The 213156-nt window shown below is 39.1% G+C and overlaps 1 protein-coding gene across 9 annotated transcripts; it reads right to left on the bottom strand.

Annotated features, from left to right (window-relative positions):
• Positions 1 to 48881: 48881 nt before the first annotated feature.
• Positions 48882 to 212954, bottom strand: rgs3a (regulator of G protein signaling 3a). Of its 9 annotated transcripts, XM_023287277.3 has the most exons (23): positions 212861 to 212954; positions 200628 to 200678; positions 199006 to 199064; positions 198835 to 198929; positions 198348 to 198416; positions 195403 to 195463; positions 187968 to 188058; positions 171687 to 171754; positions 157118 to 157199; positions 154519 to 154624; positions 153510 to 153942; positions 151559 to 151598; positions 150452 to 150798; positions 148302 to 148379; positions 142624 to 142735; positions 136034 to 136077; positions 120885 to 121019; positions 89550 to 90545; positions 63551 to 63621; positions 53584 to 53685; positions 52391 to 52452; positions 51209 to 51375; positions 48882 to 51114 (listed from the first exon to the last, which is right to left on the bottom strand). In XM_023287277.3, exons 1-23 carry the CDS (start codon positions 212937 to 212939, stop codon positions 50914 to 50916), a joined length of 3549 nt encoding a protein of 1182 aa, XP_023143045.2. In that variant the 5' UTR covers positions 212940 to 212954; the 3' UTR covers positions 48882 to 50913. The 9 variants fall into 9 exon arrangements, with proteins under 9 accessions (XP_023143045.2, XP_023143048.2, XP_054875223.1 ...); XM_023287280.3 differs by lacking the exons at positions 187968 to 188058; positions 195403 to 195463; positions 198348 to 198416; ... (2 more) ...; positions 200628 to 200678; positions 212861 to 212954 and adding an exon at positions 185226 to 185358; XM_055019248.1 differs by lacking the exons at positions 187968 to 188058; positions 195403 to 195463; positions 198348 to 198416; ... (2 more) ...; positions 200628 to 200678; positions 212861 to 212954 and adding an exon at positions 174272 to 174358.
• Between the last annotated feature and the right edge of the window lie 202 nt (positions 212955 to 213156).

The raw sequence follows: 213156 nt of genomic DNA, 5'->3' as shown, positions 1-213156 counted from the left end.
GTTCTCCAGGAGAGCAATGCATTGCAGCAAGATGATAAATGTTGTTCACTTTTCCTGTTTAAATGTTGTGGCTGATTGGTGTATATGGGCATGTAATAGACATCATTTTGGATAATGAGATCCAATGTGTTGCTCGTAGTCAAACAATAGAAATAATACGTCAACAGGACTGAACAACCACATCAAAATAAGCATTATGCATGCGACTGATGCCACTACAAGCTTCGTTCATCTTGGATTTTGCCTTTTACTTTATTGTAAAGTATATGTGAAGATTATATCCTTCACATGTACTTCCATGTAACACGTGTCTCTAAGCATGACTCATCTGACAGCACATATACATTACAGGTCAAAACAGTTATGGTTTTATACATAAATGTGTACCTGTAACATTTCACTTGTTGTACCCTAACAAAAACATTGCACAACGGCACAAGTAGCACTTTACCTATTTTGAGATATCGGCCATGTTCTTTTCAACCTCAGTCTGCAGGTAATCAAAGGTTCCTGGCTGTTTTGCTCCTTTCATGATTGCAAACCATGACGCAGTAGAAGAACAGGAGGGGAAAAAAGCCCATAATTGCTTTAATGCCATCTCTGCACTTACATTGTGAGCACCTGACTAGGGGAAGAGAAGTAAGTATTGTAATTTTAGTTATGACAAGGTTGCAGCCGACTAAACCTCCTACGCTTTCATATGCATGAGAAGTCAAGAGAGGATGAGGAAGAAGCCAAGAATAAAAGACACAATGATTGTGCAATAAACCTCTGGTGCCCAAAACGTATCTGATTACAGTAGCGCCCTTTCAAAAGGTAATTATAGTTGTCCACCCGCTATACTTGAATGCTGTTTTTATATTTGGACCTACGGAGTCAAGGCCGCAACCTAAAATCATCATCCAGGAACTGAAAGTATAAGGAGATGTTTGTGATGTATTTATGTTATTCACTGACCGTGACTCTGAACAAAGTGGACATCATCGTAAAGAACATTTAATCATCCATCCAGTGACTTTAGCAAAACAAGTAACCAAGTAAATTACTGTAGTGTGTTTTATGTATAATAATCTTCTGCTTGAATTAGTTGGCAATCATAAACATTAAGCATTTATATGGTCTTTCTAACATTGTTCATGAACGCTACAAATGCTTTAAATTCATGAGATCATGAGAATTATGTCATTTGGCTCTCAAACTGATATGACAAAGTTTCACTTAGAAAGCCGAGGAAGGCTCAAACGTGACACATCAGAGATGATCTAATCGCTGCCAGTTCCTCAAACTCTCCTTTTGTTCTGTCTTTTGTAATGTATTAGCTTCACTGCAAGACACTGATAAAGAAAGTTGACATGGACATGAACTCCCTATTAAGCTGATGAAGGCTTGTCCTAAAAATAACAGACCATATGGACGATGAGTCTGGTGATTCTGTCAGACTGTACTTCTGCACAGCAGCATTTTGACCTTAATGCTAATGTCGACATGCAGACATGCTCACAGTGGCAATACTGGTATGTTGATGTTTAACGTGTAAAGTTTACCATGTTCATCATCTTAGTTTAGCATGTTAACATTCTGACATGTGTTAATTATTGCTATACACAAAGTACAGTGGCGTCTGGAAGTAATAGAAACATTACATTTTTGACCTGATGAAGTGTGTGGATGACCAAATCTAGAACAATCCATCTTCAAAGGCACATCTGAAAAAAGTTGTTGAGATATTTTGCTCAAAACCACAAATGTTACCAGAGAACCACAACTATCTGTACAGAATTTAGTTCCAGCCCATGCTATTGGGATATTTTATTAAGAAAACACATATGTGGATCGACTGATTTCACTCAGTATCACAAAAGAGAGCAGGCTTCATCCAATGCGAACCATGAATGTGTGTTAAGGCCCTGGGCTGTTGTACTTCTTCTTCCTTTTGTGGGATTAACCATTGTCAGTTTAGCATGCAACTTTCTATGTACAAAACTCTGCTGTTGATTGGTGATTGGTGCCTGCATCGTCATTCCCTGACTCTTCGTTTGACTGGACGAGCACCAAGCTACTGACCTCCAATCAGACCATGTCAGTTTTCACCATAGCTGAGTTTAAAAGAACAGCAGCTTGTGCGTGTGTGTTGTGAAACTATGTGGGAACTGTGTTTGAAATATTAGTTTCGTAGCAGGAGATTGGGCAAGATTAGGGACTTTTCTTGTCTCTTATATTTTAAAGTTCAACGAATTAAAAAAAAAAGAAGTGTCAGACATGAAATAGGTGTGCTACTCACTTTTGGACCTTTTTGTTTTGATTAGTATGGTTTGGTTAGTGAGTCAGGATTTGGTTTGGTTTTGGAGCTTTTATTTTGTTAATGCAGTCAAGATTAGTGTATTTAAAGTGATCCTCCATCTATGTAATCTACAATTACAACTTTGGTCAGGCAGCGTCCACCTGGCTGTTCAATCCAATAGCTGTTTATATACTTCACAGAGTTACAAACAACAGGGATCACATCAAGCAAATATGGTTTAAAAATTCATATAGTCGTTTTACATATTTATTTGCACGTGGCCATTTCTTATCTCCACTTATTTGTATTTTAGAGTTGGCTGCTTAATGTGTGACAGTGCTTGAATAAAATAGTATTTTCTATTAAAATGTTAGAAAAAAATCCCATTGCTGTTCACACTAAGGCCAAGGTTAACAACTCATTTCGCTCAGCTCTCCTCCAATTTGCAATAAAACTTTTTAGAGCCTCTGCCAGATCCTCCTCTTCATGTCGAAGGCCACTGAAATCAAAACAGCCTCTTAACCACCAGGTACTTGCTCTAGCCATTAATTTGTCTTGTTTTCACAGCTTTTTCAAAGAAAATTTGCACCACTGCGACTGCTCTGGTGGATAATTGTTATTTTTTATTTCCCGAGAGGCCTTTTATGAAACTATATTCAGTGAATAATGTGTATTTCATGCTTTCATTTTCATCTTTTTCACATCCCTTCTTGGAAGTGAGAGAACAGCTGGTTTGCTTTCTCCAAGTGAGGAATATAACACCATGGAAACTCTGATGAAGTGTAGTGACATTATGAGACTGTTCTATTTGAAAATGGTTTTTGTGTGATGCCAAAATTTCCATCATTTTGTTGCTCGCCTGATTTCACTTTTCTACTGTTTGACAAACAAGGAAATAAGTGTTAATGTTTGCATGTGGAGCTTCGTGAAAGAATAGCATACCCGCCGTTATATAAAGAATCTAAGAGATCTACCCATGTGGCACTCCCCAATTAAAATTTATTTTAACTTTTGAGTCATTTAGAGTCACAATTAAAATTTTTTTAAAACCACTGCCTAATGTTTTTTATTACACTTAACAGTTTTTAGCCCATAATAGGTTCCAGCACTCAGTATCTGCAACTCAATATGAGTTCAGAATTATAACTATAAAGCAGGTCATCCTGTTCTGTCCTTCATCTGGTATTTTATTCCTGTTTTTCTGCTCTGCTTTCTGTGTCACAGTCATTCTTTGGCCATCTGGCTGTCATCCAAAACTAATTCATCTCACCACCAAACCTCATTTTTTGTCCCTCAAGTGACAGATGAAAGAAAAAAGAAAAGAACATGAATTTGGCCAGACAAACACATCTGATTACAGCCAGAGCTGGTGATTTAAACTTGAAACTGGTTAGGAGAAGATTTTCTTTCCTGAGGGTGAAGAGAGGTTTTTATTGATGTGGTGATGAAACCAAGACAGAAAAAACAAACACAACCAAACATCAAAACTCCACTTCTGAAAAGTCATATACCCTCCATGTCAAGGTGTGATTAGCTCATTTGCAGCTAAATTAAGAATGCGCACTGATAGATAATTGAGTTTACTGTTATTGAAAACAGTGACAGTGACCTAAATGCACCATCTGTCATAACTTACTCATGAACAGAACCATGAGGCAAGTCAGAGCAACATATGATTACAAAGCATGAAGGAAAGTATGAAGGAAAACAAAAAGATTTTTCCATCTGCAAAGAAGAATACACTCGCCAAAGTTTACAGATGGTGGCAAAGTTTCATGAAAAGAGCAGATGGCTTCTTATCAGGATGGGGACAAAAGCAACTGCACAGCAAATGACCTTGTGTTTAAATGTTTGTAAGTGAAAAATACATGACTCAGGCTGCAATATGTTTTGTGTGGACTTGCCAAGATTGACATTTGTTGTTTGAAGTATTAGAGTATAAATATTTCCGTAGTATCAAAAATCACAATGACTAGGTATGTGATCTTCTCAGTTAGTGTTACAGACCTGCTTAGGAAGATTTCTAGGGTTTTGAGAAACTAGGTCACATGAAACCTGGAGTATAGTCAAAATCCTGCCCTCATCAGTGAGTGTCAGTGGTTGCTTTTGGCATTTTGTGTTGCAAAACTAGCTTTTTTGCAGATTTAACTGTTAAACATAGATCAAACTGCTTATTTTTAACTTCTTTATTGCTCATAACAAATTTATTCCAGTATATCAAATGCATTGTTGTAATATATCACTTTGTGTTTGAAATCCCATAACATCTGCTTGTGTTCTGAGTTTTGAAAAGGCTGAGAGAAGTTTCCTTAACGCTGCTGAAAACGTAGTTAGTGAATTTAGATAGTGACCACATGCTTGATTTACCATCTTTCTTGCACCCAAAGCAGGAACATGCACAAGACTAGCTAGTATAGTGTTATAAGCATTAGTTTGAACCACTTTGTTACCAGAACCAGAACTGTGCATGACACCAGATTTTCTCTTCCAGGACACACAATCTAGGGGACTTCTTGAACCTGATAAAACTGATACTGGATTAGAACTGCTGACTTTATCTTTAAGTGTTGAAGTTGTATAAAAACACATTCTTTACTAAATGTTTAACTCTGAAAACACACCAGGACTATGTAGGTGTTTGATGTGATCTGAGATGAGTGCACAAATGTGCAGCATCACACATTCCCAGCTGCTCTTTGTTCATCTCAATCCAACCAGAAATGTGTCAAGAAAAATATAAAATGTCACTAATGCTACAATTTTGGAAGAAAATTGTACCTTAACCTATCAGATGAGGACAGAGATTGACCACAAGGTCAGTGAGATTACATCCAAGGTGGCAGCCATATTATCTATGCTTGGTCACGGTTGGTCAGCGGTTTCTTGAGATCACATTAAAGGCCCTCATTGTCATTCAAAACCCTAAAGTATTGTTTTCAAGTAAAATACCAGATAGTTATGTAAGTGTAACAGGATACCTCTGGATCAAGAGGAACCCCGAACATAAATTACCGGACTAATAAATTAAGAAAGCAAGACTTTGCAAGGTATTCATAAATTACATTTATCCATTAAGAATGTACTCCTCTGAGACAATCATTCTGAGTGTGTGTGTGTGTGTGTGTGTGTGTGTGTGTGTGTGTGTGTGTGTGTGTGTGTGTGTGTGTGTGTGTGTGTGTGTGTGTGTGTTGGTTTGACCTGAGCATTGACATCATATAAATGAGCAGTCTATAAATGGAACCTCATTAGTGGGCTGTTATAATAGAGACAGGGCATCTCAAGGACCCGCGGGGCTTTAAATTCTGCTAGTGATGCAATACTTAAGAGCCACAAGAGTTCAAGTCTGAGTTCTTGAGTCCTATCTGATTTGAAAAGCTCATATGTTCAAAAGCCATTGTTGTACCTTACTATTCTGATTTTGAGAAAGCATTTAGCTGCAGAAGTTTTCAGAATCCAAGGATATTGCTTTTGCTTGTCACCACTCTCACTCACATACATTTATTAATGGCTTACCTGCTATTCTTGTTTAAGAAGGTTTCTCTTACATTTTATCATTTTTTGCTCAGCTGTGCAGAGCAATGATGCACTAAATTTCCCCTTTCTTTCCAAGTTTCTTTGATAAGCGCCTAAAAACGCTTTTTACCCACCTCTTAAATTTTTAAATAGCGTTTCAAAAGCCCTCCTCCAGCCTTTAAATAGACTTTTCAGTCATTGATGGGAGAAAACTAGGCCTTCTGTTTTAGCTTCTTGGACAAATTGTAGGAAGGCTGGTGTTGTTTTTTTGCTGCATCTCCAGCACCCACTTCTGCTGCACAGGAGTTCAAACAAACGCACCCTTTGTACTGCAGCTAGAAGGCAGACTGTAAACACTGTAGGAGCCACTTTTGTGGGCAGACGGTGAATCAGGGATCAGGGAAAAGACAGCTTAATCAAAAATAGCAACCTGACATAAAAACAGCAATAAAGTGCACACTGCGTGCATATGAGTGGGCTTAAAGTTACTTTTTTTTTATTGTTTTACGCCATCACTTTTCTTTGTTGTTTGGTTTAAATGAGCTTCAAAGTATAATTACACAGCTCATAACTTGCATTCCAACAACCACTGCAATTAAAACTATGCAAGTACTGTTTGACGTTGCATTTTTAAAATAGACAGTTTTTATATTTCCAGGAAAGGGAATTGGGGAATAAGGAAGTAAACAGTAGAATCCGAAACATGGAAAAGAAGGTAGTAATGATAACTGAGATGTAAAGACAGACAAGAAAGCAAAAGAAACTGATTCAGAACCGGACCAGGAGTGAGGTAATAGAAGGATATGTTAACCAACTCTCAGAGGCAGAACAACTGGTTATCACTTCATCATGGCACCTGTTAATGGGTTAGATATATTAGGCAGCAAGTGAACATTTTGTCCTCAGAGTTGATGTGTTAGAAGCAGGAAAAATGGGCAAGCAACAATGGCCAGCAATGGGCACGTGAGCATCCGGCACGGAGCAATAGAAGAAAGTGACCTGGTCTGATGAATCATGCTTTCTTTTACATCACATGGATGGCTGGGTGTGTGTGCGTCGCTTACCTGGGGAACACATAGCACAACGATGCACCATGGGAAGACGGCAGGCCAGTGGAGGCAGTGTGATGCTTTGGGCAATGTTCTGCTGGGAAACCTTGGGTCCTGCCATCCATGTGTTGCAGATCATATCCACCCTTTCATGGAGACAGTATTCCCTGATGGCTGTGGCCTCTTTCGGCAGGATAATGCACCATGCCACAAAACAAAAATGGTTCAGGAATGGTTTGAGGAGCACAACAATGAGTTTAAGGTGTTGACTTGGCCTCCAAATTCCCCAGATCTCAATCCAATTGAGCATCTGTGGGATGTGCTGGACAAACCAGTCCGATCCATGGAGGTCCCACCTTGCAATTTAGAGGACTTAAAGGATCTGCTGCTAACATTTTGGTGCCAGATACCACAGCACACCTTCAGGGGTCTAGTGGAGTCCATGCCTCAACTGGCCATGGCTGTTTTGGCAGCAAAAGGGGGACCAACACAATTATAGGCAGGTGGTCATAATGTTATGCCTGTTAACAGTCGAACAGTAGACAAAAAATAATTTAAACTCAATTATCGCACCTACATTAAAGTTTGTTTTTTTGGGGGGGTAATTTGGAAATTTTTAATGAGTTGTACTTCGCTTGAGTAATTCCATTTTATATATTACCATATGTTTATATTACAGTGTATTTCCAAGGGGAATTCTGCATCATTTACCTCACTTCAGTTAGCTGTTAACTACTTGTTACTTTGTAGAGTGAGGTTTTGCATTTACACCTTATGTTGTTATGAATTCAGCTACACAACAATATGCACTGTAAAGTAGTTCCAACTGTTGTTTAAATCTTAATTAGCAATAAAGATGCAATATATGAGTGCAACAATCTGAAAGGAGTTGCTGTGCATTACAGCGCACCTTTACTTTTGATTCTTCTACATCGTACGGTTATTGCTTCTATGATTTTACTTCAATAAAGGGCAGGGTGTTTGTACAGTGTGGTATAGCTACCTTACCTAAGGAACAACTTTATTCACCACTCTACCAAACCATTTTTGACCTTCTCATCTTTTCTCTCTCCCCTCACCCAGGCAGGTCGAGGCAGACGGCCGCCCACCCTGAGTCTGGTTCTGTCGAGGTTTCTTCCTGTTAAAAGGGAATTTTTTCTCCCCACAGTCGCCACATGTTTGCTTAAGTGGGAATTGTTGGGTTTCTCTCTATAACAAAGTAAAGTCTTGACCTCACTGCGTAAAGTGTGTTGAGATGACATACGTTATGACTATAAATAAAACTGAATTGAACTGAACTGAAATGAACCGGATCAAGTACATCTGCACTCTGACCAGCTGCTTTTTAAAGCTAGTGCACTGATCTTCTTTCACAGAAGCCATAAACAGAGTATTTCAATGAACAGTGGCCTTAAACTGCAGTTTTCTTTATATTGCTCTTTTTTCTGGCATTGGTTCTCGGTTGTCTACTCGTGTCATGTTATCCTTCCCTCTCCGTAACCCTTTGTGGCTCCTTCACTTTGTCACAGGTTGCATAACAGCACGCTTTGCATGGCAATTCGCTGCTGAGGGTCGTATATTGAGCTCTTTGAAGCCACTATTTTATGTCAAGAGCCTGTTTCATTTTCCATATTCATCACCCTCTGTGAAATCTGCACTCAGGATCCTCTTGTGCAGCTTGGTTTTGTCTCCAATGTCCTGCATGTGGGATGACAAACAACTAAAGATAAATGGAACCAGAGGGAGACTAAGAGCTGCTTAATCAATCCTAATGTATAAGTAGGCGAAGGACATTTTACAGTTGTATAAGAGAAAACATGGACTTTTTTGCTTTTTTGTTTCGTTTCCCTTTAAAATGCGTTTAATGACTGGTGTGATCCTCTAATCATCTGACCCAACTGCTGCTATTTTGAGCATGTTCCTCCTCTTGCTCTCCTTTGTAAGGATGACCTTTATATCGTCCTCTGTCTTCTGCGGTGACTCTCAGATCTTTTTCTAGTTTTCCACTTTAATCATATCTCCCTCCCACTGTCTGTCCGTCCGTCTGGCCGTCTGTCTCGCTTGTGAATGAAGAGGCAGTGATTGAGACTCAGAGCGGGACTCTGTAGCCTACACAGGGATGTTACAAAACACTGCAGCACTCGTTATTCATAGCGCTGCCCCACTTTCCTCATTACTCCTATGTGCATGCATACATACCTACAGTGAATGGATTGATTCATAAACTGTTCGTTAATAATAGACATAGATGAATGATTCACAAAACGAACACTGTAACAAATTGCTGTAAAAATACAGCATGTTTTGTACAGCAATGTACCGTTCTTTTTAAATACAGCTGAACACTGTAAATTCACGTGTTTTTAAAGAACAAAATATTAACAGCAAGCTACCGTACAATCTTACAGCAGATTACAGTATTTTTCTGGTTTGGGTTGATTTGAGTGTGACTGTTGCTGCAGTCCGACCGTAACTCGTCTCGGCAAATCTTCCTGCACATCACCACATTTAGCAAACAGCCAACACAAAGAAGTGACGAAATAGGTTTAAAATAGTATGTATCAGTGATTTTACTCATTACTGAGGGAAGAATTAGGAGCAAAGGAAGAACTGAGGACGACGATTTTCGGCCCGGCTCAGACCTGCAGGGACCACCTGTAGCTGATCCGTCCTGCTCCTGTGGTTCACTAAACAAGGTAACTGTGATTTTTCCAAAATTCAGCCTTATTTTTAATTGTTAGTCTATTTTATGTTTTATTCTTTGACAGTAACATAAACACGGCCAGGTTAGTTACTGCTTGGTGTTAGCCACTAGTCGCTAGCATGAATGCTAACGTTTCCCACACTGTTAGCTAGCAGCTAGCATGAATGCTAACGTTTCCCCACACTGTTAGCTAGCAGCTAGCTAGCTAGCAGCTAGCATGCTCCCCTTTGGCTGCAGAGTGGACACAAATTTGGGTCTTTCTTTTAAACCAGACCAGGAAAATGAATTTCTAAGCCACCAGATCCAGCTAGGTTAGGTTAGCTATCTCTGTCTTTCGTGTAATTTTTGATCAACTATACAATGTGATGCTCCACTGATCTGTTATCGGATCTCCACATGTACTTGTCTGCATTCGACCATTTAGGTAATTTCAAGTTTTAAAAAGGTTTGTAGGATGTGTCATGTTGCTTTTCTCTCCACTTAGGAAAGGTAAATTTGGGTGTTATGCAAACGGCTGCAAAAATTAGATTTAAATGTGTACTGAACTAAACAGCTGTTATAAGTGGAAGCCTCTGTTTTGCTTAATAATTTGAGTTTCCTGTTTATTTTTGTTTGTATGTTTTTTTGGATGAATGTGACAGAGTTCCATATTAAGTTCAAGGGATCTTTGCCTGCCACACCTAATATATTCTTTCCTTGTCATTTCGTTGTAGGCTCTTCCTTGGTATCAACCCTGAGAGGGGAACAAAGGCCAAGGAACAAGGCCAGCCAGGAGAAGGTGATGTTCCAGAGGTCAGGAAGCTGTTGCAGAAAAAGGCATCTGCTATAAATCCTCATGTAGCCTCCTTTATAAAAGACTGATGGACTCTGAGTGGAACTTCATGGAAACCCACAGCACCTCTCCACACAGGACCTCACTTTCACAAAGCAAACGCCCAGTCTGCAACCAGATGTTCATGTTGTCATTTTAAGGTAACAAGTCTCAGTATTGTGTTGGGTTCAGTATAAAATATTTCAGTTCCAGGTTTGTTCCTTGACTAGGTGTTTATTGAACATGATCATGAGTTATGAAAGACAGGGTACCTGAAATGTGATATGCAATTTCTAAAAAGATTGTTGACAACCTGTTAAACATCATTAATTGTTTTTATAGATTTTATTTTACAAGACTTGAATTACTTGAAATTTGTTAGTTGCTGAATGTGTTCAATGCAGTAGTTCAATAATTTAAATGACATGTAGGTATCTTTTGTTACAGTTCAGGAAAAATGGAATCCAAACCAAACAGTGTACCTGAACTAGAACATGCACAATGAGAACCTGTTCAGCATGAGGAAATGATTGTATGTTACTAAAATTGAATGGGTTAGATAGGTCAGTTTTTGAACTATGTTTGATACAGAATTGGCTTTAATAAAAGCTTAATGTTGAAAAGTGATCTCTTTTCAGAGCCATTTCTATGCTATGCTATTTCCTGGGGCTTTCATTTTGAAAGCCCCAGGAAATAGCTCTCTAAACAGCATAATACTGTAATATTTTTTACAGTAATAAACTGTTGTAGAATACCATAGGATTACTGTAAAATAACAGTGCGCTGCTGGCAACTTTTGCTGCCAGCTCTTTACTGTAAATTTACAGGGAAATTTCTTAGTGTAGGCTTGAGATCAGAACTGATTTGACTCCAAGCAGATTTTAAAGCAGCCACTGCTACAGTAATGCTGATTTGAAAAGATTGTATCACACAGTAAGTTTGTGCTGTTGGCAGATGAGTTTCCACCACTGAAAGCAGAGTTGAAATCTGCTTTCCTTGTTGTAGCTGCTTTACATACTGAATTTTACATTCTAAGTAGGTAAAGCAGCTCTACTGCTTATCCAAGATGTTGATTATCATATTCAGTTTCCTTCTGACTGCATACAGTCACAGTGAGGACAGAAAATTAATGTGCACTTGATGCTGAATTGGATTTGATGTTGGTTTCTCCTGCACTCTGGATAAATTTACATTTATCCTGCGTGTGTCTTAAACTTATCAACACATAGCAAACATTTAGGAAGATGCATTATCAGTTTATTTAGTTCTATGTACATGTTGTGTTCAGTGGTGGTGCCTATTTAAAAGCTCAATATAGCCTTATGGTAAATGATTTCTGACACATCTTCAGCTCAGATACTGCATAACATGGCACACAGGTTAGAATAATAGATAGATAGACACAGTCAGGTCCATAAATCTTTGAACATTGGCACAATTTTTAGCATTTGGGCTCTGTACACCACCAGAATGGATATGAAATAAAACAAGATGTGCTTTAAGTGCAGACTTTCAGCTTTAATTTGAGGGTATTTACATCCAGATTAGGTGAACAGAACACGTTTTAGATGTGCCCTCCACCCTTTTAAGGGACAAAGAGCAGTTGGACAAAGTAACACAGTCATGAATCAAATTGTCACTTTTAATATTTGGCTGCAAATCGTTTGCAGTCAATGACAGCTTGAAGTCTTCAACCCACAGACATCACCAGATGCTGGGTTTGGTCCCTGGTGATGCTCTGCCAGACCTCTCCTGCTGTTGTCTTCAGTTCCTGCTTGTTCATTGGGCATTTTCTCTTCAGTTTTGTCTTCTGCAAATTAAACACATGCTAAACCGGATTCAGGTCAGGTGACTGACTTGATCATTGCAGAACATTCCACTTTCTTGCCCACGTCATTACACTACCACCGTGCTTCACTGATGAGGTGGTATGCTTTGGATCTTGAGCAGTTTCATCCCATCTCCAGGCTCTTGTCTTCCCATCATTCTGGTACAAGTTGATCTTTGTCTCATCTGTCCATAGGATGTTGCTCCAGAGCTGCACAGTCTCTTTCAGATGTTTTTTTTGGCCAACTCTAATCTGACCTTCCTGTTTTTGAGGCTAACCAATGGTTTACACCTTGTGTTGAACTCTCTGTATTCACTCTGGTGAAGTCTTCTCTTAATTGTTGACTTTGACACAGATATGCCTACCTCCTGGAGAGTTTTCTTGATCTGGCCAACTGTTCTGAAGGGTTTTTCTTGACCGGGAAAAAGAAGCTTCTGTCATCCACCACGCCTGTTTTCCATGGTCTTCCGGGTCGCTTGGCGTTGCTGAGCTCACCAGTGCGTTCTTTCTTTTAAAGAATGTACCAAACAGTTGATTTGGCCACACCTAACGTTTTTGCTATCTCTCTGATGGCTTTGTTTTGATTTTTCAGCCTAATGATGGCTTGCTTCACTGACATTGATGGCTCTTTGGACGTCATATTGAGGGTTGACCTCACCAGCTTCCCAATGCAAATACCACACTTGAAATGAACTGTAGACATTTTCTCTGCTCCTTGCAAAAGGAATAATGAAGGAATAACACACACATGGCCATGGAACAGCTGAGCAGCAAACTGTGCAATGACTTTTGGGCCCTTAAAAAGGTGGAGGGCACAAAATGTGTTGTAATTCCTTTACAATTCAGCTGATGTGGATGTATGGGTCTCAGAGGCAGGAGGCTGCAGAACACTTAAAACAGAACAACTCCAACAGCTAAATGTGCAATAATTTTAGTTGTTTAATCTCATCTTTTTTTCTTTTTTTGCTGATAAACAGAAAACAGCCAAAGCTTATTGTCACACAAGCCAAAACTGAAGGGTGACAGCAGAAACCTCAGCAAACAAGGCTGCAGCTTACGCGGCTTCATGTGGGTGCGTTTGTCTAAACCAATTCAAAAGCACGTGTTCGCATGTTACGCAAGTACAAACCTTGTGAGGAAAAATTCTCTGTGCGGCACTGCGATATATTTCTGTCTTTGTCATTCGTGTGTTTCCGTTCCGTTACTGTCCTTCCTTCCTTTCGGGGATTGTGTCAGGTCCCTTTTTCTGTCTTCACATGCATCATTAATGGAGTCACTCGAGCACATGCTCTAATTGTGTGAAATTACATAACTGACCCACAGGTACAACTGAATGAGAGATCAGGGGAATAGGCTGTTCTTTGCCTTTATTTTCTCAATGTTCAGCCAATGGTGTCCATACAAAGTAAAGCACAAGTGTGTTTCCTGTCCTTAAAAGCCCTTTTCTGAGAGAGCAGTGCAGGAAGTTTCTGTACTCTTTGATACAGCAAACTAAACAATTTTCCATTGGAGAAAAAAGTAAAATAAATCCATTTAAAAATCCATTATTCATGCCACACTCTGCTTGTCCTTTAGCTTCATCACATGGCTGATCTGTGAAGAAAGACTTGACCTTTTTACAAACAACATAACAAGACGCTGCACGATTTTCACTCTGCATAATTGTGAGTATTATCGTGATGTCATTCATCCTTTTGTTTTCATTCACGTGGCTAAAAATAGACATCAAATAACCTTAATGGATGAGTCCTCCTCCTGTGACGTGTGGCGCTACAAATCCAGCTGTGCACAATATACAGTCACACACACACACTCCTGTCAATGTGCACTTTTATTTGTGCATCATTTCCAGTCATAACACTTTGCTGATGATGCCAAAGTTGAGGATTGTGTTAAACCAAACGTGATCTCTAATCTGGATGAGTTTCCGGCAGCTTCTATCTCATTTTTGAGGCTTGAGTGGGAATGTGGTGACCTAGATGCTTTATACCAGCCTTCCAGTTATAGTTTTGAATGAATGAGGTCCATTTAAGACTATTTTTAGACTCAAACGCTCCCACCGTTTATTTAACAAGCCAGGAAGTGAAAAAACGCTCTAAACGAAAATTAGTAAAATAGTAAATAAAAAATAAGTATTTTCTCTCTCTCAAAGGGAAAAAATAGTTCTTAAAGTGCTGCTCGTGCTGTGAGTATTGAGCTCTGAACATTCAGGTTGCTGCCTGGACTCTGTCATTGAGGTGTGAGTCATGAGCAGCAGGACACTGTTAAAGCACATGTATCATCAGTTAAAGTGTTGACGTCTCACAGGAGACCTTCCCATGGTAATATATAAAATACCACCTTCAAAATGAAATGTCATGTAACCCAAGTGCTGTGAATCAGAACTGAGAAAATAATGCACAGCCTGGGAAACACAATCCACAGTCCAATGATTTAGAGGATGTGCTACTTTGTGTGGCAAAGTAGTCGAACAGATGTGCATATAGGAGGATTTTATCCATAAAAATCATCAAAAGCAGGTTGATTAGTACTTTCTACTGTGAAACCTAGAGAAAAAAAGCTGGCTTTTGTCATCCAGAGAATGTGTCTTATGGCTTTATACAGACATCACAGGAAGTTTACTGAAAGATCGGTAGCCTCAAAAGCTATTTGACATTCAGCACAAGAGAAGGAGCAGAGTACATTGAGTGAAAGTTAAAAAGGTTATGATAACAAAGAAGAGGCTGTTCTTCACTCTCACTTGCTACACTACTGCTGGATTCCAAAACTTTGCAGTTAAAGCCATGTTTCATGACAGTTGTCTTGAGCTCGCTTCTCTCTGCTGATACATTTTCGCATCATTTTATTTCTTGTATATTTTGACTGAACTCTTGCCTGCCTATTAGGTCCAACAGTGCAAAATCACTGGTAAAATAGACTTGGCTGGATAGTTATTTATGCATCCCTGCACTTGGTATGAATAAAACTAATGAGAGTGAGTGCTGCTCAGATTTTTACTGTGGTTTTACAAGCCTGCTTTCAGTTTTACCATCAAAGGGAAACAGCTTTTATAGACTGATCAGAAACATGGAGAATCTCAAATTGCCAGTGTTTAGGGAATTATTAACCTGAAGGCCTTTGTTTTATTGTTCGAAATTGAGACAATATATTGTAGTGATGCAAGAAAATGAGGTAAAATGTGAATTTCTCCCTGTCAGCACGTTTAACCTTTTCCTACTGTGAACTTTACATTAATCTGATGCCATTCAAATCAAACATGTTCTGTAGTGAACGTGCAAATGTTACTAGGTGTTGCCTATTAGGACTTAGTGCCATCATTTACAAGAAATGTGACCTAAACACAAAGCTGATATGCTGAATGAATTGAACATCGTCAAAGGACATATATATATATATATATATATATATATATATATATATATATATATATATATATATATATAAATAAAATTAACAGATTTAAATGCCTTTCAGAATATCTTTGCAATCTAAAATCTCATCATATTTCTTGCCGTACTGTAATTACAGCCTGGAGCTTTCAAAGTGAAGTTTTCTTTTTTTTCTGTCACAGTTTTTCTGGTTTTCATTAAACCTTGAGCAAAAGACAGAAATGGAAATTCGTCTTACTTTGGTCTACAACGAGAGAGGGTTACTGTGTTTCATAAATAACAGAAAGTTAAATAAGCCTTTGCTAAATTTGTGTTTTATTTGCAGAATTAAGGTTGCCAGAAGCTCTGGTATTGTTTTAGCTAGAAAATCTATTTTCTTTAACTGTGTTTAAACTGCCAATTTAGCTTATCATGCAAGGGATACAGTCGGAAATAAATTTACAAATAATAATAAAATGATCACAGCGCTATGGCCTTGGTTTCTTAGTTCCACTTTAACTCCCTCACACGAGTCAATTCGTTCATGAAAAACATAAAAGACAACCTCATATGCATCCTAAAAGAGAGCCAGAATTAGATTTTTTTTTACTGGAAAATTATCTATTTCCATCAGGACACTCCTCCTCTGTGGGTGGACATGCTGACTATATCTACTGTAACAAAAAAAAAACTATATATATGTTATCCTTTTCTATGTCTCATTCTGCCTCTGACCAGCAAGAGACAGAAGTGGCGTCATTCTGGTGGCCATGATGTTTGGTCACGGTGTCCTGAAACATTTCCAGTAGGGGCCCAGGATGTGATATACAGTGCAACATTTTAACTTCCCCTTATTTTGTTTCTCGTTCTCGAAACCCTCTTTTAAACAGCTGCTTAAGCCTGTTAGTCACAGTGTGACGTAAAGTAAATGCGTCATTCCTGAACTGATAGAGTTCTGGGCATGTGCTTGGTATAATTGTTGTTTAATTTAATACTCTGCTGAATGATGTGTTTATTTATGCTATACCCATCTACTCATCTACACCACCCATCCAGTCATCCACGGTTTGTAAGTGGGAGTTGATTTTAAGTGGCACACGCACGCAGTCCCTGCTGTAACATCAGTTCAACTAGAAAAAACACAGTAATAATAATAATCCACTGATATTTAAAACTTATGTAAGAGGACTTGTCAGGAAGCTGGTAATAAATATCAGGAGTGCAAGCAGATGACTCAGTATTTGCACCTGGTCTGTATTGGCTGCTGTTTCCTGACACCTCTGTCTGCTTCTGGTCATAAATTTAAAATAAAACACAGCAACGATACCTGTGGCTATTTTTATGTAACTTTTGGAGTAATTTATAAGATTATCTGGCACAAATAGTATCAAATTATATGCTTTATGGTGTACACGTTTGACAGTTTAACAATAAAAACACAAATGAGTGAGTAATGGAGGGATGAGTGTTATTGTATTGAGAAATAGGTTGCGACAATAAGTGAAAAGTGACGTGGCCTTCCGGGTGAAACTTACGCTTTAATTTTAGTACTTTTAGTATCAGAAAGTTCAGCGAAATGTGTTTTATCATCCACCCTATGCTGGGGAGGAGAAGAAGGACTGCCAGTTAAAATATTATTCCAGGCTATTGACCTTTTGAGGGGAGGGAAAATAGTTCACGTCTTTAACTGGAAATCGAGCAACTGACTCCACTGAAAATAACGGCGTGTGTGATTAGAAAAGCATCTCTTTTCAAAGTGCGTAGCAGGACAATGAACTTTCATCCACTGAAAACTAAAAAAGAACAATTGAGAAGATCTTTTATTTGAAATCCACCTCAGATACCAGATGTTACCTTCCTTAAGCAGCTGGTTTCCCTTAACATTTGGGAAGACTAAATAGCATTTCAAATTCTTCAGTTTTTCAAATTATTTTTTTCATTTTACAAATGTTTCTCCCACACCTACTATTATCAATAATGTCAGAATGACAGAATATAACAAATTATTTAAAATGACAAAAAATGGAAAAAAACAACATAGTATCACCACTTTGCCCCTCTTTCACACTTCGGTGATTACTGTTCTCACTTCATGGCCTTTTTAGCACATTTTTACAATCTGTTGACTCAAGATACACACAGTCCAGTTGTCAGGCCAACAGGGAGCACGGTGACGGATTATGTTGTCAGTCCCTGGTTCCTGTTTTCTAATTTTACATCAGAAAAAAAGGAGATGAAGAGTTTCCTGACTGCTTCCTGTGGGATCAAGCCCCAGTTGCTAAGAGACTAATGGAAAGTCAGGGGCTTAAGGAATGGCAGGTGTGAGTCACTGACCAAGGAAAACTGAGTTCATGAGCGAAACCAAGAGAAAATAAAGAGGAAAATGATACCAAATTTTCTGGCCCCGCATCATTATGGAAATGACAATAGCTGCAATCATTACTCCTTGCACAAACCTGGGTTTTGTGCATGCTTGTGTCGCCTGTTACCTCATTACTCCTGTCTGGTTTTGATTGACACAGTTTTAGTGATCACCACTCCACTACAAAATAGCTACATTAATTTAAATTGTCCAACCGAGACTTAGACACATAGCTGTCCTTTGTTACTGTCATTAGACACCTAAAAACCGAACACTTCACCTATTAAAAACAGCATCAGTGGCTCTTGATTTCCCTCAGGAACTTTAATGAGTTTATTGGCTTGTGCAGTTGTGGATCCATATCTGTGCAGCGTGTCTTTGATTATGTGTTCCAGAGCAGAGAAATGAGAAGGATGAGCAGGTTAGCAGCATTCATTATGGTCCTTCCAGTGCTTTTAATGTCCTATTGACACCACAGAGATAGGGCTAGATTTGTGCAGGTTTCATGGGCAGAAACTAATAATACTGATGATGCCTTGAAAAGGGACTTGTTTGGTTAAATTATGTTATAGAAAACAAAAGTTACTGTAATTAAGAGTACCAACCTAAACTTTACCCTATAACTTACCTATGATATTTCATTCCTCAGAGTCAGGTGATCGATTTGGAAAATGTCTACAAACTGGTAATTATAACAGAAAATGTGTAGTTTAAATCAAGCACTATGTGGACATATTTAAGTACTGTGTTACCTAGTTTTTCTATCCTGATGGCAGTGGTCTCTTACAGGATGACAATGTCCTCCTCAATACTGCACAAGGAGTCACTGAATGCTTTGTTGAGCATGAAATATATGGCCATAGCAGTCACCATATGACTTGAACACCTATGGGAGATATTGGTCTCATACACCTTCATTAAAACTGAATATTTTTTTGAAAAATCAGTTTTCCATCCTTCTAGTGGAGATCCACAGATTTGGAGGATCAATGTTGTAGTGCATTGAAGCTGTTCCAGCAGCAAATGGTGGTCCACCACCTTATTGAGACACTTTAAGTTGTTTTTTTAGTTCAAATTGTCAGCTGTCTACATGTATACATATCTCAAGCTTGTAAAGCTGTGTAACCTTACAATGTACTCAAGGGTGTAAAGGAAACAGAATATATATGTTCTATATATAGAATATAAAATTCATCAAATAACTGAAAAAAAAAAGTTCTAGCTTTACATGCTGACTCCATGATGACTTGAATTTTTCATGTGAGAACTATTTGTTGGATGGGGCAGTGGTTTCCTGGTGTAACCACTTTTTGTCTGCAAGGCAACTTCATAGTGAAGTCAAAAATATAACAAGAAAATAACCAGTAAGTGGAACCCTACATCAGTTTACTGTAGATATAATTTAGGCAATGAAAACAGCATAAATTAATTCAACTGCATAAAATCTGTATAAAATGTGAAAGTTTTTATTGTTAATTAATGGCATTGTACAAAACATGTAGTCCAAATTACAGTAAATCAAATATACTCTTGCTTCCTAAATAACTTGTTTTATATTTTAAGGATGGAAATCTTCACTGCACTTTTAAAATCTTTAATTTCGAACACTTTGTGTAATGCTTCAAATTAAGCTAAACAAAATGAATAAATGATTTTTTTTAACATTTTCTAATCTTGTATATGAATAATAGGAAGCCTTTAAAAATGTTATCCATTGTACATATTAAAAATTGAACTGATAAGCATTGCATAGACTAAGAACCATGATAACGCAGGATTTTAAAAATAACAGCATAAAGCAGAGTATTTTCATGGACTAGGAAATGTCTGCAGTTTAGTGTTTCTTTTTCTTCCTGTTTAAAGAATTAGTAACAAGTTTTCCTGGTTCGGTCATTTAAGGTAAAAATAAATAAATTAAAAAATCTCCTATGTGGGGCACAGAAAATATGTAGCACAGCCTCACTTCACCCCACTTCAAACCTGATGAACCTTTTCTCAGTGTTTATTTCATCAACTGTCTGTCCAGAAATGGTAAATTTAAGTCAGACATTCAAAACCTGACGGTACACGCTGACATTATCTGTTGTGTATTAGGTAACACGGGCGAGCTGACGACATGTTCCTGTTAGGTTTAGTATGATTAACTGAGTCTGCAAGGTCTCTCCTTGACATTTTCAGCGAGGGAGAAAAGACAGAGGGTGCGTAGTACACCTGCTTTTCTGGAATAACAATGTGCGTAGGTTGCTCTCATTGTAAATCAATCAATAAAACTGCATTACAGAGTCAGAGTGCAGATAAAAGACAAGGCATTACAGAGAATATATCAGTGCTACAGTTGAAAAACAGCTTTCTGCAATGACCGACAGGTAAACATTGTTACCAAGTACAAAAATAAGCATAGTTTTAGGTTTTTTTTTTAATTGCCAAAAAATCCCTGATAAAAAACATTTAGAAACTGGAGTTTTCTTCTAAAATGTGGAGCCGCCATGACATCTGATTCATGTGTGTATGTATACACCAGCTTATGATGACGCATTTCCACAAACAAGCAAGTACTGTGCCAGCGGCAAAACAGCTCCAATGCGTAGCTGCAGCAGAAGCTTTAAAAGAAAAGAAATCCAGTGGGCATAGTCCTTAACCATGCAAAACATATTCATTGTGGATGCTGCCAGACTGTAATGGTCAAAGCTGAACATGACTCCTGAATACAACTTTAACTAGTGCTCCAGAAAATCAGCAGTGCCCCTGTCGTTTTTCAGAACCTCACAGAAAACATTGCAGGAAACCTGAATTTGCTTTGGAATCCTTGTGTACCTGCAATTTTTCAAACCACCACTTTAGCACCGTATGTGGGGCGCAGTGTCTGAGACAGAAATAGATCCAAAGGAAGTGAAAGCAGTCACACAGTGGAAAAAGCTAATTCGTCATCACCACGGTTTAGCTTCTGCGGCTGCTACTGTACTTTCAAAGTTATTTATTCCACCATTGTCTAAACCACCGACCAAATAAACCTTTTAAAGTCCTTTTTAACAAGACAGACTGTTAAAAAAAAAAAAAAAAAAACTGTCCCAAAATAGCAAAACTGAGAGGAAACCAAAGCTGCAACACTGTACTTTCCAGAAACATCACACTGTCTCATTCTCCACGTGTTTGTTTCTGGTCTGCTGATATAACCAGAGTAGAGTGTATAGATTTCACCTAGAAGGATCAGTAATCAACCAAGAATACACAAAGGAAGAAAAATAAACAGATCTGAAAAGCTGTACATCATCAACACCTGTTTTGGAGGAATTCTTTCCAGGATTACAGTACAACAGAACAAACAATCGGCCCATGTGTATGATAATGACTACCAGTCAGCATGCCACTGGCCACAGGATGCTGGCAGGCCTCACTGCCTACGATTTTATTATTTGGTGTCAGATGGAACACACTGAAGCATTCTTTTAGTCCTGGAATGAATGCATGGAGATATTTCCTTCTAGGAATAAAGCCCTCTGTCAGTGGATCACTAGGTTTTTATCAGAAAAAGATGGCTGTCCTGCATGCATGAACATCTGTTGCTGAAGTTGATTACATGTTTACTGAGAGACATTTTCCTAGGAACTGGAGGGCAAGAATGAACCCGTTGCCCACTTCCAAACAGAATGACCCTTGTCTGCTGGTTTTCATGGCGCCAGAACTTCCCTTTAGGTGATGTGTAAAATTAAAACTTAGCCTCCCCTTTTGATATCTACAATATAACCACTATGATGAAAAGGTCACTGAAGCAAAATGTTTTTTAATGCTCAGGAGTTTGAAGAAGCAGTAAAGCAGCTGCTTCCATAAGTGGACGAGGTTATCGCTGAACACTTCTTCTGAACAGATGACTGCCATTGTGCAGTTTCTGTGTTCTTGTACATTCATTCACACAGTCACGTTGAGCCGCAGGTTTGCAGAGTAACCGCGTTGGTAGATGTTTGTTACTGAAACGGAGACAATTACTGAAAGTCTTTGCTTAATCATTCCCACCCAGTGGGTACTGTGCTGGAAGAAGGACATAACTGTTATTAAAACGTAACCCACCAGCATTTTTAGAAAGCTTGTGAGCGCTGCACATTCAATGACGAGGCCACTTAGAATTGCTATGACTGAAGCGGATGAAGCATTGTTGTGGTTCATTTCTGCTGCATCGAATTTGGAAGAGCTGGAGCAACCTGATAGCTGAGTGGTTAGGGCACGTTTCACATGGTCACAAATGCCATCTGCAGTGAGTCCTAGGCAGGGGTGGACTGGTCATCTGGCATACCGAGCACTGTCCTGGTGGGCAGGTGTCTAGTGGGGGCTGGTCGAATCAACTAGCAAAAAATGGATGGCCCATACCCTCCAACAGGAGCCGCAAGGAGTAGGAGGGCTGCCGCAGAAGCCTAGGCCGCGAGCCCAAGTGGAGCTGCCGCGGGTGCAGATCTTGGTGGTAGTAGCAAATATTAAAATATTCAAACCCCGCAACAATGTTGTGGGCCAGTCTGGGCCAAAAATGCCATGGCTGATTTTTTGCCCCAGTCCACCCCTGGTCCCATGTTTGATTGTTGACTGACTGAGACTGATAAAAAAAAAATGCAGGTGGTTTCTGGAAAAGAACCAGACATAGACACAAAAGGTAGGCAGTTCATGGCAATAAAAGAAAACTTTCTGAAGCAAGGTAGACCGGTGAACAATTAAAAGGCGGATGGTGATCCTGGAAAATTAAGTCTGTAATAGAAGAAAGAAATCCAAAGGAACATAATGCAAAAAAACTTGAAGACATGGGACTGAATTAACAGGCAGGTGAACAAGATACATCAACCACAAAGACAAACAGGTGGCTGACAGGTAATCTAGGAGATGAGATAGGGTATAAAGACCTAATACAAGTGAAGAACAAAAGGACAATCAGACAAGTAACTAGAAGATGAGCTTGAGGGTAGCAAACAGGAGACACTGTGGGAAGACGCAGGACCATATATACCAAAGAACTAATGAGCAAACAAGACACAGGAAAAAGGAAAAAGGCCAGTGTAGAAAATCCAAAAAGGAGGGAAAACACACAAACGGAGGAAGTGCAAGCACCAGACACAGACAAGGTAAGTACCTTCAAAATAAAACAGGAAGCAACTGCAAAGGGACATGGAATGCACACATAGACAAACAGGGAAACACAGGAGACACGGGAAAAAGGAAAACATAGAGGAAGGGATTTAACAAAACCAAACTAGATCACTATCCATCCATCCATTATCTATACACCGCTTAATCCTCACTAGGGTCGCGGGGGGGGCTGGAGTCTATCCCAGCTGACTCAGGCGAAGGCAGGGGACACCCTAGACAGGTCGCCAGTCTGTCGCAGGGCCACATATACAGACAAACAAGCACTCACACATTCACACCTACGGGCAATTTAGAATGATCAATTAACCTCAGCATATTTTTGGACTGTGGGAGGAAGCCGGAGTACCCGGAGAAAACCCACGCATGCACAGGGAGAACATGCAAACTCCATGCAGAAAGATCCCGGGAAAGCCGGGACGCGAACCAGGGACCTTCTCGCTGCAAGGCGAAAGTGCTAACCACTACGCCACTGTGCAGCCCTTAACTAGATCATTATTTATAACCAAAACCCAAAGACCATGACAGAGTTGAGACTGATGATTTTTAGACAAGGTCACTGTTAAATGACTCATTGTTCAAAGGATGTTATTCAATCTCCAATTCAAAGTTTTGATCCAACAGCAGCTAAAATGTCAGTTTTTGATGAAGTTTTTCGTCTCAAGCTTGCCTTCTGATGGGAACAGAAAAATGTACTAGTCCTATGTCCACATAACTGTCCAACAAATTTGAGGTGAACTTTTTAAATGTCACAAAAAAGGGAACAAAAGTTGGGCTTATTTCCATTGCCTGCTTTGGAGCAAATAAACCAAGTTGCCTAGTGATGTCAGAAGGTGGTGGTGTAGGCTACAATATGCATGACTATAATAAACACAGAAGAAGAAGCCAGAAACAAAACCTGTTTGCCAGCTGCCAACCTCCTTCAAGAAGAAAGGGGAAGCATACGAAGCTTTGTCCATCTACGAGAGGTAAATAAAATTCTTCAGGAAAGTTTTCAATCAGGGAAGTTGGAATTATCCTCTCACGCCAGCTGATACCACCCAAGTTTCATGCTGTCATTCAGCAGAAACTCCTGATTAGTCATGAGGATGAAATGTTTTCTGTCAGAACTCATTCAAAAATTTCCATCTGCCTTTACACACGTTAATTCTTTCTTTAAAAAGCCCCCCCAAAAAAACCCACCTCAAACGAACTTTTCAATAATTGTTATACTGTCACTGATTGAATTTAGAGATGTTCCTTCAGGTGAAAATTTCAAAATATAACCTGGGGAATAACTTCTTTCACGGTGTCTTCATTCTCAATAAACTCAGACAGCACCAGAAGCATGAGGGTGAAAACAATTCATGCGGTATCTGTATGGATACTGTTGCCCAACGGTGTAGTTAGGTTTAGCTACCGTTACAATGTAACCTCTTAAGTCAGAGGTATAAATCCAGCTTTAACACTCACTGGATAACTTTAAGCAGATACTGCAGTTCCTATTTTGCTCAACTTGCAAATTACACTGCACTGACAACTTGAAAACTTATTTGTGTCATTCTTTCCGAATTACAGAATACCAGCTTTTTCTATTTGTGTGTTTTCAATCCAAAATGCATTGAGTTTGACTCTGTGATGTGGCCCAACTGGTGTTCATTAACAACAGACTGTATCGCTGCCATGCAACACTCTATTTATCCCTAGGGGAGTCATTTGATGATTTGCAGATATGTGGAAATTGGTTCTGTTCCCTTTTCTTACAGTAATTCTTGTTTGAAATTGTAAGTTGTGAAGTTCAGAAACTGCCTCACACAAAGCACTTAGAAAATGTGCCAAGAAGTGAGAGCACTCATTGGAGAATTACAGTCATAGAGTAGTCCTTCAAGCACACAGAAATACTTTGATTCAAAACATGGGGTTAGAAAATGACACATAAGATATAAGCTTATCGCGACATGACTGTATCTGAAATCGAGCAGTCACTGGACTATATGAAATTGCCATTGCAGGTTTGCATTGTGACTGTCCTGTCCAGATCCACTCATCCTCGACCTTTCTGTGCTTCCTCATTTGCACCCACCCCAATCAAGTTTACAATTCAGTGTTATATGGCAGGCAATACATGTAGCATGAAAGAAATAATGATCTGCAATCATAAGATGTGGTCTAAAGCCAACAGAGAACATCTGTTGACATGTCATTCTGTAATCCTGTATGACAGCACCACTCCCCAGTGCCCCTACATCTCACCTTCCCTCCACACACACACACACACACACACACACACACACACACACCACTGTGAGTGATAAGACAGACGAAGCAAGTCATCCATATGTCACACCGTAACCTGCCTCAACAAATCCAGCACTGCTCCCACTGGGTCTTACCACCCAGAGGTTCTTCGGCCTCTCCCTTGACAGTTTGGCTCTTACAAACACATGGGTGTCTCATGGAAATTCTGTACTTCCCAGCATGTTGTTAGCTGGTTAATCACAAACCAAATACGGTTATAAAGTATTTCAAATATTGCTGTGGGTTTGTTTTGGAGTCAGCAGTTTAACCATCAAGTATTTGTTAATGCAGCCATAAGCTCCTACCGTATGTTTTTCCATTCTGCTTCCATCTGCACACAGAGCTTGAGCCAATAATGGCTTTTAAGTACATCTCTCTGTGATCCTTCTAGGAAACATATGAGTGACTTAAACTGTTTTGTAAGAGTAATTTAGTAGATCTGGAAAAAGTATTGTTTAAGAGTTTGCATTGTGTAAATGTGTAAGTTTCACCAGTAGTTGCTTTTGTGTGGTCCTCAATACATAGCTGGTAAATATGTGGATGTTTTAATGCAGAGAGGTAGAAAATAAGTGTAGAGAAAAACAATGAGGGGTCAGAGGGGTTTTAGTCCATATGTGTCATATTTATTCTCATCCCTGTTTTCACTTTTCTATTAATACACCTTGAAAAACTTTAAAAACATTAAAGTCCACCTCTAGTGAATATGATGACAATGTTTTTTATTTGTTTTGTTTAACCTTGTTAACATATCTATATGGTGTTTTTTTATTTTCTGGAAGACACATCATGGGAGAAATTAGCAGTCAATGCAACGGCTGAGCATTTTCACCTTTAAACTGCAAAGTACCAATGACAGACTCAACAACATGGATTCAGACTTCTAGGACTAAGTCAACTTGCAGGATGAGTTTTCTGCCACATTTTTCCTCTTCAGAATTGTCTTCCGGCCCCAGCATGTATGGATCAATATATAATAGAGGGACTTTTGAAGTCCATGGAATATATCTTGCATACATTTTTATAAAAAAAATTAAAAAACTAATGTTTATGTTCATTATGAGCATGTCTTTACAAATTCCAGAATTATTTTTTATGGAAATAATCACTTATTAATAAAAAAAAAAATGACTGGATATCACTAAAATGTCAGCTAAATAACCGTCCGAATTTACAACAACCAACTTCTAATTAGCTAAACAATAATAAAATGAGCTTAATCAAAAATTGTTTTGATTGTGTTCTTTTTATGTAGTTGAGATAATCATGACGGATATTTGTTTTTTGGCAATATATCAAATTTTAGATGGACAATAACAAATTGCATTTGTGTCTGAGAAATCACTTTCAACTAAGTTCCCCATTACAAAAACACCTCTCAAGGAAGTGTGTTAATTCCAGATCACATGACCTGCTCCACATGATGTAATTTCCTCCTGAAGAAAAGACTGGCCAGACTCCAAGGCTTTCTGAGTTATTTAATATAAAGTAATGTGTGAGTCAGTTGTGGATTTATGGCATGTCAACAGGTTTACTACAATACCCTTATAAATATCTTTCTATTTCAATTTGACTCAATTTCATATATCATATTTTAGTAGAATCTTTCTGTAAAAATGCCATGTGGTGTTTGGTTATAGGCGGCCATGTTGATTTTCGGCCTGAAAACAGCAAAAATATCAACTATGATACCTGTCAACTATGTTACAAAAAGTCCCGAAATTACATATTGACCCTATGATTGATTTACACCAGTATTACCTATTGTTACTTATCTTGAACTTGGTTACTTAAGTTTTCTTCCTTTCTGACATTCGTGTAAACCATATCCTGGTGTCTGTCATTGTTTTCAAAATAGGCTATCTCAAAAAACTGCAATGGGAAGGCCTCAAAAAACACCAACTCATATTTCCTGCCCAGATCTCTTGTGTCCTGCTCATTCAAACATGTCTGTCATTGTGTTTCCTCCTCTGTGACAGTCTCTTATCTAACATTCATGTCCAATGAAAATTCCAGGATATTGCACAACAGCGAGTGCCACTATCAGTATTTATAGACTCGTTTTTTTTTTTTACTCTACTGCTTTGTTAGTTTGCTCATAGTTCATATGCTGTATAATTAAAGTAAAAGGTAAAAAACCTGATGGCTATAAGTATCTAGTTGATGTTGCTTCTGTCTACAGTCATTTTGAGAAACACAGTATTGCACTCTCTTGCTATGAGGTGAGAACATCGATACCAATCTCATATCTGTCCAGTCAGTGTGAAGCTGGAGCTATGAGGTAATTGGTTTAGGTAACTTTAAAGACTAGAAGCAGGAAGAAAAACCAGCCAAAAAACAAGAAGTGGTAACTGGGGATCCTAAGACTTGCTGGCAAGTTTTTAAAGATTCTCTCCTTTGAAAATCACATTTTCTACCTTGTTAACATGTCCATATGCTGTTTATTTATGTGCTAAACGAGCATTTCCACATTGAAACTGCAGCGTAGCAACCAATCCTTTCAGATTGCAAGGTGGAGCTTTCTGTATCATTATTCTTCTTTAGAATTGGTTTCCAGTTCAAACATGTATAAAATATTTCACCTTGCAGTTATGCTGCGCAGAATAGTTTCACAATGTTCGAGCGGAGCTGTAGGTGAGCTGGTGTGCTTGAGCTGTGGACTCGGATTATGACTAGGATTAGGAAGTAATGCAGAGTTTCCCCTTTGTCATGCAGGAAATGATTACTTTCATGGTTAAAAAAAACATCTAAACATGCAACTTTAATACACAGATATGAGTTTTTAGGAGTAGAATCAACAACCAGTGAGAGACTTTAATATCACTTGGATAACATTTAAAACATCAGACGTGTGCACTGTGGTCACACCAGCATCACATCCATTCAAGTTACATGGTTCATTAAAAGAATCAAATTACAGCATTTACATTTCTGTTAAAACACTTTGTCAACAGGAGCCAGTTGAAGGCTGCAGTGATTTTAGTGACACTACAATGTATAAGAGTGAAGTTATTGAATATTTGTCTCTCTTTACTGTTGCAGCGGTTTTGCAAATTGCAGACGGACCCTGTTCACTCCATAGACACCAATGTTATTCCTGTAGCTTGAAAGACAGCTACTTTTGATAAAACTGGGCTTGTAGCACATTGTCTGCCTTGCAACAATGGGAAAGAGGCACCGTTTATGTTTTGACAACCTATATCTAATGAGTTATTGATGCTGGAAGTCTGAATCTGTGAATATCTTTCCAACTTTACTGAACTTGGGGCCACTACCACCTAAGGAGTGATATATTTAATTCTGAAAAAAGCATTTAGCCATACTTAAAGCTTTAAGTGCTTTATTAACACGGAACTAAAAATTTTGTATTGTTTTATTATCACAGGTTCTGTCTGAAAAGAGGTGGCATCATTTTAAACAGTGAAATCAAACTAACAAAATGTAATGACCAACCAGTGAGCAATACTGGATTCTGCAAAAACATAAACAACTTTTTTTTAAAATCTAAATCTTAACACAGTTAATGTATTAACTTATTTTTGTGTGTATGCATGTATTTATTGATTTATTTAGTACAGACCACATCAGCATGATTATAAGCATCCTCTGGTAAATGAACAACCAGATACTGATGTCTCTCACCATATGGACTTCAGGAGATGACTGGGGGATGATAAACTGTGACCTACTGGTTGGGTTCTCTCTGTTCTCATGTTTCTTACATGTTTGTCCCCTGACAGCCGGGTCCTAATGTTTTTTGAGCAACACACCATACTATGACGTTTTTACAGTGATGGTTCTACTATGGAACCAGTTTGACATGTTCAGGTGTTCTTTGTGTGAAAACTCAGAGATTTCAGGGATCAGAAGGTGGTTTTCAACTTTCTTTATTAACTTTCTGCTTCAACTTTAAACTAAATTTCCTTCACTAACCCAGCCCTCTGGACCTCCAGTAAGCTGTGTTCCTATTGGCTGTCCAGGTGGCTGCTGGGTGTTATCAGGAACACCTGAGCAGCTTGGTGTTATCAGGAACACCTGAGCAGCTCAGTGTCTTCCTGCTTTATTTAGCTGCAGCCAAACATTTCCTCTGCTTCTCTTCACCAGTGAACCGGGTTTGGCTCCATTGCTTTAGTTTGTTCTTTAGGCGTTGGCTTGCAGCTTCCAGCAGTAAAATCGTCTTTAATGTGTTTCTTGGCGTGTTTTAGGGCTTTGTACTGGATAGTTGTCTTGGTAGATGTGGTTCTTTAGCCAGAGTTAGCACATGGTGCTAAGGTGTGCAGTGATTAGTGGATTTGATGCAGCTGAGTTGTGTCTCTATCTTGGCTGTAGTGAGTCTTTAGAGGTTTTTGGTCAGACACATTCTGTATTCTTGTTTGTGAACCAGCGTTGGTTGTCCAGCAGGTAAGAGTTCCTGTCCTGATTCTCTGTTCTCAGAGGTTCTCTGGTAGGCTGCAGGAGACTTTAGCGTTTGGGTTGTGCTAGTTTGGTTTTTGTACGATTTCATTTGGACGACTATCTTGAGGCCCCTCCATGTGGTTTAGTGAGGTTTTCTGGAACAGTTCTACAAAGCAACCTGCAGCAGAAGAAACTTTGAGAGTTTTTAGGAAGTTCTGGAGACCAGACTTTAGAGCAGCAGAAACATTTGTCAGCAGTTTGAGCAGGAGAAGGTGAGCTTCAGAGTAGAAATGAGATGGAAACCTTCTTGACCCGTGTGGTGAGGTCCTGTACCAAGAGTTTGAGCAGGTTGTGAAGAATCTGTAGTTCTTTGGTCTGAAAGCACAAGAAGAGTCGACTCATTAAAGGAGAAAACAGGAGATATTGTTGGTTCTTCTGTCGCTCTGCAGTTTCCAGTTTCCTTAGACTGAATATCAAGTTTATATTTTAAATGATTTCCCATGTGAGCCCAAGAAGACTTCAATAAACTCCCTCCATCCCCTGAACACAACAGATTTTATTACCATGTTAAATCTTTTTTTTTTGTTTTTGAGTTTTGATCATAGTTTTAGCATAGTTTTTTCTCTTTGCTTGTTTAGTTTTATAATCTGTGTAAAAGGTGCTAAACAAATAAAGCTGAATTGATAAACTGAATAATTGACTAACTCATGATTGTGACAACAGAAGTATTTTCATTGTGATTTTATGGGTTTATTTCATTTTCAAGGTTGGAGTTAAAATCTTGACAGAAAAAAAAAGATTAAAGAAATATACTACAGTAAAAAAGCAATTAAATCAAAGGAAAAAACATTTAATAAAACTTTTAAAAAGAAAATGAAACATTAAATACAATTAAATGATATTAAACAGACAAAATATTTAATTAGATAATTAAACAGAAGATACAAAGCATGTAATTATAAAATTAAACAAAATTTTTTAAACAAAAACATTAAACATTAAAGATGAAATATTTTAGATAATTAAATATTTTAAAAATGCAATTAAACAAGAATATTACACATTTTAAAAAAATCCAAAACATTTAATTAAACCTTTAAAAGTCAAAACATTTAATTAAAAAATTAAATGTTTAATTAGAAAATTAAATCTTAAAGACAATAAAACTTTAAATAGGAATTAAACATAAAATACAATGAAGCATTAAAAAAGAAAATTAAACATTAAAAGGTGGTAAAACATTTAAAAAGAAAAACCTTAAAGATTTAATCGAAAAATTAAACATTGGGAAAGAAAAGGAAATTTTTCAAACAAGCCGATAAAACATTTGAAAAAACAACAATTAAACATTAAAAAGACAAAACATTTCGAAATCAAATCGGACATTAGAAAAGAATAAAAGGTGAGAAAAGAGCAAAACTAAACATTTAAGAAGAATCAAACTAAACGTAAAACCTTTGAAAGGGCACCAGTTAAACTTTAGAAGATCAAATTAAACAGAAGAAATAATAAAATGATCAAAAGAGCAAAAACAGATAAAGGCCTTAAATTGTTTTCTAGTCTGAAATGAAAACATCAAGTTGTTTCTTCAAACATTTCCTCTTTCTATGTTCTTGGTTTGATTGTGGACAGATTTACTAAGAACTCATTTCAGAAAACTGATTTCCAGATAAAGTCTAATAGTAGTTGAAGGCATCGATCAAACTAATGTTACCTTCTGATCTCCACAAACTTTATTCTTCAGTGAAGAGAATCAAAGTTTGTTGAGGATTTCTAAAAAACCCACAGGTGAAGGTCTGAGAAGAAGTCAGATGGATGGTCTAAATGTGAAATCAAGACTCATGGTCACAAGTTTTAAGGCTTCTGTTAACCATAAAGTTCAAACGAACAGAGAAGTACTGAGAAACTTTTAAGATTTCAGTCCTCAGACTGTCTAAAGGTTCAAACTAACAGAGAACTACTCAGGAACTTAGAGGATTTCAGTCCTTGGACTGTCTGAAGGTTCAAACTAACAGAGAATTACTGTGGGACTTAGAAAATTTCAGCCCTCAGACTGTCTGAAGGTTCAAACTAACAGAGAACTACTGTGGGACTTAGAAAATTTCAGCCCTCAGACTGTGTGAAAGCTCAGGTCCTGAGGACTCGGGAGGTGTGGAGGCTTTGGAAAGTCTTGGAACTGAGGGTTCCACCCTCAAGCTCAAAGGCTGAAGTCCAACCTCCTGAGAAAAACGGTCGAGACGAGACTCAAGTTAAAAAAAAACTCGAAAATGACAAAAACTAGATGATAAATGCGCAAAAAAAAGAATATTTAGTATCTGAGCGAGTAGCTCAGGGGGATAAGAAGAGAGACTACAGAGTGGAAGGTCGCAGGTTCAAGACCCGCCACCGGCAGTTTTCTTTCTTTGTCTTTGTCAGGATTTTGATAAAACTTAAGAAGGGTCTGGTCTTGAACCAGCGACCTGCAGCTCCATAGGCAAATCCTTAACTCACTGAGCTACAGATCAGATAAAAAGAAATAATTTCGTCGTCCCTTTGACATCGTAGTTCCTGAAGTGACCACATGGGTGGAGCCAAGGCGGAGTCTGGGTGGAGCTGGGGCGGAGAGTAGGCGGGGAGGTGGGTGGCGGCCTCCCCCCTCTACTCCCCCACCTCCCCCCACTGCCCACCACACCTTCCCCCGCCCGACGAGTTCTTCGAGTCTCCACGAGTTCTTCGAGTCTCGACAGGTTTTCCCGAGTTTCTGGAGTTTCCACCAGGTCGGAGGCAGAACAAGTTGTCATGAAGAGGTGTTGAAGTCGGTCAGGATGGACTGACTTTTTACAGCGACTAGAAGGAAGACCACTAGAAGAGCAGGTCTTTAACCACCATCCATATAATCCATGGAGTCGCTCCAGAGAAATCAAGGGAGGTCAACTTTTATCAACCTCCATCCAGATGTTCAACTTCATATCTTTAGAGATTTGTAGCACCACAAACCTTTAGTATCACACTTTATTATCATTTATTAGGACTTTAATGGAATCCACCAGCAGATTTACTTTTTGTTGACAAACTTTATTCTTGTCATTGTGGGACTTCAGTATTTAAAACTCTTCCTTCTATTTGACCTCATGTTTATTAGTTTTAGTTTAGAAAGTTATTTTAGTTGCCCATTAGTCTCTTAAAAACCAAATAATAAATTGGATTAGTCAAGAAATTTTAATTTCTTACTTTGTCATATTTTAGATATGACAGAATATAAAAATAAAGTGTCTTGAGACAATTTGACCTGTAATTGGCGTTATATAAACAAAATTGAAATAAAATTGTATATATCTTGTAATGTTGGAGTAATTCAGCCATATATGTTGGAAAACACATTTTCTTTGTCCATTAATCTGTTGATTGTTTTCTCCAGTAATTCATTTCTTGTTTTGGTTTATAAAATGTCAAGCCCAAATATATTCAGTTTACGGTCATAAAAACCAAAAAGATTTACATTCGTGATGCAGGAATCAGGCAGTTTTTCACTTTTTATCTTAGTTTAGTCAGAAAGATAGTTGATAATGTGTGAATTGTTGCAGCTTGTGAGCTGTAGAAGGTTTTAATCTTTGGGGCCGAGTGTCAAAAAACATTTAGAAACCAACATCAACAAAGCACTCAACAAAGGGAAATCCAACTTTTGCATGACAATGTCTAATTAAAGGACATTAATTTCCAACGTAAATGTGTGATATTCATCCTCTGGAGCTTTCTCTTCACATCGTCTTCCACCTGGACTGCTTTGGTCGGGAGCATGTGCAACAAACATTTGAAAAACTGCACTTTAACATCAATGAATGACACTGAAGTTTAATCTCTACATAAATGAGACTGAGTCTGGATGTGCTGCTCTGTCATTAACGCTTAAGTTTAGGGAAAGTTAAAACAAAAGAGGACAGTTCAGAGAAGACTTGAGAATGAGCTTATTCTGAACAAACATCTCAGACTTTTTGAGCTTCCGCACCTCTAGCAAGATAATTTAACAAAAAGCAACTCAAGAGATCCAGAAGTTGGAGAGAGTTAGCTTTAGCTGAGCCAAAGAACATGTGGGACGCTAACCTAGCAAACATTTCAGACCTTTCTCTCTGAATTCTGAGAAATAATTTCCTATTTAATGACAGAGATAAACATCTTAACTCAGTCTCATTAAAACAGACTCTAATTCAGTGTCATCCATCCATATTAAAGTGCAGTTACCCAAAATGTTTGTTGCATGAGCTCCAACAAAACCTGTCCAGGTAGAAGGCCACTTTGACAAACAGGAAGTTGAAGATTCCAAGCAGATTTATAGAAGGGGGAACCGGACTGTACTAAGTGTGGTCGAGTATAGAAGGGAGTTTTGTGGGTTTTTAAGGCTGATAATGATTATTAGTAAGACACTTGGAGTAGATATTCATTTGCAGTAAATGAAAGTATTTAAAATCTTGGAGTTAAACTTAGAAGAACACAAACTCTAACAGAAAACTTTGTTGATACGTTTTTGTTTTGTTTACAGATGTTAAGTTAAAGGAGTTTTATTTGTGACGTATAACCAATCAAATCACTCCAGAAGACAGAGCGACCACAGGTAGATAAAGGTTCAGAGCCAAAGTAGCACCATTTTTAAATGTATTTATTACCGTAAATTAGTAAAAAATAAAATACTGATAATCAGTAAATCAGTCAGCCCACAATTACTACAATTCTGCAATGTATGTCTCTTTCCTTTGACTTGTTATTTGTACAATGTACGATGTATATGATGGCGTTTTTTCATACCAAAGGCTATACTATGATGTTTTCTAAGAGACATACTCTGTCTGTTCTGGCCCTGGGCCACTGTACTCCTCCTCTGTTGTTTTCTGGATTGTACTCAGCTGCATGCCTTCGTCCACCCGGCCTCCGTTGACTTGTCCCGCCTGCCGTCTCTGGAGCTGAAGCTGGACTGGAACAGACCAAAGTACAGTCCAATCACGATGCCAGCTGCCTCTCAAAAGGCTCCTTCATCTGGCAGGTGGCAGCACTTCTTCTGAGGGGAAGCTGAGCTGGCCCGGCAGAACTTTGGAGATGTGTTCCAGTGGTTGGTGGATGTGTGGGGAGATAGAGAGGGACCTTTGAATTGTTCACAAAGGAAAACAGGGAATCAATTGGTAGTTTTAGTTTAGGGTGCGACTGCAGTGTGTTTTTGGGTTTTAAGAGGTGAACAGGAAGAGTTTTTTTTCGTATTGATTATCTTTTACTTTGTTCCTGGTTGGAATGCTCATCAATGTCAACATGAAGTTCACTTTTAGTTCTGTTGATTTATTTTATTTTACTAACACCCATTTGCTTTTAACCCCCTCACATGTTGTGTTGTAAACTTACTCTTTCAAATAAATTCTCGTCTAACCCTCTGGAAACCAGCGTTTGGACTGTTTTTGTGTTGCTCCTCACCTACTTCAGACAGCCAGGACAAAACAACATTTTGTGGACGAAAGGCTTTTCTATGACGTTTTTAGAGCGACATGCTATACTATGTTTTTTGGGCGACACGCTATACTATAGGCTTTTTTAATTGACATATTACTGCGACATTTTTTTTGTTTTTGTTTTTTTGTTGTTTTTTTTTAGCAACATATAAGAATTCGAACAGTTTTAAAAGTTACTATACTTTTACTTGTGCAATGAAATTATTCTATGGCATTTTTTAGATGACATATACTCTGATGTTTTCTTGAATTACATACTATTTTGACAATATACTGCACTATGACATTTTTTGAACCACATATCATACATGAAAATTTTAGGCAACATCCTATCATTTTGCGCTTTTTGAACCACATAATAATCTATGGGTTTTTTTTTTTCTTGCCGACATGCTATACTATGAACTACAGGCCATACTATGTTATTCTTGAGTAAAGCATACTATACTTGGACATTTTCTGAACTACATCCTATACTATGGCGTTATACACAGAGTGCTTTGGTTACATGTTGATTTATAATCTAGATTTTTTTTTCTGTTTTGTTTTTTGACGGGATTACCACAGACCTGACCGTGAACACCGTCGACACCCACCTCAGGGAGACGCTGCCTAAGATCTCAAGGCTGTTTGGTCGTGGTCTTTCTGGCACGTACTCTTCCAAGATGAGCCGGGAAGTTTAACACTGATGGAATGACACCAGGTCTAAGCCGACAAACTTCCAATTCCTCCTCAACACATAGTCTCTGGGAAACCTACATGGAGTAAGAAAAGTAGACAGAGAAGTAATTAAGTCTGTACACAACATATTAAAAAGAAATCATGCTAATAAATTAAGTACAAAGAACCGAATTCGCCAATATACTGGAGACCAGAGCTATTTAATTTGATAAGTATAACCTTGTTTAGTAACATTTGAATTATTTGAGAGCAGTCCTAAAGAACTGCCTGTAATCCCAATCATAAAATGGGTTTGGAGGAAGAACATAGATGGTAATCTGGATATACATGAGTTAGGCTTTATAACTACTACTGGTAGTATTGGTGGTAGTAATAGCAATGTGACTACTACTAGTAGTATTGGTAGTACATTAACTGCTGATGCTGGCACTGCTACTACAACTTGTAATACTATTACAAATGCTGATACTACTTCTACGACTCTAACAGCTGTTTATACTACTACTGCTGCTTGTACTTTTAGTATTACTACTACTGCTTGTACAACTATACGACAGCTACTATTAATCGTCTGGTATTTGGTTGTCAAGCTGCTAGCTCGCCTTAGCGTTTTGCTAGTTGCTAACTAGTTAGCTCTCATAGACTGGAAGCGCTCAACAAAATTTCATAATGAAAAAAGAGCCAAAAACTATTCTTACCTATGAAAAGTCATTCCAAGTTTCCTTGTCTCAATCGTACGACGTAGTGTGTAATTGTATGCAGCACAGTGAGCCGGCATTCTTGTTGTTTCCGTTTTCACGCCGTCTACATCAACGGAATACACTGAAACTTTTCCCCCACTAGCTTAGCCTCGCTGTAGCACGCAGCTCAAAGGGGCGTGTCCTATCTACTCATTCATATCTATGACAACAACGGTAGCTGCACATAAGGACGCCTGACGTTGATTAGCTGCGTAAATACCATTATATACAGTCTATGGTAAATACGTATGTGAATCGCATCATTGGCTGCAGCAGCCAGTCACCGTCACTCACTGACTCACATTGAAAAATAGCACAGAATGAATTGTTACGTGTTTATTTTATTTACAGTTTAGGTTGGATTTTTTTTTTTGTGCGCAGCGCAGATTTTCTGTGCGCGGAGACCGTGTCAGCAGTGCGCAATTGCGCACGCGCAGCTTAGAGGGAACAGTGCCGACAATCACAGTTTGGTTCGGAATATAATTATTACTACTAGCAGTAGCAGTACCTTTACGTGAGGACTGCTTACTTGGTCTGCCTCCTGCATTAACTTGCAGAGACTTGGCTGACACATAAATCCTCGGGGAGATCCAGCTTACAGATGTATGACTCACAGCCAGGATGGAAACTGCTGCAAACCCCTTTAGCTCATCATTCTTAGTGATGGAACACAAAGTATACAACTGAGCTCATTTCTGCCACAATATGTCTATCTCTGCAAATGAGGTTTTTGTTTAAGCGATGGAGATCTGTTCCAAATGTATCTCAGATGCAATTTATGTAACAGTTCTTTGCAGCCTGGCCTTCAGTATGTAGACAGTAATATCTACTTTTGCTGTCTTTTCTACGTGCCTGGCACAAGACGTAGCTATTTATAAGATCTGGGGTTTTTTTTGTTTGTCTTTAGTGCAGCTGAGATTTTGCAGAGCACTGACTTATGACAGCAGTTGCAAAAGGCAAATTCCTTTCTATGTTGTTTGATTTGACATTGATTTCTCTAAACCATGTTAAATACTCCTCCACAAATGTTTCGAGTTGCTAAAGCACATGAAATCAACGGCATTATGTAAACCTTATTACTATTCCCGGTTGCATGTTAACACACAAACAAACAATCTATTCCTTTCTGCAGGCAGAAAAAGCACATGCTGCATTGACAACACGTAAAGGACAGAAAACAAGTCAAGACATGGAGAGAAAGAAAAGCTGAAAGACTGTGTAGCGTCAGATTGTTGCATAACCATCGACTGTGACAGAGAAACGGAAAATGGATAAATCATCCGGCTTTGACAAACACCTGCAGATGCAGCTCAGTACACTTAATCCATGTGTAAACCTCGTATTGATTGGTGCATGCAGGCCATGTTTGTATGTGTGCCAGGGAGCTGTGAGTGTGTACGTGTACTGCATGGTTCATTAAATGAATGGGATTAAATCTGTGTCATAATAATTAAACAAAAACAAACAAAAACAGACAAATGAAGGTGGCTAAAAATAAACTGGAAGCCAAAAATATGAGGTCATGGGAAGAATCTCAATAGAATTATATAAAAAAGGCTGCAAATCATTGTGATATTTTTGTCTTCCTTTATTTGATTGGATTTCTCATCCGAGGTCCTTTTTTTTCCAGTTTTACTTCTTAGTTCTTCAGTTTCAGTTCTGAATTTTTCAGAGCTGTCCAGACAAAAGTTTGTTCCTTAACAACAAAAAGCAAAAACAAACCTAGAGGGGAAAGAACAAAGATGAAGTTAAGGCTGTTGTTCAGTCAGATCTGTGCAGAAGCCAGTATACTAGATGATTTCAAACATGTCTGATCATTATTCGTACACAACATTAAAACCAGGTGAATTCAAACTGATCAGCTAATTACTAGTAATGTTTTGCGGGGAAACTTCAGATTCTGCCATTCATGCAGATGTTATTTTGACATTTGACATTTAGCTAGACATTGTTCCAGACCAAGCACCCATATCCCCATGGCAACAGCTTATCCCAGTGACTCCCTCCAGCAGGACAATGTGCTCCACCACACCACAAAAACTGTTCAGGAACAGTTTGAGTAACATGACCAAGAGCCCAGTCTCCAAACTCCCCAAATCCCATACAGTTGAGCATGCATAGGATGACTGGAACAAGCCCAACCCATGAAGGTTCCACCCCACAACCCACAGCACCAAAAGGATCTGCTGCCAACTTCCTGTTGCCACACATGACTGGTCAGAGACGTTTTGGTGACATGAGGGGAGTTGTCATAATGTTAGACAAGTGATTTTAATGGTGTATATAGGACAGTGCCAAATGGGTTATTCATATCGCGTACCTACACTGAATTACCTCCCTACTCTGCCCACTCATGACTTTTTTTTAGCATCCTTTAGCCGATTATTTCGGTTTTGAGGTCTGCAGCTTTGATGTTTCATTTGGTCTCAATAATTTCATTACGATTATAGAATTCAGACATTCATTTTGTGCTTTTCCAGCTGTGACATTGTCAAACATCTTCCACAGCAAATGCATTCAACAATTAAAAACAAATATTCAGGTTTAATTTTCTCTCTCAGTAATGATAAGACTGTTCTCATCTCGCTAAGATCTGGGAACATGGTGACATTGCTGCAATCGCCCAACATCAGAAGTATGCTAAGTCAATGTTTAATTGAAAATGTAGTTTAAGAACAGAAACAAATGCTACCACAGGAAGTTGGAGAGCAGCTCAATAAGTTTGGCTAGCCTTAAGGTAACCTGTAGAACCATCTGGTGTCTTTCCCTGTCTGACTCCTTCTTAGAGATGTTCTCACAAACCATCAGCTAACTTGGTCACTGATGACCAAACTAGAAAAATAGGTTACAATGTGATCAAATCAGTCAAATCGGTCAAATTGAAAGGCAGTTCCATGAGTGAGTCCTGAAATGTTACATGGATTTGGTTGTGGTTTGCACTGAACTAGCAGCCATGGTGAGATAGCAGGTGTTCAACAGACCTCTCCAAAGTGATTATGTCTTTACAGAGAAGTTAGCAGATGATCAGCTGATCCACGTAGGTTTAGCTGGTCGATGCTAAGCCTGAATGTGCCCTTTGATCTCCACTTAAGGGCAGCTTTTTTTTTCTTTTTGCTGTGCTTTTGCACTTGACTATTAAAACCCATAATAACAGCTCAGAACCCGTGTTCAAGGTTCCATGTCAGCACTTTCCACTCCTGTTTGATGATAAATGAAACCGGTGGTGAAATACACCGCAGTGTTGGAAAAATGACTGTAAATCACATATATTATTTTTGTGCCCTCAAAGCATCTATCCAGACCACCCAAATCCTTTTGCCTCCAGCTTTCCTTGCTTTTACCCCAGAGTCTCTGCATGTTCCAAGTCGTGGCCTTAAGATAATCCAAAGCCACATGGCCGCAGATAATAGATGAGTAGTTTAACTTTATCTGGCCAAGGTAAGAAGTCTCGTGGATGTGGTTGTATTGTACGGCGGTAAACAAAGCTTGGTCAGATTGTACAGCAGCAAATGCACTAAGAGGTGATTGATTATTATCTCACTTTACCGCTGGATGGAAGTTTAATTGTGGGGTCGAACCAAATTTACTCGGATGTGTTTCATCATGAGAGTCTTTCTGTTTATCTGTAGATTCAAGAGCTCAGTTTTGCTGTGTATGTGGTAATCGGGATAAAACAAGCAGGAAAAATAGATTAAGTGTGATTTTTTACTGTTATTTCTGTCTCCTCTCATTTCCACATTCTGTGATTACAGAGGTGGAGCTGTAAGACATCAGTGTCACATCAAACATAAACATTTTTCTGCTTTTTGGCTCAAGCCAAACTTTACTTTACTCTTAAAAACACTTCCAGGAAAAGGGTTTGTGACATTATTAATGGCGTTCACTGTAAATGTAAAAAATGTGGGTATTTACGATCGTTGACACAGGCTGACTCAGGTGATAAGGTGCTCAGGATGTTGTTTCAGTAATGTATGACATCAGCTAACTGAGAGGGAAATGATAAACTTGTCATTTTCTGTGCTTTGGGGCTTCTAGATATGCAAGAGTGATAGCACACAGCTCCAGTCAAGTTCATAGTCACATGAAGTGATGTGTGTGTTTGTGTGTGAGTGTTATCTTTTCACAGTCATGGATCATACTTCCTATGATTATGCCCGTCATTTTTTTCTTGTTTTCTTTTTTTATTATCACTAATGAGCTCCCAGGGCAACATTTTTCGATATAAAAAAGGAAACTGTGCCTCTAAAAGATGTACTTGTGAGAAATTAGTGAAAGATGCTTGATGTGAAATTGTAACAAGAGTCAAGGACAAAACAAAACAGCAACTTCATTATTATTATTCTGTGTGAATTCTCCCTGAATGGTGGTTTGCATAGAAATCCTTTTTCTCCTGGAGCGCTCTGCATTGTTCTGCATACCTCGTGCCGACTGCATAATAAAATCAGTGACGAAACACGTGAACAAGCCCATGAGTCAAATGAAAATTAGCAACACTGAATTAGGTAGGATGCGCCGTGTTGACATCACAAGCTTGATTCACTTCCGCTGCTTCACTTCCCCACTTTGAATGACACACGCACTCACTAATGCCAGTTCACCACAGAGTCAGACAGCTCATTAACACAAATCAAGACGCACAATCAACAGTGTAAAGCGCAGGGAGAGGAAACAAGTGTGGAAGAGGGTGGATGGTGTGCGTAACTGCCACCGAGAGTCTGGAAACTACACAGAGATGTCTGGAACACTTCAGACGGGAAAAACTGTTCCAAGAAGTTATGTTTTGTTATTCATTTGGACCACAAGACAGGAATTGGTTTAGGGTTTGATGAGCTCTCATACATGAGCAGCAATCATATGTATGTTTTCTAAACTGCTGTCACCAGGGTTGTGTCTATCATCAGTGGGATAAAACAGACAACAGGATATGTAGAAAAATGCCCCAGGCTACTACTACTCACTCTGACTGGAACACCTAATAAAGCTAGAATGACTTCCAAAACGCTAAAAGAAATCCAGCAGTGCAGTGTTTGACTGCATAATATTCCTGTGATTTGGTTAACTAAATCTACATGGGTTAAATCAAAGTTAGCTCTGTTCTTTAAGCCATGTGTCCTGTGCTCCCCTTTTAGAAACAAAAGAAGAACCCGCGAGAGAGAAACACACATTTTAGACTTACCTAGCTCTACACTAATATTAATCCACCAATAAGCTTGAACGCTCCACGGGAGTAGCTAATAAAGTGAATGATGGCTTAATTTCATTCAGCTGCTTCACTGCCAGGGTGCTGCTATTGTTCATGCTGGCTCACTGTCGTGGCTTAGTGGAACATTTTAATTGAATAGAGCCACTAAATGTTACTGGTAACACCCGGGCTTTTCCCGCAATGAATGGTCAAAATGCCTGCAGTGGAAAAGGCCTGTAGATGGGGGAACTTATTACTTATGCTTCATTTTAATCCACACTCCCACTGAGCATTTCATTAGGAGAAACATCCTACTACTAACAGCCTGCATTCTTGGTGTCACGGATTCCACAAGATGTTGGAAAGTTTCCCCTGAAATCCTGCTCAATGTTGACATGATTGCATAATTTCTCCAGATTAGACAGCTGCGAATCATTCCTGCTGTGAATCTCCCGTTCCATCCCATCCCCGAGGAATACTTCTAGATTCAGGTCTGGTGATTATGGTATGAAGGGGTTCAAAGTATGCCAAGAAAACATTCCTAGCAATTACAGAAATGCTCATCTGGCACCAACAATCAAGCCGCAGTCACATGGAATCATATATTTTTTCCCCATTCTGATGTTTGATGTAAACATTACCTAAAGCTCCCGATCTGTATCTGCGTGTTCCATTGCTCTGCTGCAACATGACTGGTTGATTAGATCACTGCAGAGATGAGCAGTTATATAGGTGCTCCTAATAGTCATGCTGAGTGTATCTGTTGCATTAGAACCACAGACTGTGAAAAACATCCCACATTAGATATAGCTTCTTAATAAAGTCTCCCTCTTACGTAGGTAGCCGCCATCCACCACTTGCACAAAGGTGGGGCGGTGCACCAGTTGAGGTAAATCACATTTTTACATATTGTTTAAATAAAGATTCATACTTAATGCTTTATTAACAATGTTTTTAAGAAATAACTTTAGAAAACATTTAAGTTATAAACTCCAAACCAAACAGTACTTAAGTCAGTGTAGACAGATACTATCAATATTATGTTGACCTATTTTCTTATTGTATAAGTGAAGTTGCTAGTGAGGAAATACTGTTTTGATGTTATATTGATGATATATCGTTCAGGCTCTAGTGTGAACAATGTCAATGTGATTATTCCCATTGTAAGTCGAGCACAGTGGGATAACATTACCGCACAGGATTCCTGGAGAATTTAGAAATTCCTCCTGCATTTGGACACCGTCCGTTGAAAGCATGTTCAGCAATTATTTTAATTACAACTCAGGTAATGATGAATCATGAATGTGTGGATGAAGGAAAATGTACTCCCACAGTCTTTCCTCATAACAAGCATTTGTTTTAAGCACCATGTCTTTGCCTGGCATTTGCACAATCAGGGCGCTTATAGGATGGACAGTCTGCACAGTCCCAAATATTGGGCTGCAAGCAGACGTCTGATAAAGGAACGCAGTAGACACTTAAGGACTTGGAGACACAAAAATGTGGAAAATATGAATTAGCCTTTAAATTTATGGCTCATCCTGCCAGCTGCTGTCAATCAAATGCTGTTACTGACATAACTCTTCAGCAGCTACAGCAAAAATATTTTTTCTTGCCGCTTTTTGTTCTGCCTCCATTCAATATTAAACAGTTAATAAAATTAAATTGAGAAAGACAGAAATGATCTCCAGTTTCATTACTTTTCACTTAAGTACAAGACGAGATCCCAAATACTGTTATTTGTCTGAAGCGGTCTTAAATTTTACACTGAGATAGAGGAGGGCATTTAGTTATGTCTTGAACAAGTTTCTGACATCATCAAAACAAGCAACGGCATTGTAAGTAGGATGTAAAATTAAATTTATCAAGAACAGAAACATCCTCTATTCTTTTAAAGAAGCAGATTTAGGTACCAAGACTGTGCCTGTAGGATTTTATTGGTCAGTAATCTGATGAAGTCAGCAGGTTTTCGGTTGATTACAATCCTATTAGGTGAAGTGCATTATTTAAGCTTAGGGTTACTGTACTTATCGCATTCATCATTTAAAGTGTTTTGTTGTGGAAAAGGCAGGTGGCCTTTTCTCCACTTTGCCTCTGAGGCTTCACTTAAATCTGTGCTGTTGCCTGGTTTACTTCCAGCCATCTTTGGCAGGAAGACGTCAAAACGGCTCGTAGAGATGAAAAGCTTAAAGGAAAAATATTCTCATTTAAGAGACTCGGCAATTATGAAGTTGAATTATTCCATTGAACAGCAGTAGCTGTTTAGATTTGTAAAAGGTCAAAATACAAAACTCTCTTTTCCAGACAGGATTACGATATAAGCAGTATTGTTATAAAATCATGAGCAAATAAAGACTAGATCCTTCATTGAATCTTGTGAAATGAAATGAACTGCAAAAGTGGAAACATCCATCATACCTCGGGTGAACTAAATTGCATCCAGCAAAAGCATCTCCTAACCGACGCTTCATGTTTTCTCTTCCACCTGGTTGACCACTCTGCCTCAACAGGTCAACAAAAACCGATGCACGATGCAGATTAAATGCAGTTTCATTATGTTGAAATCATCTGGAATACTGTCACCTCTAAAGCTTCTCCTGAGAAGAAATTGGTGTCGTTGACCTTCTGAGGCAACAGAAGTAACTATATGGCACCTCATAATAAGTCGGGAGGAGATAACGAGACAACATATTGGTTTAGGGTCAAGGTTGTGTAATGTAATTGATGGTTTGATGATATTAACTAAGGAGTCTGACAGAACCAGTAAAGTATGCGAAGAGTTTGGCTCAGGAGTGGGAACCTGCCAATCTTTGACACAAAAATTGTATTGCACTGCACATTATCTGCTTTTACAGTCCCGCTACTGCTGCACAGTCAGGATATCAGCAAGACAATAACACACTTGAGCTGTTAGAGGTTTCAAGAGGTCTTCTACGCAATGTGGTTCATGGAGTTGATGCTTTTTAGCTTCTTATGTAACAGTAGGACATCCAACCTACAACATAAAAGCAAATGAGTGTATTTCTTAAACCTTGAACATCCTCCATGTCCAACATTTTGTGAAACCATCAGAAATACTTAAACATACAACAGCTTATCTATTCATAAAAAGGCCAGCTATATATAAAGTTGACCTATTCTGATTAGAAATTCTGCGTCATTCCGCTCCCTTCCTGTGTCTGTTACTGTTTTTAAAATCCCTGTTCACCAGCGGCAATGATGATATCCGCTCAAACTACCGAGCTACATGCTAATAATGGAAAACTGCAGGAGGAAGGTGGTGTGCCACGTGCAAATGTTCCACAATAAAGGTGAGCTCAGTGCAGTTACGGCCCCCTCGGCTCCTTCAAGTCAGAACGTGTTTGGAAAATTGTACCTGAGGTGTGAAGAAGAAAGAAAAAAAAGAATCTGGAAACGCAAAAGACGCTCCATTAAAAGGACTTCCTTCATTTGTACATCACATGTTGTTGCTAAACTGTGCAGCTGACAGTTCGACTAATGGTGTGAAAATAAGACACGCGCCTAATGAAGTACATGCAGCAGAGCAGATAACAAGTAAACACAGATAAAAGCTCCACCACGACAGCCAGGATTGAGGAGACCACTGAGTCAGCGAGGGCAGCTGGAGAGATGTGATGTTTCTTTTGTAAACCTGCCAAGAGTTGAAAGGATAGGCTGATCTGAGAATTAAGGATTAATCAAGGCTTAAGCCCCTCGACTGCAGCACAAATAGATGGGAGACAAGAGGACAAGCTCCACTGAATCCAGCGTGACGGCATGTTATGGGTCTTCTAAGCTGATGTGTTCCTGGTTTTCCTTCACTGGTTAGAATGTACAAAAACAGAGTGAAAACAAACGCTGAATTATAACCTACAGATGATGTATAATTATTATTTTATAGTTTGCATTTTGCAATAAGAATATATCAATTTAATGTAAAAATGCTAATATGCAACTAAAAATCTTTATAGCAATAATTGCCAAATCCACTGTAGTCCTACTACACACTAAGTTTTAGATGGGTCAATATATAATTGAAGGATTTTTGAAGTCCATGGAATATATCTTGTATACATTTTTGTTAAAAGTAAAACAAACTGTTTTTTTGTGTTCATTATGATCATGTCTTTACAAATTCCAGAATTATTTATGGAAACAATCACTTATTAATAAAAAAATGACTGGATATCACTAAAATGTCAACTAAATAATTGTCCATATTTAATAACAACCACCTTCGAATTAGCTAAACAATAATAAAATGAGCTTAATCAAAATTTGTTTTGATTGTGTTCTTTCTATTAAGTTGAGATAATCATGACAGATATTTCCTTTTTGGCAATATATCAAATTTTAGATGGAAAATAAGAAATTGTATCTGTGTCTGAATAAAATAACTTTCAGCTAAGTTATCTTAGCTGACACCTCTAAAGGAAGCGAGTTAATTCCAGATCACATGACCTGCTCCACATGATACTACAATATCTTTAGAAATAACTTTCAATTTCAAATTTACTCAACTGTATATATAATATTTTAGAAGAATCTTTCTGTAAAAATGCCATGTGCTGTTTGGTTAGAGGTGGCCATGTTGATTTTAGGCCTGAAAACAGCAAAAATGTCAACTATGATACCTGTCAACTATGTTACAAAAAGTCCCACAGTTGGCCCAGATATCTGCTCTCATAGAATAAAAATGCTCAAAGGGAAGGGCTATAACTGGCATTCAAAAGAATAGTTTAACTTTACTGCTGGGATTGAGAGGAAAAGTTTGATACCACTCTCATATCTGTTGGTTAAACATGAAGCTGGAGTTAGCAGGCTGTTAGCTGTAGCTTAGCATAAAGACTTAATACATGGGGTTACAGCTAGCCTGGCTCTGTCCAGGCTCCAGATCTTTCTTTGGTCATTTATTAAATCCTTAAAACTCATCTCAGTGTGTCAGTGTTACATCATGAGAACTTTCTGGAATCCAATTTTGAAGAACAATAGCGCATGGAAAGGCACATCGTGCAAATTCACAGGATACTAGATCTTTAGATTTGCTACGTAAAACCCCAGAAGTCTGAATCTGTGTTTTTGAAACTCTTATTGGTACACTGCTGTTTAAAGGTTGCACATGCTCTGCTTCAGCATTGACTGCTTGTTTTGCTCAGGATGTTTCTTCCAGAATATAAAAAAGGTCGACAAGGTAAAAAACTTGACTTTGACCAGAGGGAGTCTTTAAAAACTTGCCAGCACATCTAAAGCTTACAAACTTTATATCACATCTGTTTAATGTGTGAGTTGTGCTTGTATTGGGAGTTGTGCTGGAACTGTTTCTTGGCTTGGCACAGTTTTTCTCCCTGCTTCTGAACTTTGGAGTTACCTAAGCTAATTGCCTCATGGCTCCGGTTTCATACTTAATGGACAGATATGAGGTTGGTATTGATCTTCTCACCTTTCAGTTAAAGAGCACCAAACTATGCTTTTAAATGTGACTGCAGTCAGAAGCAACACCATCAAAATGCCTTTAGGCTTCGGTTTTTTGAAATTCTAATCATAGAGTATGTGCACTATGAGGGCTGGAGACCCAACAACTAACTCGCTCTCATGCAATATCCTGGAGACAAATTTTTCCTGAACAAGAATGTCGGATAAGAAACTGTCAAGAGGAGGAAACGCTGACAGCCATGTTTGAAATAGCAGGACAGAGAGATCTGGGCAGGAAATGTGAGTTGGTGTTTTTGGAGGCTCACGTGACAGCTGAATTTGAAAACAATGACAGACGCTGGATGTGGTTTACACAAATGTCAGAGAGGAAGGAAACTTAAACAAAAGGATTTGGCAAAGTAACCAAGCTCAAGAGCGGGACCATTGTACGGCATAAAAGATGAGATGTAAAAGAAATACGAGCGTGGGTTCTCAAGACAAAGAGACGGTCGATGGGGAGCGAGACAGAGAGGAAACGCTTTTGGGACAAAAAAAGAAACTGTGTCTGTCAAAACAGATGGCAGCTGGTAAAGAAGATTAGGTGCTGTTACTACTGTCTCCAGCACCACGTCAGACTAATCAACCCCCCAAACACAGACAAACACACACTACACACTACACACACACACACACACTCGTAGACTTCCAACTGTTTCCTCTCATTCCCCCCCAACATTCAGGCCAAAACTCGACCCCTGTCACAGTTACATGCTCCTCTTTTCAGAAAACAAGACAGCTGGGGTCGAGGCTAGTCTTGTTTTTCTGTGCCTCCGTCTCACATGCTGCTCTGCTGCATCCTCAAAGTATGAAAACAAACTCATTTGTTAGTTTATGTGAGAGCTAATAGGCACTGTATTGAAAAAACAGAGCGTTTAAATTTAACAACTGGGACCTGATTTTTGTATTTTTCTCCAGTTTTCCCATTGGTTACTATAATAACACCGTACCCACACGGGAGACACGTTTGAACCATGAACCTGTAATGTGTAATTTGTACCTTGGCATGTTCAGTGTTATTATTACCAACAGGAATAATAGTTAAAGCCATAAAACCAAGACCCAAGTTGTAATAAACCTCAATCTAAGGTTATTTAAAGAATTGTTCGACACGTTGGGAAATGCACTCACTTGAGAAATAAGAAAACTAACACCACACTTGTGTCTGCAGGCTAAATTAGAAGCAAAAGAGTCAGCTCAGTCCAATTTTTTAAACATAAAATCTGCTTATAAGCACCTCCTACAATCATTAATTTGCCTTGTATGTCTTTTTTTGTATTAGCCAAACAAAAACCAAAGTTTTGGCTTTTGTAGGTGCCTGTAGAGAAACACAAAACAGCCCATAAAAGCACCTTTTTACACTTCAAATGAGACATTTTAACTTATATGTAATGAGAAGCTAGTGGTTAGCCAGGTTAAATGTTCCCAGCCTTTATGCTAAGCTAATCTGATCATGTGCTGGTTTTAGCTTCATATTTAGCAGACATGAGAGTGATGTTAATCTTCTCATCTCTCTGCAAAAAAAAAGTGCATTTCCAAGTATCTGTGTTATGTGTAACTAATGTGTGGGAGCTCATCAGTCTTGTTATGTTTGTGCTCAATACGCAAGGACAAATCCAAAGACAAGGCATCTTACTTCATCAGTTGGTTGGTTTATTTATCATTAGCAATGACACCAAATGTACTCTACTGTTTTCACTTGCTATCATAGGAGATGCATTTTGAATTGTAAACAGTGAAAATGATAAAATGCATTTCAGAAAACTCCTTACAAGCAGTGTATGACCTGGGAACAGAGCAGATTGTACCTGCCCCTGCACCTATTTCTTTTGTTTGTTTTAACAATACATGTCATCTTATAGTTTTGAGTCTCTCATATTTACATAGATACAGCTGGGTCCCACATTCATCACCAGCAGAGACCTATTGGCTTCTTGTTTTTTGTTTGTTTTTAATGTGTTATCACATAGTTTTCTTAAAGAATTATATTTACAACCATAACGCCCCAACCCCCGGCTGCCTGCTGCTAGGGGGGGTAACACACAGTTAGAATCACTTGCTTAAAATTCATTAAACTACTTATGCTTCTTGAAAGTTTTTACGTTTGTAAGTCAACCTTATAGCTCTAAGTATTTTTCTCTTAACAAATAAAGTTAATACAGAGCTCAAGCTGTTCTGCCTTCCCCGTTAAAAATCCAAAAAATTATCCAAATAAATGAACAAAACCAAACATAATAATAAAATAAGAATTTAAAAAAAAAGAAAATATTGCACTTAAAGTTCAGGACAGCATTGGACCTGTTTGGTGGTTAAGAGGAAAGTGAGAGCGTTTAGCTGAGTGCTCTGGAGGACGTGAGGGTGTCTGTAGAAGCATCCACCAAGTTAATCTAAATAAATAGGCAAACATTTGTACACACGAAGCATTTTCTCTTTTTCTCTGACTACGAAACGAGCAACCTCTCGTGCATTGCTCAGTAGAACAAGGGAGTGCAGGTTGGAATCCTAACGCGTTTACAAATAAACAGTGAGTGTGTAGAAAAACAAAAAGAGTGGAGAAGAAAATAACCAAGCTTTAACCTGCCATAGCAATGTCCTGAGAATGCTTCCTCAATTAGTCCAGAATGAGCTACAATGTTAAAGGAAATTTTGGCTGCACGGAACACTTTTTTTCCTCTTTTTCTTCTTCAGTTTTCATTCCTCGTTGTAAACAGTCTTCGGAGACAGGAAGCAAGTCGTCTTTTTTTTTCCATCTCTGGCTTCGACTGCGACTTTTCACGTCTTTTAATGTGACACACGCCTGTGTTCTGTCACAGCTCCAGTCCGTCTGTTATTCATACATTTATGTTCTTTGTCCGGCTCTGTCTCCGTTCGTGTCCCTGTCGAACGCTCACAGTATCTTCCCACAGTCTGAATAAGGTGAAAGCCATTTATAGAAGCTGTGCGTGAATGCAGGGTTTAACAGATGCGTGCGAAATACAGCCAGAACGGTAGTTTTCATTCAGACATCATCTCGTTTTTTTCCTCCCCTCTTCCATCGCAAAGTTTGGAGTCTGATGAAAAACCACGAAGAAAAAGTACCAACAGTTTTGAAGTCGCTTCACAGAGAACGCGGTGGAGGAAAAAGGAGGGAGAGTCTCAATAGAAATAAAGGAAAAAAGTGACAAAACAGTACCGGACTGTCTTCATGTCTGCAGGGTTTTTGATGCAACCCCTCTTTTTCTCCAGTACAACTGGACAAAAAAAAACACAACAAATGTTTGTTTTTTTTCCTGACAAGAGACTTAAACCAAAAAAAACCCAAAACTATAAAAAACAGTGATCAGACAAGCGTCCAGCTCCTGCTCCAGCCCTTGCTCATGGGAATCTGTTATTTTTAGCATCATCCATCCATCCATTCACCAGTCCATCCATTCATCCATCCACCTGGTAACTGTGTAAACTACATTCCTTTGCAGTGCCATAGCTTTGCCGCGTCCTCTCACACCATAACAACGAGAAATAATAGCGAACAGGATGACAAGACACAAAAAAAATGAAAAAGGCAAACAAAGAAGCTCACATACCACCCACTATGTGTTTTTTTCAAGTCTGCCCCTTTTTTTCTTTCATCATCTTTCTCTTCTCCTTATATATATATATATATTTTTTTTGTTTGTTTCATCTCTTATGATGAAGATGAAGTCGAAGTGGAGCTGGGCTTTTTTTGGTTGATTAAGTCCAAATAGAGTTCTGAGCGCAGGAAGCGAGGGTATGAGTCCTTCTCCATCAGCCCGTATATCCGCCTCTGTGCTAGGTCAAAGCAGGAGCGTGTCACATTCTGCAGGTTGTCCTTAGTGTGATCTCTAGTGTAGGAATCCAGGTTTACCTGCAGGGGAACAGGAGGAAATAAGTGAGTGCACAGCGTGGTTTTGAAGCAATTTTCTCTACTATCCATATGAGTCACATCCACTCTCACTCACCTCTTTACAAGACTGGATGGCGATGTATTCTGCAAAGATTTTCTTGGCTTTGGAGGCCATCTTGGACTGCGACTTGATCTTCTTGTATTCCTCGCATGCTAGCCAGAATTCCAGATTCTCCTCGCTGAACTCTGTGCGCAGGAAAGCTCTGAACGCTGCCAGGCCATCTGAGGGAGGAGGAGAATAAACAAGAGGAGAGTTGACTAAAGTGCCATGGCAACCCTCACGGCTGAAGCACTCCTTGGAGTTTCAGTGCCTAAAATAGCTCTGCGTGACGGGGCCTTTTGAGTCATGTGGTTGGAATAAAGCGAAAAAACACACCGCAGCACATATTCAAGTCTTTTAAGTGACATCACCCCGCTGACTCTATAATTCCTTAATATTTAGCATGACAGTTATGCAGCCCCTTGTGCACATGAATGAACAAAGAGATGACTGGGTGTAAAGAGGAAAAGAGGCTAAGTCTGGCACTTTGGGCTTTTTGAGTTTCGGTCCAGTTAATGATTTGAGGAAGAAGGCATCCAGGGGAGAGAATAGCAGGAAGCCGTGTCCACCCACTGCTCCTGTCTGCACCTTTCCGTTCCCATGAATCACCCACGCTGATAAGCAGCGCCAAACGCAAGGCAGTCATCTCTTACCTCATTCTGGCAAGCAGGAGTGAGGTAAGACGTGGAGGAGAAGGAATAAGGAGAAGAGGGAGAATAAAGAGGCCAACAAAAAGGCGAATGAGGAACAGATGCAGCGCTGGCTTTGCATCAGCTTTCTGTCCTGAGAAAGAATTGGGGCCGAAGTGTGGAAGATGAATCGTGGAAAACAGAAATAGTAACACACTTGCAGGCTGCCTGTTTTAGTCACACTTCATCTTGCTGTGTAAATCATGGGGTCTGTCCGTTGGGATTAGGGAAACTTGCTGCAAGCTGTCCACACATATAAGCACTGTATGTATGTGTGTGTGTGTGTGTGTGTGTGTGTGTGTGTGTGTGTGTGTGTAATCCACATATCAGTACAAGCATATTTTCAGTGCTCACCACCCTCCCCCAACACCTCAAACATGCACTATTCGGTATTCCCACCATCTACAACCACATTGCACTGTTCAACGCAGAAATCAGATGATTTTTCTTTGTGTTGAGTCAAAAGGAAACGCAACAAAATAACAAAAAGGACTTAAAAGTAACTTACATTTGTGTGCCAGCAGCTTGTCAAGTGAGTCCCCCCATTTGAGTGCCTCTTCTGGGGTGGGCCTGCAGATGAAAGCAGAGCGGTTCTTTAACAAGCCCATTTCAGCCAGGTTTCTCATTGTGTGACCCATCCGCAGGACTTGCTCTATGCTGGGTAGGAGAGTGGAAATGTGGAGCCGGACGATTCCTCTGCACTGCTTCCTTCCACTCTAGTCTGTTGCTGGTCTCTCTACCTTATGAATGGTTGCAACACTGTGAGCCATGAGTCTGTCTGCCTCACTATGGTGGGGGGGGGGGCTCTTATAGTCCCATTCAATGCAAGTTAGAAGGCGGGAGGAGGAGGGGCTTAAGGCGGGCCAATCGGGATTCAGTATCGGGTTTAGAGCCCTCCTACTCCTACTGGTGTCTGTCTGCCCCCTGCTGCCTCCCATCCTTTCTATACCCTGCAATGAAGTGTGGCTTTTGAAGCGGTGCCCGTCTCACACTCGCTGCAATCCACATCTGAGGCCTGATGTGACATAACCGGCTTTTGTTGTGATTCTGGGCAGCACTATTGACAATTTCAATATTTTTTTGCACCTTTTGATTTAGTTTCAGGGGATACTCAAACATCTATTCTGACAGATCACTTAAAATACACTTTATCTTGCATTTGTCTTTTAGATGATGGTTTATTTACATACAAAGCTGTGTATAAGTAGACTAGATATGCTCTTGATAAAATACACCACTAGATTTCCCGTTAACATGTAAGGAAAACATCTTCATAATTGCTTATAGCATTGATATTTTTAATATTAAGTAAATCAAACTGTATTGTGATTAATTTTTCTTAAATCATCTTTTATTAAAAGAAAGTATATAAATAACGGCTGCTCATATTTCGCACAACTTTGTCTAATTTCCTATTATATTTAACGAGAGTCTATTAATTTAAAGACTACATTTTATAGATATATATAAAAAAAATACGCTGCTTTCAAACATTACTTTATCCCTGCCTCTGGCTTGCCGTCTTAGTCACACATCCTCTCATTCATTTTATTAATGCCACACTAGAAGAACACTCCCATCTCTCCTACTGCCCACATGTCTGTCTTCCAGGACCAGGTCATCACCAGCTGTGGCAAGATCCAGAAACCAGCCTCGCTCACACCCACATGCACACGCTGCTGTCAGGAAGTGGCCACTTACTTGACTGACTTCATAGATTTGTCTAACTTGCTGGCTGGGTTGCTTCCTGGGGATTCATTCCTCCTCCGCAGGAAAGCCAGCCGATTCTTCATGTCTTTGGCCCTGAGTGAAGGAAAGGTAGCGGAGGGAAAGAAAGAAGGAAAGAGAAAGGAAGAGAGGTTTGTGAATAGAGATGGATGAAGGGGGAATTTGGGGTGAAATGGAATAAAGACGAAAGAGAAAGTAGATTGAGAAGGAAGACAAAAAAAAAGGAGATGGGAAGAAAGTTGAGTATCCAAGTCCAGAGTCCACATGAGAAACAATCCAAGGCATAGAGTCACCAATTAAGCTCTTCAGCGCTGTAAATCCAATCCACATAAAAATCAAACCAATAAATGCCAGAAAAGTTGAACATAAATGTCACGTTGTGTACATTATAGTCTTCAGCCGGGTATGGTGGTATGATGGGTTTAGAATTCTCCAAAAAGGCAGAAGTCAATCTCCTTTTCCTCGCGCCCCGTCAGTTGTCAATCTATTATCTCTGACAGTCTTTCCTCTAGATGTGTCCCTGGCAGGTTCCTCGGCAGGGACTAAGCGAATGTGGCAGAGAAGGAGGAGAGAGACTCAGTCCTCACTCCTCTGTTTCATCACGCCATTCTCCATGTGCCTAGAGGGGTTGCTGAGAGGGAGCTGACCCAGGGCAGAGGCGACAGGGCACAGTGACATCCTCACTCCTCTGCTGCTTCCCCTCCGGAAAGCAGCATCCCAAAAATCCTCCTGACCACCCACCTCACCTGTTTCACCTTTCTCCCACCACCCAACGCGCCGAGTCGCCCTGCTGCACATGCGCCACATTGAATCTCAGATAGGGTAATACGCCAGCCCCCCTCGGTACCCATGGGCTCCAGCAGAATCCTGCGCATTCCCATAATCCCATGGTGCGTGTCCTGGCTTTTCCCGACCTGGAGCACGTGCTGCCTCGTTGGGATGTGACCTCACTCAACACCCATTTCCTGAGTCCCTGCTTTTGATTTCCACTGTGGATTGACTGGCCTGCTAATAATGCAGCGCAGCGTTATGCGCCGGCTGGCCCTAATCACTGCAAGCTGTCCCACTGCCAATCCACAGCCCCCAGGAGAGCATGTACACCCCAAATTAAGAAACAAGGCTTCCAGTTAGAGACGCTTATCATTCGAACATGGCAGGAGGGCACAGGAACACACAACTGCAGACTAGCACAGATATTCTACATGAACACGTATCCCTGATCATGACAGAACACCATTGTACCACCATTTCAAAGAACCCCCTCTGCACCTGTGCCAACTCATGCCCACTTCACTCAGGCTTTCATGCCATTCGCAGGTGTCGGAAAACTCCGAGTCCTCACCAGCGTTAGTGTGTGGGAGAGGGATAATTTATGCATGCGTAAAAAGTGAGGTGGTCACACACAGCGTGGCAGTCGAACCGAACAGAGAACACAGTCAGCTGTCGGTGCGAGTTTTTCCAAACGGCTGTAGCACAGAAAAGGTAGAAACATGCCCATGCACATGACACATCCTGAGTGTGTCAGCTGTGGCAAGCAGCAGCTAAATAGCTCCTTTAAAATCAGGATGAGTGCCGCTTTGTAGGTAGATTGATTCAGGCGTGTTTGGGTTTAAGGGGGGGAAGGCTAGGCTGCAGAAAAGAACTATTTTGTGGAAGAATTAGTCAGATTCAGAAGAGAGAAAGTGCCTCATGAGTTACTCAAAAACCTAATAAGAAAGTAAAAGCCTCTGGTGTGACAAATAGAAAAAGCCACGTGAGAGCTATTTTTTTCTTCCCAGAGGCCAGATAACAGATGAGAATTTCTTCAAGGGATATCTAAACATTGACACACCGTCAGTGGTGGAGAGATGACTCATCCATTGATTGAAATAACACAAGTGCCCCGCGTGAAACAAGCTCAAATCCAGATGCTGAACAGAATGCAGGCCTCTGGTTCATGGAAACAACAGGGTGCAGCATCCCTGTGAACAACTCATGCTTGCAAGCCTGAAGGACATTATTACTGAAATAAAACACTCTCTTGCTGTTAAATAAACTCATAACATCAGAGGAGGATTTATTAGATTGTTCTATTTTTAGGTTGGGCGCTCGAGGCAATTAAGATTTGAGCCGTGCATGTGTTAACTAAAAGAAAGCCTCTGTCTTATGAGGACAAGAAGTATTTTATAGAGGCTGGAAAATGTTTTCTTGGCCTGACAAAAGAAGCTTTATTATTTATGTCTGGCTTTATACAAGCTGAGTCCATGTGGGAATGATGTGACAATGATGTCATAACAACAGTCACTTTAAGGGAAATGGATGTTTCTCTCCTGCCACCATGTGGGTGTCATTGGATACTGCAAACACCAGCGGCTTACATCACCCCATAAATTAGCGTCCCGTCTATTTTCAGAAACTCAACTATAACACGGACATTGTTATTGGAAACAAGTGATGTGTATGTAGATAGCTGATTTACATCAATACACAGTGGAAAAGCTGACTGCAGTAACACTTCATTGTAGTGCTGGAGGTGTAAGGTCTCTCCCTGAGTTTCTCCCTGAATGGCAACACAACTGCTGCAGCCACAAACGAAACCGCTTGTATGATTATTTGCTCAGTGGAAGTAGACATTAATTTAAACTTGAAGGGGCTAGACTCCTGCTTTCTCAGTGTTGGCAAAAGCAGAATATTAAGCATTTTGTTTCCAGCAGTGAAGGTTACAGTTAAGTCTCCAGATGCACAAAATCATCTACTCAGCTATAACTGATTACTCAACAAAGAAAAAAGCTCATAAAACCTCCTGTAAATATTAAAACAGGAAGTAAAATGAATGCAACGTACAGTTACGGATACTACACACTCATCATGCCAACAAGATCTGCTATTCTTGACATTAAAAAGCAAAATAAAGTGAGGCTACGAGAAGAGCTATAGCACATAAAGAGCCAAGGTACAAAAAGCACAGGGTAAATGGAGTGTCATGATTAAATGTCTTGAGTTAAGATTCCTGATACTGCACAAAATGATACATAAAAACAAGTTGTTGTGCTTTGAGTACCAAGTTGCCTCTTTTTTCCTCTTCACTGAATCTCTCCAGCCCACCAGCCCTATACCATAAGGTATGTCTCACCCTCCATGCCTTTACTTAACTTGATCCACCAGACTGACACATGCTCTGTCAAAGATTATCAAATTAGGATGATCTTTGATCTAACAAGCCCCACATTTCTGCTCCACTGCTCGACAAGCAGACCGCACACGGCTTGTCAAACGTCTGCAGCTTACTGTGTACACGCACCTGAGTCTCCGCTTGTGTCTGCACAAGAGGGAACACTTTATGTGCTTGAGTGAAGGAGCAAGAGGTCTTTCGCTCTGCAATTATATGCAGGTTTCCATGCTCTTTTATTCCCTCTTTGCTTGGCTCACATTAGTCGCACTAATAGCACCCCACTGGCTATTCCTGGTGTTCTGAAAAGTAGGCCGCACTCCCAGGGAAAGGCTCTGCTAGCGCATGGGGAGAGCTGCAGACAGACATACTGCAGATCACAATGTACCACACAAGCACAAGCCAAATCCACTGGCCCACTTCACGCTGCTTTTCGGTTACACTACATGAGGCTTTGTTTCTCACAATAACAGGAGTTCTCCCTTTGTTAAGCCTGACCTGCGAGATCTGGGGTACAGCAACGCAGCCCCACGGTGAGCAACCCTCGCTGTCAGCCCCTCTACCACTCTATTGACAGAAGGCTGTGTTCCTGTGAAGCGAATGCAGGACATGACACGCAAACAACACTGTGCCGGCGTGTGAGCCTGTTTGTGTGTCTGCGTCTGTGCGACTATAATGGGTCAAGGGTTGTGTCAGCGTGTCTGTAACACTTTGGACAATATTAACACTTTTTAAGCTCAGTTTAAAAATATATCAGAACAAGACAAAACAGACAAAGCAGTAATAAGTAGTGACAGATCCAAAAACACAGCAAAGCAAAGCATATTCAACAACACAATAAGCAAGAGAAACAGAAATTTCAAAAGTGCATCATAGCCAAGAGAAAGTCACTCTGCATTATTCCTAGAAGAACGATGAAAAAGGGAATTGTCCTCAATTTTGTCCATAAATATAACACCATTACATCCATAGTCTCCGTCAATCAAGACTAAAAAAAGAGCTCTATTTCTGAGCAAACTCACCTTCCTAGCCACAAAGACCACATGAGCAATCCTATTCCTGAAATCCAGGCTGCGTATAATAAGAAAAAGGGACAGCCTCAAGTTAGAAGTTAAAGCTGCTCCCTCCAAAATAGTTTCAGCACTTCAGCCTCAGGAGGGATTCTTCTCCCTCACTGCGACTGTCAAATGAGATCCATGTAGAGGTCAGATAGCTCCTACCAACCTAAGAGAAACGATTCCCGAGGGATGTAAAGTAGCCCCTACCCACGCTTTTCTCACTCTCTCCCTTCTGATGTTTGACAACAAGAATTCAAACGGCAAATGAATCCACACACGTCTTCCACTGCCTCGCTCTTACCTTTCCAGGTATTTCTCTGAGAAATCGACCATAGTGTGGAACATGGGTGCCAGCACGAACGCAGCATGTACTGCATGTAAGCGTTTGTTAAGAGTGCTGGTGGTCAAGGCCCTGGGGTTTGTTTGGCAATCACATTCCTCTAACCCTGAGAGGCTCTGGTGGAGCTTTATATAGTCGTGGGGGTCTGGAGAAGGCGGACCCTGGGCTCACCCAATCCACATGCAGTGTTTAGAGGACAGATTCCTTTTACGAGGGGTCTGGAAAGGCTAAGATGAGATAAAAGTTGTTATTTTGAGCATCTTTTTTTTACTTGACTATTGTAATGGTCTGTCTGTGTAGATGATCCATGTCATCATAAGAGCTTCAGCAAAAAGCAACTGGACTTCTCTTGAAAGTTCGTACATTTTCTTCAAGTCTCTTGAATGAGATGTGTGTCAAGAACCATGTAGAAAAATCCAGTTGCTTTTTACTGAAGCGCACATGATCCGTCCAAGCTAACAAGACATCATATTATCACTTTCATAGTTTCCCTGCACTGGGTGCTTGTTAGCATGAGGCTACAGTGGCTAATGAATCTTTGCAGTTGGGGCTGAAAACTGCAAAGATTAAAGTCAATACATTTGGCCCACTGATGTTCAAGCTTCGATGTCCCTTCGCAGAAGAAGGTCACCTCTCCAGGTACTCCTCAGCTGCATGCATGACCTCATCATCACTCTGAAAATGGCGACCATGTGAGTAGGATTTCAGTTTTGGAAACAGAAGTCAGATGGTGCAGGTCGGGTGAGTAAGGTGAATGGGCAATGGTTCAAAACCACATTTGGCTGCTTCTGCCACCTGTAGTGAGTGGAGGGACGCATTGTACTGCAGAAACAGCTCAAAGAGTTCCTCTTTTTTTTTTTTACTTTGATTCCTTCAAACATTTAAGTTTTTGTGGTGATATAAGGCTTTATAGTGTACAGTTCTGCCCCAAAATGGGAGTTATAAACCTTGTTTCCATGTCAGGCCAAGGACTTTTTGAAAGACCCTCATATAATAGTGTAAAAAATATGGAGGTATTAGATAACAGTTGTACTGCTGGTAATGAAAGTTTTGACAAGGAAAAATGTGTGTAATCCGACAATGTTCTTAGAGCTCTCATAAAGCACACTACTGGCTGATAATATGTAATAAAAATGTTCAGTATTGTGGCAGTGGTATCACTGACTGAAATTTGACACGCAAGCACAAATCAAAATGATGCAATTATGACGCAAGTATCTCCAGTACAACTCCCATCAGCCTCTCACAGTGCCTATGAACGCAGTTTCAGTCAGAGACAAGTGGATTTCCAAGTGACTTCATCACTTTAATGGACTGGAAGTGAATTTCTCAGCCATGTAAACCTCTATCAGATGTCCAAGGGTTATATCAGGACATGAAAAAAAAACAACCACAACATGGATGATGGAGACTTTTCATCACAGCAGTGCGTCCAGTGGTTCACATAATCTCAACAATTATTCCATAACAGGGTCAGTGCACAGTGCGTCAACTGCACAACGAACAATTACCTTGGCCAACTTTCACACCACAGAAAAGGGCACATAATCAGTACCACACTGTCAATCGCACTTCCCTCCATCTATGAATGCTGGCAAGACCATGCCTTCAGTATACATTTACAGTATGTATACTTCACATATGTCCAGTACAGAAACAGGAACACACAGATGGTCATTTGCGCTGTGTTTCTAATCAACACCTAGTAGAGCGATTTGTTTCGGTCCTCTCGTGCCCTCTCCATCTGTCTGTGTTTCCTCTCTTTTTGAACTGAAGTCGCCAATTCCAACCACTGAGTTATTAGGAAACCAATCCTCTGAGTATTTTCATGTTTGCTATGGTAGTAAATGCACTCAAAGTGAAAAACAGTTGAATCAAATATCTATCATTGTTGCATATGAAGAATAATTTGTTAACAAGCTCACATTTCTTCATATATATATATATATATATATATATATATATATATATATATATATATATATATATATATATATATATATATATATATATATATATATATACACACACACATTTTTTTCTTCTAGTCTACTGTAGTGCACTAATTGTTGTGCTGTAGGTTTGTTGCTTTATTGCCACTTGCCGGAAACCACCAAATGTAGAAAAATGGAGTGTAGCCATGTAGGGATCCATTGCTTGAGGAAGCAGAACACCTGGACTAACAAAACAAAAGGTGATAAACGAAGGGAGGCGAGGCGGAGATAATGTGGACAATCCCAGGAAAACAGCTGTGCTGGATGCAGAAAACTAAACACAGGAAGTGAAATGTGCATCAAGGAGAGGAGGTAAAGAGGGAAAGAGGTGTGAGAAAATGTGAGACAGTGCACAGAGAAAGCAAAAAGATAGAAAGCAATACCTAAGAAACAGAAGATTTTACTTATGTCTTATTTGTGTTGAGGAAAACAATGAATTCACTATGCTAGTACAGGGCGTTCACATTTACACAGATTCCACTGACCACCCTTACCTAATATGCAGTTGGTCCTTTAAATGCAACACAAACAGCACTGACCGGCCAAAACATGGACTCTACAAGACCTCTGAAGGTGCACTGTGGTATCTAGCACCAAGATGTTAGCTGCAGATACTTTAAGCCTGTAAGCTGCGAGTTAGAGCCACTGTGGATCGGACTTCTTCTGGCACATCCCCCAACACTCTGTCTCCTCGGACCACCGCTGAATGGGAGCACCCCACAAGCCATGCCTTTTCAGAGATGTTCCAACCCAGTCTTCTAACCCATTTCTCCTTTTTAAAGATGGTATTTCACTTCTCTCTGAAAGCAAAACAAAAACTGCACTTCACCCTTTAAAAGTACACTATAGTGTACATACAGTATAAAGGTACCAGTGTTTGTCCAGATAAGATGTACATGACAGGAACACAATGTGCAAAAACTTGACTATAACTGAGAAGAATAGAAATCAGATCTACAGCTACAACCACTTAAACCTAGATAGTCCAAAAATCACAAAACCAAGAGCCAGAGAGTACATTCTTTAAGCTATAAATGGCTACATCTCAGCATGATTTGGCCTTGTCAGATATACTACTTTTTCTATTCACGGATGTTCATCTACTTGCTCCAGTGGCTCTCTCTATACGTTACCCTGTATATCAGTAACCTACATCTGGCGGAAATAATTTAATTTCCTTCATCCTCAGTTGTATAGGAAAAGCCTGAGATTCCAATCTATAGTGCCAACATATTGCATATGTATTCCTCTGAGTTTGACAGAAAGATATTGTGTTGAGAGCACGTTTATTTGCGTAGCTTATTATGAATGAGCACATATTGCCCCTGTGACTGGTTTATAGCATGTTATAATGAAAAAAGGCTGGAAATGGGTGAAAAAACACGGAACAATAGAAAAAGCTGCATGAGTGACAACAGACTTGTGACATTGGGGATTTGATGGAAAAGAGGAATGTAAATATAGGAGCTCAGTGTGTAAATATGTAGAGTTTCCATCATGCTCGTGAGTCACTCTTTTTAAATTGACTAATGATGACAGATGAGAGTTGCATCAGTGATGGAGACAATTTATCAACAGAAGACAAACAGTTTCCATCATGCAGCCTTGATCGGTGTCACAACTACAGTACAGATGCTCTTGTGCAGGCCAAAAACACATAGGGACCAGTATAATATTCATGTTCAAAAGAAAATCTACATCTAGAATCAGAGCACAATAAAAATCTGTTAACCAGATTTTCTAATCCATATAACTGCATCACATTTTAGACGATATTCAGAACATATATAAGTAGCTTGTGTGACAATCTTCAAGTCTGAAACTACATTTTTTGTAGACATTAAGTCCCACCTCACATGTGCCACAATAAACACAAGTCTGATTTGCATTAAGTTGCATTATCAGCAAATACCATGTACGACTGTATCTCATTACACAAAAACTGTCATCCTCCAGGTGAAGAGAGCGATGTGTACTATCAGATGAGCTAACCTGATAAGGAAGGTGTGTTTAGTCACTGTTATCAAGCAAATCAATGTTTGCGAGGTCTGACCTGTGACATTCTATAAAGTGGAGCTGCTGTGCCCACTGTAAGGCACACATTACCGAGTTATCACTGTTTGTTCTGTGTACCAAGTTAGTCACATTAAATCAAACACTTCCGTTTTTCTTGAAAATGCAATGAGAATGACTCAACTCAATCAATCCTGTTTGATGTTACTAAATTAAAGCAGTTTTTTGCACATCCATGTCCAAAAGTGATGACAAATCAATCACCGATTTGGAAGTCTAAGTAATATTATGACTTTAAAATGAAAGAAATAATCTTATCTCTACAGTTTAATCTGTATTCTTTGTATTCATGTTTGATAAAAGCAAATAAAGTTTGCAACAGCTGATAAAAAAGGCAGCATACTCCCAAAAAAAAAAAAAACTTGTGGAATTTTAATCACTTAATCTGGTGTTTAACTAAACAGCACAAAAACCAGTCTGAGCAGGAGAATGTGGCGCTATCAGGCCCAAGGACAGTTTTATTGCCCACAACGCAAGAAATGTTCTTTCATCTTGATGGAGAGGAGAGTGAGCAGCTGATGAATCAGTGAGGCGTTGAGACACACATCAGTCACACAAAAATACACTCAAGCAAACACTCGCAAACCTTCCTTCTCGCCACAATGAGGGGGTGAAACACACATATGGTAACGGCACACCTCAGTGGCACACACATCATTTACCACTTAATTAACAAGCTGATGACCAGTATTAGATGATTAATTTTAACTTATACTGTCACATTAAGTCTGTAAGACACTCGTGTATTAAAAAAGTAAGATTAATTGGCCACATTTACAGTCAAAAATAACATGTAAAATAAGCCCATATGCGTCTACGTTCAATTTAAAAAGGAGATGCTCATGCTAGTGTGGATACGTCCTAACAGCCCATTAATCAAATCACACCCGTGCTAACAAGTTGTCACTTTATGTCCTGATGTCTCAATCAACCCCCACTGAGCTGCAATAAAAAGACGTCATTATTATTCACCATTTGTTTGGACGCAAGAAAATCAGCTCGCAACAATGGATGTTAAATCGGGGTGTGAAATTGTTACCATTTTGCAGAATACACACTGCTGATTAAATTAGCATGAAAATGACTGACTGATCACTGAAAATGGTTTGTCAGAACTATGAAAGGCTTGTCACTTACTGTCATCCTCATTCCTCCTCTTCCTTAAGTTTTACCTAAAATCCAAACCTTACTGGATCACTGATTGAAATCCACATTTGAAGACAATAACAAGTCATTTCATTGCTTAAAACTTTTAAAAGACAAGCCGGTGTGAGTGAAATTGACCATAGAAGGCAAACACAGATCGATTTCTCACTTGAGTACTCACAGGTTCTTGGATTTCTTCTTCTTCGTGCCTTCGGGGCCGACCTCGCAGCTACAGGGGGATCCGGAGCTCAGCTGAGGGGAGAGGAAGGAGAGGACACACTGCATCATCCACCCTCCACACAGAAAGAGGGCCTTGTAGCCACATGCAGGTTCTGTAGCTAACTTTGTCCACCTCCAACAGCAGTCTAGTTGGCCTGTAGGCTATAGTGAGTCCTTAGTGGGCTACACAGAGACTAGTCCAGTCTGTAACACACAAAGCCAGCCACCAAAATGATTAATCCAAAGCAGCAGTCCGCACTGTAAATCCCACAAAGCTCTCTGAGGTGTTTGTCCGTGTCTTGCTCAGGAAAAACTGAGTGTGTAGGCAGCGGATGGTGATTGTAAACGGTGTGTCTGGGCACAACAAAGTAAGAAGAGCCTGCGAGAGTGAGAGAGTGTGAAAGACTACAGCTGTTGTTTCTGTTGGCCTCCAGCTGTGCCCTAGGATTGAAGTGTTGAGCCAAGACCCCCGGTTTCACATTACACTTTTTTTTGCCAACCCACCATTTTGATTGGTTAAGAGGAAAAAAAGGAAGTTGCTTCAAGGTGGGGATGGGGTCAATCTCCACTAATCTGATGGCCTGAAGCTGCCCCATTGTATGTGTGTGTGTGTGTGTGTGTGTGTGTGTGTGTGTGTGAAGCTCTGAATAATGAGCCATTGTATTACGGCAACACACAGTTGAATCCGAGCTAGATACTGGACACAGCTGCTAACACATGGTGTGTGTTTTCTGGCTTCGTGGGAGACAATCTGAGTTTCAACCTTGAGAGTGAGGACACTATTTGCAAAGGGAGGACGTCGTTTTGGCCGGCCTTCATTTCTTCAAGGTGTTGTTGTGAGGTTGAAGTGACCAAAAGCACTCTGTGGGCTCTAAAGCTGGTTGTAAAGTTTGTAGTCTCCTTGTAGAAGGAGAACAGCAGCTTGGGCTCAGTCATTTGAAGTGAAGCCTAAAAATTCCTCCAGCAGTGCAGTAAGATAGCTATACATATTTACTATTACCTCAATTATTATTCCATAGTAACTGAATGACTTCAAGCTGACCACAGCTGCTGTTTTCCATCAGTTGAGGCAGTTACACATTCTTAATAGTCACATACTGAGTGACAAGATACATTTTAAGAGGAGCACTCTTAAATGTGTAGCTTGGAATCTCACCATCTTCTAAAGTTAAAAAAAAATGAGTGCAGGTTTCAGCTACTCAAACACTAGGTGCAAAGACTGGAGGCTGAAAATGCATTTCTTCAATAAGCATATATTGAAGTGCATGTGAGGATGCCTTGTCCAGCAGTGTGTGCTTACTGCAGGAATGGTCGCATTGTGTTTGTGATGCTATTATTGTATTTAAACAATAATGCTGCGCCTCACGAGCAAACATTTCCTGAGTTATGCATCCATCCATCTGGAGCCACCCGACATGCACCAGCTGCCGAAACTAATATCCTGTTGTGCATTTGCATTGTTGTCGAACCTGTTCATTATATCATGTGTAATGAGATATTTCAGTGACAGACACCTGCAAAGACGACGAAAAAAAAGCGAATTACTTCTTCATTAATTTGAAGAGGTAAGAATAGAATGTTAACTGTTTCTATGATCATTCTTCCCCTTGTGAAGCTGACAGACTTTTTTCACACATCTTAGCTGCTTACAATAGCTCCTATTGGTTAAAGACAACAGAAGTGTGATTCTCAGTGCATCCAAGTTTCATTCTGTTCTAAAATTATGTTGATTTGCCTGAGGTTGATTCACAGATCTACCTCTTTTAGACAGGAATACAGTCATTTTGTACCTTGGGTATTTCACCAAAGTCATCCATATTACTCCAAAATTGTTCCAACATCTATGTTTGGGCAGTTTTTAAAATTTCTCCTCAGGTTTCTGTCATCAGAACATCACTGAAACTGCTCATGCCAGAGTTGTAAATTAGACCATGTTGCAGCCAGTAAGGGTGACTACAATATGTTAACGCCCTTTAACCTCTTTTGATATCACAGACTTTAGCTCGTTCAGCCTCTTTGATTGATAACAGCTTGATTATCTTGCTGTTTCCAGTGCATGTGAATAGATTTGTCCCCTCAAAGCCCTGATTAGGGAAAGCGACTCTCTGCTACATTCTTTTCTTTCATAACTCCCCTCTCCAACTGAGATTGAGGTTGTCATTGTAGGAAGTGTACACTGATGCACTCCAAGCTTTTGGACCGAATTCACAGCTGAGTGTGAAAGGTGAGTGAGTGTGTGTTATGTAGGAGCTGCCTAAAAATAAGTGCCAGCTAAAAGCAGAAACAAAAATACACTTGGAGCTGCTGTTTGACAGGAACAAAGGCCTGTCAAACTGTCCGCTGTGTGTGGATGTGGAAAGAAGATTGCCTTCCCTGTCTGTTTGCATGACTTTAAAACGACTCAGTATATACTGTGTGCAAGTCAACATTGTATATCTAATGTAATCCTGTCAAAATGATGTCTTTTGGGTTTTTTTTTAGAAGATATTTACATATATAAAATGTGAAAATAATAGTAATGTGGACATTAGAACAATGTTACTTTCGGTTCACAAAATGGCATTGCTGTGTTAAATGTCTCACACTAATTTAAACCAGCCACCAAATCTAAAATATCTAATAATATACTCTGATATGACAGTCAGCCTTTTATATATATGTAGTATTGTGCAGCAGGTTTTTCAGAGTATATGCTAGCCTTTAATGTTAAAGTTAATAACCAGCCTGTCTTATCTTTTTTGTTATTTCTGTTATATGTAAGCTGCTGAACACTTGAATTTCCCTCGGGATTAATAAAGTATCTATCTATCTATCTATCTATCTATCTATCTATCTATCTATCTATCTATCTATCTATCTATCTATTTATCCATCTATCCATCTATCTATCTATCTATCTATCTATCTATCTATCTATCTATCTATCTATCTATCTATCTATCTATCTATCTATCTATCTATCTATCTATCTATCTATCTATCTATCCATCCATCCATCCATCCATCCATCCATCCATCCATCCATCCATCCATCCATCCATCCATCCATCCATCCATCCATCCATCTATCTATCTATCTATCTACCTATCTATCCATCTATCCATCTATCTATCATCCATCCATATCCTCTAGTTCTACTGAGAAATGAAATCATCCTTCCAAAATCAGCTGCACACACCACCACTGTTTTTTGTTTTTTTTTTGCAGAGATTAAAGCACTGATTTTCATGAGAGATATCAATATTTAATCACTTATCTCATAGGAAAGAGCACAACAGGTGAGTCCTAGTCCCTATGAAGCTGTCAGTCAGGCTTTCCCTGGAAACTACTGAAAACAATTGGAAAAAGACACAGACATTACCCTCTTCAGAGACACTTGTCCTGATGTCAGGTCAGCCTCTGTTCAAGGAGCTGCATGCATGTACACGCTACATGCTCATTCACACCAGACTGCTATGTTCCAGCTGACATTCACATGGATGCACACGCAAGGAACTACGTACGTATGTGCGGTTTCTTGCTGCAACTGGGACTCTCCATACAACTGTATGCAAACTGCTTGAACAAATCTGCACCTATTCCTAAACACATCTGCAGATGGCATTCAAGCTGGAGCAGTAAAAAGGCTATGGCTAAAGATAGATCATAAAATAAAAAATTATCTTCTGAGACCTGAAAGACCTAAAGTTAAAAGGCTTTTACTCTTCACCTCTGTACACTCGCTGCCAAACCTCCTGTCTGCTCCTGATAGCAGAACCACAAATCAAGATGCATGACTGCATCTTGTCAGTGGAAAGTCTGTTAAAGGGAGGAGTGTCTTTTAAGTACAACACCATAATTTCATACAGACTAAAAATGGCCTTCTAGCTTCCTTTTAATTTCCATTTATGAGGGTGAGCGTGCAATCTACAGGAACACAGTGATTAAATTCAACCTGAGAAGGGTCATTATGGGCTTCAACAAATCACCACCTGCCAGCCTGAATACTAGCTTCTAATAGGAAATAGTTTTAGGGCATGAGGGGATAGATACATTATCTATGCTATAAATGAACCACACTCAAACACTTTCATAAGGGCATTGTGCTGCTGACCTAACCCCACAGTGAAATGTATTATTACAGAATTAGTCCAATTGTAAAAACTTACTGCCTTCTAGACCTGCAGTTTCTGTCCAACCTGCTCACCCATGAGAACTGCAGTTATATTATAATTCTGTTTATGTGCGCCATCTACAGGCAAGGAGAGTTACAGCGTCTGCATCTTTTCAAAGTGGGCTACCGGCAGGAAGTAAGTGTATTAGCTGTACTTTTTATATTCATTAGCTACTTATTTAAGCTATGCTTGCTAGTGCAATCCTCAAATATTGCCTTAAATTTTTGTATTAAGCTTCTGAACCCCATACCTCAGCGGCAGGTTTGAAAGGTATGTTATCTTTTTTAAAAATCACATAAATTACACAATTCATCAGTCAAAACCTAAAAGAATTGTTGCTTTTTTTAATTTAATGAAGGTCCCTAAAGTACTCATCTGTGATGTGTTGTTCCAGTGGAAAATGTAACCAAACCTAGGTTTAAAATCATGATATTTTGTCAAAATCACATTATTCTATATGTCTTAAATAAGAATTCTCCAAATAAATTGCTTGCTCACAACAGATTCTCTAGAAAACTACAAAAATCTGCACTCATCAGTGCAAAAAGGGAAGTCGTTAGTGATTTTAGGGGCTGTTTTACTGAACTGGGTTGAACTGCAGGCTGTGTTTATGCAGAACAAATAGGAGACAAGAATGATGCAAATTAAAAATGTAAGTAGTAAAATATCTATAGTATGTGGAGTTAACATTTTCTTCCAGTTTTGGTAACACCTGTGGGTCCTTGTTGTACATGTTGGTTCCATTTCCGTTTCACTTTTTGAGAGATAAACAATCAACGATTATTAAGCTTAATTTTTGCTTTATGATTTATGGCCTTGCACACAAGATATTTTTGAGTTTGCTCTACTTCTAGACATGGTTGTGTTGTTTCCATAATAACAGCTTTACAAGTTCATACGAAAGTTTTTCTTTTTCCTTGTGTTGTTTCTGGCAGCCAGACCCCAGACTGGCCCCCCACACAAAGGACACACAACACAATCTACTTGACTGCCTGGCAATGGTCAGTGGAGCATAAAAAAGTCTTTTCTAAAAATAACCTTGGTGTGTGTTTGTGTGTGCGTGCTCATGCACTGCTCACATGCCCCACTGAAGACAGTAAGAGAACACAGGATTTGCCAAAGATCACACAACGATACAGGCCCCCGAGGCATTGGATGCAGATGTTGACACACTGTTAAAGGTTGTGCGATGGTTGCACAGATACACAAATACAGGTTTAACTGGCCACACGTGTCTTTGGAGGCAGTTCTGTGTCATATATATGCATGCACGTGTGAAAGAAATCATATGGGCAAACACGTCTGTGAAGGTGGCAAAGTAAGTTCAAAACATCCATGGAAACATTTGGAGACACACATAGACGTCACATGTATGTTGAGCCAAAATCATCGGAGAAATAGTGGGTGTTTGTGTGTTTGTGAAATCCAGGCCAAACTGGGCTGCTATTCTCTGATAGGACAGTGCAAAACTATCTGTCTCCATTTCAACAAACTGTACATTCTTGAGCTGTGCTGCATTAATAAGCACATTGTAAGAACAATATTCTAAACACAGCTCAGAAACATTCTTGACCCAGTCAACCCAGACTCCAAATCCTCCACCAACCTAAAACCCTGGAGGTGAATAAATGGATCTTGCTCTTTGTGTATTTAAACTTCTTCTCACCAGTTCAGCCCCTTCTGCTTTTCTTTATCAGGCCTCCCTTGGGCTGCTTCCTTCCTTTTCAATCCCCCGTTTCTTCGTTTATTTGAAAACAAATTGACAAGCTGGCATCTGAACAATGTTATGGGGACCCAGACAATCTGTCATTCCATTTAGTTAGGCCTCAGATTGGTGCTACGTGTTAGAGGCCAGTTTCCTGGCATTGTGTGGCTCTACCACTGTGTGTTTGTGTGTCATACTCCAATCAGACTGACCAAATGACGTCTTCCAACCTGTCGTCACGACCCTGCTCACGACTTGGATTTAAAGCAGCTCTGATGCACATCAGCCTTAATATAAACAGTTTTTAACAGCCACTAGTGGCTTAATGCACAACTGCTGAAACAGGACAGTCGTAACAGTCAGTAATAAACTCTGTACATCTCAGTCTCAAAAGATATTTAATATACAGTGACTGTACAATGCCAGCTGCATTTACTTTTCACAGTGTGAAAAGAACTGATGCGAAGTTTTTCCACTTTGCCATCATGTTGAACTCCCACTGTTAATATTGTAGCTACATCTTTTAATGCACTGCTCCAAAGAAACCTTCCAAGAATTAATGTGGCTAATGGGATTAAATGTGCTTGTGATCATTTCCATTTTTGTGAAAGTAATATCTGTGAGAAGACAAACATTTGCTGGCTTAGTGTCTTTCTACCAAGAAAAAAAAAGGAAACATTCTGCAGTGCAGACTGGAACAAGGTCATGTCCTACTACATATGGTCACATTTTGACGAATGGAAGCCAGCATGCTTTCTGGCTTTTCTGACCCACAATCCCCTGCACAACAGAAGATACAACATATACACTGCCCGTCCAACAACAACAACAAAAAATCGCACTCTAATATTTTGTTGGACTGTCTTAACCACAACCTTCTGTGCAGCTGTAGAGGAAAAAAGTATTCATAGGGAACATAGAACTGTTCTGTGCATTCTCTTGGAAGATACCAGGAAGAAAGAAGAGAGCATATTATACACTAATATGCAGAAATAAGTCAAACTCTCATAAAGGAAATAAATGCCCCAAATTAGCTCTTTATCACTGCAAAGTAAAGCATCTACAGAGTCACTTTCTGTGCCTTTGCGCACGTGTTTGACGACATACGCCTGAACAAATGCAAAAAACACTAGGACACAGATTTTACACTTGGTGGATATGAAAGGTAAAAAGTGCATAAATAGAAGAGGAAATTATTCACGTGATCCTGAATCATGTACTTACTGAATGTGCAATTTTTAGTTTGGATTGCATGTGCCATTTGATATGAAACATGGCTTTTACTGTACTTGGTTGTTCAACAATCTATATTTCTATGTTCATATGAAGTCACAAGAATAACATAAAACATACATGCAAATATACTGTAATATAATACAAAATCCCTCCTCCTTTCCTGCCTCTTCCTCCTTACCTAGAATGACTCCATGAGTTAATTATAAACTCCTTCTGTTTTCATTGCATTAATCGGACAAGATGCATGAAGCAGACAACAGTAGGCACATGATGAGACATGAATCACAGTCAGCTACCCCTCACTGTTTAGTGTATGAAGCACATGTAACAACTAATTAAGCTGCAGAATACAACACAGCAGAATGCTAATTCCTTGTAGGCCTCACAGATGAAATCACCCCGAACAGTGTTTCATCAACTTTCCTCAAGTAGGAAATTACTCAGGAAAACAGAACGGAAAATGTCAAGGACTAAGGACTGCACAGCTGTCCGAAAGTGTTGTGCATTCCAGTTAAAGGGACAACAGGAAGTTTGATTGTTGCAGCTCACCGAAAAAAGTCCCTCTATTTATTTAACAGCATACAGAAACAAGAAACCTACAACAGGGATGATTTTTGGACATCCATCCATCCATCCATCCATCCATCCATCCATCCATCCATCCATCCATCCATCCATCCATCCATCCATCCATCCATCCATCCATCCATCCATCCATCCATCCATCCATCCATCCATCCATCCCTAAAGTACTTTCCCAGTATTTTTGAATATGCTGACTTCACACAGACATTACAACGTATAATTTATACACTTTTATAGTTAGGAGTGCTTAGTCACTACAAATGAGACCTCCTAGAACAAAAGTAAAGAAAATTCTCAAACTCTACGCTGAAGTATTCTTTAGTTCTAGTTTTAACTTCCCAAGACTGATTCTGCAATCTTGTAAAATAAAAGCCCTGTGGGAATGTTATCGCAAAATTCAGAAAACACATGGTTCCAGATCTGAAGGATCTTACTATATCTTCAATCTGGCCAATAACAGGCCTATTTTTAATATACTTGCAACAGTTTTTGATTCCGCTCAGCTGTTTCTATGTTGAAATGTAATGGCAGTCCATTTGCATAACGGGTATTTGTAACCCAAGCAAATAACTGGACACAGCTTGCTTCTTTGATGATAATCTTGGCCATTTCTTGCCCTTGAAAGTGTCTGCACTTTCTCGGAGATCTCTGCCAGAGAGCTGAAAGAAAAGAAGTGAAGGGAGACAAAAAACAGAAGACCGTGCTCTCGCTCCAAGGGGCAATGAAGGAACAATGGAGCCTTTATAGAAGCCAGAATATCCAAAAATATACAGAGAAAAAGATTAAATAAAGGCACAAACTGATGTTTAACAAAGAAACATGGGAGAAAGACAATAACAGCAAATTTTGAACTCAATGGGGGAGCATTATCAAGCAATCGAATCCACATATGAAGCTGATGTCGACTGAAGTTTTCACAAGACCTCACAGAATATATTCATAAAGATGATACTTTCAGTGCTTCTATTAGTCGGACATTTTTATTCCCACAGTTCTTTTGTTGTTTTACATCCAAACCTTGAGAAAACATTCCTGCTGTGTTTTGCCTCCCATCATTCTCTTTCATGTGTAATTACATAACTGCTGAAATGTCATGTTTTTTTTCTTTTCATTGTTTCAGCTCATGTCACAGGAAATATTTTTCCAACTTCTTGTGCAAAAAAAAGAGGAAATTTGGGGGTAAAATAAACTTGTGGTTGCAGCCGTAGGTATACGATTGCGTATGTGTGTGTTTGTCTGTGTGCACTTGTATAATTGGATGGCAGATGCACTCACTCTCACACACTAACACACCCCTACAGTACAATGGGCCAGCCACAATATTCGGCAATATCTGAAAATAAACCCAATGACCTACGGACAGGATACTGACTCATTCCTACTCAAGCTACATAATACAAGCATTTACAATAGGTGCATTGTGTGCACTTTTCTCTCTCTCTCTGTGTGTGTGTGTGTGTGTGAGGAGATGTGATTTTTAATAGAGAAACAGAGAGAGCACAGTACCTATCTGTGTGTGTGTGCTGGATCTGACTCTCCCCTGCCTCCTGTTATTCAGCACCTCTCAGGAGATGGCTGCTTCCTGCATAAGTACTTCCCATGTCACAGGATGTTAATGAACAATGCCGCTACAACGTCACTTCTCTGAACGCCTCTGAAAAGCCGCGTGGTTACTCGGACCGGGAACTGGCGCTATCCATTAAAATGTTATTGACATTTTCTGACCAGCGGATGACCTTTCTGCTTGGAATGTTAAATGGCTGCAGCCTCATAATTCTTTCCAAAGCTGGCAGTTATGCACAGACCGGCCATCAGGAAAACCAGCGGGCCAATAATTCCCATTTGGATGCAGCCACACTGGGGCGAACCATGAATATATATTTTGTTATTTTGTGACATTGGTTATATAGGTTAGGTGGCCACAGCTTATGAATTTTGAACTCAAACCTGCGATCTGCTGCAGACACTCTGACTAAATCTACATCAATCAATCTAAATTTTATTGGGCTGTTTTCGTGTTGAAACTACTTCCATCTATAGTGCTGTTTGGAGGTCATTTTCACCACCACGGCAAATAAAAGAAAACCAGCTACATCTACTGAAAGCAAAACTGCACATCACATGCAACAACTTCTGGTAGGAAATGGAACCGATAGAGCTCAGGGGACTAAACCAGCTTTACAGATGTGATGTAGTCTAAGAAATTCAATACTTTACTATGTGATCAGCTATATAAAATGGCAAATAAAATGAGTAAAAACAGAAAAGGTTCAAGATGAAAGAAAGTTATATTCTAGGGATGCCACTAAAACATCTTTTTTAAGAAATTAATCTATCGACTATTATACAAATGAGTCTAAATGATTAATTTATGTCTAAAACAGCAAAAATAAATGACACATCTCCACTTCTTTTTATTTTGACAAACTCAGTGGTTAGCACTGTCGTCTCACAGTTCGCGTCCCGGCCTGGGCCTGGGATCTTTCTGTGTGGAGTCTCCATGTTCTCCCTGTGCAATGGGGGTTCTCGCCAGGTTCTCTGGCTTCCTCCCAAAGTCCAAGAATATGCTGAGGTTACTTGGCAATTCTAAATTGTCTGTTGGTGTGAATGTGAGTGTGCTTGTTTGTCTCCCTGTGTAGCCCTGTGATAGACTGGTGACCTGTCCAAGGTGTCCCACGCCTTCGCCCCAAGTCAGCTGGGATAGACTCCAGCCGCTACCCTAATGAGGTTTAAGTGGTGTATAGAGGATGGATGGATGGATGGATGGATGGATGGATGGATGGATGGATGCATGTCATGGTATAATGCAGTGAAGTGTGATATGTAAACAAACATAATAATACAGAGCTAACCTTCAAATTCCAACATGATAAAGAAAGAAAAGGGCCTATTATTTAGGTCTGTAGTACACATGGAAAAGAAATTCCTGTTTTTAATAAAGTTTTGAACAAAAGGAATACGTTTGGTTTGGTCTACATATTTAAACACTGGACCGGCCAAAGTAGATTCTTTTTCTCTGTATTTCATAATCCTTATCTGGCTTGTACTGACATGTAGCCTTAATGGGCTGTACTTCAGTCCCTATTTCATTCTTGTTCCATCGTCTGAGAACAAAATGAGGTAAGTATATAAACGAGAACAGCTTTTTCATGAATTTGTCTGTATTAAAATACAGTATATGTGAGCACAGAGAACAGGAGAGAAGCATACAAATGTAAAGTGTCTTTGGTGTGTTTTCTCTTCAGGTGTTGCAGTGGGCTGTGCTGCCATGGTATCTCACCTATGCTCTGCATTGCATGCAAACAACCTTTTTTTCTGTGATATTTTGAAATACTCTCATTCTTTATTGGTTCTTTTGAAACTTAGGAACTGAGCTGCCAGTGTTTAAGACTGTGGGGCTGACTGTACCTGACCAGTGACTGAGGCCAAAAATGATTACGCAGTAAACTAATACTGAAGAAAAACATTTGTTAGGATGAGCTGAAGTAAAAACAAACAAAAAAAAAGACATGCATCAGTTAAGAATGTGGACAGTGACGCATTTTGAACATCAGCGTAATTGACTATGACATCACTGAGGAGCTTAATGTCATTGTTTAGCAAAGGCTAGATTTCATACACACACACTCACTGGATTAAACTTTTATGCACCCAAGAGACCAGTTTGAAAAAGCTCAGTATTTGAGTGAGCAAATTGCCAGCTTCCCGAAGACTGAAATAGAGATAAAAAGATGTGTTTACAAATTTAATCAGCTTAATGGTGTCATACTCTGAGCCTTTCTTGTTGGCAGACACTCTCAAAAGGCAATTAGCGCAGATAATGGCTTTGTCATCTAATATTAATGACTCTTGCTTGCTGAAAGTTGGTATTTCTGGATATCAAATGCGCGTCAGGTGCATAAAAACATCTAAGGGTGTGCATCATAACATCTCTATTTCTCATGTAATGGGTTTAGTAGCTAAAAACATAGCATCAGTACAAACTAATCAGCCACAGTTTTAAAACCACTGACAGGTGAATAACATCGATCATCTTGCTATAATGCAATGTTCTCCTGGGAAGCATCAGGTGTTGGTATTTATGTGGATGCTACTTTCACACGCACCACCGACCTAAACATAGCTGCAGACTAAGCATAGTCACATCCCTGCTGGTGTTTATGCTGACCTTGTATGGGCAGACATATGCACAATGACTTTAATTGTTCCTTGGTTTGCTGTTAAAATTGAATGATAAAGTTGTAGTAAATAGCAGTCTGGAAAAGATATGAAAAAGCAATACCATTTGAAAAGACACAGTAAAATAAACACAAGGTGCAGGTGCGTCCAACACACAAAGATCATCAGTGTTTATCTCAATAATCATTTGTGGCTTCACCCAGGACTCGAACTGTGCTTGCTATTTATAGTATCTCACCTGTACTGGGCAACATGACCTGGAATCTTTGGTCGTGGGTTACAAAGCTTGAAAACAAGGTCGGGAGGCGCTGCAGAAGTCTGGTTTCCTCTTAGACCACTTAGATTACAATGTGTTGAAAGGTTAGTATGGAAATATTGGCCAATAATTCCAAAAAAAACCCTCTGCCATTCCCAGCTTAACCTCTAAACATTTTACTTAATACAGCTACGAAGCCAATTTTGATACAGTATTAGGATCTATAATTACTACAAAGGTCACAGTTGGTACAGCATGCTCATGAAGAGTGTTTATTGCAGTGCTGTTGTTCTTGTATAAACAAGATGCACTTTATTTAAACTTACTGATAGTAACTTAACGCTTGTTTGATCCATATATCATCAGGCTGAATCTACTGCATCGGTGCAAATGTATTTCTTATGTTTAATTGGAGTACAGTGTTAAAAAATATTTGCAGTAGCTTCTTTTTTAAGGCCATTTTTTTGGCTTTATTTGACAGGTCAAGTTGAGAGACAGACAGGTAAGAAGGGGAGAAGAATGAGGGGAAGACTTGCAGCAAATGGCCATGAGCTAGAATCGAACCCAGGACGCTGCATCAGGGAATCTAGAATCTAGCCCCTGTTCTATGGGTTGCCCGCTCAACCAGTTCAGCTGTCTGGGCACCCCTGACATAGCTTCTTAAACAGGTGGAGTGTTGAGACGTGCTGGTGGTCAAACTTGACACGTGAACTCATAAACCTTTTCCATTTTCCCACAGCCAAAACGAAAAGCAGGTTGCCATAAAAGCAAAAACGATTTCTAAGAAAGCACAGAAAGAGATGTATGGCATTCTGGTGGGAGGAGAGGAATCCTGCGAATGAGATTCCAACCGTGGCGCTTGGAGAATGATGTGGGTCACACAGTGCCTCATGTAAAGGTCCTGCTTCACCTCCCAGGGGAAGTAAACAACAAAGAACAGTCATGGAATGTCTGACTTGACTGTTGGCCTCAATTTGCGGAGGGGCAGACGAGATGAAAGCATCTGTGCCTTGACTCTGGAGTTCAGAGCCTCACTGACTTTGTTATATAATAAAAATCCAACAGTCTCAACTTCTTTAAGAGGTACATTTTGTTTTCATCGTGTCATTCATTTCTATGTACAAAGAACTCCTTGAGCAGTAAACCGAAGTATAAAAAAAAAGAAAACTGAAACCAAATTGTAGCACCAGTGGCTATAATTTCTAAACTGCTACAGTGGTAGTAAAAGAAGAACTTCAGGCTCCCACCAACACTGAATGAAATTAAAATCAGAAGGGACTCAAAATGTAGGTTGATGTTTTGAGAATGCAATTTCAGTTTTGGGATGAAAACAAAGCCTGTGCGATAAAGCTTCGGTGTCATTTATTCAAAAGTTGTGTGAGAGGAATGGTTTTATATGACTGAATATGGGAGCACAGTTTTTTTGTAATCATAACAGGAAGAAGCCAGCAGCAGCAACAACAGGTTATTCAGCCAAATGAAATGTTTTTATTCATAATGCACGCTTTATTCTGATATCAAATCGTGAACTTTGATTTTCCTGTCACTACCTCCAGAGCTGATTGTTCCCTTGACCCTGTTCCCGTCCAGTGAGGACAGCATGTGTGTTCCCATCCTCCCTCCAGCATTGTTCACCCTGACTCCTGCCTCCTGGGGAGTTTAAGTGTGTGTCTGTGTCCTGTTTCTATCTGTGCTGATCTGCTGCACAGTTACATGTGTCTATAATTCAGACCCAGCCAGGGTCATGTACTGATGTGGACCACATCGATGGTATGCAGATGAAGCACACCAAGTTCTTAATACTCACTGTATGTTCTTTTTTTTCACCCCCAGCAGAACTCACTGGGACTTTAAGTCCTTTCAAGTGTATCCTAAGCACATGGTTGTACTGAAGAAGATGCAAAAGGCTTCCTAAATTTGTCATATTTGAGCAGTCAAAAGAGATTTTTAAAAAACTGATCCCGCAAAATGTTTTTTATAAGTTTTGTATAATTCACATCAGTAATGTTAATGACTATAGAGAACATTTTCTTCTTGAAAGAATTTGTCGAATATCCAAGAGGGCAACATTTTTCTTAACAAGGAATGTTCCTTTGAGTGTTATAACTATATTGAACAGAAGACATTTTATTATAAAAACTGAATTCCTGATTCAATGATTCAAATCATGCAAATGATAGATAAAACATGAAAATCTGTCAAAAGTCAGCATTAATTTGTGGTTTTACTTCAGATTCAAACCCTGCTTACACTTTATCGCCTGCTTTGGGTGAAATAACCTAAAATCTCAAGAGCTAGACTTTCTAAAGCCTAAAAATAGAGCTAGGGAGGAAGTGCAGAAGTGTAGTTTTATTTTAAATTATAATATGTTGAAAACGTTAGTATGGACATTTTGTGATGTGATGCCAAAAAAAAGTACTTTAACCTCAGAATACCTTAGTTTAAAAAGCTGTGAAGCTATATATATATATATATATGTATCTATCTATCTATCTATCTATCTATATATATATGGATGTACATGTACTGAGGTTGTCATCAATAGCTTCTGTTGTGTGGTTTTGCTCTTTGCTGGTCTTTTTTTCAGGCTCAGACTCTTGGGATTGGCCTTCACCTTGAGGTGAAGACATTCAGAATCCTTCTTCAGTTCTTCATTGTTGTTGCTCTGTCCTTCTAGTTCAAAGTCTTGGCGCTGATTTCAACTTGAGGCAAAGACATTTGAGAGTCCATCTTCAGTTCATCATCTTTTTCTGTCTGTTCTATATATACTATTAAAGCAAAATGTGTTTATTGCAGTGCTGTTGCACTTTACTATTTTCTATACACAGTGCAGTTGTTTACTGCCATAATATGCCAAGGTGTCTCAACTTATTTAGATTAATTTACATTTTTTTAATCCATATAGCACTAAATTGAATTCATTGTAGTGCACAGAATGGACACCTAATCAGTGCTCATATTTAGCTGCAGTATACTGTTAGAACATTTATGTGAATCTGCGTTCCTGAGCTCAATGTATTAACACCTTAAACAAGATATTTGCAATATCTGCTCAAATCTGACCTCAAGTGACCGAAGAATGTTCCCTTGAGTGTTACACGTAGCTATATTAAATAGAACTTATTTCATCCTAAAAACTGAATTCCTGATTCAAACCATATAGTGAACATTATTTTTAAATCACTGCCAAATTTGGTCAGAATCCAGGTGGAAATTCTGTGCATCTGCTTGTGCACAGTTGCAAAATCTGGCAAGATCCAATGGATGAGTCTGAGTTATATTTTAGACAACTCATTAATTTGTTTACAGCAAATGAACAGTTTTCTTTCTTCAGTTCTTGGTGTTACTAAGAGCTCGTGTAGCGTATACATGCTGACCATTATGTTCAATAACACTATCATTATAGTAAATATTATCGCAATACTTTCCACTGCTCTGTTTCAATGTCAGACTGTCTCTAGCTGTGTCTTCTTCATGAGATGGTTTTGTGGTGGAAGTTGTGTTGCTCAGTTTGCATGTGGAGACATTATGGTCATTTGGCAAAACTGGCATTTAGAACAGCTTGTGCATCATCTCCTGTCACTCCAAACTCAGTATATCTGAACTTCCAGTATGCACTGTGACTTTATGTGCATTTGCATGTGTGTATGTATATGCGAGAAACCATCAACATTTACGTAACCACGTCCTGATTCAGCCAACATACTGCTATGGCAACGGGCTCTGTAAACACCTCCACTCAAATACACACACACAGGACTCAACTATAAAACAAGAGGCCTTCTGGATCCTCTCTTGAATAAGCTGAATGTCAGGAGAGGGATTTGCTGTGCCAGAAGTCCCACCAAGTTATTACCCCAGCGTGGGACACGAAGGTGGGCAGCCGGCCTTAGTCTGCTGAAATGACTCCAGCTATTAAGTGCACTGACATCAGGGCATCACGTCTTATGAAAAGAAACCTCATCATAACGCTGTTTAATTTGAAAGGCCACTGAGGAAATGTAGGTTGCTGATAGTAACTGTCGTATATCTTTGCAGCGTAACCCTGTTTTGCATGTGACATGTCTTTGTGTTATTGCGTGAGTCATGTTTTACCGCCATCATTTTTATGTGTTCAGTCAAACCAGCTATTGATTGAAACACTGCTCTCTTTCCAGGCTTTGGCAGCCTGGATGGAATTGTAAGGTGTTTGTGTTGTATCGTTGTCCTGATGAGGAACAATGCAACTAATTTTGTTGAATGTCAGCACTGTTAGTAAGTGTCAAGCAAGTTGTTGACTTCCAGTGAGAAAGAAGCAAGAGCAGATTATTTTTCTAAATGAGTGTCAAATGAAGCCTTTATGTGCCCTGATTAACATAATACTGCAATGATATCAGATTTAATGAATGAAAACAGTAAGAGCCAACACTCCTTCACAGCAGTAACCAGCTCATTAAACTACCCGGGTACCACAAACAGCCAAACAATTAATAACAAATAAACAGAAATCATGCTAGCTTCATTAGCTTGGGATTAGGTAGCCGCTGTGGTGGGGATTTGTGAGAGGGTAGGAGTCCACATGGAGTGTTTTAATAGTAGTACAGAGAAAGAACAGAGAGGTAGAAGTATTTTTGGCCATGTGGGAGCTTCTCTGGCAAGAAGGATTAGTGTGGGAAGCTTGGAACTCTCATGAGCTCACAAGGAGTTATCAAGTTCACCAAGATAAATAGGTTTCATTTCATGGGAAAAACAACAAAACGTGTGTTACTTCGTTCTTGGAAAATATATTAAATAACTTTGCAGGTGCAGAAGCATAAGGCATGACAATACGAAGTTTAAGAACCATTAAACTATTGTGCACTTATCATTCTGCCATAGAATCATACTGGGAGGAGCTAAGTAAAAGGTAAAGCATGGGTGTCCACTAAAAACTGTTCGGGGGACTTGTCTTTTTTTAAACATTTAAACGCAAGTACACAAGCACTGTAGCAAATTCACCATAAAAAAAAAAAGAAAAGTGGCAGGGCTGCCTGACTGCATGATCCACATCTGCAGCAACATATGAAATCTTTCAGGTTGCTGTTGTTGTTTCTCGTAGTGAAGGGGATTTTGAAAACGGTAGATAACAGAAGAGGAGGAGAAAGCTGCGTGAAATCCACGGCCAGTGGAAGGCTTATATGCACAGTCGACATCCATTGAGTCGGAGTAACTCTTAATTAAATGTTGTCCTCAGACATAAAATATTTCCTTTTCATCAATGCCTCTTTTTATGTGTCAAAGCTATCAGTATTGCATCATGTATATAACTATGCCCAGTCATGGACGGCAACAATGTGAGGACCAGAGTTCGGGCTAAAAAAGAGCAACATAAAACTACAAAAAGCAATAAAGTTATTTATTTTTAAAGCCACATAATAGATCAGCCACCTATCCATCTCAACAACCCCCTTTGCACAGATATAGTGCTTTGAAAATCTGAGAATGATCGTGAAACAGATTCCACATTTAACATCATCTTTGTCAGGAAATGCAATAAACAGTGGCTCATGTAATAAAGTATTGCATCCAAAAGTCAAAGTCATGCTAAAATGTCACTGTCAGAACTGAGTGAAAGCGATAGCTCTTCCCAGAAGGCACTATTTGGCAGATTTTTCCCCCTCCTGTCAGTTTGATTAGTCACCTATGGATATCATATGTATCCCTGTGTCACTGTCAGAAGCAATCATCCCAGATAAATATGTGTATATTTAGCAAACAAGATGAAAATACAGTCGACCACTTCCAAACCTAACTCCCAGCAGCAGTCATACCTTAGCAGTCTTAAGTATTCATGGTCGGCCGCCAAAATTTAAAGTTCTCCACATGTTGAAGCAGAGTGTGCGGAGATGGATAAAAAGTCTGCATCTCAACTGCTTGGAAGGTGGTTTCTTTTCTTAGTCTTTCCAAAACCAGAAAATCAAGGGCAAGTGTTCAAGTGTTGGATGGAACATTGTGTATATCTAGTGCAAGCAGCAACCTTGCATAATCCTCAACGCCATGAGAATATTATGAGCCTCTAAATAATTAACTTATTTTATTACACTACAGATTACAATAGAAAAATCCCTGTTTGGGACTGAAACCTCCACTGTGCAAATGTTGGTCTTGGATGCTCTTTATTGTTTTTTCATTGCAGCTTCAGCCAAAACTTATTACATTAGACCAGTCAGACTCATCTGAAAGGCCCTTCTCTTGCAAAAGTGAAACATTACAGCATAAATCCAACCTGAGGGTTCCTTGCAACAAGTATCTCGGGTCATGTTGAACCAACAAATAGCATGCGCTACTCTGCAATACCGCTCCTTCATTTCAGTTTGTTTTACGTGGATCATTGGCTCGTTTAGATACTGACTTTGCATCTGGGACCTGTAGCTTTAGCTTAGTATTTATTGTTTATCATGCAATGTATGTTGACACCACATGGGTTGTTGTTTTGAAAGATGTCAGCTGGAAAAATTTAAACAAAGCAAACAAAGTGAACTGAGTACAGCAGATAAAACTTGATTGAAAAAGTTGACTCTGTGTGTGGTTTTCAAGCGTCATAGCTTCTTATAATATTCCAAGACAAGCCAAGCCAATATTCCAAAACAGTCCAAGCCAAGGTTGTAAATAACAAGAATGGAAACAGTTGGGTGGATTAATACAAAGAGAATGTGAGAAGACTGCTTGGTGGTTAGTAGTTGTGTAATATACAGTATCTTAGTTATGGCTACATCAATAATGTGTGTATTTGTTTGCATATCAAACAACGATAAAACTCTGTGTAGTCTTTTAGATCCTAGAAAGATAGATGCAGAAATATGTAAATAGATTTATACCTTCATGCAACATCTAATGTTTGTTTACATTCTCTCATAGTGTACGTTGTTCTTTCTTTTTTTTAAGCCACCAAATAAAAAGAAAATATATAGATGCACACAGGGATAGAGTAGAATAGCATACGATCTGTCTGGAACCTTCCAGACGACACACAAGCATTTTACCCACAGACTGAGGCCAGTGTCTCTGATTTCACAAGTGACAAGAACTCAAATGAAAAAAAAAATTCTGTCTGTTCTCTGTTATGCAACTTCTTTCCCATTTGGGGCAATCGTACATACCGCACATTGCCTTCCATAATATGGGTGGACCCTTGCAAGTACAGTCACTGAAATCTTATTGTAAACCGTGAAGTTAAACACCATAAACTGAAAAACATCACATCCAGTTCATTCATGTTTTTCCTCAATAAGTACTTTGGTGACTGGATGCTGTGTTGACTATTCTGAAAGTTTGCTCAGCCTCCTCAGTAAATATTTACATGTTACTCATTTGGCTTTTTCACTGGACATATCCAGCCTGGCTGCATCCTGCATGGATCTGAACTCTGGAGACCTTTTGTCCCGTCCAGGCCATCGACTATACAGTGAAAAAGACCCTCGTGTTTACCTACAATGCAAACCACCCAGTGTGTCACTGTGCTTTCACGTAATACAGCGTGTGCTGGATGCGATGTTCACCGCGGCATTGTGGAAAATTACTCGTGGCATCTCTTTTGTTTCATGTTGTGAAAAAAAAACACTTGACATTCATCGGTACACGGTATTTTTATATCGTTTCCATGAACCTCTTGCGTAGTTCATTCAGTAAAAAACAAACTATTAATAGGTCCGGTCACATGCGCTGACCAGAGTGCATTGCAAACTAGAAATCAACACGTACTGTGCCTATCTCATACTATAACCTTTAAGCTAAAATTAGGTTAGCACGCGTATCAGGGCCTGGGGAATGATGGGAGGTCGGCATTAATAGCTCCTGGAAGGACTGTTAAGACATATAATGGAGGTACTTAAAGATGACTTAACAGTACGCGGAGTTTACTAATATTTTTGTACAATGGCCTAAAATAGTATGTTTAGGTTCCTGTAAATGTTTGTCCTGCTTATCACAGTGGAGTGGAGAGTTCGTGGAAGTTGGACAAACGGACGACATGCTCTACTCTGTAGGTACATTACTCCAAACTTGTTGTTCTGAGGTCACTAATGTGTACTTAATGGCATCATTATTTGCTTTTTACAAAAATTTAAATGTGTATCAGTGCTTAGATGATGTAGTAATACTGTTAACTGTGCATTTAAAAAAAAAAAAAAAAAAAAACAAGCCACAGAGGTCACCCCAAATGCACTATTTTTATACTTGTGTGTTCTATTTTCTAATTCCATGCTTGTGGATCAATCGCTCAGATTTGATTTAGCCCCAAGGACAAAGGTGAGTCCGTTAGGTCAGACAAAACTGTGTTTGACTTGTGTTACATTTCCATTCACTGTAGCGTTCTGCCTGTTTCAGCCAAACAAACAGATAATTTGCTGCACTCCTCGACAATAACCTGAATCATTTCTCTCCATTTTCCACCGTTTCGCTCATTATTTATGACCCGGCTAAAGCAGCAACATTTATTTGCCTGTATAACATTCATTTAGACGTGCCGTAGCCTACAGGTTCATTTCAGACAGGAATAATGGATGGGCTGATTGTGTGAGCGGTGCACCGAACATTAAGTGGAAATTGTCTGCTCCAGTGTTGAATTTTAAGTGTTGTTCAAACCAAACAAGAAAGTTCATCTCCCTCTTATTGCCAGTGTTAAATAATGCTGAACCACTGCTTCTAATGCCCTACATTTAGAATGAATCATAAGAATGAGAGGGAAGAAATGACTTGGATAATGACAAAGGGTGGAAGTAAATGTTGCTCCATCTGAGGAACAATTTGGTTTCATTTAGTTCCTTGTGAGAAAGAAAATTGCAAGTCAGCTCTATGGTGGCATTAGTGATTTGGCTGGAAATACCCCCCAGATCATTTTTACAGCCATTTTGAGCTGCCCTTTCCATCAAACCAAACTACACTTAAGAGTCGGAGAATGAAGCACGAAGCACCAAGTTTGAATGGATCTACAGCATTTTCATTTGGCACTATCTGCCTCAGTCCATCCTCGACACAACACAGGAATGTAAGCATCATGCAACCATCAGTAAACTCATTAAAATTGCTTCCCCCCTCAAACGTCTATAAAGACAGCTGGTATTTATCCATGTTTCAAACAAACATTCAGACCCCATAAACAAAATGTTTGGTCTGCTTAAGCCAGAAAGCGCCGCGTTAGAGCCACACGTGTCCGACTGTGAGGACGCAACACATTCGCAAGCTGAAACAAGATGATTGATTGTGTGATGACTGGGGAAAAAAAGGGAGGATTTGAGGGCTTGGACAGCAAGAGTTTAACTTAATGGTCTGACTGGAAAGAACATACAGCGGTTTAGTCTTATATGGACCATTTATAGTGTGTCTCTTGTCACCTTGTGATGGAAATGAGCATTTTTCATTCTCCAAGTTCCAATGTGGCTATAAACTATAAAACAGATCGCTGAAATATTCTTTATACTTTTACATTTCCATGTCTTTAATTTCTTTTATTCGTTGTTGTTACTAATTAAATGTTTTACTCTTTTTGGATCCTGTGGAAACAAAATATTCAGTTTGGATCTTCATAATAAAGTTGTATCTGTGGTAGTTTATCATTACTTTAAGCCAATATAAGTTATTTGGAAAATGGTTTAACGTAAGGTGCAAATATAAAACTGTCTTCAACACAATGGCAAATGATACCCTGCCTAATAAAATTTGACCTGCAGGAGTTTCTTATGTAAAAAGATGCCTTGCCTGTTTCATAAGACTTGATATTTATGTGGTGTGCCACATCGATCAAATTCTTGGACTAAGGGAGCTAATATCTTATGATCTTCCTCTATTTTCTTCTGTCTAACCCCTAAAACATATGTGTTAATAGCTCAACCTGCCTCTGGCTTTGTTTTTTAAAATTAAAAGCATTATTTTGGTAAATTCATTCTTAATCATTTCGTAATTGTCCTAAAACTTCTGGTTTATAAATACTGTACCTTTATTTTGAAATGCAGAATATAAAAAGCATGTCTGATTGACCGGATTCAGACAAAATTTTTCATCAGTCACTATCAGCAGAGGACAGTTTCTTTTAACCAGTAGGCGAGAAAAATCTCTTAGTCTAACAAACCTGACATTATTTTTCTTGACCTGCCCTCTGTCTGTCTCCGGCTCTCCTTGCATCGATGATAGGCCACTAAAAACATCAAGCGAGAGGAAAAGGTGCAGAGCGGAAAGAAAGACGGGGCTAAAGTTGGTGCTTGGAAAAGGCCAAGTAAACACTGTCTGGCGAGAGAAAAGAGGTGACGGACAGAGCGGGATAAAAAAGTGGGACAGGGGCTTCCCATGATGAAGAAACGCTGAGAAACACCTTCGTCACACTCATCGCTGAAATATGTTCTACATTTCATGAGAAGTGATGTTGCGAGGATCCCAACTAAAAAACAAAAAGTCAGACAGACATATTAAGTCATTTAAACTGTAATAAAAGGAATAAATTGAAAATGATTTTCCCCAGGAGTTTTCCCTAATAAGATCTGAGACCTCAATCCAAAAGAGAAGATTTTTTTTAAACACGGAAAATCATGTCCTTGTTATGTTCTTAATGCCATAATTACAGTTGTGCACGTTTGAGTACGATAGGAACGTATGATATTAGTAGTGAAGTTAAGCGTTATGATTTGTTAAAATTATATAATAATCATAACTACAGAATATGTTCACCAAAGCACAATATATAGATTTTTCACCTGTTTTTGAGCAATTCCCTCAAGAATGTACATTAATGAGTTATAACAGCATATCATGTAGCCCTGACGCTCCACACTTCTGCACCACATTTTTAAAAAATGTCCTCATTATTACTCCAGTGATATGTAACAAGTGATTAGAACCAGATTTCACACATCTGGAACAGCATGACACTAAAAAAAAAACCTTTGAGGACTTGTGAAATAAATTCAGTTTGTTCATCCAGGTTCATGAATCCATGACACGAGTTGTAAGTGATTCAATAAAGTTCTCCTGTTCAGAGGTCACACACACACGCACACACACACACACATGCAGACACACACATCCTACACCTAAAGATGTCGCAAGATTTATGAAAAAGGAGGTTTGACAGATCATTTTAAATAATGGAAACAGCCCCAAAGGAAATGTGTCCATGACGCCAATAGGTAGTAAAATTACCCTCAAATCTGCCAAGACCAATAGGCTCCAGCACTGTCTGCTGCATTCCTCCCCTGCACGAAGAACACACACTGCCATTTAAGGCTGCCGAGTGTGCTGACAGACCGGTGGAAGGGGAGACAGATAAAGAGGAGCAGCGCTTCTGATATTCTACCATGATAAAACGAGCACTTGAACATCTCTGTCACTGCTCTGTCATTAAGTCCGCGGGACGCCTCTGACTTGTTCTGTTTCTTCCATTTATCTGTACCCTTTTGATTTTTGCAAGATCACACTGATGTAGCTGTGCAGGTGTGCAGCTCGACGCTATAAATAGATGATGATGACAGAGAACGATGATCTGCCCGCATTCCAGTTGAAGCGTAATAATTTGGGGCAAATTATAGAAAATATTACTTCATTGTTCACAAGAAAACGAAACTCCGTGAGATTTCTCAACTATTGTCCATTACTCAACATTGGTCAAAGAAAAACAAGGAAAAGAGTCATGTGAGACTTCATGGTTCCCTCTGCTGGATGACTAGAACAACTCCTTCCTGCAGACTCTGCACAAAACCTTCTCAAATAGTAGCCAAAGAGCAATTCTTTCTTTATTACAGTATTCTTTTTTACTTAGGACTTCTAGTGATAAGTGCTGTACAGTTTCTAACAACTACTGACACACATCAGTTCTACATTTTTGCTCTCTTAAAGCAAGATATTATAAATGAGTAAATCAGAAACACACAGCTAAAAAAAAAATACAAGAGTCAGTCATAATGTCACAATAATTTAAACTCGTGACATTCATTGTGTAAATGAAACAATATTCCTTTTTCTGTCTAATTAAGTAACATTTTTTGCATTCAATCAGTCTTTGTCTGTATGTAAATAAGGAATAATTCATGCTTAATTATATAGAAATGTGCAATGTTTTGCAAAAAAGTTAAATGAATGTGCAGTTTATGTGAAAGCAGTATATTTACATACAATAAATAAATCAGTGGAATATTTCATCTTTTCTAGACTCCAGGTCTTTAATTTCCATTCTAGCTGTTTAACTCTCTGATCCTCAGTGGTTTCTGGATATGGGATGGACATGGATGGTTCTGGAAACAGTACAACCATTGCTACAAGTAGAGAAAACTCAAAAACATCTTCTGTGCAGGATTACACAGGTAAAATGCGATATAACATGAAAAAGTAAAAAATGAAAGTGGAATTTCTTTATTTATTTTGCAAAAAAAATGAAAACAAAGAAAAACTGGAATCAGCATGTACATTTTTCCAAGTGTCCACAGGTGAACCAGGTCTGGAAAAAAATGTGACTTTATTTACTACTTCTATATATTGTCTCTTATCTACTTTGTACAAACACTGCCTGCAGTTCAGCTGCAAATTCTATGATTTTTTTTTCTTATGTGGTCGTTGGTTCGTTGAGTGGCTTCTCAGTTGCAACAAGAAGTGTAGAATTTTTATGTTTTTTTTTTTGTTTTGTTTTGTTTTTACAGAATCTGGTTAGATCAGACAATTTATTTGATATATACAGCAAAATGATTTTGATAAAATGTCCTGATTTTAAACTTTCATTTGGTTCTGTTTTCTGACAGTACAAATGCATAGTTCAAAAACTAAACAAAGTTCAAAATCCAATGATTATTTCTGTTATTTAGTGTCTGACTGGTGTCATGTGGTGGTGGTGTTCACGGATATTTTTATAACATGCTTTTCATACTCGCCAGAGGGGGTTTTTCAGTTCATGGATTTAATTATTGATTTCTTTAATAGAGTCCTTGTTTCAGTGTTATGTTGGAATGTCCTGTTTATGCTCTCAGTCTGTGAGAAAACAAAAATGCAACTTTCCGGGTGAAGCTGGCTTTAAAGCTGACTCTTCCTATGCTTTGCCTTGACGTTGCTCAATCAAACCTTGTGAGAAATTGCTGTTGGTCTATGTGCAGAGGTCTTTTCTATCATGTGACTATGCAGCAGCGCACTGGAAATATAGTTCGAGTGAGAAAATTGTTATTTTTGACTCCAGTTGCCAGTTTATATAAATGCAAATGAGGTTGAGTGCATTTTCTTCTGCAGTTAATATTTCACCTTCATTATCCTGCATGCATACAATCCACTCAGACTAAAGTGCATCTAAAATATATATAATAATTATATAACTCAAGTTGGTTGAAAATAGCTGCAAAACAAGTCTATCATGTCACAATATTTAGACATTCAGCAACATGCCTGTGTTTACATTACAATATAACTTGCAATAAACTGCTAATTTATCTGCTATATCTCTGCTGTTTTAGAAATCACTGTTGCATTTTTTTATTATAATTTTTTTGCTTATATTAGATATAGTTACCATTAAAAATTTCAGAGTGAACGTTCTTGCTCAGCTGACGGCAACAGGATTCCTGTGTTTTTGCTTCCTTTTACCACTTGATGTCACCCTTTTTACAGAAACCAGAGAGCTGAAACTTTGGCCTGAGCCGTTCAGTCACTCGTTACTGATGCTAGTGTTAGACAAATGTAGTCATACATTATGCTTAGCATGTGAGATGAGCAGGAGAAAGTCAAATACTCTGAGTTCCATTAATTCCTACTACTACAGATCAAATGCCAATATTATTGTGTCCTTTTGTTGTCGGTTGTATGTCTCCGACTTTATTCCTGTGGGATTACTATGTGTTCTGATTTCAGGGTGAAGCTGCTTACCTTCCTCCCGGAGAACAGCATGCACAGCTGATGCACGGAGCCTCCGTTCTTGGTCAGCTCTTTCTTCAAGGTTTTGGGCGATGGGAGCGTCCAGCCGCTCTTGTGGCGCGCTCCCCCGGCCTCCAGGCAGTTGATGGCGTTGTCGGAGGTGAAGCAGGGCGTGCGCGGGTCCTGCAGGAGGCTGCCTTCGCTGTGCGTGCGCCTGCGGAGGGAGTTCTGCACACTGAGGCCCCCTCCTCCGTGTTTCTCGCAGGTGGCCCCCTCCACCATGCTGCGGCGCTTGCTGTCAGTACGCTGCAGGTAGGCGTCGTCGCTGTCGTCTTCGTCGTCCTCCTCTTCGGACTCCTCTTCTTCGTCTTCGTCGTACTCTTCTTCATCGGTGTTGGGTGAGGAGAGGGCGTCGGCGCTGAAGGAGCGATCGAGGCGCAGCTCGGGGATGACGAATGAAGACGAGGAGGAGGAAGGTGGGGCGTTGGTGTCGGGCGGCTCTGAGACGTTGTCCTCATCTGTGTTGGACACCACCAGGTTCAGGTTGACCTCCTCGTCATTCCTTTCACCGTCATCCTCTCCTCCTTCTTTAACCCCCTCCTCACTTCCTGCACTCTTTCTGCTGGCCATGTCCTCCTCCTCCTCCTCTTCTCCTCCTATCTCCCCCTTGCTGTCCTCATCCTTCCTCTCTCTCCAGATCTCCATCTCGTGCCCCTCTATGCTCTTGCAGTCCTCGCCCTCCGTGGAAGGAGGTGGAGTCGGAGGCACCTTGTGTCGCTCCTCGGATCCCACCAGACCTCCAAGGGGTGTGTAGATCTCATCCAAAGGGGTGAGAGGCTCTGAGGGGTGAGGGCTGCCCAGTGTGGGGGGCTCAGAGGGGCTGGAGGGGTACAGGCTGCTTTCCTCGCCCTCGGAGCTTCGTGGGGGCAGGTGGAGGCAAACACCTCCTCGATCTCCTCCTACTCCGCCCAGCTCACATGAAGGGGCATCCACCTTAGGCTCTAACATCTGGTAAGAGGACAGAGAAACAGATGGAGGGGGGAGTTGGTCAAATTGATCTGGACACATAACGCACAGTAAACACACCATAAATCAAACAGGTTTAACTTTAATTGAGATTGATTTCACTGCAATGAGCAAATACACAACCCATTCCATTTCCACTGACCGAGTCTTACTTTGAAATATGCTTCTCATGTGACATATTCAAGTGATCTCACCGTAATGTCAGGATTGGATTAGAGAACACTAATGTCTTTTGAGAATATCTCAGTGTCAGTTTAAGTAATGTTACTTCTGCCTTTACTTGACAAAGACACCAATCACAACATGGAGCCCATTATGACGTACATGCTCTTCCCGGAGGGAGACACATATCTCAGATCAGAACTGCCTACAACAATGGCATCACAGAGCACATTGTGGACCTTGTCAGACTGGTAGAATGAGAGCAAAAGAACAATCTGATATGCTCGTCTTCCCATCTGGGCTTTCAAGGTGTCATATCATAACACACAAACTGTCGTACCCGATGCTAATGTTTGCTCCCAACATCACATTAAAGCCATTTTGGGCTGGAGGCATGAAATAGCAGAGACCACAGTGTGAGATAAAATGCATATTGAAAGGTACTATTGTACTGCTGCTAGCTACTGTACAACTCTGAAGCCTGTTGCAGCGATTCAGTCAAACTAAGCTGGTACTGTGCCCCCAGGGACTGAGGAATAAAAACAAGCCAAACCCCTTGCAAAACTGATGAGATTACTGCTACAGTGTCTTAGATCCAGTCATCCATCTGCTCACCCATCCATCTCCTCCCCGATATGTTTCAAATCATTTCAAAGTGCCATGAATTTCTCTCAAGCCCAAACGACCACACACACACACACACACACACGAGCCCCCGCTGCCCTCAAACATAACATCCCCGTCACACACTAATGTGCACGTGAGTGTAACAGCACACACAGCACATCACCAGTCCTTTCTCAGCGCCCATTAAAATCTCTCTGTATTACCTTCTTTTTCAAAATCTGCTGGTTTTAAATGCTGCTTTAACCCTTCACTGAGCCCTCAGTGGGTGGATCATTACAAATGCATTTCGAGTGGGCCAGCATCACTCAGACACAGAATGTTGTTATGAATTTGACAAAAGGTCACAAAGTTTTCAGCGATACAAAATACGTACGGCCAAATCAAGAAAATGTGTCGGAAGTTATGCACAGAACTTTTCCATTTGATGTAATGATGGTGCTTTTTTTTTTTTTTTGAATCATGCAGTTTAATACTGTATAGCAGCAATATTATACAGTGTAGATTTATGATTTATTGAATTACAAGCAGGTGTGTATTTTTGAAAATTTAAGCAGAGCACATGGCTTCATGAGATTAAACAGCTGTGGACCACTGTGATAATATAAGCTTGCTCAGTGTGTGACCAGAATATTTTGGGGCTAAGAAACTTCTAACCATACCAAGATGCTGTAGCTATTCAATATGTGTTGGCTGTGCTCCAGTGAATATAGGTCAGAGCAGAATATCCAGAAACCAGAAGGCTTGCATAAATACTTTAGAGATGAGGCACTGGTTTTGACGGTGATATTAAATCTAGAGTATAAAGTTACATTATAAGATGTCTGAATATGTTAGCTGACGACCTGAAGCTAGAGTTTCACCACAGGATGTTTCTTGTGTGTAAAAAAAACAAAAAGAAAAGATATCTGTTCTCTGATTCAAAGAACTCCATAAAGCAAGTCCTTCAGCTACATCTACAAATTCAATTCTACTTTCTTTAGGTCTGCCGTGGATCTTGTGAAGGGCGTCATTGTGCTGGAAAAGTTAATCCATGATGATGACCTGCAGTCACAAGACGCTCTGCTCTAATTGGAGATAATGTTGCCTCCTCTCAGGCAGCTCTCATGATATTCAACAAGCTGTTTATGTACGTTTAAAGCTCACATTAGTTCCCCCAGATCCGACTGTCCTGTCCTGGTACTCGTCTGTAAACTTTTGACCTGCATTCATGAGCTCCCCGAAGAGATTCTTGAACTTTCACTCAGAATAAACAACAACAACAACAAAAAAAAAATCCTATTATATACATTGTCTACAGTTGTAGCTCATGTAAGTATGGCATAAGAATGTGTATGCTAGGAATAGAAATCAGTGAGTATTGCTTCTGTTTCTTCGTGTAGTGTGAACTAGAAGCAGAACTGATGTATGTGGCATTTGCACAAGATGTAAAGTACAGTCTGGGAGAGAGAGCTATATAGGCATGATCTGGAAATATCTAGCCTGAAAATAGGGTTACTGTGTCTCTTACAACACTATGAACTCTTTTTATGTAAATTTATGGGTTGTGGAGAACCTCAGGGCTCTGTTCTGAGCCAGATTCTGTTCTTTCTTTGTCTCTCACACTCTAACACTCAGTAAAAGTATCTGAAGATCGGACATTTAAAATACACCAAAAACACTAAATACCACATTGAACCATCAAACCAAATTATGCCTCACAACACATTCAATTATTACACCAAGGTTCTTGTGTTTTCTCTGTGTGTTATATGAGGTGCTGGCTTTGACTAAGGTGTTGGATTAATAGAGCTGCCTAATCAGTCAAACACACAACATCTGATCTGTCAGGAATAACTTAATGAAGTTTAAGTACAATGGAACCACATATAATAGTACTCAGAGTTAAGTGCCCTGTTAACCAAACAGTTACTGTCAGTAGTCTATTAATGTCTACATGCTTATACTTCTGAAACAAAATGAAAAACACAAACTCCATACAGAAGTTTTAGCAGTGAACTAGTTATATAGCACTCAGGGCTAGCAGTGACATACAATGTGTTAACTCACTACAAGTTGACTTTGACTTTTAAAGTTTTGAGTTTTCTGCTTTCTTGCACATTGCTTCAAGATGGCTGTGTCCTTAGTGTTGATAAAAACACAGAAAGGCAGCATTGCTTTGCACAATTTGTAAAGCTAAAATTGCACTATCCCTCTAAACCTCTAAACTGGCCAGCGGGCTTGAAAGGGATGTTTTCTTTTTTTAAATCACCAAAATTACGGCATTTATCAGAGCCAGAAAATGTAACAACAGAAAGATTCATTGGATGTTCAACTTTCCAATAGTCCTTAAACTAAATATGTGTGATATGTACTTTCCTTTTAATAAACGATCCAAATCTAAGCTAAAATTGAGATATTTCATTAAAATCACTTTATTTTACATATCTTAATTTCAAAAAATAGCCAAAAATTTGCCTTTTGCAGTAACTACATTCTGTTAATTAATAAAAATTCTGTGTCCCTCTGCACAAACAAGAAGTTATTTATGACTCAGCTGCCACCCAATGTGACATGACAAAAATTCAGGGACTATTCAGCTGAACTTGGTTGAACTGCAGGCTGTGTTAATACAGATACAAGACATGTATGGAAACAAAATATCTATACTTTGTAGAACCATGATTTTTTTTCTCCTGGAAATTCTACTTTCTTAGTTTATCTGTGGCATTATAACTTGCCCTAATCGACTTGGCTTTTAAAATTTTATACCCGAAAATAAACTGCTCAGAATCCTTCCTTCTTGATAATATGCAAAATTTGAATGCTTTAGCTATCAAAGTAAGAATTATTGCCAATTAGGCATATCTGTTTTTTCATCATCCTGGGAAAAGGATCTTTCTCTAACAATCATGACCCAAGTCACAACAGGCTTCCTCTCTGTTTACGAGTTATGGTTTTTATTTACCATTCCCCAAAGTGGCCACTGAGTAGCCCCTTTGAGATCAGAACAGCGATTCAGGGCTATAAATACTAACTTGATGTTCATGGATATATACAGCTGCCAGAAGGTGATCCAGACCTCTCATTTTCCCTTCTAACTCCTCCTTAACCTCCCCGTGATCCTGTCTAGATGGTTCACGGCGTTACAAGCAGGACTTCAAGTCTTGATGATACACCGACTTTATGAGAGGTATTTTTAGAGTGAAATGCTCATTCATAGAAGGAAAGTGGAAGTAAATCCTCTGTCTCTATCCCTTAATTTCCCTTTGTTCTTTCTGTGTTCATGGTGGTCCAACTCATAATGGTGAGTCACTGTCAGCAAATGGTGACATTTCATTGTTTTATTAGGCTTGTCACAGTATGAATATGCTCATTTGGCAACAGAAATGGGATAAACAGAAGAAATGTTATGTAGTCAGATCTGTCATTTACACAGTTTGGCTTTTCTTTTCTCTTTCTGCACCTTGCTGACCTTCTCTCTCCCCTTCCCTGTCTTCCACACACAAACCTCTGACTGCTGAAGATATGGCTTGAGACACAATGGAGCCACCTGTCCTGTCAGATACACTTGTTCCTTCTCACACTCTCCACAGTGCACACACACACACACACACATGCACAAGCAAGCACAAAAAAAATCAAGCAGCTTCAGATATTCCCTCCATTGAGCGACATGTCCTCATATGTGAAGATACGAAAGAAGAAACATATTAATAAACTTCAAGGCATTTTTCTGAAATGTGACATCTGCCTCTTTGTCTCTTCAGTGAGCCTGCCTCGAAAAGACAAATGAAAACACACACGCTAATGAGGCATGTGCAGTGTGCAAACACTTTGCATTTGTGCATGCGCCTGCACAATACACGTGTTCTCGAATGCGTCTCGGAGTCATCAATGATTCAACAGAATATAATCTCTGCCATTGCCTCAATTAAGCAAGGAAACAAAACCAGCACTAAAAGGCAGAGAGAGGAAGATGCGGGGTAAGAGAGTGAATGGATGGAGGAGTCAAAGTGGATGAGACAAACATAAGGGAGGATGGATGGGGAGTCCGTGAAGCGACATAGAAAGAGGAAATGAGTGAGAGGAAGAGGAGAGGAAGACTTGGTGCGAAAACTCTGAAAATGTTGCTTTTTCATGCAGACACCATCACTACAGGAACATTCATTAACTCATAAACAGGCACATTGAAAAGAGCCACCAGTAACAATGAAATAGTTATATTAGTATGAATTTCCAAACCGATTTTTCCTTGCAAATGTTCTGTGTGTCTTTGTGTCCAAGGATCTAAACACAAAAGGCTGGATTAAGCTCACTGAGAAGATGTGATTTAATGCCCTGCTGGCCAGCCAACTCCCTGACCTGTAACACTGCTTCATCATATTAGAGATCGTGCCTGTTATTTGTGTTCAAGGCCAGTAAGCACTGATGTTCGTCTGCCCCTATGAATTTCACTTCACAAAGCAGTTTTATACATTATATACTGTTCTCTTTTTTGTGTCAAAGCTGTCCAATAAAGGCAAAAGTCACCAAAAAAATGCTGCTGTTCCATGAGAGAAACATTTGAGTCCTATTATTCTGAAGCCACACATGACATCAGTCAGTCTACCACTTTAATCTTGACGGAAATACCAACTATTAGATGGATTTCCCAGGAATCTGCCCAACATGTTCCCCAGAGGATGAATCATCCTGCCTGTGCTGGTCAGCTGACTTTCCCACTGGCACCACCACAACATTTGTGGTTCAAAGTTAGCTGTCTCAAAAGTTGAACAATGGATTTGTACACACTCTGAAGCAGCAGTTCCAGGTGTTTGTGAACTTTTCATCAGTAGCACATAACTAGGTAAAAAAAATTCAGTTTATCCAGAAATTTGTCTTATGATCAAATACCTCAAGAATAAACACATTGCCATCAGATTTACCTGTAATTTCTGTTGAGTGCTACTTTGATGAAAACAGAGATGCTATTCAAATTGTGCAACGAGTTCATGCTTAAATGGCTAGAAAAAATAAAAACTGCATATCGCACATGTCTCATTTTTCTCATATTTTTCACAAATCTGCTCCCCAAACCTTATTATAAAATCTCACAAGTGGCTTCACATGCTAGCGTCTCTGCTTGCAATCAGCCTAACAGTTTAGCTTTCTTTACAGTGAGCATCGCAGCCTCACAGAGCAGCTGTCTTGTTAATGTATCAGTTAAGAGCTAGATATGGCACAAGCGCTCTATGTGGGCTTCAATCAAACTGGAGCTAACACATCAGCAGATGGGAAGGTTTATCATATTTCCAACATTTGGGTCTGTTCAGTCCCATTTCTGTCGAGTGCATTTGGGCTTTGGTGTGAAATTTTAGAGATTGCAAGAAAAGAATCAATCACAGAAAAGTAAAATGAAAAGAAACCGTTGGGAACAACCTTGGTGGTTAAGAGGTTTTCAAAAATAAATACATAAAACAGTGCTTATGTTCTGCTCCGTCCCTTGTTTTGGGACTCCCCAGAGTCCTTACAACAGGGGACAGATGTGCATATAACTACTGGTTTTTGTGCTCCCTGGAGTCCCAAAATAGGGATATTTTTGAGGACAAACGGGCTGTGAAGAGAAGCCAGTGTTCATATTTTTATTAACGAGTATAAAAACAGTAAAAATCTCCAGAAACTATTACCTCATCTTATCACACTACTTTTATGCAACAAATTAACTGTCAAAATTTAAATTTGAATATAAAAGTCTACACATAAAGAGCCTTAATCCTCTGAAGGACAGAAAAAAAAAAAGTTTTTAATTGCCGAAATGTCACCATTTATCAACGACAGAAATTGTAAATTTCCCATGGGCTTTGAACTGCTCATCTGCGACGTACCATTCCACTGGAAAAATTAACCAAAGCTAAACTCAAAATCATCATCTTTCGTCATCTTATCTCGTAAACTATTTTCTATGAACAGATTCTGCAAATGAAAAAAATGAACAAATAAAATAATCTGTGCTTCTCAACACAACTGAGAAGCTATTATTGACTCAGCTGTGAACAATCACAGGACAAAAAAAAATCAGGCACTTTTTGGCAGAATTGTACTGAACTGCAGGCTGTGTTTGCACAGAGCAAATAGGAGACAAGTATGAAAGTTAAAAATGTGAGTAGTAAAATATCTCTACTAAGAATTTACTTTCCCATATTGGTAACATTTGTGGGAACTTGAAAAATGTTGTACATGTTGATTCCATTTGGGTTTTTTTTACATTTTTGAAACATAAAAATTTAAAGAAACTCAACTTTTGTGTTTTTGTCCTTATGATTTTAGACACTGTCACTGTGTCATAATGCATGGAAGATATATGCGGGTTCTCTCACCTTCTAGCTATGTTTGTGCTGTTTTTATTGACATGCAGGAAAAATAAGTAAAAATGTGACAGGTGCAAAAAAAAGGTTCAGGCGTTCTTATAAATGTGTTTAAATACAGTCACCACTGGCTGAATGTTTCATATCCACCATACTGTCCAGTTATTTATACTCCTGGTATATTTTACAAATAGCCATCTGTTTAAAACAATAGTATGGCCTTGGTGTTAACAGAACATAGAATAAACCAGGTCTGTTAAATCTGATATCAAAAAAAACCTCCTTGAAGAAATGAAGACTGACAAATATGACCTTCATCTGCAAATAACCTATTCCTGTTCTGAAGGTCGAAATCTCTGAAGGTCAGAATCTTCTCATAAAGATAGTAGTACAGGAACCCACATGCGCTCATGGACAGTCACCCAGGGACAATCATGTGGCCTCTGTCCCACCGTTCCCATGGCAACAGGAGACCCATCCCAGGGGAGCAGCTGCGCTTCGCCTTCTCCAAAAGCTAAAGATGTACCTATGAACTCTGTCATCATAGTTTCCAGACCCCTCCCGCTCCTCAATTACAAAGTGCCATCTTTCATCTTTATCTCCTTCCCTTCCTTTAATTTCCTGTGTCTCCTTCGTTTTTAAGTAAGACGTTACATTAAAGAGCATTAAAGTCTCTCTACTTAGTCTGATACTGGTAGCTAAAGGTTTAAAGCATCCAGCATTACACAACCAAATCCATCTCCAGTCTCAACATATCCAGCTCATCTCAATTAGCAGCGCTGTTAGAAATATTGTGTGTGGCCAAACAAAAGGACTGGCTTTCCCTTCTCCTTCTGTCTCGACTCTAATTCAGCTCAGTGGGGAATCTAAGCGGTGGATGTTGAAACGATGTAACTCCACCCAATCAGTCTGTGTGTATTCTTTTCACTCTGCTCTGTTGCCTCCTTTACTCACTGACTTATCTCATTAATTTCTTCCAAGGACGTGTGAGGTCAGAGACGTCTACAGAAGTCACCCTGTTTAAAAAGGAAAACATTAACTGAGCATAACAAAGAATAGGAACCAAGTTAACCTCATTTCTCACTGACGGTGTCAGCTTGTTCCAACTGTTCATTAAATCTACAAGCTTTTCATGGAAAACATCTATATTCTCCTTTGATAACAATGGATATTTAACTTACATTTCTGTTCTTGAGCACTTGAAACTGCCTTCTTTTATATTTATTTTTGGTTTAAGACCAAAGATTCTGTATTTTTCATATATTCAACTATGTTCTTCCCCTTTTGTACCCAATGTGCAAAAGCCATTTTCAATCACAATGCAGTCCATGCAATGTCTAGCTCCATCGCTGGTCTAATGAGGGTATATAAAGGTTCTTCTGTGATTTAAGTCAAGTGACCAACAGTTTGTTTTCACCCAACAGCAATTAATGTATTTGGAATGGTTTATGCCACACACAGATGTCCTCCACATATCTTACCTTCCTCTTCACATCAACAAAACAACAAAAATATAGCTTTCTACCAATTGTGTCTGACAGGCTAATTATTCTGAGCAGCCCCATTCATACTGGCATTGTCTATTTTTTAAAAAAAAAAAATCACAAACAGTTAAAACAGTAAGAATTGTCATCTTTTCAGCTCTTCTGACATCAAAATCTGTGACATACTGTTCCAACACAAAACTTAAGCTCAAAGTTGTGATATTTTAATGAAAATGTACTTGTTTTGCATGCCTCACTTAAAAATATACCAAAAATAAACCATTTGTAAAAACCAGATTGTGTAAAAAACTAAAAATTTTGCAGCCGTCGTCACAACTGAGAAGCCATTTGTGTCCCAACTTCACCCAACAGTCATGTGACAAAAATTCAGGGACTATTCCGTTAAACTAGGCTGAACTGCAGGCTTTGTTTACACAGAGCAGACAGGAGACTAGTATGGAAATACATACTGATGTTAGTTTTTTTTTCATTTTTGTGAAATAAATAATCCCAGAAATTCACCTTCCCTTTGTCCTAATTTTTTGATCCACATCATTAAAACTTTAATATACTGCACAGATGACATTTAAGAGTTCTCTACTTCCAGCCAAGGTTGTGTTGATTCCACAAACGCGAAGGACTTTATATTGAGGTGAGAAATGAGCCCACAGTGAGTAAAAATGTGACAGGAGCAAGAGTGATTGCAAACCTGTTTTCTACAGTTCTTGCGAATCAGGTCATTTTCCACTAAATGCTTCGACACACACCCATAACCTGAGTTGTTCATTTGCTTAAAGCGAAATAATTTGCACCAACCCACGTCACGCTTTCTCACATAAACACACACACACTTACACATTCAGGATTAATTTTCTACATTCCTGCCATCACAGGAATGTTAGAGTTACACATAACGTATTACAAAAGACACACACATGAGATGCCTAATGTGGAAGAGCTGCTTGTGTTTAGTGCGATGTTTGCTGCTGACTGGTAGACGTTATGTTTGTGTCTAGGTGTGCTTGTCTGCTCTAACTACATATTAAGCATGTTTTGACATGTACTGTCCAGAACAATCAGAGGTCTGAACATTTAAGAGCTATTATTGCTTTGTGTAATACCAATACCTTGTTAAGAGGCCCAACCATATAGATGATCAATCTCTGAATGGCCTCATTATATGCACCGCAATGCACCGGTCCCTGTTGCCCTTGATTTCACTGAGAGAAGACCGATGAGACAGTAATAGTCATTTATCTGTCAGAACCCTCCATTGCGATTAGACCGAAAGGGAAGGAGAAAACAAATGATGGAAAAGGGAGCAAGGGGGGAAAGGTGCTAAAAGGTCTGTAGATCAAAAAGGTGAACAGGGGCAACATAAAAGCACAACTTGTTAACTGAATCAGAAAAAAAAGATGTATCACAAAGCTGCTGAGTTGGGTGAGCAATAAAAGTCTTTCATGTTCAGTGTAATTTTAGTTTTTAACTGACGCTTCTGGTCAAAATGTGAAGTAAAATTGGATTATTAACCAGGCAGTTCTGACATGTGATGAAAGTTCATCCTCTTAGAGGTAAATAATATTGTTATTGATCACAGGTACCAGCATTACAGGTATACAGTGTAAGTAACGTTAATTGAAACAGGATAGCATAATAAAAACCACGGCTCAATATCTCACAGGAATACTCGGCAGTGAGTTAAACCTTGGAGATGTCAAATGCAATTTATTAGCATAAAGTCTATTCTCATTAATATTTCAGCTTAAACAGGGAGCTTGTAGATTGGTCTTCTGTGAAGCCTGTATGTTTCCAGATATGTTGTAGTAATTGCATTTAGTGCTCAGTAAGGTCCGATCGCATGTTATCAAATCTGAATCCAGCTCCAAACCTGCTTATCAAATTCAAATGCTTTTTAAATCTTTTTAAGTGGTTCATCTGTTTTTTTTTTTTTTTAAAAAGAAGAATTTTTTATTTCAAACAGCACAAAATATATTGCATTATTAGCGAGGCATAAGATATAACCTGATATTAAAGAATTTAGCTTCTTCCAATCACATTAATAGCACAGTTGGTGAGTTTAATGACATATTTAAAGCATGGACATGAACTGCTGTTTTGAAGGGCTGCAGGATAGTTACTATGCATTTTGTCAGTGGTCTGTTGCAGTATTTGCAGCTGCAGAAGCTGAACTAAACACAACACTTTACAAATAATACTAACTCATCATTATCATTTGGTGAATTTTGTATTAAATAATTTCCTCATGTGTTTGCATAATGCACTTAATGTTACCTAAAAGTAAACCTGTTGCAATGTGGAAAGTAAACCTGCAGCAGCTGCAGTGTGGAATGCGTCAGCAGTAGACTGTAGATGAGTGATAATCCTTCTCAAGGTATCAAAAACGCCACAAGTTCTATTTAACATATTGAATGCTGCAAGTATTGAAACAAAGGACGTATTGCTATTTCCAGACATGTAGCATGTTGCCTTTTTTCATTGACTTTGGTGTGCTTGTTTTTATTACACAACATTAGTCTCTTTTGATGTCACAGCGAGAGGCAAAAGAGAGTAAAAAAAGATAACATGAAATAAAGATTTAATAAGGGATTTGCAAAATCTTATTAAATCCAGACGTTTTACCAATTTGGAACCGGATCCAAATGGAACTGGCCAACAGAACCCATCCTGAGTCAATACATGGCATTCTTTAACGGTAGCATGGCATGCCGCCACTCCTGCAGAACCTTTGGAGGAATCACAGAGAGGGCAGAAAGATTTCTTTTTTTCCTTCTTCTTCGTCTTTTTTTTTCTTGCAGAGGCATTATTGATAGAAGCAGGGTTCAGAGAGAAAATGTCATTGACGTAACGTGCCCCATGACGCCAGGCAGCTGAAGACAATGTGACCACTGAGAAAGATTGGAAAGGGCCTTTACAGAAAGAGGCCACAGCGATGTTTGCGTGAGTGTGTGCGAGCATTTGTGTGGCTCATGGTGTAGGGACATAAATCAATTTAAAGTGTCACATTGTGGGGACTTGCCTCTCATTTGGGGACAAAAAAAAAAGCAAGTTCCCATGGTGTGAATACTTAGACTTTAATATGAAGACTGGGTCAGGTTTTGGTTGAGACTAGGATTAAGGTAAGTTTAAGGTTAAGTCTTGAGAAAATGCATATGAGTCAATGTGCTGTACTTTGGAGTAATGGATGCGTGACTGTGTCGGTCTGTGAGTGTGTGGTGGTTTTTCATTTTGTGTGTTGTGTGCCTTTGTGGCAAACAAGGGGTTGTAATGCGTGCACCGCTGTTTCTCAGGTTATAACAAACATCTCATTTGTTCAAGCTGGGACTGTAAGACTAGCTGATAAATCGCATTCATCTCGTGTGTGTGTTTTGGTTGTGTGCGTTTGCATGAGTGTGCAGCCGAGGGATGGGCCACTGACATTGTCTACTATTGATCAAGGACAAGAGAAAGATTGAAGAGGAGAGGAGCAGTGTAGAGATTTTTTTTCCTAGTTACTCTTCTTTGCTTGTTCAAAAACATCTCGATTTAGTATCTTTACATTATTTTAATATCAGTCTCCTTCAGATACTTTCATTTTATACCAGACTACACACTTTCCATCATCTCCCTTTGTTTCAACAAGCACCAACACAAACTGCACAACATGCATCTAATTCTCTCTCTTGCTCTCTTTTTCCTCATAAGAAGAGAATAACCCCACAATTCTCCTAATGAGGAAAAGAGAAAAGCAATTTTCCCCTGTGTGCTTCCTGTTGTTTTTCCCCCTCTGGTCCCTTGGTTGTCTCTCTGCGATTGTCTCTATCACTTTCAGCTAACGTGGTTTAGAGTTTGTCTTCTTAATGGCCATCTTCCGACCGTTCTCGTCTCTCTGTCTCCCTGTTTTTCACCCCACGACTCCTAAACCATGTGGACGGCTGTATCATGCCACTGGCACACAGCCAAAGCAGAGACATAAAAGCACTAAATGGAGGATGTAAACAATCTGTTGTTCACAAAGTACTGCCCATAACTCATATTTATTTGAAGGGAGGTGATGTTACAGGGACAAAATGATTAAAAGGTGCTATTAAAGCTATCAGAAAGGTAGAATAAGTGGCACTAAACATAGAATATAACAAAGACAGAAAGTAAGAAAAGAAATGCAAAACAAACCAAAGCTGGAAATTAAAGTTAGATTCATCGAAATAGCAGACAACACAGACACAACTCTTCATCTGAGCCTGTCATAAAGATTCCCAGTGATAAATAGGCCTTTATTGCTTTTTCCTATCTTTCCTCTCATCTCTCCGGCTTGTTTCTATCCTTCCCCCATATGACGAAACCACTCCTTGCCTCCCAGCAGCACAACAACTCAAAATAACTGCATGGATGAAGATTTTTTTTTCTTTCCCCCACCAGAGCCAAAGAAAAGCACCATAAAATCAATTTGCATGAAAAAAAGCCACAGATGAAGAATAAAATGACGGTATATAAACCCCCCCTACCTGGCAAAGAGGAAGCAGTTCCAGGTTATAATCCAGTAAAGGCAGATACAGGCACTCCACACATCCCCATTAAAGTGGCCTACTTCCTCTGTCAAACTGGTGTGTGAGTGTTTGTGGCTGGCTAGCTGGGCTGGTGTGTGTGATTCTGTCAGTGTGGGCTAGGCCAAGTGAACTGTGCACAGATACAGGGGGAGAGAGAGAGAGGAAAAGAGAGAGAGAGAGAGAGAGAGAGAGGGGGAGAATGCCCAAGAGGCTAAGAAGGTAGACTCCCAAGCTGCACAAACAAGTGAGAAGGAAGGAGGGAGAGGGAATGAAAGAGAGGGAGAGAGGGAGGAGGCCGAGATAATGAGAAGAGACAAATGAGCAATGAGAGCTCAGAGAGAAGCATATGGTGTGCATGTCCACCAAACATGCTAACTGCTCTATAATGTCCTTCATGATTGCATATGTGTGTGTGCGCAAATATTGTCTGACATATGTGTACATATATTGTGTCCATTTGTGCCTCCACAACACCCCCGCCCTCCGTTTCTTTGGGAAGACATTAGGGCACTAGAGTCAGGTCCCACAGGATGCACAACCAACACAATAGACACAGAACCAGTGCAAACACACACAAATACATGCAGTAGAACAACCACATACATCTGCAGCATCTTACACGCACAATGCTGCCACAAAGTCCTAGAACAGCCGTATATGGTACGGTAGGAACCGTGTCATATTGTGAAAACTTCCCATCTTAAAGGGAAACAGTAGCTTTTGAGGTGACCCCATTAGCAGCCAACCACATGTGGTCACTGTTAATATACTCTTCAGGGTGGTAGCTGCATTTTCAAAATTCTGAGTTCTCCTTCTAAATTTCCAGTATCAATTCAAATATTTCAAGAGCCTACATTCTGCTTTTGGGGGTGCATTTTTGTGCTATGCAGCTGCATTTTATGCATGTACAAGTTCTGTATATTTGCAAACCTAAAGTTGTTTTTTTCTTTTTCAAAATCCAGGTGTTTCTCCTGTTACTTATCGACATCACCATGTAACATATTTGCATAACGCCTGCCTGGCAGCTAGTTTGGCCCTCAAACGAAGGATGAGAAGCTGCCTCTGAGTTTGCCAATACTTCCTCACTAGAGCCGCTTCCACATCTCTATTTCCATACTCATACCATAGATCAGTACGTAACCAACGTTATCTAATTTTTGTCGGCCCAGCTGACCAATTAGAGCAGATTATGATTTTCTGGAGGGGAGCCTTTGAAGAGACAGGAGCTAAAACAGAGTTTTTGAAACAGATGGAAAGAAGAGGGGTGGCTGCAATGTAAAGTATAACAAAAATAGTGTGAATTTGAACATTGAAGCATGCACACGTATTCCAGTAGTTCCTAGAAATAAGATCATTCAATTGTAAATGTGCATAATATGGGGTCTTTAACTTTGACACTTACGGATAATATTTAAGGACATGTCCTTAAAGTGTCTGTAAATTCGAACTAACATTAGATCAAAAATAAGAACTTATCAGCAGTATGTGTCAAGAACTCACATATTCACAATGCCACACAGGCAACTTAACTTCCTGTCTATTTGTACTTATTTAGAGAATACAAGTGAGAAGATGTCACAATATAACTTAATGTACACATTTGTAATTTTTTGTATTTTTCATGTTACTAAATTGGGATCAGTTGGCAATTATAGATTTTTTTATTTTATTTTTGTTGTTTAAGTCACTGTAGATATGTACTGCTTGGCTATATATAGATATGACTGCACTCTATAATTGCAGTGAGTCATAGCCTGCCACTATATCCTCAACTTGGATGCACCTTTTCAGTTCAAACAAAGCCTCAGTGAGGTCGAGGCTAAGACGGATTTCATGACCTTTGCAAGAGAGCTGGAAAATGGTAGCTTCCTTTCATCTCGGCTTCTGGCAGTTTCTGCCTTCTACTGCATGTTGTTTCTGTGTTTCTATGCAGGTTGATACAAGCTGCAAACAAAGTATAAGAAGATACTCTGTGTTGAGTCTATTGTACCACAGGCAGCATCAATGCTCGCGCTAGCATGGCTGATAATTTTGTAGCCTTGAAAGAAATAACACAGAAAATAATGAGTGACTTTTTGATTTGATTTTAATGGCCCAATAACACTAAAGATACAAAAACAACACTTTTTCAGCAGTTTATTTTGAAAGATTTGGAAGTATTTTCCTTTACAACTCCCTTTTTATTAATTTTTTCATACACCAATCTCTCAGTTGATTTGTATTTAATGTAATCTTATCAGAAATAGCCACAATAGGATTTGGTTAAGTGTACAACAAGCATTATTTTGAGGAAAGAAAACACCCGGCTGAATAAATCATTCAACGCCAACCATGACTGCTTGACACATTTTTATTCCTCTGACACATTTTGTTTAGACTCTAAGGCTGAGGTACCAAGGTCGGTTGATTTATAACACAACAACATGGCGGCGATATGGTAAAAAGGCAACGTACATATGATAAAGCCTTCAAACTGAATGAGAAATATAAGCAGTCTTGTGTGTGTTTCAAATAAACAAACATACCTGTTGTGCCTGAGTGGTTAATTGAAGCTCTGTCCCTCATTCACACACTCTCTGTGTCTCTCTACCTCCCTATTCTCTCATCTGTCTGTCACTGTTATCTCGAGAGGCTCTCAATGCGAGTCAGGAGAAAGGATTTTTTTTTTTATCTCATCAGTGTGACAAGGAACAGTTGACATTGAAAGGTAGAAGCCACACACACACACAAACACACACACTTGCTGTATCTCGGGTCAACAACTATCCATCATTGATAAATCCATTCAAGGGATAAAGTTGCAGAACAAAACAAGACGCTTTTATACATAGCAGGCAACGATTCAGTAGTAGTTACTGCAAGAAAAAAGAACAGGAGAGTGCTTTTATGCTAACATTAATTCAGAGCATAGTTTTTCTAATAATAAGAGATTTTAATGATTTTATGTACAGAAGAGAAAGCAAAACTAAAGCGATGAGAGACAGTCAAGTGTTTTCTTCCTCATGGCTGACGAATGAATCACATCGGAGCTATCTGTCAAATTTCTCTCATACCTTCATATCAGCCTCTGCATTCCTATTCTGTAGGTGGCTTTAAAAACCTTTTAGAAGTGAAATATTGAAGATGTCATTTCTGAAACAGTAAGCCAATAATCTCTGCTTCTCAGAATCAAACAGGCAAAAACAGCAAGCCTCAACTAACTTAATCTGTTGCATAGTAAACGATTACTGTGAAATATAATATTTCTTTCCCGGTTTCACCTAGGACAGCATTTACAGGATGCAACCTAAACACAAGCAACATGACACACACTCAGGCACTAAAGCTATATTTAACAAGCATGCACACACAATAAGCACTACAAAGAGAGTCTCAAAAGGAGCTTTCAGCCAGAACTTTACAGCAAAAGATAGCAGAAATTACCTTAGACACTGGCATCTGGACACGTAGTGGGGTTGCTTTTTTATAAGAGAGCGTTATCACTATTGTGTGTCCCAGAGCACTGCGAAGAAGGGCACAGTTCATCCACACATACACACACACTTACGGAGCACGTGTGCAGCACAAATAGATACACACTGCTAATCCAGCGTGACAATATGTTATGTTTTTTCTTTCTTTCTTTCTCTCTCCCCCGGTCCGTTTTTCTGGATGTATCAGTGTTTCTCGTTTCTTTTCTCCCGCTTGTTCTGATTCTTGTCTGTGTTGTTGCTGCTGCAGTCCCAGCTTCTCCCCCAGCTCGGAAATAACGTGCATGCAAACGTGTAGCGCGAAAGACAGTGAGAGGGAGGAGAGGAGGGTTCGAGAGAGATTTGGTAGAGGAGAGGAGAGGGGAGGGAAAATGAAAAAGAAACAGATTGAATCAGGGAGAGGCAGAGGTGTGAGAGTGAAAAGGAGAAGGATTGTAACAGAGAAATGGGATGTATTAAAAACATAGAGGGGATGATGGGTACGACAAGATCAAATGCAACTAACTCTTTGGAGACCAAAGCAGCCGGTGTCCTTCATTCCCTCCCTCTCTCTGTCTTCTCTCTCTCTCTTCCTCTGTGTGCTATTTTTAGAAGTTGCTCTGCTGCAAATCAAAGCGCTGAATCAAAACCTATCAAAGAGCAGGATGTTAAGGGCCATGTCTTTCACACCTAATAAGAAACACACACACACAGACACACACAAACATGGTGTGTTACAGTGACCATGTGTCTGCATCAGACCTGTAGCGAGTCATGTAAGCTATTCATCAGGCCTTATCTAATCACATCATGTGCTAATATATAATGGGCTTCACAAATAGCTATTTTAAACACGACTGTCAATTACACTGCACAGACAGCCTCTCTGGCCGAAGGTATTTTCATGAAAACATCCAGATGATGCATTAAGTAATGAGTGACATTTAAAAAGTAGAATATCAACTTATGGCAAACTAGATTACAGTCGTTTTATCTGCTTCTCCGGAGTTGCTCTTTTTTTGGCTTCCCATTCCTAATTGGCACCAGAGTGTTTGTTATTCTCCCTCACACAACTGACATCAAACACTTAATAATCAAAAGTGTCCTTGTGTCAAGAAGAGCCTTGGAATTTGTGAATGAAACCATTATCCCAGCTCCATTACATGCTCAGTGGAGCAAACACCATTTCTCAGAGTAAAGAATGTGCATAATTAAAACTGGGAGTGAATGGATTTCATGCTCTGCATTACCTTCTTAGGACTAGAGCCCACGAGGCTCTTATCTATACTTCCTCCTGGGCTGATGCATTGCTATTATGTAACAGTTATGAATAGTTAAAGGTGAGCTAAAATAAAGCCAAACACCACTCCATCAAAGGGAAATCATTAATTTTTAAAGAAAGCCAAGGGAATCAATCCAACACTAGAGGCAACAATGATTAACATTGCTCAACCATGCGTGTGATTGTGTGTGTTTGTGTGTGTGACGGCCAGAGACGGGTATAGCAGAGGAGAACAAAGATACTGATACAGACGGACAGATTGGGAGTGAAGGTAAAGGACTGCATATTTGCCGTTGGTGGCTGCAATAAAATGAAAACAGGTACAGACCTAAAAGTAAAACAAGGAAAAAGACTGGGTAAGGACAAAAACAAAGAAAAAACAAGACTGAAGAAGAAAAACTAGCACGAGATATGGTCTAACTGTCTAACTGCAAGCAATTCCCACGTGTTTATTGTTTTATTTTTTTGCTCGTTAGATTTTTTTTCTCACTGTGGGCTCATTTGTCACTGCAATACAAAGTGCTGCTACTCTAAGGAAACAGCTCAACCATGGTAAGAAGTAGGGAAAACTCAGAAATGTCTTTTGTGCAGAAGTTATGATGCTATAAATTGCAACAATAGAAGAACTAAAGGTTAAATTTCTTTGATTTTTCATTTTACAAAAATTGGCAAAACTTGGAATCACCGTGTACAACATTTTTCCAAATGTGTCAAATGACCTGGATGGATGGATGGATGGATGGATGGATGGATGGATGGATGGATGGATGGATGGATGGATGGACTTTTGGTCACACTAGAGTCAGTCTTGGCTTCATAGATGGGTTAAGAAGGGCAGAATTTGTCGGTTTTTTTAATGGAATCTGGTCAGAGGAAAGTATTAATGTTTGGCTATTTTAATATGACATAAAGAATAAAGTGATTTTAATGAATTAGCACGATTTTATGCTTAGACTTGTTCAGATTCTCCAAAAGATGGCACATCACAGATGAGTACTTCAAGAACTGCAGGGCCGAGTGAAGATCCAGACATTCTTGTCGTTTTTGTAGTTTGTGGCTCCCAAAAACTTGTAATTTTGGTGATTTTTTTTTTTAAAGACAGCAAAGCTTTCAAACCTGTTAGTGGTTTGTGAATTTCAGAGGGCAAATCTTTGGCAACCTAAAATTTTGTATTCATATTTCTCATCTTCAGGTCGATTTCTCACATTTTCAACTACAGTTTCCATATTTATGTACCAGAAGTGCACCACAAACAACAAATAAAACATCAATTTACTGAAAAATGCATCCACATTACAGTAGTATTATCAGAGGACAAAAAGTTTCTAAATATGCTCCAATTAGTCCCTGAAGAATGCATATTTCTGCAGAGAAAGACGGGTTTGGGAAAGTGCTGTAGCATTATTCCTGCCACTCACACACACAAAATAACTAAAATGTACTGTAGCAGCTGTCCTGGACATCCCAACATGGAGCAAAAACTCTACAAAGGACACTCCTCAGAGAAGTTATTTTAATAGCATCCACTGAACTCCAAATCTTTTCCAATGTCTTCACCAAACTAAGACTGAAACCAAAGTAGGGGTACTTTTGATATTTGGATAACTAGTAGGATATTCTGTTGAAAGTACATCTTTATAGAACCTTTCTGGAAGCTGAAATCTGGTAAAAATGGCATCAGTGTGTGTGTGAGAATTACTATAATACAGGAAATGCTTCAGAAATGTTCATGACATCTGCACCATTTCAACAAGTTCTAAATCTGGATGTCAAGACAACACGTCCCAGAAATAGCCTGCAATGTGTGTCTTGTGTGTGAAGAAAAAGCACAGAGCAAAGGGAAGGCAAATGGAATTCATCTGTGTCTAATTAGAGACAATGAAGTGGAAAGTGTGCTTTGGTTGCAGAGAGACAACAAGAGCGAATGTTAATCACATGATGGTGCAGCTCTTTACCATATTTTAGCGTATATTTACATACTTCACATTTATCACCTGGTTTTCACATGATAATTGTAAACGGGCTGCTGATTTTGCAAGAAGGATGCCGATTTTTACTAAGTTCCTCATATCTGACGGAGTTATGATGTAAATATTTGTATTTAAAACATTTCCCACTGAGATGACAGGTGTTCTCGCCTATCACAGCACACTCCTGTCCTCACTGGATCCCCAGTGAAAATAAAAACCACACACTCCTCCAGCTGCTTGTTAACTTTCTCCTCACTTGCTCCTGTGTCACTCACCGCCTCATATTGTAACCCAGTGAAGATGTCTTCCTTGACTACATCAACATCTCTGAGCTTGAAAACTGCCTTGTGTCAACTACTGTCCATCAAGTTTTTCCTACATGTTTCCTCTACTAACATCACTGTCCTCTGACCAGGAGCCTTGTTTGAGCAGTGATAAGCCACGGCTGCTAATAAACTTCTTCAATATAACCTTTCATTTGGTCCTTTTCATGAGCAGATTTGCAGCTTGTGCAAACCAGACGGGTGATAAACATTAAGTTCCCAACTTTCTGAGTCATTCGTCCACTTCAAAAAGTAAATCTGGAGTGTACACTATCCTGAATCTTCATTGTGAGTAAATATATTTCTGCAATATGTTGGGAGATGACTAGTTTGATACTTATTCAGAGTAAAATCTTCCACTTTCAGTTAAAGTGAACTAAAGAATACATTAAGTGTACTTAAGCTGCAGAACTGCTTAATAGTAGTCATTTTGTGCTCAAATCGGTCTTGCAATGCCACTAAAGTAAAGTACAAGTACACTACAAATGTATAACACAAGTGTCATCTTGTGCTTACAACAAGAAACTCAAGGAATTTGCAAGTGGTTCTCTTCTTTTTAATTTGTATCATTCTACTTATCCAGTAGACAACGGAAAATCTGAATTTACAAAGTAAGCTGCCTCTGCTGTTAGTGCTGTGGCACTGGGATCTTCAAGTCATCTGCCCTTTCTGAATTTCAATTCCGAATTAATTTCAAATATGAATTTAAATCATAAATATGTTGATACCATTCAAAATCCAGCAGCACAGTTTTCACTCGGCCTGCATTCAGACTGGTGAGTGCTGAGGAATGAAGCGATTGTTTCAATGCGTTCTCTTGTAGGATTAAGGAAAACGTATACATCTCATTTTAAATGTACATTTTCATCTTTATCTCCCAGAGATCTCCCTCCTGGAGAAAACATGCTCAAGGAACTTTAAACCAGTGAATTTCCAGACTACTGCTGCTGCTGCATGGACGTCATCTGTCACTTGTGGCACATAAGTTATGCTTCACACAGACTGAAGAAGTAGGCTAGGTACGTTAGCCGGCATGTGCCAATCAGTGGGAGGAATGTGGTATAACTGCTGGTTTCCTGAAGAGCTGACACTAGAAGTAGTGTAGGATAGTGCCACATCCTGACAAGCTGAAGCTGTCAGGATGCTGCCAGTGTGGGTTGCCCTGAAATCTCTCATATGACAAAACTTGTAGAACAGAAAAAAAAAAAAACAAGTTTTGCAATGAATCTTAAACTATACTGGAGCAATCAGTTCATTATTTTGTATTGCTGTTTAAAATTCAGCGTGCCCTCGTAGTGAGATGCGCGACTCAAAAGCTGCATATTCACTCACACTTCTTATGTGTGCATGAAGTTGAAAGACTTTTGACAGAGAGGGTCCTTGTGGCACTACGTCACTGCTTCCTCCAACATAAATGCTGCATTATGACCACTTTAGCAGCTAAAACAGATTCTCATAAATGTGAAATGAGACAGCAAGAGAACAGAACAAGCCGCCTCCAAACCTCAATGCACACTTTGTTCATTAGCAGCAGCCATTTTTTTTCTTCCCACCGTTCATGTGAGCCTCTGTGCTGATGCAGAAAATGTATGCGACTTTTACTGCTGATAGTTTGCGTTCCTCTTCTGACTCAGAGAGGCAGCGCCAGCGTTGCTCATCAAATGCTAAGCGTGTGTGTGTTGTCATTTTCAAAATGGCCAGTCCTGCTTAAATTCCCATTTGTGTGTGTACATGTGTTTTTGTAGTTGTGCTAATTTATTTTTCCAGCAGCTTAGTGGCTAATGCTGCCCAGACAAGAAAGTACCGGAAGCTCTCCAGCGAAGGAGCTCAGAGACCTTTAATGGCTGTGGGATACCACACCACAAGGGTAAATGTTTGTTTACGTGCATGGCAACAAAATCAAATAAAACTGTTTTTATAAATAAATATATGCATATTAGAAATTATTATTCACTGCTCACTGAGTCTATTAGGCTCCTTATGTAAGATCCCACAATTAAAACTTGGTTCTGATTAAAAATATTGTGCCTAATTACACCATTTTCCGCAGCTTTTAATTTGAAGGCTAAAACACAGCAAACGAACCAATGGATTTGCCATTCGCTCATTCAGAGGAAAAGATGTGACATCAGAGTGCAACATATTGTAATGTGACACAAAATGTGTCTAAAAACTGTAAATAATTTAAGTGAACCATGCTGGCATTCGTATTCTGGTAACAAAGGTCCCATATGTGAAACTCTATTTTATTGTGCTTTGCGGTTATAAACTTGGAGGTGTACAGTAAATGCTAGGAAGATATGAGGAAGCTCCCCCACAAATAGATAGCTTCCCAGCCAGTGAGAATCTTACTGACCTGCTACACACCAGCTAATAAATCAGTGGCTGTCTGGTGGAAACCTTGATGGATTCTGACCCCTCGCTTGCTGCTGCTTTCGAGGTGAGCCATTTCAAAAGACAAGATGCTTCACTGTCCACCAGCTTTGCATTCTAGAGCAGCCTTTTCTTACTATAATATTTCTCTGCCACAAGTGAAGCTGAACAAAAGTTCTGCTGTTGGCTGCAAGAGTGAACACAAGAGTCTTAATGCACTCCCATCATCTGAGGACCTGCAGATCCAGTGGATTCCTTTTCTCATTGATGATAATGTCACCACAGTAATAGTAAAATGCTTTGTGTTAGTGCATTGTGCGATGACTTTATCATTAGCTTTGACAATATGACCAAAGATCAGAACTCTATATACAATCTAATGCTGAGGGACATTAAGAGACAGATTTGAAACCAATAAACAAGGACTGGCTGTGTTACTTTGTTTTCATGTTGCCTGTTGTGCTTCAGAGCAACTAAAACTAGGTCACATGGTTCACATTTGTTTACTTCTCTGCTGCTCTGTGTGCTCACATACAGTAAACTGTATTTTAATACAGCCAAACTGTCATTAAAGCTGTTGTCATGTACACATTTTTCTGTTCAAGTTAACCATCAGTTACTTTATAGGTTTTTCAAGCTGGTTAAAATACTGTTTTTGTAAATGTAACATTGTCTGACAAACTCACCACACACATGAAGTAAAAACTGCTGTGCAGTGACTTTGGCAATATGTCCACATAAAATGATCATTCAGAGATAAAGCTAGAAGCAATAGAAAGTCCTGGTCTCACATACATATTCACATTTGCATAAGCTGCTATGCAGTCAACTGTTTTGTTCCAGAATTTGCATTTAAAGCTACAGACACTGAAACAGCCAGTTTAAAACAGGACTAAAAACAGGGTTATACAGTCATGGTGAGATGAACCATCTTTGCAGTGTTTTGAGACTTTTGAAACTTTTATTAATTTGCTGAACAAAGGGACAATATGGGACTATGTGTCCTATAAAGATAAACTGTCTTTCTATTCTATACTTGCTCGATATCAGAATAATACCGTAATTTGACACTGATCAGCAGAACTGAAAAACCTATGACAAGGAAATGCAAAGTTTGTATTATTTATAGAATTTAAATCATGTCCAGTTAATTTAGTGAGAGAGGTAGCCCTTCATGGGGCAAGTGATCATATTTGGTAACTTCCGCACACATTAAATGTGGCGTTGCTCCCGCCTCTCAGTGAGGTGGAGAAGCATGTGGTTTTCACCCAGCCAATCAGCAAAGATCACTCTACATTACAGCACACTGCATCGTGGCATCTGACCAATCAGCAGAGATAGAAATGCCCAAAAAAGAGCAGAACACATTAAATTTTCTCTTTTCTCTGAAGCTGGAAAAAGACGGACTTATGGCTCGGTCCTCTTCCATATTTGCGCTCGAAACATCAAAACTAACCATGGTAAGTTGACAAAACTCACACATTTTACAGTTGTGCTAAGTGATGATATATACATTTGTTGGAATGCTTCCTTATCCACTAACAGGCAAAGAACCACATATGGTAACTTCACTGACCTTGAATTTCAACATGAAAATCAAAAATGTTGTAAAATGTCATAAAAGTAAAAAAGTTTTACGTCATATAATAACACTCTAAGGTTGAAATTTTGAATTTCAAAGTATTTCAATGAGTGCCCTTTAAAGGGTTTTAAACTTTTTTTTAAATGACTTATTTTAGTATGGGACCTTATTCGTTTCAGTAATTTCTAGGAAAAAGTCTTCCATTCTGACAGCTCCTTCTGGGTCTTTATTCGGGATCATTTCCTAGAATCATGTGATTGTGACACTTGATAGTTTAACATCTTCTACTGCATAATATCCTGTCGACCATCTCCATGACGATGTCATCCTCCTGACCGCCGCCTATCTAAGACATGAACGACTGTGCTTGACATTTTTTGATCTATAACTCCATGTCAGCCTGCTTCGTATAAGGCTGACAGAGTGAAGCAATCAGAGAAACAGACAGGCACCGGATATTTAAGTTGATGACAGTCATTATGAACATTTGCTCCAAACCCTCTGTTTAGCGTATGCTGACAGTAAATGAAACTCGGCACAAAAGGGAAACTGGCAAATCCTCATCACGCCCCTCTCTCACAGGGACTAGAAGATTAGAGAATGTCCAAGTGAAAAGGGGCTCATGTCCAAATATTTCCAAAGGGAAGCACTTGGAGTGTTCAGGGAGTGAAGGAAGTAGGGCAGCTGCAGACACCAACACTGTGACGGAATAAGCCAATTTTCTGGAAAAACATGAATGGAAAATGTAACATGAGTTGATAGGGGTGAATCTGGTTTTCTACAGTATGTGTGTTTTCCCTTTGGAGTGGATTCCGCTCTCTCTGCACACTTGAACATAACTCTTGGGTAAGATGCATGCTTCAGCTAAATGTGGATTTACTCGGCTTTGTGCATGAGAGGAGAAATACAGTTTCTGACACAAGGGAAATGAGTGAATCAATGGGTAATTTTCTAAAGCTCCTTTGCTGCACTTCTTACTCACGGGCAAGAATACACACTGCACATCAAATATATAGTCTATTTGCTTTCAAAAATAGGTTCTAATGTTGACTCACCAGCAACAATGAAGCAGAAATGAAGTTATTTAAGTGCTACCAAAGGGATATTCTTTCATGCCAACTTCTTGGAACATCCTCCGAGGTGTTTTGAAATCAGTATGCACATGTTTGTAGCCATCGAGGAACACTGAGGCTAATTTTCTGTATGATTCAACGTTAAATTTCTTCTTTATGTGAATCAAATGTTGGTCTCTTGTGGAAGAATCTGACCCACATGTGTCCACACATGTCTATCTATAGGAGTGTGTCCTCTTTTCTTCTGCCAATACCAACTTACCCAAAGGATATTTCCCAAGATGCCAAGTACAACACACAAGACACTTTGCTTTTCAATTCATACCATGCAACACTGACGATACTACAAAGGCATTCTCCTCCCATACTCCGCAAAGCTGATTTGCATATAATTAAATACATTTGGTGGTGGCTGAATACAAACTATTTGCCTCTAAGGTACTCAGGAAAAATGCAATCAAGAGTGAACTAATTTGTCTAGATGTAAAATGTTTTGATTAAGCATGTACTCCCTTGCCTTCAGGACAGTTTTCAGATTTCCATTTAATAAGAGATTACAATAAAAAGGTTCTAATAACTGCACAAAGAACAGGACTATCGTGAATAATTGGACTGGACAGGAAGTGTCTGAGATGATACCATCGGCTGTGGCAGGGTTGATGAGTTATTGCTGTTTATGTGTAGAAATGACATGCATCCCCTTTAGCATTTCATGTTTGTATGTATGTCTATGGAGCAAACCTGATTGACAAAATCAAGACATGTTAAACTGAATATTTTAATGGCTTATTTTGGACTTATATGAGCCTATATCTGGATATCTATATATTCTATAACAAATTTACTTGATCATTAGTTTGTGGTACGTAGTACCTTGCAGAGTTGGTGTCTGTCTGGATTTTAGTTGGCTAAATCTTACATTTCAGAAAAATTCTGTTTATATTGCTTAATAATTTCTCCTGTCTCCTCTTCTAGGAATTCAAGTGAGTCAATATTGTGCTGTATTCACTGAATCATATCCACTTGTGAACAATCCAATCAAAGCTGAAAGACTTGATTTAAATCCCCCCATATATAAACCCTGTCATATATTCCATTTACAATGAAAATATGTCATAATGCAAAAGATTAATACACTCTAAGTTCTGTTTCACTGTCACTTTAACATGAGTGACTATGGAGCGTTAAAGGCTACAGAAAGTTTTCCGTTTACTCAAGTTTTACTACTACAATGTCATTTTATGCTCTATGGATGTTTTCTGGGTGAAAACTAAAACCCGTGTTCAGCATTTTAAGATATAGAGAGTTATTTCAACTGTGCACTAATATCATGTGTATTGAAGGCTAAAATTGAGAGAAAACAATTCGTAATATTTAGCCAGCTAAGTGTGGATTGAATCTCCCAGGTAGATCCAACTCCTCACTGTAGTTAGTATACTAAAAGGTCTATTTTGATCATTTTTCTAAAGAAAACAGCTACCATTACAAGGGAGATCCACTGAAAGAAACACTGCACCATTTCAATACTAAAAAAGTAATAAATTGGAGCTGTTTTTGTTGCATTCTGCACTGAGAAATACAATGATTTGTTAACAGAGTTCTGGTGAAAGTCATCGATTTACAGACTTGGCATTCGTGCCAATGTCTTATGGTTATAGAACGCATTGAATGCTGTATTGTATGCAAATGCATTCATGTATTCAGATGGGTGCAGCTAATTGACACTGATCAAGAGAGGACACAACCAAAGAATGCAGCTTATACAATGACCATGTTGTGGAACTCCGCAATACAGTGAAACACATTCCTGAAAGAAACCACTGTAGCAGTGAAATATTGTTAAAAAGCTTGTTCATCTCTGAAACTGTGTTCAAATGTAATACCTGCTGAGTTCTTGGGCAAAGTTTAGAAAGTAGCTCAAATATTGGAGAATATTTCAGGTAATCTATTCAGGTAAACCAAAAGGGCAAAAACATATACACATACTGAATGCATGGATTAAAAAAACACAAAAAAAAATACACATACAAGCACAGAGAAAAGGATGAAAGACTTCCGCCTCGTCCTTCCGCTTCTCTGTCTTTCATGATGAAATGAAGGCCTAATATACAACAGGTGTGCCATCTACACACAGCTATTTATCCATTTTAATCACCTTTCAGCTAAACTCAAATTAACTGGGTTGTACTCCATTCAAACTGATGAAATGAATGGAACTGTTTCTGCTGTTCATTAAGAAAGAAAGAAAAGAAACAAGTGTAAGGAATTAAAGAAGCAAGAAATGGCATGGTCAGATAAGATCTAAACCAAAAAGGGACTTTACAGACAGAAAGATATTAATCCCTCACTGCTCCAAAGTACATGGATTTATGTATTTGGTCTAAAGTTATGTCAGACTGGCACTCTCCACAAAAATTACCACAAATAGCAATTAAAGAACCTGACAAGAAGAGGAAAAAGAAGTCCATTTTGAGTAGATTTCCCTGGGTAGTGCTTGAAATGACCAAACTGGGCCATGGTAATATCAGTCACAGCTCCCCAGCAGTCGCCCTCTTAATCAGGGCAGTCGAGGCCCAGTAAGCACTTAAAGATCAGTTACGTTGCATCCATAAGTAGTCTGCACTGCCACTGTGCTGCATTAAAAGTAGGGGAGTCGATCCAAATACATCTCATTTGATTCATTTCAGTGCTTCCAGGGAGTGTACCGTTTCTGCAAAGGTGAACAGGAGGGAAATTAAAGGGGCTTGAGTTGATATAAATTCATCATCAATGTGAAAGAGGTCCCTCAGAGTGGTGAAGCTACAGAGATCCATCACCTGAATCTGCAGCTCACCTCAGTCCTATAGAACATTTTACTGTCTTTCAGCTCATTGTTTCGATATTCAAGCCAAGCTTTACTGCCTAGAACCAAAGAGGAGCACAGGGAAAGTTACTACACAACTATTTGGTGAACACTGTGGTGCATTTACCAGCTAAAAATATCAGACATCAGATATTTCTCTCATAAGTTAGTGAAGACTGAAACAGAGCCAAGAGGAGACTGGACTTAGATTCATCAGGTGGCACAAACACAACTAATTTTACCTCATATGTCTGGATATTTAAATGAGCAACAGTTTGCTCACACATTAGTGACATCAGTTTAAAAGGCTGGAATATGTCAGAGTGACTCACTAGCTGAATACCTAGGGCTCAGTGGTGTGAACACCTTGAGCAGCAAGGCATTGGTACGAATCCCAGCTGGTGATTACTTCCTGCGTGTCATTCCTTTACACCAGGGGTGTCAAACTGATTTAGTTCAGGGGCCACGTTGAGCCTAATTTGATCTCAAGTGGGCCGGACAAGTAAATTTAGAGCAAAATAACCTACAAATAACAACAACTCCAATTTTTTTCCTTTGTTTTAGTGCAAAAAAGTACATTCTGAAAATGTTCACATTTAAAGAATTATCTTTTTACAAAACATTATAAATAACCTGAAATTTCTTCAGAAAAATAAACTCAATTTCAGCAGTATTATGCCTCACTTCCAGATCACAGTGTTTCTACAAAGAAACACATTTGTCATCTGGAACTGAACCAAATAGGATTTAACTTTATGATCAAAATGACAAAAGTCAGACAAAAAAAGATTTTAAAAAAACAACAAAAACAAGTCAAATTACAAAAATCTGACGCAAAATGACAAAAACGAGACACAAAACGACAAAAAAATTAGACAAACAACACAAGACAAAATAAGAGAGACAAAAAATTGGACAAAAAAGTTACAAAATAACAAAAAAATGGACAAACGACAAAAACGAGACAAAAAAATTATGCAAATGACCCAAACAAGACCAAAAATGACAAAAGTGAGAAACAAAACAACAAAAAAATAGACTAACAACACAAGCGAGACAAAAAAAACAAAACGACAAAAACAATACAAAACACTGAATAAAGCGAAACAGTGACAAAAATAAGACAAAAAACACAAGTGAGAAAAAAGGAAACAGCGATAAAAACGAGAAACAAAACGACAAAAACATGAGATGAACGACAAAAGTCAGACAAAAAACCAACAAAAACAAGACAAAATATTACAAAAATGAGACACAAAATGACAAAAGAACAATGAGCAATCTAGTATTTTACTTTATGATCAAAACAACTTGTGTAGAAATTATTTTAAATGTGTAGTTTTACAAATTTACAATTTGCAGTTAATGTCTTCTCTGTAATTTTCACACTTTGCAAGTCTTCCTGTGGGCCAGATCGGACCCTCTGGAGGACCGTTTTTGGCCTGCAGGCCACATATTTGACACCCCTGCCTTACACTTCCCTAACATTTTCTGTCTCTTTCCACTACTACGATAAAATCATGATTTAGAAACGCCCGCATTCTTTTTTTAAAGAGATTATGGGAAGCATATCAAGTCATGTTTCCACAAGTTTAAATAAAAAATCAGGTCTCAGGAAGTTTATCAGTCCAAAGAAACATCAGTTCAACAGAGTTTTATGTCAAGAAAAAGTGCAGTCATGAGCAAAAACTGTGAGATGGAAGCTGAGCAAGAATATGAATGAAAGCACAAAACAAAGCAGTTGTAGAGCAGCCTTTTTATCTAAGTGTGTGTGTGTTTTTTTACATATCACCCATCATCATGCCACAGGTCAGTTAACACACTGACAAAACACACTGATAGAGGTCAGTTTCTGTGGTTTCAAATTATCACATGAGTTTACATACGAAGTGCAGCAACAAACACCTGCTTTTATTTGCACATATCTGCTCCGCTCGCATCAAATGAGCAGCGTCAGGTAGGAGCTTTAATTGGGCTGATCTGAACTGACAACTAAAGCAGTGACTCTAGCGGAGCGACTATTCAAATGTGGCCAGATAAAAGGGAGCATTAAATCTCCCCAGAGAAAAGCAAGAACTTCTGTAAGTGGAAAATCATTAGTGTGAGCTGCTGGGAAAGTGTTTTATGTTACTAACTGGGTGTGTGTGCATTGGAGCATCTGTGATGAGGAGGTGGGGGGATTAGGCACAAATATATGCATTCCCATGTGCTCATGTGTTTACTTATTCATCTTTGGACTCAAATGAAAGCAGAAATGCTCCCGTGTGTGTGTGTCCGTGTGTCGTACCTGTTCGAAATGCGGAACGGGAGCCTCCCTCCTGTGAAGCTGGAGCTGCTTGTCAATGTTGTCCTTCAGGCACTGACACACTCGGCGCTTCTGGTCGGCTGAATAGGCTTCCAGGCTGAGCAGGCAGTCACACTTCTACAGACCGAGAGAGAGAGAGAGAGAGAGAAAGAGACAGAGAGAGGGAGAGAGAGATGAGCAAAAGGGGTGGAGGAAAAGACAGCCGGCAATTAGGCATCTCCTGTCAGAGAAATAAAGAAGGGGGGAGCAATGTCTCCTGATCTTTGGGAAGTAAAAGGCTCGGAGATGGGGGGAGCACAAGAGAATAAATTAGAGGATCACAATGTAAAAATATGAAAGTCTAAAAGAAAAATAATGAATGAAAGGCAAGAGCAAGTTTTTTTTTTCTTGCCTTATTGGCCCGCTTTAATGAGACCTTAAGAGAGCTACCAGTGTGCCTCTGTGTGTGATGAGAGAGCAGCGAGTGCCTTCAAAAAGAAAAAAAAGAAAAGATGATGACTAATAAGGGGGCTTAATTCATTAGAAGTATCAAAGGTGTCATTGTCTTCTGTGTGTGTGCAAGCATGTGTCTGTGCGCCCAGCGTTTTTAAATAAACACAAAGCATTTGAACGTGTTATCTGAACTTTTAATACAGTAAAGTGTGAAGTGTCACGGCTGCCTCGGTAAAAAAGTGCTTGCTTTAGTGAAATTAAATAATCGTCCGTTTCCGCGTTAGGCAGAATTTGATATGCTGACAAAAATGAGAACCAGTGTCAAGACAGCATTCCTTAAAAAAAAAAAAAAAAAAAAGCCCAAATCGATAAATCCCAGGGAAAGACTTGAGAATGAATATTTGACAACCAGTGCTTAATTGGTAAAGAGCTGGCAAAGGATGGTCAAATAGCTTTTCACTCAAGAGGACATAAATACCCCTCGGCCATCTCCGAGACATCCACAATCTGAGATCTGCGTCTGATCTCGGTGATGGCTAGATTACATTTTTAATGGATTAATGGGCCCATTTGTTTTTGGCCATGATTCCAGCAATGTATTTTTGAGAAAAGACAGAACCCAAAGGAAAAAAAAGGAAAAAAAAAGGAGGAGAGTTCATGTGAGCAAAAGATGTAGGGGTGAGAACAGTTTGTGCCATCTAGTGTCATTTTAAATCTTCCTGGACTTAGGGGTGGGGGATTTGTGTTTTCAAGTAAGTATTCAACATTTAGCTTCATTTTTCAGTTTCTCTTGGAGCTATATCATTTTGAAAAGCTTGGTTTAGATTGGACTTCAGTGGAAATAGAAATGGCTCCTTGTCTTCTGTGTTCCTATGGATACACTCGCATACTTTGACATCCATATATATGCTGATGTATGTAAAACAGCATATAGCATTACTGGTGATTTGTATGCAAACTAAAGTAATGCACTGCACATTTCTGATTTACAAATCCATATCAGTAATTACCTAGATAGCATTTCCGATGAAAGTAAAGTATATGTTTCTTCATTTACCATCTGCCAAATCACTATTGAGTCATTTGTGGACTCTAACAGTCATACACTTTCACATCAGCTCCTCTCATCAACCTTTGCTTTTGCAATATAACTGAGGTACAAACAGTTGAACTCAAACCAGCATTATTCTTTATTTTTCTGACAAACATGAGAAAAAAAAACTCTGGCAACGAATTACATTTTTTTCCTGTTCCTTCTCTCTCCTATTTGATCATTTCCATCTACCTAGGTTGCTCTGTTTCCGGCAGCGTCGGGGAAATAAAAAACATTTGTGTCTTGACATTTTTGGGTACGAGTCAGGCTATAAATAGCACTTTTCCATTTTGTGCAAGTCTTCAGAGATTGACTGGAGGTCCTCGGGGCTTTTCTTGCCGCTCACTGCCCTGGTCAATGGTGAATCATGATGCCAGTTTATTCGCCTGTTTCCAAGCTGCATGGGCTATTGCATGTCTAACTGTGTCGCTATCACTTGGACTGTCTCATTCAATGTCACTCAATATCCCTTTGAAGATGGGGATGCTGCCATTGTAGGGTTTAGTGGCACAAAACGTTTGGTGGTTAAAGCTATGCGGTTGTTAGTGATGCTGATGCAACCTGCATTAATGGGAGCAGGGCTGAGGCTGTATGTGTGAATGTACAGCATACGAGGCACAGCTGTGCATTAATGTAAAGGACTAAATATGGAAAAACAGGGAACAAGAGAGAACTAAAAGAATCACACAAGTGGCAGTTAGAGACAAAAAATAGACATTTGTATTTAAAAAATGAGGAATAAAATGACAGAAAGAGGAAGAGAAGTTGGTTAGAAAGGAAACGAATTAATAATACTGAGCCTGATTGTTTTCAAAGGCACCAGGATATGATGAACTAGGGGCTTTTTCAGAGGAGACAGAAATCAATGTCGATGTTCTTTGATATTCATCATTTTGACTGAAGGTACGACAAAGGCATTCATACTTGGAATACACAAACACACACTCGATGACAATTTAAATGAAAATAACTAGCCTCTATATAAATTCATACAAACCTGCTCTCAGTAAAATAAATAAATAACATTTTTGCATTTTTTATTTTTTCATTATTAGTTGTCATGTAAATAAATAATTAATATAGTGTTCCCACTGTTACTTTGCTAATGATAATAGCTACATTGTTAAAAAAAAAAAAAAGATTTTCTTTAAATATCTATTTTTTGGTATTTTATTTTTTTTACATTTTTTACACATTTTTAAATATATAACTAGCAAAGACAAATAAAATAATATTAATAATACTGATGTATGTGTATAACTATAGGGGGAAAAAAACAGCCAAAATGTAAAATAATGTTTATTCAGCAAAAACATACTCATTGACAGACATTTGTCAGTATTGGGAAAAAAATACTGTGTATTCAAACAATTTAAAATGTTAAATATATTTTTAAACAGTTGTTTTATAGATTTACCCTTTTTTTGTTAAATTACAGATAATGTCAGTAAAAATTACAGACAAAAATATTTATTTACATGGAGACTTTTTAAAAAAATGCCAAAATTTGATATAATATCTAAATCAAAAAGTAATATTTTTCTCTGCTAAAAAATATCATTATTCTACATATATTTGATGTTATTTTCACAGTTTTTGAACATCATAGTATTCCATTGTTTTTTGTTGTAGTTATTTTTTCTGGCCCCCTTGCTCCAGATTTCCACTTTTGTGTGTCTGACTGACTTTGCTTGATTTTATGGTTCTGCAGAACAGAATTATCTACTCTACCTCAGGATCATTTTACTAAAGGGGGTAAAAAAAAACCGCCCAGTTTCTTTAAATCAACTACAAACATCCTGGGTAGAGCTAAGCAAAGACTATGGCCCCGTTGTTCTCTGAAAATTGTGACGAGAGAGTTGTCTTGGCTGAATATTTGTACGTAGAGAGGTGAGCTTTGTCACCTGAATGTTTTAGTGCAGTAGGTTGCTAGTGCAGAGGTTATTTTTGTTGTTTCCTATAATGAATGGGATTATGAAACCAGTAGCACATGGATAGTGAAAGAGAAGGAGAAAGCCACTAGAAATGTGCAGCCGATGGCACACTTATACCTAAAATCCATATCCAGTGAGTCAGTCAGTTGGTATTGGCAGCTGATAAGGTGAGAAATGTAACACAGTGTAAGACACAGAAACCCAACTGAATATAACTGACTTGAGACATAACTGGATACGTAATGCACTAGTATCTGAATAAGATAAGATTTCTCTGTTTCTGTGTTTTCCATATCCTTTTAGCAGAAGTCACTAATTATTTTGGATGAGCCAAAAACTAAAAACTATGCAAAGGCTCAGTCCATCCAGAAAACATTGCCTCATATGGCCACGTCTTTCCAAGAAACTCCCTCCTGTCCCACATTAGATAAAACACATCTGCGTAAAACAGTCCAGGGTCCCAGAGGCAGGCAACGCACCTGCATCCGTGCGCACATCCTCGAGCCTAATAACGTGCACACAGCACCAATTTACCTCTTACTATAAATACAATCTTACTGTAGCTACGTATTTAGAAGATATATTAATTAAAAAACAAAAAGGCAGCCAGCTGGGACAGTGAGTCATGATGATGCACAGGTCTCAGAGCTTCAGGAGGGCTTACATTCCTAATCTGTCAAAGAGAGGAAGTGTTCATGTTTACACAATCTTAGCTGTGTAAATATGAGGCACGCGATGCATATTATGCTCTAAACCACTTACTGACATGATGCACATTTTGCCTTGGAGTCATTTCATTGTGAGCAATACAGTAGTAGGAGTCGCATGTTTTCTTTTGCATCCCATCTTTTAAAAGGCACCATGCTCTGTTAGGTGAATGATTTATTTGTCTCCAGCTTTCAATGGCAGTAATCCATTTTATAGTTTATTTCTGGTATGCCATTATTACAGACTTGTGTGCTGTACTTGCTTAACCGTGCATTATTGCATCTATCTGGGTAGTTTCCCTGACAGCGACTCGTCCATCATTGCATTACATCAGTTAAAATAATCAGTCATCCCAGTAAGCTGGTGACAACTGATCACAGATCATGTTTTAGGCAGGACTTGGCTTTAGATTTCAAAAATGCTGCACCGTTATCTCTGGGTTCAAACTTGGGTCTATATTTCATCTAGGACTCATAAAAATAACAGAAATTGCACATAAAACAATGAAATACGCGTGTTGGGACCACATTCCCTTTCAACATCTGGATTGCTCTAAATTTGAAAAACAGTCACTGGAATCTCCCTGACTCTGTGGAAGCAAGTCTTTGGGGATGTTCATGTTGCTTCTTTGCATGAAACTGCCTCCAGTCAGTGACCCAGGCTGCAGAAACAACAAGCTACTGTTTTCCAAGACAAGAAGCCGAGCCGGGGCTGCACAGTGGCGTAGTGGTTAGCACGTTCGCCTTGCAGTGAGAAGATCCCTGGTTCGCGTCCCGGCTTTCCCGGGATCTTTCTGCATGGAGTTTGCATGTTCTCCCTGTGCATGCGTGGGTTTTCTCCGGGTACTCCGGCTTCCTCCCACAGTCCAAAAATATGCTGAGGTTAATTGATTACTCTAAATTGCCCGTAGGTGTGAATGTGTGAGTGCTTGTTTGTATATATATATGTAGCCCTGCGACAGACTGGCGACCTGTCTAGGGTGTCCCCTGCCTTCGCCTGAGTCAGCTGGGATAGGCTCCAGCACCCCCCGCGACCCTAGTGAGGATTAAGCGGTGTATAGATAATGGATGGATGGAAGAAGCCGAGCCAGGTTTTAAATTAAGCCCTTATTAATGGAATAACAGTGAAGCCATGCTAACTATTCACCTTATTCCTAAAACTATTACCTAAAGAATCATATTGGCTGAAATAGCTAATAATTCCCAGATTCCAAGTCCTACTTTAGTTCACGCTCATTTATAAATCAGCCCCCCTCCAAGGGACAAGCATAAGAGCTAATGAAACAAAATTCAATGAATGGCCACTGGCCTGCCGTGGAGTGGCTAAAAATACAGGCAGCATTTCCCCTTAATCAGACTGATTAAAGTGCTCCCTGGTTGAGGCCCTCCCCCTGAGCCATCTGGCAGATGAGTTTTCAGTGTGTCACTGGACTGCTGTCAACACGGCTCACCTAAACCGCCTCAGAACAGGTTAGCGTGGCGTCACTGATACCGAATGTCAGCAGACTCTTTATATCACACAGCCTTGTGCTAAAATAATGACCCACTTCATAAGTTTTGCCTTAATGTGGCGAAGATCACATATGCATGGTGAAAGCTTAAGGGCAACGCTTAACATTTGGAAAATGCTTATTTTGTTGTTGCTGGATGATTGTGTCTCTGCAAAATGCAATGCTCCAGGAAGCAGTCAATTAGAAGCTGTGTCCCTCGGCATCCAAGCTTTATGCTTAGCTAAGCTAACCAACTGCAGCTTCATTATTAGCATAGACATGAGAGTGGAATCTATCTTCTAATGTGCTGCTCAGCAAGAAAGGGAATAAGTGTATTTTCCGAAATCTCAAACTACTGCTTTAACTTGGAAAAATTCTAACCTGATCGCAGCCAAGATGTCTGACAGCATGATGTTTGTTTGTTTTTAGGTGATCAGATTTAACCTGGAATGTCCTCTGCTAGTCCCCAGATCCTCCACACCCTTATCCCAATTTCATCTCAGTCTCAGCTTCAGTTAATCTCTGTATTGTGTGCTTTGAGTGCACATAATGAAAGCAGATTTGGCTCACTTTTGAAAGTAGACAGCCAGAGAAAAGAACCAATGACTAATGCACCAAAGAAAGAGAGATACATTCAATCTAACGAGCACACGAGTGCAGTCATTACTACAATGAATACACATACACTCAATATGGCACTGGTAATCTGTATAAGGCAATAAAAAGGATCTAAATGAAGACATAATGCAACCAATCACAATTTCCATTACAGGATAATGATAATGTTAGTGAGAATACTTTAGTGGGTGCTCTGTTTTGCTAATATAGCAACTTTCTAAAATGGCTTTCTGAATATGTACCAGAAAAAAAAACAGTAGCAGGGATGATGAAATGTGAAATGATATTACATCAACTATCATATCCAGCCATGTTCCTCAGAGATTAAGTCTCTACACACTGTCACACCAAGCAACGTCATCCCCTATTAGTCAGAGCTCATAGTCTGGTGCTGAACATAGTATCGTGACTCACTCTGTCACAGCAGAGTTAGTTACAGTTAAACTACCAGCACATCACTGTACAATTGTTCAATAATTCATAGTTCTACTTAATGACGCACATTCTACTATAGACAGCACTTTAATTCATGAATCCTTCAGTTAAAACCTTCATCTTCTCTGCAGTGGGCTATAGAGTTTCAATTCTAAACCGCTGAGGGTTTGGAACTGTTGCATTTAATGGCTTTACGGCTGCCAAATAAGTGACGTGTAAACAAGAGCTAATGATGCCTAAGCAGCTTGTTAACTCTTGGTACTGAATATCCTCACTAATGTCACTTGATGTGGAAGCAGCTTACACTCTATTTTGCACTCTAATTTTTTTATGTATAGTTATGGCTGTAAAAAAAAACTGAATTTGGTAAGATTTATAAATATTAAATATCAGCATGTCATTACTGTCAATGTCAGTATAAAAGCATTTAGCTCAAAGCAATGATATGCCAGAGGTGGACACCATTAAAGGACACAAGCAATTGTACAACATATTGAAATCTAATACTAAAACTGGTTTAAACCTGGTTTAAGTCACATTGGGATTTACTGGAGACTAGAAATCTTGGATCTCTGGTCTTCGTAATGCTCCAAGACAATAGACTCTTGCTTCTAACTTAATATTACACACTGACTCAAATGGAGCAATGAAGCACCTCCAATGGACCAAATAATAATCAACAAATAGCATACACAAACAAATACATGTTTAATACTTACAGAAAAATGTAAGGATAGATGTAGCCGCTGGTTATGCTAACGTGAACTGCCTAAAACCTGTATTCTATCTAATGTGAGGGCGACACGTCTAGTTTCAATAAGAAATCAGATTGTATAGTAAACTATGAGAGTATGACGTTACTATTCGCTTGATTTTTTACCTCAGTAAACATTGTCCTAATGAGTTCATGGTCTAGATTACTAGTTTCAAGTCTTCATCCACACAGCATTGACAATATTTTATTAATGATGGTTGCATTTGGAGTACAATATCAGAGTAAATGATTCCCCTTTAGGTAATGGAGCAACTAACAGTCAACAAGCTCCATGCAGAACTAAATGCAGGTTTAATATTCCACGTCAAAATTGAAGCGCAGGATGCTATTTCCTCCGGACTCAGTGGCTTTCCCACACTCTTTCATCTATTTCTAGTTTGTTTGTCTGGTTTTAGGCTCAGAGCTCTTCAGTGGGTTGCACAGACAAAGCTGCCATGAATAGAGCATGTAAACTGGAGTGTTTGACCCGAGGCCCTTTCTATAACCACCAGGGAGGATGATAAGCACATGACAGGGCCAACGGGATATTTTTTTAAAGTCAAGTACTGTTTCCAAAAAGTTTTCTCTCTCATTTTTTGCCTCTTTTTTTTAGCAACAGTAGTGTTGCATATTTTCTTTAGTCATGACCATACCCAGTCAGTGAGTTCACTGAAAATGCATGCCTTTATGTCTTTTCACATGACCATATTAGATGTGCCTTTATTGCATAAGCTCTGATTTTGGATAACATTGGCATTCGGGCCAGTGCACATAGTTCTTTTACATTACATTCAAATGTGGAATTACATTTTCACATTTGCATTCAATGTCCAGGTGTTTGATAGTTGTAGTGAAAGCCTTTTAAGGTTAAATATTATTAATGCGTACATACCAATGACAACAAAAAATAAATTATTAATTTTGAAATTACTTCTGCACTCTTTCCCATCAAAGTCAATGAATAATTCAGTTGCAGATTACTATTTGTCCTGAACCTGATGAAATATGGAGATAAACCACAATTTAGTACAACTCAGGAGAACACTTTGTCCTTGTCATAGATCTCACTGCCATCATTTCACTAAGATGGAAGTCTTAAAGTGATTATATTTAGATGTATAGCTGCAAAGTCCTGCCAATCTGTGCTGGCATATTAAATCAGCAAAAAGCACAGCACCCTTTAAGTTGTGGCTCAGCTTGAGGCAAGAGGGTACACCTCAGTTCAATTAGACCCTTGAGAGGCTGGTCCTGCCCTGGCCTTGTTATGGATAGCTACCATAAAGCAGGTATTTTGCTGACAAGAGCCCCTGGGTGCACATCAGTCACTCCCTGCCTTCAGACTGCAAGCGACAGTCTGTACGTCATTCAGTCAATGATGAACCGGAAAGTCGACAAACTTAAATGCACACGGAGATGCACAAAACGACAAACCTTTCTGTGTATTCTGATGCACAAACATTGAGATGTCTTCTATGCTTGAGGTAATCTAATCAATATAGTTTTACTGTGTGCATAAACGTCACACGGACGTCACCCTTGGCACAATAAACCAACAACACTATGACCTTTTACTGTACAGACCTTTTGCAAAAATACTATTTGCATGAACAACACAATCCTGTGCTAGCCTGATGACAGAGCTCCCTTGTTGTTCCACAGCCTACATGCAGGCCATCACACTGTGATTTCACCTAGTTTGGCAGGGCATCTGTTTATCTCATCTCTCCTCAATCAACACATCTCTATGCTGTTACAAGCGTACACATGATCATTTCTAAGATAACTTCTAATAATAACTGCAAACTCCACATGTTAGATGACTTGCATACACGGTTCAAGTGTCAAATTGTAACAGCAGACCAATGAAAAAACACAAAACTGATACGCAGCATAAATGGATGCAGACTATATTAAGATGAGGTAAGTAGTTTCAGTCTGTGCTGCCGCTGTGCTTTGAAAAGCGCAGCTTATTCATGATTTTATTGTCATTAGTGAGGGCTGCATTGCATTGTAATTAGATACTAATGGCAATTTCAGGGAAATAGTGGTAAATCAGTGACCATATGCTTAATGGAATTCTCAGCGTTCCCCTGTGGAAACCTCACACACACATTAGCACTCATTACTAGGAACACATTTAGATAGCAAGGTTTGGTAAAGTATAACACAGTATAATGTAATGTTATCATCATCACATAGCCCACTGAAAAAATTAAACTCCATCAAAGTCATACGGCTGCTCTCCTCAAGTCCACACAAAGATTTTCTGTTATCACATATAACCCTGAAATGTATTAAGTCTGACTCATAAAAAGCTAATTGTTCACTATCGTCGTGCTCTTTCATGTGATAAGTTACAGCCTGATTGGAAAGACAACTAAACCAGTATAAAATCTTTTTTTAGAATAAATTAATAGCTTTTTCTTATTTATTACTCATACAAAAATGCCACTCCAGGCACAGAAAAGTCTCCGTCTCCAAACCTTTTCGAATATACTCTGAGACTTACATCTCCATTGTCAGATAGAAGGTGCTGCTGAAGGGAGCCTGACTCCCTGATGAACCTCTTCTTAGGCCCAACTCGGTCGGATAAGTTGCCCATGATCTCTCTGCGATGACCCTTATGGACTCCGCCGATCAACAATCTCACACACCGCCTGTCTTTTCTCTATATGTTTTGTCGTTTGATGCAACACAGCGCTTTCTTGCCTTCTCTCTTCCTGCGTCACTGACACACTTACGCACAGCCGACAGACACTTGAGTTTCCAGAGACACAATTGCAGCCCGCCTGTCCCACCATGCACACACACACACACACACACTTCGCTCACATTTAAATCTGGGTTAGATCAGTCCTGTTTTGAGCGAGCGCTAAATTAGGATGACCTCCAGTTATGGAGGAGAAGGGCAGGAGTAGACAAAAGGAGGAGAGCAGTCTGTGACAGTGTCAGCGATAGAGAGCTTAAGACGAGGAGAAGACTGGTGTTGTATAATTAATTTAAAGCTGTTTGACAAAAATTACTTTTCTATGCAACTGAATTGCACTCTCAAGGTAAAACTATGATGCTGCAAGAAACGCTTCCAGTTTGGAGGAGTCACAAAGTCCACATGAGGAGTTGGAGGACAAGATCCACAAGACTGGAGTTCTGAGTCGAGTCCGACCATTATTCTTCGATTTTAAGTTTTGTTTTCACTCCCTCTGTTTCTGCTTGGTTAAGTGTAGGAAAATATCATGGTCTGGGTTAAAATGCAATCTTTTCACAGCAAGTTTGAAGCTTCTCCTGCTTTTTCTGGGTTACCAGGGTGACAAGTCCCACCCCATCTAACATATGATTGGTTGGCTGACGAGTAGCTACCATAAAGCAATAAAATACATGGCAAAGATGGGTTGATAAGAAATTCATTTGTGAACATAATTCAGGGGAAAACATGTTTCTCTCAAAATGTAATTATCCATTTTTTTATTTATTTTTTTTTTAATAGGAACCTAAGTTTTTGAATTCTGGGCTGAATTCTCCATATCGACATAGAGAGAGATTTTCTTAGTTCTACAGAATGGAAGTGTCATTTTACCTCAATCTGCGCTAATATCTGGTAAATAAACCAACAAAACAAACACCCACAGTGTGCATCTGTCTTGTCTAATCTTGTCTTTGCACTGATGTTGATGCAATGCTTCCCTACGATGATGAGACCTAGTGAGGAGATCTGATGCATGATGAGTGAGTCAGCTGGGAAAGATTTCAGTTTGTGTTTGCATTTGTCCATATGTTAATGCATTTATGTACATTTGTTAAGCACGGATGAGTGTATCCAAGTGTGGGTTTCCAAGCTTTACTGGGTTTAATAAGTACATATAAATTTAAATCAGCACTGTATATACGTTGCATTTTTTTTTAAAGTATGTCTGACAAATGAACTTTTATGGAGAGCCAATGGTGAAAAAGACTTGAAATGAACTCTGATCTCTTGCACATAGACACATTTCAAACAGTATGTGCGCACATAAAAAAACCCAATCAAGACAGATATAAACAGGTATGGAATCAGTTAGAATAATGAAATAGCTAAAACACTTTCATTATGCATGTCTGTAATTTTTGCTATATTTGTAACGAGGCCAAGGACAGTGTATCTATTAACAGAAAGTGGACAAGCGGTCTTCCAGGCGAGTGCAATGTTTAACTAAAAACATGCACTGGGCAGTGAGAAGGTGTCCTAAACATCTGTCTCTCTGTCTCCACCCTATGTGTGTGCATACGTGACCTTTGTACAGACCGGACTGAAAGAGCAATTCAATTAGAGGCCATCACATTACACACATCTCTCGCTGGAGTAAACACATCGAAACACGGAGCAGCAACAGCGAGGCTCACTTCATCCGGTTTGCCTGTGCTTTGATCAGCAGAGCTCAATAGTAAGACCTCTGTAGAAGCTTCTTTCAGTCTCATTTGATATACTTTCTTCTCTCCTTCTCTTTCATCCACCTCACATGTTGGTTCACTTCTCACACTCGCACCAAAGGGACCAGAAGGTCAAGCACTCTGTAAAGACTGTCACCACTTAAAGATAAATGGCCACTATGGTAGTTAAGCAGCTGCTGATGTTTGAGTTTGAGTGTACCTGATTCACAGAGGAGAGGAGAGAAAAGTGCCTTCATTGATTATTTGATCATTCATTAGCGTATTTTACTGCAACATAGCATAAAAGGAAAGTAGCCGATGATAAAGATATTTTAAATCTCTCTTACAGTCGTTCTAACAGAGTCTGTAAGAAATCAGAGCCACAGAACTGTACGCTGCGTTTCCCTGTGGCTACTGTTTGCTCCCTGAAGTATGAAATGAACTGCTGACAGGTGCATCAACTATAATAGATGTCTACGGATTTTGTTGTTGTGTGTTAGTGTGTGTGTGTGCATGCATGTGTGCGATTGTGTTCGGAAATCTGACTAGGCACTTGGAGAAATACATCTGAACAGTGGTAGAGAGGAAGCTGACCCAAGGAAATCTTGACAACAGCAAGCAAACACAGAATCTCTTTGCTGTTTCTCTGTCTGTCATGTTGTCTAACATCTGCCATATAATGTTTACTGCACTAGTTTGGCAAGGCTGTCTCAGCTGACTGTTTTTCACACTGAGCTGAAATGGAAAGAATGCACAAAAATTTTGTAAATAACAATTAAAATCCTATTGTTTTTCTTTTTTGTGTCATTCTTTGTGAGTTTTTCCTGCACAGACACTTTGGGGTTTGACAATGCAGTCTGGAAGATCATTTATAAACACAAGGAAGACCAACAGTTTCAAAGGGAGGGACTCACATGCACCAACACCCACACGCTCACAGACCGGCTGCCAAAATTGAAAAGCTTAGATTACAGAACTATCGCAAAATGAGTGTGATTTCATTCTCTCTTCAGGACACCATTACTTAGCTAAATCTTTATATAGCAAATATCTGTGCACTGCCACATTAATGCCGTATTAATGTTCATATTAATGAACCTTTTAAAGGAACAAACACAGAAAGCAAGAAAAGAATTATACAATATAACCAATTCATTAAGAAATGTTGAAATATGATGATTAAAGCAATTACAATGCACAACCTAAAAGCTGATACAACCACTTTTGCAGACCTTTTAAATGTAATGTATAAATTCCAGAATCTGCCTATAATTTGCTCAAACTGTCTTTTTCTCTCTCTCATGCTGTTTTGCATAAGAGGTTCTATTTATATATGTTGGCTAATTGGATAGACTGAATAATATTGGACCCTTTTTCTTTCTTCTTTTCTAGCCTCTGGGATAGATATCAGGCCCTTCTCATTCTGCCTGGAATTTTTGAAAAAAAATTAAAAGGGGCCTTTTAAAAGATTCATAAGCTGCTAATGAAGTTACACAGATCATTTCAAAGCAAAAAAATAGCATAACAGTGTGTGTGTGTGTGTGTGTGTGTGTGTGCGTGTGTGCGTGTGTGCGTGTGTGCGCGTGTGCGCGTGTGCGCGTGTGTGCGTGTGTGTGTGTGTTGGGGGTGAGTGTTATATATTTACTCAGTAAAAAGATTAACCACGGGAGCAGACATTTACAGCCAAAACAAATTGCAGACGAGTCACAGTGGCTGGATGGATTTAGAAAGAGGAAAATAGTTCAGCTGTCGCCTCAGCTTATATTTTAAGCCAGTTCTGAGACCTTCAACCTTCAGTGTGAGTGTAGAGTCTTAGAAAGCTCTAATTCAGAAAAAAATAGGGGCAAAGTAAACGTCTAAAGTTTAACTGTAGCTGTTGTGAGGCTTCAGCAGGCTGAGTTAAAAGGTGAATTTCGTCCAAAGTTGCAGTTGTTTTAGTGCAAAGTCAATGAGTCACTTTGAAAAATACAGTGTAAAGTAGGCAATCTGCATCCACTAGTTCAGTGTGTTAGTCACATTCATTTGATATCTGATGGTTTCTAATTCTCACTACATTATAGAATGATTACTATTCATATCTGGAAGTCACAGGTTTCTGCCTTCAAGTGTTTACTCAAACAGTTTTGTTGGATTCATAGGGCTTCTCTGAATAATATATGACAGAATGAGTAGAAGTGCTGAAAACATAATGCACTGCAGCATTAAGAAGGATGATGAAACCTGCAGTGTCATTTCCTTTCTGCACACATTTCAGGGTTTAAAAGAAATGCAATCAAAGCATGGCTGAGAGTCACAGTGGAAAAGGAGGAGAGGCTGAAGAAAAGAGGAGAAGATGAGCAACTACCACCACCTGCAAATACATTTTTTAACTACAGAGGAGCTGCCAGGACTGAGACATTTACGAAACTGAATAGCATCCAAACAGGTTGCAAAACTATCAGTAGCTGTCAGATAACTATCACATCCTCCTCCTTTCTGTCTACTTCTCAGCTTCTTGTCTCCTCCTGCTCTGTTTGAGTGCAAATGATTTGAATTTTTTTTTATCTAAAAGGGACTGTCTAAACATTGAAATAACTACTGGATGGACAGAAAGGAGTGAAGAATCCAGTAGATATTTTTTTGAGTGACTTTAAAACTAATTAGGCAGAGCAGTAATGAAGCAAGAAATCCAAGAAAAAGGACCAAAAACACAGATTTTTTTTTAAATACGGAGAAACGATGGAAAATATTAGCCTTTTATGTGTCATTTTCATTTAATTTACAATTTTGCATCTCTTTTTATCTTGAAATGACAGCCTGAGAGCTGAAAAATAGTTTCTCGTAGTAGCAAGGATAAACAGCAAAACAAATCATAAGGTAAATAGACAGTTGCATCATATTTGGCACCTTTATGTGTTTTTAAAATGAGCTTGATGACTACAAAGGAGTTTCTTTTCTTGATAGTTCAATGATACGACAGCTACTGATATAAAAGTGTGCGTTTGTTGTGTTTCCAGTTATGGAATAAATGTAAAAATTGCTGTTTTGCATGTGTGAAAGAGGCGCCTCTGAGATGGAGTCGGATCTGAGAAAGCCACACAGAGAAAAGACATTTTCATTAGTGCGTTCTGCTAATCCTTGTGTCTTCCCTGTAATGTGATTTCCACCAGAGTCAATTGCCCCTCCGGCTCACAGACAAAATAGGCTGCACACATTAGACCCTCCTTTATCCTCTTTCTCTTCCTTTTCCTCTCTCTCTCAAACACACACAAACCTTTCTCTTACCTCCGTCATGTGTATAAGGTAGAATCTCAGTTCTTCGGCGTAATCTGCAAAACAAAACAAAGAAGAGGTGAAGTCGTTCTTTTGCATCATCTTCTAAAATCTTCCCTTTTCACTCCATCCTCGTGCTTCTGGTACATAAAGCAGCATTGTTGCTTCCCGATTATGATTTTGCCAAAATACTTTTTATTGACGGAAAGCTTTTACTGTAGGTCAGCCTTAAAGACATCCTCCCATAATTCGCTGAAGAGGCGCTCTGTGAGACAGGCCTGGGGGTCTGGAGTCAAGATAAATGGCTTTAATCGAGTGAGCGCACACACTCAAACACAGCCACATAATCCATACGTTGTGCTGATGTTTATTACTGTATTTTATTACACATAAGCACATATCCGGGCCAACACATCCATCTGTTTATGTCTGTGGAGCTCAGTTTCATCAGATGGTGCCTTGAAATCTCTGAAAATTGGGTTTCTAATCTTAAGTATTCCTTTGTCATATTGATTTATTGAACTAAATAATTGATTAAATGTGTGAGAAACAAAGAAAAACTCTCATTTAATATATTATGAGATTATAATGCAGCTAGTCTGAGTGAGAAGAACATAAAACAGATAAAATATTTAAAATAGCAAAAATAGTTTGAAAATAGACTGAGAAAACACTCTGAATAAATGCCGAATGAATAGTTTGTAACTGAGAGATTGTAACACTCTAAAAGGATGATTAAGCAAAGCACAATGATCAGTTCAACCTGACTCATGCTTTCATTGTCATTTATAGAATTCAAGTGTTTACTTCACTTCCAGGGGCATGCATGAATTCATTCTCAACATCTGCATAACCCAGCTCATGTTTTATGGTGAACTTGCACACAAATGCAAGGAGGAGGATTCAGATCGTAACTAAAGCTGCTGATGTCGTTGGTCTAATTCCAGCTGGCTCAGCATAATGTTAACTTTAACACTGACATTTAAATTAGTCGGGTACATTTTTAGATTAATAACATTTATGAATCTGAACCTTAATATCTCCACTTGTAAGGTAAATTTGCAATGTTCGTTGTATTTCTCTATTGTAAAATGCTTTGGCTCAATGTCTGTGCTTTTAAACGTGTTGCATAACGAATACTGAATTGACTTGACTTGATTTTAAGGTCAGGCAAAGCAGCCAGTATCCTTCATCAGAACTGCACATCTGATTTCAAACAGCCCTCCAATGATCCTCCCCCTCAAATGTTTCACATTTTGGAATTATGGGGAGTTTTGTCCAACAATTTCTGCAACTTTCTATAACTGAAAGTGAAAATGCAACGTTCCGGCTGTTTGGAAGTGAGAAAGAAGACAGAGGATGAACTTCTCTATTCATTTATTTCTCACAAAATTATTTCACTTTAAATGTGAGCAACTGATTACAAGAATATTCCACTAGAGACTGTCCTAAAATGAGCTTTCACACCTATTTTAATTCAGTAGTTTAGACTGATTGTGGGTTATTTCATCTGAAATCATCAGGGGCCTTCTGCTCAACCATCTTTGATTTACTTGAAAGTTTCTTTTTTTATTATAAACTTGACATATGTACAATGATATCTGGGTCATTCTGTCTTAAATCAAAGAAATTTTAGAACGAGTCATTTCTGATTTGCCTGAAACTTTTACAGCACAAAATACATCCATTTTTTAAAGGTATTTGTGAAATTTTAAATTGATATCTCAAATGCTTTGACAAATAAGGAAAGCTTCAATAGTTTTTCATATTTCAACTCACCCATAATCACAGACTATTTGATCTACGTGTCCAATATTGGAGATTCCAAATCAATAGGAAGATGAGAAATAACTGGGTCAATATATAATAGTGGGACTTTTTGTAACATAGTTGACAGGTATCGTAGTTGACGTTGTTGCTGTTTTTTAGGCCTAAAATCAACATGGTCGCCTATAACCAAACACCACATGGCATTTTTACAGAAAGATTCTTCTAAATATTATATATACAATTGAGTAAAATTAAAATTGAAAGTTATTTATAAAGATATTGTAGTAAACCTGTTGACATGCCATAAATCCACACTTGACTCACACACTACTTTATATTAAATAACTCAGAAAGCCTTGGAGTCTGGCCAGTCTTTTCTTCAGGAGGAAATGACATCATGTGGAGCAGGTCATGTGATCTGGAATTAACACACTTCTTTGAGAGGTGTTTTTGTAATGGGGAACTTAGTTGAAAGTGATTTCTCGGTCACAGATATAATTTGTTGTTTTCCATATAAAATGCAATATATTGCCAAAAAAGAAATATCTGTCATGATTATCTCAACTTAATAAGAAGAGCACAATCAAGACATATTTTAAATAAGCTCATTTTATTATTGTTTAGCTAATTAGAAGGTGGTTTTTGTAAATGTAAATTGTAAAATGTCTTGATATTTTAGTGATATCCAGTCATTTTTTTTTATTAATAAGTGACTATTTCCATAATAAATGATTATGGAATTTGTAAAGACATGATCATAATGAACACAAAAAACACTTTTTTTATTTTTAACAAAAATGTATGCGAGATATATCCCATTTCAAAGGTCTCTCAATTATACATTGACCAAACTGTGAAAATGTCTGGCTTTTATCTTTAATAGTTATTGAGATATCATTGTTCAAACATAAACCTCAAAGTTAACTGCATTAAAAATTTATATTTGACATATGAAGCTAAAATGTCACAAATATCTTTAGAGATATTTACATTTTATATATAAATGCATATAAATAAAAAGTTCAGGCAAATCAGAGATGGCCAAGTAGAAATTGCTTTAAAAAAAAAACAAGGTTGGGCAGAATATTGTAAACTTAATTTTATTTATTTATTTTTTGCTAGCTTACCATGAACCATGTTTCTAGTGCAAATTAAATTGGCTTTTTCTTGGCTGAATGTCATCAATGTCTCCACCAGGTTTGTAAACTAATACAGTACACAGTGTTGAAGAGGAGAGTGTGTGTCTGAACTAGAAAAATGTTTCTTTTTGCAACTAGCAAACAGCAGAGGTCACTGTTGGATATCTTAAAACCAACAGAGTGCAAAGTGCATCATAGGACTGTTAAAATAAAGACTTGTTGGGCTCATAAAGTCATATTAAAAACCTTGTAACTCACATATTTTATTATGTCTATGTCTGTAAATTTAAGGATGGTACTGCTGTCTAAAAGTTGAAAATACCTTTATCACTTCTAATAAGACACACTGGTATTTTACAACCTTTTTCTGAATTTCTGAACAGTTTTAATCTCTAATGTATGTGGATTCTTGAGATAGCAGGGACAACTGCTATGGTAAAGGTGTTGTGATTTCAGAAATTCACTGTCACTTGCATTTTCTCATTGATTCACCAAAGGAAAAGACAACCTTCTTCATGTACTTTCTTTCTTGCTAATATTAACATTTTGGAGCAGGAGAGGTCAAACGGTTTTACATTATGTAGATGAAAGGTGAAATACCTTTTAGCTTGGTTAGTTTCTTCAGTATAAAGATCATATTTGGACTGACACGTGCTAAATTTGGTTTTATGTGCATTTTTTTTTTTACCCCTTTCATTGTTTCCCACGCTCCCCGGCCTAGTATTGGGGTAATAGCAACACAGGAAAGCCCCTTTATTGAACTTGTCCTGTGTCATTACATGCACACACACACACACGCCAAACACGCCCTCGTTGAAACAAACACAATCCCCCGGCGCCTCTTTCCTGAGTGACGCTGCCGAAGCGAAATAACAATGACAGGCAGCAGGGCGGAGATGTGTGTGTCTGTGTGCATGTGTCCTCTCAAAAAACACACACACACACACACACACACACACACACACACACAGACATACAAAGCAGACTGAATCATGACCCTGATGATGGCTGAATGTTTGGGTGCAGGTTGGAGGTTCAGAGAAGTGAACCAGAGGAGACCTGCAGTGTCTGTGGGGAGGAACAGGGCAACTCAGGTCACCTGAATCTGGGTCCAATGATTTATACTCAGAAATACACTGCCTGTCCAAAAAAAAAAGTCGCCGCTTAGACTTAACTAAGTAAATAGGTAAGAGCCTCCCATTGGATAATTACTGCAGTGATGAATACGTTTCAGCTGCAACAACTTATTTAATCCTAGCTGATGCAGTGAGGAGCTTCTCATTTCTTAAACAACCATGTTGGAAGACACATCCTGTGGTCATGGAAAGGATGTTAATCTGTTTCAGAAGGGTCAAATTATTGGCCTGCGTCAAAGAACACAATTAAGGAGATTGTTGCCTAAAACTACTAAAATTAGGTCAACAACTGTCCATTATTATTAAAACCTGAAGGATAGTTGTCAACCATCATCTCCAAGGAACCAATGGGGTCGGAACAAATTCTTAGATGATCGTAGGAAACCAACACCAGAACTCATGCATATGTTTAATAGTGAAAGTGAAAGCATTTCCACAAGCACAGTGCAAAGGGAACTCAAAGGACTGGGAATAAAAAGCTGTAGCTCTAAGAAAACCACTCATCAGTGAGGCTAATCAGAAAAAAAAGGCTTCAGTTTGCTAGGTAGCATAAAGATTGGACTGTGGAGCAATGGAAGAAGGTCACTTGGTCTGATGAGTCCAGATTTACCCTGTTCCAAAGTGATGGGGGCATCAGGGTAAGAAGAGAAGGAGGTGAAGTGATGAACTCATCATGTCTAGTGCCTACCAGCCTGTGGGGGTTAGGGTTATGATCTGGGGTTGGTCAGGTTCAGCAACGTTATGTTTTTTGGATGAGCAGATGTGCTTCAGTGTTTTCTTAACACACATTTTCAACACTGCAAACCTGGCTTTTTAATATACATTCCTGTTGTAGAGATGTTAATAAAACAGTAAAATAAATGTTTAGTATTTCCACTTCTTTTTGATCAGTCACACTAATCTTATAAACTTATATATATGTCAGGACAGACTGAGCCGTTACAGTTTAAGGCTGTAAAAGAACAAATGACCATTTACAGTCATACAAAATTTTGATGTTGACATTATGTACTGTTTTGGCCTGTAGGTTGTGTTGTGTTGTTTTTAGGGTTAAAGTGTAAATGAACACTCTTGTTCTGTGATTTTAGCAGATATTTTCTGTAATTTACCAAAATAGGAAAAATCTGTACAATAACTGTAAAGTTGCAACTAAAAAACTATTGAAAAACTTTAATTTTTTTCACACTGTATCACACTTATGAGTATTTTAGTGTATGTGTCTTTAACAAGCAACATGTTTGTGGAATACATTCATTCACAGACTCACTACAATGCCAACAGAAATGTTCAGGATACACAATAAACCAGAAAAACAAACCAGTCAAAAAAGTAATTCCACTAATGTGACTAAAACTAATGTACACCTTTTGTTAAAATACTAAGAGTGAACATTGATTTCATTCAGCACAACACTTGGCAACAACATTAATTTACACGTATTAAAAACGTGCCCCTGGGTAACCTGATTGATTTACCATCAGAACAAGCAGAGTCCCATCAGTGGGTCAGTCGTTACAAACTTATTTGGTTTGCGTCTCTCTCTGTACTCACCATTGTTACGGATTTAACTGAGCTAATTAAAATGAGTGAACGTGAATGTTAAGGGTTTTTTTCACTTAAAGGAGAGTCATGGTGGTGCGGATTACAACAACACTGAAAACTATAAGGGGGTGCTCCTCCATATCAGGACGGGAAAACACCTCAACTGGGAAATTCAAACCTATTAATCATTTCAAAACGACACCGATTTGCATTCATTAAATAACTCAATCTGGGATAGAACTAATTATTTACTGCCCCACCTGTTCTACAACTATACCGTAATGTTGTTCCGCTAATTAGTCTCATGTGCTACTCGGCCTTCCTACTCAAACATCACATGCTTTGGATAACATGGAACATATTTGGTGTTACATTCTGCTCTGCATGATAATCAACTGACCCGATGCAGTCAGCTAGAAGAGAGTCCTGACCCTGCACTGAGCAGTTTGCAGCTGGATGTGCCCTCTCTGTCCTGGCCTGATGCCGGTCATGCCTCCAGGCCCTGCCCTCGTCCCCGCCCACCATTCTAAACACAGATATTTACAGTGAGCCCTATTTATTTGATTTGCCTGGGCTCTGCGTGGCCACAACGGCCAAACTATTCTCTCCATACTGCCAGAGGAGACGTCTGTTTACGCCAAGGTGAAATAAAAAGACAAAGCAACAGGAAATTGGGCAGTCTTTCCCTAAATATCCTCTGGTTAAGCTCGACTGAAAATATCGCTGCAGTCACAGTGCTGTATGTTTATTTATTTCTGGTTTTGCAGCTTGTGTGTGTGCTACATTTCCCTTTTTATTCTGCACTGAACAGCTAAAGGTCAACCACCGTTTAATATGGTAACATACAGATAAGGTTGTTGAGAGATAGATTTGCATGCTGCAAATTTGGATGTTTTTTTCTCACTTTTCTGTTGCACTAAATGACAAAAACACCACTTATAGATGATTACAACCCCATATAATCGTCTCAGCATCTCAAAACATGGTTCGTTTGGGTGTGTTTAAGCTCACGTACCGTCCTGGAGTCGCAGCTGTCGGAGGTACAGGGGACTCTGAAGGACGTTACACCTGCCGGGTTCGTTCTCTCTCGTCACCAGCATCAGGTCGTTGTAGACAAACACTGTAACCTAAAAGAAACAGACACAGAAGGTTAAAAAAGTGAAAAAGGAAGGCAGCAGTTTGTGAGGGGCTGAGGTGGTAGAAGAGCTGAGAATGGAGGGGAAAAACAGACCGAGTTTGATTTCGAACTTGTGTCTCACGTGTTCTCACTATGGCTTTACACTTTACAAACACATCTGCAGTCCACTGAAACACCTACGGTGGTCTCATGCCCTTAAAAGGTTTTAACCTAACTCATCTCCTAGCACAGGAAATGCAGTTCACACATACTTAATTATTGCCATACACAAACATCCTCCCACATCTTGTTTTGCAGCCTATTAAACATTAACCCTGTCCTTTAAAGGTCCTATATTGTGCCCCTTTTTAGCAAATTAATTCACGTCTGCAAATAAAATATAATTATCAATCATTTTACCCTGACTGTACAACCTTTGGTATTAACCCTGATCTAAACAGGCTGTATCAATGACTAGTTTTAGAGTTTATTGACTTATTCCTAAACTCCTATTTCAATCATTTATTTAAAAAAAAAAATGCATTTCATCCTTTGAACCCCCAAACCCTGCTGACAGCTTTGAAAAGCACCATTGAGTTACCAACTGCAAAAACTAGTCTGATTATCAACTTTCTGGTAGTACTTGAAGATGTGACTTTCAGTTTTGCTGGGAAAATTTGCTAAATTCTAACTTAAAACCATAATATTTTGTCAAAGCCACTTAAATTCTATATGCCTCATTAAAAAAAATGTCAAAAATAAATAGCGTGCGTGAAACAGATCTTGCAAAAAACTAAAAATATTGTGCTCCTCAGTGAAATCGAGAACTTAATATTGTGTCTCAGCTGTGACCAGCAGTTACGTAGCAAAAATTCAGGTACTGTTCAGGTAAACTGGGATGAACTGCAGGCAGTGTTTACAGACAGTAGGTAGGAGACAAGTATGGAAACAAATCAAGAAAATATCTTTAATATGTAGAGTAACATGTCTTTTTTTCCCACTATTGGCACTTGAAAAAATATTGTGCATGCTGATTACAGTTTTTCAGCTTTCATGAAATAGATTTACTTTTTTCTTAAAAAAAAAAAAACAAAAAACAAAATTTATGGTATTGTAACTGTGGCATACTGTGCGGAAGACATTTTTAAGTTGGTTGTGTTTTATGTAGAGGTGCAGGACTTTATATTGCAGTGAACAATGAGTAAAACCTAAAGCGAAAAATACCCAGAAACTGCTTGGGGTTCTGAGGGTTACGTACGAAAAACTACAAATAATATGACCTTTTCTTAATAAAACTGAGAATGGATGAGACTTCACGATTGTTTCAGTACTTGTCTTGCTTTACAATAAATTCGCCTGAATGAGTCTTAAAAATTCAAATAAATATTCCCATAATTAAGCGCCTTACACATCTACATTTGGCTCACTGTCTACAGATAAACCTTCCAGCTATACATGTCCGCCATATTATTTGCACAAAAACCTTTTATGACTTTAAAAATATGAATGTCAATCATCATCTATAGATCGGATTTTAATAGAATTCCTTAAGACAAAGCCGCCTTCACTTATTCAAAGCACACATGCTTTATACTTTATGGATTAGCACCTTTAAGTGACAATTTGTTTCCACCATTGTCAAACTATGCGTTTAACCCTAAAATACTATCATACTGTATAACAGAGCTACATTTCTAATAATGTAAAGTCTGTATGCTGTTGGCGCTATAGTACTTTCCCACGTTTCATTAAAACTGATAACAGTTATTTAACTCCGAGTTTACACAGCACAGTGTCAGAAAAATCATGGAGGTTATTTATTGCTCAGTGTGACAAACTGCTGGAAATGCATGAAGAAAGAGTTAATACCGTAGCCTAAAAAAGTATTTACACATCCCAGAAGTCTTCACACAAACAAACTTCAGATGCTTGAATAAGTGACTGAGTTTTGCAACATGCTGTGACATCCCATGACTGGCTTTTTCCTTCTGCGGTGGCAAGGTGAGAAGAGTCATGCCAGCGACGTATTAAAGTGAATAAAGACAGAAAGACAGCATGAAAGAATGAAGAAAAAGAAGATTTTTAAAAAAAAAAAAAGACCTAAATTAGAAAACTGCCGCTTATGTGAGTCTGTGCTTTCATGCGACACATAGAGTGTAATTAAATGCAGACGGGCAACGCTTCAAGACAATGCTTTTGCTTTGGTGGCTTCCTCTGAAGGGTGAGATAGCAGAGAGGGTATTTCAGATGTAGCCAGCATGCGGTTAGAGGGTGTGTGTGTGTGTGTGTGTGTGTGTGTGTGTGTGTAGATGTGTGTGTGAACATGCAAGTGTGTAGGTTTGAGTGGGTGGAAGAGAATGTAAAGACCGGGACAAAGCACATAAGAGAGGCAGGCAGCAAAGAGTTTTTACACAGAGGAACACACAAACTATAACACATCTCATACAAACACACATGCACACATAAACAAAAAGTCTTTTTTAACAACTAATAAGATTGAAACATATTAATGGAGCATATTTACTGTAATGCATTCTGCACCAAATACTCGTATTGGTGTCTGTTGCACATGTAAACATCAAGATAACAATGAATTTCTGTATTTATTTTCATTAATAAAAGAGATAGTTCATCTCAATGGGATTTCCTGGTAAAATAAAGGTAAATAAAATAAATAAACTATACTGTAATTTGCTTTCCAAAACCCGCCAGGAGGCTTAAAAGGCAAATTTTGTTGCTTTTGTTTTGTTAATCACCAAAATTACACCATTTATCGAAGCCAGACACTGTAAAAACAGAAGGATTCACTACATTTTCAACTTTCAGACAGTTTCATAGCTACTCATCTGTGAGTCACTTTATTCCACGTCTCACTTTTTTAAAAATGCCAAAAATAAACTGTTTGCTCTCACTACATTCTGTAAAAAACTAAAAATTCGGCGCTAATCAGCACAACCAGGAAGTAATACATGACTCACAGGTGACCAAGAGTCACGTGACAAAAATTAAGAGACTTTTCAGCTAAACTGGGCTGAACTGCAAGTTGTGTTTACACAGAGCAGATAGGAGAGAAGTATGGAAACAAAAACACAAGTAGTAAAGTATGTAGAGCGTGTAGAAGTACCATTTCTTCTCCAGTGTTTGTAACACCTGTGGGCACTTTGATAAATGTGTATATGTTGATTCCATTTTCTTTTTTTAGGCAAAACAAGTCATCAAAAATTTATTTCTTAATGATTTATGGCATTACAGCCGCTTTCATTGCTCAAGACGTTTTTGAGTTCTCTTTGCTTCCAGCTATGGCTGTGCTGTTTCTATGAAGTTGCAGGACTTTATATTGCTGTGAATATTGAGCCTACAATGAGGAAAAATATGACAGCAAAGATAAACTGCTTTGGGTTAAGATGGTTAAAAATATATACCTAAATAGTTGATAGTACTCTCACTGAGAATCACTGTATGCTACACGGCTATTATTGTAGTTACTTGCACTTTTAATCATAAATTATGATAAAATAGAATAAAACAATAATATAATTCAACTAAAACTGTCTTGTACGAATTTGATTATTGTTAATATTTGAAAACAGAAAGTCAATTTTGGCCATATTTCACTTTAGAATAAAATCCAGTGCTCTGCTTACTATTTATGCTCGGACATAACAATAACAACGCCACGTTTGTGTGGCAGTTCGCAGATAGATTTACACAACTCTGGCGAGTAAAGAGTAAAACAACACCTAGAGTTCGTTTAAACAGCCTGCATAAAGTAGCACAGTGGAGAGAAAGTCCCTCCTGACAAACACTGGCTGCTAAATATTTGTTTTATGACTGACCCCAGAGAGAGAGAAGAGCTGCACTTCCATGCCAGCAGTTGCTGCACTTCGCTGCACAGCAAAGATTATCTGACAAGGCATTTTAAAGAACTGTGGCAAATGCTTCATTCAGTACAACAAGCCTCTTTTCTCTTTGCACAAATAGTCCAGTCCACACAGATCAGGCGTTACATGCTTCCAAAAAACATCAAAGCTGTTAGGACGTGTCAGGCAGGATTCCCTCATTCCAAACACTGATCTCAAAAATATAACTGTCATCAGAATTGTGTTTAATTTCCTTGCAGATTCTTACATGTACTGATGCAGAATATTTGATTGCTAATAATTCTTCAGCTAAAATATTACAAGTTAACCTGCGTCACAAGTTTTTCTTTCCATGTTATTGCACAACTATCAAGGTAGTACAAATATTTCCAAAGCAAATATTAGTAGACTAATACGCTTTTAGATTATATTACCACACTTGGTTCTGTTACACACTAATCGAGTCAACAAAGACATAAAACAGTTCTATTTTTCTTACTGACATCTACACCATTAGAGTACTTGTCATAGGATAAAAGTCAGTAATTTAAATTAATGAAACTTCAGGGGAAATGAGAACATTTATAAGACACAGTGCAGCACATTCTTGAGCTTAACATATTGTGAAAGAATCATTAATATATATCGAAGGGGCTACAGCTTCGTCTGATACATGAAGCAGAATTTCTCTGACAGACAGATCTTTGGCGCGCTCCTCTCTCATCCATTATTAATTTTCCCTCACTCATGTGGACCTGATAGTTCAAAGTAATTACAAATTCATAGGAGATGCTCAGGCATGTCCTCTCCCGGCCGCCCCGCTACTGAGGGAGTAGCTTTCTGCTTGTTATCTCTTTTTCTACTTGTGCATAACTCTAAAAACACATATAATTTGACTTACAATAATAGGAGGGTGGCGATCTGTCACTTCCAGTTTGACCAAATTAACAAATGAAAAAAATGGCTCTGACAACCTAACTGAATATTTGCCAGTAGTCCTGTTTATCTCCTGCAATCTGAAAAGGCAGCAGAGGAGACAAGCCTCTGCAGCGTCATTAGATTGCAGAGGCTGCAGGGGAGATGAGCGGTGGAAGAGGAGAGAGAGACTTAGTTTTTTGGTATAAAAAAACTCTTCGAAAGAACCCAAATGCTGCATCTTAGAGGCACTATATCTGCAGCTTCTTCTGAGCTTTAGAATCTAGATCAAGATTCTTATGTAGAACAGCAAACTGAATTAAGATCCACAAGATGAAGCTTTTTACTCATACTGTCCACAAACACAGGCATTTCTAATATCCATCCATCCATTATCTGTACACTGCTCAATCCTCAGAGTCGCGGGAGGGCTAGAGAATATCCCAGATGACTTTGGGTGAAGACAGGGGACACCCTGGACAGGTCTGTTGCAGGGCTACATATACAGACAGACAATCACACTCTCATTCACACCTTTGGACAATTTAGACTCGCCAATTAACCTCAGCATATTTTTGGACTGTGGGAGGAAGCCGGAGTCCCTGGAAAAAACCCACACATGCACAGAGAGAACATGCAAACTCCATGCAGAAAGATCCTGGGAAAGCCGGGACATGAACCAGGGATCTTCCAGCTGCAAGGCAAAAGTGCTAACCACTACACCACTGTGCAGCCCTGTTTTTTTTTTTTTAATTTTTAATAACAATTATTTCATATCATTAATGCACTGATGCCACTTACCTTGAGAGAATGGTGCTTACTCTCATGTAGTATCATCTCCTCAGATATGACGAGGGTTCGGCTGCACAGGTCAAGAGGCTGGACACAGAACAACAATAGATTCAGTTTTGGGACATTATTTTGACAGTCATTTGTTTCTGACTAGTATTTTTAAGGTATTTATCTGAAACCTTAAATATATATTGCTTGTATTATTACTCTTACACATTTTTAGCCCTACTCTCATGAACATATGTTAAGCATTTTTCAAGATAAAATCACATAATAAAACATTGCATTCCAATCGATAAGGTAAAAAGTTACAGTACCGAATCCATTTTTGCCTGTCAAATCCAATCGATCTGCTTAACAGATTTTTTTACTGTGGGAAACAACTGCAACTGATGCTATTGAGACAGAAAGTGAGTTGCGACTGAGAGGCGGTATGTGTGGTCGACAATGACAAGACACTTGAAATAAACTAGCGCTGCGAGGTGGGAGGAGGGGACTTCCTCTGAAGTCCAGGGGAAGACAAAGAGTGCATGCGTGATATTTGCATAAGATTTGAAACACGGTCACAGCCGCACGTTTCTGTATGGCTTTGTGTGGTAGAGGAAGTACCACCACAGTCCCAGCATTTTCAAAGGGGCTCAAAACAGCAAAAGTGTTCGACATGTTGCATAGTGCGACCTGTCTTATCTTCAGGACAGTCTTAACTGGTCACATTTTACACAAGATATTCATTTGCATTTCTGTATATATGCAGAACTGAGGTTTTATTTAGCAATGACACATGACTTAATGCAACTGTTTCCTAATTTGTGCTATTCGTGTATTAGGAAAATATGTCCAGTTATCATCCTACTCAGAAAGTGTTCATTAATATTTGTCTGCACACAGCTACATTTTTGGAGAGACAGGTTGAAAAGGTCACACAGAACACAAGTGAAAGCCAAAATACGTCATTCAGTTTGGTTAACACGGCTCATTTTGTCATACTGCATCTAAAAGAGAAGGTATGGAAATAACCATCCTGACTGCTGGGATTGGAACACTGATCTCCCTTCACAGACAGACTATCAAGCGTTGTGGTCTACAGGCAAAAACACCACAAAAAGTCTGCATGACTAAAATGTGTTATGCGTGAAAATTGCACCCAAATGACTTTCAAAGTATGAGAAGCTGAGACAGAAAGGTCAAAGTATTTCCTAACTGCAAACCTCAAATGTCTGTTTCCTTTTCAGCTAAATGCGTAGGGGGAAACAAACCCAAGTAGTACAACGCCATCTTTTGTAGGATTACATGTGGGTTTCTGTGTTTGACTTTGGAAAAATGGCTTTCAGAGTGCAGTGGTGACCTCTGCTACATCTGCAGATACACTTATTTGCTTTTGTTTTTTGAGGTTTCAGATCCAGTCAGAACTGTCTCGTATTTGTCCACCGAATATATTTTCAATAGGCAGCACAATGCTAGTCTGGCTGTGTGCAAAGAAAACAAGAAATCACTCATCCTCAGCTCACTAATCAGCACAATATATCAAGTTAATCTATATGAAATCCAAACGGTAAATCAGTATGCATTTCGGTGCAAAGGCTAAAAGCTGTATCAGGAAGAGGGCTGCACTGAAAATACAAAAATGCATTTTGGGTCAATATATAACTGAGGGACTTTTGACGCCCATGGGATATATCCTGCATACTCTGGTTCCACGGCCAAATGTTGGCCATGAACATTGAGTCATTCCAGATCACATGACCTGCTCCATATGATGTCATTTCCTCCTGAAGAAAAGACGGAAAAGACTCCAAGGCTTTCTGAGTTATTTAATATAAAGTAGTGTGTGAGTCAAGTGTGGATTTATGGCATGTCAGCAGGTTTACTACTATATCTTTAGAGAGAACTTTCGGTTTCACTTTTACTTAATTGAATATATAATATTCAGAAGAATCTTTCTGTAAAAATGCCATGTGCTGTTTGGCTATAGGCGGCCATGTTGATTTTAGATCTGAAAACAGCAAAAATGTCAACTACGATACCTGTCAACTATGATACAAAAAGTCCTGCAATTATATATTGACCCTTTTAATTCAGTGTAAACAGTCACTAACAAAAAAAATCCATAATACCATAATGCACAATCACAACAATAAAGCACATACAAACTGGCCTACCTGAACAAAGATGGGAAATATAAGGATCTTGGGTGCTACTTTGACATATCCATAGTTGCCGTGTGGAGTATGTGAGCGGACGATGGTGCAGTTCTGGTAGTTGGCAAAATTGGAATTCTGCTGTTGGTAGTTGGCTATACCAGCATTAGTGGATGTGGAGGTGGACGACGCCTTTGATGTCTTGGAGTTGTTGGATCGACGGAGGAAGCCGGTGCGACTGGAGAGACCTCCGCCACCACCACCCCCACCTCCACCTCCACCACTGGTCATACCTCCAGAAAACACCCCACTGCCACCACTCTGGGGCTGTGGACCAGAAGTCTGCCGAGTGGGGTATAACCTGGCGGCTGGGAAACAGAAAGAAGAAGTAAGTGAGAGTAAAAACACAAGTTAATACTGAAACTATTTATGTCAGTGTGGAATAATGTAAATGTTTTATCCCTTTCGGCACAAAATGTGATTGTATATTCACTGCAAGTTGTGTGAATAACAAGTCTTAAAAGAGCTCATTTTACCTAATTTATTTCCTTTTGTTTCTGGGGGTGGCTTGAGTTTTTGAGATCACGACAACAAAAAGTGTCCAGACTTCAAAATCTCACATCGTCCTGTTTCTCTCAGTCAAAAATCACTGTCAGAGATCCTATAGTATGAGTCATTTTGGGTAATAGGTTCATTTACTTCCATGCCAGGAGCTCAATGACGAGATTGTTCTCGAAAAAGTATGCTAAATGTGGAGATGAAGCCCAGAACCTCTGGGCTTAGCTTAACGTAAAGATTGTGACGGGTAAAATATTTCTGAGGAAAGGCAACAAACTCCAGCTACCAGCACAAAATCATCATGGATACATAATTTACTGAGCCTCAACAGTATTGTTCATCCACTGTAATTCTGAGTGCAGTTTAATTCAATGCTAGGGTTTATTCATTAAAATTAACAATTACCTGAAATGTGAAGTCAAAAATGAAATTGACATTGGGTTACATCCAAAAAAATAAGGGTCCAAAGCCAACTTAAACAAAGGCTTGCTGCCAGAGTTCATTGAAGCCATTTTCCAAAATACACAATATGTATACAAATATGAACACAATATACAGTGCACATCTTACCTAACGTCCCCTGGTTGTCTTGATAAACAGGCCTCAAGATCTGAAAGCAAAATAGCATGAATTAATATTAAAGAGGCTTGCTGCAGCAATGTGAACATCTAGAATAAACACATTTTAAAACAGTGATCAATGTTTGATTACTAAAATTAAATGCAATTCTGATCTTCTATGACAACATCAGTAATATAATGTGTAGATATAAGGGGTTGCCACATGACATTTATTATTTTAAAGGGAAATCCATAAAAGTGTCAAGCTGGACATTGTCATTTGCAGTTTGTTGTATGACATTCAGTTTAGTTTCTAGGACTCATTTGGATTTTACACTGAACTCAAAAGCTCCCATGGGTTCTACTTGTCGTAACACATTAAAATCTACTGAGGAAGTAAAGACAGAAAGCTGCCACCACTTCACATGTTGTTCAGATTACTAATACAGTCAGATTAGAATTTGGAAAATGTCTTAAATTATATATTTTATTAGCACACATTTCTGCCAGCCTTGTAGGAAGATTATGGGAGATTCTGCCCCTTACTAGGATAAATATTTCCTCTCATGTGGCCTTTCAAAGCTCTTTGTTTGTCGAGCTAAACTATTGTGTCGGTGTGATATGCCGCCAACATGACCCATTTCCACGGGGCTCTCAGTATATTTAGCCTGGCCAAGACAAAATCTCACCGAGTTCCTGCCTCCTCTTTTGTCTGAGATAGAAGTTGTAGCGATTTGAAGAGGAAGGTTTGTTCACTATGCTGGCATGCACGTCTTTTCCCTCAAGCTGTACAGTGTCTGTCATTCCTCTGAATTGGCTTCTGTTCTTTCTTCTAATATCAGCCTGATCTCATGTTTCAGATTGCTCACAGCACAGATCCTTTGCCAAACATTGCTGTGCACTTTAACTGAACCTAAACCTGAAAAGCACACAGATGAAGGTGGACACTGCATGAGGCAAACACAGACACACAAACACACAAGAGTAGCTTCTACTCACAGTCACAGAAAAAAAAGCATGAGTGAAAGACAATTTAACAAAATTATACAGATGATATTAAAGGATTTAGTGAGTTAGAACTGTTTTATATATGTCAAGCAGCTGTTTCGAGACTGCAATCAATAAAACACAGAGGCCACTGCTGCAAGGTCTCAGACACTCTCTGAATGTTTTGATTCAGCATGTTTGTTACTCTGAGGTGGTTCATAGGTTAGTATTAGATTTTTTTAAAAGGGGTGTTAGCTGAGGAATTCAGATCAGTCTTTTTGATTTAATGACTTTGCTTTATTTTGTTTTAATGATCAAAGCTTTTACCTCATACACAAGATCACTGAAGGCAAAAAAAATAGGTACATGCTGTATAAAATGTCATATACATTGTGCATGTACATGCATGTTATACAGAAACTGCATATTAGGCAACGGACCAGCCTTGGAGTATGAGAAGTCTCATAAAGTGATGTAATAAATTTGTTGAATTCTTTCTTAAACAATGTACTGATGTATAATTCATGGCACACAGGTAATAAATCTATAGAATATCTGGAAGATAAATGATGTAGGTACATATGCATTGTTTTCCTACTACGACCTGTGTCTGGTTGGTAGCATGTAATGTAACAAATGTTTCCACAGCTTCACATAGTACAGGATTATAATCTATTATTAAAAGCTATATTTTATATGTGATTGTCTCCTCTCGCTTTTTAGTCTATTACTCAACATCTTCGTGACACTAAACTACATACACAGAATGTACTGTGTTGAAAACAGGTGGTAAAGCACAAACCAATGAGACAACAGTAACCCAAATGGCCCAGACACACACAGTCCATCTATCTACCAGCACCAGGGATGAAAGGTAAGGACACATATCTAGGATGAGCCACCATATGACCGTGGTGAGGATGAGGAGGACGGAGAAGATGATGAAGATGCAGCCCACCACCAGTCTGCGGTACCTGGCTTCCAGGGTTGATGGGCGCCAGGATGATGTAGTTGTCCCCGTTGGAGGCCTTCACCCTGGTTCCCTTCAGCGTGGCGGTGTGAGGATGGTGGAGGTGTCTCGGTTTCCCATCCAGCTCCTCTGCAGACCCTCCCTGGGCCCCCCACGCCAGGGTCCCCATGCCCAAGCCGCCGCTGTTTCCAGCTTCGGAGCCGTTGACCAGAAGCCTGCGGGTGGCAGCGGCACGGTGGTGGGCCGGGAGGGGCGGCACGGCTGGGGGGGTTTTGCTTGGGCCGACATCTGGCGCACGCCTGCGGGTCGGTGGCGAGGGGGCGTCGTAGTTCGACGTGGACGGTTTGTAGGAGGGCCGGTGGATGAGGCCTTCAAAGTTAGGTTTGACTGAGGGGCCGGTACGCCACACCACCACTGTGATCTCATTGGCACTGTTTCTGCAACAAGACAGAGAGAAGATGATTAACAAAATGTCGAGTGACTAAACATATTGTAAATAACTGGAAAACTAAAACCATATAGAAACCATGAAACATCTTGTCAAATATTAAACAAAATACAACAGCAGGCTAGTTTCTTATTGTATTTGCACATCAGCAATACAGTAAAATCACATTCCAGAGAGAAATCTATGCAAATCTATTATGCTATTGACTATAACTGCATCAATAAAGCATAATTTTAGTATTAAAGTATATATGAAAGAACTCAGCGAGGAAACAAGGTTTCAAACCCTTAATTGACATAATGTTGTTGACTGCTGATAAATCATTGACATCTAATCGCAGAGCAATTCCATTGTAAATTGTATTGTTATTGGCTTTTCTAGTTCATGCAGTCATACACACCAGAATGACTAATCTCTATCAACTGTGATGGGAAAATGAATTCAACAAACCTCTCAGTCCATCTGACAAGCTTGCAATCATGATATCATTGCTGCTAAGCGGTGAATATGTGTGTGAAAGGGATTCTTTCGGCTTAAATCTGGCCATAATCCTTGTGTGTGTTACCTTATAGCATGAGCTAAGTCCACACATTTCCACTGCTCCACTGGTTGGCCGTTTAGCTGCAGGAGAGTGTCCAGCTGCTGCAGACCAGCCTGATCTGCTGGACCCCCTGCCAGAATGAAGAGGCAGAAAAACTTCACATTTACACACATTCAAGCTCCATTTATGCTTTTTAGGAGTCATACACAAGGTCTATAATATATTGAGCTTGTTTCTTTAGTCTTGGAGGTGCAGAAAGGCAAATAGTTGCACGGAAAAAACAATAAAATAGCAATCAAGAATTCAAATACTCAGTTTTTTTATGGAACAAAGTGTGTTTTGCATCCCTTTCATTTCTCCACAAAGACAGTAACAATGTTTTCATGTTGAGATTCAGCACCTTGTTCAAAGACATGGCAACTGGGAGGACACCTGCCAAGACGGGAGCTTAACTTCAAATCATCCATCTGACAGACAGTAACACCCAGCAGCCTGAGCTGATGCTAATGTTAATACTCCAAACTTCGGCCAATGGAATAACAAAATAAATCACCCACGTGTGACATAAAACTTTTGATGGAAGATGTAATTATGAGATGTCAAACTCAGAGGCAGCCTGATAAAGCGGTTAGGAAGCATGCCACATGGGCTTAAAGTTCCTGGCTTGACTCCCAGGAGGCCAAATCTTTGTTGCAAGTCATTTTTCTTCTCTATTTCCCCACATTTCCTGTCTATTTCCACTATTTTATTTACAAAAAGACAATTTCAAAAAAAGAAAGAGATGCCAAATTCATGTCAATAATGTGAAACACAAAAACATACATTGCAACTATAAACTGGAATTCAGGAAAACATCAAATACAGTCTCCTATTTCAGTCTATATACAACTTATGTCCCTTTCAGTCTCAAGGCAAATTCATGGCACAAGTATTACTGAAACTAGATATCTGGGTCAATATATAATTGAGGGACTTTTGAAGTCCATGGGATATATCTTGCATACATTTTTAATAAAAATAAGAAAAAAACTAATGTTTTCTGTGTTCATTATGATCATGTCCTCACAAATTCCAGAATTATTTATCATGGAAACAATCACTTATTAATAAAAAAAATGACTGGATATCACTAAAATGTCAACTGGATAACTGTCTGATTTTAATAACAACCACCTTCTAATTAGCTAAACAATAGTAAAATTATCTCATTCAAAAATTGTTTTGATTGTGTTCTTTTTATTAAGTTGAGATAATCATGACAGATATTTCTTTTATGCCAATATATCAAATTTCACTTTCAACTAAGTTCCCCATTACAAAAACACCTCTCAAGGAAGTGTGTTAATTCCAGATCACATGACCTGCTCCACATGATGTCATTTCCTCCTGAAGAAAAGACTGGCAAGACTCCAAGACTTTCTGAGTTATTTAATATAAAGTAGTGTGTGAGTCAAGTGTGGATTTATCACAAGTCAACAGGTTTACTACAATATCTTCATAAATAACTTTCAATTTCAATTTTACTCAATTGTATATATAATATTTCGAAGAATCTTTCTGCAAAAATGCCATGTGGTGTTTGGTTATAGGCGGCCATGTTGATTTTAGGCCTAAAAAACAGCAAAAATGTTAACTGTGATACCTGTCAACTATGTTTGTTACAAAAAGTCCCACAATTATATATTGACCCATCTACTGTTGGTAGGCCTGTGAATGAAGATTAGACATCGGCATCAGTCATTATTACAATCAAATCTGCACTGAAAAACTAATTCTGTTCATGAAGCAAAAATATTTAAGTAAAAATACTGCAGTTATAAATAAGACCTTTCCATCACATGAGAAATGTGGGTCTAGAAAAAGTGCAGTTTGTTATTTTATATCTTAAAATAGTGAAAACCTCACATTTTAACCCTCTGAACTCCAAAACCCACTGACATGTTTGAATGGCAAAAACATATCAGAGCAAGAAACTGTAAAAACAAAGACAAAAAGTGTAATAAAAATACAATAAAAGAATCTCCTCTGAATCATGAGCCAAATTTAAGCTTAAAAATTGGGATTTTAAATCAAAATAACTTAATTCAAGGTTTTTTGACAAAATTTCCTGAACTTTTGGGGTGAATGGGGCTGAACTGCAGGTTGTGATTACACAGATCAGAAGAGAGACATGCATGGAAACATTAAAAATGTCAGGAGTAAAATATCAACAGTAAGTAGAGCCACCATTTTTTTATTTCTTTCTTTTTTAAGTGTTAGTAACACCTGTGGGCACTTGCGAAAATGTTGTACATCTTGATTTCAGGCTTTTTCGTTTTTTTAATAAAACAAATAACCAAAGAAATTCAACTTATGTTTGTTTCTTTTTCATGATTTATGGCATTATAACTGTTAGACTGCAAAAAAAGAGTTTAGGGGCAATATTTTCTGTCTATTTCTACCTATGGTTTCTGCTGTTTCCATAAAGATGTAGAACTTGAGCCCACAATTATTAAAAGTGTAGCAGGAGCAAAAAAAAAAAAAAAAAATGCCCAGAAACAGTTTGGGATTCAGAGGGTTAAACAACAGTCCTTCAGTAGACAGCTGAGTTTCATGTACACAGACATGTGCATGCGAAACTTGCCTGGATCAACAGCCTGCACCCTGACAGGGGAATCCGAGCAGATGGTGAATCCATATCCATCCTTTCCTCGAAGGATGGTCACCTGAAGAACACACACACATGCACACACACAGTCATTTTGTGATTCAAAGATGGGAACTGACCCTCTCGACCTGCTACCTGAGGAACTAAAAGTAGCATGCTGGTAAAATAACCGACTTCCTTCCTACAGGACGATTAAGTAGCTTTGTATTATGCTTCCATTTCCTATTAAAACTGTCTTGACAGCAGTTTCCCGGTGAACCCAATTAGCTGACTTAGTAGGAAAAACATCTCCAGAGATAAAAATAAACGCAATCTTTGTGTAGTAGTTTGGGCAAAAATGGAATAATCCTCACAATTGACCAAAAGCGGATGGCCTAATAATTCATATCTATACCTAGATAGTGTACACTGGCATCCCTATGGTACTAGATAATCCAGCTCTTAAAATGCATCACAGAAAAAAAAACAACACAGAAATGTGTGTGAAAATAAACATTGTCTCTCTCACACACACAAAAATCCAAATAAGTGCAGAATAAAGGGGAATAGAAAAGCTATATGTGTGTGTTTGTGGATGCAATGAGTAGTTCTAAGACTAAATCTCTGGTACTCTGATATTTGTGTGTTTGTTTTTTCAAGCTAATTAAGATTAAGAACTTCTTTTATACAGCTTTTATATGAAGCACTGCAGTTGTGCATCATGAAAAACCAAGAAAAACAATAACAGATTAAGTAATGTTAGACTTTTGATGAAGTTGCTTTGATTGTGAGATATTCTGAAGTACAAAACCTCTATCCAAATATAATCAAACTATTCTCCATGTGTATTTTTAGTAATTTAATCCTACACTGTCAATCCATAAATTAAAAAATGAGTGTGTGCAATAACAGATATGGAGAGGTTTTACCAGAATACAGTGTAAAATCTGGGATTTATGCTTAGAGTTTAAGAAATCTCAACATTATGATATATTTCAAAAACACAAGACAGAACATTCATCACGTCAACACACACATGCATGGACACGCAGAAACAATGCTGATGGCTCTTTCCCTTTGTCTCTCTTTCTCTTTCTTTTTTTTTTGTATCGTCAAACATTCAGTACCTGCACACCAAAACTCTGAGCCAAAGTCAACAAAGTTCCATCCAAAACATCTCACTTTCCATCTCATCTGCTGACAGCCAGGGGCCCAAAACACACAGACATTTCATGCTTTTTTTCCTCTCTTTCTTTCAACAAAACTGCATGTACATGCTGCTAAATTACAAAGTCTGCCCATGAGTGAGATGCAGCAAGTTTGAGAAACACACTGATTATTACAGAGCCTGAAGCTCATGATGACCCTAAAATGTCGGGTGCATTTGATGTTTCTTATAGTCCAATGATTTTATGCGCCCTGTGTCACACTGTTATGTGTAACAAGTTTTCCACCATATTTCTCTGACGTTCAGTCTCCTGGATTTGTCTCTATTTCTGTCTATAGTGCACGTATGTATGGCTCATCATTAAATTCATTTGTGACTGTGACAAAAAAGTAGAAACATATGTTAAAACTGAAAAAGTTAGTATAAAGACAGCCAGATATATTGCAATTATCCTAAAGTCTGGTTGTGTGACAAGCACAGAGAGAGAAGATGAGATATACAGAGACACAGAAACAAAGGAGACTGACATTAAGAGATGTCACTATAGTGGTAAAAGAGGGCAGTGTGACTTCAAAAAGTGGCAAAAACAGAGCAGATGACAAAGACAAATAGACTAACAGGTGGCACAAAATACAACATTTCAGCAGAATTAAGAAAGACAAACAACAAACAGTTAGTTGTCACATTTTGAAAGACCAGCTTGAAATTGAATATGTGATATAAATCAGAGGAACGCAATGGCTGTGACTGAAAATGAACAGAAGTGAAGCGGAGATCTATCGGTCATGCTTCATCTATCCGTCTGCATCTACGTTTGTGCCTTTTTATCAAAAGCTTTTTCAGACATTGTGTCCTTTTTAGGGGAACTCACAGAGCTGCCTAATGTGGACTGATTCATCCAGAATCCAGAGCCTTTGCAGTGTTAATTAAATTTGTAAGGATTGTTGAGTCCGAGAACTTGGACTACCTCGAGTGTGGCTTTTAAAAAAGCAGTCCAATGCCCCTTTTTTCCAACTCCTAAATGAAAGCACTCGGATTCTTTTCAAATTGAAAAGAGAAAATATTCCAATCGATCATTATGAACGCTCTTTAAGTGATTTTTTTCTTCAGTGCATCAATCACAAGACATATTAGTGAAATGAATGAAGATAAATGAAGGGGAAAAGTTGCCAGCCTGCATTAAATATTAAAATTGTGTGAGCAGAGCATTATTGATGAATGAATAATTGAAGCATATAAGAACTGACAAGACTAAAATTTGAGATTAGAACTTTCTTGTGATGATTTAGATGCACCCTGAGGAAGAAAACCTTGCAGTTCATGTGTGTGTAGCATGTGTTCATGCATGAGTGACGGAGCTGTTCCCTTTTTTACACTCATGCCTCAGTGCTTCCGCCATCATCTCAGACTGGTCTGGAGCAGAAATCTTGCCAATCTCCATCTGACTATCATAGCATGCGTCTCGTCAGTGCAGGAGAGGCAACACTAAACCCCGACAGGTGCACAGAGACTAAATAAAATCTAACAACGACCTACACACGACACGATCAGACAGTGTTTTCTGGGCCGGTGCGTTCAGTGACTATAGGACAGTAAAACCCACACACACATCTGACATGTGTCACGCTGCATTTTTGTAAGCGCAGTCTTGCAAATATTCTCAAGATGTGATTTTTAGTCTATTCAGCTTCTGCTCTTGTATTCTGTTCCCCCAAGTCAACTAAATTTTTATTTATTTATTTATTTATATATATATATATATATATATATATATATATATATATATATATATATATATATATATATATATATTATCACATATATTTTCTTATTTTTTAATGAGCAATTCAAATGTGGGGTCTCAGCTCATATCATCACCAATATTTTCTTCTTCTCCATTTTTGCTCTCCACCTCCATCATATCCGTCTCTCAGGATAAATAATGTAAAGGGCAGCAAGCTGGTTTTCCCCTTTCAAGAAAAGCACATCCCTCATATCTCCTGCGCTCGCTCACGAGCACGTTTTCTTTTTCCGGGTGTGCAGGACACGCAGCTGAAAGTGCATTTTCCTTTGCTACACTAATACCAGGATCCAGTAGTGCGTCAACAAAGATAACACCACTTCAGTTTCTTATTTAGTTTTCCTTCAGAGTTCGACCGTTTGTGCACCTGGTGTTAGAAATTATTAGTCTTACTTTATATTTTGCAAGTAATTTACGAAAGCACTGATCAGATATCGCGCTGTCTCGTTCTCTTGCTCACACACAAACCCCCCGTCTTCCTCCCACTTCTTTGTTTTTCACCACAGACACACCTGAGGCAGCCTACATCCGATGCAGAGGTGACACAGCCCGTGGATAGTGTGCATCACACCACCACCTCCTCCTCCTCCTCCTCTTCCTCCTCCCTCTCCAGTGTTCAAGTCCGCAGCCAACACGCAAACGCTGCGACGTTGACTCTCCACCTGGCCGGCGCCTCTACAGCCCGAGTATCGCCACAGCTTCCTCTGTGCGGCTGAGTGTGTCCTCCTGGGGCTGTGCTCCGGTGGCTCCGTAGACTTCAGGGTGTTGTGGATCATCTCGACTGTGACAGCTGCCCAAAGAGCTGCTGGGGTGACTCTAGTCCCGAGGTGTCCAGGTGACAGTCCAAGCCGAGGTGGCTCTTGATAATAATATTGCTTTTCACCTTGAGGGAAAACAAACAGGAATCTGTCGAGTGTAACAAAAGCGCTCCTCTGAGATATCTTTTCAGGCAAATTGGCCTTCGCTCTGAATCACCTTTCCCCCAAATGAGTCTCGATTTAATATTCTTGTCCTCTCTGCAAAATTGGAATCACTCTGCCACTGACCTTCAACAGCACTTTTTTCCATTCAAGGTTTGTCAGTAATGACAAGTTTGCAGTCTGTACCTATTATTTCATCCACAGCTTCATGTGCTCCACTTCTCTGCCTTGAAACTTCAGTTCCTTTTCTTCTGTTGTTTATCTTCTCCGTCCTCTCCTTCTCCTCTCACGTTTACTCTGTCCAGTAGTGCACCGTGCAGCTCCTTGCTCTGTTGCCTGAACAGCAGAAGTTGCAGTAGCGGCTGAGATCAGCTGTGTGAGAGCGTGGCGGCGTCATGTAGGCGAGACTGGTGCTGGCTCGGCCTGCTCAGGCCACACTGTAGCTCCTGGCAGGGGCGCTCATGGGAACTCTTCAACAGCAGAAGAATAGGAGGAAGTGCCTCCCACCGCTACCCCCCTCTTCCACACACACACACACACACGCACTTACGCATACCTCGCCACCCTACAGCCAGGACAGCTTTGTGTGTCTGCCCCCGATAAGGCCAGTTTGCTTCCTGAGTCCACACTATGAGGTTGTGAGAGGTGCTATAGCCCTCAGTCTTTTGCAAATACACTCTGTAGTGACTAATGTAGGTGGCACAAATGAGACATGTATGAGTGTGTGAGGCAGGATTTTAAAAGGCAAGAGTTACATGTCAGTGGAGGTAGCACCACATGTGCACTATAAACGGAAATGGGTCTGATTGCTTACGACTTTTGGGTCTTGCGAATTTTAATGACCACATTTCCTAAGCAGAGACAATGACAGCAGCATTGTTTAGGGACGTACCTTATTCTCACACACACATATGCCTCAATCATACTTCACACCTCATCAGACTCTTTCCACCAAAAGCTCCCACACTCCCCAATCTCCGTCCAGACATTATGCTTGTTTATTATGTTTTCAACTTCCATATTTCCTCTGCTTTTCCTTTCAGTTGCTCCCCCCTCACCTCCAACCACCCAACACGGAAATTCACAGGTCTGTGAATGCCGAACAATCCCCCCCTCACACTCTTACAGTTATCCAAACATTACATTTGTTTTTGTTTTTGATATCCGTATGTCTGGGAAAGCGGTGGTAATCTCAAAAATAATAACAGCAAACACCTTGGTGGCAGTTGCAGGAAAAAGCCTGTTAAATTACGACTGAAAAACAGTGGCCAATCTAACCCCTTAGCAGCCCCATTAATTCCCAGCTTGCCTCTTTTCCTCTTAATCACTCGGATGTCTGGCTCGCGGAATGAAACATGGACAGAGAAGTGACAGAGAAAGAGTGGGGTGAAAGAGGAGCAGTGCTGCTCTAGTCTCTACAATGTTAATAAAGTGGCAGAAAAGCCCATTGTCTTAAGATCCCTTTATGCCAGTAGTAATGGCAACTTTTCCCTGTTTGCCTTTTCAAAAGGGCGAGGGTTACCCGTCAAGCACACAAAAACACTTTCTCTCTCTTTCACGCTGCGCTGTTCACCTCTAAATAGGCAGAAGGACGGATTAGAGGGAGAGAATAAAAGCAGAGAAGAAAGCCCGTCTTAGGGAGAGGAGTGAAAGAAGAGTTTGAAAAGCTTGTCTTGGAGCCAGACGAGGCCAATCTGTTTTTTTAAATAGTGTGGGATCTCTCTCTCATTTTCTGTCTGTCCGTCCCTCTCTTCCTGACCTGAATAAACAGCTATCAAAGGAGGAGGCGTCTTCCAAGCCAGTAAACACACAGGATGGGTCTAAGGCCAAGTTCAGGTTCACAGCTCAAGTTGCACTTTAAATTCAAACAGTGGAAGCTCAGCATACAGATTCATAACTACACTATAGGTACAACATAGTGAAGGTGACACTGTGCATAATATGAGAGAGCTGAGATGACAACAGTCTTCTGCAGCCTCAACCTTAAGACTAATTAGAGTGAAAGTTAAAGGTTCTGGGTGCAACGTTCAGAACCACTGGATGTCACTACAGCACCAGTATCTTAGACCAAAATTACAGGCATGTTCCCACACCACACCCCTCCCTGCACAAGCAGAAATGTTTTGTATATAAGAGACAACAAAAAATAAGAACAGGGTTCGAGTCCCATGATGGGCGACAAATCATCACCCTAAGAATTAAGTTTCGTTTTCAACCTTTTTCTTTTTTAACTCAATTTCTGGTAAGGTTTACACACAAAAACCGCATGGCTAGATTTGTTACACAGCATTAGACACTTTTACATGATTGTAAAAGTGTCTTGCTAAGACACTAACAAAAAGATCCCAATGGAACCCAGTGTGTCACATAAACTCGTTTAAGGTTAGGCTGCAAAACTACTTGGGTACAGTTAGGAAAAATGCCATTGTCTAGCATCTGTTCCATTTTCTGGCTTATCAGGATGACAAGTCCTGGCCCATTTAATATATGATTGATTAGCTAAAAAGAGTGACAGGAAAGTCAGTGTAAAATTAATGGCAAAACATGTTGATTAGTGACGTATTTGTGAACCGTAATCCAGCAGAAGATAGATTTCCTTTAAAACCTAACTGAAAATGCAGTTTAGTTGTATAGGAACAGGATTTTGTGAAGACAGGGTTTTGTCTGTTTCAACAGTCCATTGGACCAGAGTGGATTAACAAGTGGAAACAGACACACAAAGACCGGAGCCAAACATATTTGAGCGGCAAAACAACAATAAAGACTCTCACACTGAAATGAAATGAAACAAGTGCACAGAAGTGAGGTAAATGGCATTAGTAAAATACTTTAAATAAATAAATTCTCTGTATTTTGGGGTACCACCTGAACGGATTGCATTTTTGCTTTCTCAATGCAGTGTGGGAGGTCATTTGTGGGCTGTTGAAAAGCTGAGGGAGGACCAACTGTTTCAAAGGGAGGGACTCACATGCACTATCATGCATGCAAGCCAGCTACCAAAACACATCACAGAGAAGCTCAGGTTACTATACATACAGAGGACAACCCTTTCTCCAGAAATTGTCTTCTTATAAAACTAAACTGCATTCTTAAATACAATGTCACAAATCTGATTCTAATTAGCATATCTTTGCTATGTATTTTATTGCTTTACTGACGCTCCTTTTCAGCCAACCAATCGTGTATGAGATGGGATTTGACTCATCACCCTGGTAACCCTGAAAATGGAAGCCACTTCAAACATGTAGTGAAATGGTTGGATCTTAACCCCAATCAGGAGATCTTCCCTTTTTCTAACCAAGCAATTTTGGTGCCTAACCTTAAACAAGGTCTTAACATGTACTAATTATAGTGAAAGTGTCAAACAAAGCCTGATATTGTCCCTAAACCGAACCATGTAATTTTAGTGGGTAAACCGAACCAGAAAGTGAGTGAAAGCCCAAGAAAACAATGACTGAGAACAGAACTTAAGTCTAAGACTGAAGGTCTCTCATCTGTCATGGTGCACAAACTCAGGTCTATTTGGTGACAGTTTTCAGAGTTGTGCCTCCATCCTCCTCTCCTATCTCCTTACATGGACTTTTTCAAACGGCAAGTCTCTCCTACAGTGTCACAAATGAGAAAGTGCATTCATTTCTAAACAAAATTACATTTTCCTCAGGACATAACTGAAAACACAGTTGCTGGATGGGAATGTAATTTTGTGGCGCTGGACTTGCAGAAGGAGTATGACCCGAGTCTCTGCTAAAGAAGTCATTACTTCTCTAAATCTGCTTTCATATTAATGCTACATTTATGTTTGAAATGTACCGTATTGCAAATTTAAGTTTGTTGAATGCATGTTGGATGAATCAATCAATGAAATCAATAATTTGAGTAAACAGGAGATACATGTTTTTTAAAAAGATAAAGTTTGGCCTGGTGATGGTGCTAAATGAGAAGTTAAGGGATCACTTAAGTGACTGAAGTTCTAAATGATGGAAACATGAACGTCTGCATGAAACTTCAGTTCATCTGATAGATGCTACATCATTACAGTCTGGACTAAAGCGGCGGTCCGACTGACTGACAGTCCAACAATGCCATCTCTTGAGCCACGCTGCCAGCGATTTTCAGCCTGAGAGGGACAAAGTTCCCTACAAAGCCATTCATTCACTTATGCACACACACACAAACACAGTGACGGTGGCAGCGTCGGCATGCATGGCACCGGCCTGCTCCTCAAGAGCCATTTAGAGGGTCAGGGTCTCATTCAAAGACATGACATGTGGTCAGGAGATGGTAGGGAACAAACCACCTAACACAGGTCGTCTTGTATGTGTTTAAAGAGGATACTTCTTTCAAATTAGAAGCAACACAAGAAAGGGCAAAGCTAAGCACTTACATATTCAGAGTCGTGCAGAGAAGGGAGGAGAGTTAATAGCAGCCAGGTCCCAAAATACTCACAAAGGGATATGTTCTGGCAATAAAACTAACCATTCTTCATTTACTCTGAGACGCCGTCCAGAAAATCTAACCCCTCTGTCCTCTTTTCAGCTCACCTCGCCCTTCCTTCCCATCTTTCCCATCAGACACAAGTGTCAGACTCATTTACACAGAGACGGTTTAGGAGCTAATGCCAGCTGACAAGCAAAGTGATGTGGGGCGACATGTTGTCCGAGGCGCAACCCTTGTTAATATTCACGAACTCTCTGCCTCCTGCCATTCATATAAGCAGATAGCGTTTTTTTTTTCCCCCCATTGCCTGTAAACATAATAGATAAATGCTGACATGGCAACCGAGGAGATGAACTCTTGCTTTATGCTTTTTGTCGAGTCTTTAATCTCTGGTTTAGTGAGAAAGCAGGCATTTATTTCAATATTATTTGACAGGTAAAGTGAACCTACTCTATATTGAAGGCATATAAATTCTAGGTAACATTCAAAATGGCAGATTTTTAAGAGATTTATAAATGATAGATAATTTGGAAGTCCATGTATTCTTTCAGAAAAGCATTTTATTACAATTTCATGCAAGGAAAAGTGTACATTTTGCTAAATATCACACTGATCAAAAGCTGCCGTTTATTATTTGTCATCACGAAATGCCATTCCTGTGACTATTAATCCCAAATGCCAGTAACACCTACCTTCATTATCTTAAAAAGCAGCACGAGCTTTTTGGAAAAATTGAAAAGATCTCACAGTGAAGAAACTGATTGGCAACATATTTCTCAAAGTGCTGATTATCTCCCAAACAAGTGGTAATTAACCAAATAAACGAGGACAACGGTTTAATCAAAATGCAGAAGAAAGTTGTAAAAGTGCAGTCAGTGGATTGGAAAGTGTTCTTGAAATAGCCTTGTGGTTCTCTGAGGGACATTCCTTTGTGGATATCAAGTATTGTCTTCAGCAACAAGCCCTTAATGAGCCCCGTGTAAATCACTGAAATTATTCATGCGTAAGGCCATCATCAAACATTGAAAAATGTTTGAGTCGGTAAAGAGTGGGCAGTTAATGATACCACAGAGCTCTTTGTCTGGTAAGGGCGATGGCCACGGGGTGACGGAGAGAGAAAAGAGAGGGAAAAGAGAGGAGAAGGAGGTGGAGGAGGACACGACAACAGCGAGGGAGGAAATACGCAACGGTCTGGAAAGGGAGCAAGGACAAGGCAACAGAAGACGGGTACAGAAAAGAGGAGAAAGTCTAAAAGGTTTTCCATTCTCCCCTAATTTAGTCTGTGAATGTGCTTCCCCCCCCCACCTCCTCCCTTTAACTCTCCCCCGAGACTGTCCCACACAAACCACACAATCATATGTTACTCTGATTCACCCGCAGATAAAGAGGAAGAGGGAGAACAAGAACGAGGGAGGGAGGGTGAGGAGAGAGGAAAGGACCATTCACAAGTACGGATGTAAAACTTTTCCACATGATTGCTGCCCTCCTCGCTGCCTTCGGTGACTTTAAAATGCTGCTCAAAGTCTTGACGTTCTGGATGGAGCATCATTATTCTCTAAGCAATGTCAGGAATGTAGTGACAACTCGAAAGAAAACGAACATTTTCCTTGTCAAATCCACTTAAACCACAGGGTCAAATGTAGCAGCAGTACTTCTTGAGATAAATAATCCTCAACGTATGTTTCTGTATGTGTGTATGTGGCCTGTATTATGAATAAAGCGAACAAGAGTGTGTGAAAGGTGAAAGTAAAGCAGCCTCCTCCGGTTAATCCAGTACAGTCGGGCTTAGTAGCTGTAGAAACGCCATATGACCACTGCTTTCCACAGAGTTCAAATCCTGGAGCATTTCAAAAGCAACACGGATACGTTTTAGTGTCAAACTGATCGCATGAATAGGACTAAGTAAGAGCAACTCCAGGAGTCCAAGTTTCAATGCTTTTTATATTTTTTTGAAGTAAATGACCATATGTGACTGAATGCATCCAACACTGAAGGCTGGTATTAAAACTAAACCAATTACTTTCCCCTTTTACCTGTTGCACTTTGAGAAAATTTGTGGAGTATAAATCAAAACTAAAACTAAGAAAAGTGCATCAATTCAATTAGTCTGGAAATGGGTCAGTTTAATCAACTATTATGGGTTTTTAGGACTGATTGATGGCAATTAAGGAACTTGTCATTCATAACTAGGCTTCTTCATTAATAAGTTTGACTATAACTGAGCATGTAAAACTGAAAAGGGGTGATTAAATTAGGACACTGCTCTGTTTATGTGGGATCAGCTGAGATTGATCAGTTTGTCTCCTGCAGTTCTGTTCTGTCACTTTTATTGCCCACTAGGGCCCAGATCTTAAAGCATTGTTGTTTTCCAGATTGTGTTTCAGGATAACTTGTGGCTGACTTCAAACTTAGTGTAACATTTGCATAGCCTGAGCTACAGCGAGAGAAGCTCATTTCCTGGTTTGTGGCAATGGCTTGTGTTTCTTGTTCAGTTTTTTTGGTTTCTGCTGGAGAAGACATTTCTGAGTCCACAGAGTGATGACAAACAACAAGAGGAGAAAAACACAAATACCAATAACTGGAAAAATGCCAAATATCGGCCACGATAATCGACTAGGCTTAAAATCAGTCTAACCCGAGTCAGTTATAATGTAAGATTAAATGATAATTTGAGAAGCAGCTCTTAATGAAAGAGCATTCACAGACCTTCAAATGCCTGAGGAGCAGGTTCCCACTTTATTTGTTTTTTAAGAAATCATTAACATGGCTTTTGGTGTCCACATTTTGGATTTTTACATACGCGAATTCTGCATGATATTGTCCTCAAGTAACAGGACTCCGTAAAAAGAAAACTTTTCACTACAGACAGGACTGATGGAAAAAACAAAACAGAAAGAGAGCACTATCAATACTTTACAAGTATGCGTCTTAAAACTTACTTTCAATGTTAAGATGCTCCTACCAAGAAAAGTAACACCAGTAGTTTCAGCTTGTGCCCAAAACTGGCATATGTTTACACATTTAAGCAACTACATCCTTAAGAAGTCAGGTGGTGTTATTGCAGAGAGAACAGATACCACATAGAGACAAGGCCGGGGTGAAAGAATGGGTCAACAGAATATTGGATTTTAACACAAGAGACCACAGTTTGCTTCCTATTTCCAACCACAAGTCAACACTGGCGTCTTTCAACCATGACCCTGATTCTTCCTGAACCATCACCGAGTGTTTATTATCGTGACCCTGACAACATCCCATAACTGTCCTAACATGAATAAAAAAGCGATTCTAAACCACGATATTCCCCTAAACCTAACCAAACTGTTATTGTGCGTAAACTTGACCAAATATTTCCCATAACTAACCAATCATAAAATATTTATTTTCCAAAGTTAAGTTTTGGCCGCCTTTCAGTCCAACTCCCAAGAACATCGCTGAGATTCACTGCTGGATCTTTGCCTTCTTAGAGGTTGGTTTGACTGGAAATTGCAAGTTTAAGGTTATAGTTCCATTATTAATATGTGGAGCACACTGGGGCATTTCTCTTTGAGCAGATCTGGCCAGGTGTGGTTGTGTTTTCCACTGTTTCTGTGCTTACAGTCTGTCAGCATGTTTTATTCTGCTGAAGTACTGTGCTGTTTTCTGACAATAAGCTGTAGAGTGCATATTTGGATTGCATAGTTCGACTGAAAGCTGCATTATATCCTTCCTCTCAAGTTGGACACATTCATGTATATGAAACACCTACAGCAAAAAATTAAATCTATAACTAGTACCTGTATTCCATGAATATAGAAATATCCATATAGGGAAGATATGATATGCTTTTTATGCGTCTTCTAAATATAGCCAGTGTTACTAATGCATCTGAACTTGCATAAGTGAATTTGCCAAAGTGTAAAACATGTTGACATCATGTGTTAACACGAGCTGGAGTCAATTTTGCATGAATATCACTCTGGAATTTCAGAACCCAAAAAGACTACCAATACACATAGGAATAAATCCTTCTCCACAGCTGTAGTGTGAGAAAAAATGTAGCATCCAAACTATTCAAAGCAGCAATGTATTTATAGATGTGTATCTAAGTGTGATAAAAAACACCTCTACGCTAAATTTAAGTATTCAAATATTGATTTTTGTGATGTGGTAGCTAATTTAAAATTTGTACACTGGACTTTGACACGATAGACAATGATTTGCTCCTCATCACCTTGACAACAAGCCAAACTCGTGTTTTTCTAGTTTATATTATCAAATGATTGTATTGTAAGAAGTGATTTTCAACTCGACAGTTCACATTATTTTATTATTTATACACTCAATTTTCAATTCTCCGGGAAAACATTGAATGGGATAGATAGATCAGAATAAGACTAGACTAGACTCAACCAGACCAGGAGAAGACTCGACTAGAACAGAAGAAGACTCAAGTAAAACAGAATAAGTCTAGACTAGACTAGACCACAATAAGACTCAACTAGAAGAGAATAATACTCGACTAGACCAGAACAGAACAGAATTGAACATAACAGATAAGGCCAGAATAGAATAGAATATTGCTAGACTAGACTAGAATAGAATAAAAACACACAGAAGAAAATAGCAAAGAGCAGAACAGAATAGAACAGAGTACATCTGCTTCGTCATTGTTAAAAAAAAAAAAAACAACAACAAAAGGGAGTTTAGCAGCTCGTTGGGTTAGCAGCGTATAATGAAAGAGCACAAAAGTCATTACTATAAAAAGCGATTGCACTGTATATTATATAATAAAAGAGCAAGTCATTACACATACAAATAGTGAAAGGTAGGGACTAGGGAGGTGTAGCATCAGGCTTTGCTATTACAGCTTAAACACCTATTAAGATATGCAACATGTGTAATGTTAGCTTGAGGAAACATCGCAGCTTTTCAGATATCTACATTGAGCTAAGTTACTAAGCTATCTAGTCTGCAAAACTATGGTAGCAGCATATTTTCCCTGTTTGTTGCTTTCTTGTGCGGTCAGTGCAGGCTGCAGCCAGATGGGTAAAACAACATGTTTTGATGGGATTAAAAAGAGATAAAAAAGATCCAAGTGTGAACCTCTGACATGTTACACCTGCACACTGAAGTTCAGCACCAGCTTGTGCAAGCTGCTGGCCAAACCATACGGCATCCATACAGAAAAGCATCAGGGAGGCTGCACATGGAGCACACGGCCAAGAATAGAGCAGTGAGCCTCCAAATAGGGAGAAAACAGGAAATCCTCAAGATAACAAAATTACTTTAGAAGTTTGTTGCCCATAATGAGTCCCAAGCTGTGTTTTAATTCAATATGCCACAGAGATCTTTGCATGTAAATATTTTTCTCTTCATGTTGCCGTCACTGACTTAAATAATGTGTTTCCTCTTCAGCGCTGTAAAATGGGTAAAAGTATCATCAGTCATGCTCTTGTGTCTCTGTAAACTGTTTAAGTGTTCTTCCTCATCCATTTTTTAACACTGCATGGCCACAGTGCAATCAGCACATTGAGAAAGTGGATTCTAGAGAGTTTAAAAGCTTGAAATATTCTACAAAACTGAGAAAACACAAAATGTAAAATATGCAGAAGGAGTGACACAGGAAGAGTTTGTGATCTCCATGAACAGATAAGAACAACTGACTTCAAATGTTGTTTCATCTCCCCTTTTTCTCATGACAAACAATCATTCTGCTCCACATGTGACTCACATGCAAGTGAGCCCTTTTGACAAATATTGTCTTTGAAGAAATGACATGTTGCTCCATTCAACTGCTCAAAGCTCCAGCGCATGATTCAATTAGTTGCTATGGTTGCTGAGAATGTGTAACATGGAATTCATGCAGTAAATATCTTACTGAAGGCATGTTTATGCATGACGACTTTGCTGGAGATGGTGCAATGTCACGGGTCAACGGAATATTCATTCATTGTGCACGCACATGCTAATGCAATAGATGAAAAAAAACACATTAAGATGCATACAAGTACAGAAAACCTAAGTAAAAAAGTTATGCACCTGTGTGGAAAAACACCCCAAAAACTTCCAACAGCGAGAGGAAAAGCATTATTAGTCATGTAAACACACATCCACACACTGCATTAAGTTTCCTCACTATTTTTCCTGCTCAAGTTCACATGCACCAACCCATACAGCAGAGCAAACCGAGGATTATAAGCACATTTAAACTTTACATACACACAAACACACAAAGTAAAAAGGCTTCATTGCACTTACTGTTAAGCATTGCATATTCTCAGGGCGATTGGTCTCGGGGGCAGCACCATGGTTTGACAGCACAGCCTCTGAAATGTAGACAAAGGAATCACGAGCTGAGACAGTGCCTTTGGAGCACATTTCTCCCAGTGCCAATGCAAAACAGCCTTGTGGATGCACAAAAATAAAGTCCTAAAATAGTTCCGAGAGTCCATAAAAAGTGACTCGGACAGATAACAACAAGCAATTATGGCAACAGTTGTCTGGAGCAGCCTTTCGCTGGGCTGAGATTCAAACTTCAGAGCGCACATAAAAAGGCAAAACAAAATCAAAAGAAAAAAAAAAGAAAAGAAGAAGAACAGGGCCGGCAGCGTCAAGGAAAATCCCGTAAGATGCGAGGATCCAACAATCTACCCAAGAGAGGAATGGAAGTGAGAACAAGTGAGAGGGAGGGAAGGAAGGAGGGAGGGGTGAAGAAGAGAAAAGGAACTCCTCTCTCACTCTATTATCCGTCCGTCACAGGGCTCCTGGGAAGTTGCTATGGTTACAGGGACTCACGCCTCAGTGTCCTTTTAACTATCGCTCATAAAGGCAGCATTCAGCTTTGGTCCACAAAGCAGATCTCCCTCTCCCTCTCTCTTTTCTCTGTTTTTCTACATTTCCCCTCTGTTTACATCTGTGTACATCCAGCACTTCATGCGTCCATCCTTCACTTCTCCCACTTTCCTCTCTGTGAGTCAAACTTCACACGGAGCCGCCAGTCCGTCGCCATCATCCCTCCGTTTGATGTGCCTCTCCCTCCCCTCTTTTGCTCTTCCGTCACACCCCTACCTTCATCACCATAGGCGAGGAATTATCCCATCTCAGATTGTGAAACGTTCCAAACTATGCCAGCCAAGTCCAAACAGCCCCCACATGAGTCAAAGGGTTCAAACGGATCAGTGACCTTCTGGTAACCTTGTGAAAAGTGGTATTAATCATATTATACACGCATAAACCCTGAAATGCCTATTTGACTAGCTTAACATTATATTAAAGTGTTGGTTACGGTATTTAATATCAATGTGTTTACTGAGTTTTTGCATGGAATGGAAGCTTTAGAATGATTTGCAAATTGTTAAATTCTTTATTCTAAAAGTAAGCTTAAACACACAAAGCTTGGCAGTGAACAAACATTGGTAGGAGAATGTCCTCCAAAAAAAAAAAAAACATTCATTATTTTATAACAGCAGAAAAATGACAAAAGTTTAAATTCAGGTGAACAAAGGATTTTAACAATCATAGTAATTATGACTCTTCTCTACTGGGAACACAGGCGGAATTTGGGTGACAACAAAATGTTCATTACTTATTTTCTGCCTCAAATTACTTTCAACCATGAGCACAATCATTCACTAAAATTAGCCAAGTCAGTAATATTAACAAATGCCTCCTGACCTCATTGTATTTTAACCTTAGTAGGAGATTTTTCTAACCTCACTCATGTTTGTGACTGAACCTGACCAAAAAAGGTTCATGTAAATCATTCTGTATGATGAAACAACATCTTTTCTCATATTTAGATGGATCTCCTTGAGATATGTTTAAATTTATGAAGACCTGATGCAACATCTCATCAATATGCATTTAGAGGGAAGTTTAGGTCTTAACAGGTTGAAGTCCCTCTTTGGTCATCGATTAAATCCCTAAAAACTCATCTCTGTGTGTCAAAGTTACATATTTAGGCTTTGTTCCAAGAAAAAAAGTCCATTCCTGAATTAAAATGGCATAGATTTAAGTTGTTTTCATGAGAATTTGCCCATCTATGAAGCCCAGCCTCTTTCTGTACCAAGGACTCTGTTCATACTTTAATAATTACCTGCACCCTGGAAGCTGATAGCATTGATTTCTTAGTTTTTTTACATATGATTCTGAACCTGTGTTTTTGAGAATGTGGAAAACTGAGTCATGGTGTTGACTGCTTATTTCATGTTAACATGGTAAAAAAGGAAAATAAGAAACTAATTTCTCTAGTTTTGATAATAACTTGTCTCTGACACATGGACTATTATAAAACTCATTGTCTGAAAAATTGAAAAATTCTTACATTTACAGATCTTCATTCTCTTTTACTGAAAATGCAACAAATATAGTTTATAAGCAAACATTTTTTTATGCCAAAACTATTAGACACAACAACAATAATAGTTTAGCTTCGATTTTGAGCCTGCAAATAACATTTGTCCAAGGTAAATGTTACACTATAATAGGCAAAACATTACTGCAGATGCACTCTTCTCCTCAGATTTAGGGTAAACTGAAATAATGTCAACCTTCAGTAGATAAATGTAAAGATCTATTTGGAATCACTGCACAATATTCTGCACAAAAAGTAAGAAAAACCATTTTGGAATTTCCTTTAGTATCTGTCTGCAATCTCCTTACTGCAGGACAGCACACATGCAGAAAAGAAAATTAAACAGCATTCTGGACATTTGCTTTCCCCTGTAACCCTATAGCTTAACTCCAGTAGTTGTAGTTGCCACAGTAACACAAAAAGAAAAAAAGTGATTTTGTCACTTGTTAATCAGAAACCACCAGGGGTTCCGCAAAAGAGAAGGGCTAACCTGGCTGGCGTCAAGCCCAGAAGAGGAGCCTTTTGTCTGGGTAAGACATGAGTAGCACAGGGCATATGAGGGTAGACACATGGAGCAGCTGGCAACGAGAAACATCCAGCATGACTGAAAGAGGAACAATAACAGACAGAAACAGTGGACAGTGGGAAAAGCATACACTAGACAAATTCAAGAAATGAGAACAAGAGACAGAAGGAGATTTAAGAATGACAGACAATGACAGTAACAAGGGGGGAAAAAACAAAAAGAGACAGAAAATGAAGACATGCAAAAGGCAAGAGTAAAGAGAGGGAATCAAAAGGTGTTGGCAGGCGGTTGCTGTTGAGTCAGCCAGTCTCAGATCTGCCAGGACATAAAAAGCCCTCGACTTTGCTCAAGTCTCTCAGTGCAACACTCACTCACTTGACACACAGTCGCTCTATTCACCTGCTGTCACCCACAAACAAATAAACACTTGATGAAGAGAGTGGGAAAAGCCAAGAGGGGAGGAGATTCCCTCCACTTCACTGTGTGGGTGTCTTAAGATCGGCTCAAAAATCAGGAAAGGATTGTTTAAACTACAAGAAATGGCACTCTATTACATATAAAAGTGAGCTTTGAAGCTATTTCGACTGTAACACGATGATGAGAGAATAACAGGCTGCTGCATTCAAACTGTTGGTCATCAATCAGCACAACTGGATCTGACATGGTTGATGACAGTGTTTGTAGAAGCACAATAGCAGACCATCAATAATAAAAAATGGTGGCGTTGTGCCAGCTGTTCATAAATATAACAACATCTAAAACTTTTTTTTTTTTAACAAAAGAATGTCATTTATACAAACTGTCTATTCAAACAGCTATCTCCCACTGAAAGCTTCAATAAGAAAAAGACATCAGTTGGTCCTTTCCCACAATTTTTATGCTGAATTTGAGCTGATGATATTAATGCTGCATAAAAAAAAGAAATTTTAAATATAGAAGAGAACCTTCCTTTAGTAACTGAAGTACTGTGAATAAGGTAAATTGTGAAATATTGAGAACATTGAAAAAAAGCAAGGACAGTAAAAGGTATACTTAGCAGCAATGTGTGTAACTTTTCCTGTACATGTTAAATACTTCATCTTTTATTCATTAAGCATGCTGTGATCCAAATTCAAGTTAATTTAGCCAATACAACCAGGGCAGAAAGATCCCCAAAACATGAAAGACTTAAAATGTTGATTTTATTAAAAGATACATAAAAACTGAACATTCCACATAATTAAATGGGACTGAGTTTGTGTTCTCCAGTGCATCTTTAACAAAATCACAATGAAATTTTAGCTGTGTGAGCTCACTTCACTCCCACTACTTTTACTGTTGCTGTAGCCTCTTTTAGACACACACTGTTTAGTTCAGAAAGTGATTTTGGGCGATGGTGAGTCAATTTATTGAACAACTAGAGTGGAATGCTTTACAGCAGGCCTCAGTGAACAAGAGGACTTTGTTCTGCATGAGGCTTTTCCTGCACTATATACAGATATAAACAACAGAAGAGGCAGAGATCAGACAGTAAAACATCTACACACATACAAACCACCAGAGGTCTTTATAATGCAGCTTGACTGATGTTTGGTAGCCTTAGGTAAACAGAGCAACAAGAATTTTGGGGGGGAATGACAACCTCAAGGATATTCAGACTTCAAACATCCCTTCAGGTGACATAAGGATGACCTCTTCTACACTCCATGCCAAACAAAGTCAAAATCTACAAAGTTTTCCTTTTGTGTAGAGGAGCTTTGCACGTGTCACTGAGTAATACTGCTTTGGGTTAATGGGGTTACCAGTACTGTTGTACTTGTACTAAAAAGTTGTGTTGCATTTGTTGTGCAGACAGTATATTCAAGTCTTTTTTTTTTCTTCATAGGTATCATTTCTGTCTGTGCAGCAGGAGTGATACAATATACAAGAGTGTTTTTGGTGAATCAATGTGTGACTCATCACTAAGCTGAAAGAATGAATTCATTGTCGTGCCCGATGGTGGTTTTGTTGGTCAACTGATCAAGAAAGGAAGAGAATGCGGAGTGGGTGCTGCAGAAAATTAGAGAAAAAGCTCAGTCCCTCCATATTTTCTCTTTGGTGAGCATGACCATACAATATTATCATTAGTGTCCTAAATACAGTACTTATGGATAAAGAATCCAGCTTTGCAGAACCGCTACAACTATTGGTGCATACGTGTCGATCTGTCATAACATGAACTGAAATTTGTTGTTTTCCTTGAGTTTTCAATGGGGTTGTGTATCGGCTTCTGTAATTTTAACCTTTTTAACATGCCCATATGGTGTTTTTTACATGCTGGACAACTCATAATGATCCAAATAAGCAGTCAACACCATTGCATAGGTTTTCTGTCTTAATGACGGTCTCAGAAACATAGATTTGGACAGACAGGGATTCATACTACTCCCATTAACATGTACAGTGCAGTTTTTTTGCACCATTGTTCTTCCTCTGTTTCCAGTTGTAACATGTATGGCTGGATTGCTCTTACATTCCAACTGGACATTGTGTAATGCAGAGTAGTTATACAGTGTTGAATAGAGTCATACATGAGCAGGTGTCCTCTGGTGTCAGCACTGGAGAATGGTCTGACTGCACCTTATTATCATTCTACTATAGGGGGATAAAACAAGCAACTAAAAAAAGGCTTGTTTCTCTAAACCAGTCAGAATTGTCTTGGCCTAGGATGCAGCAATGGTGCCCTACCAAAATTATATCGTAAGGAATTGTTTTGATGGAACATATGCACATTGGGAGGCTAGCATTGCCAGTAAAATGGTTAATTCACTGTTTGAGGTTGTTGCTATTTTCTGTAGCAAGAGGGACATTAATAAAAACATCTAAAGGCCTACAAAGATCATATTTGTCCTTTAATATTCATATAGGATAAATGTGTGTATGTAGATCAGTGTGTTTTTCTGTCTCAATTCATTTTCAGAGGTCAAAATCTCCTACGACGATGGGAGATGAAGAGCATCAGCAACCATCAATGGGCCATTCTTAAGATTTGCTGTCTCATTTATTTAATCATTCATTTTTACGTGCCACCTTGCCTCTTTCTGGACACAAGTTATATGCTGAAAGACTGAACAGACTGAAAAATATTGGGAAATATTCTCTCTTAACTACCGACATCAAGTTACTTCTTACAGTCATACTGAAAGACACCGGAATGACATGTCTCCCAGTGATTTAATTGAAAGGATAATTATTTTTTCATTTGTCAAGATAATCTCTGTAGACAAGAACTCTTGCAGGGTTATTCGTGAGAATGCAAGACAGCTTTATGATCGTGTTCATTATTATATCCAGACAGATGTGCAGATGACCTGTTTTTTATACTAAGACAACATGGCCTAAAGGGATACACAATTTAACCCGACTTGGGCCAAAAGTAGGTGACGGTAAGACATTAGGAAGAAGAGAAAAAAATACACTCTTACGTATACATTTTCACAACTGTCTACTGTACGTTCTTCTGTTTTAGAGCAGCTGACCACAAGACAGTGCTAAAAGGACACAGCTTCAATTATCAGTCTGCAGAAGGTGGAAAAAATAACAGGAACACATACAATCTAATGCTTTCCAAAACAACACCACCACAAATTACACAAAATCGACCCAGCTTCGACACGCTCTCAACAAAAACTGAAAATAATAGACATCAATTAAGAAAGGTTTATTACAGTTATTACAGTTACAGTTATTACAATAGAGCGCTTCAGTTATTTTGCCTCTTTTTTGAGTCATGCAAACAACAGGATAAAAGTAGGACATACATGCATATTGTAATAAAAACATCTAGCCTGTAAATGAATGCACTGGTAATGTACTATACATGTTCATTACATGCAGTTTTACCCTTGAGGGGAATAGAAGTTTATGGTTGAGTTATCAAGCACACGACCAGCCAAAAGCTTAATACATTTCAAACATGACACAAGAGTGCTACTTAACTTTAAAAAATGGAGTAAATATGAGATTTGTGCCCTGATTCTGCCTGACCTCTGCAACCACTGACTAACTGACTTGTTCATTGAAAGATGTCACATAAAACCACACAATGCGATGAGTTCTGAACAGTCGAGTTAGTTGGACAGTAGTGACTGATGCATTTCATTTCCTGTTTCTGTCATAACCACAGCAGAACAGCCAGGAAGGATTATGTCAGCTGTCTGTTCACTCAAAGTGTTGCATGATTGTTCCTCACAGGGATTGGCAAAAAGGATTTAAGGAGAACAGGCAGAGAAATGTTCAGAGACTGGGATGGAATTTCATATCCAGCCTGAACAGTGCCAAACCATCAATTTCAACTATCAGCACTTCATCAGGTTCAGCAGCAGTACCTTGTCTTCTCTATGCTGCAGCTTGGGGTTATTCTAGCAGAGTAAGAAGTTGCTGCTGATCTGTTTATCTAAGGTAGAGGATTTCAGTAGATCTTAATTAATACATACACCTATTAGGTCCAACATTAATGCCACTGACAGGTGAAGTGAAAAACAGTGATCATCTTGTTACGACGTAATATTCTGCTGAAAACCTTGGATCCTGGCATTCATGTGGATGTTACTGTTAAACGTATCCCCTATGTGAGCATTGTGCCAGATGACACACTCGTCATGGCAACGACACATCTCCACGGCAGCAGTCTCCCCCAGAAGGAAAATGTGCCATGCCAATACTACTCAGTAACAGCTTGAGGCACATGAAAAAGAGCCCAAGGCACTGATATGGCACTTGAAGCTTCCAAGATCCTAAATAGATCCACAGGATGCACCAGAACAAGTCCAATCCATGTAGACCCATCCCTACATCCATACCCAGATCGGTCAAAGCTGCCTAGGTGTCATGAAAGGGACCTATATAATATTAGGAAGATGGTTTTAAAGTCTTTCTCCAGTCATTGATTTAACCCCTAAAAACTAAACTAACTTTTCCGATGTTCCGTTCCTGCCTTAAAATGACTTAGATGCAACTCTACACCATTGTTTCTTCTACAATGTATGGATCTACATTTCCCCTTCTTCTAGCTACATCCACCAAACTGCCGTTCACTGCAGCTCAAGCACATCAGTTCACCTACAGCACTGCTCAAACACTGTAAAACTACTCAACACTACACAGTGGCAATATTAAGCTAATATCACCATGCTGAAGAAGAATAATGATACTGAATGAATCGCTCTGCATGTTGACCAGACTAATTTCTTATTTTTTGTTATGTGTGAAACCCTGAAAGTCTGAATCTGCATTTATGAGATTGTCATCAGTACACCGCAGCAATGGCATTAGCTGTTTATTTCTCTCATAGTGTGTCCTCTAACATATAAAGACAGAATATGGATAAAAAAATAATTGATTTCCACCAAGGGGATGGTATTATATATATATATATATATATATTAAGTAGTGACACTGGTCAGATACAACCAAAGGAAGGTGGCCATTCAGACACAACTGACACAGCTTGCACAGTGTCTTTGTACGCTAAAGCAGCACAACTGTCTTATGGAAAGGCGTGAAAATGTTTTGTTAATGTTCTATTACTTTTTACCAGAGTAAATAAATCTGTGACCAATGAAGTATGTTGTAACTGAACCAAAATTAAGTTCAGCATAGCTGCAGTTCTCTGCAAATAAGTGAAAGGCAACAAAAGTTATGCATTATGGATTCATTTGTTTAATATAATATGAATTACATATGACCTACTTGTCTTTTTTTTTAATATTGACAACATGATTATAGAAAAATACCATCAAATATGAAAAAAACACAACACAAACAGCATTTTTAGACTATTGATCCCACATACTGTATGCATGCTCTTGATGTCAGAATAATGCGTCATCCACACAGAACTGTCAGTATGTGCTGTGACACATGATGAAAATATCTGCAAAGCCGGATCCAAATACGCTTGTTTTCCACAGACACACTCCGTTCAGTCTTGCCCATTTAGTTCCACCTACCTCCTGCAGACTCGACATGCCTGCCCATCAGTAAATTAATTCTAATTTACTTTGTGTCCATGACAGTTTAAGCTGTCTAGGTTCATTGCTTCTGACCTTAACACATGGAAGTGTCCGCCCACTTTAGACTAAAGGCCATGCTATTACCCAGCGCACCCACGGTCGGACTGTGCCTGGTTAACATCTGTCTGACCCTCTTAGCAGCTTTGTTGACCTGTTAGGGAACATGTCAGGTGGGAGACACTACTCTTTTATCTCAGGCGCAGTAGGAAAAGCCCATTAATGATGCCTTTGTTCTATTCAAACGGGCCCAGTAGGTCATGGCAGTGTGGTACTAGGACCCTGAAACTGAAGCAGCTAAATGGAATTTAATCATCGTTAATTTAATTTATTATACCTGTGCTTACCTACAGTGACAGGTCAAAATGTCCTCTTAAAACTAAAAACGGTTTCTGTTATTGGTTTGGAAAGTTTGGTGACCTCACAGCAGAGATTTATTCACCAGGGATGAATAAGTAAAATAACTAAGAGCAGTTGTGTGGCTTAGAAATGAACAGTCAGAAACCTAAACTAATATTAACCATATTTCTTTTTCGTATTGTATAACAGTAGACTACAGAGCAGAGAGCGTAACACGGTAGCACAGACAGAGCTGTATTTACTGGGTCAAATGCTTCACTTCAGATCAAGTGGATGTGAGCCTTGGGTCAGTGTTACCCTTCAGAGCAAGCAGATGTCTGGCATGGGCATCTCCAGCATGGATGCACTTTCCAACACATTATCTCACATCATCACAAACTCACAAAATAATTCAAACACAGCATTGATTCGCAGAAATATATGTTAAAAAAAAAAAAACAACTCCACCTCCCCCCACATCCACATCCAGCCCCTCCAATATAAGTTAATCACGTAGTGTATATTTTAATCTGCTGATTTAAAGGCACAGCATGCCATCTGGAAAAGCTTGGCAGTGTTTATGTAAGGCTGTACAGTGCGCCTGGGTCCCCATTCGTCCATTATGGAAAGTGAAACTAATGTGTGTATGATGCAGATGACACACTTTTTAAGCGCAAACCACGTCGGGGCTCTGCTATTTTTTGCTTTCACGCATATACAGACCACCTGACCCACATTGTAAGCTCGTTGGAAGGGAAGTGCATTAGCCATGGTCAAAAACACACACACGTACGTGTCACCGTGGGTCAGCTGTCACCACTGACACACTCTCCGCGAGCCAAAAAAGCAGAGCTGAGGCAGTTTCTCTTTCTAATTTTTCTATATCAGTGATGATATACAGACAGAGAAAATGTGATTCGTTAATTACAAGACTAAGTACGGTTAATCCAAATAGATTTATTCTGCTGCTTTAAGCATTTTAGACAACTTGAAAGAGCAGCATATTAACACAGTGATTTTGTGTTTTATTTTCTCTCTCTCAATTATTCATATTCCAGCTGCAAATTTTCATTCTACAAACCTACAGAAAAGGGTCTGGATACATGCGAAGTATAAGTGCGTATACTGCTTACATGTAGTATTATGTGAGTAGAAAAGAATTTAAACTGTGCACAAAACTAGAGTAGCTTAAAAGCGGTTCCTAACACGGCAATATAAAATGTGTCCTGAAAATCAACACTAATTGCTCGGTCACACCTTATCGCAGAAAATGTTGTTTAGCTGCCATTCATGCACATTTCAGCCTCTCAACTCATGTTGAGCAAAGTTAAGATGGCAGCCTTTTTTATTGTGGCCTTACAGTGTAATTAGCTGTCAACGCTCAGCGGATTGGTTTTGTTGTGGACGCAGAAAGCCTGAATGGAGCAAGAGGAAATTCTGTCTGGAACACAATGGTACTAGAAAGTAAATCGAAGCATGACTCCTGACAATCTTATTTACAGAAAATTCACCTCTTTTTTTCTGCTGTGGACATATTTTAGCATATATTCTGTGTATTCTGCGTAAAAATAAAAGCAGATAATAAAACTCAGTAAAATCACTTCATTGTTAGTTTTGGTCTTTTCCTGAGATTTGTTGACTAAATAGGTTTCCACATAGACTGTATCCCCAAAAGTCAGCAATATTTCCTTCTCATTAGGTCAGATTGTTGCTGCATCATGTGTAGATGAGCTACTAGCTTCGTAGTATCACATAATTCGGCCACCAGGGATTTGTCCTGGCACTGCCCGGACTCAGAAATGGCACAGGTCTCTGTGTGACGGATTAGTGAGACACTGATCCAAACAGCGCACCTCTGGTGAGAGTCTGTGCACATTAGCACGGATTAACTAGCAGACCAGCAAAAGACTTGTTTCAACAGACACAAAAAGAATAAAGTTAGACAGTCTTTCAGAGTAGATATGGGATTATAGCATAGTGCCAGTGTGACAGCTAACATGCGTTGTCTTTGAGGCCAAGAACAGCTCAACAGATATTTTTGTTCTCAGCTTCAGGTCAGATCAGTTCTTAAAACAATTGTGCATTCAGCCTGGTTTGCCAAAATTACCTTAAAAAGGTCTGTACTAGAATGCAAATGAACAAGTACTGTGTGATCTTTGTGCATTTTCTCAACGAGAAAGTACTTCAGATGTGTGATGTGCAATGCTTTGCTGGGAAGTGAAAACTAGATGGGCATTTAAACTTTCTTTTAACTCTGAATTTGAATTCTCAGCTTTTTCTAGAAGTATCTTTTCAGCTCTAACAGAATAAAATCGAACCTAAACTAAATAATTCCATGTCCCCATGACGGACTGTTTATCAGTCCATCCGTTTTTTATTCTCAACCATCACCTGCTTAAACTTAACACCTGGGTAATATAAAGTGATGGGGGCTATAATGAATACTGCATATTTTGTAATATTCTTAATACATTATGTTAGACAAATTAAAACTTTACATAATTTGCATCTAAAACACATTGTGTCTCAGGCTTGTTCAACTGTATTGCTGGTGAAAGACTGCAAGCTGACCTGCATCCCCTTAACACAGGGTTCAAAAATACTGCCTACCTAAACAGTGCTTACCATGATTTCCCTATGCACTGCACAAAACAATATACAAACAATTGAACCAGTCAAACACACACTGCCAGCTACCACTCATATTGAGCAGCACCTTAAGAGCCCTACTGGGCCCCACAAATATGACTATGAGTTTGAAATGAACATAAAATGCTAATAAGTTCCCACCCACTGATAATCCCCTAATCTTGTCTTTCATATCAACTGTCAACTTTTAACTGAACATAAAGTGGCAAAATACTGTCAGGACACAACAAAACAAAGTGAAGGATCTCAAAAAGTGCTGCTGTGAGACTCAATACAGTTAGACAAGAGACATCATGATATGCAGCAAAATGATGAACTGGCCTTGAATCCAAAGCATTACAAGACCACGGTGAGCCTGCCAAGCTCTCATTATGCTTCTACTCACTCCTGGTATTTCAGGGTCTCCATTAATAATACACTGAACTGTATACACTGCAAATCTTGGACTTCTGCCGGACAGCAGTACGTGTTACAACAAACTGTTTGTTCACTAAAAGGCTTCTTGCATTTTGCGACAGCGCCAGGAAACAGCAAAGATGAAAAGAGAACTAACAGAGAAATAACAAAGATGCAGGGGTGGAAAAAGAAACGGGGACATCTGATGAGACACAGAGGCCCATGGATAAAAATACAGGTGAGATGGGGAAGTGTGAAATGAAAATGACAGAGTAAAGACTCACGGATAATCAAAAACGCATGAACAATCAGTGTGAAAGACACAACATATAAATGGACGTGGACAGGAGGGGGAGAGAGAGGCTGGACGGACGCACATGGAGGGAGATTGTAATGAATGAGGTTTGGTCATTTCCATGTTAGTGCATGTCATGCTGCAGCAGTGCCTCCATGGCCTACATTCTGCCAGCTGGCAACACACAAGTGCATGCATGAGTATGCAGCCTCCACTCACACACAGCGATCAGATGAGACAGTAGTGGGGCAGTATTGCCAGTGGGAAAGACGAAAACATTCTACAAAACACAACCAAGCATGCCATTATTTTCTCTCTTTTTTTTTGCCATGACATCTTGTGAAATTAATGATCTTGAAACTTCCTGCGCTGCTTTTCGGGAGCAACTGTTTTGGGTATTTGCGTTCTAGTTAAACACCTTCCAGCCAATCAGCACAAACAACTAGAAAGAGCTGCTTGAATATGAGTCAGGATCCCCTCATGCAAGCGTTGTAATGGTTTGCTGCTGGCTGAGTCTTGTCCAACGTGATACCTCTGTCCCAGTTCCATCCACAGAAGCATAAAACTAATTTTAAAGTTGCATGAGGCAGATTAGCCCAGTTCAGCCAAGCAGTGTAAATTGGGATGGGTTAGCTAACATCTTATGATATCACCATCATAACCCAGAATGGAACTATGTGAACAGGCAAAGAGGGGGAAAAGTCGGTGTCAGTGAGGTGGAGGGGGGAATAAAGAGCATGTGGGAGTATGGTGTATGTCACTGTGTGCTGATGGGAAAGATTTGTCCATATGTGTGCGAAAAGATCGGGTTACACTGATAGTAGGTAATCCATTGAATGGGTACGCTAAGCTCCTTATGGGGTCTCCCACGGAAAACAATTGCGACCAATTTAGCCCAGCAGGAGAAAATTAGATGACAACCGACAGACTAAAAAGCAGTGGGCGCACACAGCAACAAAGAGCGATTTAAAGTAACATCAGCAAGCATAAAAGCACACAGAAGGGAAATACAGGGACAGAAGAAGATAACAAGACAATAAGGATGAATCAGTGAAGAACTCGGGGGGAGACAGAAGAAAAAAGTCAGGAGAGAACACATCTGCAAAACAAACCACTTTTGATCACAAATATTCTGCTTTGCAACGCAACATGCAACATCCAGCTGTGCAGTGAGTACAGTCAAGTATGATAACGCAGACATAGTACTCACCTAGTCTAGGCTGCCCTTATGGCTGGCACAGAGAAGCATAACTCCAAGACACACACACCACCACCACCAACTAGTGAGTGCAAACATAAGTAGGAAGAGATGGAGCACTCAAAGAGAAAAGGAAAAACACAGCAGATTTCCAAACCCAATGTGTCTGTGTGCAGGTGTGTGTGCAGGTGTGTGTGTGAGTTGGGTGGGTGTGTGTCAGTGTGTAAAGGGGAGATCCACTCTAGCAGCGAATGCACTGGGAGAGCTCCGTCTCTCTCTCTCTCTGTGGAGACTGTGACGCGTCAGGGTTTCATCCAGACCCCTCCCTCCCTCCCTCCCTCCCTCCCTCCCTCCCTCCCTTCATCCCTCCCTTCATCCCTGCCACACACTCTCTCTGTCTTTCCCCTCATTCGCTCTCCCAATCCCTCGCTCTTTTTCCCCTCTCTTAATCCCTCGTTTCCCCAGTGGCCCCGCCTCCCAATCTGAAGACTGATAAAGACTCAGAGCCAGGAGCCTACTGCACACAAACATGGGAGAATATAAAGAAAATTGCATGTTTTTACAGGACTTAAGTTGGGCTGTGTTTTGACAGTTTCCATTGGATCGCACCATCTGAAATCATCAGCAGCCTTCCGCTCAACCATCTCGGATTTGCTTGAAACTACGAAAATATAAAATAGTATTTGGATTACACTATGTAGCAATATTACAGATTTTGTGATACAACATGTCATAACTGCTCATTGAGTTCTGAAAGTTCAATGAAAATAATTTTCTTCTCATGTTTGTGATTAAGTGTTTCATATTGAAAAGTTTTCTACATGTATTGTTTTCTAATATTGTGACATGCAAATACACATGGTTCAGAAAAACATTACAAGTTGACTTCTGCATTATCAGTTTTTTTGTTAATGTGTGCTCAAACATGGGTCTATTTATGACAGCCTTCATTTTTCCCATATTCCAACCCACCCATAATCAATGCCTGTCTGATCTACATGTACAATATTACAAATTTTGAATAAATGACATGATGAGCAGTTTTAATTTTGACAGCAAATTCTGATTTAGTCTTAACCTTTTGAATAACACACCATTTAGTTTTGGTCACATTTTAGTAATCTGAAAACTTTTAGCCCTAGTCTAGTTTTAGTCGACTAAATATAATAAAAGTTTTAGTCTTAGTCTAGTCTTAAGTCTTTTAGTCTTACTCTAGTTTTTGTAGATCAAATATTAGCAGATTGTAGTCAACTAAATCCACAGTGGATTTACTTGACTAAATGTTCCTCCAGAATATCTTGTCATTAGAAATATCCATCAGGCTGTTATGGAATGGTATTAAGGTTTGAATATGCAATACAGACACAGATTTAACAGTTGTAATACAAAACATGTATTTTATTTTATCTTAATGTCAAAAACATGACCATGGCTTTCCAAATACGACAACTTGTCATAAGTGAAGTGTGACCAGATGTGAATTCTTCGTTTTCGTCCCAGACCTAGCTCAGACATTTCTGTTGTTTATGAGACATGCCGTTGCACTCGGACCGGGTGCACTGCAAAACGTTCACGTGTTGCTAACGAGTCAAGTCAACTGAAATCAACCAGAGCTGTGCAACTAACATAACTAAATATAATGTAAACAACCTAACTGTTGCGAAAGCGTCCTGCAAACTGTGCAAAGTTTAGAATGGCTCTACGGCTTCCGCATAGATCAATCTATCCTCAAAAGATTCGCTCTGATTGGATTTCTTCCCAACTTGCAAACAAAAAGAGCAGTTCTGATTGGATCTCTTCTCCATTCGCCCTGCCCTCACATTTTCATTTCGTTTTAATCCGAACTCGTTGATGAATATTTTTCGGCAGCGTCTTCGCCAACGAAATTGACACTGATGATGAGAAATAACTGAAAATCTAAGTCCTTTATCTTTAATAGTTCCTGAGATGTTGTCATCCAAGCAGAGCCCCAAACTTCACTGTGGTAAAAATAATAATAAAATAATAAAATCATGACCAAGTAGGTCATGGATACTTTTTTTGATTATCTCAGAAATTTTTTGATATATCAATCTAAAATGTCACCAATATCTTTATAACTATCCATATTTTAAGTGATAAAAATAGTTGAGTTGAAAAATGTGACCATTTGAGATGGAATGACTGTCAGAGAATTAATGTAATTTGGGTTTCATTACTTTGTAAAACTTTTACGGTCATTGGGTTTTCACAAATTGATTTTTAGTACAGCAGGATATCATTTGAAAATTTTGACATCAGTGGTAATATCCCTAACTTCTACCCACACAGAATTTCATCACTGATACCAAGACAATACATATTTCGAAACCTTAGTTTAGGGAACATTTATATGTTTTGTTGGACCTTTCCAGCAAATATCTGTTTGTTTTTACTATGTTACCTTCTCCATATGGTGTTGTTTTTCATATGCTAGAAGTTACCTTGAGCGAAAGAAGCAGTCAACACCACATTAAAATTGTAGTGTACTGATTACAGTCTCACAAACACTGATTCAGACTTCTGGGGACCAACCCTGTCTACTGGTGGGCTGGGGGTACATCAATGTCAAATGAACCTGAATAAAACATAGCCTGAAGACACATTTAGGTCTCCTAATTTAAATTAAAAATATCTCAAAGAACAAGCAAACAAGAATCTGAACAACAACTAGATGCTGCTGCTCTAATGTTCATCTTCACCACATCAACCTGATTAATGATTAACTGATCTCACCAATGCTGTGGTGATTGTGTTGTGTGGGCACTTTAAGATGCTTCTTCGTCCCCAGCTCTTCCCCAAGTAGGTAGTACCATCCACGAACCTCCTGGAGAACACACACACACACACACGAAGATTGACTGTATTTGTGTGTTATACATGTGAACATGTGTGCCTGAATGCTGACTTCCAGCTTGGAGATTCAACCTAATGAGAACTACTAAAATTAAAATGAATCATCTATGTGACAGCATAAACACATTGTACAGAAACTCACAAGCACAGAGTTTGTTTGTTGCTTCAGGGCTGCAAACACTGAACGCACACACCCTCTCAATGCTTATCCCAGCAGCTGATGCCCCGACTTCTGCACGCCTGCCTTGTGAGCCAGATGGTGTGTACGTCAGTGTGTGTGTGCGCATTGTGTTGTGTATTTGCAACATGTGTGTTAAATAAAACCGTGCAGGCTGAGGCAGAGGGACTGCAATTTGTAATCCCAATGATGTGGACACGGAGTTGGAAACAAGACTATGACAGCGGCGTCTGCCATCATTTCACCGTGTCGCACATTCATCCAACGTGCACGCGCACACACTGCCAGCCTCCTCCTTTTGTACTGAATAATGTGACGCTGTGGACAGTGACAATAATCTCCATTTTAAAAGCATCTTATCTGAGTGGACAGATTTCTGCAGGCTGTGGGACAAGGGGTGGGGGGGAGGACAGGCGGGGAACTTGTATAGAAGAAGGGGGGATGGGGAGGGCATATGTCCTGAAAGTCAGGGAGGGATTTATGCCATCGTCCAATACTACCCTGCACATGTGACAAAGGGAGGGGGGTTAAAAAAAAAAAAAAGAGTGGGGCAAAGAGAGCTGTTGGACAGGAGGGAGATGAAAAGGCAAAGCAGGCAATGAAAGAGAAGTAAAAAGGAAGCACTAAAGGGTGCGAACATATGACAAAATCTGACAGGCAAGTAGAGCAGGTTCATAAAAATAACAACTCAAAGGCCGCAAATGAAACAGAGGGGAAGGAAACACTAAAGGGATGGGCTTGGAGGAAGGAATGAATGGAAAAACAACAAGAGAGGTGAATGACGGATGTGGCGAGTAGGATGAAGAGACATAACTCCCCATGACTCAAAGCTAAATCTCCCTCATTAGCATATTAAGCCAATTAAATATTCATCCGGATAAATGTTAAGAGGAAGGGAGCCATAAGCCGGTGTAAAATATAATTTCTTCTTTCTGTTGTTGGCTGGCTTCCCATCGCCGATGTGTTAATTGAAACTACAGAAGAGTTTTTTAAGAGAGGGGTTGGTACATTTGCAGCTGTGTTCAGTTCTGCTCTTCTTATTTTATTGCCAAACACCAGATTAGGAGTTTTATGCCAACTTGTTAATTAGTTTCTCTAAGTGTCATCTTAAAGCCTGGGTCACAAAGTCAAGATTAAAGCAGGTAGGGGGCTTTTACAATTTTGCAGTAATAAACTCCAGAATGTTTAATTTTACCATGTCACAAACTCAGTTACATATTTTCAGTATATAAGAATAATACCACTAATGTATTTAAACCAAACTTGTGTTACTGCACTAACCACGAAAACATGGATTTCCTTTTAAACGTGGTGAAAGAAAAAATATCCCATCTGTAAAGGCAGAGGACAGACAGAAGGATAAATTAGATCTGAATAATTAAACAGTGTAAGGAAAGAGCTAAGACAAGCAGTTATGGGGATATTCTGTGCAGCAGAGGACGACATATTACTTCTAACTCAGCCAAACAGCCCCACTGAACTTTTAGACCTCACATTTATCTGCTATCACCGGGGACAGTTTTGGGAGGACAACTAAGGGCTAGTGTTCTCCTCTCTGCTACAAAGTAGGTGTTTGGATGAGGTGGTGTCACTCTTCGTGTCTGTTTTGTGTTTTTCCTCTCACTCCTCTTTAGCAGTAATAAGCGTATGAAATGTGAAATGCTTTGTCCCCTCAAGAATGTTTACACTCAGTTTCTGGTTATTTTCAGTGCACTGAAAAAAAAAAAGTCGGTTGAATTTACATGTCAAAAAAAATATGTACATCGGTTGCACATAATATCATGTTAAGCAAAAATGATTTAAGTTAAACACATCAAACGATTTCTTACAAAACAAACATGACTTGTGTATGCTAATTAACGAGAAGCATGTGGTTTTCACCCAGCCAATCAGCGAAGATCACTCTACGCTATAGCACACTACATCGTGGCATTTGACCAATCAGCAGAACTGACGCTTTTCTCTAAAGTTGGAAAAAGACTGGCTGGCGGCTCGGTCCTCTTCCATATCTGCAGTCAAAAAGTCAAAACTATCCGTGGTTAGTTGACGAAACTCACATTTTATGGTTGAGTAGTTGTGCTAAATGATGATATATGCATTTCTTGGATTTTTTTTTTTTTTAACCACAAACTGGCAAGGAACCATAAATGTAACTTCATTAACCTTGAATTTCAACATGAAAATTACAAATTTTGAAAAATGTCACAAAAGTAAAAAAAAAAAAAAAAAAAAAAAAAAGTCATGTCCTCCAATAACACTCTGGGGTTGAAATATTGAAAGTCAAGCATTCTGGAGTTAAACTTGCATTACATCCTCTCTTCGCTACTACAGGCTCTGCCTTAAATGTGACGTAATGCAACCAGAGGAAAACCCTCTGTGGCTGCAGGTGGCCGCTGTCGGTTATTGCCCCCCTCCAGCCACCGATTTAGGCGGCTAACGGTAAACTTCACGGTTCTACATATCGGGAAAAAAACCCTACTGGACTAACACTTCAAAGAATTTAACACTATAGAACATATGTTATATGTACACATTTTAAACTTTCAACAATGTAACTTATTCATTTGTTCGATGTTACTAACAAATTAAAACTTTTTGAGCTGTATGAAACAATGAGTCTGTAACAATGATGTCTGACTGTGACAAACATTTAGTACGATTTAATTACTTTTACCTTGTAGGGAGCTCCTCAGATCAGACATTTTACATCCCACCCATCAAATTTCAAGTAATCCATGTACAAAATACTAAAACATGTAGTTGTGTAAATTTACTTGTCTTGAGATCGAATCTAAAATAAAAAAAAAAACTAGGAGAAAAGAATATTTGAAAACATTTTTTTCAAATGCCAAATAAGTCTGGAGTTCCCCCTAAAATGTTATTTTTCTCTTGTCCCACCCTAGTAATGACCAAACTGAACATCAAATAAAACAGGTAAAATGAAATTTAAATCTCTTTTTTGGCATTATTTTTTTTTTCATTGATGTCTCTTGTAATTGTGGGAACATTTTTTTTAAACTTAACATTTTAAATAATTATTATGCATGGAACGTGTGTCCCACAACAACCCTGTTAGCATAACTTTTTTAGCTGGTAGAAGAAGAAAACAGTGATTCACATGATACGCTGGAATTAACATCATCAAACAGTCTCCCAAAAGAATGGGTAGAGCAAAGTTATGTCCTTTCCTCTATTTTTCATATTTTCTTAACATTATCATCCTTGATTGAATGCCTCACTCTACCTCATGCAACTCTGTTATGCATATTATAAGGAAAAGACAAACTCTTTTTACTTTTTTCCATCAGTAAGTTTGTCCTCTTGGTCAGCAGTAACAACTAGCTAAATATCTCGCTTCTACTCCTGAGTAAAAGCTAACATCAGCACGGATTAGCAACCCTATTACTGCGACTCGAGTAGGGTTAGCAAACAACAAAACATGGAATAAAAATGGTACCATTGATGTGTAAGCTGAGCTAATCAAGCCTTTTTGATAGTTTATTACGCATTATTGATGAATACGTAGCAGAAAATTCTAAAAGGTGCATTTTTCAAAATTTCTGAAGCCCAAATGTCCTCGAATTCTGGAATGGCCCATATATTGGCCGACTCCAGTTAAAAGATGGCGAACTGTAACTGCTCTTCTGCAAGGTGTGGGCGAAGTTTCCAGACAAAACATAACTTTTTCATTTTTCAAGATTTTACATCCCTCAAGATTAAAATGTTTTTACATGACTGATATATGTTCAAATATGGAACATACAACAATCACGTCTTGCATACAAATTGCATATTTAAAATTTGAACATCTCGCGTTTTACCATTTTTTCAGTGTGTATATGGTCTTGGTGGTGGTGTGTTTTTGTCTGTGTGTGATCTAGACGGCATCTTTCTGTTTATTTCTAACTAGACAATGCAATTACGCTAACATCTGGTGAAAATTAGGTTTCTTACCTAGTTAACGTGTCCATATGGTGTTTTTTATACGCATCATGAGCAAAATATGCAGTCATGACTGAGTATTTCTCCTTGAAGCTGAAGCGTACCAATGACAGTGTAAAAACCACCGATTCATAATTTCATATGCAACAAATCTAAAGAACTAATCCCATCAGTTTGCAGGGAGGGATTTTCTGTATCAGTATTCCATATCAAACACATAGGGCTGAATTAGGTTAATAATAAAACTTGCCTTTGTGTTGTGCAAAGTGATTTTACAGTGTTTGAGCAGGTGTGCTCAGGCGTCAGCAAATAGTGGAAGCAACGGTGTTCAATTCCTAGAAGGGGACTGAACAGAACTCTGTAACTTCTGCCATTTAGCCTGAGCAAGCTGATGTTTGCACTCAACTCAAAGCACTGCTGTGCATAGAGGTAGCTGTATAATTTCAGTATCCTTTAGTGCACCAGGAAGCCAAACAGACGCCAGAGCCCGCGGTAAGCAACACAAGTGTGATGAGAACAGGATGTGCCGTTTCTGACAGCTCAAACACAGACTGACAAGAGGAATAGATTTTGTGCTTTGTTATTTTGTGACAGCAAACAACAAAGCCGGTCTTATTGTCATTCCAGTCTCCATGAAGTCACACATCTCCAAACGTACACTTATTTTGTTCATGTTTTGTTCACAATGCTGCCACAGGGAACAAAGTGTTTATGAAAAAAATAATTTTAATTTGATTAGAGAAGAAGGGGATATAATGTTTCTGTATTACTGTGACCAATGGAAATAGCTGTTTTTTTTTTTTTTTTGTTTTTTTTTTTTTTTTTTTAAGAAATCGTCTAAATCAGTAAAGGACAGATGTATTCTGTGACACTTAAAGTGCATTTATGTGCGTTGGGGTGTGTATTAATACAAAATGATGCAAATAAATAGATTGATCAATGCTATATAATGATAAAAACAGATTCTCAAAGCTTACAGATAACGTACACTGATAAAGTCTCTGGGTGGTTTGGTGCGTCCAGCAGCAGATCTGGTTTTCTGCTCAGTTTCCAGCTGCTTCTTAGCTTTCTTGAGCTGTTTGTCGAGTGTGCGTCTACGTCTTTTCTCCTTCTGGTACAGGGCTTTGTTTATGGAGCAGATCGCTCTGCTCCTCAGCCCCGGCATGGACTCGCTCCAGTTCCTGCTTAAGGTAACCCACATGCTCTTCCAGGTGGACAATATCAGGATGAACACTGTCGTCCTCAATATTTGGAGAAGCTCTGAAGGTGGACTTCACGTTTGAGTTCCTCCATCTCCTGCTGGAAGGGCCTCTCTCTCTCTGAAGCAGCTTCTGTCATGAGCATGATCTTGTTGCTCATGTGTTGCTGCTCAGCTAGAAGACTTTTTATGATCTCCTTCTGCTCAGAGACACTTTGTTGAAGTGACATTTCTTTCTGTGCCTGCTGCTCCTGTTGTTCTTTCAACAGTGAATGAGAGCGCTGGAGTTCCTTATACGATGCGTGCAGCTCATTCAAGCCCTTCATCAGCTGCTTTTGTCTGGCCACCATCGGCCCAGAGGTGCTGAGCCGCGCTATTCAGCTTCTTCTCTAGATCCAGTTTTTGCTTTTTGCTCTCTGCATACATTTCTCTCTCTCTGTGGTATAAATCCTTCCAGTCATCAGTTGACTTCTTGAACTTACCTAGCTCAGTGGTCAAATATAAAATTTGACCCCACAGAGTTTTATTTTCTTCCCCTTCAGATCTGAGGTAGGCAGACAGTTCCTGGATCTTAGCATGCTGTTTGGGTGTGTTTTCACACAGCTGCTGAATTTTTGCCTCCTGACTGGCAGCATTTTCAGACAGCTGCTGGATCTGGGCCTCTTGGTCGGTGGTACACTTAGAGAGATGCTGGATCTTGGCATCTTGGTTAATGACGTTTTCTGTGAGCTGCTGAATTGTGTTCTTCTGGGCCATACTGTTTTCACACAGTTCTTTGTTGTGCGTCTCCAGAGAAACAATTTCTTCTCGAGCTCTTTGCAGCTCTGCCTTCAGCTCTTCGACCTGGTTCAGCAGAGCTTTATTTTTTGCTCTGCCAAACACATCCCAGTAGCGGGGATTCAGGGCAGCTAAACGCTTTCTTGAACTCACGCTGGTCATATTGTGTTCTTCTCTGATGGGGTCTGGACTTCTGCTGATGTTTACATTCGATTTACAGTTCTAAAGTTATAAATCATAAATCCTATTGCTGAGGCAGTTAAGAGGAATGAAGAGGTTGGTGATGAGTTATAGAATAGAATAAAATAGAACAGAATAGATACTTTATTGATCTTTAATAGGAAATGAATTTGTAACGGCAGCATGTTAACAGACAACCAAGACAACAGAGAGCAGAGAAGGAGGAGTGAGGTGAGGTGGGACTGAGGTGGGACTGAGGTGGGCAGGGGAGGGGAAAGCTTGAGAAGATGATGGTAGAAGTTTGGGTTGAAGAGAAGTTTGGGTTGGAGGAGGAGGGTGGCTCTGTCTCAGTGTGTGCAGCACGAGGAATTAAACAACAATGGCGACGATCATTATGGAGAATAAAATTGTAAACTAATTGTAACAGCTATGCATTCATTGTCAAAATGATGGTGAAGGAAATGACACACTTCTAATGCAGCAGCTGGATGCAGGTAGTAGGTGTGTAGTGGTTGTGGTTCAAGCTAAATGTCATAATTCAGGTGAAATCAGTAAAGCACAAATTCTCACTCTGACTTTTTCAAAGAAGTTGAAAAGAAAGGATGAACTAGAGGCAGTCTGTGCACAAATTAAATTAATAACAAGTAAATAAATTAGTTGCGGGTGTGCATGTCTTGTGTGCACACTAAAATACACAAACAGAAAGTTGCCACAATCATGGCGGCACAAAACAGCTTAAACTACTTGTACCTGTGAGTGATCATAGTACGTGTGTGAGCGATACATAACATTTCAGTAGACAGAGTGACTCACACTGCATTTCAAGCCAGTATCTGGAGGCAACACTGCTGTGCCGTAACACTGGTAACCCCTAAGTGTTTCCTCATAACTATCGAGGTCACTGGAATTCATTCACACTGAATTAAACTCTCATATTCATGGCGTAATGCAAAGACGCACACATTTGTATAGTGAGGGAGAGTTGAAAAGGACACTGTTCACAGAAGGTCTTTATAGCCATAATCTGTGTTCAAACTCACCTTCTCTGGATCCATAAGGGAGCGAACACTGAAGCTCATGCAGCCGAGCAGGACACTCATTCTGTTGATACAGAGAGAGAGACGGACAGAGAGAATAAATGAGGAAAACAAAAATCAATTTATGCCCTTAGGTAAAGCCAGTGTGTTCTCTAACTCAGGTCAGACATCCGAAATGTGTTTTTTAACCGCCCAAAAGTGCTAAATAAAATATCCCAAACAACAAATCCAAGTGATGCTGTTAAAATTTTATCGTGCTCTTCATCTTGTTGTCAGACTTTGTCAAGCATAATCTGGTCCCACAGCGCCATCCAGGCTCATTTATAATGAAACAGAAAGCACAAGATTAATCCCTTAGGTGAAAAAGGCAACATTAAAAGCACAATAAGCTAATAATGAAGACACAGTAATATTAAAAAGGGAAAATCTTTAAAATATGACACTTGAGCAATACATAAACAACAAACTGGCATTGGACTAATATGCTATCATGTAGAAACAGCCTTCTGTGTATGGTGGTGTTGGAGGGGGTGGAGATGTTTAATTATGCATACATGAGAAAAACAGTTCTCGACAACCTCACAGCTGGACAGTGGTAATGCAGCTGCTGATGCTGTGTTCGTGGCAAACCGGCCGTCAGCACTGATGAACACCAGAAATGTTTCTTGGCTCCACTCAGTAGAGCAAACCAGTGACCAAAAACCACCACGAACTTCCAGTGAAACCAGACTCAGCTCTGTCAAACTTGTTCAGCCATCAGTCAATGTGCAGTACATGCAAAAACATGTTATCATCAGCTGAGGTTGCTTTTACCTTCAATTGGTACCTTAGTTGCAATCGCTGAAATTCAGACATGTCACATCCTCTTCTTCTTTGTTTTCTTTTATATATTGTTTTTTAAAACACTGATCAAACACAAAAAATTGAAGCCTGTCACGGCTGTGGATAAACATGTGTGCAAAGCTGGCAGCTGTCCACATGGAACACATTTGGTACAGTGTAGATCTTCATAGAGAGGAATAAGATGATGTATAAAAATGCAGGAATATCACTCATGCTTGCACTATATAGTGATTGAAAGCAAAAAAAAAATCTAAATTGTGATTTTGTGAAAAGGTTCATATGAATTTTAGGACTCATGTACATTCATAATAATCTGCAATAGTTGTTGTGTATAGATTAATTTTTCAGCAGTTGTCTCATGTTTTATTGAATGATTATCTATTTTAAATCCATCATCCAATAACAATAGCCGTTTATCCTTGTGGGTTACAGGGAGGCTGGAGTCTGTCCAAGCTGAGCATAATCTGGACCGATCGCCACTTAATCATAGGGTTTGACTGGAATCATAAACAGACATTTAAGTGAAGATCTGGTTTTATCTTCACCTTGTCATTGTGTCAATACATCACATGGCTGCATTCATGTAAGCATCAGCTGAGCATGGCTACAGCCGCACTTTGACTAGTGCTCTGTGGTATTTAAGAGGATTTGCTGAACAGGCACCGCTCCCCACAACTTCTTCACTGCAGCACAGCAGGAGGGGGAGTTGAATAAGCACATTTCATGACATTTCATCTGGACCTTATATAAAATTGTTTCTGAGATGAATGCAGGGCTAAAGATCATCCCTGCAGAGACCACAGGCATGTTTTCTAGTAGTGCTACTTTCATCTTGGTTCCAACAACCACAATGGAAGATAAGGTATAAACAATCATATATTCAACACAAGGTCCAAATCAGTCCTCTTGAGTTCTAACAATGAGAATATTCCCTTGGATGCTGCGTGATGTCCTTGGGTCCATGAAAGAGGACTCAACAGGTTGATTGCAAGGTCTTTTCCTTGAGCTATTACAGAGTTCAGTTGTCAAAGGACTCAGATGATTGCTGCTCATCTGAAGTGACAGACTGCGCTGAACAGATGCTGCCCTGCCTCATTGTGAGGGCTACAATATTGTGATTGCCCAGGACATCTGGAGAATCCACTGCAGTGTGTGAAATGGCTTTCTGCAGAAGTATGTGAACAAAGATGCCTAAATACAACTAGAAGTACAGTAACCTTGGTTGTTCTGCACAGTGACAATGAGAATATGTACGTCCACCTCATTCATCTTGGACTAAATGTGTACCTATTCCCGGAGACTGGGCCTACTGCTTTGAAAAAATCTAATCCATGGGGGAAAATACACTTGGTATCTCCTATTAACTCAATAAAAAGAATATTCAAGTAATCAGGCAAGCAAATATCCAATGTGTAATTCTTGTGGAAGCATTTGTTTCTACTGGCGCTTCCCAATTAATACCATGTAGACGTTTGGTGTGAATGAGGCTTAATTGCTTACCAAAGATCAGAAAATCGCTCTTAAGCTGTGCCCCAGAAACTGTCCCAAAAAGGTCTTTATCTTTATAATCATTCCATGATCTCAGCTCAACCACTCTTGCAATCCTCCCACTATACAGGACATCTGTATACATCCTTTTGAATAAATGCAATATAGGTATTTATATGTAATCATCTGAAGACAACAAGAATCTTTTAAGGAAAATAGAGGGAAGCCCAGCAATTTTTCTACATTATCCTCCCAAGAACCGAAGGAAAAAAATATCTTTCAAAATGTGTGACTCATTCAACCACATGTCCTCCATCCCCAGCAATGACCCTGTTTCAGCCTACGTCTGCTGAGGCAGGGAGGCGAGAGTAACACATTCACTCAGCCAGATTCAGAAACAGGCATACAAAGGAAAAAAAACACACAAACACTGCATGCAGCAGGAGCAGCATCAATTATAAAATGGTATGTTGCTGCCTTAGGAGGAACCGTTGTGTCTGCGCATATGTGGTACGCTTGCTAATGCGCTGTAGCTTCTCAAAAACAAGTATTTTTAATAGGAGTTCAAATGAAAAAATACTGCAATCATCATCATCGTCAACTTTCTCAGCAGGTACCTTGTTGTGGAGTTGGAGTTCCACACTGTGAAGAGCATTCTCTTATGAAGATCCCCCTCACTGACAACACTGACAAAACAAAAAGAAAGAGAAAGAGTCAGCTATTATCAAATTCCAGCTGCGTGTTCAGACAGAGACGCAAGGCAAATTATCAATGCAAACTCGCTCAGGGGCCGAGAACGGACACAAAGATGCATCAGTCTTGAAAATATTCTAACTTATGCAAAAAAGAAAAACAAACAAAAAACGGTGCTTATCCTGAGGCTTGATGTTGCTTCATGATAGCACAGAGACAAGAGGGAAAATAGGGAGAACTTGTGGAAGGAATTAACAAAAAGAAACCAGAGCTCCTTGTGAGTCCTGTTGTTCTGAACATCAACAGAAGAACAGAAAAAACAACGTCCAAGTTAAGTGACACAGTGTGGTGCCTGAGCTACAAGCAATGAAACTACAAGGAAATACATAATCTTCAAAAAAAAATGCTTACAAGTAAAAGGTATGTAAGAAGATGGGGTTCCTACAGTGCGGAACCATCGGACTTTTCTGTCTTTCTGGAGGATCGGAGTCCGGAAACATGCCAACCTGAAGAACACAGCAAAGCAAAGGTATAGATTTTGCCTACACAATGGCTTTCTTTATTCTGTACTGTGTCTCCTACCTTGACATAAGAGTCACATGGTTCCTGGCACTCAGTCAGAAAGCCCCTCGCCTCCAAAACTGTGAGCACAAAGAAAAGCAGCTGAATGAAAAACAACTTGCAAGCCACACTATTGTGTAAATGTGCATCCAATTTTTTAGGTTTGAGGTCAAAATGAGAACACACATACGATGTCTCACCATAGTATTTCACCATAAAGCTTTACATGCAGGTCTTAGTGGACAAACCCTTTTTTCCTGAACAGAAAAGTGCTGCTGTGTTTAGCTTGTCTGATTTCGATTAATTTGCCCATATTACTGTGTCTTTTGGAAGCCTGTGAGGGAAGAATAAGAGGATGTCTGCCTGCTGAAATAACAAGCTGTGAATATGATTTACAAGAAGCCATCAAGTATTTCCAGTGGCTCAGACCTCCTAAAAGGAAATTTGCATACTTTACAAAAAAAGCTGCAAGTTGTGAGAGTTAATCGACACTTGATGCACTATTTTCTGCTTTTATCATTTCCAGCAAAGACATGTTATTGTGGGTATTTCATCCTTTGTCACAGCACAGCACTTGATAACATTCCATTTTGCTGGTGAACAATGAGAGGTTTTTGCATTGCTTAAGCTCAACTGCTATCTGTAGCTGTTCTATATAATAACATGCACATGGTAAGACAAGGAACATATGTCATTTCAATATTAACGCTTTTAAAATTAGACAAATTCTATTACATAATGTTAAACTTTTGAGGTCGTGGTGTTTTAAGACAGTTAAGTGGACAAAATGAGCAAGGATTGTGTGGAATTACAGGTTATTTTGATCAGAAATTGATTGTGACTTGTAGTATTTCTGGTGTTTTGAGTTATTTACTCAAGTGGCCATGATACAGAGTCCTTACAGGACACAACTGGAGACGGTTTCTACATCTCAGGTCGCTATTAATCAGGATGGCGTGTGACTATAGCTGATGACTCTTCATCAACAACAAACATAATACTTCAGACACTACATGTAATACAAAACCAAAGCTTCAAGTGCAATTTGACTCCATTTACAATATGAGAAAGTGTTTTCTTCTGTGGAGACAAACCAGAGATGAAACATAAACTGCACATTGGTTGTTGGTTTGACCATAGTGATTTCATATCATAACAGGTAACAGCAACTGCTACATGACTCACTAGTACATTTACTATGCTTCTTTTGTTGTTGTAAGAGAGAGGTGTTTACAGATGTAGTCATTTTGGAGGACATATTGTGGTGCTGTACTGTTGTACAAGAACAAACACAGAGGAAAATGTCTGAAGAATAAATGGCCTGCCATACAGAGAGAAAAAGATGCTGAGAGGAGCGAAGGAGAATTGCAAACAACAGTAGGGGAGTGCTTGGCAATGGTTGCTGGGAAACCAAAATAAACAACCACTTTGGTTGGATTGATGCACCCACCAATCTACACTTCTCATTAGCGGTCGCCTGTCACGGTTTGAATGGTGATCTGCACTGTGCCATTCAGTATATATCACACATGCTGCACAAATAAAGTAATTTTTCATATTATTTTAGCTACTTCACACAGGCACATATTGTATAGTGCTTTCACTTCAAAGAACAGCAACACTCTGCATTTGACACGACTCACCGCTGACAGCAAGGACTTCATGCTCTTGGATGATCGACAGCTTGAGCTGACCTATTGAAAATGAGAAAAGAAGGGTTGTCATATGTATTAAAATTATGTTCTATGTTAAGAAAATTCAGCCTTCTTGTACAGATCGATACTAGTTTCATATCTGTCAGTCACATACCCAATAAATATGAATTTAAAGTAAAAAGAGAATTTTTTGTTCTTCTTTTGCGTGGAAGAGGTGTTTCAGGGTTAGTATTTAGTTTAAGGTTTGGGTTAAAACTGAGGTTAGATAAGGGATCAGGGAGTTCATAATGTCAACAAATGTTCTCACAAAGATTGTATGTGTGTCTTTGTTCACTGTCTATCTCGTGTCACTTATTCTCTTTCTCATTCTCTCTGCCGGTTTCTCTCCTTTCCTGTAAACCTCCTCGCGCTGCTAACAACTCCAGGAGACTTGTTAGTCATGTTGACATGGCTAACAAGTCGTGGCCAATGCCAACATTGGCTTTGTGCTGTTCTAAATTAATCCTGCTCATAAGAGCCGAGTATAAAGCTAAAATGAGGGAGCCCCGTTGTGTGATAACACCGCTGGCACTTCAGAGCATGGGTACAAAGGATGTTTGTCGTTCCCACACTGAACTTGGCATCCTTTTGTGCTTCTGGCCACGGTAGAAGAAAGTGAAAACGCAGTCAGAAATACACTGACCAGCCACAACATTAAAACCACAGACAGGTAAAGTGAGTCACATTGATTATTATTATATTAATGTAGTGTCTGATCCATGTATCTTCTAGATCTAAGCATGTCTCATTTTAAAGTAAGATGAAAAAGTACAAGCTCTACTCATATCCCCTTGCAGGCACAAGACATACCAAATGGATAATGGTAGAAAGAGAACTAACAAATGCTGACAATAAAGTCAAAGGTGTTTGGAAAATAACAGAACATTCTCCCATAAATTGTGGTGCATTCTGCAGGAAAGAGATCAGTAAAAACAGATCTGATCATTCGTGATCGAGATAAAATAAACTATTTGAGTTGCTGGGCAGATATATAGTCATGTAGTGTTATTGTTGTGTTAGTGTTCTGGCTTTTTCTGTTTTTGCATTTCGAAAATAGCTGTTTGTTTTCATTGTTTTCATTATCAATTTTGCCCCCACATACACATGAAAAAACACAATGTACCACAGTACTGGAAGAGGCTATTTGTTTGAAAAGAAAATGTCCCTAAAAAAATTAACAATGCTTTTTTCTCTCTCTCTCTGCCTAACACAGATCAAAAGTGAAGAATGAAAGACACAATCCAAATAGAGGGCTGTTGACAGGACTTAATACAAGGTCAAATGAAGTCACTTCCTGTTTCTTGTCCTGCACTGCTGGGAAATCCATCTTGTTTAAGTGGACACAACCCGCTCACAATGTTGCTTAAAAGGTCTTCATGTTTGCAGTAAACATCAGTATTGATCCTCTAATGGGATTCTCCTTCATTCTTGAAACACTGCAGGTGATTTTATTGAACAGGGGTTACATGCGATCGATACATAGATTGACTACAACGTCACCTCACACAAAGAAAGAGAAAACATAATTACAGCGGGATAAACAGAAGTCATTTGGAGTGTTAACAATGGGTGATTAACCAGCAAAGGTTTCAGAAAGTCTGGAGAGAAGAAAAATGAGGCAGCGAAGAGAAGAGAAGCGTTGTCTTTTTAGAGAGTAGATGGCCTATAAGAGCAGAACATCAACATTTTGAAGGCTACAGCCTGTGAGAGGAGGAGTGACTTAATAAAGCATGGAAGATGAGATAGCACTGCGAGTCAATACATGCACAATTGCAAAACTCACCAACAGCATATGAACGCACATGAAAATGCACTTAGACACATTTGTGGAGTTGTATGCAGCTAGTCCTGTACAAATATTCTATATTTTATGATTGAGTTTAGGAGCAGATCATGGACTGTGTCTTAATTATTGAATAAGACAAGTCTACAGCCATGCTAGCGGCCCTGTGAGGCTGTACCTGGCACAGCACTACATGCAAACATACTCACATCCAGGGTGCTGATGGTAGGCATGTACAGCATATATAATGTTTACTATATTTAGCTTTTTGTTAAATAATTCTGTACGGTTTGAAGGCTTAGAATGGATGAGCAGTAATATAGTGCAGTTGAGGGAGATGGATATGTAGCTTTACAGGTGTTCAAATTTGCATCTGAAAATGTTAATTAATCCTAAGAGGGGATAAATTTCACGCGTTAAGACGTGTCACACTAGTAGAAAAGCAGTATGTTGTAGTTATGAGAATATATTGTCTGGAAAACACAGTTTTTTTCCAAGTAGTCTAATAAAATTTGAAATATTTCATTCATTAATGAGAACCCTGACCTGCTGGTGCTGCTTCTTCCTTCTCTGAGGACCATGAATGTCTCTACAAATGTGTCCTAATGTTTTCAAACTAATTTGAAGCATGAGACAGGATGCAAACCCCCACCGTTGTTGTTAAAGTCATGTGTTTTGTGGCGTTATGTGAACGTTGCACTACTTGTTTTAATGGGACAAACAGCGCTAGTGATTGTAAATCAGACTGCAACAACTAAACTTCTAGAAATTATTAGCAGATAAAAAATAGTGGAACATAAAATCCCTCTGAGACTATTTCCTGATTTCCAGAGACTCTGAAATGCTTGGAATAAATTACTTGGATTTATGCATGACTACCCAGTCTACTATAATCAGAGAAATTTCCATCAAGGAGTAAAGTTCAGCTGAACTTCAAAAACTATTAAATGTTCCTACAGTTCAGCAAATCCTAGCAACTGATAAAATGCAAATGCAGATTGGAAAAAAAATTGGAGTTGACTTGGATATATTGTTACTGTATTAAAGTTTTTAAAAGAAATGTACACTCCACTCCTCCTCATCCACTGTTTTAGTGAGCTAGAAATGCACCGAATGCCCCCTCGGGTGGCACAGCTGCCATCCTCACTTGTGGCCTTGATGTGTGTGGAAGGATGTGGAGCAGGCAAGAATTTGCAAAGTCGTGATTGTTCAGGTGATGGGAGGTCAAGGAAAAACAAGCCTTCAGTGTTAGAGCAATGCCAGCCTCAGAACCTTTACAGAAAGAGTCTATAATTAAAATAACACGGCATAATAAAAGGTCTAGAATGAGACTTTTTACAGCAGCAGTAAAAAATAATGAGTCCTCTCGACAATAAAAGCATTCAGTCCTTTGGAAGCGGTGGAGCAGGTTGGAGTAAAAGAGAGAAATGAGACAGGAAAGGATAAAAACGCTAAACTGAACCATTGTGTTTCAGAAAATATTTATTACTGAGACTACAAAGAACAAAGAGACTCAATTTTCTAGCGTTTGCATCTAATGTAGACACACGGTGCTGTAAAGACCAAAGCCATGACCGAGTCGCTTTTCATTTACATGGAAATTAAAAAATGACTTTCCCTGAATCCTTGTATATTTTGGATTATTTGCTCTACTTCCTCTTTTACAGTCAGTCACCGGCCCCCACTATCAATTTACAGACTGGCTGGTCTCCACTCTGGGCCAAAATCTGGCATAAATTAGAAACACCACTAAGGTTTTTAGTCAAATAAAAGCAGAGATGGCTAATATTTTGTTGACGTTGTAGATATTGAAGAGGAAACTCATTTTCAACATGTTATTGTTTTCAAACTTCAGCATATAGTGGTGTCATGCTCAATTTATTGCCTTTCTTAGATGTTGTTTGTCTCTGGCTATTTCCCTGGATGACATGTGCTGCATCATCTCTTTCTTTGTATGTTTTATGTCCTTTCTGCCATCAAATTCACCAACTGAACATCCAACAATATGTTTCATAACCTGTGATGAATCTATGAGATTATTGATTTTTTAAAAAAAAAAAACAGTTTATGTGTAAGGAATTACACCAGAGTGACAAAATACTGTAAGACATATTAAATCAGTCAGATATGAAAAACAGGTTTAGGAAAGAAGACAAAGATTTAAAGCTTAGTGTCAAAAAAAGATGTGAGACATGAACACTCATATTGACTCTTTTTCACTGCTGAGTCTCTCCTTACTCATATTCCAGCTCATTTAGGCCACAAACTGCTGTACATTGTCCAATAACTGGACAAGTCCACTCCAACCAAGTCAATACTAACCAAACATGATTTTAGTTTTATGTTCAGATAACCTCTGTGACCTGTGACTAAGATAATATGATTTTTACAACTACATTTGCACACACAAAAGCGCATAGATCAGCAAAAAACAACATATACAGTATTTAAAAGCACATATTTCTATGCAAAAGATCTGGCAAATTGCAGCTGAACCCAGTTTTATAACTATTTCCAACATATTTGACTCCTTCTATTCTGGAATTTTCATCTATTTCTTAAGGATCATTTCAAATTCTGAGATATTTTTAGGCTGCCTTGCACACACAGCATATTTAAGATCTACCTACAGATTTTGCCTGATTTTCAGGAGGGAGGACTGTGAGAGCTATAACGGAACGGCATTTGCATTTAGAATTTGCTGATAGTGGAATCCATGCTTCCTTCTTCCTGGGTGACACACAAGCACCTCTACCTCCATATGCTAGACAGTTGGCAAAGTGTTCTTTTTGTCAAATCCTGCTTCTTTTGTCCTCCAGATGTAACGTCGGTGATTGTGGGCAAAAAGCTCAGTTTATTTTTTGGCTGTCCTCAGTCCTTCATACCTAAAAGGACAGGGTTTATCCACATGGTGCTTTGCTGAGGTCACAGGTATAATGCCGTGCAACCTTAACTGAGGCCTGCAGATCTTCTGATGTTCGCCTGGGTTCTTTAGTGACCTCCTGGATTGGATAGGTTAGCTTTTGGAGAAATGTTAGTAGGCTGGTCACTCCTGGGAAGGCTCACCACTGTTCCATGTTTCTCCATTTGTGGATAAAGTCTCTCACTGTGGTTCTCTGGAGTCCCAGAGCCTTAACAATGGCTTTGTAACCCTTTCCAGACTGCTCAGTGTCAATGATTTTGTTTCACACATGTTCTTGCATCTCTTTAGAACATGCCATCATGTGCTGCTGTGTGTTTTCTTGGGTTATCTTTGTCTTACATTAAAATGTGTCTGATGATTAGAACCATTTAAGTGAGACAAATATGCAAAAATAGAAGGTTTCTGGAGGGGGTGAATACTTTTGCACTACACTGTATGATTCCTTCTGGTGATTCTTCCATTTGTGAAGCACCACTCCTGTGTCAGTTAAATTTTTCTGCTCCTTTGCAGTCACATGAAGGCTTTGCTTTGACTTTCTTCTTCTTCCAGATCTTGTCTCGACTTCCACACTCACTGTTGCCTGCCAGTTCTTGATGACATTTCAAAAATGGGATTTGCAAGCTGTGAGGACTTGGATACCTTTACATTCCATTCTTTTTCTGCTTTCTAGGCATCAGTTAGCTTCATTTCCAGATATCTAGTCAGGCTCATGGGAAACCAAGGATGTTCAATGTTCCCACAAAGCTTGAAGAGCCAGAATTGATCAACTTCAGGAATTTTCAACTGTTGACAATTTCTGATGACAATTCTTGTCCTGCCTTTGAGTCCCAACAAGTCAGTTAAGTTAGTCAGTTTTACATTTCTACCAGTGCTCTTGTAAATGTCCGTTTAAGGGGAGACACTGCAGATGAAAAAGATCAAATTTTTAACAAACAGATAAACATGAAACTTCCAACTGATTATTTCCAGGAAGATGGTGATTTTTTTCGGTAATTTTATGTTTAAATGTTCAAATGAGGTATTATATACTTAAAAATCTCCCAATTTGCATTACTGTTCAGAACAGGACTCTGAACTTTGCAGAAAGCAACACCAACATTTTTGTCACAATCCGTTTATGTGTCAGAATCAAAGGTTTTTACAGATAGGATACTGGATCTCTCTTTTTATTGCTCCATAAATCAGAAAATACAGTCAGCAGCCAGAAAACTCCAATTTTCATTAGTTTAAAAAAAAAAAAACAAGGTATCAGTCTATGAACAATATAAAACACTCTGTGAAAACCCTCAGCAAATAGGTAGGAGTAAAACTGGGAAGTTTTATGTATATAAAAGTGGTACTGAAGTGGAGGTTTCCAGGCCCTGAGTAGGAAAAAAGCTTAAGAACACAACTTTTGAAGTTATGTATTCTACATTAAACCTGCAGATCCAAACAGACAAATTGTAGTAAAATACACATAAACGTGTATTTTGAATGTTTTCTCCCATTAATCTGAAACTGGAAGTGATATGGGAGCCTGTTTTCTTGTCTTCATTTTCTAAAAAAAAAACATTTTCATCTTAAAAAATTAAAAGCATTTCCATTTAAAGAAATGCTTGTTTACTGCATTGTCTCTGCAGGGGTTGCATTTACTTTTTAAACTTAAAAATAATAATTTCAAAAATGGATAATTTGCCCAAACTTTGGTCACCAAGGACACAAACCTTCCTTTAGGTGGCCTTGCATTTTATTAGTCTATCAATTCAGGAATAGAACATTTTTTGTAGATTTCAAGCATGTATGACACAGAATGTGACCTCAAAATATATCTTCAAAGAAAATTACAGAAAAACAAGTATTGAGAAAAGGCTGTACTCCAGCTGATGAAGGTTATGTAGTGTTTGTGTGTTTGGCTCTGTTATCCTCCTAGTCCTTCTCTCTCAGCCTTAATAGGCTTTACTGCTTATTTGTTCAATTTACATTTGAAAACCTGCACCCCAAGAGCATCCAGTAAGACCAGACCAGGGGACACCATCAGTCTTTATGTGACAGTTAAAGTAGCCATTATCAGCAGAAAGGCGCAAGAAAAGAGAGCAGAGTTAATCCCTGTTCTGTAACATTTTCTTTGAAAACCGGAGCCATTTCGAAAAGTTGAAAACTGCTGTGTTTAGGATTTAGAGTTTTCATCTGGGGCGAGCGCCAATTCATCCCATCTGATCCAAGGAGGGAACAAAGAGCAGATTTGATGAGACACACAAGGTGTCCTCTCGTTTCTTCACTGGATTTCTTCAAATGGGCTTGTTATATAACTGCTCGAAACTCATCTTCTTCCTGTGTTAGCTGCCAAAACCAGTGAAACAGAGCTCTTGCTGCATTACCTAATCAGGGGAGTAGATCAAATTTATTGTGTCCATTGAATCCACAGAGGGACAGTAGAACATTCTTTGATGACTTCAAAGAGAAAGGTCTACAGGAATTCACGATGTGGAAGACTGCACATTTCCTATTTCTGAAAGACCTTGGCATGTGTTTAATGTTTAATAATCGGAAATGCTCCATGCACTTTAATCACGACGACAAGAAACTTCCATCAATTACGTGCAATCATTAGCAGACAATCCATTCTGAGAAAAGGACAAGAGATGAATGTAAGGCGAGGCAAGAGGGAAACACTGACGCGTAGTGGAAGCAAACAGAAGATAGAAACCCTTTTTAGCTCAGACAGCAATTTCCATTCAAGTGTATAGGTATCTATTAGTCTATGTAGGTGTGTCCAGTTAATTAAAATACCCCTGTCTAAATATTATGAGTCTTTCACTCAGTTGCACTCAATGGGCTGAATGAGTGCTGAGCAGACACCAAAGTAAAAAGCTAGTGGACTCCTCCCAGAATGCAGAAGCAACTAAAGAATCCACCAAGAGCATTATTGTAATTTGCCAGATCCTGCATGCACTTGCTGGTCAACCACCATCTTAGAACTGTTGGATTTGGGTAATTAAACTAATGATTAATTATGTTTTTTGTTTGTTTTTAAACTATACTAAAGGTATTGCTAATCCAATTCAATTTTATTTATATAGCGCAACTTCACAACATATGTAATCTGACAGCACTTAGGAAAGTAAGGTACAGACCTTACAAATCATAAACAGAGAAGAGAAATCCCAACAATTCAAAGTTGCCTTTGGATTCCCAATGAGCAACGATGGGAAGGAACAGAAAAACCCTAAAATAGGGAAGGCTGAAAAAACCTCTGACAGTACCAGGCTCAGAGAAGGAGGCGATCTGCCTCAATCAGTTGAGTGACAGTGGGGATAACCTTAGCTATAGCTCCAAAATGACACTGTCAACACAATGACACCAGTCTTGGTTTTACTGCTGGCAAACTGAACTTGCTCAAATGATTTAGATCATTTCAGCTGAGCCACTGTCACAAACAGCTTAACCTCTTATGAGTTCACTACTTCTATATATTGCATTCTCATTCGACTTATCTCGAGATTTTTGCTTTTGCTCTAACAATTTGATCATGAGATAAACATCAGATATTTAAAAAAAAAAAAAAAACTTGAATCCCTGGAAGTACATTTTGTCTCATATGATGTAAAGCCTGGAGCTATTAACTGGAGAACAGATTTTAGGATCTAGATAATGTTTAATACCCAAATGGTCCTTTGGTAACTTTCTACCTCTGGGTCACTGGAGAACTCAAATCCTTATTTCAAACGTAAGATCTGGTTCGCTGATTGATTCTGTGCTGGACAATCGTTAGAATTACTTGTGAGTACTGACGAGACAAGAAAGAGGAAAAAAAGTGTAAAAACTCTTTAAATGGAATTGGTTAATAACTAATATCGCTGTGAAAATACAGTTTATCTTAACCCGTTTAATCCCAAGTTTTTCCTGCAAAATAAGTGCATGTATTTTACTCCTTAGACCTCCTAACACCAAATATGTATACATTTTTTCATTTCATGTCGGTTTTGTTAGTGAAAACGTAGGTTTTATATTCAGCAACAATTGTTGCCGGTGGGAAACCACATAGTCTAAATTTACACAAATTCTTCAGTTTGACCTATTTACACATTTTTTTTTAAGTAAGAATAACACTAAGAAGTGTAATATAACTAGGCATGGTTATAAGTGTGTTCACAACTTTGTAAGATACATAAAGATATCATGGCAATGCATACTGAAGAGAACTAAAATGGACAACATTGCAATTACTGCATTTCACAGTATCATAAAACACTTAAATAACCGTAGAGCTAAGAGTGTTTGATCTTACTACATTACTATGGATTATGCTAGTGGCAACAAATGTTGCCATGCTTACATTTACTATTTCTATGATCAAAAGATGCATGCAGGCATAAAATTCTCATTATATATCAGTAGTAGACCCTTTTAAAAATGTCTGTACAAAATATCTCACTTATATCTGTTAATTTAGACATTTAAATAAATTCTTCTTGTACAAGTTTGAGGAAGACATCTCCTTTCATCGGTGCAGGCAGGAAGTAAAGAGGCCTAGTCATGTGACCATTCACACTAGTTACATGACATTGATGCAATTTAGAGGAGACAACCTATTCTTTGATTTTAAAACTTGCATTAGCTGTCCAGAGCCAAAACAACATTTTATAGAATAAAAATTAAAAGAAAAACGAGCAGCAACAATTGTTGCCAGTGGGATTAACGGGTTAAGGTCAGAAAAAGCCTCTGTATTCTTTATTTTTCCGATATCTTTAGTGTCATTCCTCCCCTCTCTCCTGTCCCATCCTTCATCTATAATTTTTCTCTGTTGCTTCCCGTCTGTCTGACTCACGCTTTGCCTCAAGCTACAGTAAGTGGTGCAGAAAAGATTAATAGGTGAAAGAGGGTGATAGAAATCACCTCAATCTGCAGATTTACAGTACCTCAGTAAAGTCCTCTGCTGCAACATGTGTAAAAACTATAGGGATCCTAAGTGAAAGAAATAAAAAGTGCAGCCAAATACAGTAGTTAACGCTCAGCACTTCACCTGGTTTTTCACTGTAACTCACTCTTTGTCAGTAAAAAAAAAAATAAAAATCTTTCCTTGCAGGGTCCATAACTACCAAACAATAGAAGTTTTCTGAAAGTGGTCCAGTTAAATTTGGCCTAGTTTTGAAAGGGCATACTGTCAGAATGAACTCAGTAAAGGCCCAAGTGGAAATGTCACGTATATCATAACTCCACATAACAAATCATATTAACCTTACATTTTATATAAAATGCCTAATGTAATTTGTACCAAGGATTTGGTGCATTTTGTGTTATGGTAAAAGCTTGTGTTCTCTTGTTTTGGAAAGTTTCCAAGAACTTTCCTCCTAAGAATGCCGAGGTCGGCCATATGAGCATCTGAGCGAACTTTGGAGCTGAACCAAAACAACTTAGCCACGCCTTATGGGTCAGATGCGTAACCAATGCAGCGAAAAATCCCCAAGAATAAATATAGATCCGTATTTATTGTCTCAAGGGACATTTTTCCAGCCTGTGCACATTCCCCACATAAGCATACAGATATCCACACAACATAAACACCCTACAGTTATGTCCCTGCATGTCTAAACCTATATATATATGTGTATGGATGCACACAGATGGGTCTGGAACAGTGTCAACAATTCAGTTTGTGAAGGGCTGCGATGGCAGAAGGGACAAAACGTCTGCCAAAGTGAGCTCTTGTCCATTTTAAAGTCCCTCTCTGGTCGCTGATTAAACCCCTCAAAATTAATCTGTTTTTGCATGACAATAATCCAGTCCTGCCTTACAGTGATTTACATTCAATTCTCTATGAAGTCCCTGCCTCTCAGTCCACTCAGCCCTCCACACTCGCTGCAGCTCAAGCACACCAGCTCACCTATGACTGCTCAAACGCTGTAAATCTACTTTATGCTACACAATGGCAGGAAATATTGCTATTGTGACACTGGAATACACCACAAACTGATTATGAAGAAGAATACTGATATGGAAAGCCCCAAACTACAAGACTGGTTCCTTAAATTTACATGAAACTACATTGCAGTTTAAGGTGGAAATGCTCAGTCATGGTACTGACTGCTTATTTTACTCATATGTATAACATTTTTTTAAAAAACACCAGATGGGGAAGTTAATTAGGTAACAAGACAGCAAGTGTTGGTTAAAGGGAATAATTATGTGTTTGTTGTTGTTGGAAGTGTAAGATGTGTGAGGACTCTGAGGAAAGCAGTTTTTAAAATGGAACATGCATCCTGATGAGTTTGTTTTTGTTGGATATGGGGTGTTATATAGGATAGTGTTTCCTCAGTTCCTCAAACCCTGTGTTTCAGAGTTCTCTATTTCTAACATGACTTTGGGTACAGGGGGTTGTTTGTACAGTTTTTTTTTTTTTGTAAAGCATTTTGTGTTGCATTGTATTTATATGAAAAGTGCTATATAAATAAGGTCTGATGGATCGATTTATTGATTGACTGAATAAAATGAGCAGAGCAGAACAACGGGATGGACTAAAGCAACAACAGAACGTTCTGTGTTCGTACATCTTGGGCTGTTTTATCATAGAGCGGTGTTAAATATTAAAAAAGTCTTGGATTTACGACACTAAAGTTATCAACAGGAATAAAATAGGGGTTCTTGTGAAAAGAAAGCTATTGATAATGTGGAAACATTGAAGCATAGTGTTTTGTCTGAAGTAGGGGTTCCTTTTCTTGCCCACAAAAGGAACCCCTTCTCAAAAAGATCAGCGAAGCTCTAAGGTGCATTTCTTTTATATAGGAATGATTATGTTCTGTTCCGTTGAAAGATCAGTGGCTCTCTTGCATATTAAAGCAATCACTGTGTTGTAGCTATATGATAGTTTCACAATAAAAAGGTAAATCTGATGTTTTACAACAAAAATGTTGAGATAATCCTTTGCCGGGGCCTTTAAAGTCCACCAATGTCGGAACTTAAACCCCTGACATAACCACACACATGCATCACAGGCAAAAAACATACAAAAGGCACCCCCACAATTGTAACCATCCGCATGTAACTGTCTATCTACATTAATTTGTGCTGACCGATAAATACTGGATAATGGATGAGGCTTTAGTCTCAGCCAACGGTTCTGGTGCACCCTCCTCCGGTTTGGATAATACCCCCTATAAATGATTCAGGGTGTCACCAGATGAGGAGGGGAAGCCTCATTACCAGACCAAAGGACATGTTGCTACACCTGAGTCCTCTTGTTGCTGTGAGTAACACGCTTCTCATCCTAGACGCACTGCAGGATCGAGTGTCTGTGGTGTGAGACGTACGTGGCACAATCTTGTACGCAATATGGACACATTCCTTTACTGTCACTGTGACAGATAAAGATGACACAGACGTAGAGAAATACAGATACCTCCAAACTCAGTCGGTCTATATAATTTCTGCAGGAAAAATTTTACCAAACTTTCAAAAATTACCATGTATAGTCCTACCAAAAAAAGAAATTTACCTCACCGTGGGTACTGAGGAGGAAGGATGGCGCCTCAGGAGAGTTGGCAGGAGGTTTGCGCGGGGAAACTCTGAGACAGGTCATCTTGGAGAGAGCATGTTGGCTGCTACTGCAGGCGGGATGTATCAGCTTCTATGAAGAAGAGAGGAAAGAAACTTGATGCCTGCTTGTGATTCTGACTGTACAATATGCATGCAGCTGAAAACACAGCAAGGAAACACACAGTTATAAATCAATAAAGATATAACTGTCAAGAGATTTACAAATGTTTGACATGGACTGGCCTGGTAGAATATACATT

Source organism: Amphiprion ocellaris, chromosome 17, assembly GCF_022539595.1.
Source record: "Amphiprion ocellaris isolate individual 3 ecotype Okinawa chromosome 17, ASM2253959v1, whole genome shotgun sequence".
In the NCBI taxonomy this organism is placed as follows: domain Eukaryota; kingdom Metazoa; phylum Chordata; class Actinopteri; family Pomacentridae; genus Amphiprion; species Amphiprion ocellaris.
This window is presented reverse-complemented; position numbering and strand designations above follow the sequence as displayed.

Bases quoted from the DNA above. Each gene is read 5' to 3' on its own strand.
- rgs3a (XM_023287277.3), bottom strand. From the start codon at position 212,939: ATGACCTGTCTCAGAGTTTCCCCGCGCAAACCTCCTGCCAACTCTCCT. The intron at 90,546-120,884 runs GTACGACACACG...TCCTCTTACCAG, and splicing joins CCGTTCCGCATTTCGAACAG to ATGTTAGAGCCTAAGGTGGA. The intron at 52,453-53,583 runs GTAAGTGGCCAC...TTTCATCTGCAG, and splicing joins AAATCTATGAAGTCAGTCAA to GCCCACCCCAGAAGAGGCAC.